This window comes from Diceros bicornis, chromosome 29 (assembly GCF_020826845.1).
Source record: "Diceros bicornis minor isolate mBicDic1 chromosome 29, mDicBic1.mat.cur, whole genome shotgun sequence".
NCBI classification, from domain to species: Eukaryota; Metazoa; Chordata; class Mammalia; order Perissodactyla; family Rhinocerotidae; genus Diceros; species Diceros bicornis.
The window spans coordinates 15,582,925-15,871,282 of record NC_080768.1 but is presented as its reverse complement, the minus strand read 5'-3'; the positions used below and the strand labels follow the sequence as shown (position 1 = coordinate 15,871,282).

At 40.8% G+C, this 288,358-nt stretch overlaps 1 protein-coding gene and 1 long non-coding RNA gene across 6 annotated transcripts; both read right to left on the bottom strand.

Annotated features, from left to right (window-relative positions):
• Nucleotides 1-57,346: 57,346 nt before the first annotated feature.
• Nucleotides 57,347-281,224, bottom strand: STOX2 (storkhead box 2). 5 transcript variants are annotated; one of them, XM_058524958.1, is made up of 6 exons: nucleotides 281,040-281,224; nucleotides 280,409-280,849; nucleotides 85,180-85,332; nucleotides 68,422-70,687; nucleotides 68,210-68,258; nucleotides 63,736-63,799 (listed from the first exon to the last, which is right to left on the bottom strand). In XM_058524958.1, exons 2-5 carry the CDS (start codon nucleotides 280,770-280,772, stop codon nucleotides 68,252-68,254), a joined length of 2,790 nt encoding a protein of 929 aa, XP_058380941.1. In that variant the 5' UTR covers nucleotides 280,773-280,849; nucleotides 281,040-281,224; the 3' UTR covers nucleotides 63,736-63,799; nucleotides 68,210-68,251. The 5 variants fall into 5 exon arrangements, with proteins under 5 accessions (XP_058380940.1, XP_058380943.1, XP_058380944.1 ...); XM_058524957.1 differs by lacking the exon at nucleotides 68,210-68,258 and having other exon boundaries at nucleotides 57,347-63,799; XM_058524960.1 differs by lacking the exons at nucleotides 68,210-68,258; nucleotides 280,409-280,849; nucleotides 281,040-281,224 and adding an exon at nucleotides 172,350-172,614 and having other exon boundaries at nucleotides 57,347-63,799.
• LOC131393931 (uncharacterized) lies at nucleotides 203,909-209,579 on the bottom strand. The gene is made up of 3 exons (XR_009216017.1): nucleotides 209,112-209,579; nucleotides 204,679-204,838; nucleotides 203,909-204,461 (listed from the first exon to the last, which is right to left on the bottom strand). It is a non-coding gene; the product is annotated as an uncharacterized LOC131393931 (long non-coding RNA).
• Nucleotides 281,225-288,358: the final 7,134 nt, after the last annotated feature.

The window sequence follows — 288,358 nt, the reverse complement described above, 5'->3', positions numbered from 1 at the left end:
GCATATGAGTTAATATGGGATAATCTAATCACATCAGTCCCGTGTCACTCAGAACCAGGGTTCTCAGTGTGGAAGAAAATAGATGCATATGTGAACTAGAAGAGGTTAAATAAAACTTCTATGTCCTGAATTTGAATTAGAATTATCGGTAAAAAACTCTTAGAGAATTTATCTTTAAATATATCTTTTCTAGCTCTGCCCACTAAAAAGACTTAGAAATAACTACATATCCAGTAGCATTCCTGGTGTCTAGGTTGTGGTTTTTTAAATACCACTTCCCATTAAATGAAACCAGGGCTTCTTGAAGAAAAAGTTGATTTCATGTCATCTCAAATATGTACCAGAAAAAAAGGAAAAACCTATAGAAAATACACAAAAATATTAGTGGTTGTTTCTGGAGATTGTAGGTGACTTTAATTTTCTTCTTTATGCTTTCTGTATTTTATACATTTTCTATAATGAACCTATCAGTGAAAAAAAATTGACCTTTAAAATAAAAAGTAAGCAAAATTATGTTATGAAAACACACATAAATTAAAAATACAGTCATGCGCTGCATAATGACTTTTCAGTCAACTATAGACCGCACACACGACGGTAGTCCCATAAGATTAGTACTATAGAGCCTAGGTGTGCAGTAGGCTATACCATCTAGGTTTGTGTAAGTGTCTAAACGAATTTGTCTCTCTTGGCAGAAAGATTCTTCAAATCTATAGGCAGAAATGTCCTTGGGACACGTTAAGAAAAGTGCAGCCCAGAGATGCCTGTGTGAGACTTGGAGCTCTCCCGGAGCCTGCTACAGCCCTGAATTAATAATGTTCTGTCAGCTCTGCTGGGGAGCAAGACAGTGTAGAAGGCACAGGACACCAGCTTTCATTTCAAATGTTTATCACTTGGTCCCTGGGAATTGGAATCGATAGATAATTTCTTTCCAGAAGACACAGTATTCCAAATAAATATGAAATGGAAGAACATACCTCCCACCTGAAGTCTCCCAACACAGACATAAAATAACCCTGTCTCTTCAACTGAGGCAGGAAGTTGGCACACACAGCATCTCCAGTGAAATGTTTTTATCAGAAGTATTTCCAAGTGGGTTTCAATGATCACAGCAGATTTCAGTGGTCAGGGAGGTGAAGGCACCAGGATGGCTGCCAAACAGTGAAGTGATTTAACTTTAGACCCAAATCTTCTTCACAAATCAACTACCAGAGGCCTCGATTTCCCTCCTGCAAAATGAAGGCAATCTCACTTGTTATTTATTTTACAGGGGTGCAGTGAAGGTTAATGCGAATAGGGTTTATAAATACCCTAAAAGCCCCTGGGGAAGGTGGTTGCATAAGTGTAAGGTGTTGCACATGGAGAGCTATCTTGACATACACAAAAATAGAGGGAAGGAGTCCAAAAGGAGAGTTCAAGTCTTAAAAACACACCCAAGAGCAGTTCCTCAGCTGTTGCGGGTGTTATGTAGGTCTCTAAATGCAACTCGCTGAGAGCAAGGCGATCCTAAAATATAGGACAGAGACTGACCTGCAGCCTCTGAGAAGGCTCCATACGCCTTGGACGTCTGTGAACTTGAGTTGTCACGTGAAGTTGGACAAAGGCCTGAGTGAGTAAAAACCAGAAGTTCCTAGAGAAACCATCATAAGTAGTTTGAGGGTCTGTGGTCGTGTTCTATATCTGTGTCTATGGTCTATGGTCACACTTCAGGGTATATTAGAATCACGTGGTGATTTTGATAAAAGGCAGATTTCCAGGCCCTACCTCCAGAGATTATCATCACTTGATCTGGAGATCTGCCCAGGAATCTGCCTTTTAATAAGCTGATTCTTCTGCATCCCAAACTTTGAGAACCAGTGGTCTAAATGTTATGGTCTGAAGGTCTGTAGTGAACTGTAAATCATTCTGTGAAGGCAGAGATGTGCCGGAGTGGTCCAAATTCTAACCCTGCTTCTAAATTTGGGTCCAGAACAGAGAGTGGAGAGGACAGGAAAGGCAGAATTTTCTGGGGCAGACTCCACATCATTACTAAATATAGTCACTCACATACCCAGAGCAGCCAATGGTACCTAAGGTTATGTACTTAGTTGGAGTAGTTAAATATTATAGATTCATGCCAATACAGTCTCCACTATCCATATGTGGCTACTGAGCACTTAAAATGTGGCTGGTTGAAATTAAGATTTAATGTAAGTGTAAATTACACATCAGATTTCAAAGATTTAGTGCAAAAAAATATAAAATTTTTCATTAACACTTTTATATTGATTACATGTTGAAAAGATAATGTTTTAGACATATTGTGTTAAAATATATTATTAAAATTAATCTCAGTTGCTGCTTTTTCATTTTCTAAATGAGGTTACTAGAAAATTTTGAATCACTTATGTGACTCACATTATACTTCTGTTGGACAGTCTTGTTCTAGATGAATATACTGGCTGGGTGTTAATTTATAGAATCCTTGATCTTGGAGGGTGCTCCTTTTGGATAATACTGGTATGCCCAAAGCCCCGTCTTCGTTGCTATTTTAGCAGGGTGACTAAATTGTTATGGTCCCTCAAGAGAGAAAAGAGGAGACAGGCCAGACCCAGCTCATTCAGTCATCCAAAAAGCCCGCCAGACATAAATACTCCCACAATATAGAGAAAGAATCAAAGGGTATAAATTAACTAATAACTGAAAAGGTAATAAAAACCCCAACAGTGTCCAAAGCTTGTGACCCCTTGTGTATTATAGAGTAGCTCTGTCTCCTGGTGACATGTTCCAGCCTATTCCCACCCAGGTAAAGGGAGGGAAGAATGAGAGGGATGTAGAGATGGAGTGAGGGAACTCGTACTCAGCTCTGAAAAAGGCAAGAGCGAATGTGGGCGTCTCACTTTCTCCTGGAGTAGACCTTGTACATGATACAAGCCCATCCAATCCTATTTGCAGTGACTCAAAAATAGATTTTTGAAGAGTATTTCTTTAATTGAAAGTAAGTCATTACATTACTGTTCAGGTTCTTTTATTGCTGGCCCAGATGCCGATAAATATACGATTAAAACACGGGCAAAACTCTTGTCAAATGACAGAACGAGCAGAGATAAATTGGTAGGTTATTTGGGAGCATGACAAATTTTACACCTAGAGAAAAGTGTAAGAAAAAGAGATTCTCACTTTGTTAACTAAACTAGAACTGAAAATAAAGATTCAGAGGTGTTCTGACTTCCAGGCTGCTTTGGGTGCTATGGCACCCTAAAATTCTGAAAAGATGCTCCCATTCTCACCAGCCTCCATCTTTCTGGCGGGCCCATTTGAGCTCCTCTTACTTGTAACTTCCCTCCTAGAGGTTTGGGAGATACTCGCCATGGCCCTGACAAGCCCTCTGCTTGAATCCCAAGATGCTGGGAGGCCTCCATCCTCAAGTCTTGAGTCAGTGGCCATGGCGACTTTGCCGAGTGACCCAAATTGTAGTTTCTTATTTATAGGCAAGAGCTGAGATTCATGGGGAAAAAAATAATCTTTTCAAAATGCAAAGTTCATAGCATCTTGTCAGTCCTTTGTTTCAGGAGTGACCTCATTCACCCAGCAGAGGGATCTGGAGCAGACCAGAAATCATATTAAGTCATAGAGAAGGAAAATGTCCCTTCCCTTGCTCAAATCAGCTACCTCACGGGGTAGCATTCGGAAGGAGCCACGGCATCTTAGTCTACTGGCACTGACTTATACTAAATTGAAGGTGGCAATCTAGTTTAAGTAGCAGGGTACAAGAGAAGTCACAGATATGCTTATAGTCACATCCTCCTTGTGGCAATGAGTTGTTCCTCAGCCGTACCGGTCAGAGGCCAAAGAGTCTCCTAATTCCGCCATTTTTGTTTTACTTATTGTGGATTTTCTGACAGGAAATGGGAATTTGGTTGATAATTACCAGGCGTACAGATAAGGTTTCCTCATTAAAGTCTCATAAAACCACGAAAATAAATCATTGCAAGTGGAAAGAGAAGGAAAATCTTCTGTTTAGACTTTTCCACGACCATTTAGGCCAATTATTTTTCCTCTTCCAGCCTGGTGACTTTATTTTCAGCTAGCATAGGACCTGATAATCAGAGGAAAGAATGTAGAGACCTCACAGAACTTTTCTGATTTCAAGTTAATGGCTTAGTATGTCAAGGGCAGGCCGAGCCTGGCAGAATAAATTATGAAAGTGCAGCTGACGAAACACAGGAGAAGAAACCCACATAATACATGTCTGCAGATATGACAGAAACACAAATAAACACCACAATTTCAAGAAAATTGACGGGGTCCATTTGGCCTGTCTCAGAGATCAAAGCTGTTAGGAGTCACAAGAGCAGTGACAGTCCCAAAGGAGACACCACTAGAAATGGGATCAGAACACCCTTCCCCACTCTCCCTCCAAGGGTGTTCCTCCTTCTCTGAGCTTCAACGTCAGGGGTTAGGGACCCTTATGCAGTTTCTCCCAGGAACTGCTCTTCAGGAATTCCCAACTCAGTCACAAGCTCAGGACCTTTCCAATTTTTCTACTGTCACTTCTCTGGTCCCAAGTCCCAGCTTTTCCAACATTTTGCTTTCTTCAGAGTTAGTCTGACCAACCAATCAGAACAATGGTGTTACTGGATCCATATATGTTAGCAATGACCTTCAAGGTTTCTCCCAGGGTTCCTGAAAAACATCTGACCCTTGAATGTTAAGATCTTTCCCAGGGCCGGCCCGTGGCTTAGCAGTTAGGTGCGTGTGCTCCGCTACTGGCAGCCTGGGTTCGGATCCTGGGCGCACACCGACGCACCGCTTCTCCAGCCATGCTGAGGCCGCGTCCCACATACAGCAACTAGAAGGATGTGCAACTATGACGTACGACTATCTACTGGGGCTTTGGGGAAAAAGAAAAGGAGGAGGATTGGCACTAGATGTTAGCTCAGAGCCGGTCTTCCTCAGCAAAAAGAGGAGGATTAGCATGGATGTTAGCTCAGGGCTGATCTTCCTCACACACAAACAAAAAAAGATCTTTCCCAGTGGAGCTGTTGCCTGCAGCCCACTTCCTCATCAGAATGCCCTATGACAGCAGAGAAAGAAATGCGCTCTAAAGTCAGTTAATGATTTCAGAGTAAAATTAATCCAGATTATTCATGAACCAAGCTATTAAAATGAAGACATCCAGGGCAGAGTGCTAGGTGGCAGGGTGACCAACCATCCAGGTTTGCCAGGGACTGAGGTGGACTTTCAGTGCTAAACTCAGACAAACCTGGACAAGTTGGTCACCCTACTGGCTGGACCAGAGACATTAACTGAAACCCCACACAGTGCTCATTTCACCCTCTCCTAAGAGACTGAAATGTTTCTTAGGAGTGACTGCAAAGGACCCAAAGATGAGAAGGTTTGATTTAAGTCTGTGAGCGTATCCCCTCACCTTCAGTGACAAGTACAACAGAGGCACGGAGCTCCAGCTGAAAGGCTCTGTCTGCCTCCAAATGTCTCTGTGAGTAAAGGTTATTGTCTCAGTCAGCTTGGGCCGCCATAACAAAACACCAGGCTGGGCGCTTAGACCACAGACATTTATTTTCTCACAGTTCTGGAGGTTAGAAGTCCAAGACTAAAGTGCCAGCTGATTTGGTTTCTGGTGAGATCTCCCCTCCTGGCTTGCAGACAGCCACTTTCTCACCGTGTCCTCACATGGCCTTTCCTCGGTGTGTGTGCACCAGGAGAGAGAGAGAAAGCAAGCTCTCTGCTGTCTCTTCTTATAAGGACACTAATCATATGGGGTCAGGGCCCCACCCTTATGATCTCATTTGACCTTAGTTACTTCCTTAGAGATTACATCTCCAAATACAGCCACACTGGGGGTTAGGGCTTCAACATATGAATTTGGGGGAGACACAAACATTCAGTCCATAACAGTCATGTCACTCAGTCAAAAGAAATGGCCAATTTTAAGTCCCCATTCTTTTTTTTTTTTTGAGGAAGATCAGCCCTGAGCTAATATCCATGCTAATCCTCCTCTTTTTGCTGAGGAAGACTGGCTCTGAGCTAACATCTATTGCCAATCCTCCTCCTTTTTTTTCCCCCAAAGCCCCAGTAGATAGTTGTATGTCATAGTTGCACATCCTTCTAGTTGCTGTATGTGGGACACGGCTTCAGCATGGCGGGAGAAGCGGTGCTCAGTGCGTGCGGAGATCCGAACCGGGCCTCCAGTAGCAGAGCCTGCGCACTTAACTGCTAAGCCACTGGCCAGCCCTTACGTCCCCATTCTTAAAGATCCATTGAGAAAACAGATATGACAGTCTTTGGTAGACCAGAAGGCCCTGTACAAGTCACTCATACTGTGATGATCACAGTGATGATGATGGGACATCGAGATGGTGTTTTCCACGTCCTACTGAAAACACCCATTTCCTCTTATCTACTTTTCTAAGTATGTTTACTATTCGATGGTTTTTGTCTACTGCTTGTCACCTGTCGCCTGTGCCCTCAAATGAGCCCTGAGACAGCCTCCCCTAGACCCAAACTACAGACATCTGCCCAGCTCCAGACATCTTCCTCTGCAGGCTCTGCCCTCCCTTCCCTCTCCGCCTTCATGCTCTGGGGCTACAGCCGGAAGCGTGGGCTGACGGAGAGAGACAAGGCAGCACTGTGGAGTCCAAAGTCATGACCCTGCTTCCGTTTTGCTACCTGGCAATGCTTCCAGAGGCTCTGTCCTGTGCCTTCCAATCTCCCAGCCCAGAAAGTTATTTTCCATATAGTTGCGTACAATCTCCAATTACCCAGCTAACTTCATTCATTTCCCACTCAGTCTTATTTGTGCCTATTTTCCTCTCTTTTCAGAAGTTTTTATTAGTGATAGGCAGTATGTTCAAGGAGTTTTTCACTGAAGAACTCTGAAAATATAAGAAAGTAGAGTGAAGGCCTTGGGCATCATCTCCCCATCACTGGAGTCTATCTTGTTACCCTCTATCTCTAATTGAAAACACCCGGGCAAAAATTTATTCCTAAATCTAGGTGTCAAGAGCCCGGAGTTAGTCCCTCATTTACCTGAATTTTCATGGAAGCAACAGAGAGACTGTTTTCACAGGTTTGACAGCCATTCCTTCGGGGCTTCCATTATCTGCCATGTATTAAATAGATCCCCTCCCTTTGTAAGGGTTGTGAGCAACACTGCAGAGGAACAATCCCCGTTTGTCACAGGGAGTTTAATTATCCAGATGAAGTGCCCTTGCAGAATATTGGGCCCGCTGTAGGTAATGTTTGTTGACTGACTACATGAAGATTTGATTCTGCTTTCTAGCCCTGCCTTCATGCTCTTCTTCATACTGGCTGTGATTTCGTGACTGATAAAACTGGGAAGAGTTTTAAATAAGAATTCAAGCAGAGAAAAACTGTTGGCTGCTCGTGGGAAAGCGTCCGGCATTCCAGCTGAAACTTCGGTTCTCCTGTCTGTGTGGGAAACACCCTGTGTACATCACCACAGCTGTGGCAGTGTTGGAGGACACACAGTTCTGAATATGTTGCCTGTGTTTGGACCGCTGCACTACTGAGCAGACAGCAAGTCCATTCAAACCTTCAAGGCTGGCTGTGTCCACACAAAGCATCCACCTGATTACATAAGCAGTGCAATTTAGTCATGGACCAAGACTTTTTGAAATTCAAAAAAGTCAGGAGGGAGGACAAAAAGAGTAGCTTCTCAGTGGAGAAACCTGAAAACACTGCATCAGCCCCGTGACCAAGGTCAAGATCAACGTTCATAAATTATGTTGAAATATACCCTTAATAGGATGTGATGAGAATGGTACTTTACATCTGTGATCTTCCTTTCAAAAGCCCATAACCCCAGTCTAACCTTGAGAAAAACACCAGACAAATTCCAATAACAGGGCATCCTACAATAAACCCGACCAGTACTCCTCAATACTGTGAAGGTCATAAAAAACAAAGATAGTCTGAGAAACTGTCACAGCCAAGGGAAGCCTAGGAGACAAGACTTCTCAATGTAATGTGGGATCTTGGATGGGATCCTAGAACAGAAAAGGACAACAGGAAAAAATGAAGGAAATTTAAATAAACTATGGACTTTAGTTAATAATAATGTATCAATATTGGTTCCTTAATTGTGACAAAGGTACCATACTTACGTAAGATAATAATAAGGGGAAATGTGTAAAGGGCATGGGGGGAGTATAGTCCTATATACTCTCTGTACTATCTGCTTAATTTCCTGTGAATCTAAAACTGCTCTAAAAATAAAGTCTATTCATAATGATAAAATAATAAAGGACATGCAAGGCAGTGGTACTAGTATGCCAAAGTGGAGGGATGCATCAAGAATAAGTACAATGTTTTTTTATTTATTGGACTTCAATGGACCTTGAGTGACGTTAAGCTAAGAGAAATAATTCAGACAGAGAAAGACAAATACCATGTGATCTCACTTATATGTGGAATCTAAAGAAAAAATCCAAACTCATAAATACAGAGAACAGATTAGTGGTTGCCAGAGGTGAGGGGTGAGGAGCTGAGGGTGGGCAAAATGGGTGAAAGGGATCAAAAAGTACAAATTTCCAGTTATAAGATAAGTCAGTCCTAGGGATGTAATGTAAAGTATAGTTAAAAAAAAAAGGAATAAATAAAATACCACCAGACCCTTGAACATGGAAGTCAAGTAAGGAGTGAGCACCATAATCTTAGTAAGTTTAATGTTTGTCACTTTATCTACTTCTTGATGTGTAAAACAGTGCTTTAAGATAATTAGTGAAGAAGTCAGACACAAAGATCACAGATTGTATGATTCCATTCTTATGAAATATCCAAAATAGGTAAATCCATGGAGACAGAAAGCAGATTAGAGGTTGCCGGGGGCCAAGGGAAGGAAGGAATGGCGAGTGGCTGGTACTGGGTATGGGGTTTCCTTTTGGGATGATGAAAATGTTTTGGGACTAGACAGAGGTGATAGGTGCACAACATTATGAATGTACTAAACACCACTGAATCGTTCATTTAAAAATGGTTAATTTTACGTTAAGCAAACTTTACCTTGATAAAAAATAATCAACGATAATAAAGTAATCTGATAATTTAAAAATAAATCATATAAAAATAAAATAACTTAATATGATAGTAACATAATTAGTGGTGATAAAAATAATTAATAATATAAATGTGATGCTTTTTGTTTGTTTGCTATTTTTTTTTTTTTTTTTTGTGAGGGAGATCAGCCCTGAGCTAACATCCGTGCTAATCCGCCTCTTTTTGCTGAGGAAGACCGGCTCTGAGCTAACATCTATTGCCCATCCTCCTCTTTTTTTTTCCCCCCCAAAGCCCCAGTAGATAGTTGTATGTCATAGCTGCACATCCTTCTAGTTGCTGTATGTGGGACGCGGCCTCAGCATGGCCGGAGAAGCGGTGCGTCAGTGCACGCCCGGGATCCGAACCCGGGCCGCCAGTAGCAGAGTGCGCACACTCAACCGCCAAGCCACGGGGCCGGCCCTGTTTGTTATTTTTTGTCAGAATTCCGAATGTTAATTTAGCATTAATGTAAAACTGTAAATTTGTCAATGACCAAATAAAATACAAGTCATTTTCACTTGGAAAAAAAAAGTCAGGAAGCAGTTATAAGTCAAAAAAGAGGTCTGACCACGGGACAACATATTGTTGGTGGACACCTGTCAGCGTGGTGGGGAGAGGATTGGGCCAGAATTCCCAGACCCGGCTCTGACATTCAGCAATGTGGGGCCTTCAGCAATAACTTGAATTTTGAGGTTCTCACTGTCTTTGTGAATTGAGAGGAGAGGGCCAGAATGAACATCAAAAACCCTGCCAAGGAGAAAAACCCAAGGGTTTTCACGTAAAATTTTAGACCATTGGAGTGTGAGTGTTAGCAGGGGTGAGAGAGAGGGGAGAACGGGCCTTGCGCCAGCAGCCGGAAAATTGATGGCAATGTTGATTGCCTTGACTAACCTGACCAGTTGTTTCGATCTCACGTAAACCCAGCAGGGGAGCAGTGCAATGCAACGTGTGAGGTTTTACGTGCGACACGGCCCTGTCTCATCAGTTTCTTGAGGCACTGAGGCCATGACAACAGGGCCTGGGATGTGGCAGTTTTCAAAATGACAAGCTGGGAGTCAATTTAATCTTGTGCCTCGTTTCCGGGGCTCTCCTTCCCTTTCCAGCAGCCTCTCCAGACTGTGGGCAGACGATGAAGGGGTGTGTTCTGCTGCTGGGGCCCAGCTCTGGCCTGGACCACTCTGCCCTGCCTCTTGGCACAATTAAAGACCTACAGTGAATAAAAGACGTGGGGTGGAGGTGGTGGGTGCTCAAGAGATTGCTTGTTCACCTCTCTCTGCTCCTCAGTGCTCTTTTCTGGATAGGGGATGCTGAATGACGATGGATCATCCACCACTGGGAAGGTAACTTAACTCCTGAGCAGGCTGGTGAGGTCTTTTTTACCACACAGGTAGTCGCCTCCTCCCCGCACAGGACGGTTCCAGGTCGCGGTGCTAAATACTGATACTTGCTCCCTCCCAGATTCTTTTCCATTCTGAAGAGTTACTAAACCATCTGTCGTTAGGGTTTAAAGCAAGGCAAAGCTTCCCCACTAACGGCCCCCTATTACCTAACTCAGAGCTCCCTCTTCTGTTATTCCGTCTAAGTACCAGAATTGGAATTGGGAAGAGAAAACCGTCATTTTCAGTTTCAGGTCAAGAAGTTGAAATTTAAAATCTCTAGTGCCTTCAACAACAATGAAAGATAACAGGAAGTGGGGCAGAAGCTGGGTCTGGCGCCTGTTTGTGAAAACGAGCAAGAGCTATTTACACATCACCTTCGGAAATGTGCCATCAGGAGGCTCCGAAAACAGGCACAAAGGAAAAGCTGCTAGATACTATTTTAGACTTAAGATGGAAATAAGTTATAGTCAGAGATAATGGAAATTAGAAAATTTCAACCCTTTAAAGTAACCATAGTGAAAAAAATCTCAAACACTTAGCATATATTCCTTCTAATACAAGACAGCAAAATAAAAGGGTGGCGTCTTTTAGATGTGGCTGTTCAGACACTTGTTCATGCATTTATTCAACAAACATGTCAAAGGTTTAGGATGTGCAGATTAAGGAGGTGGTGGGAACACAGAGATAAGGGTCTCCCCTTGTCTGCCCTGGAGCGACTCACTCAGGGAACACAGGAAGTAGATAATTACAGCAGACTGGGAGGTACCCTACTATGACATAGATTCAGGATGCCATGAGAGCACAAGGGAGAGGCTCAGGTCCTCACTTGGAGGTTAGGGAATGTTCCCAGGAGAAGAGACCCATAGCTGAGCCTGGAAGGACCTAACTAGGCACAAGGGGGTAGGTTGAGGCAGCATCCAGGATCTCAGAATAGGCAACACAGGCTCCAAATGAGGACCCCAGCAGAGCCAGTTCCAGACCCTCGGGCAACCTGTGTGGTTGCCCTGCAGATCTGAGTCTTCGGTGTCTCGAGAGTAGTGTGGCACTCAGATGGTGGAGTTGGACCTAGGTTCAAGTCCCACCTCTGCCACTTATTAGCTATGTGAGAGGCCTTGCCCCACCCCCATACACCCTCAGCCTCTATGTGCCCACACATTTTGGTGTAACTGCTGGAGAGTTTGCCTACCTCTTAACTTAGAATCAAGGAGTCTCAATAGCATTCAAAGTTCCCCCAAAGTCCAGCACTCAGCCAACAGGGGCTTCCCAGGGGCTGGTCAACATCAGAGGAAAACTTGACCCACCTCCTCCCAGGTCTTCAGCTTTTATTTAGGGAACTGAGTCTTCAGCACTTTTCAAACTCTGGTCCTTGGGTCAGTACCCTTCCATGACAGTGTGCTTACTGGGAAATAAGGAAATAGGAAAAATAAGCACAAGGTAGGGAGTTCCATTTTTTATGAAGCAAATATATTCAATTTAAAAATTTGCCCTTAATTTTGACAGTATACGTTCCCCCTTCTGGGAGGGATATGCGGTGTTGCGTGTCCTTTATTTCACGAACCGATGGTAGGAATAGATGACAGGATTTTTTAAAATGCCTTTTCTTGGCTAAATTATAATTTGGTAACTTCTGGCAAGATTTCAGTTTTTATTTTGAACTGTTATTAGTTGGTGAAATCTCAAAGTCTGGGGATCATTGCAGTGGTCATCTGGAATGAGAGCTGTGGACGATTTCTCCATTTTCTCTCTCTCCTTGGTCAGAGGTAAATTAGGCCTCTGACGAAATCCTAAGGTACTTGAGGTGCGTTCACATGGGTGTTTGCCAGGATAGCATAGGCTATGCTGCGGTGATAAACTAAGCCCAAAATCTCAAAGGGTTAATACAAAAAAACCTCTTCCTTACTCATATTGCACATCCAACATGGGTCAACAGGGGGCTCTACTCCACATGGTCACTCAGAGACCAGGCTGATGGAGGCTCCACCATTCTGTAGCTGCACCTTCTGAAACATGTGGCCTCAGACGATACTGTGAAACATGAAGGGAAGACTGGAGAGCCACACAGGGGCTATTATGGCCAGCCCTGGAAGTGACAAGCCTTGTTTCTACCCATGTCTCTTTAGTCAGAACTCAGACACTTAGGCCCAGTCTAATGGTAAGAGAGGCCGGGAAATGCAGGGGAGCACGTGGATTTTCAGTAAACACTACAGTGTTTCTGCCATACCTGGACTGTGACGGAAAGATAAGTTGATCAGGTAAATAAGGGCAAGATTGCAAAGAATTTTGATTTCCAGTTTAAAGTGTTAGTACACTACCCTAGAGGCATCAGAGAGGCATGAGGGGAAGGCCAACGTTAAAAATGTTGCTTTAAAAAATGTAAATTAATCCCAGTATGAAGGGTGGATTAGAGGGGGAAGGCACCAGAGTCAGGGAGACCAGTTAAGAGGATGTTGTAACAGTCTTGGCATTTGGTAATAAGAGCTGTATTAATGTGACAGAAGGAGAGTGAAAAGTAGAGATGAACACTAAATTTTCTGTAGACGATTAATTGCATGGAATGTCAGGATTGGAAATCCAGATTTTGGAGTCAAGAGGTGGTATTTGAAACCATGAGAGCCTGCCAAGGGAGAAAGGAGTGAGGTCCACGCACAGCTTTGCTGCCCTTTGGCAAGTGGGGGCTGATGGAGAGCGAGAAGTCAGCTCCCTCAAGGGAGGCGAGTGTTGAGAAGGCAAGATTTAGATTTGGGCATTCTATCTTTCTGGAAATTTCTTAAGCACTCTTAGGAGGAAATGTAAAGGGACTGAGAATGAAAGTCAAGATATTTATTTCCTGTAAGTTTGGGGCTTTCTGTATTTTCCAATTTCTCCAGGATGAAGACATGTTACCTTTGTAATAAGATTATAAAGTAATGTTTTTAGTTAAAAAAAGAAGAAAAGAAAAATGCTAAATTAAAAGCAAGTTTCCATCTCCATCAAATGTAAAACTGATAATTCTTCTCTGAAAATCACACGCATTTTAGTCCTGTATCTCCCATCTTGACACACATTTCCCGGGAACCTGACACCCATGGGAACTGGACATGATGGTTTTCTGTGGGTAACACACACACACACACACACACACACACACACACACACAGACATAAACACACAGCATTGTAATGGGCAAATCAGTGATTCTCTCTGTCGGTCTTTATCAAATCATTCTCTGAGCCATAAATTGATGAATTAGACTTTGCTATTTGGAATAGAAAATATCACATTCACTGACGGTATGAGAAATTTTCCTTTTCTAGTCTTTCCAAACTCCTCCCTTAGGCCACTCACCTCCGATCTTTATTTCATGAAACTACTTTTTAAATGCCAAATATTGCAAAAATGTGAGCTGGTGGGCACAAGACAAGTGTAACCCATTTAGAATATAGGTGAATACACAGAATTCTCCTACTGCTCTTAAAAAAAAAAAAAAAAGCTCAATGTGTGTGCTGTACTGGCAGAGTTAAGAGCCTTGTCTGCATACACCCTATTAAAAACATGAAGTGTTTTGCCATAATGTTTCACATTCTCAATCCACGGATGACATTGGTTGTAGTAGCCTATATCAACACCCGTGATAAACATAAATGATAAAAAAGACCACAGAGTAGCCCAGCATAGTGATTAGAAACACTGGCTTTGGATTTCATCAGATTAGGATGCAGAACTTGGCTCTGTCACTCACTCATGAGTGACGTTAGGCAAGTCACTGAGCTCTCTGTCCTGTTTCCATGCCTGTGAAATGCTCACAGCAACCCCTACTGCACAGGGCTGCTGTAATTATTGAAAGAGGTAAGCACGTAAAGGTCTCAGCTCTGTGCCTCACACACAGTGACCCCTGTACAGATGAGGAGCCCTCCTCAAAAAACTACCTTATGATGAGGAAGTGAAGCCCAGAAGTTTCAGTGACAGGACAGGGCTCAGCACAGGCAAAGCCACACTCACATGGCCCTGCTCCCCCAAAGCTCCTGATGCTTGCTGGTAAATACGTTCTTTCATGCCACGAGGAGCAGAGCACACTCACGCTCCCTTAGTCTCAGACATTTGGGGTGGGGATGCGCAGGGAGTCCAGAGAGACCAGGGCACCATCAGTAGCAGTACAGCCAGACTTCACCCAGCCCTGGCAGAGAAGCCAAAGAGCAACACAGTTCTAGAGATGCCGGCATCAGTCCCCTTGGTGGGATTTGCCCACTGTTCCTTACACTAGGGCTCTGTCATTCTGGGGATCCAGCCATTCCAAGGCCACTGCTGAATACCAACTCTTCTTCCTGCCTCACTTATGCAAGGCTTACACTGCTTAGAGGCTCTGCTCACTGCCTTTGCTCTGCAACCGTGAACTCCCCAGAAGGAGCTACAGACATGGAAGGCACCAAAGGCATCTTACATGCATCTAAAGCACACTCATTATCTGAAAATTACAATAATATGTCTCTTTTTTTGGTGGTGGTGCTAGTGGTACAGGGGCATGACTAAAATGTTTCTGATGCTATTGACCTTCAATATAGTCTGAAATATTCAGATTCATACTACAGAAATACAAAGAATTGTAAGAGACTACTATGAACACTTACTTATATGCCAACAAATTAGACAACCTAGAAAAAAAATAGATAAATTCCTAGAAACATACAACCTACCAAGACTGAATCATGAAGAAATAGAAAATCTGAATAGACCAATTAGTAGCAAGGTAATTGAATGAGTAATCAAAAACCTCCCAACAAACAAAAGTCCAGGCCCAGACGGCTTCACTGGTCAATTCTACCAAACATTTAAAGAAGAGTTAATACCAATCTTTCTCAAAATCTTCCAAAATATAGAAGAGGAGGGAACACTTCCAAACTCATTTTATGAGTCATTACCCTGATACAAAAACAAGACAAGGACACTACAAAAAAAGAATATTACAGGCTAATATCCCTGATGAACATAGAGGCAAAAATCCTCAACAAAATATTTGCAAACTGAATTTGACAATACATTAAAAGGATCATATACTATGATCAAGTGAGATTTATTTCAGGGATGCCAGGATGTTTCAACATCCACAAATCAATTAATGTGATACATCCCATTAACAAAATAAAGGATAAAAATCATATGATCATTTCAGTAGACAAAGAAAAAGCATTTGACAAAATTCAACATACTTTCATGATTAAAAACTCTCAACAAAGTGGGTACAGAGGGAATGTACCTCAATGTAATAAAGGCCATATATGACACGCCCACAGCTAACATCATACTCAATGGTGAAGACCGAAAGCTTTTCCTATAAGATCAGGAACAAGACAAGGATGCCCACTCTCACCACTCCTATTCAGCCTAGTACGGGAAGTCCTGTCCCAGCCAGAGCAATTAGGCAAGAAAAAGAAAAAAAAGGTTATCAAAATCAGAAAGGAAAAAGTAAAATTGTCTCTATTTGCAGATGACATGATATTATATACAGAAAAACCTGAAGACTCCACCAAAAAACTGTTAGAACTAGTAAATGATTTCAGTAAAGTTGCAGGATACAAAATCAATATACAAAACATTTCTATACACCAACAATGAACTATCAGAAAGAGAAATTAAGAAAACAGTTGCATTTACAATTGCATCAAAAAGAATAAAAACACTTGGAAATAAATTTAACCAAGGAGGTGAAAACTATAAGACATTGATGAAAGAAACTAAAGGAGGCACAAATAGATGGAAAGATATTCTGTGTTCGTGGATTGGAAGAATTAGTATTGTTAAAATGTCCATACTACCCAAAGCAATCTACAGATCCAATGAACTCCCTATGAAAATTCTAATGGCATTTTTCACAGAAATAGAAAAAGCAATCCTAAAATTTGTATAGAACCACAAAAAGACCCCAAATAGCCAAAGCAATCTTGAGAAAAAAGAACAAATCTGGAGGCATCACACTCCCTGATTTTAAACTATATTACAAAGTCATAGGAATCAGAACAGTATGATATTGACATAAAAGCAGACACATAGATCAGTGGAGCAGTATAGAGAACCCAGAAATAAATCCACCCATAGATGGTCAATTAATTTTTGACAAAGGAGCCAAGAATATACAATGAGAAAAGGATAGTCTCTTCAATAAATGGTGTTGGGAACACTAGATAGCCACATGCAAAAGAATGAAACTGGACTACTATTCCACACCGTACACAAAAATTAACTCAAAATGGATTAAAGACTTGAATGTAAGACCTAAAACTGTAAAATTCCTAGAAGAAAACAAGGAGTAAGCTCCTTGACATTGGTCTTGGCAATGATTTTTTGGATTTGACACCAAAAGCAAAGGCAACAAAAGCAAAAATAAACAAATGGGACTACATCAAACTAAAACCTTCTGCACAACATAGGAAACCATCAATAAAATGAAAATGCATCCTACTGAATGGGAGAAAATATTTGCAAACCACATATCTGATAAGGGTTAATATCTAAAATATACAAGAAACTCATACAACTCAATACCCGAAAACAAACAACCCAATTAAAAAAATGGCAAAGGGGGGCTGGCCCAGTGGTGCAGCGGTTAAGTGAGCATGCTCTGCTTTGGCTGCCCGGGGTTTGCAGGTTCGGATCCTGGGCACACACTGATGCACCACTGGTCAAGCCATGCTGTGGCGGTGTCCCATATAAAGTAGAGGAAGATGGGCACAGATGTTATCCCAGGGCCAGTCTTCCTCAGCAAAAAAAAAGAGGAGGATTGGCATCAGATGTTAGCTCAGGGCTGATCTTCCTCACCAGAAAAAAAAGGAGGGGGGGGCAAAGCACCTAAATAGACATTTTTTCCCAAAGAAGATATACAAATGGCCAACAGGTACAGGAAAAGGTCCTCAACATCACCAAATCAGGGAAACGCAAATCAAAATCATGACGAGATATCACCTCACACCTGTTAGGATACCTATTATCAAAAAGACAAGAGAAAATAAGTGCCGGCAAGGATGTGGAGAAAAGGAAACCCGTGTACACTGTTGGTGAGAATGTAAATGGGTGCAGCCACTATGGAAAACAGTATGGAGTTTCCTCAAGAAATTAAAAATAGAACTACCATATCATCCAGGAATCTCACTTCTGGGTATTTATCCAAAGGAAAGGAAATCATTATCTCGAAGACACATCTGCACTCCCATATTCATTGCAGCATTATTCACAATAGCAAAGACATGGAAACAACCTAAGTGTCCACCAACAGGTAAATAGATAAAGAAAATGTGGTATGGTATATGTACATTGGAATATTATTCAGCCTTAAAAAAAGAAAGAAATCCTGCCATTTGCAACAACATGGATGAACCTGGAGGAAATTATGCTAAGTGAAATAAGCCAGACAGAGAAAGACAAATACCACATGGTATCACTTATACGTGGAAACTTCAAAAAAAAAAGTTGAACTCAGAAACAGTAAAGTCGTTGTCAGGTGCTGGGTGTGGGGGAAATAGGGAAAGATTCTAAAAAGGATACAAACTTTCAGTTATTACATGAATAAGGTCTGTGGTATATAAGGTATAATATGGTGACCATAACTGATAACACTGTATTGTATAACTCAAATTTGCTAAGAGAGTAGAACTTAAATGTTCTCATCAAAAAAAAGGCAAATATGTGAGGTGATGGATGTGTTAATTAACTCAATGGAGGGAATCCTTTCACAATGTATATGTATATCAGATCATCACATTGTACACTTCATCTTACAATTTTATTTGTCAATTATACCTCAATAAAGCTGGAAAAAATTCAGATCTATATGTATTCCTCTATTGAAAAACATTAATTTGGGATATTCTGAAGTTGGCCAGTGATTTCTCTTATCTCATAATAAACAACTCTGCATGCAGGTGATCAGAAAAGGAACAACTAGTCTATTTCAAATTCTGTCCAAAATGCACCATTCACTGATTTTTCTTTACAGTAGGAAATGTGATGGACTGGAAATTTTTCCATATTATAAAATAATAGTAATTATATGACTCCATGAAGTGAGGAATACCACTTAGGAATTTTAAAACAGTTTTCCATTCTACCCATTTTCACTGGGCTCTGATTTCCTTTGAATGTCTCCCAAAATGACATTTGATTTTTTTCCATTTCAAGGGTGTGTATATGCCATGTAAATTTTCATTCAATAAACTAAAATGTGTTTGAGAATATATCTAATCCAATTAAAATCAATATGGGGCAATCTCAGAAGGCAAGGCCTAGGATGTGATTTAATAAGGAAACATGTAATCAAGAGTGTGGGGTCTTGAGTGGAGAAAGACCGTAAACGAAAGCGGGCAGGCAGGCACACAATAAATATTTTCATGGGCCAGCTTGGGCAGTAGGTGAACACACAGTCCAGAACTTGGAAAAAGAGGTGCCAAATACCAGGGATTGACAAGATTGATGGGGCACAACCTGTGCAGAGAGACAGGAACGTAATGGACACAAGCTCTGTCTGCAGGCAGGAGTGACAGGTGTCACTTTCTCACCTGCATGCAACCTCTCCTAAAACAATTCTCTTCCCTTGGCTCTGAATTCTTTGCTCACCAAGCAATCTAGTGATTGCTTATTTAAATCCTCCAGTGAAATTCCAACAGGAAAGGGATAGGGGCACGAGCATTCTGATCCCTGGAAAAGGATACATATTGGGAAGCACTGAAAAATGCTAACTGTACAACAGCTTGAGAATCAGTACCCAGAAACCTCTAGTTCCCCATTGCTGTTTCTATCCATACTCCATCCAGCACTCCTATTGATTGCAAAACCAGCTATGAGCTTTGGAAAGCAATGTGTAGGAAGATGAACCCTCACAAAAAATCTGACTCGAAGCTCCAACCTGTTCTCCTTTAAACACTTTGCACATCTGATTTCCCCTATAACGTAATCTCTCTTAATCCAATTTAAAAGCCTGGTTTCTGTTCATGTTTCAAGGACTGTGTAAAATAAACATTTCAGCAGACATGACTGTATATTAGCTTTGGCTACCCTGCGTCTTGATAGAATTGCCTCAATCCTTCCAAGGTACAGCTTTCTAACCACAGTATCCTTTGTGGTACCACGTTAGACAAACAGCGAGTAGGATGCACATCCCAGTCCATAGACGTGAAGTGTGACATTTAGAAAGTCACAGCTCTAGCTGTGCAATGAGAGAGCAATATTAATTACCTTGCTCCTGGCGTGGAAAATGACTAAAATGACCTGCACAATGAGGATGTCAAACTCTCTTTTTTAATTTGACACCTGCACTGGAAATGCCAGGAATCTATGACACTTACAATTAAATACCTAACATTACCAAGCACAAGTTCAGACAGGGCTAATTCAGAAATTATTGTCAAGACTCACTGAGGAACAGTCATAATTTGGGAGGAAAAAAAGTTTAAAATAACAAAAAGCCCCACAGAGGACCTCTGTACATGTTTTCCCCATTTAGAAACTGAACTGAAAGTCAAAGACGTTTGCTTTATTTAGACTAAAAGTCACAAAGATAAAAAGACACATGTGATTAAGAAGAATCTGTGGTATTGAGCTGTTTCCAGAGAAGAGCTGCTATTTCTATGAAGGAAAAGGGGGAAAATCTAAATACTGAATCTCCCTTGTCTCCTACGTTTTGGTAAAGAACAAAGGGTTCACCTCAGACTAACTTTTTGTATCAACGTCCACTTTTTGCTTGACGCTCATTTTTCCCACACAGAATAAAATGGAGACAGGAGGTAGTACAAGATGGAATGCCAGACTGTGAGGAAGCCACAGTCTATCCTAAGACATACTCAGACTCGCAGGAAGCCTCAAGCCCAAGTCATCCTTTAAAAACTTACTTAAAAAAAAGAAAGAAAGAAAAACTCAGAAAAGCACTTTTTATATCTTACAAGTTATAGGAAGATAGTTTCTCCTCCAGTACCTTACCTGGCCAAGTGAAAATTCTGTGACCCATTTCAAAGAGACTATGTCTATTTGAAATATTGGTATATTCAGAATGTGAATAAAGTATTTTTAAACAAGATCTGACGGATGTAAACCAAAGCTAAGGGAGTGAAAAGGAAGATTAATATGAGAACATTACATGCAGCATAATGACAAACTATAAACCTGGCAAAGATCCGATAAATTTTCTTAGGAGGAAAAAAACCAACAAAGTGTGCATTAAATCATAAAGCTGAGTTTTCAGTTCGGTAGCTCATGTTTGGACAATGGCAAGTTCAGGCCTATTAGGAAGGCGGGTGCGACGCTGACGGAGAAGCTGGTGGAGGGAGGATTAGAACGCGCAGCCACTGGCATCCCTTATCCAGTGACAACTCCATACAGGCCTCGAAGACAAACAAACAGGCTGAGGGAGGGAGGATGACAGGTGTGAGAGGCCAGCCTTGTTTTCCAGCATTTTACACACCAAATCCCCACAAGGAAAGAAAACCGGACCCACTTGTTTCTCTGCAGAGAGGGCTCTGCCTTCGCAGGAGGGGAGCCCTGACTTGGGATCCAGAGTTTGGGGGCCTGGCAGGCAGACTGCCTAGCTTCCCTACGAAGAGCCATTAAAACAGAGCTGCTACTTGTTTCTGACATTCCTGTGACCACTTTAAAGACACAATCTCTCAGTTTCAATCCTCAGATTACCAGCAAATATCATACACGCAGAGGGGGCCTGGGGCGGAATTGTAAAGCAGGCAAAGTTGGCTTCTTGGGTGGCCCCGGCTCGAGTCCGGTATTTTCACTGTAAGCGTCTTCGCAAAGACATCTACACTGCGAGCATTTTTGTAACATAACAAGTTGGCCGTAAGGCAATTTTCCCGTAAAAGATAAAATAACAAAACATAAGAGGGACATTAAAAAGGACATGATGAAACACGAAAAATGAGTAACAAAATTAAAAAGACTTTATTGTGAAATAAATATAAAATATTTGAATACATTTACAATGTGTGCAGATTCATGGCAATACTGTGCAAATAACGGATTTAATTTTGTGGGTTGGTTGTATCTAAGCACTTGTCTTCAAAGACTTTCGTTCAGAGTCTTATACATTTTTTTTTTCGCTGGTTGACTCATCTCCTTGGTTGTCATCCATCACATTTTTCTTTTTCTCTAAATTTTCTTCCTTCATTACGAGAAATATTAGTTTCCAAATACTAGCATGCGTATTCGTTACCGAGCTTTGTACTGCACTGTGAAAGCCTTCTGCGTTGTTTGTTCTTGGCATCTTGTCACATGTCCGTTGACAGACATTCCACAGGTCTATGGGAAATGTGGAGCTAAGATTTATATAATATAAAAATGGGAGTAAACTGTCAACCAGTTCTTTTATGTTTTTTGGCACAATTGTCTTATGGTCAATTAGTTACGGAGTGAAAATGCTTGTGGTAAAGATGTCTACACGAAGATGCTTCCAGTCAAAGTACCTAGAACTGGCCAGCTGACGCCACCTGAGCTGTTTTTGTGTTTCTTTCCTCCAAATATGTCGGGGTCTGCATGTGACACCCAGAATGGTGCTGGACAGTCTGCCTGTGCTGTGTGTGATATGCACCTCTGTGCTGCTGCTCTGGTCATGGGCTGTAGATGTTTACACCCTGTGCTGTCACAGGGCCCCTCTCTGCATGTAAGGGTGGGGGGCCCATCTGGAGAAAGAGTCATTTTGGGGGGCCAGTCATCAGGGGAGGGAGCCCATATCTCAAATTTGAACCTGGAATTTGGAGAGAGAGCCTTCGAGAGGACAGAGAGAGGGACTCTGGTTGTGAGGGCCATAATCTTGACGGATGAGTATGCTCTCGGAGACAGGCCAAGAGATGGGACTCGAGAACCCAGACAGGGTGACCCAGTTTGTGCCAGGTCTTTGGAGCTGGAAGGCAATTAGCTCAGCCTTTGAAAGTAGGGATGTTTCAATGCTCATGCGTAACTGTGCTTTATTTTTCATCTGCTTCACCTCTTGGAACAGTGATTGAAGGGCCCCACCTACTGTAGCTGTATTAAAGGGAACACAGAGAAGGCAATGGTGTCCAGGCTTGGGCAAGAACTTGCAAGTATGGATGGACCACATGCTTCTGGGGCCAGGGACAGCACCGAGTTCAGTGAGATAAGAGAACCCCAGCAGAAGTTGACACCTTTTTGAAAGGAGTCCAGCTGTCCCTCTCTGCATAGATAGTCTCCTTCTGGATTTAAGGCTTGATTCAAGGATTTTTGGATTCTGACTCTTGGTTCTGATTTTTGTTTTATCCAGATCTTATATTCCAGGCTCTTTCCCCTTACCTCCTAACAAAACTTGCTCCTAAGACAAAAAATCAGATCTTTTTATTCAGCCAACATATTCAAGGGTTACTGTGTACCAGCTCCAGGAAATGTTCTGGAGGCTACCACATGATTCACTCCTGCCTACTTCCTGCCAAGACTCTCACTGGCGAGTGCCACCTCCCCAGGTAGTTCCATTCTAAGCCTTATCTCTGATTGTGAATGAAAATGTTTTATCCTCTGTTAAAGGAATATCTGATGTCACCAGCAGTTCAGGGACGTTTTCTGGACCCTTAGATCTTGGCAAGGCCAGTCTGGGGCACGGATCCCAGCTGCCCTCATTCTCTTTCATTGCTCTACAACACCGATCAAATGTTGGTATTTAGCACATTACCAAGCAACTGGATCTGTTTACCTGTGAGTAATTAACAGGCAGAAACTTGCTGCACCCCAGCTGCCAGACTCTTAACTGCGCTAAGTTAAATCTCCTAACAACTCTTTTAACAATATCTTGCCCACTAATAAATAAATTGACACAGATTTGGGGTAATAAACTCTATTAAGTTACAATGACTTTCCTGGCCCTTGGTAAGATAAATATGCTAATAAAGCCTTATTCTCAAGAGAGTGGAGTGAAAAAGTCATTGTTCCCCAGCGCTCCCTCTGAAAGGCAACAGCCAGACAGGAAGAAAGCGGAAAGGCAGATCTGGAAAATAAAGAAAACACAAATGTGTCGTCACTATAGATACACACTGAAAACCAGGATATTCCATCCTGGCATGAGGAAAGTCGAAACTTCCGAACATTCTATTAAAGGCTTCTCTGTCTTCTCTGACACCACCAGTGCCATTTCAGCCTTGGGCTCCACGCCCGGGCTATGTATATTTCAGTGCTTACAAAACACTGAGAAATTAAAAGAAAAGGTAACTGCCTCAAAAATAAAATTACATAATTGAAATTAATTAAGGTTCAATTCTATATCTATTGTTTTAGTTGCTAATACATTACAAAGAACCACAGACTGGGTGGCTTAAACAACAGAAACGTATTTTCTCAGGGTTCTGGAGGCTCGAAGTCTGAGATCAAGGTGTCAGCAGGGTTGGTTTCTTCTGAGACCTCTCTCCTTGGCTTGTAGATGGCCATCTTCTCCCTGTGTCTTCATATATTCTTCCCAGCATGTGTGTCTGAGTCCTAATCTCTTCTTAGAAGGACACCAGTCATATTGGATTAAGACCCACACATATAGCCATCATTTTACCTTAATCTCTTCTTTAAAGGCCTTGTCTCCAAATAGCCACATTCTGAGGTACTGGGAGTTAGAACTTCAACATATGAATTTTGGGGAGACAATTCAGTTCATAATATTTATAAAGTATATTATGTGCATATGATTATTAAATTTAGAATTCACAAATATTTTATTTACTTGAAACAGTTTGTAGGTTAAAGTTTCTCACTTTATAAGAATTCCTGGGTGTTCCCAATGATTATTTAAAAAATTATACCCAATTGTAAATTAGATAAATTATCTGTAGCCAGGTATTCACAGAAGCGATTTGTATTTCTAGCCCACACTTCTCTTCCACACTCTAGCCTTGTATAACCAAACTGCGTGTTCGACACTTGGCTCAGTGACATCTCAACCTCAGCAGCTGCAAACCTCTCAGACCTGCTCCACCTGCAACTTCCCACATCATGCTGATGGCAGCACCATCGTTGCTCAGGTCAAAACCATGGAGTCCAATTCTGGATCCTGAGTTTTCTCTCAGCCCAAATCCAGCATATAAGGAAATCCTCTGGCTCCAACTTCGAAATACATTCCTGTCTGAACACTTCTCCCCACCTCCCCTGAACAATTCTCCCCATCATTATCTCTTGCCTGGTTACTGCTTTGGTGTCCTAACAGTCACTCCGCTGCCACACTTCTCCCTCTATAGTCTATTCTCAACACGGCAGCCAGAGCGGCCCTTGTATATGTAAGTCAGACCATGTCAAACCCTGTTTGCTTTTCTGCTTCATTCAGAGTAAAAGCCAAGGCCCCCAAACGACCTACAAAGCCCATAATGTTCTGGCTCCCTGCTCCCTCTTGGAGCTCATCTCTGCCCACTCTCCCCCTTGCCCAGTCATGTGGGCCTCCAACATGTCGGGGTGCTCCTCCCTTAGCAATTTCCCCTGCTGGGAACAGTCTTCCTCTAGACAGAGCAAGGCTAACTCCCTGACCTCCTTCAAGTCTTAGCTCAGACCTAACCTTCTCTAAAAGGCCTATCCTGGCCACCATATTGGAAACTGTAACCTGTCCCCATCCCCACTCCGGGCGTTAACAAATCTCCCTTACCCTGGTCTGCTCTCCCTTCCTTCCATAGCACTTACCACCTTCTAAAATGCCATCCATTTATTACGTTTATTGCTAGTGCTGCCCCCACCCGCCCACCCCCTGCTGCAGGTAAGCTCCGTGTTTTGTTCACGAGTGTGTCCTCTTCACTTGGACTGAAGCCTGCCACACAGGTGGCACTCAGTGAATAGTTGTTGAATGAATGAGTGGATGAGTGAACAAAAGTATCAAATTCTTTTCAACACTTTTCAACAGTACCTCAAAAAGTGGTATTTAATGTAGGAATTTAATTTAATGAAGGAATTGTAAAACATTTGTGTGGGGGTGTTGCTTCTAAAGGAAGATGGTCTAGTCTCTGCATATTCTGCTCTGGTGGCTTCCTCCATCTGGTTCTTTCTGGAAAACTTTCACAAATCCTAACAAACTAGTGTTTCATCTTCTGATTTCTAAGATAACTGTTCACCTTCTTCCTAATTCTCCACCTGAAGAACTCCAGGGTTCATCTCTCTTACTTAGGACCAGGAATTTTCTGGACAATTTCTAAAAGAAAATTTTCCACAAAAACGTCCTTCTGGAGCCAGACAGTCTGAATTTGTACTCTGGCTTCACCGTCTCATCTGTACAATGTAATAGTAGCTATCCCATGTGGTCCTGAGAGGATTAAGGCAATTAATTAATGCAAATTCCCTGAAACAGTGCCTGGTGTATAATAAGAATGATCTAAGTGTTAGCTATTTTTCTTCTCAATATTATCATATTATAAAGAAATTTAAGTTCGATATATACTGTATTACTTTTACTTGGTTTTAAATTGTATTGATCAACATAATCCAAAATGAAGAAAGACAAAAATAAAAATTCTGTCTATCTGCCTTACACAAAATCTCTGGACAGATTTTCACCAAATTTGGAATGATCTGATTTAAATATAGAATCAGTGGCATGGTCAAAATTCACTTTGGGAAAATGCCAAAGGAAACTGCAAAATGAGGCTGTCTTTGTCCGAAACAGCAGAAAATATAACAAAAGACTCATAGGACTGAAAATTGAGTGAGACAAGCTACTAATATGAAGATGCTCTGGACAGAGAACATCAGAGGTATTTTGAACATAAACCCTAAACTGCAAGTTACCAGAGCCAACACTCTCAACAGCAGACACTGAGTTGCTTTCAAGCTGCTTTTCACATGAGTAACTCTATGCAGGCTGACCCAGGTGAGACAGAAGGAGTTGTTTAATAATGGTTAATCCTTCTCCAAAGCAACTCTAGGGAGATCATGTAGCAGGTAAAAATAAATCCGTCCTTCTAGGAAAAAAAAGTTAAATTATTCATTCAACATCAAGTCTGAGGAGACTTGCTGAAAACTGGAGAAGCACAGGCTTTTGAGATATAAGGTCAGCTCACAAGTAGGGGACAGATTTATAACAGATTTTTAAAATTATAAATGACTTTAGAAATGATCACTTTGCAGTTGAGAAAAATTAATAAATTGAGAGGTTAAGTCCACAGCAAAAAGGAAAAAAAAAAAAGATCTTCTGTCTTGAGACACCGTATAATGTAAGGATAATAAAAGATTAAAAAATATATTAACCTACAATGTCAAAGAGACTAGAGAGAGGCTATCTGCAGATGAGTGATCTCAACAAAATTGGCAAGGCAGAAAGGCAGTGGAGAAGTGATGAATGAACTATGCCAGGTGGAGGAAGGGGGGCACAGTGCTCATCAAGGGGAAGTTGGATCAAAAGGAGGGAGAGGTGGCTTGCTCTGCAGGACTTCTCAGAGGCTTAGGATTTGGAGACTTCAGTATGACAAAAGTGGGAGTTAAAATTGAGGCTGAAAACAAATGGAATCTTTAAAGATAAGTAAATTAAGCAGTCAATGTTCCTAACCTATTACACAGAATGCTATTACCCAAGCATCCCAAAGCTGATGAATCAAAGGTTTCTTTTTTGGAAAATTAAATAGGCACCCTTCCCCCAGAAGACCTCCACATTCTGGCTTTTGGTGGAATCCCATCCTAACAGCTGCCACCATGCCTGATGGTCCGAAAGCAAAACCTTACCCACATATATGAACTCCCAGTCCACTGTTAGAATCCTACTGTTAAACATGAATGGACAACCTGGCATCAATAAAAAATATAAGGAACAGAGCTCATGATAAACAGATAGAAAAGATGATCCCAGAAGGAAGAGATAATGTAGAAAATAGGAAAGAACTAAATAAACCAAAACTCTGGCATTCTCAAAGAAATAGCAGAATTACATTGTATCTATAAAATGAAAGCAGGATGTTTTAATAAAGAATGGGTATGAGACAAGATAAAAATTCTTAACAAATTAAAAACATGAGAGCCAAAATGAAATAAATCAATAGGGTAATTGAAAGATGGAGTCAAGGAAATCTCCTAAAAAATAAAACTGATTGACAGAGAGATGGTATGAGAGAAATAATAAGAAATGAAGAGAAATAATACATGAGGTCTTCCATCCAATAAATAGGGGTTTGGGGAGGAAAGTTATAGAGAAAACGGAGGAGTGAAAATTGGCAAAGACATGATGAGGGAAATTTCTGAATTGAAAATGTGTCCACATTTAAAGAGCCCATTTAATAAATGAACAAATGAATGAATGAAAAAAGACTTGCATCAAGCCCATCATAAGGAAATTTCAGAATACTATGGATAATAAGAAGAATATAATAACTTCTCGAGAGAAAAAACAAGTAACATACAAAATATCAGAAATCAGAAACAACACTACCACCTAGGAAAAAGTAGAGGGAACAGTGTATCTAACCTGGAATTAGGCAAATAATTAATCAGTTCTCAGGTTGGATTATATACATTTTCAGATACAACAATCTGCAATTACTTGAAGATATGCTGAAGTTAAAGAACAGAAAAATAGAAGGTGAGGGGAAATGTAGGCTCAGTCAAGGTGCAGATAGAGGTAGGTGAAGGGAATTTCATGGGGCATCAGGGCTGTGAATGAGGGGTTTCCTGGAAAACACTGGGCACACGAGAGTGCCTCATGTTATAGAACATTTGACAAGCTTGAGGACATCATAAAGGAAAGCAATGTAAAAAGATAATAATAATTAGAAACTCCAAGATAAACAAAAGGCCGTAGACAAAAAGAAATCTCAGATATGATTTTGTGACTTTTTAAAAATTGTGGTAAAATGCACATAACATAAAATTCACCATTTTAACCATAGTGCATTGGCATTTGGTATATTCACGACGTTGTACAACCATCACTTCTATCTAGTTCTGGAACTTTCTCATCACCCCCAAGGGAAACCCCATGCCCATTAAGCAGTCGCACATCCCCCCATTCTCCCCTTCTCCTAGCCCCTGGCAACCGCTTTTCTGCTGTCTGTTTCTATGGATTTGCCTATTCTGGATATCTCATATAAATGGAATAATAAAATATTTGATCTTTTGTGTCTCACTTCTTTCAATTTGCATAATGCTTTCAAGGTTCATCTATTTTGTAGCATATATTGGTACTTCATTCCTTTTTATGGCTGAATAATATTCCATTGCATGGATACACCATATCTGTTCACCAGTTGATGGACATTTGGGTTGTTTCTACTTTGGGGCTGTTGTGAAGAGGGCCACTATGAACATTCATGTACAAGTATCCGTTTGAGTCCCTGCTTTCAATTCTTTTGGCTATATACTTAGAAATGGAATTGCTAGATCATATGGTAATTCTGTTTAAATTTTTAAGGATCTGCCATACCATTTTCCACAGTGGCTGCACCATTTTACATTCCCACCTGTAATGCACAAGGGTTCCAATTTCTCCACATCCTTGCCAACACTTGTTATTTTCCACTTTTAAAATAATAATCATCCTAATAGATGTGAAGTAATATCTCATGGTAGTTTTGATTCACATTTCCCTAATGACAAGTGATGTTGAGTGACTTTTCATGTGCTTATTGGCCATTTGTATATCTTCTTTGAAAAAATGTTTCTTCCAGTTGTCTGCCCATCTTTGAATCGGGTTGCTTGGATTTTTTTGTTGTTGTTGAATTATAGGAGTTCTTTATATATTCTGCATATTAATCTTTTATCAGATAACATGATTTGCAAATATTTTCTCCAACTCTGTAGGTTGTCTTTTCACTCTCTTGATAGTGTTCTTTGGTGCACAAACGTTTTTAAAGTTGATGATGTGCAATTTACTGATCTTTTCTTTTGTGGCTTGTTCTTTTGCTGTCATAGCAAAGAAATCACTGCCAAATCCACTGTCATGAAGAGTTTCTCCTATGTTTTCTTCTAAGAATTTTATAGTTTTAGCTCTTAAGAGTAGGTCTTTGATCCATTTTGAGTTAATTTTTGTATACGGTGTTAGGTAAGGGTCCAATTTCGTTCTCTTACATTTGGATATACGGTTGTTTCAGCAGCACTTGTTGAAGAAACTATTCTTTCCCCCATTAAATTGTCATGGTACTCTTATCAAAAATCAATTGACCATAGATGTATGGATTTATTTCTGGAATCTCAGTTCTGTTTCTTTGATCTATATGTCTATTCTTATGCCAACATCACACTGTTCTGTTTACTGTAGCTTTGCAGTAAGTTTTGAAATCAGGTTGTGTGAGTCCTCTAATTTTGTTCTTTTTCAATATTGTTTTTTATATTTAGGATCCCTTGCCATTTTATATGAATTTTAGGATCAGCTTTTTGAAAAAAAAAAAAAAGGCCATTGGGATTTCAATAGAGATTGCATTGAATCTTTAGCTCACTTTGACTAAAATTGCATCTTAGCAATATTATCTTACAGTCCATGAACACAGGACATCTTTCCATTTATTTAGATCTTCACTGATTTATTTCAACAATGTTTAGTAGTTTTCAGTGTATAAGTCATGTACTTCCCCAGTTAAATTTGTTCCTAAGTATTTTGTTGTTGTTGTTGCCATCACAAATGGAATTGTTTCTTAATTTCCTTTCTGGATTGTTTTTTACTAGTATATAGAAATACAACAGATTTTTATATGTTGATCTTGTATCCTGTTTGTTACCTTTAATAAACATTTAATCCCATTTATTAGCTTTAATAGTGTGTGTGTGTGTATGTGTGTCTGCGTGTAATTCTCTAGTATTATCTGTATATAAGATCATGTCATCTGCAAATAGAAATAGTTTTACTTCTCCTTTTCAATGTGGATGCCTTTTATTTCTTTTTCTTGTCTAATTGCTCTGGCTAGTACTTCCAGTACAACGTTGAATAGAAGTGGTGAAAGTGGGCATTCTTGCTTTGTTCCTGACCTTAGGAGAAAAGTTTTCAATATCTTTTATCATTAAGTATGATATTAGCTGTGAGTTTTCATAAATGCCTTTTATTATGTTGAGTAAGTGCCTCTCCATTCTATTTTTTGTGTGTTTTTATCATGTAAGGGTGTTGGATGTTGTCAAATGTTCTTTCTGCATCAACTGAGATGACCATGTGGATTTTTTTCTTCATTCTTTTAAAATGGTGTATTACAGTGATTGAGTTTTGTATGTTGAGCCACCCTTGCATTTTGGGATAAATCCCACTTGGTCATGGTGTATAATTTTTTTAATATGCTGCTGAATTTAGCTTGCTGGTATTTTGATGAGGATTTTTACACCTATATTGATAAAAAATATTGGTCTGTAGTTTTCTTTTTTTGTGATGTCTGTCTGGATTTGGTGTCAAGGGTAATGCTAGCCTCCTAGAATGAGTTAGAAAATGTTTCCTCTTCTTTAATTTTTTGGAAGATTTTCAGAAGGATTGGTGTCTATATTCTATCATATCTTCTATAAATGTTTGAAAAAATTCACCAGTGAAGCCATCTGGGCTTTTCTTGGGGGAGGTTTTTGATTACTGATTAAATCTCTTTACTTGTTATAGGTCTGTTTAGATTTTCTATTTCTTCTTGAGTCCATTTTGGTAGTTTGTGTGTTTCTAGGAATTTGTCTGTTTCATCTAGGTTATCTAATCTGTTGGCATGCAATTGTTCACAATATTTTCTTATAGTTATTTTTATTTATGTAAGGCCAGTAGTAATTTTCCCACCTTCATTTCTGAATTTACTAATTTGAGTCTTCTTTCTTTTTTCATTATTCCAGTAAAAGCTTGTCAATTTTATTTATCTTTTTTTTTTAATAGTCATTCTGACAAGAATGAGGTGATATCTCATTGTGGGTTTTTTTTCCTTTAATTTTATTTATTTATTTATTTTTCCCCCAAAGCCCCAGTAGATAGTAGTTGTCATAGCTGCACATCCTTCTAGTTGCTGTATGTGGGACGCAGCCTCAGCACGGCCAGAGAAGTGGCACGTCGGTGCGCACCCGGGATCTGAACCCGGGCAGCCAGCAGCGGAGCATGAGCACTTAACTGCTAAGCCATGGGGCCGGCCCTATTTATCTTTTTAAAGAACTAACTTTTGGTTTCATTGATTCTCTCTATTGTTTTTCTAGTGCTATTTCATATATCTCCACTCTAATCTTTATTATTTCCTTCCTTCTGCTAGTTTTGGGTTTAGGTGCTCTTCTTTTTGCAATTCTTCAAGGTGTAAAGGTAGGTTATTGATTTGAGATCTTTATTCTTTTTTAATGTAGGTGTTTACAGCCATAAATTTCCCTCTGAGCACTGCTTTCACTGCATCCCATAAGTTTGAGTATGTTGTGTCTCTCAAAGTATTTTCTAATTTCCCTTGTGATTTTGTCTTTGATTCATTGGTTGTTTAAAAGTGTTTTATTTAATTTCAACATATTTGTGAATTTTTCATTTTTTCCTGTGTTATTGATTTCTAGTTTTATTCCATTGTGGTCAGAGAAGATACATTGTATGATTTCAATCATAAAACCAAAAAAATTTTTTTAATTAAATTTTTTATTTAAATAAAAAACTATTGAGACTTGTTTTGTGGCTAACCTGTGGTCTATCCTGGAGAATTTTCCATGTCACTTGAGAAGAACGTATATTCTACTATTGTTGGGTGGAGTGTTCTGTATATGTCTGGTAGGTTAGTTTGTTCATAGGGTCGTTCAAGTGACTCTGTTACTTTGTAGTGAACAATAATTACATATTAATAACCATAAAAACACTTGCACAGGTGAACTCCAGACAGGCCTGAAGCCTGAACCTGCTGATCAATCCTCCTGGGAAATTCTATAAGAGCCAGGCAGCAAGGGTAGGAAAATGACTGACTGGTGCAAAGTTACACCAGAGGTTTAAATAACAGACAACAGAAATTGAACTGGGAATTGTACATATCAAAATGCCCTCCAGCAGTAGTTATTGAAAGCACATTAAGTAGAGTTGAGAGAAACTCACTCATCCAAGACTAAACATTACATAGCTCACTCTCTATTTGAGGATGAATAAACAGAAAATAACCAACATAGTTCCTATGGAAGAAACTGTAGAACACAAGAAATGGAATGCAATTTTAATGACATAGGAGAAAGAATTTATTACAGGAACCAGAAATATAATTGGCATTCACAATAGAATTAGAAGAGATAACAGGATGAATTGGAAAGACAAAGAAAGAGTTGACAAAACAACACAATAAATTACAAGAGCAACAAGCTAAAAATAAAGTGGAAATGAATAAGATACAAAGCCATAATTTCAAAATTATAACTACAATTGTAGAATTAAAATCCAAATTGGAGTTAGTAAAGAGAGATGTTTTGCTAACACCACTATGTGTTTACCTAATCTCTTTCCATTTCCTCCTGTGCACATGGTTACATTTCCTGGTATCCTTTGCAGTTAGGCATGGTCACATGACTGAGTTCTGGTCAATAAAACATGGATTGAAGACATATATGCTACTTCCAGGCCAGGTCCATAAAACTTCTTCCATTTTCTCTCTTTTTTCTTAGCCAATCAGATGCTGAGGATCTAGCAGAGAACTCTGAGATCCTATCAATAGTGTAGCTATAAGATGGAAGGAGGCCTAAATCACTGCTTGTGAAAAACATTCCCCCCATTGAGGAACACTTGTTTTTGACTTTAATTGAGAAAGTGAGAAATAAACAACTATTATGCTAAACTACTAAGATTTTGGTATCATTATGCTAATTAATACAAACTGATGTGGAAAACCAAAGCCGTGATATGGAGGACAAATATAAGACATTCTCTCATGCTGCAGAGAAAAAGAACAGAGAGAGAATCTATATAAAAGAAGATGATGGACATGAAGGACAAAGAACAAAGATCCCAGTTCTTTGTATGTTAGAAAGAAAAATTTGTAAAAACTGAACCAGAATCAATATCAAAGACATAATTAAATAAAAATTTCTGGAGTAAAAAATAATCTGGGCATAAAGACAGAAAAAGTTCACTATGTTTCAGGCATAATTAATAAAAAGACACTCACACCCATTGAGAGATCTAGGTTTTGAGAAAAACGGCAGTCAATTGGTTCCGCGTCTCCTCCTACACCTTTCGGGAAAAAAATAAAATCAACAAAGGAAGCAAATAAGACAACACAGGACGTCTCCTTTCAGCATTATAAAGAGGCAGAGAGTCATACAACCTTCAAATTATCTGTAAGTAGGTAAAAAAAAAAATGTCAACAGACCGCCCACTTCCTGCCTGCCACTGCAAGCCTTGGGGGTGTGGAGAACAGGAGAAGGGAGATGTAAGAGTCTGTGAAAAACAATAGATAGTAATGAAGGATTTAGATCAAGTGCAGACCAAATTACTCCCAGAAAGAAAAAGTGAAACAAATGTCAAAGTACTAAACACAAATCATCACAACTTGGTAGTCCACAGTTCTAGCTACAGAGAATGGGCCTGAAAAAGGCAGAATTAGAAGTGGCAACTTCAGAGAAGGATTGCTTCTGGGGTAGAATTAGATAGATGAGGAAGGGAAGAGAAAGAAATAATAAGGTATCCTGCAGTAATAAAAGAGAAATAAGACACACCAACACTTTTCTCTCTTCTGATTCACCACTAACAACCTCATCCATAAAAGAAATTGCACAGCAAGACCAGAACTGATCAAAGAGTGTGATGGTGAACTAGGGGCTCTGCCCATAAAATCAACAGGAATCGGAAAAAAAAGCAGGCTCCATTCATATAAAACCACTGTAAAAAAAACAGAACAAGTTAATAAAAGCTCTCTGCCTATGAAAAATACTCTCCCAAATTCCAAATATGCAGCTGAAGAAAATTATAACATAATGCTCCAACTGAACTAAATATCCTCAAACAAGCATTTGGGATATTAAAATCAACTTGGTTAAGAAATATAAAAACTAAGAAGAGAAATAACAGCAACAACAACAAACGCCTAGGAGAAATAAAATGAGAGTTGATTGAACTCAGGAAAAAAAAAAGTAAAAGACAACATTATATCAGAAATGAAAACTAAATTTTATGATATGCAGGTAAGAATAGATTCAAATGAAAGTCTAATAGAGGACATTGAAGAAGAGCAATTAAAAAAAAACAAAAGAATGAAAGTGGGATAAAGTAAAAAGCAAAAAGAGTCTGAGAAAAAATGATTGAAATGGAAGACTAGCAAAGCAGGGACAACATAGGTATAATTGGTATCCCTGAGAAAGAAAATAACAACAATGAAATGGAACTAATGTTTAAAATGATAATCGAAAAAAACCGTCCAGAAATAGAAGAACTGAATCTACACATCAAAGAAATCCAGTGGGTACTAGGGAAAATTGACCCAGAATGATCAACTCCAAAATACATCCTGGGCCGGTCCGGTGGCTTAGCAGTTAAGTGCGCATGCTCCGCTACTGGCGGCCCGGGTTTGGGTCCCAGGCGTGCACCAACACACTGCTTCTCCAGCCATGCTGAGGCCGTGTCCCACATACAGCAACTAGCAGGATGTGCAACTATGACATACAACTATCTGCTGGGGCTTTGGGGAAGAAAAAAAGGAGGAGGATTGGCAATAGATGTTAGCTCAGAGCCAGTCTTCCTCAGCAAAAAGAGGAGGATTAGCACGGATGTTAGCTCGGGGCTGATCTCCCTCACAAAACAAAACAAAACAAAACAAAACAAAATCCTAGTAAAATTATAAGATTTTAAAAATAAGGAACAAGTCTTCAGGGCCTCCAAGCAAAAAGGTTAAAGAAATTAAAATGAAGAGAATTAGATTGATATCAGAATTCCAAAATGCAACACATGGCAACAGTAGAGCAAGATTTTCAAGAAATTGAAGGAAATAAGGTTGAACCAAGGATGTGATATCTAGACAGCTGTCTTTCAAGTAAAGGTAAAGAAAACTAGTTTTGAATGCGCCAGAGCTTAGGGAATGCTATACACATGTACGTTTTCTGATGAATCTACCAGAAGATGAGCTTCCTCCAATCAAAAATCAGGGAAAGTTTGATAAAAGGACTGATGTGAACATTTCATAATTAATTATAGAGCTAAGGCTAAAACAAGCTAGGGTCATGAGTAAAAGAATAACATATAAATGTTACATGTTATGACAAAGTGAAAAAGAATTCAACTAAGAGAATGTGAGGAAATGGGAGAAATAAAAAATGGGAAAATAGAATAAGGCTGTTGTATAGGTAATAGCTGAGATTCTAAAGATACCGTTTAAAACTGTGTCAGATAGTAAGACAAAAACAGATGATTAAAGGCCCTATGAATAGTATCAGTATAAAGTAATCACTTGAATAGAAGTACAAACCTTCCTAAAAATCCCCCAAATGAATAAAAAACAAATACAGTAATTACAATACAAAAAGTAATTACAACATAAGATAATGTGCTAGCATTGAGACCAAGCATCGCAGGCATATCAGTAAATGTGAATTGGCTTAGACTGCCTTTTAAAGAAAAATATTTTCAAACTGGTTTGTGAACAAAACTCAATTCTTTGATATATAAAAGAGTTAACCTAAACACAGTTATTCAAACAGGCCAAAAGTAAAGCGATCCATTCTTCACATCATATATCAGAATAAAATTCAAATGGATCAGAGAACTAAAGGTAAAAAAATATGAAACTTTACAAGTGCTTTAGGAAAATATCATGAATTCTCCTATAATCTGATTATAGAGAAAAACTCTATGACTAAACATCCATATGCAATAAAAGCAAAGATTGCTAAATTTGACTACGTAAAAATGAAATACCACAATTGAACAGGAAAAAAAAAAAACCATAAATAAAGACAAAAGACATGCGACAAACTGGGAGAAAATATTTATCACAGTTAAGGAGCTAATATTACTAAAATACAAAGAAATTTTTTAAACTGAGGGAAAAAGACCAAAATTGTATAGAAAAATGGGCAAAAGACATGAACAGGCAATTCATAAAAAGAGATTAAAAATGGCTCTGACACACATGAAAAGGTGTACTCTGTCAGCAGCAACCTGAGGAAACAGGCACCCTCATATGTTGCTGGTAGGAGTGCATAATAGTACAACTCCTATGATGGCAATTGGGAAGGTTGGAAATATATAACTAAACTACATATTCATTTACCCTTTGACCCAGTAATCCCATTTATAGGAATTTATTCTGAAGATATACCTCCAACAACATGAAAATACATATGCACAAGGTTACTCATTGTAATTGAAAACCACTGGAAACTACCCAAATGTCCAAATACAGGAGACAAGTTGAAGAAACTACGGTACCTATCCATGATGGAGTAATACACAGTTTTGGAAAAAGAATAAGGACCATCTCTATGAACTGATATGGACTTCCAGGAGATATTAAGTGAAAAAAGGAAAGTGCAAAAGAACACATATAGTATTGTGTGAGAAAGAAGGGAAAATAAGAATACATACATATATTTGCTTACCTTTAAAAAAAGAAGAGGAAGATGGGCACAGATGTTAGCCCAGGGCCAATCTTCCTCAGAAAAAAAAACAAGAAAGAAAGAAACACAGAAAGGATAAACCAAATTAAGTTTGGAGAAATCAAATAAAGTTGCTCATCTACAAGAAGTGGAAGATGGGAAGCAGGACAGAGAGCACATGGAAGGGAATGACACTCTGTATACTTTTTTGTGTAATTTTGACTTTTGGAATCATGAATGTTGTACATATTCACAAAATAAATTTAAATCAGTTATGACGGGGAGAAAGGGAAACTAAAACTAGAAGCAAACTGAAACAAACCCAATTTTATTGCAAATGGATACCATAACCATACACATATTTCAAATGAAAAAAAGAGAATGAACTAATCCAGGTTATAGACCAACGCAACTTATGAGCATAGCATTTGACTATAAACTGCTCAGGCTTCAGTAAGGTGGGCGGTAGGGAAGAATTGCAAAGAAATTCTAAACTCTTTTAAGTAGGTTTGTTTTCTGTGGTGGTAAGAGTGGAACAATTCTGAAATAATTTTAGGTGGCTTATCAAATTGAGCCAATGAATAAATATGTTAATGTTGCTAGGAGCCAGGGTTGTCGCTGAGAAAAAAATGATATATAAATATGGAATGGGAGAAGGAAAGAAAGAGCCCCGTGGAGAGAGATTGTAACTGGAGTTATAAATGTGCACTCATGATTTCTAAAATGTGTATATGTTTGAGTATATGCATGTATACATGCACACATACATGTATATATAAGCATGTGTATGTACAAGGTTGTATTTCTTAGCTCTGTTCACTGAAAGCACTCAGAACCAAAGATAATCCAGTAGTAATGAGCATACCTAGCACCCAGATCTTGGTCTCTACTACAATTTCCCACTAAAAGGAACTAGGGCTCCTTGGAGAAATGACTGATTCCAGGTCTGGAACGCGGTAGGTACAAAATGATCCTGGAACATCTTGTGAAGCCAGAAAGTAGGAACGTGCTAAAAAAAAAAAATTATGAGAGCATGGCAGAAGGACACAAAAGTCAACTTGAAGAGATTCCCACTGGCCAAGTCTAGGACGATTTGAGCAACAAAATAATTAAGTAGAGTAATACATTGTAAATATTTTTGAAAGTAAGAAAACACCAGTACTTACCAATGAGACAGATGATAGGTAGATAGCTAGATGATAGATAGATAGATAGATAGATAGATAGGTGGCAAGAGGGACTTTTACTTACAGTAGAATGTCAAGTGCTAACTGGTAAATATGGAGGGAGTGCTGGAGATATAAAATCAGCATTTTACAACCATCTAGTAAAGACTGGTTCATGCAGGAATCAACTATGAGTGCTAAAGATAGGGGGAAATTTTTTTGTGAGGAGTAAGATATCTGCATGGCTTTAAGTTGTCTCTGCATAGGCTGTTAATTAGTGGCAAGGGAAAAAATTGCAATTAAACATTGGAAAATTAGAAAATATCTTGACCAGGTGATCAAAACTAATATCACCAGTGCGGGGCAGATGGACTTCCTATGCCTCTAAATGAGATACCCTAAGAAAGGCGCAGCGTCACCTGTGTAGTATTCCAGCCAAGACTGCCTAACTTGAATCTCATCTTGAGGAAATGTCAGACAAATCCAAAATGAGGAATATTCCATTAAAAAGGAGGAGGGAGTGTATTCTTCAAAATATGTCAATGTTATAAGAGACAACAAAAGGCAATAAAATATTCTAGATCAAAGGAAGCTAAAGAGAGACAGCAATGAAGCACAACATTTGACCCTAGACTGGATCCCATGCTGGAGGGAAACACACACTATAACATGTGGATTAATTGACAAAAGTGGAATATGGATGGTTAGCTTAGATAAAAAATATTTTTCAGTGTTAAATTTACTGAAGTTGAAAATAAACTCTCCCAAGTCTTAGGAAATTCACTGAAGTATTTAGGGGTAAAAGGTGCATAACTAACCCTCAAATGGTTCAGAAAAAAGTAGTGTGTGTGTGTGTGTGTGTGTGTTTGTGCATGTTTATGTCGAGAGAGAGAACAAAGATAAATGGGGTCAAATTTCATGATAGGTGAATTTGGGTAAAATGTGTGTGGGTGATCTTTGTACTAATCTTATTCTTGCAACTTTTTTGTAAGTTGGAAATATGTTTAAAAAGATAAAAAATATTTGTAAAAGTTGTTCCACAAATGACAAAACAATTCCAAGCATATTTAGTTATAACAGAGAGTTTCCTTCAAAAGAACAAATATCAAACCGGACTTAGATTTCTTTTTGTTACATTATGTGCCAGAAAAAATGAAATCATATTATAGAAGTTTGAAGTAATATACTTTTATCCTCAGTCAAGAAGTTATTTTTCTTTTGTGAAGACATCAGAAAAACTATCTCGTACATTTGAGGACTCAGAAAATATATCAGCTATGTGCTTCTTAAAAAATGATCCGAAGATGCGTTGCAATAGATTGAGAGAGAATTATAACTCCAGTTCCACCGTGAGAGAGTTGTTGAATAAAAGAATTGTCCACTTGTCGTTAAAGCCAATTAATAGCGTTAAATCTCAAAAAATCATTGTAAGTAAATGCAAATGAAATTTAGATTTCTCATAGCTAGAGAAGATATGTAATGTAAAACAATGTAAGAAATCACAAGCTGGATGTTTATTAACAAAATCTGGAAAATGGGTGAAATATGAGCTAAATTCCTCATTTTATACTGGGGAAATCAGAGGATAATGCATAATCTCAACTTTGATAGTTTGTGAAGAGTGAGTTGAAAAATTTGAAGGTAAGTGTAATGAAAAGGAAACATATCTGGTGATACAAACAGTTGCTGGCCTTGAGTGAGACTTGGAGCCTGGAGAAGCTCTTATGCTGATCAGGGTGCAGAGCAATAGGTGTTGTTGCTAGAACCTCATGACTCCAGAAACACAATGGAGCCTGAGGACCTGGACACATCAAGAGGCTGTGTGGAGCCTATCGCAAGCTTCATTGGAGCATCAAAAGTGAAGGGACCTTAAGATTTATGAATAAAGCTAGGCCTCCGACAAATAACCCTTCTCCTTTTGAGAGTAACAGCTCCTGGCTTGCCACTGGACCCTGGGGGAGACAACTGACCATGGGACTCTAGGTGACCGGACACTGGATATTTGCCATTCACGACCTGAGTGTTATCTGATCAACTTGGCCATAAAGTTGGAAATTCCAAGAAGTGCCCAACCATTACCGAAAGATGATATATACAAGTCTATAACTCACAGCTCCCGAAGGCATAAATAAGGCACAGTGGCAAGTTGCTCACAGGCTCAACATGCTTACCATGGCCACACTGGCAATCTGGCCTGTACCCATGACCTCATGGCAAATTCCCAATGACCAACTGACTAACGAGCAAAACAATTCAAGCCAGATGTAGATGGCTCTGTACCATATGCCAGCACCAGCCCAACATGGACTGTTGCAGGCATTATAGCCCCACTTAGGGGTAGCCCTGAACATCAAGGAAAGAAAATCCTCCCAGTGGGCAGCACTTCGCCTGTAAGAGGAGATGGCCTGGAGTAAGGCCCTGCATTGATCCATGGAGGGGTAACAGTTGGCCATATGTTCAGAGACAATGTTATGGTTAAAAAACTCCACATGTTTATATAATATTAGTCTGATTTTATTAAAAGATATATATACAATCATAAAATTAAAACTATGTATGTCATAATGTTAACATTATTGTTGGTTTTTATTTTCTTCCTTATATATTCCTAGATTTTGTTCAATGATTGTGTGTTATTGTTATAAACAGGAAAAAAAGTTAAGTATTATTTTAAAAAGAAACTTCCTTATGGCTTGGCATCATAGAAACATGTTCAGCATGCTTTGTGGAGTTTATTTTGCCTGAAGTCTGTCTTCTGTAAGCAACATTGCGGTTAGTCCATGGACACGTTCCATTATGACCCTTTGTGAGCGTGGTTTGGCAGGCTGTGTACCAAAGACAGTGGAGTCATGCTCTTTATAACTGATTCAGTTATATAAATAGAACGCAGAATGAGAGGCTTTCTGTTGATCTAAAAGTACACAAGACAGCGTGGGGTCACTGAAAGATATAGGCTTTGGGGTGAGTCTGGCTGGTGTTGGACTCGGCTGTTTACTAGCCGTATGACTTTGGATAACACAACTGACTTCCGTGTCCAAATTTCCTCTTTTTGAAAAGGAGATGATGGCAACCACCTAATGCTATCCCTATAATATGATCAAAATAATTAAAAGTGGTAAGTTATGTAAGGTATCTATCTACCAGTCCTGAGCTCACAGCAGGAGCTCTATTTGATACTCGCATGCACGGTAAGGGAGGGTGGATGATGGGGATGGAACGAGGAGCTGGCTCAACCTTTCCAAGCTCTGAAATGCTGCTTACTTTCATCAGCAAGAAAGGGATTCAAAAGTCTCCATTTATCTTCTGCCCAACAGACTGTGATTGACTGAGTCATGAGCATAGGTTGGCTACCTGAAACAGGGGGGTAAGGGGAATCCTGGTAAGCGCCTCCCCTCTCCCTTGGAGCCCCGATTCCTCAGGAGGTTACACTCAAATCTGGGTGCAAATGAATCTCCAGTCACCGTCAATGCTCATACAGTGAGATGCGAAACCACAGAATAAGAAAGTGGTGTTTACAGATTTTTAAGATTATGGAGCAAGTCTACTCTAGTGAAAGCAACACAGGAAGTGCTCTAGCCTCGCACATACTTTCCTCTCTGTTCTCTACTTTTATTTGGGAAATGCCTTAATCTAAGAAAGATAAACCCCAGCATGTCCCAGGTAAATGAGGCTTCAGAGCTATAAAAGAGACAGCCTTGCAGTTAGGAAAGCATTTTCTAATCTCTGTAGCCACGAGAAAGCCCTACAGCTCATCTCTGTGCCCGTCCCTGTTCTTCCCCCTCACTAGAAGGAGGCTTGTGGAATCCATGCTACAGGGGCACAGGCAGCATGCACTGTAGCCCACAACTACAGCCCCCAAGGGTGGATTGTACACATCTCTTCCTGGGTCTGTGGGGTTCGGTGATGTCATGCTGATAGCTTGAAATCAGCCATGCTGGGAGTCCTCATGACGAACAGGCCACTGCACACATGCTTTGCAGTTAGACAGGTTTGGGTTTGCATCCTGGGTTCACAATCTTATTAGCTTTGTACCATGAGTAAGTTCCCTGTGTTCTCATGAATCTTAGGCCCCTCCCTCATCTATGAAATCAGGGTGATGAATTCATCTTGAAGGTCATCATCTCTACTCTATGAAAAGTGCCTAGCATAGTAATGGAGAAATAAGAGAGGTTCAATTATTAAGCTCACTTTCCCTAAGGCAGTTGAAGAGTTTCTGGAATTTTCCAGGGAGCTCTGAGAGCTTTCCCTATGATTTTAAGGCAACAAGGGATAAAGCAAGTAGGAAGGAATCAACCAGAGCTCTCTTCTCCAAATTAGAATTGCGGGAGGCTCAGCCATGAGGAAGGCTAGAAGTGGCCAGTGGGTCACTGCCCTCAGGTGCTGTCATCCCACAATCTAGCCCCCCACCACCACCGGACTCCTATGTGATGTGCAAGTTTGCCACATCTGAAACATCTCCCACCAACCCAAAGTCCTTTGTCAGTGCAGTTGTAGTTACTGAAATGTGGGGCATGTTATTCCATAAAGTGAGGTTACTAGTCAACAGTCAAACCCTCTGAATCCTTTAGAAAAGACGTGTGTGTGTGTGTGTGTGTGTGTGTGTGTCTGTGAGAGAGAGAGAGAGAAGAAGAAGGAGAAGGAGAAGGAGAAAAAGAAGAAGAGGCGCAGGGGGAAAGGAGAAGGGGGAGGAGGAGGGGGAAGAGGAGGAGGGGGAGGGGAAGGAGGAGGATGAAGGAGAGGAGAAAGAGGGAAGGAAGGGAAGGGAGGGAGGGAGGGAGAGAGAAAAAGCCGGAGGGAAGGAAGGAAGGAAGAAAAAAGAGAGAGAAAAAGAAAGTGCACAACTCTTCATTGTTGGTCTCCCTGATGTCATCTCTTATGTCTGGGAATGACAGTCTTGCAGAAACGTCTGGGACTCATCATCTGCTTTCTGCTACACGAGAGAAGAGATGATTTTTGGATATTAATCTAACATGGGGGCAGTCTAGAAGCCTACCACAGCAGGCTTTTCTAACTTACCGTGCCAGATGAGAGAATTTAGAGATTTGAGGGAAAGTTTTCCTTGCAGTGTCAAGGTGGGAGTCTCCAGGACTCTCCCGTCCAGATAAGCACAAGTCCCATCTCTTCTAGGGAGGGAAACTCTGACTGCAGAAAACAAGCTCATATTCTTTGTTTTGTGCATACACTCGAAAGAGTAGGTAAGAGATCAAGGACTTTTGAGACTTTAGTCTGCTAGGCAAGAACAAAGTCGCATTTTCTAGACTCAGTCAAGTCTTTTCCAACTGAGATTCTCTTCTGTAGATATCGATGATTGTTAATAGTCAGAAGAGTCACTCACAGGAAAGACCGATATTCAATTAACCTCTAGCGGAAACAAGTTGGTCCAAGTAGAAAAGCACAATCTAGAACTGACAGTGAATTTACTATCATGGATGATCATTCGGAGGTCACCTCAGTCTCAAGAGGTCTCAGGAAAATTCTGAAATTATTTCCGTGATGTCTTGATTTCCTTTTAAAAGGAAGGCAGTGGCCAGTTCAGAGTGCCTCTGGAGTGTGGTCAATACGATGTATAAACAGATGATTAATAACCAGAAAAGACATCAGCATAATTACCAGGAACAATAATATTTGTTCCCTGTGTATATAGAAAAGATGGTTTTAAGTCAAAAGGCAGCCGAAAGAAGTGGTCTTTTCTTTTTGATGACTTGATAAAATTGAAATATTTATAGGATTCTTAAAAAGCAATCACTTACTTATTGCCAAGAAATTCATTTGACTGTTGCTTTAAACTAGCAAAAGAGGTCTCCAGCTTTTATGTGTTCAAAATTGTAACTGGGGCACGAGACCCAAAACTCTCATTTTATTGAAGCTTATGACATATACTCAGCTATTAACCTTTAACAGTGAAACCAGAACATTCCTTCTAAGTTCTAGAATTCAATGAGAATCTAAACATTTTTCCCCAATATTCTTTTATTACAGACAATTTCTGGTTCAGTGAAAGTGCACTGCATTACAAGGCAACATTCAAAACACGAGGGAGAAATATTTTTTAAACTATTTATCATCCTACAGGGTTTTAATTTTCTGCTGACTGTTATAACTTGAGAATAGAGGGCCTCATTCTAGGGGAGAGAAAAAGCTATTTATGAATCATTTGTGATTTGGAGCAGCTGTTCTTCACTGTATATCATCCTTTTTTTGATAACCGCGTTTTCACAAAAAGCTACCACTAATAAGCGGGTGTATGCTAAACAACACAGCAGAGCTGTTACCTTGAAAGAAAAATGTCAAATGAAAACCTCCTCCAGGTTTAAGTATCCTTGAGTTTCTTCATTATAGGAGAATAATAGATCTGAAAACCTGTTGCATCTTGGGAATCTAATGTTACAAACAGAGAAGATTGTCAAGTCGTTTCTATGCAGCTTTCACTCTGGGCTAAAATGAAAAACATCTTATACTAGAGGGTGCAACCTCATGGGAATTAGAAATGCTTTCATTCAACCCATCTAGACAGGATGAAAATATCTGGGTTGTAATGTAAATTTTGCCCTACCAAACTGGAGACCAAATCTTACTTGCATTGTGCTTGGGTACCTAATAAAGTAGAAACAATTTTGAATTTGAAGATACTGTTTCTGGCCATCCAGATGAAAAAGATACATAAGCAAAATAGTTACTATCTCTCAAAATATTTATGATTAGAAATGACTAATTCAGTTTGCTGTGGTATACTTCTAGAGGTGAAAAAGTCAAGAAATCATTTATCATAATACTGTTTTATTAAAACTTAATTAGGAGATGTGTGATATCTTACCTGCTAAAGACTCAATCAATAGGCAGATTAATTTCACAGATTATACACCAGAACCCAACCCTTGGAGGCAGATAGTAGAGAATGGATACAGTTGCAAAAGTACTTTTATGTGTGACCTTCAAATGTGTTAGAAAATAAATTTTATGATAATTGCTGGTGGGAGTGTAACTGGATACAACAAATTGTGAAGGGTAATTTGACAAAATATTTTAAAAGCCTTAAACCTGCATATAGCTTTTGACCTAGGAATTCTAATTCCAGGAAACATTCAGATTTCTTCAAGGATGTTCGTTGCAGCCTAAAAATTTGACATCAGGCTAATGTTTAAAGAAATGTCTGACAAAGAGGAACAGAAGGAACAACAATTCAAGGAAAGAACCACTATGCAGCCATTTAGAGTAACGTGGCAGAAGAATGTTTCAAGTCTTGAGAAACGTTCACGATAACTATGGGAAACGGGCAGGTTACAAAATAGTTTGGACTGTATGGTCCCAATTTTTGTTCAAAAACACATAAAAATGTTAAAAGGAAATACAGTATATCAAAGTAATACTTATGATCATCTTTGGTGATATGATGATGGTTAATTCTTGTTTGCTTTCCTGTAATTTTCAGATTTTCTATAATAAACGTGTAGTGGTCTTTAATCAAAAAATAATAATAAACATTAATATCAGTGAGGCATAACATACAGATCAGGCATTCCAAATGTTTTACCTGTTCCCCACCTATGAACAGCACCCCAATTCTTCATGCTATTTTCCTAATACTGCACCTGCATTGTTTGTATGTGTGAATACACACGTGTGTTGGAATCTCTCAGGCCATGCACAGTGGGGTAGTCCACGGGGTCAGTAATTCAGAGACAAAGCTAAAGTTGGTTCAAGATAGATTCATATTATTAGCTTATTCTAACTTTACTCAAGTTATTTTTCAAATATACAAATATGTTCTATTTCAAATACTTTTCAAATACCATTGTTTTGTTTAAAAAATACTGAAAATAAGGCCTCCCTAGGAATATATCAGTACCACAGCCATAAGATTTTGCTTAGAAGCTTCTTGAAAAAATGGACCTCTATTTCTTAGGCTCTTCATTAAGCTGTTCAAACTTTAAAATAAATTAGAATAAAATGAGTTCCAGGTAACTATTATGGATCTGAGACTTCACCAAAGATACCCCAAATGCCTACATTACCTCCAACAGTCTCATGCATGCAATTATTCATTCATTCATAAACATCTACGTCTGGGTCAGCACATATATACAAAGATGACTAAGGCACAGCCCCTCTCCTCAAGAAGCTCCTTACAGACTAATGGGGCAGACAGACACATAACAGATTATTATGAAATTATGTAGACAGTCATGTTCACTGGCATCCTCCTATTATAGGTTCCTTTATAATATGAATACCTTTGGAAAAGAGAACTTTTCTAGATAGTTACTGGCTTTCCTCCTGTATACGAGAGACAGGGCTGTAGGAAAGGACTGATGGATGGAGGAAAGTGGTCAAGACAAATTCACTGCTTCTCATGTTGCCCAAGGGGAAGGCTCGGGTATGGCTTTCTCTTCTACAGAAACATATTTAAAAGGGTGACTGTGACATCGAATCCAGAAGCAATGGTTCCAGGGATCTGTGTTAGTGGAGAGGATGTGCCAGCGTGTTATTCATCTGTGGTAGAAACCTTAACATCTCCAGATAGTCATTAGAATACCTAAGGATGACGTCTTCATTTTAAATAGAGTTCTTGTAATTGTAGGAAAGAATTTGTAAATTTAATTTAATTTCTTGTCCTTGGAAAATGTTAGTGGTTGTACAGAATGTCTCAGTAGAACAATGTTCAGCCGAAGACCTCGCAGCTTGGCAGTGACACAACTTCATGTTGGCTTTCTAGAACCATGTCTGAGGAGGCACAAAAAGGGGGGGAAATGTTCCCTGATTCCTAAAGGCCATTTTAAGAAACCACCACCAAACTTCAAGCTACTTCTTTTTTGGCTGGAGGGGGAGGGTGGTGAAGGAAACACAGACTTCATCTTAGGGAGTTTTTTCAAAATCCCCATGCCTGGGCACCACTCTAACATAATGAGTCAGAATCCTGAGTGAATAGGGTCTCCTTGGGGGCCAAGCAAGTATACATTGAAAAAGTATCTCCAGTAACTAATTCACGCCATCCTCTGCTCCCTGATGAGAACTATTGCTCTAGACATTCTAGATGGTGCACTAAGAGTCCACAGGAAATAAGTTGTCAACTGGAAAGAAAGGTGTCAAAGACCAGGAGTAAAGCATTTAGTCCAGAGCAAAATCAAGATCTCATGACGTACAGCTCTTTAATTTATTTAGCAAATATTTATGGAGGACCTCGTATGGGCCAGACACAGTGTTAGGGTTTGCAGGTACAATGAAGATCAAGGGAGTGTCAGTCCTGGTCGTCACAGAGCTTATTGTCAAATAGAGAAGAGAGTGAAGTCAAGAGGTGAAGTGGCTGCTCTGATGCGCCACACCATCCACCTCTGGAACACAGAACACAAAGGACTTAGCTGTTGGGAGTGCTGCTGTCAGTCAGGCCTCAGCTGGAGTCCTCTTCAGGAATTGTCAGAGCTGAAGAGAAGCACCTTGCCCAGGATGCCCTTCCCTCTCAGGGTCAGCCTGCATCCAACGACTGATAGACGTGGGAGCAGAAAGGCCTGACTCCCTTGCCCCATTGGGAGACCACTCCGCAGGGTCAGCCCAGGTTTGGAGCTTCTTTTGGGGGTCAGTGGGAGGGCTTTGATGAGCCTGCATCACAACCGTGACAGAAGAAGAGATCAGCCCCTGACCATCAGGAGCTGGCCTGGCTCTCACAGCTAGGCCATGTCATTCTCCTATTGACTGTAAACAATTTCACAGAATACCTCCTCAAAGGAGGCTACTCTGAGACCATGACACAATGGGAAAAAGCAAGGCCTTTTCATAATTTCATTTAAGCACAAAGAGAAGGTCGCTGTGCCACTTAAAAAAAACACCAAATTCTCCCCTCTCCCCTTCTTGGCTAGAATGAGCGACTGCCACTTCTATACCAATTACAGCTTTCTCCTCATTCTATTCTGCCCTCCCTAGTGATAGGACTAACTGAGACACCCCATCATAGAAGGGCTGCCACTTTTTTTTTCTAGATTGGATTGGCAGCATCCAGTCTGCTGTGAACCTTAGATCGCCTTCCAAACCACCCCTCCGAAGCCAAAATTTTTTACCAGGTTATTTTTAACACTCTTTTACTGAGAGGCCCATGGTTCTTCATGGAGTGTGCCCTCCCTCTGCAAAGATTCAATGTGTGTAACTCCAGGTGTGTTCCTGGTGGTCTTTAGGTGAAGAGTATTGATAAGGCCCAACCTCTCCTTGGCCAGGCCTGTTTCTTTCCCCATGGGGACCTATCCCAGGAGCATTCCCTCCTGTACAAATCTTCATCTCAGTCTGCATCCCGGGGAACCTAGACTGTGACAAGAAATAGTCCCCAACTCTAAGCAGTAATCTTCTCCAGGTTCTGCAAGCCGGGCAAACTTCTTGCAATCCAGGTCAGTGAAACCTAAAGATTAAATAGTGAGTGAGTGCTCTGATGGGCAACGAGAGCAAAAGACTGTTCTAGTTCTAGAGACTAGGATTTGAAGTGATCTGGAGGCCGCGGGGAGCCTGAGGAAAGGCTCTGGCTGGAACACTCCCAGGAATGGGATATAAGGGTAGAGAGACAAAGGTACGGGCCAGGGCAGGAGGGACCTTACAAGCTGTAGTAGAGTTGGATCTGATTGACCTAATTTTGACCATTGAAAGGATTTAAAGAAGGGAGCAACAGACTTAGACCTGTATTTTGGGTTCAGAATCGAATATGGTATTTAACCATTTCAAATCAAACATAAAATATAGTAACATCAGGGGCCGGCCCGGTGGCACAGCGATTAAGTTTATGTGCTCTGCTTCGGCAGCCCAGCATTTGCTGGTTCGGATCCTGGGCACGGACCGACTCACTGCTCATCAAGCCATGCTGTGGCGGCATCGCATATAAAGTAGAGGAAGATGGGCACAGATGTTAGCCCAGGGCCAATCTTCCTCAGCAAAAAGAGGAGGATTGGCAACGGATGTTAGCTCAGGGCTAATCTTCCTCACATACACACACACAAAATATAGTAAGATCATGCCATCTTTACATTAATAACTATGGTATGGTAACTTAGCACAAAATTATAGGTATTCCAGAAGTCTTAAAAATACATTTGGCTTTTTCTCTACCCAAGTGCAAGTGTATTACTTTGTGAACGATACTTTGAAACCTACCAATAGAACTGTAGGTGGATACGACTGTCAGAATTAGTGACCATGTTGACACGAAGCAGGAAGAACGGTTTGTCAGCATGACATTATAGCACCAACCCACCACTCTGCCAGGCTCTGTGAGGTGACATGATTGGAAACCCTTCCCAACTTCCAGGGCTGTATAATCCAACTGGGGGCACACAATATGTACACAGGAAAAGTAAGAAAAGCAAAGAATACAAGAGAGTTAAAATGACCGGAGGGGGGATGGGCTAAGACAGACGGTTTCCTGTTGGAAGTTAGACTTAAGACAATAAAGTCATGAGTCGCTTAACGACGGGGATACATTCTGAGAAATGTGTCGTTAGGCGATTTCGTCATTGTGTGAACATCACAGAGTGTGCTTACACAAACCTAGATGGTACAGCCTACTACACAGCTAGGCTCTATGGTACCAACCTTTTCCATTGTTGACCAAAACGTCGTTATGCGGTGCACGACTGTAATGGAAAGCGAGGGTGTGGGTGGTGGCTCCATCTGCAGATATAAAGCAATAACACGTGACAGACTTCCAGTGTGTCACTTTCCAATGATCATTTTTAATGCTCTGTAGCAAAATTGTGTTAGAAACTTTACATGTAATGTTAGCTCTCCTTTCCCCCCAAATACACTCACAACATTTATGATAAACATTAAGTCTAAAGGAAGATTAATTATATATACTCTCTGTCTTGCAAATGTAAGACATTTTCTGTGCCCCTCCTGCTTTTAAGCCTTTGTTTTCCATGCCTGGAAAACTCTTCAGACCCCTCCGTTCCTACCTCCTTTAAGGATCCACCTTAAATCCCAATTGTCCATAAGAATACCTCAGCCACAATAGCACCACAATAGTACACTGTCTCCCCTGAACCCCACAATAGCACAATACTGGTTTTGTACCTTACCCAATGTGCGCAGTTTTCATGGGTCTCTGGTCATCCTCATAGACGTCACTGTCAGAGAGGGAAGGCAGAATCCGTCCCCATTTTTCTAACAGACCATAATGCTGAGCCTCAGAGGTCAGAAGAGTGAGGCTGACTGCCAAATCCCACAGTCGGTGAGCAGGTGGGATAGTTCGGGAACCTGGAGCTGCTCCAGGCACGTGCCCTTTCCCATGCTATCCTGAGCATTTTGAACCCTGGTTGCATTGCTACTTTTCCAAGTGTAGGGCTGACCTTCCCTTCTGAATCTTCCAGAAGACAGTGATCATGTCATTTACTTGGTGTCCCTAGAACTTACCAGGGTGCCTAGCCGCCAGGAGGAAAGCACTGAACATTTGCTGCTTGAAATATCTGCTGTATCAAAATTAATATTCAAATGATATTACAATACACACAGGTATATTTGTGTATAATTTTTCTATTGACTTAGGTTCCTTCCTTAGATGGTATATTATTAATTTCTGAATTTAGAAAAGCAGTACTCAGGGTACCATCAAAATTAAACCTCATTTACTTATCTAGCTTTGCAAAAACCTAGTCTACAACAACAGAGACCTAAATTTTAAAAATGCATCCCCTTTAAGGGACTACCTTTTTGGGGTGATATTTTTTAAAGTTTATGACTTAGATATATTTATGACAAATGATAAGAATTGATTAAGCACAACATGAATCGACAAGCACTAGATTTTGGGGGCACAGTAGGTTCCCACTTAGATTCTGAGGGGAAATAGTTTTGACAAATCATTTGGGAAGAATGTTTAAGTACTAAAGGATGAGGAGAATGAATCAAACATCAACTTATAGTGGCTATGAACGATTCATTTGTCTCCCGTACGTGATGGTTTTTACTCTGAGCTTAAAGGAAGAGACTACCCTTCCCTTGAATGGTGGTTTTTGCCTTCTTTCTTTCTTTTTTTTTTTTGAGGAAAATTGGCCCTGAGCCAACATCTGTTGCCAACCTTCCTCCTTTTTTCCTTTTTTCTCCCCAAAGCCCCAGTAGATAGTTGTATGTCGTAGTTGTACATCCTTCTAGTTACTCTATGTGTGACACTGCCTCAGCACGGCTTGATGAGCGATGTGTAGGTCCACGCCCAGGATCCAAACCGGTGAACCCGGGGCCGCTGAAGCGGGGTGCGTGAACTTAATCACTACGCCACCGGGCTGGCCTCGGTTTTTTCCCTCTTACTGCTACTTCATATGAAAAAATTCTGGATTGTGTTTTACTGAGACCAGGAGAATGATTTTTGCTCTGGAAAGTGGGAATCACACCGATCTACAACTTGAAAAATTAGTAAAGCTCTTTATACTCAAGAGAAATCTGCAAACTTCAGAGTTTACCCCCATCAGAGATGAAGTGGCCAGAAAGTGCTGTGAAGGGAAGGACTTAGCTAACCAGAGAGGATTAAAACACAGGATGCACCCAAATCACAATTTATTAACTTTCTTCAGTTTATTGTATTCGTAAACAGTTTAGTTTTTCATAAGCAGCGTTCTGACTTTAAAATCATATATGCTTATTGTAGAAAAATTGGCACATATGGAAAACTAAAATTAAGATGTGTATGTTCATAGAGGCAAGACTTTCAGGAAGTGTGGATTTGGAAGACTATTCAATTTACCTGCAACACCACATCTCCCAGTAGGAACTTGACTTTGTGGTCCTTCAGTTCACCGTGACCCACAACCACACCCCAGGGCAGGACCCTAGTGCCACAGAAAATAACATCATTCTAGTACTCCTGCTGAGTACACCGATTCCCCACACCACAGGTAAACTTGAGCTCGGGAGATTTTTGTATTATGTCAACCCAGAGCAAGGCTTTTAAGCTTTTTTTTTTTTAGAGTCAGCCCTGATGGCCTACTGGTTCAAGTTCGGTGCACTCCACTTTGGTGACCCGGGTTTGGTTCCCAGTCACGGAACTGCACCCCCCCCCATCTGTCAGTAGCCATGCTGTGGTGGCAGCTCACATAGAAGAACTAGAAGGACCTACAATTAGAATATCTAACTATGTACTGGGGCTTTGGGGAGGAAAAAAATTTTCTTTTTTAGTTAACCTGAGTATTTGGGAGTAATAGAAAGTAGTTTGTCAGTAGAACTCCCTGGTTAAGTTGTTTAAATAGCCATATTACAGCTACAAAATGAGTTACTCATAGCTGGGGACATCATGGCAGGAAGATATAAAAAAGATGATCAAGAAATCAAAATGAAAGACTGGTTTTAAGAGTGGGTGATGGGGTTGGGGGAGAGAAATGAGAACATGAAAATGAAAAATTAGCTGGAGTCAAAATCTCCCAGATGCAAAACGAGAAGGGGCAGGAGGTGGGGGAAGAAATGACAAGAAGCAGAAAGAAAAACATATGGCTGAGATAAAGGGGAAAAAATGAAATCGAGAGAGAGAGTCTATTTTTGGTTATACTTCCATGGAAAGTTTGCATAAACAATAGTCAGCTGTCATTAGATTTAAGATATGGTTAAAAAGAAACACATTGTGGCTGTGGTCATAAATAGTCCCACCACTTTGAGGAAGACCCCACCCCCGGCCCCCCAGCCCTGCAAAGCACACAGCGTCATCCCCCAAGAATGGACTCCACACATTCACTGAGCGAGGCTGCCCCTTTCAGACGTAGGCAGCTTCCCCTACCTGCCCATTCAATGGCTTTTTACCACCTCTTTTAACTTTTCTCCCACCTTTTGTTGCACAGACACAGTGAGGAGTGTTGAGTAGAAACACAATTCCTCCAGAGTCACAGCCCAAGAGCAAAGGAATGAGGATTCTGCAGCCCGTGCACTCGCAGGAGGGACTAACGCGTCCCATTCAGCTTTCAACAACTTTTTGACATTTCAAAAGCCATACCCTAGTTACTGGTTTTCTGTTGTAATAGGGAAGACACACTGAGGCAGAGCAGCAGCAGCTAGTAAGCACATTTCTAGAAGGCTACTTAGGTTAGAAGCAGGCGTGAGCAATGTATGCAACACTTGAAATCCTGCTGGAAGCCTTCACACCAAGCCCGTTTCTCGCGCAGCTGAGCCTACTGAAGATTTCAAAGCTCATAAGGGCCACCAAGAAACAGTGACAAGAGGAGGTGCCCCCTGGGAAATCCAGTAAGAATATAAAAGTAGCATCAGTTGTTTACTTTGAGGTCATGGTCTTGGGCAGGGTTCTGAAGTCCTGACTTTAAGACAAAAAATGAGATCATAGGGTTGGAAATGATAAATGTTGTACTGTAAGAGAGGGAGAGAGGCCATACTCGTGTCAGGGCACGGAAGTGGAAAGGGTGTTCAGAGAAGCCCTTGTGAAAGGGAAGGCATTTGATCTGGACCTTGAAATATGGTTAAAATTTAGATATGCAGAGATTGGAAGTGGGGAGAAGAAAGTAGGGGCTTACCAAACATATGGTATGTTACTATTAAGTTAACATATCACTTTCTTCCCAAGTACTGACAGTGTGACATAAGGAAAGATACCCATTAAATAATATTAATAGTGCCCCTTTTCCTCTGAACCTTAAAATTCTTTAGAACAATCCCTTGAGGACCAAATAAGTCCATTAATAAGTTTATGATCTTCACTGTACTGTCACATTCAGTAAGCCACCTACTTAGAATAAGTTGAGAAACCTTTTCATTTTTTCCACTTCCATGTTTATCCATATTTATCTAATCAGTTTTATAAAATGCAATGAATGAACGACTATACATGTATACTACAACTGAACAATTAAGAAAATGGATGGCAGGTGGTGGGAGCAAGGTTCCTCACTGCTGGAGTGGAGTGTTACAGATAAGCAAGGGGAGGAGGCTAGAATGATCCATGTAGTAATGGATTAGAGTTGGATCCATCAATATGAACTCACATTTAGCTTACTAGAGATGTTACATATGGAAATATTTATAAACATGTGTCTATACACAGGTTAGTATACACACATAAACCTCCCTGCTCTGTCAGCTGAGAAGGCCTAGAAATAATGACTCCCCAGTTGTAGTGGGCATACCTAGCTCCTAGACCTTGGTTTCTAATACCATCCTCCAATAAAAGAAACCAGGCTCCTTGGAGAAGTGACTGATTCTAAGACTGGGGCAGGATATACAAAATGAGCCTAGAGCATCCTATAGTGCCAGAAAGTTAGGAAGTGCTCAAAAACAAATGAACAAACAAACACAATGATGGAAGCGTGTCAAAGGGCTACAGGAGCCAACTGAAGGAGCAAGCAACAGCAAAAGCTGGAAAAGTGTGAGGAATAACATAAAGCAGTCATGGACTATAACCTAAGGTATAAAATAAATAGCCATGCGTCTATACTGATATGAATAAATGATTGAATAAATACATGGGGAAGAAGAGACAAAACTGTACAGAAAAATTCCAAATAATCTATTTAGATACTCCACCCTCAAAGAGATGAATAACTCCTCACTCAAGCGTTAGCTGTGCCTGGTGGCTTTCTTCCAAAGAGTACAGCACAGAAATGGAGAAAAAGAGTAACTGTATAGTGAAGAAACCTGACAAACATTACCTCAAACCAGGCACTCAAGGTCAACATCAACAGTGGTCAGTCATATTGAAAGTAGATACTCTTGATATATGATGAGAATGGCACTTTATCCCTGTGATCTTCCCCCCCGTAACACATAATCATGAGAAAAGCATAAGACATACCCACATTGAGGGACATAGTACGAAATTCCTGACCAGTACCCCTCAAAACTGCAGGGTCATCAAAAACAAAGGAAGCCTACAAAACTGTCTCAGACCAGAGAAGACTAAGGAGACATAAGGACTAAATGTAATGTGGTATCCTGGATGGGCTCCTGGAACAGAAAAACAACAGTAGGGACAAACTAAGGAAATCTGAATAAAGTATTGCTTTAGTTAATAATAATGTATCAGTATCGGCTCATTAACTGTGACCGATGTACCACACAATAGGGAAAGCTGGGTATGGGGTATACAGGAACTTTCCATCCTATCATCACAATAATTCTATAATTCTAAAACTGTTATGTTTGCTTTAAAAATGCAATGGAAGTGCTTTACTCTCAATAGTTCTCTATAAAGTATGCTGACCGCTGAAATCTTTAGGGAAATCAATTATAAAAGATAACTTCTATCGTGTCCATTTGCCTGACTTCTCATGGGGCCAGCTAGAGCCCCCTAATCTACCTAAGTAGGTCCCTTTTAAATGCAGGAGATATGGAAGGGAAATAACTGTGGAAATGGTATCTTCTGTTTCCAAGGTCATCACTCTGTCCCTGAGAATCTTGAAACCTTCCCAGTCTGGATATCGATCATTTCCATTCAATACAGATGTCTTATGAACCATCAAATAACATATGAAGGGAAAAAGAGAAAAAAACTATACATTATACTATACTATATTATATATTACAGTATATATTTTATTATATATATAATTGAGAGCAGGAACAAGTCCAAACATTAATAGACAAGCATAACAACAAACAAAAATTCATGCTTTTACGATGAGAAAAGAGTAATAAAGTAAAATAAACCCAAGGTAATAGAAAAGAAAAATAATTCTTGGAACTTGACAACAAAGGAAGAGAAACAGGGTGATGTGAAGGAAGGTGACCTGGGAGGAATGTGTTTGATGGAATTTGGGGGCTGCTTGAGTAACCCATCTAAATGGTCACCCAGACAAACCCCTGCTGGCTCGAGGTATAGGACATTCACTCCATTTGAGCCACAGACACGAGCCTCTAAGTCCTAGATCTGACTGAGCAGGCAAGAATTTCCTCTTCATTGTTCATCAGTAGTTCAGTTTTGCCTTCTGAATTCCAAACATCTCTGGCCTTACTTCTCTTACCTAACATATTGTATCTTCCTCTCACGCTTAACATCATACTTCTAATGCAATTCTTTTAAGAAGATTCACCAAAAACCCTCCCCAGCCTATCTTGAGTGCAGGTTCCCTGATTTCTCTTGAAATTCCTGCATGGTACCATGTGCTCGGTAAATACTCATCGCACAAACTTATTCCATGTGTTACATGATTAACTATTTGCTTTACAGGAAAAGGCTGGAGCCACTGGGCCCAAAGAGGGGGAATACCACTAACTCCAAGTATTCCCATAGTAGGGATAAGATTTCACAGTTAAACAAATTATTCAAGTCAGGTGAATAACTTCTTTTTATTCTTCAGTGGCTTTTGATTTCACAGCTGTAACAGGGTAGGGGGCAAATATTGAGTACTCTGCTTGGATTTTCTTTATGGAGGAAAAAAAAAAATCCCACCACTCTCAACACTTAAAAATAAGTTAAAACCATACCATTTCCTTTGGAAAGAAAAGATTTTTATGAACTGTGACCATTCTCTCAAAGGAGTCAGAATCCTGCCTTCCATCTTCTTCTTAAGTCACCACATTTCCTCCGTGTGTCTAGTTCCTTGGATCGTTCTGAAAGGAACATACAATTACCTTTCCTTCAGCACAGCAACTTTTGGTCCTAGCTTGAAACTCACAATATACTTCCAGGATTCTTGTTCTTTTTAACTTCACGCATGAAAAATGAAGTGTCTATATTGAGACCGTTTAAAATACATGGACAAATTTACACAACTAAAATAAGACTTGTCCTTCAAAGTAGTCACCTTGGGTTCTCCACCCTTATCCAAATGACACTGTCATTGTTCAGAACAGTTTCTGGAAGTCTGCTTTGGGTATTGCCTTTACAAGAAATCAGGCTCAACTTTATAGCTCCATATTGTTTTTTACTAATAATGCTGTTTCCTAGCTTAATTATTTGCTTGACAGCAGATCACTTTTGGTTTGAAAAAAATAGAGTCCACTCTTCCCAGGACAAAGAGTCAAAAGAACGTATAATAGATTCCAAAGGCAATTAAACATGGAGGCCTCCAAACTTGCAAGTGCCTCACTGGAATATGTTAATAGCCTCCGAGCGTTTACTGGGGAGGGGATCACGTTTATTTAGGAACAGAAGTTATGATGAGTGCTAACAAAACAAAAAACCAACCTCATTACTTTATAATTTCATACAGAAGACTTAATTATATGCATCTCTAAGCCTCACCCTGTTTTAAATTTGAATAGCTAGCTAAAAATATGATTTTTTTCCCAACATTCCTGGAAAAAGATTTTGATCGGAAATTTCTATTTTTTGTTATTTTAATTCAAAAGCTCTAATAACGAAGATTGTGCAATAAAAATTTGTTATGAAATCATATTGAGGAAATAAATTGATCTCACCTCAAGTATTTTCTCTCAAGTACCAAAAAAAAATCCACTTAGACGTATAACCAAATGTTATTTAATATCTTAAAAAGTAACACAATCCAAAATGGATATTTCACACAACACTACATAAACAACATGAACACAATATTACCATATGGAGGGACTTTCAAATATAGACTTACAAAAATCCCTGTGCTTTTTTTTCTTTTAAGTTATTATACTAAGCATGACAAGTCATCATCATTTACAATATGGTACACTGACACGTTAAAAACCATGTTACAAATGTGCTGTTATAAATCAGTAACATTAGGGAAGACATTTCATGAACTGTAATTATTTCATATGAAATACTATACAATATAAACAGAACATCCATCTTGGATGACCTTTACAGCAACCAGAGACCAAGTAATTTAAAATTTTTTTTTTCAGTGCAAACACATTTTATTCAAGGCAGTCTTGGCTGCAAAACTCCTTTCTAACATACAGTAAATCCCACTTGCACTTCTTAATTCATTTACCCTAATGCAATAGTCACATTCAGTCACTCAGAGAAAGATACCTGCAGAATTATGATCCCTTTAAACTTAACGTTGAAATTGAATTCTCTTCCAGGAAGTAGTATCTATGTCAACTACTCTAAGGACCTTAATTTGTAGCTGTCAATACTTACATGAAGGTGACCCTGGGCCAGCTCTAGTCCTAACCCATCATGTGTGCACAAGACCACACACTGTTTTGCCCTTCCAATGTGGACACCGTGGTGGTGTAGTGGTGTCTAGGCGGGGGGATGGGAAGGAGACAGGGAGGGAGGACCTCGGAGGAAAGGAAGGCGAGGAGCTGCTGTGTACTTCATGATGAATTTCCTGTAACTGCGGAGGATCGGTATTGGAGGAGATCCTAGATGTCAGATTTGGTACCTCTTTTTGGTGGGAGTAAGGGAACGGGGTGCCAAGGCCAGCCTTTGGTCAAGGACATAGGCAGCTGTATGTGGACCAGCCCAGCTTCTAGCCTTACAGTTGCTTCCAGAGTCATCGCTGCCTCACTTGGGAAACACCCCCTTCCCTCCTTGGCAGGGTGTGTGTGTGTTCACATTTGCAGCCAACAATGAGCGATTCAAGCCCTATAACTGATAATATACAATCATAAGGAGAAGGTTTAGTCCCCCTTGAGCCTTGTAGAATTCTGAACCTTGCAAATCAGCAACTGCAAGTCACAGAACAACTATAAAAACACAGAATTATGTAAAAACACTGGGGACTCTCTCCGAGATGCTGCTGCAAAAGACGCAGAGATAAACTCAGGGTGATGCCAAGGTCTGTTTCAAATGCACCAGGAAATTTAATAATGAATTTTTTCATATATATAAGTTATGAAATGTCTCCTAAATAAAAATCTGTGGGAAAATATTGGATGTATTGTTAATACTGTAAAACCTTCTGGGAGAGTGGAGTGACAGCTGATTCTTTTACTAGGCAAAGATCAGACCGATAGTAATCTCTTTCCTGCCTATATTTTACTAACCCAAAGCAAAACAATGATTTCCATGGCTTTTACATTCACTTTTCCTGTGTCCTAGCTTCCCCGAGCCCTAAATGTGTGCAGAAGAGATGCTCGAGAATAGGAGTACTGGATGTCTTGACAACGGGCAGGATGGTCCTGGGGGGCTAGAAGGGGAAGGTAGGGATCACTTCTGCTGGGGTCCACTGTCTCCCGACAGCATGCTGCTAGCTGGTTCTGTGACTGGCCTGTGGTAACGGAGAAGGTCCCTGTCAAGGATTTTATATTTCCTAATTTGAGAAAACACTGAGAACTAGATCAGCTCCCTGGGAAATCCCGATTCTTCAGAGGGCTGAATGTACTGTACTGAATTTCTATTGTGCTAAGGAGCACTGTGAGGAGTACTTGATAAAGTTTTTAATTAAAATTTCTGTTTCAGCACCTTCCACTGCAGGAGCAGACATGTTCCTGAAAGATGGTATTCTAGCACAGGAAATAGAGAAGCCCAATAGGAAACTGTAAACAAGGCTGTAGGCCGAATCTACCTCTGACCACAATGGCATTTGGGTGGATTGTCCATCTCCCAGATGGTAAGTCAATACTGGTAAGGTGTGCCGAGGTGTAAAATTTCAAACACCCTGAACTTTTTGAATGAAAATGGACAAAAGTGTAAAATTGTATTTGTTTCGTTGACTTTATTAGCACATATCAGAAAAATAGCATTGTATTTAGTGATTTCTCATGATGGTCTATCAGACAGATAGAAAATAGGTCATTGATAGCTGCCACTGTGTTTCTGGGTAATCTGAAGCCACTCCTTCTGTTTATTCATTTCAAGTATGGGTATTACAAATATGACCTGCTTTGTTAATTGTCTGTGAATCTGAATGCTTTGGAAGCACTTTGAGATCCCCAAATGGACTTGCAAAGTCCTTATAGGTTGTTGGCTTTTAGTCAAGCTCCAAATATTGCCCATGTTATAAATGGTAAGACTTTTCAAAATACGATCACTATTGTATTGGGAGCCACATGCCTATAATTTAAGTTAAAAACTTTACTTTCAAGTACACTTGGTGGTGATAAGTGGTTTATCCTGGGTAGAATTGTACAAAGCTGTGCCGACCTAAAAAAAAGGAACAATGCTTCCGTTTTCATGGAACAGGTTTCTTCTCCCCACGGTGACTGCAATATAATTTAAATTTACATTTTAGAAATGCTGGTTGGGTTATGAAAAAGGGAGATGTGGGAACAGCTGGTGTTCAGATCATTGTTATTCCAGATTAACTTTCAATTTATGCTTCCTGAACTTGAGCTTCACAACATCAGAGAAGCAGTAATTTCTAATTTTGATCCAGCTAGTCCCCTTTTGGCTCTTCTATTTGTTTTCTCTATTTGATGGTAGCCCCCTTTCATACACTCATTAAGGTCCCCTGAGGTGTGCAAAATATATAAAATGGAATACAAATTATTGAACAGAAGTTATGAATGAACCGCACAGCTCCTTTGATTAAAATGAAGTTTGGGCTCAATATGGTAGCAGGTGAGTGAAGGCGGAGAGGCCCAAAGTGCTCCAAAGTTGGCAGTCCAAATTTCTCGTGTGTATTCTGTGACTGAAAACCTAGAATTCAAATCTGATTTCTATAGGAGTAAACAGCTTGCTAAATTCTGTTTACCAACTGGCTCTTCACCAGAAAGAGCTTTTAGCAGGAATTAGGGGGTAGGGGAGAAGACAAGAAATTTCGACTTCCTTTCATTTGTAACAAGCTCAAGTGCACATTTGTGGGGACGAGAGGAGAGACAGGTTTACATCGGAAAGTGAAATAATGCCGTAAAAGAAAATCATGGCAATGAAAACTCATGACTCCACATAGGCAATCACCGACACACACAGAACGCCATGGCCGAATGCTTCCGCAAGTTTTAAACTCTGCTTTTCTGAACAATACACTTCAACGCACTGCTGCCGTTTCATCAAATTTATGGAGGTAGTTATATGTAAAAATAAAAATTACCATAAAGTAATATGCTGTATCAGAATAATACATAAGTGTGCAAAATGCCGACAGATGGGTTGACCCTTTAAAGTTGAACGCTACACAGAGATTCAACCAGATTCAGTTTTGTAAACCTTTCCGTTGATAAACTCTAAGTGAAGACTAGAGAGAGAAGCAGCCGTGGAACACAAAGCTCTCATCCCACTGGAGGAAAAGGATGCTGGCGAAGCCTGGAGCGGGCCGGAGGGTTTGGTCACCGAGAACTTCACCATAGACCATCTTGGGTCACATCTCTAACATGCTTCCTGCCACCACCCCTCCCCCATTCGAGAACCCCGATTAGATTCAGACGGGGAAATTTCTACATGGAACGTTTGCTTACATCTTATCATCTTTAAAGTCCATCATTTCTACACTCATGGCTGCTGGTCTAAGGGAGTTTTTTTTTTTTTTTTTTTTTAATCATGTACCCCATAGCATCAGGCAAAGAGTGTACACATTTTATTTGAATGATGTCTTCTGTAAACCTATTTCTTGTGAATTATTGATAAATTCATATTTTAAAGCTTCTCTTCAAGGTAATGCTTTTCTTTCTTGTTCACATAGCATTTGATTATTAGAATGGCTACTTTCAGAGGATCAACTAGAGGCTGATGTATTGTTTCAATGGTCGTATTATTTATGAACTGACAGTATGATAAACACTTGAGAGCAGGCTTTCGGAAAAAACAAATTTAGACAGAAGAATTTAGTAACCGTCTGGTATACAACTCCCCAAGGAAACAGACTATGAATATAGTCTATTAGACACATTATCATTCCTTCTGGACATATTTAAGCAATGAGACAAATAGTGCATTTCTGAGCAATCAAGGCATGCCTTGGAGGAAATAAGGCATGAAGTTGAAAGCCAACTGACTTAAGCATTTACTGGTGTGGGAGTTTACCAAGAAATGTGCTTATGTTTCACTCTAAGTACAAAAAAGGAATCTATGCGAAACTTGACGAGTCCAGTTTGACCCAGTGCAACTTCCAAAGATCTGAAAAAGCATGAGGGAGTATCTGAATGTTTCAAGAATCAGTCCAACTCTGTATATGACTGCATTCTTTAAACAGATTGCCAGTGATTAAACCTAATACTGAAGCAGAAGTGGTTCACAAATTTTATGCCAATTACTGAAGTCTGAGGTGGAAATATTTTAGATTTATTTTCGGATATATATTTTACGGTCTATGGCTCCAAATAGCACATGCCACTAAACTAAATAAAACTCTCTGTTAGACCGTTTACTTGTGTCGTATGGAACCCTTTTGCAAATAATTTTCCAGTATCTACAGACTTATTCCATTGTTCTCATAATATAAAACACAGGAACTTTGACATGTCTCTTTCTTATAAGGTTGAAGCTTGATTATCTTTAATTGTTTTGTTGCTGAGAGACTTCTTTGTATTCAACTTGAATTGTAAACCAAAGCAAAATGTTAAACCATTTTGAAATAAGTTGGGCTAATAACTATACAGCCACTTAAAAATGCCTCCTGAAATTGGTTACAAAGTATCTGTAAACATTACTCTGGCATAGTTCATGTATGCATAATTGTTATTCTGATAAATTTTAGGGGAATACAAGTTAGGATTATACCACATTTGCAGAATGAGCACATTCTGTTGTTAATTACATGGGCACATGTATATTTCTAATCAAAAATTATTTTAAAGTTTTCTCTATAGATATCTTCCCAGGAATAAAAGGCCTTAAGTTCAACTCTCCCTAAATTTGCTCTTTCCTATAACCACTAAAAATTATCTCCCACAGCCTAATTTAGGCATTCTATTTAAAACTACATAAAATAGATTTATGTCCTTCCATTAGAAAGAATAACATCCCCAGGCCATACTCTTCATTTGTATCACAAAGAACATTTTGCTTTTAAACAAACTAATTATCGTATCTATTATAACAAGATAGGATCATTCTACGCATCACAAGGAGGAAATTATCTTCCTTAAATATTTGATTAACACCTTTTAAAAGTCCACATTACCTCTTCCATCACTGAGTGCTGTGCCCCAGCCAGGCTGGGGATGCCCTTCCTTCGTCCACTTCAGATTCAAAGGCCTATATTCCTGTTTGTGATTATGGAAGGTTAAAAATCAGACAAGCATCTGTTACACTTAAAAACAAAATCCTGAAAACAAACACTCCCAGAATTTTGATCACGACCCCTCTGACACACTTCCATGGGCTCCTGCAAAATCATGTCACGAAAACTCACAGTGAAAAATGATTGGTGCATAAACAATTCACATACACAAAGGGCTGGGGTCCGTTCTAACCAGTTTGGCATTGATTTCCCCTCAAGGTGGACCCTGGCATTCGACATTTTGTGGTGGCTTAGTTTTTTTTTTTTGGAAGTGTCAAGGATCAGTTCTGTGGGACCATTTGACCACAGACTGGGAGCAACACACATCTGTGGCATTTAAAAATGAAATTGGCAACTGCATGACATTGAGAATGCATATTACACTTACAGTGTCTAGACTTTCCTATGTGTGCTCAGTTACAATTAGTGAAGCAAAGGTACACATATCACCCCTACTGCTATTCTGTTGCTACAGAGCCATAAATGTGAAAAGCAATACTCGGAAATAAAGATTTTTTTTTGTTTTTTGCCCTAGCCTACTTAGCAGCACAGTTTAAGTACACACAAAAACTGTGGTTGAGATGCTTGTCTTTCCAAAGATGTAAACATCAGTCCCAGTGTCGTAAACTTGGCTGGATCGAATGAGACAGGAGATCTGAGGCAGAATGACTATCACACACTAGTAACAGAAGCTTGCAAGCAGTTGGAAGGTTTCTGTAATTTCTCAGCTTCATTGGTTGGGGGGTCCGTACTCGCTCGGAAGTTGAAGGCCGGGCCAGCTCCGCCATGGGCCGGGCTCAAGGTAGCGTTCTGACGACGGTTACTTTCAACAATGCTTGACGTGTTGGAAGCCAGGCTCTCTCGAGTGCTAAAAGAGTAAAAAGGTTTTGTTTTGTTTTGTTTTTAACATAAATTATGTACTTAGCCCCAGAGGAAGAGCTAATGATGTAAGTTAATGCATTTCCTCTGTCGGTTCCCAATGTCATATACATACTATCTCATCCTGATTATTCACACATGCTCCTCCGACATGGGCTCCAAAAGTTTTCACAAGACATGTTATAATCAGCAGCGCACTGAATAAAGGGTTTTTATACAGCTAAATGCTCTTTAAATGTCTTTACATTAAATGTCTTTACCTTCCTTTCATATTCAAGGAAATTACTTCAAACTTTGATGGGATCGCTAGCTATCCTATTAGTTTTAAAAAAGAATACGTGTGGACGGCCCCGTGGCTTAGCGGTTAAGTGCGCGCGCTCCGCTGCTGGCGGCCCGGGTTCGGATCCCGGGCGCGCACCGACGCACCACTTCTCCGGCCATGCTGAGGCTGCGTCCCACATACAGCAACTAGAAGGATGTGCAACTATGACATACAACTATCTACTGGGGCTTTGGGGGAAAAATAAATAAATAAAATTATTAAAAAAGAATACGTGTAAATATACATATGTAATGATTTCATTTCAGGCTGGAAATTCACTGATATACATCAAACTGGTCCTGAGTAAATGCAATAATTTTACCCTAATGATTCTGTTCTTCATTCTTGACTAGCAGATTTTGACTTTGGACTTCAAGCAACGCACCAGCTAATTTGCTACTCTGATGGGAATAAAATTCTTTTTAAACACTTCATACCTCTGTTTCAAATTTTAACACTTTAAAGTACATTATATTTTCAGATAAGGAATCTTAAATTTTCCCCATTCATTTGTAATGTTTACATTTATCCACCCCAACCCCGTCCCCCTGCCCCCATTGCTGCTTTGGTAGAAATATTTTATTTTTAAAGGATTCTAATAGAACAGAGGTGATTTAATGGCTTTAGTATCTTGATTTCTCTTTTAATTTTTCTGCATCAGAAATACTTGAATCTATTTTATTGCTCCAAGAGATTTAGAACATTTAACATTTCAAATGTGTAGGGTAAGAGCAGAAATAAGATTACTTGGCCTGACTGATGGGACCTACATGGGTTTCATGTTCAAGGTCCTCGAAATGGTAATAAGAAACTTATCAGCTTACAAAGAGATTGAAGAAACCATAATGATGCTCAAAACATCCACCCTACTGGATAGACTCATGCCATTCACCTACTCATGGAGTGACCGTGAAGAAGAAATATGCATCGATAAAGAATTTGTATACTAAAAAGCTAGACAAATGTAAATTATTTCCATTGTACATCTGGCATCTAAGGAATTAAGGAGCTACTGTGAGTTGACTTGGGAATCTATACATTACTAATGATATCTTTTCTATGGGAAAATGGATTTTAAGGCCCAAAGAACCCACTTTTAAACCAGCACTGTGGCAGGCGCTGTAAATGCACGAGTGTAACAGATCATCTAAGTTGGGAGCTGTCTGTGCTCTAAGATGCCTCTGACCACCTTTGAGCATAGCCAACATATTAATAGTGATAAATACGTACAGCACTCCCGTTTCTCCAAAGGATGTATTTCACTATTGCTGTAATAAGTACAGTGTGTGACATTCATATTGAGGGCTTTGGCTATGATGACAAACAAGTTAATGGAGATGGAGTGTTTGCAGTAAAAATTAGTCATCAAATTTAAAAGTTCTTACTTTTTTTAAAGAGAGCTAATGGAGTGCAACCTTAAAAATAAGATTTCAAGATTTTATGGGCAGAAGAACTGAACCAAGCCGCTCTGTTGTTCACCCTCCCGCGGCACGTCTCCCTTGGCCCCATGCTTCGGCAGCACATGCTCGTGCAGCACATTAAGCAGACACATCCTTGGCAGACTTTGGTCCCTCTGATTTTCATATTATGTTTATCAACCAGTTTTTGGCCTCAGATTTGGAAGAGTAGGCTTTTCATGTCAAGATTTTTCATTTCCAGTATTAGATCTCATAGCATAGTCTAAGTTTCTACCTTTTTTCCTTCTCAATACCGTCTAGTTCCCAAGAAAAGGGAGTGAAGAATTTTGGAAATGTGGCTAAACATGACTTCTGCGCCAGCACTGAAAGCTGGGAGTGTGGAGATCATCCTTTTTGGTCTTTTTTTTTTGGCTGGATCTTAGTTGCTCAGTGAATTATTTACTGAAAGATCTGAATAAATGGCCCACTTAAGATTCCTGTATCTCACAGCAGTGAAGAGGTGTCAGCATGATAATGCTATTTAGCTAAAATACTCCTCATGCTGGAGAGCAAAACTCCCTATAACTCAAATATTCTCCTTCGTAGACCATCCTCATGCATTAGAAAGGCAATGTAGTGAATTTATTGAGGTGTACAGAAAATACACTTTAAAAATAGGTATAGAAAATAAGTTTGTCACCTAGCTTCTAACCAAAGGATATTAAATACGAAAGGGGGAAAATTAGGACTTGTTATGTAGATTCTCTAACTGCATGAAATTTATGGGTGATCTACGTAGTAGTCCTATAGACAAAGTTCTACCTAATAATAGTGGACAGACATGCAGCTAATTATGAAGACTGTATCCTCAGAATGACCTTTACCTTCTACCAGGACAAAGCGTTTAACCTCATGTACATTATTAAAGAAATGCACACAAACTTATTTCAAGAAATAATCCCATTCATAAATTTTATATTCTGCACCCCCAAATTTAGAGATAAAATATATTCTGTGGAGAGACTGGTTCAGCTATTTCATGAATATTTCTGCTTCTTTGCCCCTAAACAAACAAAAAACTTTCAATATTACACGGTGGTAGGTTTTTGAATTAGAACCCATTAAATGACTCTTCAACATCTCCTTAGCAACCATCTGTGGAGTATTGTAGCTTTCCTTCTGTGGAGGGCAAGAGGCCAGAGGGTAGCGTGAGGGTTGGAAACTGCTGTGTGAAAAGCATTAGGCAGGTAGAGCCTATATAATAAGAAACAGTAGAATATTAGGTACAGGCAAATAAACCAAACCTTCCATAAGTGATGGTTCTGAACTTCTACCATCGATTATAGACCTTCAATTATGCTTATGTGGCATCCACTACTAGGAATTCAAGAGGACAGAAAAAGAGTAGAAGAGAGAGATAGAAAAAGACTAGAAAATAACTGGTAAATAAATTAAGATTTGATTTGGGATAGAAAAACATTTAGCAAAATTACTTCCTAGAAAAGTCACTTAATAGGCCAGTAGTTTTCAGACTGAGTGCCACAGCTCCCTAAGGTCACTTAGGGCTCCTCATGGGATGGCCAAGGAGATCTGGGGCTCTTGATCTCCCACCCACTTTAACCAGAGTGCTATCTCTGTGGTCTGTTTAGACACTGGACTTCCACACCATGTGTTAACTTGTCAAAAAGGTTACATGACAAAAAGAAAAAAATAATAATCGAGAACTTGCCCTTTAAGAAATAACAAAGGCCTAATACGGGATAAACAGATTAATAATTCCCAGTTCTGATTTTGGGATGCTCTGTCTCCAAATTATCCAGAGATACAGTGAAATGATCATAACAGAATTTCAATTCTTAATAACTAAAATAAATGTATGAAATACATAATCATATCTGGGTACTTGTTAAAATTATAAATATTATAAAATCTTGGGGATCACAGCTAATGAGAAATGTTAATCTCTCAATAGTATTTCTGCACCTCAGAGTCACCAATCTGGAGTAGAACTTAGAGGGAGAATTAGGTCCCGAGTTGTTCTTTGACGAGAAGGAAGAGTGAAGGAGGAAAAAAGGAAGTTGCATAGACTCTCTTTTGCTTTCTTAATTCCTGAACCACTTCCATGCATGACCAACGGGCATTACATACTCTCAACTGTCAACCCTTCGCTGAGTTACCAGCACCTACTAAAAAGAAGGGAATATGATAAGAGTGCCTAAATGGGTTGTATCAATTCTGCAGGAGGAGAAAGAAAGGTGCTGGCACATGCTTGGATCTAACAGAGCACAGGCCCCTATCTTTCTGTGAGAGGAACAGGGTTCCATTTCTAGACATGCGAGCGGTGAGAGGAAGGTATATGAGCGGGGGTGGGGGGCGGGCTGCATAGAAAGTCAGGATTAAAATGAGAATGAGCTTCTAGATCCACTGGAAAGGTTTTGAGATCTGCTGTTATATTTTCACTAGAGGGACCTCCATCCTTAAATCAATCAATTTATTCCCAGCTCCTATCCCCCCACACTGACTACTCATTGTACTCAAAAAGTTCTTGTTTTTGGAGGACTTAAAAAACCCTTTCCTTTATCAGCACAGTGGCAATATAAACGAAGAAGAAAAAATACTGGGAAACGTTGGTCTTAGTTAGATTGGACTGATGCAAGTTTGAGGGAAGGAGCCAACCCACCAGTCCAGATTGGTGATCTCTACAGCTGCAGAAACATTTGTTTCAATTCCTGAAAAAGAAGCCAGAAACAGGTTGTTAACAATACAACTCGCACAACCCTTAACCCTCATTCACAGAATTGAGACTGTGAAATCAGAAAATTTCCGAGTTATCTGCAAAAAGCCCCAGGCCCTGACAGGTGTATGTGTGTGCTGAGAGACGCCTCTCCCTACCGTGGGGAGTTGAATCCACTGTCCACAGTGATGCTGCTGCTGTCCATGCTGTCGAGGCGTGCTGAATGGGTGGCTCTCTGGTTGCTGCTGCTGTCCATTTCTTTTGGGGCGAGGAGGGTGAGGTTCTTCTCAAATTTCCTCTGCAAGTCTCTTTCCTTCTCTCTCTCGAGGAGCCACTGCATAGTGCCTACATCATCTCTGTTCTTCTCTTCCTCTGTGTTTTTGTTTGCCCCTTCCTCAGAGTCATCATCATCAGAGACGTTGTAATAGTCAAAAGAGGCCTCCTGGTTCCCCCCTGACTCCTGCTGACGCTGGGACACAGGCATGGCTTGTGCTGCTGAGGTCCCCAGGGTCGGCTCCAGTTTCTCGCATCGGCCTGGCAGCGTGTCGGCAGGTGTCTTCGCGTGAGATTTGAGGAGGGACAGGCTCGATTTGTGATAGCTGTTTACAGACAAGGTGCTGTGAAGAGGTTTGAACAGTGTGTCTTTGCTGAATATCTCTTTCCTCTTGTCCAGGCTGCTGGGCTCAGCGTTGTGATGCTGGATGAGTCGTCCATTGGCAATCCCTTCAGCCACTGCCCCCGAAGGGGCTGGGCCCCCACCTGGCCCTTGTGGTGACTCCTCCTTGTGCCCTACAGGCTCCCTGGAGGAATGTGGGCCCTGTCTATCAGACAGAGGCAGCTTCTTTACTCCTTCTGCCAGGGCCAGAGTGTCATGGTCCTCTTTATTCTTTCCCAGAGGGGACGGCGCTGTGAGCACTGTCTCACTGGAGGTGTTGCACTGGAAATAGTCATCTGCAGCTGTTTTTGTTGGACAAGAGTTGAGTTCACCATAGGATGGCAAACTCTCGGGCGGTTTGCCTGGATCCAAAAGACTACAAGCACTGGAAGGTTCCTTGCTGCCACTGACTATTTCTGGAATACACACTTCTTTATAGCTTGTGGATGAAATGTGAGCCCTTTGATGACCGACAGCCTGGGCTGGCCTTAAAGTACTGTCGTCAATGTAGGATTGGCTAGGGGTTTGGTCGTCTTGGCTACAGCCTTCAGCCAGGTCTTCAGGCGTCCCCAAGGAAGAAGCACCCAGAGGGCCTTTGGAGTTATCCATGGATCTGGATCTCTCCTTGGCTTTGTTGGATCTTTCATTCCTGGACCTTCGGTCCTGGGTATGGCTGTGGCTTCGGTGCACTTTTGAGTGGGAGCTGCCCCTGGAAGGTTCAGGAAAAGGCATCTCAGTTCTCCTTTTGGCCAATTCCCCAGACACATCCCATTCTGGCGTCATGGGGAAATGAGACTCGATCACGTTCGTGTTGCTGTGCATGATGAAGTTATCTCCTTTGTGTTCAATGATGAAGCAGCCCTCCCTGGGGGCCCTGGTAAGAGGATCACAAAAGTCATACTCTCTCTCACCTGGGATATCCAGGTGAGAGCCATCTGATGGGTCTCCTTTAGACACACGCGTCTTGCTGTGTGACCGAGACTTCCCATGGGGCTTTCGATGAGTCCTACTCTTTTTACTTCTTCCGCTGTGATGGGCAGAGGACCCTGCTTTACTCCTATGCGCTTTCTCTTCTTCAAGTTTCTTCATCAGTGCAGTGTGCCTCATGACATTTTCCACGGTCAAGTCTGGGTTAATCCGCCGAATGATTTCCATTTCCACTTCCCTAGGGATAGTCGTTGGTGTGTCCTCATCTCGCAGGGGCCACTCCTCAGGAGGAAACTGGGCGGAAAAATTGGCTAGCTGTTTGGTCTTGTCTTTTTTAAAACTTAGCCGGAATAACTTGAGCCCGAATTTTTTGGACTGCTTTTCACTATCTTTAGGTTTTGAGAGAGTTTCTGTCTTATAAGAAAAATTTATAGTACTTTTGCTTTTTTCAGTGGGTGGCACCTGGCAGAGAGAAGGAGGGCAATAAGGGTCTTTGCAGTCCTTGGCAGGTTTCCTCTGCAGAGTTGACGCATGCATGCTGTGCATGTCTTCTCTGCAGCAGTGGCAAGAGTCGCAGTGGTTTCTGGGTAATGTTCTTTCCCTGACGCAGCCTGAGGCAGAGGGCGTTATGGTTCCAGGTTGTGGAGAGGTACACTGAGACCTGTCAGGTATCCTCTCGTCCAAATGGTACCATTTACTGTTAGTTCTTATGAGGGAAGGAGTTATGAAATAAGTCTGTGGGGTCACGATGAAATAGCCGTCTGGTGTCGGGTAGATTTTCCTCTCCCGAACCAGCGTGTTCAGTGTGTGCCGTAGAATTTCCTGGCTTGGGGTGGGAACACCTAAAACCAAAAGAACACATTTGTGAGAATGAAGAGGGAACATGTTATTGATCTTGATTTTTCGGAATCTGCTATGGACCTAATGTTTGCGTCCGCACCAAGATTCATATGTTCAAGCCCTAATACCCAATGTGATTGTAGTCAGAGGTGGGGTCTTTGGGAGGTGATTAGATTTAGATGAAGTCATGAGGGTAGAGCCCCCATGCTGTGCCCTTATAAAGAAGCGGAAGAGACCAGAGCCCTCTATCTCTGTGACGTGAGGGTACGGCTGTCTGCAAACCAGGAAGAGGGCTCTCTCCAGACACCAAATCTGTGGGTGCCTTGATCTTGAACTTCCCAGCTTCCAGAATTGTGAGAAATAAATGTCTTGTCAAACTACCCAGTCTATGGTATTTTGTTACAGCAGCCCAGACTGACTAAGACAGAATCCTATTAACTTTGCCAAGCTTCAAAGTATTATCATAAAGCAAGTAAGCTGGATTCAAAGGCATTCATTAAGTTTAGTGTGAATCCTAGTTTTCGCTGATAACTCTTATGACTATTACTACCAATAGAGTGGGGAAAATATAAAAGCTGGGAAGAGACGGAAGTTAGATGGAGGTAGACTGCTAATGTTGTTACAAATCTTTACTGAACTGAATCATTAAAGACAGAATATTTTTAAATGAAGGAAAAACAAAAAAAATTTTACATGATATGATATAAATTTACAAAAAAGGGCTGAAATAGCCATCTTGGTATTGAAAAACTAACCTAAAATATAGAGGCTACCATATATACTTAGAGCTACTCTATACATTCATTTTTTAAGATTAAGTTTACCTAATCAACTTAACTTTATACATTATATAAAAGGGCAGCGAGAATTGACCCTTGTTTATGATGTACCTTCCAATTTTGAAATCATTACCTTCAATTTTGAAAGTGATTACAGCACTGGTGAAATTCAGGTGAGAACTTTCTCCTTCTTGGCATGTCAGCAAGATGGAGGTGGTTTTTCTAATTGGAAACCAGCGAGCCCTAATAAATACACTAGTGAAAGCTTAGATGCTCTACATCTGTCTGGTCCCTGAGCCCAAAACTGCAATGAATAGAAATTCCAGAAGAAAATCATAGATACTCCTTTGTACAGGGACTGATATTGTTTCCAAAGGGCATTGTGTGCATCTTTAGGCATCTTTAGGCCTTGTCTACCTTAAGAGAGAGAATTAAGAATATACATTCTTAAGAGAGTATCAGTTCTCCAGGCTGTAGTGCATTTGCTGTATTTCTTCGGTATTCTCCATCCCTCAATTCCAAGCACATTGATGATGATAATATTTATAAGATTGGCCTGAATGACATAATTCGTAAATAGGTCAGGATGAATCATAGCGCCAATATTCAACCATATCTGACCCACAAAAATGGTAATTTCAGTGGAGACTGAAAGCTTGGGCTCCAGGGCCAGACTGCTGGATTCAATCCCAGCTCCATCGCTGTTAGCTGATATTATGGGTTGAATTATGCCACCCCCCCCTTTCATATGTCCAAGTCCTAAACCCCAGTACCTCAAAATGTGACCTTATTTGGAGACAGGGTCTTCATAGAGATAATCAAGTTAAAATGAGGTCATTAGGGTAGGCCCTAATCCAATACGACTGGTGCCCTTCTAAAAAGGGGAAATTTGGAAATAGAGACACGTATAGAGAGAAGACAATCTGAGGGGATGTGGGCAGAAGACAGCTATCTACTAGCCAAGGACAGAGGCCTGGAACAGATTCTCCCCTCACAGCCCTCAGAGGGAACCAATCAACTCTGCTGATACCTTGGTTTTGGACTTCTAGTCTCCAGAACTGTAAGAAAATAAATTTCTGTTGTTTAAGCCACCTGTACTTTGTTATGGCTGCTCTAGAAAACTAGTACAGCTGGTATCACCTTAGGCAACTTACTTAACCTCTCTGAGCCTCTACTTACTGTCATCAAAATGTAGATAATAGAGCCAGCCCTGATGGCCTAGGGGTTAAAGTTCGGCACTCTTACTGCTTCGATGGCCTGGGGTTCGTTTCCCAGTTGCAGAACCATACCACCTGTCTGTCAGTTGCCATGCTGTGGCGGCGGCTCACATAGAAGAACTAGAAGGACTTACAACTAGGATATACAACCATGTACTGGGGCTTTGGGAGGGGGGAAAAAAAACAGAGGAAGATTGGCAACAAATGTTAGCTCAGGGTGAATCTTTCCCTGCAAAAAAAAAATGTGGATAATAATCGTACCTACCCTCATAGGGTTGCTGTGAGTTTCAATGAATTTAATGTATGTAGAACAGTGCCTGACACTCAATGAATGCTCAATAAATATTAGCTATTAGTCTCAACTTTGGGTCAGGACCCATGGAAACCCAGATTACCTTCCAAGAACGCTGTGTAGCAACCTAGAACAGCCGGGTAAGCTGAGAAATTTAGGCTCCCCCAATCTTTCCAAAACTACAAAAGTCGGATATGAAAGCATTAGAAATGGCCTGGAGTTCTCAGGGTAGAGAGTCCACGATATGATGTAACATACACCCCCACTGGTGTTACCATCTTCAGAAGGCATCCTTAGTGATCAAGGCAGAAAAGGTAACATTGCTTGTAAATAATGTATTGTTTAATATAATTATTTAATTTTTGAGCTGCATGGTTTCCTTTTAGTCTAAGGCTCTACTCTTGAGAAATGAACATTAGTTTTTATGCAAATGATTTCAAGGCTGGTATAATAACAAACTTTTAGAAAATTTCATTATAGTTTCTGCACAAAATAAAAATGAATTCCAATTGAATTAATGATATAACCCAAACCATATATATACAATTCTTGAGAGCCATCATAAAACAGAAAATGCTTGCACATAAGAGAAGCAACTTAAAAGAGCTTCTACGCCCTAACAACCACGGGCTTCTGCTAAACAACTTCGGGGGCGCCATTCACACAGACTACAATTCCTAACACAAGACACTATTTACACTGCAGTCCCACAAATGACACCCCCTGGAGTTTTGTGGCACAGCAATCCAGATAAACTCATATTTAAAACTGACTATATCTTACATGGTAGCATACTGTCTATCAATATTGTAACAGAAAGAAGTTTTTCAAAAAATGGTAAGGCTCATTTATAACAATTCATGATGGACCAGTTTACTCTGCTGTTCTAATAAAGAAAAGCTGAGGTGTAATTCATAAAAATAGCTATTACTATAAAACAAAAATTTAACTGTATTATGGAATTTGCTGATTGTAGGCCTTGATGATCTTAGAAAACTTATAAAACTACACAGAATCATGACTACAATGTAATCATGTTTACTTACCATTAAGAATAAGCTCTCTGACTGTTCCTAAATGAAGGAATAAGAAAGAGTTTCCATAAAGAATTTACATCTAAAATTTTTATGTCTTGGATTTCTAAGTATATCAATCAAATAATGTTTAATTAAAAAAAAAAACACTAGAAACATTCCCTGTCCAATCCATTTTCCATACTTCTACCTGTGAGTTTTCAGTTTTTAACTGAAAGTCACTGATATTTATGATTATTATTTTATGATTAAGCCCTAGTATTATGACTGATATTTTCAATTTTCTATGAAATCCAGGGTTCCACTAGAAATCTGTAGGGCTCACCCGAAAAAGAGATGGCTGTGATGGATATTTTCAATGTCTGCATATTCCATCACTTCCAGATTCTATTCCCAAAGTTCATCATGAATTTGGATTTTGAGGGCTTAAAGATCAAAGATAAGCTTTATATCCAAATAGGGCTGAAACCTGACCTCTCTTCTTTTCCCCACCTTTACATCTTCCAAAGCAAAAATAGATATTTAAAAATACTACATGAGAGGAGGCGGAGTCAAGATGGCGGCATAGGCAGACTCTGAACTCACCTCCTCCCGTGGACACAGCCAATTTACAACTACTCGTGGAAAAATTACCCCTGAGACAGAACTGAAAACTGGATGAGAGGAACTCCTGCAACAACGGACAATCCTAGCTGGGGTGGAAGAGGCAGAGACTCCCTTCTGGAGAGGAAAAACGCCGCCTTCACAAGCCGCCAGCTTCACGGCCGCTGGGAGCAGCTCACAGGTCCGCAGCCTCCCTGGAGGCGCGGGGTCCTGAGCCGGGGAGCGCCCCCGCTGTGGGCATTTTGTGGACCCAGCACAATCGAGACCAGCGGCATAATATCTGACTGTGCCTGCTACTAAAACATTGGGGAGTATCCCCAGAAAAGCTGGGTCACATAGAAATTAAAACCATCTCTTAAAGGGCTCACGCGCAAACTCACCCATTTCAGAAAGCAACCTAAAATCACCAGAAAGAAAGGTGCAGAGTGCTGGGTGAAAAGAGACTCACCTGATAGGCTCTGAGTGCATTGCAGTGAGAGGTGAGACCTCTCCAGGGACTGGGACATTGGCAGTGGCCATTGTTGTGGCCTGGTGGGGGTGTGCTGACACAGACGCCATTGGAGTTCTCCCTGGGGCCTGCTAGCCCAGGTCTACCCCACACACTAGAGCACCGATTTAATCCAGCTCAGCCAGGGCAGGCAGCCCACCCTAGAGACTGGCCCCACCCAACAACAAGCCCTCAGGCAACGTGTGGGCCTGCATAGATTGGTGACTGGATTCTCTGCAGCCTGGCAACTGAGCCGACTTGAGCGGGGCAGGGTGTGCACAAGGAGCGGGTGGAGAGTGTGGGGTGGTGGCGGAGTGTGTGGGGCTCCCGCTGTGGAGAGACTGGGTCCGCTTGGGGCCGGGGCGCTCACACGGGGCAGGACTGTGTTGACTGTGTGTGGACCTGTGGGCAACAGGGCTTGTCAGCTGCAGAAGACTTGTGCTTCTCAAAGACCCACATAGGAGGTTTGCCCCACCTTCCAAAGCCTGAAACAATTGGGTGCTCCTGTGCCTGAGGCCAGCCCCACCCAGCTGCAATCCTCAGAGAGCTGACAAGAGACCTAATAGGCTAGAGGCTTACAGCAATTGTAAGGCCCTGAGCCTAACAACCTGCCACGCTGGGGGCCTACTCAGTTAAAAGAAATACTGCAACACAAATGTGGTATTAGAACTTACAGCCAACTGTGCTGGGACTCCCCACACCTGATAAAGAGACTGAAGGGCCCACAACAACTACAAACAGCTGAGCATTACAACAGCTGGCCAGGAGCATAACTCAGCCTCCCTGGGCGCCTATAGGGAGAGCTAACAGGCCACAATAGAAGGACACACGTAGCCCACATAGGGGTCACCCCTGGAACAATGAGAACTGAGGGAAGCACACTGGAAACCTCCTAAGGCATCACTTACATAAGGTCACCTATCCAAGAGCAGGAGACGTAGCTGACCTACCTAATACGTAGACACAAGCACAGGGAAAGAGGCAAAATGAGGAGGCAAAAGAATACATTCCAAGTAAGGGAACAGGACAAAACCCCAGAAAAGGAACTAAGTGAAACAGAAATGAGCAACCTACCTGACAGAGAGTTCAAACTAAGAGTGTTAAGGATGCTCACTGATCTGGGGAGAAGAATAGATGAACTCAGTGAGAATGTCAACAAAGAAATGGAAGATATAAAAAAGAACCAATCAGAAATGAAGAATACAATACTGGAAATGAAAAATTCACTAGAGGGACTCAAAAGCAGAGTAGAGGATACAGAAGAACGGATCTGTGAGCTGGATGAAAGACTAGAAGAAATTAGCCAAGGTGAACAGGTAAAAGAGAAAAGAATTAAAAAGAGTGAGGGCAGTCTAAGGGACCTCTGGGACAACATCAAGCGCACTAACATCCATGTTATAGGTGTCCCAGAAGGAGAAGAGCGAGACAAGGGGGCAGAGAATCTATTTCAAGAAATAATAGATGAAAACTTCCCTAACCTAAGGAAGGAAACAGACATCCAGGTACAGGAAGCACAGAGAGCCCCAAACAAGATAAACCCAAAGAGGCCCACAGCAAGACACATCATAATCAAAATGTCCAGAAGTAAAGATAACGAGAGAATCCTAAAAGCTGCAAGAGAATGTCAAGTTACATACAAAGGAAACCCCATAAGGATATCAGCTGACTTCTCAGCAGAAACCTTACAGGCTAGAAGAGAATGGCACGATATATTTAAAGTGCTGAAAGGAAAAAACTTACAGCCAAGAATACTCTACCTAGCAAGGTTATCATTCAAAATGGAAGGAGAGATCAAAATTTTCCCAGATAAGCAAAAATTAAAGGAGTTTGTCACCAAGAAACCAGTGCTACAAGAAATGTTAAAGGGACTGATTTAAGGGGAAAAGAGAAGACCACAAATAGGAAAAATTATCTATTTCCATGATTAGAATGTAATGGATACAAATGCACAAAAAAGAGGTTAGATATGATATCAAAAACAGAAAAGGAGGGAGGAGGGGAATTAAAGAGTACAGCTTTCAGACAGAGGTCAAACTAAAGTGACCATCAATTCTGTATAGAAGAAGTAAGGAACAGAGAAGGACTACTACAACACTGAGGGAAAAAAAAAAAATTTAAAAAATGGCAGTAAGTACATACTTATCAATAGCTACTTTAAATGTCAATGGACTAAATGCTCCAATTAAAAGGCACAGGGTGGCTGACTGGATAAAAAAACAAGACCCATATATATGCTGCATACAAGAGACACACTTCAGACCTAAAGACACTCACAAACTGAAAGTGAAGGGATGGAAAAAGATACTCCATGCAAATGTCAATGAAAAGAAAGCTGGGGTAGCAGTACTCATATCAGACAAAATAGACTTTAAAACAAAAACTGTAAAAAGAGACAAAGAAGGGCATTACATAATGATCAAGGGAACAATCCAACAAGAGGATATAACACTTGTAAATATCTACGCACCCAATGTAGGTGCACCTAAATATATAAAGCAATTATTAACAGACATAAAAACAGAAATAGGCAGTAACACAATAATAGTAGGGGACTTTAACACTCCACTTACACCAACGGATAGATCATCCAAACAGAAGATCAATAAGGAAACATTGGCCTTAAACGACACACTAGAACAGATGGACCTAGTAGATATATACAGAGCATTCCACCCAAAAACCGAAGAATACACGTTCTTTTCAAATGCACATGGAACATTCTCCAGGATTGATCACATATTAGGCCACAAAACAAGTCTCCATAAATTTAAGAAGATTGAAATAATACCAAGCATCTTTTCTGACCACAACGGTATGAAACTAGAAATCAACTACAGGAAGAAAATCAGAAAAGCCACAAATACGTGGAGATTAAACAAAATGCTACTGAACAACGACTGAGTTAACGAAGAAATCAAAGAAGAAATCAAAAAATACCTGGAGACAAATGAAAATGAAAATACGACATGCCAGAATTTATGGGATACAGCAAAAGCGGTTCTAAGAGGGAAGTTTATAGCGATACAGGCCTATCTCAACAAACAAGAAAAATCTCAAATAAACAATCTAACAATGCACCTAAAGGAACTGGAAAAAGAAGAACAAACAAAGCCCAAAATCAGTAGAAGAAGGGAAATAATAAAAATCAGAGCAGAAATTAATGAAATAGAGACCAAAAAAACAATAGAAAAAATTAATAAAACCAAGAGCTGGTTCTTTGAAAAGATCAACAAAATTGACAAACCTTTAGCTAGACTCACCAAGAAAAAAAGAGAGAAGGCACAAATAAGTAAAATCAGAAATGAAAGAGGAGAGGTTACAATAGACACCTCAGAAATACAAAAGACTATAAGAGAATACTATGAAAGGCTATATGCCAACCAATTCGACAATCTGGAAGAAATGGATAAATTCTTAGAATCATACAACCTTCCAAAACTGGATCAAGAAGAAGTAGAGAATTTGAATAGACCAATCACCAGTAAGGAGATCGAAACAGTAATCAAAAACCTCCCCAAAAATAAAAGTCCAGGACCAGACTGCTTCCCTGGTGAATTCTACCAAACATTCAAAGAAGACTTAATACCTATCCTTCTCAAACTCTTCCAAAAAATTGAGGAGGAGGGGAAGCTCCCTAACTCATTCTACGAAGCTGACATTACCCTGATACCAAAACCAGACAAGGACAACACAAAAAAAGAAAATTACAGGCCAATATCACTGATGAACATCGATGCAAAAATCCTCAACAAAATACTAGCAAATCGCATACAACAATACGTTAAAAAGATTATACACCATGATCAAGTGGGATTTATTCCAGGTATGCAGGGATGGTTTAACATTCGCAAATCAATCAACGTAATACACCACATTAATAAAATGAAGAACAAAAATCACATGATCATCTCAATAGATGCAGAGAAAGCATTTGACAAGATACAGCATCCATTTATGATAAAAACTCTGAATAAAATGGGGATAAAAGGAAAGTACCTCAACATAATAAAGACCATATATGAGAAACCCACAGCTAATATCATCCTCAATGGTGAAAAACTGAAAGCTATCCCTCTAAGAACAGGAACCAGACAAGGATGCCCACTGTCACCACTCCTATTTAACATAGTATTGGAAGTCCTAGCCAGAGCAATCAGGCAAGAGAAAGAAATAAAAGGGATCCAAATTGGAAAGGAAGAAGTGAAACTGTCACTATTTGCAGATGACATGATTTTATATATAGAAAACCCTAAAGAATCCACCAGAAAACTTTTAGAAGTAATAAACGAATATGGTAAAGTTGCAGGATACAAAATCAACATACAAAAATCAGTTGCATTTCTGTACACTAACAACGAAGTAGCAGAAAGAGAAGTTAAGAATACCATCCCATTTACAATTGCAACAAAAATAATAAAATACCTAGGAATAAACTTAACCAAATAGGTGAAAGATCTGTACACCGAAAACTATAAAACATTTCTGAAAGAAATTGAAGAAGACGCAAAGAAATGGAAAGATATTCCGTGCTCTTGGATTGGAAGAATTAACATAGTTAAGATGTCCATACTTCCTAAAGCCATCTATAGATTCAATGCAATCCCTATCAAAGTTCCAACAACATTTTTCACAGAAATAGAACAAAGAATCCTAAAATTTATATGGCACAACAAAAGACCCCAAATAGCTAAAGGAATCCTGAGAAAAAAGAACAAAGCTGGAGGTATCACACTTCCTGATTTCAAAATATACTACAAAGCTATAGTAACCAAAACAGCATGGTACTGGCACAAAAACAGACACACAGATCAATGGAATAGAATCGAAAGCCCAGAAATAAACCCACACATCTATGGACAGCTAATCTTTGACAAAAGAGCCAAGAACATACAATGGGGAAAAGAAAGTCTCTTCAACAAATGGTGTTGGGAAAACTGGATAGCCATATGCAAAAAAATGAAAGTAGACCCGTGCCTTACACCATGCACAAAAATTAACTCCAAATGGATTAAAGACTTGAATGTAAGACCTGCAACTATGAAACTTCTAGAAGAAAACATAGGCAGTACGCTCTTCGACATCGGTCTTAGCAACATCTTTTCAAACACCACATCTGACCGGGCAAGAGAAACAATAGAAAAAATAAACAAATGGGACTACATCAAACTAAAAAGCTTCTGCACAGCAAAGGAAACCATCAACAAAACGAAAAGACAACCTAACAATTGGGAGAAGATATTTGCAAACCATACTTCTGATAAGGGCTTAATCTCCAAAATATATAAAGAACTCATGCATCTCAACAACAAAAAAACTAACAACCCAATTAAAAAATGGGCAAAAGACCTGAACAGACATTTCTCCAAAGAAGATATACAGATGGCCAACAGACACATGAAAAGATGTTCAAAATCACTAACTATCAGGGAAATGCAAATCAAAACTACAATGAGATATCACCTCACGCCCGTCAGAATGGCTATAATTAACAAGACAGGAAACAACATGTGTTGGAGAGGATGTGGAGAGAAGGGAACTCTCATACACTGCTGGTGGGAGTGCAAACTGGTGCAGCCACTATGGAAAACAGTATGGAGATTCCTCAAAAAAGCAAGGATAGAACTACCATATGATCCAGCTATTCCACTCTTGGGTATTTATCCAAAGAACTTGAAAACACCAATTTGCAAAGGTACATGCACCCCTGTGTTCATTGCAGCGTTATTCACAATAGCTAAGACTTGGAAGCAACCTAAGTGCCCATCAAGGGACGAATGGATAAAGAAGCTGTAGTATACATACACAATGGAATACTACTCAGCCATAAGAAACGATGAAATCCAGCCATTTGTGACAACATGGATGGACATTGAGGGTATAATGCAAAGTGAAATAAGTCAGAGGGAGAAGGTCAAATACCATATGATTTCCTTCATTAAGTAGTAGATAATAACAACAATAAACAAACACATAGGGACAGAGATTGGATTGGTGGTTACCAGAGGGGAAGGGGGGAGGGAGGAGTGTGAAAGGGATAATTCGGTACATGTGTGTGGTGATGGGTTGTAATTAGTATTTTGGTGGTGAACATGATGTAATCTATGCAGAAATAGAAGTACAATGATGTACACCTGAAATTTTTACAATGTTATAAACCAATAAAAAAAAAAATACTACCTGACAATGGGATGTTACTTAGACTTATATATTGCTTTAATCCTGCAAATCTGCCAAGTCTTGGAACAGAGAGCACATGTATATGTTCTATATGTTAAGCATATTAGATTGAAAACTTTCAATGGACTTCTTTGGATTATTTCTTCTTGGTTGTGAAGAATATTGACTGAGAGAGAATTCAGTAAGAACTGATGTGAGGGGTTGAATTGGAGACAGAACACGGTGCATATAATGTTAACAGTCTCCAGAAAACTCGAAAGTCAACTTCAACCCCATAAGCAGGGCTTATAGGTCTAACTCTATGTCCCTGAGGGTCAGCTCTCTCCTACGAAGATCCAACTGTAACAACTTAACAAGTACTAGTTCAATCTATATGATCATTCTGGATGGATGGATGAGTACCTACTTAGAAGGCTGAGAAGCAAGTATTTATTCTTTTTAAACCTTTAAAAAAATTCTTGTTTCTTCAATGAAAACTAGTATATAGAAGCTGTTTTCAAAAATTCTACCAATATAGAAAGGTTATAAAAGGGTTTAAGTTTTGGTACATCAGACATTTTTACTAGAAGACTTTTCAGGAAAAACTTTCTTTAGAATATAGATGTCCAAAACAGGAATAGAGGCTAAAATCTAGACTATTCTTTTTATTTAAAACATATGCAACTAAATATGAGTTCAAATATTTTAATATTTAATTAATATTTAATAATATTCAGTTAGACTTCAAAACTTTATTTTCAAATATTTCCTTTAAAGAACAAAAAATATAAATATATTTAAATCCCTCCAGAGTTTTAGCATTGTCATTGAAAATATATTTTTCAAGCAGAATTTGAACAGTATTAAGTTTTCTAAATTGTTTTGTCTGAAGTAGCTCAGATGACAGCAAAAGAAATAGAAAATCAAAGGAAGAGAGGAGGAAGGGAGGTAAGGAAGGAAGAAAGAAGAAAGGCAGGCAGGAAACAAAATTTCATATTTTATGAAATCCTGTTTAAAATATGGAGCTATTGCTGAAAAAAGTTTTAAATAATTACCACCATGCACTAAACCAGTGGTTGGCAAACTTTTTCTATAAAGAGCCAGACAGTAACTAACTTAGGCTTTGTGAGTCCTATGATCTCCGAGTTGCAACTATGCAACTCTGTTAACTATAGCATAAGGAGCCAAAGATAATACCTAAGCAAATAGGCATGGCTGTGTTCCAATAAAACTTTATTTACAAAAACAAATAGTGGGCCACACTCAGTCTGCAGGCCACAGTTTGCCAACTCTTGCCCTAGACTCAGGTTTGTACAGTGTCCTTGCAATCCTTTGGGGCTGGCCAATAAGTCCACAGTGTCACACAGATGACAAAAGCTAAGTGAGCTCCTCTCAGTCCATCTGAAAGCAGGGCCTTGGGATTTACGTTCACTTACTCTAAAACCTAGTAAAGCAGTTGTTCTTTTAAATACAAGTGACCTATGAATTTCTCTACAAAGTATTCCAACTTTGTGATAACGTGATCAGCTGCTGGGCAGTGACCCACAATTTACTATTACATACTGGCTCTGTGTCCTTTCCCTTCTCTATTTTATAGCCCAGTAATGGGAGATATGTAACCAATTTTGGAAAAAGCTATGTGATCTCTCATGAAGCTACATAAAAATAGAGGGATTTTAAAAGCTGCTGGGGTGTTTGATGTCAGAAGTGGCTACCCAGGTATAAGGCCACAAGAAGGGCAGTTCTTCACAGGAGCATCAGGTCTGTGAACAGCATCTGTCCCCTTTGCTAGCTCTCACCTGGGATTCTGCTTATTTTAATACCGAAAGGAAAAGGGCTTGCCTGGAAGTTAACAAAGAAAGACAAACAATCAGACAGTGAAGAATATTCAGAGATAATAAAATGTTAGAAAATTTAAGATAATTTATAGGTTGCAAGGGTGGGTTCACATTAGGGTTTTTAAACAGCACACGTAATTTCAAAGCATTAATTAGAAAATTGAAAAAAGAGGAAAAATCACTGGGAGAGAAATATAAAGTTCCTTTGGGAACAAAGGAAAAGTGGGGAGACTCAATATGGCAGATTACTAATTTAGAAGTAGTCCCTCTGGGGGCCAGCCCAGTGGTGTAGTGGTTAAGTTCGTGCACTCCGCTTCAGCAGCCCGGGGTTTGTGGGTTCGGATCCTGCGTGAACCTACGCACCACTCATCAAGCCAGGCTGTGGCAGCATCCCATATACAAAAAAGTGGAGGAAGACTGGCACAGATGTTAGTTCAGGGACCATCTTCCTCACCAAAAAAATAAATAAATAAAAAAGAAGTAGTCCTTCTGCCCTCTCTGCATGGGTGGGGTGCATTTCCCCACACCTCGGCGTTGAGTTTGGCCAAGTTTACTTTGGCCAATGAAATGTTAGCGGGCATGGCATGACCAAAGGGCTGAAGAGCTCTCGTGCACCTGGGCTTGCTCTCTTGGCCCTCTACCATCCTAAAGAGCAGCATAGGCCTCTGCTTATCCCTTTTTCCAAAAAGGATGGGGTACAGGTGGAGCAGAGCCACCTGGCTAGTTCCAGTCTGGATCAGCTGACTCCTGGAGAACCCACAGACACATGAGCTAAATAAATGTTTATTGTTGTATGCCATTGATGTTCTGCAATTGTTGCCCAGCATTTCTGTAGCAAAAGCTAACTGATACACCCAACAGCTTATATTTTCTGAGGTCTCTTCTAGGGTGAATGAAAAATATGTCAAGCGTTCGTTTTTAATGTAAGCTCTAGTTCATTCTAGGTATAGGTTGACTCCAAACCAAGTTGGCAAACTGGTGGCCCAATAATGTGTTTTATTTGACTTGTGTGTCATTGGCATACACACGTTAAAATGTACATACCCACAAACACGAACACACACAACTGCCAGTATTTAAGGAAATTTAGAGATTTCACATAAAACTGAATTTCTAGATTCTCTTGAAAAATTAGAAGATTTGGCAGCTCTGGCAGAGTTCTATATTTTTGGGGGGAGGAGGGAGAAAAAACCAGACCTGAGTAGTGGGCTGCCTCTCTTGAGATGGGGCATGCATTCTTTAGCTTATCACCATTCCTAACACCTTCTAGCACTGGAGGCATCAAATGCCATTCATAGAGCATCTGGGCTATTGTCTTCTTTTCATTATATTTAAGAGAAAAGGAAACATTTTATATTTTTTTCCTTTAAAATGAGATCTTAACTAATTTATCAAATATCATATTCTTAAAACTCATCAGGCTATGACATAAGCACGCAAGACTTGTTTGTTATTTTTTAATTATTATTATTATTTTTATTTATTTATTCTTTTTGAAGAAGATTGTCCCTAAGCTAACATCTGTGCCCATCTTCCTCTATTTTGTATGTGGGACGCCACCACAGCATGGCTTGATGCGCGGTGCATAGGTCAGCGCCCGGGATGCGAACCTGCAAACTCCAGGCTGCCGAAGTGGAGTGTGCGAACTTAACCACTACACCCCCAGGCCAGCCCCAAGACCTGTTTATTTTTGACATTATCCTGTCTGTAGTTTAATCCCTCAGGACTAAAATTTTCAGTTCTTTCTGACTTGCATCCGTGAATCATGATGTTCATGTATTTACAGAAGGTTGTGTGGCAAAGATTGAATGGAATCCTGGTAGTTTTTGCCAGAATTCTTCCTGGATTCTGATTTAATTTCTTTTTCTCAGTACCAATTAAAGAAGTATTAGAGCCGAAGAAGGCAAATGTTTTGGAAGTAACACAGATGCCTTGACTTTTCCTTACAGAACTAAGAAAAGTTTCTGGTCAGTTTTGGCAAAGAATTTTTTCCTATGATATTTAAACATGGGAGGAACCGCCCATTTGAAGTCCAGCACAGCCAGAGCACGCACCCATTTGGAAAGTGCTACATTCTTTTCCCGTTACCTGGGAAACACGTAGTCAGGTGCTCCATCAGTGCTTCCTGGGTGACAGGCTTTCTTGCCGAGTTCATTGCTGAGATGGCCAAGCAAAGGATTTCCCCGAGTGGAATAAACTGAGATTGACTGATGGGAGACATACTGATTGGTGATACATCACCTGTGGAAAGACAATTTTCAAGTAAGTGGTTCATTAAAAGACCCAGCCATTTGTCACACACACACCTTCACACATACACCCCTCCCATGACTCTCATCTATTCCCCATGTTATGAATACAATCCACTCTGAACACTCACATTTGTTATAGCCAGAGGCAATTCCACTCAGACGGAAAGAGTTCCACAGAACAGTGGAAGCTCCAACTGCCTTGACAAACAAAACTTGCCTTTAAAACCTGAGATCTCATTTAAATGGACTTAACTACTGAAAGCCTTGCAAGAACAAGGCTTTTAAAAATGATCTCTGTTTTTATTAACTTGGAGCTGACTTATTTCATAACTGCCATTCACATCTAGACAAATGCATTTGTGGTAACTTGAGGATTCATTCATTCAAATGTTGAGTGCCTTTTCCGTGTCAGGCATCTGCTGGGGGCTTGGGATCTGGAGAAAGGAAGTGAATAAGCCCCCCTCGCCAAAACACCTCTGCCCTCAAGGAGTTTCTATTTAAGTGGAGGAGACAGACAAGTAGACCAAAGTTCACAGTGGACCAGAGAAGGCTGAACACCAACTCCGGAGCAGAGAGGAGAGGGCGGTGGACACCTCCCGGGGTTGAGGGTGGGGCTTAGAAGCAGCAAGTGAGCCAAGGTTTTGCTGGGGATGCGCAGCCCGAATCCAGCGCCGAAGTAGGCATGTGCCTGGTGGCTGGGAGGCGTTATGGGGTGGTAGGACCTACAAGGAGGTGTTTTCTGGGAAGTAGTAAAGAAGGGGTAGGTGTGTAGGCACAGCCATGAGGAAAGAGCTGAGCGCCCAATGCCTTCATCCTGTGAGGGACGGTGAGCCACAGAAGGAATTTAAGGAATGACAAAGTCAGATGTGAATCTCAGAGTGATGACTCTGGTGGCCGCGGATGGACCGGAGGGAGCAGAAGAGGGTAGACTACCATCCACAGGGGCTGTGGCCTCCTGCACACATTTGCATCTAAAAGAGCCAGTGGAGGCAGGAGAGGCTGCAGACAGACAGTAGCTCTTGAGGTGTCAATATACAATACAAATATTTGTCTTCATTTCTGCAATCTTTACGTCACAGTGCGCCAAGTTCTGTCCAAGGATTCCTGGAATTCCCTGGACAGATTTCTGGGGCAAGGGTGCCCTGCAGAGGGAGAGGCTGGGAGAGCAGGAAAGCCCGCTCCTGACACCTGAGTGCCACCTGTGTCATACTTTGGGGTTCTGTAATATTTCACTTGAAGAAAGGCCCTACAGAAAAAGAGTGAAAATTATCAGCAGAGTAGAAGATCTGTGAGCTTCTAAGCTTATTTCCCACATGTACTTATATAATCTCTCCTTTCTTGTTTTCTAAACATGATTTCTTTCCTGTAATAAGCTCTGTGGTTGGCCAGAACCGAGACTGGGCCAGCCTGTGGCATTAAGCAGCACCCTCCCTGGAAGGTGTCTGGGTGCTCTGGGGTGGACCAGCCTCCTCCCTGTCAGGGCACTTAGATCTGTGCCCAACCACAACGCCTGGTTTGATGGGAGTCCAGAGGCCCTATGGGAAAGAACTTGAACCCTGCTTTGATGGACTGGATGGAAATGGTTTGATGGATGAAACCAGGCAATGGGGTCCTGGGAATGAAAACCACCAGATGAGGGGGTAAGTCTAACAGGTGCACCAGACAAAGCAGCCAGACCCCAATGCCAAAGGTTGAAGCCTGGCCGCCCCCTCCCCAAGCCTAGCTCAGTTCAATGTTCCCTCTCTCCTGCATCACTCAGGGCTCCAATCACCTCTGCTGTGACTCTATTCTCTGCAAGATGGGTATAAGAAGAATAAGACATTTACCCAATGGCCAGGCCGACAGAGATAAAAATCAGCAGAAACCAGGAACTGACCTAATTGAGAACCCACAAACTTCTGGTGCCTGTGAGATATAAGTATCATAAAGAGAAGCCCTCAGAGATTCTTGCAAATATTTGGTGGTGTAGAAGTGGATGGAAGCTAGAACATGGAATTTCAGGTTGTTATTGGGGACGAGTTTCACTCACTGGCTGGTGAAGCTCAATTCATACTGGTGACCCAAAAATGACAGAATTTTGTGGGCTGGGACCATCTCAGTGGGCAAGTTTGCTACTGCCTAGAACAGTGTATTTAAGTCTTTAAAACACTGTTGTACCCTTAATTCAAATAGAATCTTATTCTAAAGACTAACGTGTAAAAGATGAACTGGGTGATGGTGGCGAGATGCAGTAGAGGTGGGACTTTGCAGCTATACCTGTTCAACTCTCCCCTCCCCACAGTGGGCCCTGTAGCTCAGCAACAGCCACTCTAAGGCTTCTTCTGTGACTCCTTTTCTCTCCCTCTACCTTCTACAGAAGACGATGAGGGGCACTGAGGCCGGGTTTCTGGATGGGCTGCTAGGTTAGCCATGTGGACCTCAAAGTCACCTGGAATGATTTCATAAGTAGGATGACAAGGAAGATGAGATCAGCTGGCAAAGGGGGAGATCAAAGCATGTTCTGGTACCTTTGGACTTGTGTACCATTTGGGAGGTACACCCAAAACTTGCCTATCATAATTTAACACCTGAAATTTACCTATCATAATTAAGGACTTCTCAGAAGACTAAAGATACAAAAATACTAAATGCGATTTTTAAAAAAATGCAGGTCTATTTTCCGATTTTGTACAGGTTACAAGAGGAAACCTGAGCTCTCTGTAAAAAAGAAACGACTATTTGCAAAATTAACGACTTAGGTCATGCTTGTCCTTATGCTTTTAGCTGCTGCCATCTTCTAAGTTAATTTCTTTTCATTTATTGCAGCCAACTTGAACAGGCAGCATGCTTTAAGCGTGTCTGAATTGCATTTGCTTTGAAAAAACTCCATTTCACTATAATAATGAATATGTGCAATAACTTTTAACTCAGGATATAGAAAGAAATGGAATTTGGATGCTTTAAGTGACTATCTCCACGTCATCTCGTTTTTAGATGGCGCTAAGATAAATTATTTTTCACTCTCTTCCCGTCCCCAGCCCCATCAGCAATTTTGGCTACTCTAGGCCCAAATGCTTCCTGGATCTCTTACCCCCACTCCATCTCTAGTGCTACCCCTACTCCAAACCACCATCACCTCTCACCTGGCCCATTACAACAGCTTGATGACTCTCAGGTTTCCCTCCTGCCTGATACTCTCTTCCCCACAGAGCAGCCAGGTCTTCTTACAAAAACATAAAACATGCCACTTCCCTGCATAAAATCCTACAGTGACTGCCTACTGCCCCTAGAAGGACATGGGAACTCCTCACCAGTCTGAGCCTGTCCACCCGCCTCCAGGACCATCTCCTACCACTCCCACCTCCTCCCTACTCCACGCTCACAACCACTTCTTTGGACACACCAAGCTTTGAACACACCAAGCTTTTTTTCAACTCAGGGCTTTTGCATTTGTTGAGCCCCTGTCTGGGGTGCTCCTTATGTAGACATTAGCTGGACTGGCTTTTTCTCCTCCTTTGGGTCTCAATTTAAATGGAGGCTCCTCAGGAAGCCCTACCCTGACCACCAGAACTAATGCTGTTCCAATGCCACAGGGCCCTCTCTTTCATGTTACCCAAGTGGGATATTGTGATTTATAATAAGAAATATATATTTGGTCTTCATCCTCATTTCTGGCTCAGAGGTCCTAAAACCCTTGGAATTTCCTAAGTGATGAGAGTGACAAAGGTGTTTTCCATTATGTTAATGAGGTGACCTTTGGACTGCATCTAAGGATGGGTCTGGTTGCCAATAGCCAATGGCCAATGACTTAATCACTCATGCCTATGTAATGAAGTCTCCATAAAAACCCAAAGGACTGGGTTCAGAGAGCTTCTGAGTTGGTGAACACATGGAGATTTGGGGGAGAGTGGTGCGCATGGAGAGGGCATGGAAGCGCTGCACATTTTCTCCATACTTTGCCCTATACATCTCTCTTCTATCTGGCTCTTCCTGAGTTGTATCCTTTTATAATATACCTGCACTCTAGTACGTAAAATGTTTCTCTGAGCTCTGTGAGCCACTCTAGCAAACTGAACTCAAGGAGTGGGTCATAGGAACCTCCGATCTATAGCCAGTTGGTTACAATCTGGGCTTGCGATCGTCATCTGAAGATGGGGGGTGGGCAGGACTGAGCCCTTAATCTGTGGGATATGATACTGTCTCCAGATAAATAGTGTCCGAATTGAGGTAAAATGTAGGACACCCAGCTGATGTTGAAGAATTTCTTGGTAGTATGGAAAACCCCATACACATTGGAATTGGTACTAGATTCTTACCAAGTTACTGTCTTCACTCTATGAAAGTGCATGTATATTTGTGTGTACTGGTTTATTGTCTGTCTCACCCACTATAACATAAGCTCCATGACAGAAGGAAACATGAACGCCACGTTCCACTACATTCCCAGTGCCTAGAATAAAGCAGAGCTCACAACAGACACCCAATAAATGTTTGTTGAACGAATGAATATCCATTTATAACATTATAATCCAGGATATTTAAAGGATTGTGATTTTATTCATAAATTTTGCTAAATAATTACAAAACAAAAAATTTAATAAGATCAAATATACTTAACCATACAATTTCTAAGACTCTCCCTTATTAATTTCATGAACAACAGTCCCCCAAAATACAGCAGTTACCATAGAAAAATAATTATATATTAAGTGGGGTTCAGGACATGCATTTAAGATCTATATTAAAGGAATCATAGGGATCACTCAAAACCACACAACACACTATTCAAGTTTACCATGATTTTCTGTGGATCTCATATCAGACTTGTTTAACGAGACAGCTAGTCATTCTTAAAATATGCTTCTAGAAAATTCTTCCAAGTGGACCACATTTATGGTCAAAGAAGAAAACAAGGGAATACAAATACTGTTAAAGTATTGTTGGTCACCATAATCTACAGAAACTATCACATTTTGCATAAACTATGAATTGTAACTTTTCTATAATTTATAGGATGGAGTTCTCTATTGTCAAAATTAGGTCTGAACACATTCATAAAAACAATTCATCTAAAAGCTCATAGCTACTTTGTGGGCTAACAAATTCTTTCTAAACCACTATAATTCTGTGTCCTATTGTTCTACAAAAAGGGGTAAATAGGTTTTATTTCAGCTTTATTTTCTTACAAACATCCATATAAGTACACTCCTCAGGGAAAACTTGTCAAATCTAGGATAATTCAGCTAAAACCAAGCACAGGGCCTTGGAAAGAGTAAGCGTTCAATAAATTTCTAAGTGAATGTAAAATGTGAGAAGACATGAAAATATTACAATTGTAAGTAAACTTTGATTTTTTTTGTGTGTGTGAGAGGAAGATCAGCCCTGAGCTAAAATCTGCCAATCCTCCTCTTTTTTTGCTGAGGAAGACTGGCCCTGGGCTAACATCCGTGCCCATCTTCCTCCACTTTATATGGGACGCCCCCACAGCATGGTTTGCCAAGCGGTGCCACGGTGCGCGCCCGGGATCCGAACCCCCAGGATCCGGACTGGGGAACCCCCGGCCTCCCAGCGGAGCGCGCGCACTTAACCACTTGCGCCCCAGGGCTGGCCCCTACACTTTGATTTTAAGAGCATTCAACATTAGATTTAAAACAGCTCCGTGAACATTGGGACATTGCTTTCATTTAAGTACACTCGTCAACTGAGAAGCATGAGAACAAAGACAAATTGGCCTGGCGGTGATGAGGGGAGTGGAGGATGGAGACTCGGCACCAGAGGCGGGAGAGAGCATGCGCGGAGCATGGAGCAGCATGCCGAGCCTGGGAGCTGGGCGTCTTTTGGCACAGCTTGAGCAGGCTGGTCGCGAGATAGGGAGAGAAGAGCCAGGTCTTGGTTGACCAGAAGGCTTAGACCTCATTCTTGATGCTGATGGAGAACCACTACACGTGTTTAACAAAGTAATTATATGACATATTTATGGTAGAAAATCACTCTTGTGAACTATGGAGAACAAACTGGTGACTATGACAATCGCCCAGGCAATTGACGGGGAGGGTCTGTGACAACTGGCAGAAATCACGCATATGGCGACTGTCTCTATCTTTTATTGCCTATAGCTAGTGACTTCCACCTCAGAAATATCTTTATCGTGAACATACATTTTTACTCTTTAAACACCTCTATTTTCCCTTCCAACTTTTGGCCAGTTACTTTAGTTGGAATTATTTCAAAAACCTCTCTCTCACATAATTCATCCTTTCAAGAAATATCATTGAGCGCCTATTATATATCCAATACCTTTAGGCACTCGAGTTCCAAAATTGTTCCTATCTTGGTTCTATTTGCGGACCAAAAAAAAACGTACTGTCATAAAGCTCTGTCCTTTATGAACACCATTTTCTTTTGTTTTTTCCAGTCATTAATTTCAGTTCTCTGTACTCCCCAACCTTGCTTGGCACATGAGGGAAGACAACATACCTCCTGAGAAGACGTGACTTTCCCGACAACTTACATTCATCCCTTCCCAGATGATATCCATAGCTTTCCAAAAGATACCTACTAGAAAAGCAAACATAAATCTATTTCCTTTCATCTTAAAGTATTCATCTTCATACAACCGTATAAGAAAAGGAAAGCTGTAATTTTTCCAGATGAACCACATCATAATAAACAACCATCCTGAAAGTACCCCAAAGTCTATCTTCTATTTTAGTCTTCTTTAAGTAATCCATATTTTTTTCAAGCACCAGCAACCCATTTCAATTATCCTGTTTTCCTCTTTATTTTTAACTACTACTTTTCATTGTAAATGTCAATTTAATCCATACTCTGGATTGAAGAGTTACCTTTGACCCTAAATTTCATGAACCAAGCACTCTGCTTACAAATGCAGTTCTGAAACTGTACTAATTTATAGTTAGGAAATTCCCAATACAAAAAGGCATTCATGAGATATTTTGATAACTGCCCAGTCTCTTATAACAAAATACAATTACCACTCTGCATATGTTTCCTCATCTGTAAAATGAGAGTTTGGATGAAATGATTTCAGAGATTCCTTCAGGCTCTAAAATTCTATGATTCCATATTAATGCAGCAGAACTTCTGGCATAAAAGCATAATATAGCACTTGTGTCTGGCTCTATTTCCATCTTGCTGGAGACACTATTTCAATGCTCATCCAATCTGAAAAGTAGGCTTTAATTTTAAAAAGAAGAGCGAAATATCTTGGCTGTTAATTTTTTTCCTTTGTAATAAAGGCTTCATAATTTACCCTTTCCAATTCCAAGTCTTGCTCAGCTTTGCTCCTCAGGACTCAAGTGTGTCTGTTTTTGTTCTCTGTCCTGCCAAAATTAACACTAAAGTTAAAATTATAGATGCCAATAAAATTACCACATGCAGGAGATACTGTGACTCATAAAAATGGTCAAATGTGCCTGTAAAATGTACAGTGGGCACAGCGACAACACAACTCTATTCCTTTCAACAAACTATTCATAAAAGTACTAAATGTGCCAAGTTTTATCTTAAATACCCTTGGGTCTGCGGAAATCTAAGCTCTCTGGGGTGAAGAGAACAACTTCTCTGATGCAGAGTATCAGACAAATCTTGTGTTTCACAATTTAGTTCAATTTATTAACCCCAATTTTATGTATAAATGTTTTAGGTATAAATGTTGTTTGGTTTTTTTACAGATGGTCTACTACAATATTCTTTGAAAAGCTGTTCTAGAAAAACACATATTCACTGCTTACACACTCTCTTGCAGACCACAACACCCTTACAAGGGGGCACAGCATACAGCTCCCATGAACCCATATGCCACTACATTCTAAGCAGCTTTCCTTTGAAACCAAATTATTATACTTGACTTTCAAATGTTTCTATTTGAAATTTAAAACAAAACTGGCATTGAAAAAGGCACTTTACCAGTTTACTGTATATTTGGTTTAAATGCCATGATTTCAGAAATTTCAGGCTGAGTCCTCATTGCAACAGTTGATGGAAGGAAAGTTGACATAAAAAAAAGAAATTTTAGGGGACGGCCCAGTGGCGCAGCGGGTAAGTGCACGCGCTCTGCTTTGGCGGCCCGGGGTTTGCAGGTTCGGATCCCGGGCGCGCACTGACGCACCGCTTGTCAAGCCATGCTGTGGTGGTGTCCTATATAAAGTAGAGGAAGATGGGCACGGATGTTAGCCCAGGGCCAATCTTCCTCAGCAAAAAGAGGAGGATTGGCATTGGATGTTAGCTCAGGGCTAATCTTCCTCACAAAAAAAAAAAAAAGAAAGAAATTTTAGAACATTTAGAAATTCTACAACAGCTTTTCTAAGTTTTCCTAGTGCTTTATTTCAACACTTGAAGGATCTCTTAAAGAAAGTCCAATTCCTCTTCCAGAAGAAAACATAGGCAGTACGCTCTTCGACATCGGTCTTAGCAACATCTTTTCAAACACCACATCTGACCGGGCAAGAGAAACAATAGAAAAAATAAACAAATGGGACTACATCAAACTAAAAAGCTTCTGCACAGCAAAGGAAACCATCAACAAAACGAAAAGACAACCTAACAATTGGGAGAAGATATTTGCAAACCATACTTCTGATAAGGGCTTAATCTCCAAAATATATAAAGAACTCATGCATCTCAACAACAAAAAAACTAACAACCCAATTAAAAAATGGGCAAAAGACCTGAACAGACATTTCTCCAAAGAAGATATACAGATGGCCAACAGACACATGAAAAAATGTTCAAAATCACTAACTATCAGGGAAATGCAAATCAAAACTACAATGAGATATCACCTCACGCCCGTCAGAATGGCTATAATTAACAAGACAGGAAACAACATGTGTTGGAGAGGATGTGGAGAGAAGGGAACTCTCATACACTGCTGGTGGGAGTGCAAACTGGTGCAGCCACTATGGAAAACAGTATGGAGATTCCTCAAAAAAGCAAGGATAGAACTACCATATGATCCAGCTATTCCACTCTTGGGTATTTATCCAAAGAACTTGAAAACACCAATTTGCAAAGGTACATGCACCCCTGTGTTCATTGCAGCGTTATTCACAATAGCCAAGACTTGGAAGCAACCTAAGTGCCCATCAAGGGACGAATGGATAAAGAAGCTGTGGTATATATACACAATGGAATACTACTCAGCCATAAGAAATGATGAAATCCAGCCATTTGTGACAACATGGATGGACATTGAGGGTATAATGCAAAGTGAAATAAGTCAGAGGGAGAAGGTCAAATACTGTATGATTTCCTTCATTAAGTAGTAGATAATAACAACAATAAACAAACACATAGGGACAGAGATTGGATTTGTGGTTACCAGAGGGGAAGGGGGGAGGGAGGAGGGTGAAAGGGATAATTCGGTACATGGGTGTGGTGATGGGTTGTAATTAGTATTTTGGTGGTGAACATGATGTAATCTATGCAGAAATAGAAGTACAATGATGTAAAAAAAAAAAAAAAAAGTCCAATTCCTAAGCTATGATATGAATAAACTGTTTTAATTCAAAAGAGAATGTAAACAGAAGCTCCCATTAATAATACTCAAGTTAACGGTGTCCATTAGCTGTGAGTTACTGAGAAACTTCTAACAAGAGTCGAGTTAAGAGCAGTCATGGTGGCATAAGGCACAAAAAAGAGAAATGGGTCAATGTCCACCACATCACCTGAATCTTTCTGCTTCTCAGTCTATCTAACATAGAGAGATGTGGCTAACGACATGACGAATCAATCGGCTCATTGCTTTACAGAAGTAATCCATCATCTTCCCCAGCCTACAAGCTTTCATTAGTCCTATTAGCCACTGCTCCTGTTACCGAGATTTGACGACTGATTTAAATTGTCATAGGATAAGCAGAGCTAGACAAGCCAGGGAGGGGGAGAAGCAGGTAGAGAAGCACAATCAACGGCCAGCGATGGCTGAGGGCTCCTTAGCTGGGGAGCCCTCTTCACCACCACCACGGATAAATACATCTTTTCTAATCATAAACATCAGACACTTTTGGACCATTCTGCTATTACGATGAATTTGTAGCTGAAAAATTAAGATGGAAATATGAGCCATCAGGCCAATTATATGTTTCAGTAATTCAAACCTTTGCTAAGCCTCCACACTATAACCCAAGTATGGTGTGTTTTAGGCACTATGGAATAAAACCTAACAGAGTGCTAGTCACACAGTAGGCACTCAAATGTTTGTTGAATAAATAGGTACTACACATATAGACAAGGCAAGGCAAGACGCTGCTAACTGCCAAGATGTTTTCCATCACCAGCTGCCGCTTTGCTCCCCAGTCCCTCATCCAGGGTTAAGTTAAAGCTATTTACCACCAGAGATAAAATCACGATGAAATACCAGTTCTAGTTGACAGCAATTAATAAGATCTCTCAGATGTCATGCAATTCTGTAAGGCACCTGGCTAACAAGAGTTCCTATGTAATATAGTGTTTTCCTGTTCTTTATTAAACGTGTATCATGGGGCCAGCCCATGGTGTAGGGGTTCAAGTTCAGCACACTCCGCTTTGGCGGCCCTGGTTTGCAGGTTCGGATCTCGGGTGCGGACCTACAGCACTCGTCAGCCATGCTGTGGCAGCAACACACATATAAAATAGAGGAAGATTGGCATGGATGTTAGCTCAGGGCTAATCTTCCTCATGCAAAAAAAGAGGAAGATTGGCAACAGATGTTAGCTCAGGGCCAGTCTTCCTCAGCAAAAAAAAAAAAGTGCATCATGTAGAATAGATTCTAAATTCCCGTTTTAAGCCATCACATACTTCTCTTTCATCTCTATTCTATATCAGAACCTAGACTAAGACCAGAGATATATTAGATGCTCCAATTTCCATTGATGATATTTCTCAACCATAGTTTAATAAACAGTTTAAAATCTCCTGGGTCATTCTCTTCCACTCTTTATAAGTGAGAATCACCATAACTGTTTTTAAACCTTTGTATTCTTTTTTTTTTTTTTTTTTGCTGAGGAAGATTTGCCCTGAGCTAATATCTGCTGCCAATCTTCCTCTTTTTGTATGTGAGCCACCACCACAGCATAGCCACTGACAGGCGAGTGTTGTAGGTCCACACCTGGGAACTGAACCCAGGCTACTGAAGTGGAGCACGCCAAACTTCACTACTAGGCCACCAGGGCTGACCCAACCTTTGTCTTCTTTGCTTCATTAATGTAGTATCATAACTACACTGTAACTGACTACTGCAGAATACAATTGTAATAGAACAAGAAGGCCTCATTAAATACAGTCCAAATGTGTATAAGCTGACAGTTCCCAAATTACAATAAAATTATACTGAACAACTGCTATGACTCCCCAACAACTGAACACCCTATCAACCCCCTTCCAACTGCCATGGAGGCTGTTACAAAAGAACTATGTAAGAATTTAGAGGGATGAAAGAGTACAGAGGACCAAAACAGACACACAGAGAAAACTCCCAACTCAATGGATCAAGAAGTAACCTTCTCTCCAAACTTGGGCATTACAAGACAGCAGGAGAGACCATGGGCTTCGTAGTCAAAACTTCAGGTTCACAGCCCAGTTCTGCTGCTCATTGGTTGTGTGAACTGTGGCAAATTATTTAATTTTTTGAGTCTCATTTTTTCCCTTTGTAAAGTGTGCACAGTGATGTTGAGTTACCAAGGGGATGAAATGTGATAATGGACGTCGGGTGCTTACACTGTCCCTGAGACCTAATAAATATTTAATAAATAGTAGTTAGTATTAAAATTATCTTCCCCAAGCCTATCTAAATTTATTCAATTTAGGGCCGGCCCCGTGGCTTAGCAGTTAAGTGCGCGCGCTCCGTTGCTGGCGGCCCGGGTTCGGATCCTGGGCGCGCACCGATGCACCGCTTCTCCGGCCATGCTGAGGCCGAGTCCCACATACAGCAACTAGAAGGATGTGCAGCTATGACATACAACTATCTACTGGGGCTTTGGGGGAAAAAATAAATAAATAAAATTATTAAATTTATTCAATTTACTCTTTTATGGTGTTTGAATCCTACCAACAGGAAAATCATTTGGTCCTAAAAAGAAGCTTTTTTTTTAAAAAAACTGAGACATCTGTGAGAACGCTACGAGGGCAATGGTCTTTCTTATACTAGTATGAATTAGTTTAATCGGATTGCTCACCTCTTGACTCTTACCTGTGAGCACGTGCACTGAGGGAATGGACTATGTTGACTGGGAGGCAGAAAAGTTAAGATAGATAGAACATATAGCATTTGGGATGTATTACTAGGCTAGGAGGGAATGGTCTGAAGGCAAACGGGAAACATACATTACCATAGGGATTTTGGAGAAAGAAGGGCACCAGAAGATGGGAAATAGTAGGGACAGAGAATTACAAGGTTGTCAAGGAAAGGTGGCCTATTTCAAAATTTGGGCTGGGCCAATCTTTTATCTAAGAAAGGGAAAGGAAACTCAGCACTTAAGTGAGTACTCTTAGTACTAAAGATCAGGGACAACAGGAGATAAGTAATTTCTGATGGAACCTGGGATGCTAATAGCCATTGTGGTTATCTCCTCTAGGGAAAACATCCTGTAGGATTCAAAAAAGTGACTTTCACACAAACTTTCCAAATTTAGCATAATCCTTACTTAAGGATAGCTTGTCCAATAATATTATTCTTCCTAGTCAAGTAAACTACAATAAATGTCCATACTTAAGGGCCTCACCTTCACATTCGTTCTGAATAACAACAATCCTTTACAAGCAGTGTAAGGCACTGACTGTAACCAGATCTCAAGGTAAGAACAACCATCATTTCTAGAGTTACATGCATAACTCCTGAGGTCTACCCTAGCATGAATCTACCGCAGGAAGATTCTTAAAATGAACAAAACATTCTCACCCTCTCTGACAAATCAACACTTTTTTTAACTGCCTCTCTTCTTAATCAACTATTAAGTTGATTATGGAACTTAATTAAGGATTAAGGAACTGCTAGGAGATGTGAATGGTAGAAAAAGGCATAAATCTTGATCTCTGCCTTCAGTGAGTTTACAATTTAGGTGGGGAAACATGATATAAATGTTCGAAAATATAAGCAATGATAACATATTCAAATTACTGTTTAAAACACCCTTAGAAGAGATACAACAAGAAAAATACATAAATGACTAGCAAATTAATTCTATATTAGGAATTTATTAATATATAATTATATCTATCTGTTATCTCTCTATCTTTCTATCTATCTATCTACCTATCTATCGAGACAGAGAGAGAGAAATTGATTCTATAATAGGACTAAGAAACAACCTCCTGTTGGGAGCAATCAGCGAAAGCTTTATGTGGGAGGGAGACTTTGAATAGGGTCTTTATGCATGAGTAGAACTGATGAGTATGGGGACGTTATATAATTATATTCTCAACATACTATGCTTGTGTTTTTCCTGACCAAACATCCTTTAACATCCTCAACTCTGCTTTGAAGATGCAAAGTGCTGTGCACGGAGAAGAGACATCTTTGACCATGAAGGCAGGCAACATGCTCTTTCCTTCCATGAAAGGGTGAGCTATGGGATGGATATGAGAGCAAAGAGAGAAGAGATGTTCAAGGCGCCTATCCAATATATAGTCTTGCATGATTTTAAAATGTTCTAATTATTATTACAAATTACATAAGGGATTTAACACTCTCAGAAATATCTTCATAAAAAAGTGCTAAAACTATGAACTTGATGAGGCGGTAAAACCATGCTTTCAAATTTGCCAAGTTTCACTTTGGAAATGTAACATGTCACATGCTTTTGAGGACCACATTTTACCTTCTCACTATTTAAAAAAAAAAAAAAAAAAAAGCTTTTGTGTGAAAAGCCCATGGATGTTGTAAGAAAACAGCTCTGTAATAGCCTGAATCCTAAAGCAGACTGTGATGAAATCTGCTTACTTCCTTAGTAGTTAATAGCAACCTCACTATGGTGTTAGTGTTGGAAACAGTCCCTGAGCACATAAATCAGGCTTTCTTGGATCTTAGTGTATGGCGTGTAGGTTAACAGGCCAAATAACACACCAAATTTCAGGGACTATCTTAATCGAGGAGAAAAAACCTCAAGTAATATTTACTAAATGCCTCCATCAGAGGAGTGAAAGAGATATTACAGCTGACGGAAATCTGAAGCAGTTTAATTATTTCCTATGCTCAAATCCTACAGCTGTCTGACTTTTCAGTTCTGATGTGACACTGGGATGAATCCTACTGGCGAGGTCACATCTGGTGGGCAGCCCACATGGGGCCCTTCGACTGCCTAAGATTGAGGCTGCGGGGGCTTATAATAGCAAGACCACTTTTCAGAGGACAGTGCACCCTTATGGAAGGGGTGGTAGACATTTACCATATTTCTTTGCACACAACAACTCTTGTAAGAAAAGCAGGGGAGACCTACCTGACCCTTTCTGGACTGGCTCCATCCCCCGGGTAGCTTTGACACTAAAGCCTGGCGCATGCTAGGGGGTTGCCTCCAGGCACAAGAAGGAGCCAGTAACAGAAACGGACGTCCTAGAATCTGGAATAAGAAGAAAGAGTGAACTTCTGAGTAATAATATCCTAAATGAGCATTTCAGACTGGCTCCTGAGGGCACGTGGAACACAACAGGAATCTGGTACGTTACCTTTGTAGATCTACTTTAAAAAAATGAGTTCCAGAACTCTCAACTCTTCTTACAATTCAGGGCTTGAGATACTGGTACAAGTTCAGTTCAAAAGCTGGCAAAAAGCACCTTAAAAAGGCTTTGTGAATGTACTTGGCTGGTAACGATTTTAGGAAAAAGAATCCTCTTTACCATTCTTTTATCCTATGTGCACGGAACAGCTGGCGTCCTGTCCCATGCCTATCCCATATATCACAGCCACTTGCACGGAGCCCACACCCCACTGCAGTGCCTCGGGAATCTGCAGTGTCCCTCCTCTTCTCCCTGGTTCTCCGCAAAGTGAAGTCATAGGGACGGATCAGCCAACCTGACTTCTCACTACCCTGCCCAGAATCCTTTGTGAACCGAAATGAGTCATCGCTCCAAGAAAAGCTACAGCCTCTGGTTGTCTGTGCAGGCTCCTTTGTCTGTGTAGTGCGGAGATTCCAGGCTGGGGATGTATCCCAGGCCCAGGGCTGCAAGGGGCACGCCCTCCTCTCCAAGGGGCCCAGGTACCCTCACATGCATTAGCTCCGACTCATCTTTTTTAATCATTAAAACAGGAAAAAGGGCACCTACCTCCGGATGCTTGAAGAACAAAACCCACACACACATTAAAATGGATCTAGCGTCATATACTCACCAGTCTGTAATTATAAACCTGACACATTCTCTCTGTCTCTCTTATTTTTTTTTTTTTTTTTAAGGCTGGCTTTTCATTGTGATGAAGGTCGAATATGCCTTGTGTGTGTAACAGGCGGTTCTACTGTACACTGGATCAAAGTTTAACTGCAGTGAGCTATTTGTCATAAATTCCAGTTGCCTTGCAAGTCCTTGCAAGCCTGGGTCTCATCAGCCCCGACACACAGGCGTCAGCCTTGCAGCAAAGGCAGTCCACGCAGCCCGCCGCCCGCGAGCCAGCGCAGCGTCTGCTGCCGAGCGAGGAGCGTTGGGAATGAGGTCACTATGTCAGGAACCAGTTCTCTGCGTGAGCTTCTCCTGAGCTCACGACACGACTGAAATCGCACAGGGTGGTATGATTCATAGGATTTTCTCTATCACGGCTTCATCTGCCCCCTTTTTTAAAAAAAATTCTGTACCTAAGATCAGTGAGGCAAAAGAATCAATTACATGTCTGTAAAAACGTCCTGTTCACTGCACTGTTTGTACCACCTCACACTCACGATTAGCCCCGTGCTGAATAACTCATGTACATATTGTATTTACGCACACACACAGACACACAGATGATGCACAGAGGAACTGATTTCAGCAGAACCATAGAGAAAACGCTTCGTCTCTATTGAGAGAAATAACATAGGCATGTCGAGAGGAAGACGGTGGGAGTTGGGAGAGAGGAAAGAAGGTAGGACTGTCAGCAATCACGTTAAAACCAGAGAAAAACGGAGTCAGAGAGGAAACGAATAATTAAGAAAGAAATGAATTCTGTTGTATTAGTGATAATATTGCCCAAACTCCCCCAAACAAACTAATACCAAAGCAGACACCTCTCCCCATCTCCCCTCAGGAACCAAATAGATACAGATAAATTATCCCATGCTCAGAAACTAAATAGATTTGAGCAGCAGAGGATGTTTGTACAGCAAATTCTCCCACGTTCTCCTGAATACAGTACCTAATCTATGATGAATACAAAGTGTGGGGCGCAACCAGAGCTGAGAGGTACAAAAATGGAATGAATCTCAGTGAGACGATTCCAAATCTCAGAGTTAGAAGGGTCCCCAGGCTACAACCCCACCAGAATCATATCCTCTCATAACTCCTGTGATGTAATGTAGCCTGTCTTTAGGCAGCTCCTCCCCCAGAGCTCGGCCTCATCCAGGCCAGGGCACACCCTCTGCTGAAGGCCCTCCCTCTTTGGGTTGAGTCCCGTAACCCCAAACAGCAATGCCCATTCTGCCCTCAGAAAGCTGAACAAATTTATCACCCTCTTCTGCCTGATAACTCATCCAATATCTACAAACAGTAATCCAGGCCCTGCGTTCCACACCATCTCTTCTCCAGCTGCCCACAGTTTGCGACACTTAGTAAGCATGCACACTCTGTATTCATTTATTGATTGACAGATACATTTGATTTGAACATTCATAAATAAAACCTCGTGAGCTCCTTCAACCACCTGACACTTATCAAATGCTCTGCCCCCATGGTTTCCTTCCTTTGTTCCTGCTCTGACATCTCAATTTCTCTCTTAAAATGTATGAAGAACTGAACACATTCACTCTAGCTGTGTTCTCCCCATGGCCCAATCACCTCCCTTGTTCTGGATTCTATATTCACGTGGTCTAAGACTGCGGTAGGTTTTTGGCTACTGTCACACTGACAACTCCCAAAGAACTTTTTCACATTAACTGTTATTAAATTGGCTCTCAATTATGCACTTAAAAATAACCTTGTCAAATATGCCTTATATTTTCCTTTCCAGTGTATTATTTCCTGTTTCATTCGATACTCCACCTAGGTTCCCATCCATGCCATAGACTGAGCCTGTGGTCCAGCACCAGGGCCTCCCACCAAGACAGCTCACCTTTACTCAGCTCTCTTTGAGTTTGGTTGTGTTTTTAGTTATAAAGCCACCCAAATCCACCTAACTTAGCCCGTTCCTGTCAGGCAGAGTCTGATTGCTGTAAGGGCGGAAAGCATGCCTAATGAACACCTGCACCTTAATGCAATGATATGACTATATAACAAATGTATTAAAAATTAAGATCGAAATAGAGATATCTTTAGCCCCGGCAATTCAGGAGCCTTTGGGGAAGTTCCAGGTCATTGGACCACCTCTCGATACCTAAAAACTCAAGTTTCCTCTATGATATAGAAAAGGTTAAATAAGTGGATAAAGAAAAAGAAACACTCAAAGAAAAGGGACGGAAAACTACAACTAAAAATATATTCCAATTTTCTAATATCCAAACATGTATGTTTCTGTCTATATACGGGCCTACTATGCCCATCTATAGAAACTCATCTAAACTTTCCAAAGACCCAATAAGGTAAGCAGCGTTATTTAAAAAAAAAAGAGATTAACTGTCTTCCTCAAGCTCCCACAGCTGGTAAGTGGCACAGGCAGGATTTGAACCTGGGGCAGGAAGCCCCAGAGTCTGTACTTTTAACCACCACACATACTGCCTCTCAACTATTATAATAAAATAACCACTGGAAACAAAATTAAAAAAAAAAATCTATACCTCAATGTTTATTTTTATTTATTTATTTATTTTCTTGTTGTTGTTGAGGAAGATTGTCCCTGAGCTAACGTCTGTGCCAATCTTCCTCTATTTTGTATGTGGGTCGCCGCCACAGCATGGCTGATGAGTGGTGTAGGTCCGCCCCTGGGATCTGAACCCGTGAACCCAGGCCATGAAGCAGAGCACGCCGAATTTAACCACTATGCCACAGGGCCAGCAGCTATACCTCAATTTTTAAATTTAAATTGAAGCCAATTCATTTCGTCAGCACATGAGGCCAGAGAGGTTAGCGTCACAAGCTGGGTCCCTTAGGTAGCAGTTTTCGCCCAGTTCTACCACCCCTGATAGAGCCCTCCAGCCTCAGCCACAGGCTACTCTTGTATGTGAGCCACCGCCACAGCATGGCCACTGACAGATGAGTAGTGTAGGTCCACGCCTGGGAACCAAACCCAGGCTGCCAAAGCAGAGCATGCCAAACTTAACCACTAGGCCACTGGGGCTGGCCCCAGCCACAGACTATTATTGAATGACCATGCAAAGGAGTGTAATTGACTAGTCAAACTCATAACCATAAGCGCATTTGCGGTCCTATTAATAATAAGATGAGTTTTATGATGGACACCCATCAGCCTCAACTCAGAAGGCTGAGAAAAGAGAAGAGAAGCCCAAGAATCAACTACAGACCTAATTAGCAGTCCTCTTCCTCCTGCTGGTGTCTCCTGCTCCTTTTAATAACAGTTTTGGTGTGACAGTAAAGATTTACAAACATGATATAGAACATTGCAGAGGTGACTGGCTCAGTTGATAAGGTGTGGGTAGAGGCTGTGCTTGGCACCTGACTGGTTCCTTGGCAAAATATTAAATAGTAGCACCACATCGTGACAGTCATGCAAGATCTTAAAAAACATTTTGATGACTAATGATGTAGCACCATGTTAGAGCTACTGTACCCGATAAAGCAGAGAGCAATAAATACCCTTACATCAATTAAAAACATCTATTGGGTGCCTAATTGCAAATGTTTAAGATATTGCACAAAATGCAGGGTCTGTACATTGGTACACGAACTTTTTCATGAGCAAATGACATGGTCTCAACTCCCAAAAAGCTAATAATGCACTTGAGGAGATAAGATATTCACACATACAAAGCACAGAGAATACAAGACAGTATCTATCAAAACAGAGGAACAGGTAACAGGCGCCCCTAAGAATTCAGGAGAAAGAACGCAGGCTGAAGCAGTCTGGGACGGCTTCGAGAAAAAGGCAAACTTGTCCTAGAATATGGAAGGGCATACCATCAGTTAGAACGTGAACTCCACAAGGAGAGGGATTTTTGCATGCTTTGCGTATACAGATGTACTCCTGCAAAGAGCCTAGCCAATGGTAGGCACTAAACAAATATGTGCTGAATAAATGAATGAATGAATGCCCTGGAGACAGGAAGAATGAACCAAGGTATGGGGGTACTGATGGGAGGGAGGTGGGGAAACATCAGGCGGGCCTGCCTGGGGCTGAGAGTTCATACTGGAGGTGTAAGAGTGCCCCAAGATCAAATTAAGAACAGTCTTTAACGGATAAGAAAATGACCCACCTTATATACACAATGAATTTCACTTGGCATTTGTTATAGTTATCAGTAAGTCTCCTCCCTAAGAAGCATTATCCCGACATGAACCCTGCATTCTCCAAAAACAAGTATTTGGAAGCTTCTGGCAGCTCATCAGAGGAAAGGTATGCTGACAGAATGGTCAGATGTTGCTTCACCCGGGGACTTCTCTGTCTCCCATCACCACGCAGAAGTCTGTGATGCCAAAACTCTCTCCCCTGTGCAAGAATGTACCAACAGGAGAGAAAAAAATCCTAGTCTGCAGCAATATTATAGTAAATCTGCCCTAATTCAATGTAATTCAAGTCAATAAACATTTATGCAATACAATGTGTAGGACACTGCTTGTTGCTGAAGTCAGAATAAAGATGAAGAAGTTACAGCATCCATTCTCACAGTTTTGCATCAACTTCTGAGTCATTCAAGGCAAAGAGGGAAAGAGGACCGTGAGAGCAAAGAAAGATGGTTATTTCTGATACGAGAGAGATGGCAGGGAAGCATGGCGGGAAGGGGGCAGTGCTTCGGGAAGAAAGCGGCTGTTGAGGTGGGCTCCAAAGATGCGTAAGTAAAGGGGGAGGAAGAGAAAAGTTGGGGATGTCTTTCCAGGCAGCGAAGCAGTGTGCACAGAGATGATGTGCATCAGAGTACAAGATGTTTTGGAGAATGGCTGGTGGTCTGTCTAGCTTGGTGAGCATGGTAGGATAGATGAAGGGGACTGGTAAAGATAAAACCAAAGAGTCAGCCAGGCTGAGATAAGATTTTGAAGAACACGAAATTGTAGGAGAAAGGCATTAAAGGTTTTTACAGGAGAGTGATGTTACTGATGCTGAAAGTTTAGGTTACTCTGGTACCAGGGTACAGGACGCATCCAAAGAGAGAAGATACATAATTATTGAGACAAGGGAAGAGCCTACTGTGAGAGACTGAACAAGACGCAAAGAATGCTTAAACAGGGGACAGAGAGAGGCGCAGGGATATGAGATGCTTTTCTGTTTCAAAAAGAGACTGTCCAAAATTTCCAGCATGAAATATTAGGATACTATCAGAAATGCATTTCTAGGAGTGTTATGTACACCTAACACTACTTGCCCAGAATCCATCCAAAAGACTGTCTGTGCTATGGTGATAGTCTGACATTTGGAGCAGTTCCCAGGGTAGAATATTAGTTCAAATTGAGAAATAAAGGGAAGAGGAGAAATCCTCTAAAGAGAATCCCCGGGCACCAATAAGAGATCAGACTTTCCCTGTCGCACAAAAGCTGATAAAAAGGCACACATTAAAAATTCAATGAAAGTGAAAACAGAAGTTTCCCAAGTTTTCAAGGACTTCAGAGCCCAGGGTTTACTGAGTTAAGTGCATTTTTGTTACGGTGGAAGAAAAAATTTCAATTAAAGTTGGATTAGATGCAACACAGTATAGGCTAAGAAACTAAATATTTAAAGAACAAATACACTTGGTATCCCTACAAGTATGAGAGAGCATCAATACGAACACGAAGTGAAGAACATGGCTCTTCTATGTTACTTACTAGAATTCTCAGAAGTCTTTAGATCAGATCAATTCTCACAGGATTAGGAACACAGAGCAATGGCATTTTAGAGTTGGAGGAGACACTGAAAGAAATCTGGTACATTATCATTTGACTGAAGATAATCCTAGGGTCCAAATGGGGGAGATGACTTGCCTAAGGTTACAAAGAGTAGCAAAGCTAGACCTAGCATCCAGATCTGCTTCTCAGTGCAGACACCTCTCCAGTGCTCTGCAATGCCTTGTAAAACATATTAAAAGAAAATTAAACTGTAAGACTTCTCCAGATGCACTTTGGATAAGATATTATGAATTAAGTAGGCAGATATCCAATTTTCCATACTACACTATGACACAGATTCTTTGTCAGCCCTCGGTTCTTCTAATCAATGTCCAAAGAAGACTAAGAGAGGAAAAGATGAAAGTCAAGTGAGAAAAACTGAGAGCCTGTGAGTTTTCAGTTAAAAAGACAGATTCTAAATTTGATATTTTAATATTAAATGGTAAGAAAACTACAGAAAAGCATGGAAAAATGAGATGTTACCCTTCCCCATTATAATCTTATTACAATAGCATTTGGATTTGTGAACTATTCATGTTTAACCTTCTGGGTTAAAACACACCTGGGTGTATCTCAGACATTTCTACTTAGTGTTTTCCATCGCAAAGGATGGTGATGGTATACCCAAAGAGGCCCTCGATATGCAGGAAAAAAAAAAAGATTCTGTTTTGAAGTCTCCCTGAAATTCATGCAAGCTATGTATTATACTCTGTAATACATAGTTTTTTGTCTTAATAGAAAATTTTTAAAAAACTGTTTACATTAAACACTATTCAACAGTACTTTCCAAAATTTACAAGTGAACTGACCTCTGGGAAGACCGTCCACGTTTATCTTGAGGTTGTATAAAACTGCGGGGTAAGACCCCAGTTCCTGGAGGCAAATATGCCCCCAATTTGAGAAGCAACGACTACATCTAAAAATACACCTGCAAGTAGTATTTCTCAATTAGTTATCATCAGTATTTCTGTAGCTTTAAAGATATACCATTATTGAGTCCTGGAGCTCTTTCAGCTGGAATTAGTTAGAAGGCCAAAGAGCTGAGAAACTGAATTACTCCATCATTGGCTGATTTAACTATGGCCAAGTTATCCTCTCTGTGGGTTGCATTTCTCCTCTGTAAGATGGAATCAGGAAAAAAAAAAAAAATATGAATGTTGCAAAGGCTGCCATATTTTTAAAAGGAGACATATCTATAAAACTAACCTCTGACCTCAAGGTGCTTCCAATTAACTAAGCAATGAAAAGTAAACAAACATGAAAAGAAGGTATCGCAATACTTCCCCAAAAAACTATGAATAAGAGGGGAAAAATTACTGCAGACGAAGTCCAGATGGAGTATAAAGTAAAGAAATATTGGCCAAACATGTCCATCACAAAGCTGACCTCAGCATGCCTGGGTTGCATTCGTATTTCTTACAGGCCCCATTAGACACCCTGTTAGAAGAAGTAAGCCATTCATCCAACACACACTTCAGGGAAGTTGAGATAACTTCAATGTGCTGTTTTCCAGACATTTTAATATACCCTGGACTGACTCCTAATGTCTACTCTGTCTCTACGCCTACTGACGAGGATGAGAACAGGATTCAGACTGTATTTTCAGGACCCAAAACAATGGTTGAAAACAGTGGTTTCAACACCTAAAGCGGTCAAATATTTGTTCACTAAAAAAACCCCACAACGGAGGCCAGCGCCGTGGCGTAGTGGTTAAGTTCGCGCGCTCCACTTCTGGCAGCCTGGGGTTCACCAGTTCGGATCCTGGGCACAGACCCGTGCACCACTCATCGAGCCATGCTGTGGCAGGCATCCCACGTAAAGTAGAGGAAGATAGGCACGGATGTTAGCCCAGGGCCAATCTTCCTCAGCAAAAGAGAGGATTGGTGATGGGTGTTAGCTCAGAGCTAATCTTCCTCACAAAAAACCCCACAAAAACCCACAACATTATTACAGCTTTGGTTTCCTCTACACATTCATAACCACAAACTTCTACTCATCCATTAACTTCTTTAGCTGACGTTAGGTCAATCCTCAGTGCCATCTCCACACATCATCTCATGGAAGCGAGACCACACATCTTTATTAATAAAACATTTATAAAACTGGAAAAAAATCATAAAATCCTGATGTCAAAAAATACAAATAGTCATACTCTCTTTTATCTCTACATACGAATGGATAAAAAATATAATTTCTTTGCTGTCTGGGATCATGGTGATTTATACAATCATCTGTATTTGCTCTGTCCAATAAAGTAGCAACTAGCCACATGTAGCTATTTAACTTCAATTTAAATTCAATCAAATTAAAATTTTAGTTCCTCTATTTCAAGTGCTCAATAGCTCCATGAGGCTAGTATTCACCATATTGGATGCAGCATATATAGAACATTTCCATCATCTCAGAAAGTTCTTTTGGATAGCACTCATCTAATCAATAAGCAATCACAAGAATATCAGGTACCATTCCCTTTTACCATGAAAACCTATAATTTTTTAAACATAATTTTTAAAAGTAACATATACAAAAGCAAGGACATTCTTGATGTACAAGTTCTATGAGTTTTAATACATATGTAGATTTGCGTGACCACCATCACAATCAGGATAGGATCAGATATAGAATAGTTCCATCACCCCAAAAAACTCCTTCATGCTGCTCCTTACACACTCCTAATCCCTGGAACTATCTGGACCTGGAATTTTTGGTTTGGGGTAAAATTTTAACTATAAATTAAATGTATTTAATGGATATAGGACTATTCAGGGAACCTATTTCCTCTTGAGTGAGTTTTGGTAAAACATTATTTCTAGGATTTGGTCCATTTCAGCTAAATTGTTGAATTTATGTGCATAGAGCTGTTTGTGGTATTCGCTTATTCTACTTTTAATGTCTGCGGGGTCTGCAGTCATATATCCTCTTTTACTCTTAATATTGTTAATTTGTGTCTTCTTATTTCCTTATCAATCTGGCTACAGGTGTATCAATTTTATTGCTATTTTTAAAGAACCAGCTTCTGACCTCATTGGTTTTCTCCATTAATTTTGTTTTCAAATTCACTGACATCTACTCTTTTTTTATTCCATTCCTTCTGCTTGCTTTGGGTTTATTTCACTCTTCTTTTTCTAGTTCCTTTAGGTGAAAGCTTAGACTATTCATTGCAGATCTTTTTTTTCTTTTCTAAGATGAGCATTTAATCTATATATTTCCCCCTAAGCCCTGCTTCCTCTGCTTCACAGGAATTGTGATATGTTGCATTTTCATTTTTGTTCACCTCAAAACACTTTCTATTTTCCTTAAGACTTCCTCTTTGATCCATGGATTACTTGGAAGCACACTGTTTAATTTCCTAGTATTCGGAGATTTATCAGTTATCTTTCTGTTGTTGATTTCTAGTTACATTCCATTATGATAAAATAATATACTTTGGATTACTTCAGTTCTTTCAACTGCTCTTAGTTTGTTTTACATCTCAGGATATCATCTATCTTTGTGAATGTTCTCTGAGGATTTGAAAGGAATGTATATTCTGCTATTTTGAGGAGGAATGTTTTATAAATGTCAGTTAGATCTAGTTGGTTGACGGTATTGTTAAGTTTTTCTACATCCTTACTGGTTTTCTATCTACTTGTTCTATTAATTACTGAGAAAGCCACGTTGAAGTCCCCAACTATAATTATCCATTTCTCCTTTCAGTTCTATTTTGTCTCATGTACTTTGACACTCTGTTGTTAGGTACATACACTCTTAGTATACTCTTTAAAAAAAATTATTTTGGCAAGAACACTTAACATGAGATCTACCCTCTTGACAGATTTTTAAGCATACAATGGAGTATGGTTATCTATAGGCACAATGTTGTACATCAGATCTCTAGAACTTACTCATCTTGCATAACCGAAATTTCATACACATTGATTAGCAACTCCCCATTTCCCCCTCCCCCAGCCCCTGGCAACTACCATTCTATTCTTTGCCTCTATGTGTTTGACTATTTTAGATATCTCATATAAGTGGAATCCTGCAGTGTTTGTCCTTCTGTGATGGGCTTAATTCACTTAGCATAATATCCTCAAGGTTCATCCATGTTGTTGCATAATGTAGGATTTCTTACTTTTTTAAGGATGAATAATATTCCATTGTATGTACATTCATGCACTGTATAATGACGTTTCAGTCAACAACTGACTGCATATACAACAGTGGTCCCATAGGATTAGTACCATATACCCTAGATGTGTAGTAGGCTATACCACCTAGGTTTATGTAAGTACACTCTATGATGTTCACATGACGAAATCACCTAGCAATGTGTTTCTCAGAATGTGTTCCCGTCATTAAGCAATGCATATACCACATTTTCTTCATCCATTCATCTGTTGACGGACACTTAGGTTGTTTCCACATCTTGCCTATTGTGAACAGCGCTGCAAGAAACGTGGGGGTGAGACTATCTCTTCCAGATCCCACTTTCAATTCTTTTGGATAAATACTTTCAACTGCTCTTAGTTTGTTTTACATCTCAGGATATCATCTATCTTTGTGAATGTTCTCTGAGGATTTGAAAGGAAGGTATATTCTGCTATTTTGAGGAGGAATGTTTTATAAATGTCAGTTAGATCTAGTTGGTTGACGGTATTGTTAAGTTTTTCTACATCCTTACTGGTTTTCTATCTACTTGTTCTATTAATTACTGAAGTGAGATTTCTGGATTCTATAGTAGTTCTATTTTTAACGTTTCGAGGAACCTTCATAGTGTTTTCCATAGGAACTGCACCACTTTGCATTCCCATCAACAGTGTACAAAAGTTCCTATTTCATCACATCCTCACCAGCATTTATCTTCTATTTTTTTGATAATGGCTATCCTAATAGGTATGAGGTGATATTTCATTGTGGTTTTGATTTGCATTTCACTGATCATTAGTGATGTTGAACATCTTTTCATATACCTGTTGGCTATTTGTATATCTTCGTTGGAGAAATGTCTGTTCAAGCCTTTAGCCCATTTTTAATCAGGTTATTTATTTATTTATTTTCTGCTATTGAGTTATAGGAGTTTCTTATATATTTGGAAATTAACCCCTTTTCAGATACATCATTTACAGATATTTTCTCCCATTCTGTAGCTTGCCTTTTTACTCTGTTGATTGTTTCCTTTGCTGTGCAGAAGCTTTTTAGTTTGATGTAGTCCAACTTGTCTAATTTTGCTTTTGTTGCTTGTGCTTTTGGTGTCATATCCAATGGCAATCACTGAAATCATTCAATGACAATCACTGAAATCATTGCCAAGACCAATGTCATGAAGCTTTTCCCTTATGTTTTCTTCTAAGAGTTTTATAGTTTTGGGTCTTATGTCAAGTACTTATTCCATCTTGAGGTGATTTTTGTGTATGGTATAAGAGGTACATACACTTTTTTTATGTCATCTTGATGAACTTATCCATTTATTTTTATGTAATGTTCCTCTTTATTCGTGGTAATTTTCCTTGCTATCAAGTCTACTTTTTTTTAACCTTGATATGGCCACTCCAGCTTTCTTTTGATTAGTGTTCGCATGGTATATCTTTTTACTTTTCCTATTAACTTGCTCATATCATTATATTTAAAATGTATTACTTGTAGGCAACATGTCCTTTGGTCATTTTTTAAAAACCCATTCTGACAATCTCTGTTATTTATTTGGTATGTTTAGATCATCTGTACTTAATGTAGTTATTTATATGTTGGGATTTAGAGCTACTATTTTATTATTTGTTTTATGTTTCTACTCTCATTTTGTTCCTCTTTTTTCCTGTCCTACCTTCATTTGGATTATTTAAATATTTTTTAGTATTCTATTTTAAGTTTATTGAGTTTTTACTATATTTCTTAGTATAGTGTTTTTAGTTGTTGCTCTAGGCATTTCAGTATACATTCAGTCTACTTAGAATTAATATTTTACCACTTCAAGTGATAAACCTTACAGCATATTGATGTCTTTACCCTCTTTATGTTATATTTGTCATATGTATTACATCTATATACACTGAAAACTCCATCAATGTTACATTTGTTTTCCATCATTATATACATTTTAAACAACTTAAGAGAAGAATGGTTAATTATATTTACCCAGATATTTACCATTGTTGCTTTTCCTTCATTTCTGATGTTTCAAGTTTTCCTCTGGTACCATTTTCTGTCCATCAGCATTTCTTTTAGAACAGGTTTTCTGGCAGTAAAATATTTTTGTTTTCTTTTATCTGAAAATGTCATTATTTTACCATCATATCTGAAGGATATGTTCACCGGATACTTTAAAAATATTGTTCCACTTCATTCTGGTCTTCTTGGTTTCTAATAAAAATCTGCAGTCATTTAACTTGCTGTTCTATTGTGTGTCATATATTGCTTTTCTTCAGCTGCTTTCAAGATTTTTCTCTCTTTAGTTTTCAGCAGTTTATGATGTGTCTGGGCATAGATTTCCTTAAGTTTATCCTGTTTAGGATTCGTTGGGCTTCTTGAATCTGAAAGTTTATGTCTTTTACCAAATTCAGGAAATTTTTGGCTATTACTTATTCAAATCACACCAGAACTTTGACGACACAAATGTTAGACATTTTTGATATTGTCTCACACACCCTGAGCACCCTGAGGCTCTGTTCATTATTTTTTTTCAATCTTTGATTCCATGTTGTTGAGATTGGATAATTTCTATTAATCTATCCTCAAGTCCACTGACTCTTCTATTATCTCCATTCTGTTATTGAGCCCATCCATAAATTTTTAATTTTGATTATATATTTCAGTTCTAAAAGCCCCACTTGGTTCTACATTATATCCTCTATTCCCTTCTACTCTACCTTTCCATTCTTTTCAAGAGTGTTTATTCACATTTCTTGGACCATAATTATAATAGCTGATTTAAACTCTGTCTAATAATTCCAATATGTGGCACCTCAGAATTGGCAACTGTTGATTGTTCTTTCCCATACAAATTGAGATTATCATGGTTCTACATATGCTGAGTAATTTTGAGTAATGTTGATTATTATGTTGTGAGACTCTATCTTTAAATCCTAAGGAAAATGTTGATTTATTTTTTCTTTTAACAGGGATGATCAACTTGGTTAAGTTTAGCCTGCAATTTCAAACCACCTTCTGTCAGGTGTGACTTGAATATCAGAATACTCAAAGCCTTTGCCATGCTATTAGGATCTGTCCCATGTGTGTACCATTTAGTGGTCAATCTGAGACCTTTGTGGTGGTCTAGTTCATATTTCAAGTCTCAAAGTGTTTGGAAAGCTGCTTAGAGTCACATCCACTCAGAAGTGAGCCCAGGAGTTCATACAATCTTATATGTGACAGCTCTCTAGAGCTCCTCTCCGTGATCTCCTCAACACTTTCCAGGTTCCCTGGGGCCCCCTTTCATGGTCCTTCTGCCAGAAGGCTGGGGCTTTAGTTTTCTTGCTCAGCTGCATACTTCCAGCAACTGTGTCTCAGTCTGGTGCCAAGTAGTGGGAGGACAGAGAGAGAAAAACAGCAATGGGGATTCACCCCATACTCTTGAGACTACAGTTCCTCTGATCAAAGAGAAGGATTCTCCTACTTTCACGGTTTTAGATGACTGCCAAGCTCCTCCTGCTCTATGCCTCTGCAGGACTGACTACAGGTTGGATGGGAGAGAACAAAAAAAGAAGAAACAAAACAGTGACTTCCCCCACTCACTCTGAACCTAGGAGTCCCCCTTCTTGCTCCTCAGGCCACAAAGTGAGGACTTAGATGCTGAAGATCTTTCTCTCCACATCAGTGTGGGTTTTGGGCTACCTTCGAGTCTGTACCAGGTGATACCAGAGGGTGGAAATACACAAAACTCACAACCACTCTGGTGGTACTTTGAATTCGTGTCTCCTTCTTCAGTCTGCCTCCTACCATTTACTCTTCAGTGTCCAGACAGCTGCTCCATGTCTTCCGTCCAGGGTTCACAGCTACATTCAGTGCGAAAGACCAGGGAGAGTGCACTTATTCCATCTTGCTCAGAAGTGGAATCTTATTATTATTTAAATAATCATCATAGGGCCGGCCCCGTGGCTTAGCGGTTAAGTGCGCGAGCTCCACTACTGGTGGCCCGGGTTCGGATCCCGGGGCACCGACGCACCGCTTCTCCGGCCATGCTGAGGCCGCATCCCACATACAGCAACTAGCAGGATGTGCAACTATGACATACAACTATCTACTGGGGCTCTGGGGGAAAAAAAAGGGAGGAGGATTGGCAATAGATGTTAGCTCAGAGCCGGTCTCCCTCAGCAAAAAGAGGAGGATTAGCAGGGATGTTAGCTCAGGGCTGATCTTCCTCACAAAAAAAAAATAAATTAAAAAAAAAAAAAAGAGCTCACTTCTGAAGTGGGTTGATAATAATCATCATAATAAATAATAATAAATAAATAATAAATAAGCACTGTTAACAGTAGAAGCAAATATGTCAACTTTCATCTTTGTTTTCCTTTTATAAAGACTTACTCTTATGTTGCATTTAATTGAGTTTTTTTTAGGGCTTTATTTTAGCCTCAAAAAATACCATTTCAATTCATTCATTTCCCACATACCAAACACCTCCCCCTTTCCCACCTCTGTGATAATGGTGGATAGACATGGTTAACTAGAATTTACTTCCTTTTTTGTGGTCCTGGCTTCTTTGTCACAATATTTTCTTTAGAGTTACTAATGAGAAGCTAAAGTGATTGACATGAGTGCCGTTCTCTCATTCCTCAAGTCCACCCTCTGGCACGAGGACTAATGGCCTTTGTCATCGGTGTTAGATGGACCGGGAGAAATGAGGAACGCACACTACCCACAAACCAGATCATTAGCATCGAATGTAATTATTGTGTTCATTGCTTCCCTTTTTGACCCTCTCTCTTTTATCTACACTACACATAGAGTAACAGGTGCTTCAAAGAGCCCCTTCTTAGCCTTGGCTGAGGCCATTACAACTGATAGGAGAAACAAGTGTGACCTGAGACTTTCACTCAAGTATGTTCAGTGCTCCTACTTTTACTTCAAACTGGTGGCATTTATGGTTCCCAGAGGAGTGTCACTCAACTTTGTTCAGTTTACATGCACGACTAGCTTCTGTACTCTGTCAATTCAAAAAATTCCACCAGAAGCAAAACTCTCAAACATTACATCCCAACAATTATACTCCCATCCATAAATAACTTGACGAAAAATTTTGAATGGCCTTCTCACTGGGGGCTATTATCCAATGATGACATTAAAAAGAGCTCACATATATCACTTAGGATGTAGTAGCTAGGGCAGTTTAGTCACAGGAGGACAGCAAAATGCCCATTGAACAGAAATCTTTAGTGGATAGCATGATGAGTGGGCAAGGTATATTTATAATTCTACTCTATTACAGAGTGAAATCTGAAAGTCATAGCTGCAGCATGAGCAGATTTGCTAGAAAAGGTTTATGTATAATGGATAAACTTTCCTACTCGGCCCAAATGAGGAGTTTAATTCTGGCTACTGGCAGCAGCACTTCAGTGGGAGAGAGAGTGGAGGTAGAGAAGAAAGCCACTCAGCTCAAACTGCTTCACGTGGGTGCCCCCCTGCTGTTAGTGAGGAGTCACCCAGACATTCCCTTTGAGCATATGTGGTGACTGCCCTTTCTTCTGCATGACTGCCCCACGACACTTGAAGGGTACACTTAGGCAAGGGTCTGGCGGGGGACAGTGATGTGACCTGGGTCAGGGAATGGGGCCTCAGGGACTTCCCTCAGTGAGCGACAAGCTGTGCTCGGTCTGCTCTGCACAGTGGTGCGCCCTGAGGAGCTCCCCCACCCAAGTGAGAAAGCATGGCTTTCACTGTCCACCTGTGGCTGGGGAATCATTTAGAATGAATTACCAGCGGGGACATCTCTCATAGGTATTCAGAGGGCAAAGGCCACAGGAGATGTCTGAAATACAACACTCAACACCATTATCTACTGAAACAACAAGAAATTATAAAGTGAGTAACATCTGATTTCTAACTTAAACTCAAGCCAGAAAATTCAGGTGAAACTACACACACACACACACACACACACACACACACACACACACACACACACACACACACACACACACACAGTTATAGAGGGGGAACAGAGAGCTGACCAGGTGGTATAAAGTATTTTCTCATGTCTGAGCAAAGAGCAGTGTGGCACAGTCTATATTAAGATGGGAATGGATGATTGATCAGCTCCTTTGTACTTTGGTTTGTTTAGACCTGTGGTCCTAGATCAATAGTTTCCATAACACCAGAATTTGTGAATTTAACATCTAAAAACTGCAAACCCTGCAAGTTATAAAACTAGAGTTAATATAAGTACAAATCAAACTAATTTTAAAAAGTAAATGTTTCTGAATATTAGGCTGTTAATATAAAAAATTCTAAATTTATGAAATTTTTCAACAAAAGTTATCGGTAAGCTCCTTTATAATAAAAGAATCATGATGCCTTTTCCTTCCACATTTTAACTTTTATCCTTTTCTTTGCTGATAAATCGCTGCGAAATCAAGTTTTTAAATTTTATTGTCTTTTTTGTTTTTTTGCTAATGTCTTTTTCAAGTAACACGTACATTGATGAAGGAGACTGTACTCTTGATCTATTCAGATTAGTAAATTTTTCTGTGAACTTAAAAATATCAGCATGTCTACTAAGTTCATATTTTGAAATAATGGAGTTGATTCTCACAGGATAGCAAAACTGTCCTCTTTAAAGCCCCACACCTCACAAAATGCTTGGTTTAAGACCAAACAACTGATGAAGAAAGACATTATTCCCATTGTGATATTATATTCTATTACTATTACTTATGCTAGAATCTAACATATTCTTGCCTGTATAGCTTAAAGTCACAGGGACTTAATTGCTATAAGTATTTAAAATTTCACCTTCTTAGACTATTCACCTTTTATCCCTTCTACCCTCACCACCTCCCCAACCCAACCTAGTCTCAAGAAAGAAAATAAAAAAAATTCCCTGGCAATTAAAAGATCCTTTTGATAAATCGGCTTTGGGGCACAAAGTGGGCTGGAAAAAGCGTTAGTCTTTTCAGCCCTGGGTGTGTAGGAGCAGAAGTGGCAGGATTTCTGCCTTCTGAGCTGTCCTGGGCTGGTCACCTGGGAGCCAGGAAGATGAAATCTGGACCAGTACTTTCCAAATCCTGGTCTGTAGATCTGTGCCTGTGTGGACAGTAATTTCACCAGTCCACGATGAAAAGAAGGAAAAATTAGGGCAACGTAGAAAATTTTCCATAAAGATAATTTCCCTTGTTTAAAAAATTGTCTTTTACTATGCTCTTTCCTTTTGTTTGTGTGTATTCGTGTGTGTGTGTGTGTGTAAGAGAGAGAGAAATGTCCTCTTTTTTATGGTGATAATAGATGATTTTTTTTTTTTTTTTGGTGAGGTAGATTGGCCCTGAGCTAACATCTGTTGCCAATCTTCCTCTTTTTGCTTGAGGAAGATTGTTGCTGAGCTAACATCTGTGCCCAGCTTTCTCTATTTTTTGTATGTGGGATGCCGCCACAGCATGGCTTGATGAGCCGTGTGTGGGTCCACACCCGAGATCCGAACCCGAAAACCCTGGGCTGCCAAGGCAGAGCATGCAAATTTAACCGCTATGCCACCAGGCTGGCCCCTAGATGATATTTTTTTTTAAATACTTACTGGCCAGAACGAAAAGCTGGTGATCTTATGTTGGTCCACACAAATTGTAGTGAAATGCTTTTGGTCTATGAAGTCCAAGTGTTTGAGAATCCCTGGATTAGATGTCAGATTTCAGACGGGCAGGACGGAGAAGGGCACAGGTACCGACAGTCCTAACACACATCCTGAAATCGCCCCCACCCCATTTGTGGTGTCCAGGGTTTTGAAAGCAAAGTGTTACTGACCCTGATGTCTTCTTGATGAATGAAAGGCATTGTTTTCAGCTATTTAATCAGTGTATACCAATCAATTTATTCTTTAACTGGATGACCTCATTGTTTTTCCTTAAGCTTTGTCTTCATTTTGTCTTCTCCTGCTTTAAAAAAATGGACTTGCATATTTCAATTTCCAAGTCTAACCTTCCTAAGTCACCGCTTTATAAGTTCTAATGTTCTGTACTTCTTTAGCACTATTTCATAATCCAAAGTTGATGATCTTTTTAATCCAATACAGCATTCTAACTTCTTTCCTTCTTACTATCATCATATCCTACAACCAACTGTGTCTGATTTCAGAAAATTAAAACAAAACAATTAGAGCGGGCCGGCTCCGTGGCTTAGCGGTTAAGTGCGCGCGCTCCGCTACTGGCAGCTCGGGTTCGGATCCCGGGTGTGCACCGACGCACCACTTCTCCGGCCATGCTGAGGCCGCGTCCCACACACAGCAACTAGAAGGATGTGCAGTTATGACATACAACTATCTACTGGGGCTTTGGGGAAAAAAAAAAAGGAGGAGGATTGGCAATAGATGTTAACTCAGAGCTGGTCTTCCTCAGCAAAAAGAGGAGGATTAGCATGGATGTTAGCTCAGGGCTGATCTTCCTCACCAAAAAAAAAAAACAAAAAAACAATTAGAGCATAGGGCAATCAACAAATTATCTAAGTTAGGTATACCTTAGGTCTCAAACATCCAACTGTCAGGTATGCACAACCCACTTGGGCGGCCAGTGTATCTTCCAGGGTCTTTCCCATCTGTCCTCCATTCACCTTGAAGGACACAAATACCATCACATTCTCCTTTCTTCCTCTTGCATCATTTACTTTTCTGATAATGCCTCCCACCATAAGCGTGGTCACTTGTGTGCACACCCCCCCATCATCTTTAACCACTTTTCTTTCATTCTATTGCCTACACACTATCTCTGAATATTTCTTCCTTCCTTCTATTAATAACAATATCTATGCTTTACTGAGTGTCTACAGGTACCAAGCATTATCAAGGGGGTTTACATATGCCATTTCACTTATTTGTCACAAGAATTTTTTGAAGTAGATACTATTATCATCATTTGATGGGTGAAATCCAGGAATTAGGCAATTTGCCTAGGGTCACAGTCAATAAACAGCTTTAATGATAGATAATCATAATAACTATGATATTGATATAGTTATATGGAGGAAAAGAAAAAAGTTTGAAGCAAAATTTGACAAAGTAAAGACCAATTTGCTAGTTTTAACAGCTCTCAAAAGTACATAGAAGATTAAGTCATAATTTCCACAAGAGTCCTAGATCATTCCCTCTAATTATAAACTTATTTGTGCACTCACATTGAAGATGGATAAAAACTACTTTTAATGCTATGTTTCTGTTTTAGTGTTTAGTATCCTCCTCTACTTTCCTCAGCCATCTGTAGTGCTTTTATTTCATGAATGTTTAGAGTGGATTGTGTGGTTTGGCCCGAGAGCATAACCACCCCTGAGCACAGCTTCTGGAGAAAGTGTGGTCCTGGAAGGGTGCAGTGTGATGAAACGGCAAGGTCTCTGGCTTACTCGAGAGACCCACGCCTCTGTCCATCAAACGCAGAAGAGCTGAATTCGATGACCGTGGTTCTTTCCAGCTTTGGCTTTTCAGTTCCAAACAGTTGACTTATCAATTTCTTTGGGGGAACCAGTCATGTGTAAATCATTAAAAAAAACATGGATTCTAAAATCACATCTAAGGTCTGAGTTTCCTCTGGTTACTTCTAGAAAGCAGTGCTCGCAAGGGCTCCAACCTTCACGCTCCTCTCTTCCCCAGCTACATCCCCAAGAGAGGCACTCCCACCCACTATTCTGGTTGTAACCCTCAGTTATATATAGCTGACAGGGGCCAAACCTCCTTCTCTGGTCCTACAACTCTCCTCTGACTTCCAGACCCACCTCCCTCTCCTCTCTCCTTGCCAGACAACTCCATCTAGATGCCCCCAGTGCCTCAAATTCAACATGTCCAAAACTGAATTTATCTTTCCCATCAATCCTGCAATCTCTTGTATCTTCGAGTTTGGATACAGCACCAACCACTGATGTAAACACGTGATCCATGAATTGAATGTCAGATTCCTGTGTTTCCTTCACTGACCATCCCCCTTTCCTATAATCTAAAGAGTCAATAAAGCCAGCCTATTCACTGTCTGGATGTCTCGAAATCTGTTCCCTTTCTTCTGCTTTGCTGTTGGCTAGATCTCTGCCTCTTCGGACCCCTAGAAAAGCCTCCTGCTCGTTTTTCCCACCCAGCCTAAGTATGACTGCTAGAATATGATTCCTGTCTGGTGCTCCTGTATTTATGTAATATCCTTGGTTTCATCTGCTTGAAAATGAAAATAGGGATGTAATCAATATCAAATGCTCTAAATATGTTTATATCAATTGCATCCCTATTTTCAAGCTGACAAAACCAAGGATATTAGATAAATACAAGTGATAAACTTTTCTTATCATATCAGAAAGAAATTCCTCTAGAATAACTTTGATCAGAGTTGAAAAACAAATCATTGTCCTCCTATCCCAGAAACACCACTGAGGCTAAAAGAATTTGGTCATTGTAGCAATTAAATGCAAATAGGAGACAGAGTACCAACATTCATTGACCCTCTACTACATGGCAGGGACTATATGACAGGCACCTCATGTAGGTTACCTAAATCAATACAACCTTGTGATGCAGGGAAAATTATCATTTCAAGAGCTAAGACTAAGTAACCTGTTCTATGTCTCCCAGCAAGGAAGTGGTACATCTAGGATTCAAATGTGATTCTGTCCAGTATCCCAAGCCTATACACACACTCGTCACCATCCCACATCCCCTCTCACCAAGAAACTGCTGAAGGTTACAGGAGCAATGAGTGGCTAAAAGATTCAAATACATGGTATAACTGCTCTGATTTAAATTCAACCACAATATTTCCTTTTTTTGTTGAAATTTCAAATTTCAAGAACATAAGACTTTTTATGTTGATTGCAAAAGGAGCTGGGTAAAAATGAGATTATCAAATTATCTATTTGATGATAAGAAAATTCACCTGGCAACATATCTAAGATTTCATAGAACTCTTCTATTTCCTGGATCTGAGGTCAGGAGTAACTTTACCACATAAAAACCCATCATTATTTTAAACAACTAGATAAGATATATGTATCAGTGCTTATTTTATACTTAGCACTGGGCTAGGAACGATGGGGACAACAGGAAAACAAAGACATGATTCCATCCTACAAGTAAACCATCAACTCAGGGGTGCCACAATAAACATGTAATAACTGATAAAGGCAGCATTTACTATTCCAGCATCATGGCCTCATATATTACATACAACCTCACCACATATATTCAACCTAAACAATAATGGCTCCAAATACAAAAGGATTTGACATATTAAAGCACAGAAATGTGTAAATTACACCATAATAAGAGATTCTACATCATAAAGATCTGAAAAGTAGTCCTTTCTAAACATAACATTTGAATATTAATTATTAGTAACCCATTTGAAGAACAGAAAAGACTTGCAAAGTTTATTCTCTAAAGCAGAGACTCTCCCTTGTGTATTTTCCAGTGCTGTTAACTCAACTAGAAAACCTTTTTTTCATGAATGGAAGAGAAGGACATTTCATAGTTCCTATTGCAATAATTAAATTCTGAATGAGTATACTGTGAATTTGTAAGGTTTTATTTTTATCATATTAGAAATAATTAACATTTTAAAATGGATGAAATCAACATGGAATACTGAGTTCCCTATTACAAAAAGCTGTGCCACTTACAAAAATTATTATTTTTTTTTTTGAGGGAGATCAGCCCTGAGCTAACATCCGTGCTAATCCTCCTCTTTTTGCTGAGGAAGACCGGCTCTGAGCTAACATCTATTGCCAATCCTCCTCCTTCTTTTTCTTCCCCAAAGCCCCAGTAGATAATAGCTGTATGTCATAGTTGCACATCATTCTAGTTGCTGTATGTGGGACGTGGCCTCAGCATGGCTGGAGAAGCGGTGCGTGGGTGTGCACCGGGATCCGAACCTGGGCCGCCAGTAGCGGAGCACGCACTTAACTGCTAAGCCACCCGGCCCCTACAAAAATTACTTTAATGGCACTTTATTAACGAAGTTAAGTGTTATCCAAATGCAACTTTTTGATGTCATAATAAAGTCCATGAGAACAGAGACCACATTTTTCTCAATTGGGGGTAACAGTTACTCCCTGTTCCTCATGTTTCCACGTGAAGGGACTTCCCTTAGAATAAAGCTGCAGGCACGAACAGCGGCCCCCTCACCCCCACTCCGGGAGGCACTAACTTTTGTGACTGGTGAACATGGGAGATGGATCAACTTAGGGCACGTGACCACAAGATACACCTAAGGAATGTACAACAATTAGGATTTTGTCTAATTCCAAAGTCTTAATCCTTCTGATATCCTATCTTCCAAAATCTCTTTTTATTCTCCTTCTTTTAAGGTTTTGCTTTTCCCACAAAAACTTTTGCTTCTACTGCGCAATAAACCCTATTTTATGAATGTGATGGGCTTGTGATTTGTTTGTAAAGGGTGAATTTTTAAAGGAAAGTATTTTTTTTTTTTTTGTGAGGAATATCGGCCCTGAACTAACATCCATGCCAATCCTCCTCTTTTTGCTGAGGAAGACTGGCCCTGGGCTAACATTCGTGCCCATCTTCCTCCACTTTATATGGGACGCCGCCACAGCATAGCTCGACAAGTGGTGGGTCGGTGCGTGCCTGGGATCCGAACCAGCAAACCCCGGGGCCGCCGCAGAGGAGCGCTCGCACTTAACCGCTATGCCACCGGGCTGGCCCGGAAAGTATTTTTTAATCTCTTGAATCTCTCAAACTATCTAAAAGCGTATTTTTTTCTTCTAGACTTCCCCAAAGGGTCATATTTTTGAAAACTTCACAAACCATCATTATTATCAATCGCAGGTTATTTTTGAGCAAAGCCCTTTGCAAAGCTACTCACTTCATTTGATAATATTAGTGATGAAAGCGAAGCACTGCAATACTGTATCTGTCATTAATTTCTGAGCATCAGGCTTCGCATCCATCAGAAGTCATTTATCATGGAACCTGTCACAGGATATAAGAAATCACGCTAGTTGGAACTTGCAATTTCTCCTCTGCAAGATGGCTTTCAAACTAGTAAAAAGCTTGAGAAACAGCAGATTAAACAGAAAGTTTCTTTACTTTTCATTTTACTTAATCTCTAACATGTTAATTTTGCATGTGTTAAATGCTCTGAAATGACTTAACAATGAAGATTTTGCAATATCATAATCTGATCCACGGAGACATACTAAATCACCTAAATAAAACAGCTTAGAATTTTACTACTTAATTAAAGGAAACAAGTTAGCATATAGTTACACGAAATAAAGATGCCTTCCTACAAGGAGTAATAAATATGATTTCTAAATTTTCAAGTCAGGATCTTGTATAGCCTGCAAGATAACAAAGGTAACAAATCCTGCCATCACAATTGGACTGTATTACAGAGTATCCAATCTTAGGAAAACTGAATCCTTAATGAACCTGAAAACTGTTTAAATTAGCAAGGCATGCCTGAGATTTGAAACTACACAATTAATTTATCCCCAGAGAAATGAAGGTAACAGAACATCAAACTTTTCTCAGAGAAAAAGTGCCTATTTTATCAACAGGTGGATTTTTCTTGCATTCTTCATGGGGTCACCGCATCCTGCTTTGTTTTAGACAAAGGACTCCAGCCTACTTCCAGGGCCTCCCCATTCGTGGAGTAAGTGCAGGCTATTTGGCTCCGGCATTTCTGCCACGAGACAGAATCAACACGTTGGTGAAAAGTCACAACCCGAGATCCTATTCGCGCCACAAGCATTTTGAACCAATTACTTAAGACCTAGACACACTATGACGTTAATCTATTCTTTGTTCTTTGTAAACAAAAGACTTATAAACAGAAACCATATAGATGCGTAAAATTAAAGCAAGCTTTAAATTCTTTAAAAGAATGACAAAAACTATGGTTTGCAGCAAGAGCAGATAGGTACTGACTCCTTCGTGAACTGTGATGGTCGGGCTGAATAATCATCCTGTTTCAACCACACGCCCGTGGCCTGGCCTCAAATACAGCAAGGTAGCTGGAGAGTTCACTGTACTATGCAGCAGCAGCAGCAGAAACCATTTGTTATCGATAGAGGTGTTTTTATTCTTTGTTTATCCATTTTAAAGGCTTATAAATTTTTATGAACTCTTTGCGCGGTAAATACAACAGAGTGGCAATACGACAGCTCGACCAGCTCTGTCCAAAAGCTACTCACACGGTTTCCATCTGTGACACAATGAACCAGGTCACTCACTCAGCATCCTCCCTGGTTATACACACAGCATTTGGAGATGCTGCCTAACCTTCCCAGGGCCCTACATTACTGTTTATGACTGTGATAAAACATGCTCTCACCACCCAAAAAAACCCTAGAGAGAATCCAAGTCACTGTATCATAGAGGACCAGAGTTAGGGCTGAGGGTGTAGTTCATGTGTCTGTCACATCAGCACCTTGATATATCTGTTTCACAAACACTCATAAACATTTCTAGATCTTTGCATCTGTAAATATAGCTTTCCTTTAGAGCTTAAAGTTTAAACTGTCAAACCATTATTCAGCACATAATTTTGGAACAGTCAGATATTATGTTCAATTAACGAAAAACTACATATAAGATCAATATTAGGATATAAACCGGCCAATTTCAAGGAATTTAAAATGAACTAAACCTCCTCAACAAGCAAATCCGATACTCTTTACAGCCCCCTTTATATCTATTAAAAGACTTATCATAAATAAAAGACTTTAAAAAGTAATCAATGCCAAAATATTCTCTAGAAATGAACAAGTTTGCTTACCCAACACAAATGCACTTTAATACATCATTTATCCATCAGTAGATACTGTCACTGATGCCAGCAATCAAAAGAAATGTTGACTCTAAGCAGAATGACTAATATGGAGGGTTATCTCTTTTTTTTTTAGAATACGCTTGAGATTCTATAGGCAACATACACACGTGTTAAGTTATCTATACTATACACATGCACGTATAAAAGAATGAATAAAAGGCGATGTAAAACTTCTTAACACGGTACAGTCGGTAATTAACGCAAACAGCAATGAAAACACTCTAGACTGCAGTCTTTTGGAGGCAGGAGCTCATAATCCCCAAAGATTCAGAAGCATTACCTCATTGCAGCCTTGAGACAAGCTGAGCATTCACTCTAGGTCTTACCCAGCATCCACCGGTTCACACAAAGGCAACAGAGGCGTGGCCAATCACACTGTGGCTAGCAGGCACTGTGTCAAAGCCCTCTCCCAGTGTTACCCATTGACATGCTCGCTGGCAGCCTGCTGAACCTGTCGTCATGGCAACACATCCCAGCTGCTCACCGAGCCTTGTTATATGACTTTTCCTTTTCACCACTCACTTAGCTAATTAAAAATTTAGGACTATGTTTTGCATGTTGGATGCAAATTGAAACAATGCAGGGTCCTTTTTCTCTTTTCTTGTCTTTTTTTTTTTCCAATGGAGCTTTAAAAAATGCTGGGAAAAGCGATTTGAAGGACACTCCCATGAAGACCCAATATAACCAATCAATAGAGAGACTGCATGTAGCTCCAGCCAGATGGAATTTGTCGCTACACCGAATCTTCAGCAAAGCAAAACCAAACCGTGAACGTCGCTAGAGATGTTCTTCCTGTTTTGAAATATATAAGCCAATCAGCATAGATGATGTATGTTGAAAGATTCGCATTATTCTTGGTCAAAAGGCTCTTTAAATATTTTTCTTTAGCAGGATTCTGATTTAAAGCAGCCTTACCCATAATTCCACTATGCAAGCAGAGTAAATAAATAAATAAAGCACAGAGAAAAAGATCCTGTAAAAACTGACAACATGGCATGGGCTAAAAGAGGTTCCAGCAAAAGGCAGGTCTGTGAACCTGCCACATGTTTTAGGTTTGACCACCAAAATGTACCACTGCCGGGACAGGAGGGAAACAGCAGCTCTGCGGCTGAGAACTCATGGAAAGAAAATGCCAGCCTTTGTTTACCAAAGCACAGAGAAATAAATTAAACCTCCCAAACTGTCTCCGAGATGATGGCTGCCTCACATATACCGCCTTTTTGAAAACTCCCCTTACACTCCTGTTATATCTTATCATTGGCATTGATACCAAGGGCATGCTTAGAATGGTAAGGTAAAAATTTCTGGTTTTATCCAGCTTTCCACTTAACATATTTAATAGGGTAGAAAGAAAATTAAAATTTGAAACGATGTTCATTGTGTATAAGCAGAGATAACAGACTTCAAAGTGGTTTTGAAAATCCAAGTGTTACAGTTTATGGAAAAAGTCTGTACTAATTTCAATTAAATGAAAAAACCAAGATATCAAAAACAGGCTTGGCGAGGCGGCTTGGCTTCTGCTACCTCCCAGTGGGTCCACTAATTTTTCTGTCTGAAGTCATCCAGTGCTGCCTGACTTGTAGCTTTCAGTCCTCTAGCACAGTGCAAATATATAATCAGACAGGCAGGCCACATTGTCCCCAGTATTGCGCACATCTCTGAATTTTCAGGGCTGCCACCAGAGACCACCGAAAAGTCCCACCCACTGAGATAGAAATGTCAAAGAAGCCGTATAGAATTCTAATTTGTCTGTGAGTGAGACAGGAGGAATGCCAGCTTGCAAAAGTGAAGGAGAGATAATTGGCAGAGCTATTTTGGGTATTAAAGGTAAATATTGTTTACTCTCTCACTTCAAGTAACCAACAGATGGAACATCTATGATGAGGCTCTCAGTTAAACATGGTAGACTGTAAACAGTTCCTCACAACTCCCACTAAAATGACAGTAAAAAAGGAGAGAATGAGAGAGAAGACGAAAGCAGAGGAAACCATCAAATAATTCTGGAAGCTGGACAAGCAGATGGATGAGAGGCAGCTGAATTAAGAGTGAAGAAAGTTTAAATATACATACAAGAGGAAAAGTGAACCACGGATGATGGTGTGGGTGTAGGAATTCTGAAACAATTCCATGTGCATGGTGAGATTGAGAAAATTAGTAAATACACTGTGGGAGAAGCAATATACTGATACACATTAGGGAAAGGAGAGGAAGAGTGGTGGCATATCAGTATGAACTCCTGATTTAAATTATATATACACATATTTTTCCCCTAGCTCTATCCACTGAAATCTCTAGAAGCAATGCTACCCCAATAGCAATGAACCCACACAGCATTCATGACCTTGGGTTCTAAATACTATTCCCCATTAAAAGTAAAAAGGATTCCTTAGAGAAATGATTGATTCCAGCTCTGAGGCAGGAAAAGCATAACAGAACCAGGAACATCTTTTTGTGCCACAAAGCAAGAAAAGGCTCAAAAACTGATGGGGACACCCCAAAAGACACAGGGACCAGATCGAAGGGGTTTCTGTGGCCAAATCAGGAACAAGTTGAGCATCAAATAGCATGTATGCAGAATACCATAACACATTGATTAAAAAAGAATCCATGAGTACATTGTGATACTAAAACAAACAAAAAATTACAAAGTGTGCAGAAAAGGATAGTGTTTTTCCCCCCACAAATGAATGCCGATTCATAACTTCCGAAGAAATTACAGAATGAGATTCGCATTTGTAACCACCATTATAATAAAAGTGATTTAAGCAAGAATTATTGATGCATGATAAAACCACAGAGTAAAAGATTGTCGAGAACAAGCTATTCATACAGTCTCAAATGTCAACAAATAGATTACTTTTAACTATAAACGGAAAAAGGCAATGAAGAAACCAGGCTGACATCATAACCAAATGATCAAACTTAGCATCACCAATGAGACAGAGATAGCTCGTGCCTCCTAATGTTATGCATCGAAAAGAACACAAGACAATCTATGGAGTATTCTTGCCCACCCCCTGCAACAAAATTAATCTAAATCTAATCATGAAGAAATAATCAGACAGATTTCTAATTGAGGTATTTCTGCAAAACAACCAGCCTGTAATATTCAAGGTTAACATCATAAAAGACAAAATGGAGCTGGAAAATTGTTCTAGCTTAAAGGACACTGAAGACATGCAACATGTGATGCTTGATTAGAGCTTCGAATTAAGAAAATAAGAATTAAAAAAAAAAACAGCTATAGAGGGCATTATTGGGATAATAGGAAAAATTTAAATATGAACCGTACACTAGATAATAGCATTATATCAATGTTCAGCTTTCTGAATTTGGTAATTCTAGTTTTATTATGTAAAAAAACATCCTTGTCCTTGGGAAATGTACCCCTAAAGGTTAAGTGTCATGATGTTTGCACCTACTCTCAAATAGTACAGAAGACAGATACATGATAGATAGAGAGATATATGTGGATGGATAGATGGCTGGATGGATGGATGAATGGAGAGAGAGAAAGAGAGAGAACAAATGTGGCAAAATGTTAACAATTAATAAATCTAGGTGAAGAGTATACTACTGTTCATGTCATTTATTTTGTAACTTTTATGTTAGAAGAAAATAAATTAAAAGCTGGAGAGAGGAAAGAAATCTGGAAAGTCTCTAGAATGTGGGTATCATTAAAGGTGAGGTAGGGAACAGACTGAAACAGGACTATTGTTTGAAAAACTTTATAAGGAGAATTTAGGCACTCAGTCTCACTCCTCCATCTAATATAGCTACCTCTCACCCTAGGCAGACAATAGAAATTTTGCATTCTGGAGAAGTTAAACCCGACAGCTTTTTAACTAAGAGACCTCAAGCATAGCTGAGGTGGGTAATCAAATACTGAATAAAATGGGATTATGTGAAAAGTGACATAACTCACTTAGCTTCTAGAATGCTAGCAGCCAGTGTGGAGACTAGCCGACTCTTTTGGGGAAACTGACTGCTGCCAGAGAAAAGCCCCATGGTAGCCCCTCCAGACGTCAATGCAGGAAGGCCCAACAGAGGACAAGCTCTATTTCCCATAGAACTTCCAAACAGCATTTTAGTGCCTCTAGAGATCAAAACAAAACAAAAACTAGAAAAGGAACTTTAAAGAAACAGTTACAAGGCACAGAGCAGAAGAACCCTTTCCCAAGTCCCTAAAATTAATATTCCCAAGAAGCTACTGGAGATGTGGTCTAGAAAAAAGGAAGTAAACCAAGGAATATGAAGACATGGGGACTAGAAAACAGTGGAGCCAACACAGGAGTGATGAGAAGAAAACTCCCAGATAACAGCTGTTAGCCAGCCTAGAAAGCGATTAGTCCAGATGGGAGGAAGAAGACAGGGTGCTCCCAAAGGAAATTCTCCAAGAATATAGGGGAAAGGACTGATTATTTGAAATATTGGAGCACTTTGGAAAAAAAAAATATTCGGGGGTGTATGGCACATCTGATGGAGTATTTGGGGAAAAAATTAAAGACAAATATATAAAAATCTACACAATTAAAAAAAAAAAAAAGACAATCATTAACTCCAGGCAAAACAAATGGTTGTATAAGAAAGTAAATGTACTCATAGTACAATACTTGGTCCTTCAAAAAACAAAAGTTACATAGTCATCATAACTTGAACACTGATTACTGATTTACTTTTAAATTCGTATATAACAGCATTAGGAGGATAAGAGGAGGGGAAGTGAGTAAGTATATAAGGAAAGGTAAATTTTCATTTACCCTACCAGGAAGCGAAAAAATAAAACCTAAAATTAATAAATCAAATTACAGCATTATAAGCACATTATTTAGAAACTGAATAAATACCAAAGAAACAACTAAAAGAGTCTAAAGGGATTGCCCCTGGGAAGTGGGAATCAGAAATGGTGGGGGATGGAGGGTGACAGGTGATTGGTATTTTTTATTATGTTAGATAGGAGAAAGAGAGAGAGTGTGTATGTGCATACTTACTATAGTAGTTGTATTATTTGACCTTTAAACTATATACATAATTACCTTTTTAAAAGTAAAAATTAAATTATAAAAACAAAACTGTGATGAATAGCATAGGCTTGGGTAGGGCAGAAATCAATCCATTAGTCATACCTTTATTGAGAACCTCCTATGAGATCAGCACTTACTAGCTGTGTGACTTTGTGCAAGTTTTTAACCTCCTAGTGTCTTAGTTTTCTCATCTATAAAATGGGTATAATAATAATATATAACTCATTGATAGCATGTGGCACAGAATAAATGCTCAATCAAGTAAACCATTATTCATACTATCATGAGCGGGGCCCTGGGCTTGCCACTGGGGAGCAACATGAACAAGAGACAGCCCCCACCCTCCAGGACCTCCAGGGGAAGGTGGTAATAAAAAGGCAATTACAACGAAAGACCATAATGGGGTAAAGGAGGATGGCGCTAGGAGATATGTTCCTGTACCCCACTTCCCCTGAGCACCTCTGCATGAAAGATCAGCATTTCCAAAGTAAATTCCAGAAAACACTAGTCCCAGAAATACTTCTTTAAAAAAAGTTTTGTGGTTACTATAGTCTGGGAAACTCTACACACTACATCCCTTTGGGAGGTCCCCACTCATATTAGCTTTTTTTGTGTGTGTGAGGAAGATCAGCCCTGAGTAAACATCCATGCCAATCCTTCTCTTTTTGCTGAGGAAGACCGGCCCTGAGCTAACATCCGTGCCTTTCCTCCACTTTATGTGGGATGCCGCCTCAGCATGGGCTGACAAGTGGTGTGTCGGGATGCCGCCTCAGCATGGCCTGACAAGTGGTATGTTGGTGCACGCCTGGGATCCGAACCCAGGCTGCCAGCAGCAAGCACGCTCACTTAACAGCTACGGCACAGGGCGGCCCCTCATATTAGCATATTTATGGCTCTAAGCAGCCCTACCTAAAGAAAATGGTTTACCTTTGTTTAATCCAGTATCTCTCAAGCTAGTGTGACCATGGAACTTTTTTTTCTCTTTTTTTGGTGAAGAAAATTAGCCCTGAGCGAACATCTGTTGCCAACCCTCCTCTTTTTTGCTGAAGGAGACTGGCCCTGGGCTAACATCCGTGCCCATCTTCCTCTATTTTATATGTGGGACGCCACCACAGCATGGCTTGATAAGTGGTGCATAGGTCCGCACCAGGGATCCAAACCCAAGAATCCCAGGCCGCTGAAGCGGAGCGTGCAAACTTAACCACTACACCACTAGGCTGGCCCCTACTGTATTTTTAATGATACTGTAGGGGAGGAAGAACTCTTTTCCTCTACCCTCCTACATTCAGTAGCTGGAGGCCCTGCCAATTCAAATGACAAAAGACAGATTATCAAGAGAAAAAAACAGATTTAATTATGTACACATGCATGGGAGTTCACAAAGAAATGTGACTCAAGGAGGTACTTAGGATTTGAGGGCTTATATACCATCTTAGGCTAGACAAAGGAAAAGAGGTTTGGGGCTTCTGGTGGTAACCACTATACCACCCAGCCAGCCCCCTTGGAATTTTTTTTATTCAAGTGATCTAAATATTACAAAATTGGTCCTCCATTGACATGAGCCATTGTCATAGATTTTAAGACTATCAGACAGAGAAACTTTTGCTCTGCTCCTCCTCTTTCATAACCTTTTAAATTCCCTTTTGGTTTACCCCAATTATTTCGACAATTTTCAAAGTCTCCAAATTTTTAAAGTGGTGAAAACATTATTTACTAAGAACTCCCCTAACTAAATTACTTTTGTGAAAAGGAATCTATGTTGATGAGATCTGTATGTACTTTTGAAAATGATCATATAGTTGATTTCAAATAATTCAGAACCAAGAAAAAACTCCAATAACTTTTTTAGAACAAAGGTAAAATCAGTAATTGATTCTTTACTCTTAAGTTTAGAAGAAGAACACTATGAATCGTGGGCAATTTGTGAAATGGGATGTGTTATGGTTTTTAAAGGATACATAGTGAATCTACATCATAAGACCTCCGCTAACATCTTTTTAAAAAACAGCAGCACGGGGCTGGCCCGGTGGTGTAGTGGTTAATTGCACGCGCTCCACTGCTGGCGGCCCGGGTTCGGATCCCGGGCGCGCACCGACGCACTGCTTCTCAAGCCATGCTGTGGCGGCATCCCACATAAAGTGGAGGAAGATGGGCACGGATGTTAGCCCAGCGCCAGTATTCCTCAGCAAAAAGAGGAGGATTGGCAGATGTTAGCTCAGGGCTGATCTTCCTCACAAAAAATAAACATACAAATAAAAAACAGCAGCACGCAGGTTCTGCAGCAGTTTTCCTGTTTTGAAGTATGCACGACTTGGATGATTTCACATTCACTTAGTTCTCTTGCCTTTTGAGAAAACTCATAAATACGATGTTTCAGTACTGAAGTTTTCTAAGAGAGGCCAGACATCCAGCATTGTTCATCTCAGAAAACAAAACTGCTTTAATGTGTAAAAGCTAGAAAGGGGGGCTGGCCTGGTGGTGTAGTGGTTAAGTTTGGTGCACTCCACTTCAGTGGCCTGGGTTCGCGGGTTCGGATCCTGGGTGCAGACCTACACCACTCCTCTAGCCATGCTGTGGCGGTGTCCCACATACAAGACGGAGGAAGATGGGCACAGATGTTAGCTCAGGGACAATCTTCCTCAAGAAAAAAAAAAAAAAGCTAAAAAGGGTTATAGGATAAGCATTGGACAGCAAAAACAGTCAATCATCTACTTTTTAAAAATTTGGGGGCCGGCCCCGTGGCTTAGCGGTTAAGTGCACGCGCTCCACTGCTGGTGGCCCAGGTTCGGATCCCGGGTGCGCACCGACACACCGCTTCTCCAGCCATGCTGAGGCCGCGTCCCACATACAGCAACTAGAAGGATGTGCAGCTATGACATACAACTATCTACTCGGGCTTTGGGGGAAAAAAAGAGGAGGATTGGCAATAGATGTTAGCTCAGAGCCGGTCTTCCTCAGCAAAAAGAGGAGGATTAGCACGGATGTTAGCTCAGGGCTGATCTTCCTCACAAAAAAATAAATAAATAAATAAAAATTTGGACAAGAGACTCTCTCCTTATAAATCACTGATGAGAATACCTGTAAAGACGCGGCCATGGTGAGTCTCTTTCTCCAGTCTTGCTCCTCTTCCCTCACCCATCACCTCAGGGCCTTTGTCCACACTGAAGGAAAAGTGACTTTCTAAAGTGTCTCAACGTGGTCAGGGCACCCCCCTTTCAACTCCCCCCCTTCCCTCTTCTTCACCAAAACTAAAACCTCTTTCACGTGGGTTGTAGGGCACTCAAGCTATGACACCAGCTAACATCTGTCGCAGCCATTCTCTCCTCCCATCCTGTGCTCCCTCCCGCAGGACTCTGAGCTCTTGCCACCGGTGCCCGGTTACTTGTCAGGAGTCCCCAGCACCCTGGAAGCTCCTGGGAGTACCCGGTCTTATTCACTGTCCCATCCCCAACCACCTGGCCGCCCGTCATTCCATCTACTCAGTACATAGTGATGTTGCACAAACTCGGCCTCAGCAGGCCACTTGCCCGATGGAGGACAGCCAGTGATTTCCTGTGGCCCTCAGGGTGTTCTCTCCATTCCGCCTCCCACCATTTCCTCGGGAGCTCCTGCCACATGGGCTTCCCCACTGCCTTCTGCAGCCCCACACTCCCTTCTTCTAAACTTTGTCAGCTTCCCTTCTTCCAAACTTCATAATAGCCTGCTTAATTTCCTGCATGTTTGATTCTTTTTCTCTCTCCCACTAAACTGTAGGTCCATGAAGGACCTCTGCTCACCAGCAGACACCCTCAAATAAGGTCTCTTTCCGTCCCTTATTGAGCAGGCCCTCAATGAGTCTCCATAAACGTGTCCCGAGTATGTGAATGAATGAAGTGTCTTAATCCACCCGGAGAAATAAAAACTAAAAGAATTTCAGCTTTAGCTATCCTTTCTATGCAATGGCAGTGTAATTTAATAAGTGTAATGCAGTTAGCACATTAATCAAAATAATAAAAAGGCTGTACAATGGTGAGAAGAGCATGCCAAAAATGAAAATTTTATGATTTTTAATTCAAGTTATTAACCACCACTGGGAGACCTTAAACCCCTCCGAGTGTACATACATCACGTGAGAAAACTGGGGAGAGGAGACGTGGCCAGAGGTGGAGCATGAATGCTGGATAAAATGAGGCTCCCACATGTAAAGCATAAAGTATAAAATATAATTTGGCTAAATTTCTAAATTTATAAGACCTTCAGCCTGAAACAACACAAGAACTCAATAAAGAAATATGATTAGGGGGCCAGCCCAGTGGCATAGTGGTTAAGTTCTCACGCTCGGCTTCAGCAGCCCGGGGTTCATGGGTTCGGATCCCCGGCGCGGACCTACACACTGCTCATCAAGCCATGCTGGCGTGGTGTCCCATGTACAAAGTAGAGGAAGATTGGCACAGATGTTGGCTCAGGGATCATCTTCCTCACCAAAAAAAAGAAATATGATTAAAAAATATTTGGTGAAAATCTGAAATGAATTGCTACTAAAATTAAGAAAGTACAGCAAATCACAAATCCAAAATATTAGGGCTATAAGGGCAGTTTCTTGAAATGAAAGATAAAGGAGAACAGAAGGAAAATGATACCTTTGAATTTCCACGTTTAAAGAATTAATATTGCGATTCTTTTAAAACTTGCCTATTTGAGTATTTGTGTGGCAATTTGGTTCCTGAGTTTTTACGACTTGAGATCATGTCTGATGTCTCTTTCTCTCCTTGTGCATTACATACTCCTTCTTCTTCCTTTGGTGCCTGATCTTTAGGTCTGGCTGGTGGCTGTGAACACTGCTTCACTCCAACTACGACACCAATCACTTCAATTTCCCCATTGGGACATTCAAAAAATTATCAGAACTATAACACCACTACTGCATGGAACTTAGCAGATATCACTTATATTATTTTTCTCATGCTCTCTATACTTATTTCAGCAATAAATAAAGCGAGATAAAGTAAGATAAAGCGGGAGTGAGGAGAAGAAAAGATCTAAGATTTTCTGAGCACCACCTACCCACAAGGGACAGGACTTTACATATTCTCTCATTTAATCATAATGGCAACCCAGTAAGTTAGGTCTCATTATCCCAATTTTAAGAATAAAGCATTAATAAGTTCTTGTTCAGAGGCTCCACAGTCCCTAAAGAGACAGCCCTGAGAGCATCCAGGTTCCTGCCTAGTGATTACTCCTCGAACTTTGTGTTGAATTGACCAACAGTCACGTGGCGCTAACGTGGAAAACACTCCACCTGCCAATTTTGAAATGCTACATATCAGTTTAAGGACAAGTAATAATTGTACAACCTAAAAATAGTCTCTATTGGCTTCCACCTTTTGAAAGGAAATAAGGCTCCATGTACTAGTTGAGCATCACTCTGTCCTTAGCCTTAACTGGAAGCTTGTTACAACGGAGCCTTGTTATAACAACTTAGGATAGCACAGAATCAAGTAAAAAGCCAACTAATTATAATACAGTATGTCAAGTGCTATAACATTAGTATGTACAAAATGGTACTGGGAACAAGAGGGAACATTAAACTCTGCTTGGGAGAACCCTAAAAAATGCAACAGACAAAGTGACAACCAAGGAGTCTTCAGGAAGGAGTAAGGGGGGAAGGCATTTCAAGCAAAGAGTGTGTCGAACACAAAAACAGGGCGAACATTCATTGGGTACTGGAAAGTAATGCAACTCTTTATTTCATCCTCACAACAACCCAATGAGGTGGTATTATTACTAATCGCTTTTTACAGATAGGGAAACAGAAGAAAATAAATAATGTATCCGGCTAGTGGAAGAGTGGAGTTCTGTGTCTAACCAAAGAGCTGAGACAACAGGGCATATTTTGGAATGTGTACTGTATGAGAGGCAAAAGACAGGCCCGCCCCACAGACTATACAATTAACACACCAGTAAACGCTGACACCAACAGTTAGGTATTACTTATTATTACATTCTCGCTAGGTGCTTGGAACTTTTTACATACATAATCTCAGTTAATCCTCCCAACAACAATAATCTATTAAGTAGTTATTCTTACAATAGCCATTTTACAAATGAAGAAACTAAGGCTAAGAAAAGGTATGGAATTTGCCTGAGGTCACAACAGCAAATAAATGCTGGATTTGGGACTTGAAATCCAGTCAGTCTGACTAACCACGATGCTATCTTGCTATTTTATTAAACACTGAGAGGTCATTTGAAACAATTAAAAAGCATTTGATCAAATTCAGCCAATACCTTGCATTTGTTTGTTTCAGAACAAGACCAGTTACACCTAGGAAACATTACTGCATTCTTACCAAATTCATTTACCCTGGGTGCCCATTTACAGGGAAAATATTTTAAATTGTTCCATTTAAAAACCTGTAGTCCTAAGGGAGCTAAGCAGCTACATTCAAAATGTATTATTCAGATTCAGAACATTAAGCATTTCATGACTGAAGTTTTTAAAGAGCTTAAAGAAATACATTCTAAAAGAAGGATATGATGACTACAGTTCTTAGCAAGGCGAGAGGAAATGATGTGTCCCAGCAAAACAAACCAAAGATAAAAGAATACACTGGAGGAGGACAAGAGATTATTTCCAAAAGTCTTGGTCAGAAGCTAGATTACAATGTCCTTTAGTCGCCACTAAAATGGTGCATTTTGACTTCAGGGATGTAAAACAATTTAGCTGTACCATGTTACAGAGTTTCCTCAACCCTTTGCAACATTCATAATCCCCTAAGAAAATCGACACTTCTTTTGTTTTCACCAAACTTTTTCTCCCAAGAAAGGCCACGGGTCTCATTTTTAAAAGCAGGCCTACAGGAATTCACGGCATCTTGCACCCATCAGACTGGACTTGAGCACAACGAACTTGTGCTCAAAATACAGATGCAACCTAGAAATGACCTATAAAATCCAAAGGGCAAAATTATTTACCGTTCTAAATAAATAAATAAACCATTCTAATCAATGTCACTTTGCTTTTGCTTTCCCACCAACGAACGCCACCACCCCAAATTGACAATTGTTGAAATTTTGTCATAATTATTTCTACAGAAGAAATGCCATCTTTCAGTAAAGGTGATGCATTCATTGTCTCCATATCCAGAGGAAATCACTCTGGTGAACTTGAAGTCAATCCTTCCAGTACACTTAAAACATTTTCACATATGTACACATATGCACAAAGGATATTTGGTATTTTTAGGTGCATAATAAAAGACAACTAAATTGTATCATATTGTGTATTCTGTAACTGTGTCTATCTTCTCTGCTGACGTACCCAGTATCCAGCACAAGGTCTGGACACGGTACATATTAGATGAATATTTGTTGAACGAACAAAAGACAGGTTTATAATAGGGCAGTTCCATAATTTGCTGAATAAATTCTTCCAAACATTCTTTACTAGCAGACATCTTGGTGCACAAATGCAAATAGAGAATTTATACTTCAATGACTTTTTCACCCATGCATTTTAAATGCATGCTCAAATTGCTCAACATCACTAATTATCAGGGAAATGCAAATCAAAACCACAATGAGATGTCACCTCACACCTGTCAGACTGTAAAGACAAGAAATAACAAATGTTGGTGAGGATGTAGAGAAACTGGAACCCTTATGCACTGTGGGTGGGAATGCAAATTGATACAACCACTATGGAAAACAGTATGGAGGCTCCTCAAAAAATTAAAACTAGAAGTACCATATGATCCAGCAATTCCACCTCTGGGTATTTATCCAAAGAAAATGAAAGCACTAATTCTAAAAGATATATGCACCCCCATGTTCCTTGCAGCATTATTTACAATAGCCAAGATATGGAAACAACCTAAGTGTCCATCAATGGATAAATAGATAAAGAAAATGTGATATATGTATATAACGGAATATTATTCAGCCACACAAAAGAAAGAAATCTTGCTATTTGTGACAACATGGATAGAACTCGAGGACATTATGCTAAGTGAAATAAGTCAGACAGAGAAAGACAAATACCATATGATCTCACTTATACGTGGAATCTTAAAAAAAAACAAACAACAACTGAGCTCATAGATACAGAGAACAAATTGGTGGTTGCCAGAGGCGGGGTGTAGGGGGTGGACAAAACGGATGAAGGGAGTCAAAAGGTACAAACTTCCAATTATAAAATACATAAGTCATGGGGATGTAATGTACAGCATGGTGACTATAGTTAAAAACACTGTACTGTATATTTGAAAGTTTCTAAGAGAGTAAATCTTAAAAGTTCCCATCACAAGAGAAAAAAATTTCATAGCTATGTATGGTGGTAAATGTTAACTAGACTTATTGTGGTGATCTTTTTGCAATATATACACATCGAATCATTATACTGTACACCTGAAACTAATATAATGTTAATTATACCTCAATAAAAATTAATTTAAAAAATTTAAAAAAATAAATGCATGCTCAATAAACACCTGATGAGTAATGAGATAATCTTGATGTTGTATTTGAGTATTCACCAGAGTTTGGAGGACTCACATATCAGTACCACGTGAACTATTCCAGTTAAGCACTGGTGCTCAAAGAAAGACCTATTTTTCAGGATGTGGAGGGATAGGGCAGATCCCATCTTTGTTATGCACAATCTGACCAAGACACTCACTTTGCAATAGGAATGAACTAATAAATTACTATTTTTTCCAGTTTAGTATTGTCAACAATTCTGTGATGTATTCCCCAAGTTCCCAGAAAGATTTAGTTCTCTCCTCTCCCTATATATATACTGTTAGAGCATTGATGATGCCATAATGTAATTTTTGGGTTTACATGTCTGTCTTCTGTATACCAAACCATGGGTTTCTCAAGGGTAGCATTGATTTTAAAACATCTTTGAATCCACAGCATTTAGCTCAATGCTCAGTAGTGGCTACAGTGGAGTGGATCTCCTGGGTAGATTTTTAAAATATCATAAAACTCAAGAATGATTCTGCGCTTCCATTTCTCCTCATATGTTTTAAATTCTTGATCACTTTATTTCTTTTGATTTTTATTTTAAGAACATTTTTAACATGGAAAATTCCAAATATTCAAAAGTTCACAGAATAGTATACTGAACACCCATGTACCTATGGCCCAGCTTTGATAATTAACTCATTTTCATCCCTCTTTAAAGAAACTGAAATTGGAAATCATAGATGATATATTACAGGTATGATTTTTTTCAAGAAAAACTATGCATACTCATATGCAAAGCAGAGTCCTTGGCCCTACATCAAAAAGGTGTTTTCAGTTAAAATATTTTAGATTTTTAAAAAATGACTCCTTGCTTTAGCTAAATTTATAAATTGAACAACTAGATACTAGTCCTGTTCATGAAGAGAGTGTTCCTAGACTGTCAACTTTGCCAACCCAGGGTCCTTATCCCATAATATCCTATACCAACAATTAATGCTAGTTAAATGATTAAATGTATTTAATAATGAAGGATGACTGTTCTCTTCCAGCCTAAACTTTCATCTGCAATAATGAATTTTATTAAATTTGGAATCTCACAGTTTCTTGTGTATGCCATTCTGAAAGCTGACTGCATCCCAGATTTTTTTGAAGAAGTTTCAACTCACTACTGCCAGAATTGGAATTCAAAGCCCCAGCAATTAGATGTACTGATAAGTAATGCTTATCAAAATACAAAGAGGCCTATTTCTCTACGAAATGAAAATATTTGACTAGGATAATAATAACAACTAATTTCAGGTCCATAAGAATTGCTTTCAAAAGGAAACTATTAAAAAAGGGATTTTTAAAAAAAACTACATGATAGAGAAAATCTGTATAAATGTCACCTGTCCCCCCTTTGAGCCTGTATTAGTCTTGCATTTTTGCAAAGGTCCTGACTGCCATTTGTTTTCTCAAAATGAAACAGTATTGGCCCATATTTTACAAATAAGAGCTTTTTTCCTCTTTTGGGAGTGCCTAAAAAGTCAATTTACAAATGTAAATTATGCAAACTGGAATTAGATTTTTTTTTTTAAGGAAAGGAAGAGTATAATTGAAGGGGAGCTGGAGGTTTTTGTGTATAGATTATAAAAATGGAAGAGGGAAGTGTTAAGTATCTCATAGACGTGAGCTCAGAAGAATCAGAAGCTTCCTAGTCATCCTTCAGCAAACGCATGTGACCCAGATCTAACTCCCTGAAGTCTGGTTCAACGCAGTGAGTCATGAATGTTCTACATTACCTAAGTTGTATTTGTTTCGTGTTTTATTTTGTTGTTTTTTTAAGCAAGAAGGTTTGCACATATGTCTATCACAAATGTGTAAGAAAAGTGCTTTACAAATGTCTAAGTTAAAAGGAAATTAGCTGGTTGATCAATCAATAGTAAATTAGTTTGTGCCCTTGATGACATGTCTACTCTCAGTGTCAGAGTTTATTTAACTGCTGGCTGCTGATCCGTTAACATCAAAATTACATTGATTGAGCCAAAATCAAAGATTCCTCTGCTGTTTACACATTAGGCATGAAGGCTAATTACTTACTAATCCTTGAGGGTTTTAAACACTTTTGATGTACTAAATACCCCTGAGGACCATACGTATTTTTTAATGGGTTGAGGACAGATCCTTCAACACATGTGCAATCTAATAACTGAACAGCAATAGTAGGTTGCCAGGCATGACGATGTGACAGATGTCAACAAGGGAACCATTATTATGCCTCTTGTCACAGAGAAGTCTCGCATTCCCTCTGTAGCCAAAGTTTACAGTAAAATATTCAGGATCTATTGATTTATATTTTATCTCTGTGTTCCTTCTGGTGGAGTTTTTTTAATGCATACTACATAAACTTAATAATATTAATATTAATTCCATCTACCATTTGCTGATGGCTTAACTATGTGCCAGCACTGTGCTAAATACTTGAAGCACATCACATGATGTGCCCCTTGCTTATCACTGGATGCTCAGTGCATTTAGTAGGCATAGATCCCAGTACACAAATCCTGAGAGCCTCAAGAAATAGTTTTTAAATGAATGAAATAATGAAGAGTAACAGGAGAACCAGAAGAATGGGTGAGAATGAACATTATGAAAAAATGCATACTACGCAAAGACTATCAGTACATTGAATCTATAGTTCAGGACAGTCATCTCATAGAGTACTTAATATGGTTCATGAAAAGATAAACTCAAGATGACTTCATGCTTTTTTCCTAACTCATCACCCTTATCTCTGGCCTATGTAAAAGAAGCCATATCAGAGCTTGTTTCATAAAAAGTGGCTGGTTAGCCAAACCAGACCAAAAAAGACACAGCAAGCTTTGTATCTCCTGAATGTTTCATCTCTGTGTTAGTCTGACTGAAAAGGGGTTTCTTTGACATGGTATTCATCCACAAGCATTTATAAAACAATTATTTTATGCAGGAATTACAAAACAAAATTTTAAAACATTAAAATAAGTGGGGTTGGAAATTTAGAAAAAGCAATGAGTTTAGAATAAAATATAATACATAAATTATTTAGGATAATGAAGACCAGGAAAGGCTTAAAGAAAAAGAAAGTCAGGCTTTTACATTGCTGACAAGGGAGTAAATTTAGTATAATAAAATTAGAAAACAATACTTGACCTCAGTTGGACATCATGCCAACAACCAGCTTGGGTTATCTTAAAGTTTCAAATTAGATTGTGCTACATTCCTGTTGATGACAACACCTTTACAAAGCTGGCTTTTTGGTGGTTGCTGTGATAAAAGGCAGTACATATTGTGCAAAAATCAGTGTGAAGCATGAATCAGGGTGGCAGTGCCCAGTCTAATTCCCAGGTTTGAGAAGTTGTGCAGTGCACAGAATGCGCACACATCTCCTTAGTAAGTAACCGGGGTTAAGAATAAAATGAAATATTTTTCAAATTGCTACTAAGTTGTTAGGACATCACTGAACTATTTAGTCATTTGGACATAACTAAGTAAACAGAACAGTGAGGGATTTCTTTCACCTTAGGGCCGCCATGAATACATTACTGAGGAGCCATGGAAGGCACCAGGAATCCACAGTCAGGGAACTGGTGGTTGATTTCAAGGGGCACCTTGATTTCAGAAATGGTAAAAATGTGCACCTTCAAATAAGAGAACACTGTAATTGTGATCACCCCTGACGTGTCTATCACACTGTTCAGAATTTTCAGGAATATTACATCTCCTCCTCCTGTCATTTTGCAGATGAGACCACTGAGGTGCAGAGAAGTTAAGGAACATCTCCCAGATCACAGAGGTGCAACACTCGAACCTGAACTCAAAGGCAGGGCTGTCTACCTCAAAGTCGGCACTCTTCACTCTACCACAGCTCACGTTCCCCCAGTTAACTACTGTAGCTCATTACATGTAACACTCAAGAGATGCTCAGTAATTATAAAAATCGGTTACCATCTGCAGCGGATTGAGTGGGGGCCCCCAAAAGGATATGTCTAAGTCCTAACCCCCAGAACCTGTGAATGTGACCTTATTTAGAAAAAGGGTCTTGGTAGATGTGATTAAGTTAAGGATCTCCAGATGAGAAGATCCTCCTGGATTAGCTGAGTGGGCCCTAAATCCAATGACAAGTGTCCTTATAAGAGATAGAAGAGGAGAAGACACAGAGAAGAGGAGAGGCTATGTGAAGACAGGCAGAGACTGGAGTGATGCAGCCATAAGGCAAGGAAGGCCTGGAGCCACCAGAAGCTGGAATCCCTGAGTGCCTTTGGAGAGAACGAGGCCCTCCCCACACCTTGATTTTGGCCTTCTGGCCTCCAGAACTGTAAGAGAATAAATTACTGTGGTTGTAAGTCCCATATGGTACTTTGTTATAACAGCCCTAGGAAACAGCCCTTGGACCATTCTTAGGTCCAAGTCACCAAATGATTTTGTTATAAATCACTTAAAAATCCAAATTACCTAGTTAACTACTGATAGCCTTTACAAGTCCAAAATCTGAAAATGGTCTTCTACCCAGTATATACCAAGCAGCTGACTTTTTGTTTTTTTTTTTTTTGTGAGGAAGATTGTCACTGAGCTAACATCTGTGCCCATCTTCGTCTGTTTTGTATGTGGGACGCCACCACAGCATCGCTTAATGAACGGGGTGTAGGTCTGCGCCTGGGATCTGAACCCATGAACCCCAGGCACCAAAGCGGAGCATGGGAACTTAACTACTACACCACTGGGCCGGCCCCTGGAGCTGACTCTTTTGACCAATTTTATCACACGGCTCTCATTTATAATATAATTCATTTAAAAAATATTTATAATTAGTAGCCTATTAAAAGACCAGCATTTTTCATCACAGCTGATATAAATATAACAACTGATGTTACAAGTTTAAGGCTAGAAAAAAATCTAAAATGCATTTCAAAACAAACATCCTAAAATTAGGCAGAATGTTGTCTCCAAAGTAATGTCGAGTTACGGAAACCAAAGTTATCAAGCAGAAGCCATGGCATTTGAAAGAACAAACTTTGGTAATAAAATAGATGCTGACCGTAAAAAAATGGTGGAAAAATAACTTGAAAGAAGACAATCTACCTTTACTTAAATAGACCACAAAAAATGGTGGGGACCCCACATGTCACAGGAAAATCCCAAGGTGCATGCATTCACTAAAAGCTTCTAGAAAAAGGAATGTTTGTAAGATGCGCTTATAAACCAATTGGCTGCTTGTCATCTCCACTGCAGATGGATTCACTATATTAGCGATTCTCAAACTACCTGTAGCAAAAGACACTTTTGTAAAATATAATAAAAATGAATTAGTGGGGAAAAATGAAATGAAAGACAAAAAGCAAGCCTAAATTTTTTCACCTTTTAATTTCTCCCAAATTGTTATTATTATATAAAAATATATATATTATTACATAAAATCACATTTCAATAAATATAATCAGAACAAACAAAACGTAGGAAAAAAGAAGACGACTTACAAATATTGCACATTATTCAAGTGTGTTCATAGACAATTAATTTAGAGAAATGCTATTATACTTATAATCCTTTGTCTTTTTGTAAATTGTGAGAGAAATAGTATTCCCCATATGAAATGTCTACACGCACACCCTGAACAAACTAAGCATACCAATAAAGTTTTTAATGCAACAAATGAGTTGCTTCTTGCTTGTTAATTTACTAATCTAAACTCCATGGATGGTAATGCTATTTGCAGGGGATAATGCATATCTAAAATGCTTCTGTGATTTGTTTTAATAAAGTCATAGTAGAGAAATCAGTCTCACAAAAGGTATGTTAATGGGAATGGAGAAGATTTTAAAGCAATTCAGCAAGCTTGGGATTTTTTTTTAACTTTTACTCACAATACAGCCAGAGATGCTGTATTTTCAAAATTCATCTTTAATCCTTTATTAGCAGTCAATGCCAACAATTTATCCAGTAAAGTTAGAGCTAAGTTTAAATCATCTATCAATGAAATAAATGGTTTCCAGATTTTGTAGCTTTTTGGGTTACAGAAACTGATCTTAAAATGGGGCATGTTGTAATGATGTCCTATTTTCTACAGCTCACACCACATCTGAACTCAATGAGACAGTCCACTAATAATGCGCTCAGATGTTGTTGAAATGTCAAATTGCCATCAGCTTTTAGATGCCTACTCTCAAATTTTAAAAATATTTTAAACCACTTTATCATGGTAGGATTGACATAAAAAAGGATGTACATATTTAATGTATACAACTTGATGACTTTAGAGACAAGTATATACCCGTGTAACAGCATACTGCCTATAGTTAACAACACCCTACTGTATACTTAAAAATCTGCCAAAAGAGTATATCTTATATTAAGTGTTCTTATCACACACAAAAAAAATAATAATAAATAAAGAGAGCAAGAGGAAACTTTTGGAAGTGATGAATATTTTTATACCTAGATCTCATAGGCTATATGCATGTAACTCACCAAACAAGTAAAAACTTATATATATGGCAAGAGACAAGAATATGTTTCAGATGGCCTTGAGTAACACAATTTCCAGTTCTGCCTTCAAAAGAAGACTATTTTTTTTTAAATTTCAGCTCTATGGAGGTATAAATGGCATGCCTACTCTCAGTTTCTGAATGTATGTCCTTGTAGACTTGTCCACTCTGCGTAGAGCCACTCTGCGTAGCTCTCAAACCAATGCTCACAACCCTAAGCAAGAACCATGGGCTCATCTAATAAAGGAGTGGACTTATGGCTTCCTGTGTGCTGGAACTAAGGCAAGAAGACACTTTCTTCTCTCCATTGGAAACTCTCTCCTTCAAGTGAGGTGAAGAATTTATTACATCCATTCAAGAAAGCTATGTCTACATGGGGCACTGAAATTAACGAGGAGTATTCTGGATTAATAATTTCTTAAAAACTGACAGGTTCTGGGGGCCAGCCCAGAGGTGTAGTGGTTGAGTTCACGCGCTCTGCATTGGTGGCCTGGGGTTCGTGGGTTTAGATCCCGGTTGCAGACCTACACACTGCTCATCAAGCCATGCTGTGGTGGCGTCCCACATACAAAACAAGGGAAGATTGACACAGATGGTAGCTGCAGGACAATCTTCCTCAAGCAAAAAGAGGAAGATTGGCAACAGATGTCAGCTCAGGGCCAATCTTCCTCACCAAAAAAAATTGAAAAAAAAAAAGACAGGATTTTATCTCAGGTGAAGCATTACACATGTTAAATAGTTGCAAGGGGTTTGGCATTTTCCTTGCATGTTACTAAGCTTTCTCTTAGGCAGAGCCTGACTCAGGGAAGGAAAAGCCCAGTGAAAGTCCATCAAATGCTATGGAGATCACCACAGTCCCCACCAAGGATACCTGAACTGTGCATCAAAGATATCCATGCACGTGTAAATTCAAGATAGTGTCATGATTATTTCCCTCCTTACTTATGATGTCTATTTCAAAGTTTGTTAATAAGATAATGCCTTGTAAAGAAAACTCATAATACTCAAAAGCATCAATTGTCTGGCCACAAAATTACATCTCCAAATGTTTTAAGAATTGTTCATTCTTAACAGACCTCTTTTCAATCATTAGTTATAATGGAAATAAGGTGACATAGCATTTACAAGACATATAAGTGGCTACAATAGATAATACTACATGAAGTTATGAAATACGACAAACCCACGTAGCACACAATTGTTCATACCCTCTAGGAATACAAGCAGGTTGGTAATTCTAAATATTGAATAATTCCATGCACCTACATTTCTTCTTTAAATAAACTTCGGTCGGATGCAATGTACTCAAAAAAGTTCTTAGTTTCTCATAATCTACTTTTTTTTCCATTTATGGCCTTCAGACACAGTTCTGCCTACAGAATGTTTGTGTGTAATCACAATTTCAATGCTTTGGTCCATATTTTCCCTTTAAAAAAAAAAACATCAGAAGGCCTTACAATAAAGTAAAATAATTTATTACTATAAAATCATTTATTCAATAAACTCATGATCCACCATAAAGGAAGAAAATACGCAAAACCCTTACGGGGAAATATAAGGTGATATACGTCAATCATAGTCCTACAGACAAACAAAAGCACGGCTGAAGCAATTAGAATGAGTAGAATCAGGTGTGCATTCTATACCAGGATGGATTCAGCAAGAAGATGAGAAACTTTCACATACACAATGCAGAGGGGCTCCAGACGGAAGAGAAGCCTTTGCCAAGGCCGGGAAGAAGAACACAGGAGGACTCAATTTTAAATTCTATTAGCAGTTGGTTACCCTTAGGAAGCTGGACTGAGGTAGTGAGGATTTCAGGTTTAAGTTTATTTACAAGTGTATTTTTTTTTTAATAATTTTATTTATTTATTTTTCCCCCAAAGCCCCAGTAGATAGTTGTATGTCATAGTTGCACATCCTTCTAGTATGTGGGACGCGGCCTCAGCACGGCCGGAGAAGTGGTGCGTCGGTGCGCGCCTGGGATCCGAACCCGGGCCGCCAGCAGCGGAGCGCGCGCATTTAACCACTAAGCCACGGCGCCAGCCCTACAAGTGTATTGTTTAAAGTTCCCACACCAAAGTATTTCTTTCGTCATTTAAAAAAAATAACCTTTTTTCTCAAGGAATGTTTTGAAGAGTAAAATCCAAATCTGAAATGCAGAGGGTTCATTTCAGCAAAAATTCATGATGCTTCAGGATATATAATGTACCCTATATCAGGTTTTCTACCTTAAAAATTAAGAACCTAGAAGGGGCCGGCCCCGTGGCCGAGTAGTTACAGTTCTACACGCTCTACTTTGGTGGCCTGGGTTCACGGGTTCAGTTCCCAGGCACGGACATACATCACTCACCAGCCATGCTGTGGCAGCGTCCCACGTACAAAGTAGAGAAAGACTGGCACAGATGTTAGTTCAGGGTGAATCTTCCTCAGAAAAAAAAAAAAAAATTAAGAACCTAGAAAAAATTTCACCTAATTATTCCTCTTACATTCCCCTCCTGGAAATGCAAACACTAATAGTATAAATCTCTAAAGCAGAAGAGGGAACAAAGGAAACCAGCCGTTCTTAAGTACATCCTGGGTCCCCAACATAATGTTAGTTACTTTATTATATTATCATTCCATCAATTCCCATAACAACCTTATAAATGAGGCATAAGTAGTTGTGTTACAGGTGAAGAAAGAGGCTCAGAGAGTTTAAAAGGATTTTTCCAGATCATACAGCTACCAAGTGCCAGGGCTAGGATTCAGTTTGGTTTGACTTCTCTGAGCTACCAAACTGCTCTGCCCTTCCTGTGCCCCGCCTCTGACTGTTCACTGCCCTGTTCTGTCCCTCTCACCTTCAGTTTCCCTTCAATTTTTTTCTGAAACAAGGAGATAGACTTATTGACACCTATAATTCTCAACGGAGTTGATCCACAAATGCTCCATTCCAGGCCTAGCAGAAAGATAACACTAAATAAGAACTTGCAATTGCTTTTTTCACCTTCCTCCTCTTTTCTTTCAGCAGGGTGATACCCATTAGAGAAGTTTTGGACACTTGTGAGGCAATTTTGTTTGCCACAATGCTTGAGGGGGCGCCACTGTGTTCAGTGGTTAAGGCAACATGGATGCTGGAGGTTCTGCAATGCACGGGCAGACCCCCAGAATGCATGTCCTGCTGGACATCCATTTTGTGAAATATTTATTTGTAATTATTTGCACTCAGAACAGAACTCCACTTCACATATAAACACAAAACTGTTCTGCCCAGCTTTAACAAATGTTGAATTTTCCAGGATTACAACTGGACACGGAACAAATTTAGCTTTGTTTGAAATGTTGCCTTGCGTTATTCCTCGTTGCAAAAAATGGTGTCAACAATGGCGATGGCGATTATCGTGTGAGCCACCCATGCAACACAGCTGGACCAGGCTGCGTTTGCACTCGTGGGGACTCCCCTGATGGGTGCAGGCATCTGATAACTCCACCATATCTTCTAGAAAAGCCCCAGCCAAGCATTTACACATTAAAATACACGTTATTTTATTATAAATTATATTCTTCTTATTTCCCATTTATTTTACAATTAGGTAACATATTGATTTTTGAAAATTAAGTGTGTAGGTAAGATTATATTTGCGGGTAGGTAAGAAAGCATTACCAAACTATTTGTTGTAAAAAAGGTCTGTTGAGGCTAAGAGGATTGAAAACTGCTGCTCTAAATCAAGGAACTATTGAATAAAAGAATTTGGATATTTGTTTTCATTAACTCTGTCACAAATTGCTGTATAACTAGATACGTCAGTAAAGGAAACAGAAATAAAAGGTAGGCTACATAAAAATAAAAGATGACCATAAACTTAAATTAAGGTACTTGAATAAATCTTTTCCTGATGTAAGAGAATGGGGATGGGGCAGGGCATTCAGGAGAAAGCAGCAGAGGTGGTTCACTTAAATATCATATTTATATTTTAATCTTTAAATAGGCTGGGTTCAAGTTTGAATTTCTTGTCTCTTCCAGCACTGTATCCTTTTTTTGTGAATTTTTAAACACCCTACCTTCACCTTACTTTCCTTCCTTTATTCTCCCTTTGTCCACTTTTCCATTTATTGAATTCTTAAAATCATACTATATTTAATTATCTCCCTAAGACATCTCAAATCTTCAAATCTCAAATCCACCTAGCATGGATGAGGTGGAGTATAAATAAATCATAAATGCTTTTCCAAACATAAGATACCACAGTTTTAACGACTGCATTTGAAACTGAAATCGTGAGTAATACCCAAGTTGGGCACAATATATTACAACATAAAACTCCCCTGTTTTTTGTATAGATTTTCATGTAATCACTTTAATTTCAGTAAGATTAAACATGCTTAAGAAAAGCCATTCCCAATTATGTCTTTTGCTAAATCTACAGTATCAAATTTAAAATTAGTCATTATCATTTAAAGTCCATTGGGGAAAGGTACGATATTTGTCCACAAATTCAAATAACTGTTGGATGTGAACCAGAGAATCTGCTTCTGAAATTATCCAGGAACTTAAGGAGAAACTTTTACATTGATGTACATGAAAAATGTAAATATTAGGATAATATAAACATTAACCAATAAAGCATTAAGAATGCACTGTCATACTTCTTTTTTTCATTGTCATTTAGAACACGAATCTGCCTCTTCTCAACTTTATATGTATGTTCTAAGGATATATGGAAAAATACAGGCAAGATCTTTAGAATAAGTGCTTTATAAATACTAGGTATTTTTGAAGTAGTATTCTGCAAGAGGCTATAAATACTGTTCAAATGAGGAGCTCTTATGTGGGACATGTCTTTAGTCCTAAAGCTGCAGAAACACCCACATCTTCTAATTCTGACAGGCAGTTGGGAAACACTGTTGCTGTAGGAAGCTGGATTCCCCATTTCATAGCCTAATTTAAGTTGCTTCAAGAGGAGCAGCCACACTACTTTTTGCAAGGCTCAAAACAGTAACTAGATTATTCGAGACTGACATGATCCCTTGAGTGAAACAAGGCAAATCTATGCACTCAAGATCTTTTTGGGGGATTAAAGCCATACATAACAATATGAGCATATTATGCAGGCTGATTTTCAGATTAACACACAAGGGAAAAAACGTCTATAGAACATCTCTACTTGTATATCTGCATAAGTACCTCAAATGCAACACATCCAAAATGGAACTCACTAATGTCCCCTGCCCCAAATCTGCTGCCCCTCATGCATTTCCATCTCAGTAGATGACACCACTCTCTTAGGCAGAAACCTGGGTACCATCCTCGACTCCTCCTTCCTGCTCGTCTGCCATATCCGATCAATCACCAAGACCTGTCAGTTGTGTCTCTAAAGTGCAGCCCAGGTCTGTCCACTACTCTGCCTCTCCACTGTCACCATAGGCTCCCAGTCATCACATTCCCAGGCCTCGGTCCTAGAACAGCCCTTACTCGGTCCCCAAGCCTCCCCTTTTGCCTTCCACAATGCAGAGTTTTATTATGTCACTCTCTAGATTAAAAACCTTTCATGGCTCCTTGCTTACTGCTTCTTGATTAACATGCAAATTCCTTGCCCCTGTAAGTAGAGTACCCTCAGTTTATCTGGATAAGTGCAACTTAGGCCTGCTCTTCCGGTGTATTTATTAGTACTGCGCCCTCTCACCGGCCCAGGTGTGCCAGCTTGAATGACAAATTGTATGGTCACCCTACCTGCGCAGCTCCTCCCGATTCGCCTTCCTCTCCAGACGCAGCTCTGGCTCCTGCTCACCTTGCTCACCACCTCCCGGGCCTCGTGAATCTCTTTCAGTTCCTTTCTTTCCCAATAGACTGTAGACTCTACGAGAATAGGAGCCTGCGTCTTTTACTATCCCTAGACACCTGGCACCTAATATACTGCCTGCATACAGACACTAGATACCATTGAATAAACCAACAGAAGAGAGTGCCAGGAATACAGCAGCTCCACAACAAACACATTGTAGTAGATGATAAATGAAGGCCTTTTGAGAAACTAAAAGGAAAAGGTACTCAGCAAGCTAGAGTTTGGGTTTAATGAAACCATTTCAACAACAAACTCTAGTTTCTAGATGAATATTTTCAAGGGCTATTTTGATACTAATACAGACATTTTCATTAATCCCCAACAGAACTTTCTGTTATGGCTTATGCTCATTTTCTTTGATCTGAAGACATCTATAGAAACAACATGTTTCTTGGGATATCATGCAAAGAAAAAGGTGAACATTGTAGACATGGATCAGTATTTGAACCAGGTTTTCAGAAATACTGACTGATGGCATAAAAAATATGGCTTCTTCCTCCAAAAAAGAAAGAAATACAGTTTATATTATTCTATTAAGCTTTAAAAATTAATATTGAAAACCAATGTCTTTCTTAAAAACGAAAGTTATGTAGCTAGGATCATTAGCTGCAACAGATGTACAAAAATAATGTACATCTATTGTACAAAAATGTACAATGTAAAAAATAATCAGGGAGCTGTGAACATAATGCCAATAAGATAGCTGTTGTATCTCAGAAATACATTTAACTGCCAGCTCACCAATGCTGTGGCCCTCCACCACACAGCGCTGCCAAATCGTTTTCTTTTTGGGTACATGTGGGGGTGGAGTGAGAAATGAGTTATGAATCCTTAGCAAGAGTCTCTTTGTTTGTTTGGTTTTAACGTTTACAGAAGGCTCAGAAGAACCTGGTGTGATCTACGGCCAGAGATTCCATCACTTGCTCGGTCTCACACAGTATACTTGAAATACGTCAATCAATTGGTTATTGATATAAATTATATCTCAAAATTACACTCAGGTAGGCAACGACCCAACATACTTACACTTAATGTAGCATAAGGAGAGAAGATATATTTCTTCTAAATCTTCCAGACAAAGACCATTCTTTTCCTTGAATTCCTACAGCATTTGTATCTACACGTACTAAATTATTGGAGGGAAGGCAAATGTCACCACAGAATCAAAAAAATAGCATAAAGTATTTGACTTCATTATAGCTAGTTACTTGATACACAGGGTACAGCTCTATATTCTTCTGGTCTCACCACACATGCTGTACAAAAGAAACTAATCATTAGTAATGGATAGGTCCAAAGACTTCAGCAAGTCTCTACCTTTTCAAAAAGACTATATTCCACGTAATTTTCCCAATAACTAAAAATTTTGTTACCTCTTCATATCATTAAAAATTATGTATTTGAAACTTAAGACAGCAATTAATATATATTCATCTGAGTACATTCTCGAGACGGTTACAGCAGTTACTTTTTCTGGACTTGAGTTACATCATCACAGATCCAAATCATCACCAGATTCTGTATTTCACACTTTATCCAAAGCTTCTTTTTCTCTGCATAAGAACTCTGGCTTTCTCAAATATCTTCATTTCCTTTTAAGTCCTTTCACTAAAAGTAGTGGTTGGTGTTGTTTTCAGGACCATTTCCAAATAGAAAACACATCAAGTTTTTAATTCCCTCCTGTCTCAGAAACTTGGAGAATAGACCCAGAGAGCCACACTGGATTGGATACTGGCTGAGGCTCAGCCCACTCACTGGGTTAGTGGCCCACATCCACGCTGACAGGGTACATGATTAAAATCTGTGCCTCAGCAAAATTACAAGTTTCTTCTAGACCTCCTTCTTGAGCACACATTAATAATAATAAACCTCTCTAATAAACCTCTAGACACCAAGGCTCTCCTCTATTATTCTCTCCACAGTATTTTCCACCTGAAATATAAATTTCTCAAGAATCTTGAGAGGGCAAAATCCAAACTCCTTCAGGCACTGGAGTAGTCTTATGTTGTATGTGTTTTGTTACCATGGTTGTTTTTAATCCCAAGAACTTATCTTCTGCAAATAAAGGCAGCCACTGGGATTCTCAGCATGGAGCGGACTACTCTGGGAAGATGCAGCGAGGAACAGGAGGGAAGCATCATGTACAAAAATGCCCCATCCTTAGAGCTGTTCCCCTTCTTAACCAAGGAAAAAGAAACGAATGCGCTTAAGACAGATGGCCTGAACTGCAAACGAATCTGTTAGAAAGAAGCTGCCACAAAGCTGGTAAGCAAACCACTGCAATAATACACTGTAGATCCTTAGGGCCTCTATTCCACTGGGGACAAATGTGCAATTCTGTCCTCTCTGTAGAGCACCACGGCCACCATGCTGGTCCTATCACAGCCTCCACAAGACAATCCGTCAACAGCAAGGAGATGCACCGAGCCAAGTTCATTTCTGGGCAACTTGGTGGGAAGCCTGTGCCCTGCTGAGGGGTCTGCTCACTCACCTGCAGATAGAAAGTAGAGCTTCTCCTAAGGGAGAAGAGAGAGCAGACAGAAGGTAGCTCCTCACAGATGTAGAGCTCTGGGTAAGTCCCAGAAAGTGTAAAACAAGGTAATAATTAGGATGTCACACCAGCACACATGCATACCCCTACCTCCAAGATCTCTTTAAGGATGCAGAATTACCTCGTCCTCCCATATAATAAAATTTCACATGAATCTGAAATCTACCAATTTGGAGTTTGGGGATTAGGGGATAGGGATAGGCTCAAGGTCATCTTTACTTTAGTTAGTAAGAGTAAGTGGCTAAGTAAGGTTTCAAGGAACCATACCAATTACTGAAGAAGGAAAAAATAACCTGTTTTCAAATACTAAAGGAGCAGTCTCTTATATGGCAACAACTGATATGCTAATTATAAATAATTTATCCATTCGTTAGATAGCCTAAGGACATGCAAGTAATGACTCCATTTCATTAAACATTCTGTAAAATTTAAATCTTTCACTTATTTAGACAAGTCTTCCTCCTAATTATCCCAAATTAGTGCAATTCTAGCCCTAGTTATATTTATTACATTGTCTGGTGGAACATTATATACATAGCAAGTCCCATCTGACAAAGGCCTAATTAGATGATCGCTTTTTCTTGACTGGAGCTAGAGAAGAACACCGATGGTCCTTAAGAAAAAATTCTTAATGATACTACACTCAGGTTTGAACGATTCCTGAAATGACTTTACAAGTGAGTTTTAGATGACTTAGTTCGACAAGATTCAAAATTTTGCCTATCGTATTTCTTTCTAATTTAGATCCACCTTTTGAGCATTGAGAATACCATCCTCAGAGACCTATGCAGAGGCTAAGCAGAATCCATGGATCACCTTCTCACACCGCACCTGTACTTCCGTCAAGACCGCATTCCCAAATGAGCTGTCCAGCTCTGGCTTCAACCCAAACTTACAGCACAGGGAGAAAAGGAACCTCAACTTCCTTATTACTCTTGATTCTTCTGTCTGGCCAAGTGCCAATCCTACAAAAATCCGAATGTCTGGCTTTTCCACTTCTGTATTCAGATTAAAGAGCACCAATTATGAAAATCACTCAATCACATTAAATTAAATTTAAAATTAAATGTCAGCACAAATTCATGGTATCTGTCCTCAGCTGGGCTCTTCAAGTTGCTCACTAACTGGTCTACATATCCTTCTTCTGGTACCAACACAGCTATTCTGACGCATCACCATCTGGCCCATCACCTCTCATAGCGGATGGCTGACTTCCTGCTTCAAGGAGGAGACAGACACCATCGGCGTCAAATTCCTCAACATTCTGGCCCTGGTTATCCTTAGAGGCATATCTATATCCACTCTCTTGCTACGAATTTCTTCCTCTAGGCCCCTCAATCCATTTTCCCCCCTGAGCCAGGATGATCTCTCTCTAATGCAAATCCCAGCATGTCACACTCCTGCTTAAAATTCTTCTGTGACTCATTATCTTCAGAATAAAATTACAGCTCCTCAGTGTCAAATTTCAGATCTTTCTAGATCTTCGCCTCTACTCTCTTATGCCTTCATCTCCCACCACTTCCAACCAGCCGGCTGTCCCTCCCTGCTCGGCTGACTCCCGGCTTTAAGGGCTGACTCAGGGCTCACAGCACCTCTTCTGAAGTCCTTCCTGCCTCCTAGGTTTCTGTTAGGTGCACCTGCTATGTGATGCTCCAGCACCCTTTACTCAGTTCCATCATAACCTGCATTACACTGTCCTGCAACTGTTTCCTATATGTCTCCACGGAATTGTGGGATTCTTGAAGGCAAGAACTCATCTTAATTCTCTAAAACAAGGACACAAGTTGAGGCCCTCACACAAGCAATCGATACTGGTTTGCTGAATGTGAGAGGAAGGGAGTGAATAAATGAATGAATGAACTGAGAGGCTCATGGTCCTGGGCAAGTAATGGAAAATCAGTGGCTACCAAACCTAATGGTACATCAGCATCACTTAGGGAGTTCTTAAAAACACAAAATTCTGAGCCTCATCCCAAACCTACAAATCTGAATACTTGAGGAATGGGGCCAAGACGTGTATTTGCTTGACAAGCTCCCTGGATGACTCTGCAGAAGGAACCAACTCAACACTGGTCCACAGACAGTGTCTGGAAACTACAGTCTACACAGAATGTTCCTGTCCTGGCTGCCTCCGGGTGGATAAATCCAGAATGCAAGGACAGTAACAACTCAATGCCCATACTGCCAAATGTACCAAGACGACTTCAAGCCACACCTCTCATCACCCCTTGGTTAGAACGTGTGACTTTTCACAAGTCCAACGTTTTGTTTTCTGCAGTTCACCTCCAAGTACATTCCAGGCTCTCAACTGTGTTGCAAGCAACCTGAGGGTAAGGGCTCCTATCTGTGCATCCCACAGCATGGCCTCACAGCATACACAGCAAACAGAAAGAGCATTGGAATAATTACAAGTCGACTTTATCCACATTTAAGTATGTCTCCCATTTGGGGGGAAAAGAAAATAATATTCAAATAAAAGCACAAGAAACTAGAAACGCTTTTGTTGCACAGTAGTCCACCCTTATCCCCGATTTTACTTTCTGCAGTTTCAGTTACCCCCTGGCCAACTGCAGCCTGAAAATATTAAATGGAAAATTCCAGAAATAAACAATTCATAAGTTTTAAATTGCTCACCGTTCTGAGTAGCATAAAGAAATCTTGTGCCGTCTCACTCTGTTTCCCCTGGGATGTGAATCATCCCTTTTTCCAGCGGATTCATGCTGTACACAAGACCCACCCATTAGTCACTTAGTAGCCATCTGGGTTATCAGACCGACTGTCACAGGGTCACAGTGCTTGTGGTTCAATTAACTCTTATTTTCCTTAATAATGGCCCCAAGCACAAGAGTAGTGATGCTGGCAATTCAGATATGCCAAAGAGAAGCCGTATAGTGCTTCCTTTAAGTGAAAAGTAAAAGTTCTTGATTTAATAAGGAAAGAAAAAAAACTGTACACTGAAGTTGCTAAGATCTACACAAGAACCAATTTTCTATCCATGAAATTGTGAAGAAGGAAAAAGAAATACGTGCTAGTTTTGCTGCTGCACCTCAGATATGCATGTATAGGAAAAAACATAGCATATATAGGGTTCGGTACTATCCGCGGTTTCAAGGCATCCACTGGGGTCCTGGAACATATTCCCCGTGGATAAGCGGGGGTATTAGCTCACCTTTACCTTCCACTGTGCTCATTAACCAGGGAACTGTGACCTTTTTATAAAGAAAGCCTCCAACACTCATCAAGCTTCTCTCTGCTTCTCTCTGCTTTCTCTCTCATCATCAGGAGATGACCACATAGACGTTATTCCACCTTCCTTCCAACTTCCCAGAGAAGACAGATCATTCGAACATGGTGAAGCTATGAATATCCACACTTCTTAAAATACACGACTAAGACCACCTCTCATCCATTAGGATGGCTAGGAAGGAAGGAAGAAAAGAAGAAAGGAAGAAAGGAAGGAAGAAAGAAAGAAACAGCATAGTGGTTCCTCAAAACATCAAAAATAGAACTACCATATGGGGCCGGCCCGGTGGCGCAAGCGGTTAAGTGCGCGCGCTCCGCTGCGGCGGCCCGGGGTTCGCTGGTTCGGATCCCGGGCGCGCACCGACGCACTGCTTGGTAAGCCATGCTGTGGCGGCGTCCCATATAAAGTGGAGGAGGATAGGCACCGATGTTAGCCCAGGGCCGTCTTCCTCAGCAAAAAAAAAAAGAGGAGGATTGGCGGATGTTAGCCCAGGGCCGTCTTCCTCAGCAAAAAAAAAAAGAGGAGGATTGGCGGATGTTAGCTCAGGGCTGATCTCCTCACAAAAAAAAAATAGAACTACCATATGATCCAGCAATTCCACTTTTGGGTATTTATCCAAAAGAATTGACAGCAGGGACTCAGAAATTGGTACACACCCATATTCATAGCAGCATTATTCACTAGAGGCAAAAGGTGGAAACAACCCAAGTGTCCATCAACAGATGGATGGATAAACAAAATATGGTATATACATACAATGGAATATTATTCAGCCTTAAAAAGTAAGGAAATTCTGACATATGCTACAACATGCATGAACCATGAGGGTATTATGCTAAGTGAAATAATCCAGTCACTAAAGGACAAATTCTGTATGATCCACTGATCTGAGGTCCCTAGCAAAGTCAAATTCACAGAGACAGAAAGTAGAACGGTGGCTGCCAGTGGCCAAGGGGAGGAGAGAATGGGAGTTAGTGTTCAATGGGTAGAGTTTCAGTTTCGGAAGATGAAAAGAGTTCTGTGGACGGGTGGTGGTGTTGGTTGCACAACAATGTGAACATACTTAATGCCACTGAACTATTCACTTAAAAATGATTAAGATGGTAAATTTAATGTTGGTATCTTACCACAATGAAAAAAAAAGGTAAAAAAAATACGTAACTAAGAATGAATCTATAGAGTTAAATATACTGGTACCTCAGGGACAAATTATTCATCTTCTCAAAGCAGCAGGGCACAGTGAATTTGCGAAAAGTCTTCCAGCTCAGATGAATGCAATTTCCATATGTTTAATTTACTGCATATTGTTAAAGTCTTTTCTTTAAAGAAGTACTTTACTAATCACATCTCTCCCGGATTGCCTTCCTGGCAATAAGAAGTTAAAACAACAGATATGCACACATTAAGAAATTCTAATTTTAGGAAATTGAATACAAGTGAATTTGACCTTTTGCCTTCTCTGAGTTTATCTATTTTGGTGCCTTGATTCTAAAGTTAAAAATACAGAGAAACTATAAATCACATTTTTCTATTTAAGAGCTCACAACTTTGTGTTATATTTATTTAGTATTTTTAAGTCTAGTATATAGAGAATTTAAGTGTTTGCTGGTTAACTAGCCATAAAATGGGGGAAGAGTTAATAAGAGATATAATTTTTAACTATTGCATAGTATCTAAAAGCATATTTTGTTTTTCTGAAAATACACTGTGTATTACATAAAGCTTTGCGACTGGTCTTAGATGTTCTAAAGAACAGGAGTTTGCTTTATTTGTATTACTAAATGTTATACACTCTAAGGATTATGGTGCTAGATTTTGCAAGTCCTCCTACCAGCAGAAATACTAAATGAAGATTATGCTTTCATATTATTCACATTCACTACATTGCTATGGGTTACAACTCATCCTCCTTGACCACTGAAAAACTGGGAGAAATTGTAAAGGATTTTCTCTAATAGTGATGCTCCTATGGGGAATCACAAGGACAGTCTTTTCTTTTTCCCCCAAATTGAAGATTTTATAATACACATCTGATGTACCCTAAACCAGTCAACTGATTCTTATCAAAGATATAGTCCATTTACCCGATGTTAATCATCTATACTTCTTTTTTATAATATTCACCAAAATTCCTAGTTTATTAATTTCTTGATTACCTTGGACTTAATCCCATCTTACACCCTTCAGACCCACATAACCCCCTCTTCTCTGCCCCCAATACTGTCATTGTAAATTACTGTGCCGGGTACTGTCAAATTATTCAATTATTTGGATCCTGGCCTACTGTTATGCTCTAAATAAAGTTCAGTCTAAACTCTTACAACAACAGATGGCAAAAGTTAAACTGCATTAAATCTAATGTTTCTTCAGCAATTTTTCATAACTAAAAACGTAAAGAAAAGTACAAGAGAAAATGAGTCAGCAGAAGACAATGGTTTACAAACCAATGAAATTATGTTCATATGGGGGACTTCTTTCCATTTGAGGTTTCAATTTTTGTTGTCAGGTACCTTTGTGCCAAACAAGGCAAAACCCAGGAACTGTGCAATCCCAACTGTTTCATCTCCTCCGAGAATCAGGGATGTTCACCGCATGACTGACAGCTCCTGATAACACGAGCCAATTAAGGCAACTGAGGCCTCGTGATGGAGGGATCTCCAAGGTGATAAGAAGAGGAAGGCTAAGAAACAGCAGCAGGGAAATAGCCCCCAACCCCAGCCCCTGCCCAATTTTAGGAGGCTCTACTATTTGGGCAAGGGAAGGTAATTCTTAGAAGAACTTCAGCTGGCAGAGTAAAGATTATTTTCAAATAACATACACAAATATTTGAGGTTAGACTTATTAGAATATGCAGGGAGCTCTAAAATCCGCCCTCTCAGTACAACGTAGGCCTCTCAAATGGGGTCCCCAGAGTGAGTGCAAGACGAACCACTGGGGTAAATAAGAGAAAATATTAAATATTTACTTAAAAATAAGAAGTTAATTTTACTAACATTTAACATATAGACTTACAGTCAAATACAAACATGACAAAGTACGTGTGCATGTACATAAAATCTCAGTTTTATCATCTCTACTGCTTAAAATATTAATTAGTGGCTGTCTCCTAGGACTGTTCTAAAGACTAAGTGAAGTCATTCTTACGCATTGGCTGGTACCAAGCACATGCTCAATTAACAATGGTTCCCTTCCTTGGGGGAAAAGGGATTGAGGGTAAAAAGGCTCCCTCTGAAATCTACAATTCAGGAGCACACAGGAACTCTGCTATCTTGTTAGGAAGCACGTTCTCAGCCTGAGAAAGGAAGCCTGTGCTTATGTCTCAGGCCCTTCGACCCCTGGCTTCCCACTGGCAAGCTGAACAGAAGCCTCCCAGGGCCTGACCTCACAACACTTCGTAAGCTTGAACCACACCTGTCATAAGCCCACAGCATCCATCCCACAAGCTACAGGGCTTCACCGGAGAGAACGCACCGGCACCCCTCCTGCTGTATTTGACGCCAGAGACCTCTGTTTACGGCCCTTAAGGTTGGGGTGGTATACCACTACTTATTACGCCTTTGGCATTCCAAACAAATGTTCTTTGAAATTCTGCACATATTTAAATCACCCACATCAAGCAGGCTACAACATATGGGAAAAGAAGATCTGCAGTCTCCAAAAACTATGCTTTCACCAACAAAAGCCAATGCTTTTGTCATATTTTGGAGTTATAATTAGCGGAGGCTTTTGAAGCTCAATTCGTTGGCCATGACCTTTATATAAAGCAAGCTACTTAACACCCTTGAGGTTCTTCTGTAGGTATTTTCTGTTGACCTTAAGGAAGGGAGACCTGGGGAGGGGGCAACGTGTTGAAAATGAATAAGCACAAGTGGGAAGCTTTAAGTTCTCAAATCCTGGCTGGCCATGGTTGGCAGGTCCGCCTGGAAAGTGAGGTGAGGCGGAGGTGGTGGCAGCTTTGAGAGCTGCAGAGGAGGGGAAACCCTTTCTCCTCCCCGGGCTCAGGCTGTCATCCCAGAGCCGCAAGCCCGGCTGCCAAACCATCTGCTCTCAGGAAAGCTGCTGAAATATTACCACGTGTGAAAAGCAGATCCCAAACTGTAGCATCCCCTTTACACAACCCAGGGGGACATTCTGACCTGAGAGTTCACGGGACCATCACTACTGTTTTAAATTCATGAAAGGAAGAAAGTGCACTTGGTTTGGAGAAGAGAAGCCACTGGGCTTCACTTTCAAAACTGGCCTTGAAGGACGGACCTCAGTCATGGCTTTCCCTTCTCGTGTTGTGTGTCTGTGACACTCGTTTTTATTTTTTTTGTGAGGAGATCAGCCCTGTGCTAACATCTGCCAATCCTCCTCTTTTTTTGCTGAGGAAGACTGGCCCTGGGCTAACATCCATGCCCATCTTCCTCCACTCTATATGGGACGCCGCCACAGCATGGCTTACCAAGCAGCGCGGCGGTGCGCGCCCGGGATCCAAACGGGCGAATCCTGGGCCCTGCAGCGGAGCACGTGCACTCAACCGCTTGCGCCACCGGGCCGGCTCCGACACTCGTTTTTATTGCATATGCAAACACACACAAACACACAGCTCATCCCTCAGCTAGAAAGAGGCTTTTTTTCTTTATCTTCAACTGAAAAGTCAATATAAGCATCTCTGATTACACAGGGCACCATTTCCCTGATTTTAGGTGAAGCCAAGTTCTCTTAGATTTATATCTCACAGGAATATTGAATACACAACGACTCTCTACCGTTTTTGCTAAGATGGAAATTCAAGGACAAGCAAGTCCACTTAGATAAATGAATAATTCTGTAGATTTCTTAGAAGATCAAATTCCAAAATCAATAAGGAAGGGAATATTTGATTTCTGATGAAATGAATACCAAGCGTAAGAATCAGATTTAAAGCTGTTTTTAACTGTACCTGACCTTGGCCAAGCTGCCCGTTGTCTCCCTTCGTCTGTAGCCTCGGGGGTAAAATATTTAGGAATGAGTCCATCCTGCAGAGTTATGTCCCAAAAGAAATAATAACACAGCAGCAAAAATGTATTAAGTTCTCACTGTGTGTCAGGCACTATGCTAATTATTTTGCATGCATTTGCTCATTTAATCCACATAATAATTATAAGTTAGATACTATTTTATCCTCATTTTACATGAGAAACAGAGGATTGATTGATTATATAAATTGTCAAGATTATGTGGCCAGCAAGGGGGTGCCAGGACACCAATGTATAACCGTCTGACTTCAAAGCCCTAAATCACAATGCCCCATCGCTGTATAAAGGCACAGGATGAACCTAAGACTGAAGCCACAATTACAATGTGGAAAAACCCATGTGTCACTATGACCATCCTCACGATTCTGCTCTTCTGCACATGTTTACTCCCTGGCTAAACAGACTTTTTATTTTTACTTTTTTTTTTTTTTTTTGGTGAGGAAGATTGACCCTAAGCTAACATCTGTGCCAAACTTCCTCCATTTTGTATGTGGGACACCGCCAGAGCATGGCTTTATGAACAGTTTATAGGTCCGCACCAGGGATCCAAACCCATGAACCCTGGGCCACTGAAGCAGAGCGCACAAACTTAACCACTATGCCACTGGGCTGGCCCCTAAACAGACTTTTTAAAAGTTTTTTTTTTTTTTAAGTTCATCAACAGTTCTCCATTGCCTTCGCTATAAATAACCAGTTAGCAAGTTTAGGGGAAAAAATGTCCAAATACTCTTTTCAATTATTTTAAAGCCAAACAAAATGAAAATTCAAATGAGTTCATTAGGTTAACAGGAACCCCCACTATAATTATAAACGTAATCTAAAGTGATGTTTTATCTTTGAAGATCGATGGATTCAAAAAAGCTATACTGTTTTATAATTTCACCAAAGATCCATGCTGGAATTTTTAAAATCTCAAGATGGAAGCCTATATATGTACAACATGGTGGATATCTAAGCTGCCCCAGTTTATTGCTTTGGCCCAATGGGAATGGTCCAAGACTACTGATACCCCTGGAGGCCTCTTATCATCCACCCCCAGGGCACCAACTGCGAATATAGTTAAGGAGAGAAGTGAAAAACAGAGGTCAGAGATTTCACTGACACTACCAGGAACATTAGCAAGACAATGGTTCCCCAGAGCTATACATTTAACCTCCTACCGCACACCTACTACACCCCTGGCACTTGCAAGAACAAATTGAAGTAAGGCAGGAGCCATGCTCTCAAAGAGCTTCCAGTCTAGAGGGAGGATCAGACAAGCAAATGACGACAGATGTGTAAATTATTTCAGAGGCGTACAAAGGGTGCGATGTGAGCACAGAGACGGCGCAGCTCAGCCATTCCATCAGGATTTGCAAAGAGGCTTCCTGAAGGAGCTAACACTTGAGCTGAGTTTTAAACACTAGGAGGTAGCTGGACGAAAGGCAGATGGAAACTAAGTATAACTGAAGAGGGAAAACCAAAGGGTTTTAGAAGCTTGTTACAAAATGAAGGCAACATGGTTGCAAAGTAAAACTCAACTGTACTTCTTTGTGTAGCTTATATGCAGTTTACTCTTTCTATCACACTTTGAAGTGACAACTATTGAGATCCTGTTGACATTCTATTTGTGCCCGTTGGGATTGTTAGTTACATGCCATAGAAACCATGCTGGCTCTTTTTAATAATACCGATAACAAGTAATACTGATATGATGCTTCCTGTGTGCCAAGCTTGGTTCTAAGTGCTTTATGTATATTATTAATTCATATAATTCACCAAAACCAAATGAGTAGCTACTATTATTATTCTCAATTTGCAGGTAAGGAAACTGAGGCCCTGGGAAACCGTTAATTTATCCAAGTTGACCCAGCCAGTAATGGAAAGGCTGGATTACGGATCACCTGGCCTGTGTCTCTGTTCTAAACGGCTGTGCTTCACAGCCTCTCAGAAAATACATTTACTGAAATAGACTGAATAACTCGGAGGACTACAGGGAGACCTGGAGATCCAGGCTGGGAATGCCACAGCCAGAGCTGCTTCAGTGAGGACTCCTCGGCAGCCACTGCCAAGCACCGACAGTACAGCTCACCGCCAACACTGCCAGGCGGTGGACACTACCTGCCTGCTGTCCCACTGCCTCCAGAATGCCATCTTTCTGCAACACCACCACACTCCGGATAATATGCCGCATAGCCCCCACCACCTTGCCCTACAAGCGCCTGATTCGAAGCCTGGAAGGGAGTGTGTAATTGGTGAAACCTAGGTCACGCACCCATGTCCTCGATGCCAGGAAGGCAGTTCCATGGCACGTGCAGCGTCTACATAGAGAAATGAGGGTTCCGTCTCCCACCAAGTTTCCTAAGGTGGGTGTATTGTTTCCTTGGGGCTGCGGAAACAATGTACCACAACCTGGGTGGTTTAACACAACAGAAATTTATTCCCTCACAGTTCTGGAGGCTGGAAGTCAGAAACTCAGGTGTTAGCAGGATTGTTTCCCTCTGGAGGTTCTGAGGGACAGTCCGTTCCATGCCTCCCTCCTGGCTTCTGGTGGCTGCCAGCAACCCCCTTGGCGTCCCTTGGCTTGTAGACACGTCACTAAATCTCTGCCTCCATCTTCGCGTGGGCTTCTCCCTGTGTCTGTGTCTCTTTCCTTCTTCTTATAAGGACACCAGTAATATTGGATTTAGGGCCCACCCTTCTCCAGTATGACTACATCTTTTAATTACATCGACAAAGACCCTATTTCCAAATGAGGTCACATTCACAGGTACCAGGGGTTAGGACTTCAACAGGTATCTTTTGGGAGGACGCATTCAACCCATAACAATGGGGACTTACATAGACATAGAGGGGGGTTCAGATGCCGGGCAGCCAAAAAAATGACAACTACTCAATGTACCTCAATCGCTACGGGGGCCTTCATTTCATCTAATAATGAAATGGTTTCAAAGCAAAAGCTGACTATGCCGAAAGCTATAAATGGTCTATTAGCTCTCTTAGGGAAATCAACTAGACAGGAATTTGCAGCAGGGGTGAAGTGGGGGTGTTAATTACAAAACTAGCTGGTCCTGCCCTCTAAAACTACAGCCATCAGAATGATAGGGCCGGGCATAAGCCCTGCTACCCTAATACCCACAGGCGTCTGCCAAATATCTCTCTTTTATCTTCAAAAAGAGAAAACTTGGCCTGGAGGGGCCATCACGGATTTAAGTAGAAAGATAAATGGAGATTTTAACTGTGTGTATGAATTACCTAAGCCATAATTTTTCAACTGAATAGGTATATGACAGATGTTTGAAATATACATTATTTACATAGCTGGTCTGGTCTTTGTGTTGCGACTTCCATAGTTCTCTTTTCAAACCTGACTCCAGATATCAGAAGCATATCCCTTTTATCAACAATACAACAGCTTCTGAATAAATGCAAACACTAATAAAACAAAGCCAAGAATTAAAAAGCACTTTACCTGTAGGAACAGGAGAGTAGACAATTTCTAAGCAATCCCAACCTTGATTCCCCAGATTTTCAAAAACCCAAGTAGGACTCAAGTTAATGGAATCCAACTAACCCTCCATCTAATGGAAATAGAAATAAGTCATCAACTCCCCTCTAAAAAGAGGAACATAAAGTGCAAAAAGCTAAGCTAGTCTCGAATTCTCAACGAACAGTGTCAAGTGGATGACCTCCAAATTATACCGCTAACCTTTGACACTTGTGACTAAAGGACTTCTCTGCTTGGACAACCAACCTGTTATGTCTAAAATGAAACCCATCATCTGCTCCATGTCCCTCAGCCTCCAGGTCATTTATTGCATTCTTCCAACAAAAATCTTTGATTCACCTTTTCTTTTTTTGCCCCTCTTAAACCCAATCACAAAGAACAGCCAGTTTCTTTGCTTTCTTGAATTCTCTCTTTCCTCCACACTCCCATACCTCCTTCCTTGGCCAATACAGGTTTTCCACATTGTGGCATGAGTACCACTCAGGTATGTGAGGTCATTTTAGATGGTCCCCAGTTATTTTTCAGTGAAATAGCTACAGATTAATTTTAACGGGGATTAGAAAAATATACTTATCAAATGAGACCCATTATTTCACATAAAATACAAAATGTTCTTTTTAATTCATTTAAATAAAAAAAGTGGGTCAAGTTAAATAAAAAGATTAAGTAAATAACAATACAGGTGGTATATGGACATGGTTAAAAACAATCTTGAGAGTGATGTGCTAATATCTAGCAGTGTTGGGAAACACTGTCGTGTGGTGGTCCCTCATCACACTACTGCTTGATCACACCAGCCCCCTCAACCCTTCCCAGGGGGTCTCTGACCTCGAGGCTCTCATCTCTTCCATCTAGCCTGCAAACCACTGCCAGACACCCCTTCCTAAAATGCTCCTTTCGTCGTTTCTCTCCCAAATTCACAAATTTATTACCTACCCCATAAACTCTGAATTCTGCCTACATTTCAAGATCCCACCTGGCCTAGCTACACATTATTTCTAGTTACACCCCATAGTTACAGTAGGACCAATTTCACACAGACACTTTCATTTCCAGCTTCACATCTTGGTTCGTACTGCTTTCACAACCTTCCCCAATCCTTCTCCTCTGTCCTTCAAATCCTACCCAGTCCTTCAAGACCCAAGCAAGTCCTCCCTCCAGGCAGCCTTTTCTAATTGACATCCTTCTCTTCTCTGAACCCCTATTCCACTGTACCAACCATATCAACTATATGACTCTTGATCGTATGTATTACTTACTGCTTTCTAACGGTCAACTCATTGAGAGCTGGTCCTGTCTCCCAACAACAACAGGAGGTCCTAGAAGACTAGAACCTTGTATACATAGAACTTCCATAGTTATGAAAGGATGACTAACATTAGGAGTTCAAGACATTTCTTCATCCAACTGTTTAAGAGTGCCATGTTTTATTTATTCATCCAGTAAACATTTACTGACTGCTTGATATGTGCCAAGCTCTGTGGCTGCTGGCAAAACAGAGCTGTGAATAAAACATGTACTGCCATGGAGGAACTCGCCGGCTAGTACAGGAGATGCATACATAAACCCGTGGTACAACATAATGTGACCCTGTTGCTGTAACACAAGCAGAAAACAAATGCCATGCAAGTGGTTCACTCTAGAAGGGAGGAGTGAAGACTGAAAGAGAAGCATGTAGGAGCTGGTTCTGGAAGGTTAAATAGGATTCTATCAGACCTGTAAAGATGGGGAGCACACTCTAAGCAGTGTGACATAAATTACAAAAGGCACAAAATGGCAACAAGGTATATTGCTGAAGGTAAAGAGTTTCCAGAGCCTGGAGCACAGGGTGGTGGGGGAAGAAACAGAAGATGAGGTGGAAAAAGCGAGGGAAGTCAGGCCATGAAGAGCCTTGGTCCAGGACTTCATCCACAGGCATGAGAAACATTGAAAAGAGACATAACATGGCCAGTTTTGCTTTAGGAGAGATTATAAAACAAAAAAACAAAACAAAAACACAAAAACCCTCCAGGGACAGGCGGAGGATGAATTACACTGGAAGAGAGGTTAGTTTGGAAGATACTATAATAGAACAAAAGATGATTTAAACGACAGAGATCAAGAGGGATGGGCAGATTTTAGAAATATTTAGGGAGTAGAAATCAATAGGATTTTCTGACCAACTGGTTGCACATTCCAATGTCAATAAAAATAGTCTAGGGATTAACTACTCAAAGAAAAGTTTATTATCTACTTAAAAAATTATCCATGTCATTTCTTTCTTGTGGCTAAGATTAATTTACAGTTCACTATAGTCTATATTCTCATAAACTACAAGACCCTCTACTTTCTACCTTATGGATTAGGCGTCACACAGTTTCTAGGACTGATTTACAAAAGCACGTCCCTAATTCAAAAGTCAGCCTATTATCCCACCAGCAAGGATCTAACTAGATTTTGCTCCTTGGTTATATCTGCACCCAGCATAAGCAATCTTGTATCAAAGAACATACCATTGTCTGAACTGTCCTAACTCTCTAGGCTATAGAGAATTTAAGCCAGAATTGCTCTGGAGGTATAAAAATGCTAAGGTTTTTATACAATATACTCATATTCCTTTTTTCAAATAAAAACGTTCACAAGAGTGTAAAAGATATTGAAATACCAAGAGGGGTGACCTTTTGTAAGCACATTCATGTTCTCCTGGGAAATAAAGAATAAAGTTATTCACCACCGAGTGTAATATGCCTCACTTCCACCTTCCTGATGAAAGGAGCCAACACAGGTAGTTTCAAATTAAGACACAGTTGGAGCAGCTAGGCTGAAAATGGGTCTCTGCAAAGAGGGGAAGGAGGCGACAGGATGCTGTTGACTAAAACTCGCATATGAGTATAATTTGCCAGGTCTTCATCCATCATCTCCCCACCCCCTTACTCTGGTCAACAGGACAAGCCCTAATACAGACATTTCATGTAACATTTGGGGACGACAGGAAATAGGATTCCACTGCGAAATGAGCACTATTCCCACGGACCCCACATACGGAAGCACATGACTCCAATAAGTAGGAAGGGCAAAGGTTATTTCTAACGATTTCTGTGTAAGTGCTCAGAAATCCTGCGCTCGCTCATTACAGAGCCACCGAGGAGCCCCATTCTGTAACGGAAGCGTGGACCAGGAGGACCCATCACAGACGGAGGGAGGTCAGGTTACTCGCCAGGGACACAGCTGGTTTGTGGCAGGCCCAGATTAGAACCTCGAGTGTCCACCCTCCACTCCTAGAAAACTCTCATGTCTCTTAAAATAACAGAACATAAGGAACTGGGACACACAATCAACTGTGCCCCAGAATTAGTCTCAAAACGCGAAAACTAATGAACTCATCAAGGTGTCGTGCAGCCCATTCTTCCCCACTGATTACATCAGTTGCATGGGCAGACAAAACTGATTTAAATGCTCTTAGGATGTCAGTTTGGGGCTTTTGTTTTATCTTTCTTTTCGAATCCTTTAAAGCCATAGTATTAAAATTGTCTGCTTTACCGTTCTTTAAAATGACAAGTACCAATCTAAAAGTATCACGACTTTGGGGGTATCTCATTCATAAGCAACACCTTTTATGAACACGCTCTGTAGAACCTTCCTAGTGGAAAAATTACATTAAATTCTTGATTAACAGAATGCGCCCAAACTCAGTGGCATTACCTGGGGAATATAAAGCAGAACCCATCCTCAGAGCTGAGGGAGAGGAGAGGGAAGAAAATGAAAAGTTAGTAGCATCATTTGTATAAAGAGGTCACTGTTCACATGGTTCTAACAGAGAAGGCTCTTAATAGCTTCATCAACAAAAGGTATGGGGCCTTGAAAATCATTTCATGGAGGTATGTGAGCAGTTTTCATATATAAAGCACTAAGAATTACACAGATATTTCCCTCTTTGGGGGGAGTTTTACTTTTATCTCTAGTTCATTCATATCATATTTTCTAGTTTTAGAAAATGCAGAAGGATCCCACATCCAATGGGTCTAACTTCTTTCATTCTTTAGATAATCGATGCACATTTTGTTATTCATCTTGATTTGAACCAAAGGCAAGATGTTCCCCCTTCTGCCCAGAAACTACCACTGGGAAATTAATATTCAAGATGAACAATGAACTCATCTCATGGCCTGTGAACTTGCCTGTTGCCAGGAGGCATGTGAATTCTTAGGATTATTTTAGATGTGGTAGCATGAATCAGAGGCTTCAACAGTCATATAAGGCAAGGTCTTCACGATTTCAAGTTTCAGAATTCTCTAACTGTCCTTCTGTAAGTTTTGTATGTGCCTATTCTAATCTCAGCCTAAGTGTAGTTTATCCTGAGGGCATATGAAAAAAGCAAGGCTAAATGTCAAGTCTATTGCTATACATCACATTTCGAACTGGTAATTACTTATCAGTGGAGAAAAGTCTGAAATGGTGCTGTCTCATTAGAAACCTATTATGGAATGCCTGCGCTTTTGCCTTAATAAACAGAGTTAAACTTGATGTACCTCCTGTGTAATAAGTATGCTAGATCAAAAGGACAGCTATTAAAATTTCCAAGGATCTCTCCTTTCCTAAAGTTAAAAAAAAAAGTTTTCCCCATATTTTTTAGGAATATTTGTTGGTGGTGATTTCTAAAGACAGTTTCGACTGAAGTTATTTTATTTAGCACATCTTTGAAGAGGCTTATCACGTCCTTTGAACCCAACAACAGAGAACTCTTTTTATGGAAAATGAAGTAGGATCGTACCAGCAGTTATTACACCAAATGACTGGAAAAACAGAAAGAAGAAATATGAAAAGCCTCCTATGTTTCTAGCTGCTTCATTTTCCATTTCACTTTATGTGACCAAGGCTCTGTTTGTACCCAGAGTCACTAACTTGATACAAGTGGATTTCCTTTACACTTCTTAAGAGGAAGAGAACTTCTTGAAAAAGATCTCAAAGTGTTTCAATATACCATCTATTCCTATCAACACTCATATTTGGAAAGGAGCCATATCTGAAAAGGAAATTGATTAGATACCCCCACCCCTAACTCCCCAAAAAGATACATATGAGAAAGGTTCCACCTACTCTCCTAGTGTTCATTGTGTTTGTCTTAATATTTACTATACCCTTCCATTAGCACCAACACCTTTTATTACATGTATTAGCTAACATTTAAAATGATGAATAAATAATAGTCCTCCCCCCCTGGACAAAACCCTATTATATCCAAACCTATAGCCCCATGAGAATCCAGTAAGACACTCCGCTCTTACGGCGCACTCCGTAAAATGCTGAATGAATGACACAGCTCTTCTCCCCTCACCTTTTGGTCTTCTTGTCTCAGTAGTAACCTAACACGAAATCTGCAAAGAAAACCACCAACCTGAAACAGCTGACCCTTCACTTCTAGCTTCACACTTGGTATCAGCACTGGTTCCCAAAGAGGGGCAAAAAAGAGGGGAACTATTCACTGTGGAATGAAGACATTCAAACCCTAAGTACATGAAACCTGGGATTATCCGAACACTCAGTGGATACATGCATTTATGTACCTATATGTCTTGAGGTTAGATGTGGATTTAGGTGTGTTTCAAAATTTGCTGTCCCAAGTCTGAAGAATATAGCAACCGCAGCAGTGATTGACTTAAATGACTCAAGTATAAACTGTAGTTGTCACTTCCTTTACAAATCTGGCTTTTCATGAAAGAGAAAATCAAGAGAGCCTTTCTGCCAAAATAGTACAACATCCTTATGCTGCCAGATCTTGCAATAAAAAAGTTGGTTATTTTATTTAGGTTTTACATTCATGGAAATGTGGTCATGAGACATTTTTGAAGCATGAGATACTGGCCCCAGTTTTAAGAAACTTGCTGTTTTGGGGCAAAGACAGTAGAGCTAGGCTATAAGTACCAACCATAGGCTTAAAGCAATCTTCCCAGTTAAGACAGGGCTTAGAACGATTTGGTTGAGTTTGTGGTTTCAAATACAACCTCGGTTCTTCCATGACATTGTGTTTAGAAGAAAATTAATTCTTTCAGAATGAAAAACAAACAAAAACTGATGTCTTACACATCATTACATACAAGTGGTCAAAAATAAGGAAGGAGAAAACAACGAAAGAGTTCCAGGATTTTCCTCCTCAGCATCTCCTCCAGTATTTCATCCCTGGGTCCCCAAGTCACACACCAAAGCCATTCGGTTGTATTTCCAAAGCTCCTTCGGAAATGCTTTGAACAGCACTGCATTTTAAGATGAACCCTTTTTCAAAGCCTTCGTTTCCATTTCTCGGTTTGCTAGTCCTTACTGTCTGATGTGCAAACACACGATACAGCCTCCATGCTTTCCATACACCCTGATTCAAAGCAACATATGCTAAATCCACGCAGAATCATGTGAGCATCCAGTCCGCATACACACCATTACCCCACTGAATGCATTCAATGAGCTCCAACAGAGTTCTCTGCGTGCAAACCAGACGAGCCTGAGATGGATGCAGAGCTCGTCCCCGACTCAAACCATCCAGCGCCTTGCATGGAACCTGTTCCCTTTTAAGAAAATAGGGTTGTTTAAATACCCACTAGGATAACTGGCCACAATGCAGGAGCAAGCCAGCCGGGTACCGCAGGCAACACTGGACGCAGGCTCTGCCACAAAGCTCAAGGAGGCTGCTGCAACGGAGGTTGCAGGCATTTATCTGCTTGCAGCCCAAACGCCTGGCACGTCCCCCTCCCTTATTTTACCTAACTAATAGCTCTCAAACCCCATATTGAGAGGGCCTGCTGTGGATCTTGCGGAGGTACAAAATGGTGGATGGGAGCTAATTTTTTCGTGCTTTGCCCATAACTTATCGAATCCATCACCGCCGGTCCTCCCACGCCAGCACCCCGGCAGCGGCGCACCGAGCACGCCCCGCGGCCCCGGCCCGGGGCAGGAACGCGGGTACCCACCTGATGTCATGTAGCCCCGCGCAGCCTGGGGCGCGAAGGCCGCGGGGAAGCGCTTGTGCAGGCGGTAGTCTTTCTCGCTGCGGGACCTCATGCGGTCCGAGGCCCGGTCCGAGAAATCCGAGCTAGGCCAGGCTCGCCGCAAGGTTGTGCTCCGGGTCTTCTTCATGGTGGGGAGGGCGACCTGCTGCCCGGATCCTCCGGGCCTCAGCGCCGGGGCGCAGCGCGCGGCTTCATCCGTCTACGGCGGGCACGACCCAGGCGGACTCTGCGCACATTTTCCCAGCCCCTCCTCGTCGGCGTCTACACCGCCAGCGGCGGGTCCGGCCCTCCCCACGCCCCCACACCCCCCCACGGCGAAGGCTCCGATTTTACACACGTCCCACAATGCATTACACTTCATTTGCAATCCGCCCGGCTTATAGCTTCCAGATTCCTGGGGGGAAAGGCGCGTTAGGAGGCTCCCCGGCCAGGAGGAGGCGGAGAGGGGGCGGGCGGGGTGGGGGCGCCGAGACTTGCAGCGTGAAAGCAATGGGAGCGCAGACAATGGCCCGATTCAGCGCCGGAGTGCTTAGCCAACTGTGCGCCACGGCACAAAAGACCCAAACAAACGAGGAAGCCGAGGCCTCCGGGGCTGACCCGGGATCGGGCGCCCGGGGAGCCCGAGGGGTGGCGGCAGACCCTCCGAACCCAGCGGCTCAGAGCGAGGCGTGGGGATGACAGTGTCCAAGTCGTGTCCCCCTGGGCCTACCGGCCGCGCGGCCCGCAGTCCCGGGCGCAGGCTGGCTCTGCCTCCCCTGCAGTCCTCGGGAGGCAGCCTTCATTACAGAGGCTCGAAGCGGGGGCGCGTGTGCACGGGGATCCGAGCAGGCTCTGCAGACAGCAGCTGCGGCGGGCGGGCTCCTGCCGAATCCAGGAAGAGCCCGAGTCGTCCTCGCGACCGCAGCGCCTCGTCAATCTTCCTCCTTCCGAGGCTCAGGGCGGTGTGAGTGCGCGCGCGTGTGTGTGCCCCGACACGCATGTGCCCCCTGCACATGCATGCTCCTACTTACTGGCCGAGGCGGCGACGGGAGGCATGGCTGCCAAGGATGCCGAGCCTGCCGATCGAACCCCGCACCGTGGCACCGCCGCTCAGGCGCGAGAGCGCAGAATGGCTCCTGAAGGGCAGGAAGCACGGCGGCCGCCCAGTCTCATGCCAATCACCAAGCTGCCTTAAGTTAGAGCACGGATCCTGTCGGGCTTCTCAGTTTCATGTAAAACACCCTGCGGCGGCGCTGGGACCTGGGCGAGTGCCCAGCGCTTGGATATTTACATACTTTTAGGATGGTTCCTCCCCCTGGCAGAAAGGGAGAGAAACCCCAGGTGGGAACAGGGAGATCTGCGACGCCCTCCTTTGCCCACCTGCGCCAACCTCGAAGTCTGCTAGAGCCGGGGGAGGTCCTCCGACAGCCGCAAGCGCTCGGGCACCTGGTCCACGCCGCCTGGAAACGCAGTGGAGCTGGCCTCCGGCTCTTCCTCTCTCTCCCTCCAGCCCCCGGTGTGAGTCACGACCAGCCGGCTACCCTGCATTCGGCTCCACGGCCCCTTTACACAGCACGGCTCTGCACAGCTGTTTCTGGTCCAACAACCAATCGCCACACGACAACAACGCGCGCGGCGCGCAGGGGAGGCGGGGGCGATGCGCCGCCCCGGCCGCGGCGCGGGGCTCGGGACGCCGGCCCGGGACGCGGAGGTCACGCCGAGTTAAAGGCGCGCGGCCACATTGCCGCGAACCCACACCACGCGACGGTGCTGCTACCGATTTTTCAAAAACGCCTATCTCCCCATTTGGGTTTCCAAAAATGCTTTGGTGTTATAAACAACAAAAATGAACCTGATTTTTCTTTTTCAACATTGTGTTTTAGTCTACATTTTTGCGCTGTTTTCATTTGTGACGATGCAACGTTCAAAATCATTGTTTATGCTGTTGTTTCATATTCACAGGTGCCAAGGTGCAGAGACAGGGATGTGAGATCTTTATGGGTCTATGACCTTATCAGGCTGATACTGCAAAAAACAAAAACCAAAAAACAGCAGGTTCTAAATGGTTAAGATTCAGGAGTTCTAGCCCAATTTGATGCTATTCCAAAGCTTGAATTCTGTGGCGGGCAGCAAGTTTCTTGGAGAACCATGCGGGGAGGGGGGGCGGGGTTTAAGCCACAGCATTATAGAATCTCCAACTAGAGCTTCTATTCAACATCTCACTGCTGCGCTCTAACCTGGGGCCAGTGTAACTCATCCATCTCTTGGGATACTGGGGGAAATAAACAAACTGAAAAATACAAATCGCTAGGTATCATATGGAACCCATATTTACACTAATCAAAATTTATTACTAGCTGTAAATCAATTAGCTAATGTACAGTGATTTTTTTTTAAGTTAGGAAAGGATAGTCCCCCCAAAGGTACATTTTGCTAAAATGTCTTCTTTCCTGTAAGAGGACTGCTAAGAAGAGAAAGACCTCAGCTTTAGAAGCTATAGAAGACTAAGTGTGTAAAGAACGGTAAAGGTAATAAAAAACAATTGTATTAATGAATGCATGAGATATTGGCATTTAGATATCTCAATTCAACAATTACTCAGTACTTCCCATGAGCCAAAAGTGGTTATATGAAGGATTATAATAGTTATGACTGAAGGCTAATGGTGATTGCTGTGGCAACTGTGATATTTATTCATTCAGCAAATAATTATTGACTGTCTAGTATATACCAGCACTGCCATGGGTGCCAGGCAAACACATGGCCCCATGAAGCTTATGGTCTAGCTAGTAAGCAAATAAATGCACAAATTTGCTAAGTTCTACAAAGAAGAATAACTTCTATGAAAAAATGACAGTTAATTTGAGACCTACAGGATGAAGAGTCATCCAAGCAAAGAGTGAGGAAAATGGTGTTTCAGAAAGTGGGAACGGTGCCTGCAAAGGCCCTGAGGTAGAAAGAATCTTGGCTTCTGTTGGAAGAAGTGAAAGAAGGCCAGCGTGGCTGGAATTGGAGCATCAGACAAAGGCGTGTGATGAGGTCATGGAAGAAGGCAAGAGCCAGATCATGCAAGGACTTGCAGGTCACATTAAGGGTTTTGTATTCTATTCCCAGTGCAGCGTGAACCACTGAAGGGTTTTAAGCAAAGAAGCAATGATAGTTTTAGAATTTCTATAGAGAAGGGGATTAGAGGAGAGAATCTGTTTAAAGGGAGGGGTCAGCCAGGAATTTTCTGGAGGGTAAATTTGAATGAACTTGACTTAAAACTGAGAAAACAGGGGCCGGCCCGGTGGGGCAAGCAGTTAAGTGCGCCCGCTCCGCTGCGGCAGCCTGGGACTCGCTGGTTCGGATCCCGGGCGGGCACACACGCACCGCTTGGCAAGCCATGCTGTGGCGGCATCCCATATAAAGTGGAGGAAGATGGGCACGGATGTTAGCCCAGGGCCAGTCTTCCTCAGCAAAAAGAGGAGGATTGGCAGATGTGAGCTCAGGGCCGATCTTCCTCACACACACACACACACAAAAAACTGAGAAAACAGTCATTGTTCATATGAAAGAATGGGAGTAGGCTGATGGATATTTGGGGAGGAGAACTACAGCCCCACTCAGCCACCTCTGAATGCAGGCCTTGAAGGGGAGTGAGTCATCTAGTGTCCATACTCAACAGAATGCCCTTGGAGCCAATGCCAAACAGCCAGATACAGAAGAATCAGGCAGTAAACGGACTGGGTTAGCTGACTGGAATCAGATAAAGTAAAGTAGGAGAGGCAGGGGCACTTAAGTAATTTGTCCATCTAAATCAGGTGACAACATCTAAAGAGGCTCTGAAGGTAAGGTTTGAATCTAGCAAACAGCATATTGTGAAGCCAATGCTTTCCGAAGAAAGTGGATGTGGAATCACCTGTTATTAGCCACTGTTAAAATCAGACTCAGTGTCTCCATCTGTCCTGTGGAAAGATCTACTCTGGTCATATGCAAGTCCTAGATCCCTAGTCCTAGTTTCAAGTCTCTCAAACTACTTGAGACAATCACGTATCTGGGTAGTGAACGGTCCGTCACTGGGTAGTGAACTGTCCACCAGGGAAACTCAGTTGCATAATCCCACTCTTCACCATGAGGAAAGTTTAGAATTAAATAGAGAAATGATAAAGCAAATCAATTTGATAGTATAGTATTTTTTAAACAGGCTTAAGAATACTTTGTACATCTGGTATTTACATATCAGATGATTAGAGACACTAATGAGACACACATTTGCTTTGTGATTCTAATTCAAACATATAATTTGATTTTAGACTTGCAATTTTAAGTTGAAAGATATACGAATTTTGACTTTGAAATGCTCCTCATTTAAAACTTTGGTTTATTAGGTTTACAAGAGTTGGATGAATTTAAGAGTTATAAGAATGTAAACTCCATGAAGGCAAGGGATATTTTCTGTTTTATTCATTGCTGTTCATTGTTCTGTTTTGTTCATAGTCATATCTCCAGTGGCTGGCGTATCTGATGACAAAGCCTGATTAAGTACTCTGGAAGATTTGTTTTGAAGCCTTCCCAGTCTGACATACTAAGAGCTTTTTAAAAATTAAATATACCCAATTTATAAATACAACTTAAGTTTTTAAGGGAATGTTCTTAACTGTATTTCTAAAGGGGGCTAATTATTAAGGAAAGGGATTTTAGTCCTCAATTTGAGTTGATCAAATGTTTTTCAAAGGTCCCTGAGAGTTACAGTTTTTATTTTATTATTTAAAAAATACCAAATTTACAAATAGAATAAATGGAAGCTAAAAACTTAAGGAAATTTTGATTTTTCAATTTGTATCACTAGTAAAGGAAAATTTGATTTTTTGAATTTGCATCTCTAGTATACTGAACATTAATTGAAGACCTAAATATCTGTACACGGTCTCTGCTGTGAAGAGAAGCCCCCCTCAGACATTAAAAAACCCACACTAACTACAGACTGAAGGATGTACTAGATTAGAGGGAAACCGACCTACTGAAGTGAGTAAAGAGAAGGTTGATATGAGTGAAAAATAAACATAAACATATCAATGTAAGAGGTAACAGGTCTGAGCCTTGACCTTGTAGCCTAGAGAAGATGAATTTCAACCCAGGACCTCTAAGCACACATACCCTGGGATACAGGGATGCCCACTGATATGATACTGGGAACTTCCATTAGTATACCAGATTCATCAAACTGAAATAGTCAGTGGCATGGGCATGCCACTTTAACTGCAGCCAAAGTGGCCCATGGCCTCATTTTTCTGCCAAAGTTTGACTTTGGTCTGGTCAGAGACCTCAAGACGCAGAAAGGAAATGGGTGTTTGTATATTTATGTATGTATGTGATATTTGCACCAAACTTTGTGATTCAAGTGTTTGTTAAATAAAAATCAGAATTCTGAGTCTGAGAGTAATTTATCTTTCTGCTTCCTCTTGAAACATGATTTGCAAAAGATATTAATAGTTAAATTTGACAAATGTGCTGATTAGTCAAAAAAAAAATACACATATACACAGCATGAAGTTGGGCAGTTGTGTGGCCCAGGTTATGAAGCTAGATGCAATCTGGAGAAAAGCATATCCCTGGAGGACTAGGGCTTTTTCAGAGGCTTGTGAGGTGGAAAATCGAGGGAATTTCTTATGTGACGCATATCTTACAGATTCATGTGTATACACTTATGCACATCCAAATGGCCTGGGGTATTTTGGCCTCCATACGCAGCTAAGGTAGCTGACCAAGGCTTTGTCCCCAGAGCACTTTTGGAAGATATATTTTGTCTTGCTTAACCCAGGCTCCAAACTGCTAGTTACAATTTTATCAGAATGCTCCAGCACTTATGGTCTTAGAAGATGCTCTCTCCTAGTGTGGACCACCAATATGTTTGCCTCCACGGTGGCTATGCTGCAGGCATTTAGATCTGCAGCTCTCAATAACGTGCTCTGGGGAAACATTTGTTCCGAGATATGGTAACCAATGTAACTTGAAAAGAGGGTTCCATTATGAAGTAAGTTTGGAAAACGTGTTAAAATTAAAATAGGCCTGCTGGACCTCTCAGAGCCTTTAATGTGTTAATGCACCCGTAAATCTACCCAAAATGCACCCGTAAATCTACCCAAAAAAATGCTAATCAAGCTGTAATCATATGATCACTTGTTGTTAGAGCACTTTTTGGGAAATAGATCTAGACAAGTGGCAGATGAAACACCCTGGGAAGTGATAAATCCATAGGGTAAAGCATGTTTAAGAGAACTCCTAAGAATGATGAGAATGCACACACATTGTTCTTTCCATCCATATCAAAATCTAAGCTGAATTTCTCTTAGTCTTTCCACTTAGGTACATTGCCACCTATAATCCACTCCTGACAGGGCTATAATGAGTAATGGTCGTCAATGAATTCTACTCCCAGAGAAAGGAATGTCTGGGGATGGATGGGCTCACCAAGGAGAAGTAACTCAAGAGGACCCTGAGTCCTTTGGAGGACTATTGATGGAGAGTAGGTTGGCACCTTTGTGAGAATCCCATCTCCAGGCCAGACTAATCGCAGTCAGAGTAATAGACGGCAGTGAGGTGTGGCGATGCCAAGGAGACCGCATCCATAACTTTGTTGGAGGCCTGGGAAAAGTTAGTTGTTGAGTTCCATGTTTTTCAATTGTGATGGTAACAATACTGCTCTTAAAGGGTTGTAGTGAGGATTTGTGGTAAATAAATAAATGTCCCAGTTCAGTGCTGGCAAGTAGAAGGTATCCATAAAAAATAGCCAATTTTGGGGCCCGGCCCAGTGGTGTCGCCATTAGGTTCACATGCTCCACTTTAGTGGCCCAGGGTTTGCATGTTCAGATCCCAGGCATAGACCTACACACCACTTATCAAGCCATGCTGTGGCAGCATCCCACATACAAAATAGAGGAAGATGGGCACAGATGTTAGCTCAGGGCCAATCTTCCTCACTACAAAAAAAAAAAAAGCCAATTTTATTACTACTATTGATTGCTAAAAGCAGGAAAATATTTTAAAAGCCTGAACCCTTTCTAGATCCTACTGGTCACATATGAACCCTGCTTTATATCAAATAACAAAACAAGCTGAATTCCAGGGGGTCCAGGGATGCTACCACCTAGTAACACTGACACTGTGGGTGCTGTTGGGTTGGAAAGCTGAAATACACACCATCCACAAACTGGGTTTAGAAAAAGAAAAAAGAAAACAACTCCCAGCACAGCCAGAGTGTACTCAGGAGGTATGGCATTCACTCAGTGATGCTCAGCACACCTTGATCAAAGCAGAGAAGTTACTGGGATTAAGAAGAGAGTCTAGTGAAGGTGGAAACAACCCAAGTGTCCATCGCAAATTAATAATAAACAAAATGTGGTATATACACACAATGGAATATTATTCAGACTTAAAAAGGAAGGAAATTCTGATACATGCTATAACATGGATGAACCTTGAAGACATTAAGGTAAGTGAAATAAGCCAGATACACAAGGACAAAGACTGTATGATTCCACTTAGGTGATGTCCCTAGACTAGTCAAATTCATAGAGAAAGAAAGTAGAATGATGGTTTCCAGGGCCTGGAGAAAGGGGGAAGGGGGACTTAGTGCTTAACGGGTACGGAGTTTCAGTCTGGGAAGATGAAAAGTTTCTGGCAATGGATGGCGGTGATGGTTGCACAACAACGGGAATGTACTTAATGCCCATGAAATGCCACCCAAAAATAATTAGAGTGGTAAGTGTTATGTATATTTTATCAAAATTTTAAAAAATAAGAATAATAAAGTGCGAGGAACACAGCCACAGTCAAGAAGTGGCTTTGTGTGTGCCCCACATGGAGGACAGGCTGTTGTGAACTGTTTTTTTTATCTACACACATTGGACGCACACATGCTCTCCTTTATTATCTTTGAAAACAAAGGCTAACATCAGGTAGACCGTGAGCATAAAACAAGCTCAAAAGTAAACTGGCAGGGTCAGGTTCCACCCAGTTATTACAGGCAAATGGGTCCTTCAAGGATGCGCTTAAATTTTAAAGATTTTTTTTTAAGTTTACACACACTAAAGTTTTCGCTCTTTAAAATTTGTATTAACAAAAATACTCCATTTTAACACTCCATTTCTACAGCTGGAGAAAGTAGCCTGAGCGAGCACAGAGTGGTCAGAAGGCAATAGAGGAAGCCGTAAAGAGTCGTTTGGCTGAAGGGGAGGGAAATATAGAGGAATCGTGAGCGACTAGGCTGCAAAAGGTATATCGGGGCAGCTGGTGGAGTGGTTGGGATTTGAGACCACTTTGTGGATAATTCAAATGGAAAAGGGGCACACTGAATACTGAGCAAAGGAGGACATGACTGGGTATGTACTTAAAAACTAAATCCAATGGGAATTGGCTGCAGACAGACATGAGGAAGCTTTTTGGGGTGATGAAAATGTTGTTAAAATTGAATTGTGGCAATGCTTGCACAATTACATAAATTTATTAAAACACATCACACACTTAAAAATGGATGAATTTTAGGGTATACAAATTATACATCAATAATGCTTTAAAAAAAAATCTTAACCCAGTCACAGAGTGGAGGATAACCTGGAAAACAGAGACCTAAGCTAGAAGACCAGTTAGGAGGCTATTGCAATAGTGAACTGAGATGAGGAAAGCCGAATCTGAATTCTAGCAGAAGAAATGGAGAAGAGTGGACAGGAAACATTGCCAAGTTAGAACCTGCAGACCTACACAGGTGTTCTTATTAGAGGATGGGGTGAGGAGGGTAGACAAAGGAGAGACGGTGGTAGATAGCTCCAGTGTTTACAGACTGGGGATGCCACACATAGAAACTGGGAAGCCATTTTAATTCTGAATCCTCCGCTTTCCTGAACTTTGTGATACCTATTATTTATGCTACTTATTTTGGCCCTCATTCTCATACCTTTCAATATTAAATAACTCCTAAATATTATACACACACACATTTTTCTTCTTTTTAATATAACTGACAATCTTCCCGTTGCCAAATCCATTGACGACTTTAGTCCTTACCTGGTTTCTTGCTTGGCACTGTTGTCTACTCTCTCCTCTGAAAACATTTCCCTCCTTTGTCTTTTTTATTGTCCCTCTCCACTGGCTCTCCTCCTACCTCTCGATTCTACCTCTGCCCATTAAATACTGCGTGTTCTCTGGATTCCACTCCTAATCACCCTTCTTCACATTCACACTCTCACTAGCTGAGCTTAACAACATCCACTGCTTTGTTTTAACCCTATAAGTGAATGATTTCCAAAAAATGGTCCAAAACCATCAGACCTCTCTCCTAATCTCCAAATCCTTACTTCCCACTGCTAACTGAATATCTTTCCCAGATACTCCTTGGACAATCAAAGTCAAGCTGCTCCTTACACAAAATTAATCATCTTTCTCCCCACTCTCCCAACCTCTGGCTTCTTGGCTCGCATTTCCAGGTATGGTGAACGGCACAGCGAGCCATCCAGTCTCCCAAAGCAAGAACCTGGGAATCATCCTCAACTGCTTCCTCTCTCTTCCTGCTCTCCCCTCAACCATCCCATGCCCATCACTACACTCAACCCATCAGCATATTCTTGTGTTGCCACTGCCTTCCTATAACTGGAAGACCTAAGTCAAGGCACTGGGAAAGGAGAGGGAGGCCAGAAACAGCAAATCAGTGTCACTTGCCGAAAGTACATAAAAATTCAATGAAATAAGACTATGTTACAAATTTAAATATTAAATATTAAAATAAAATATAGTATATAATCATATGTCAAATTTATTTGTTTAAATACATACTTCGAAATAAATTCTTCAATTAAAAATGGAAATTGATAATCAGTATTTTGGTTCAATATTAAATAGTTTAAGGCAAAAAGCATAAGAAGAAGATGATTATATGTTTCAGTCTTTATATTAACTAGCATGGAGAAGCCCCAATTCACATATGAATGCAGTTGGAAATCATGAAAAATATTTAACCATCTTCTCTAAGATGTTGACACTGACAATGAAGCAGCTGACTTCTGTTCAACCAACTTTGTTGCCTAAGGTAAACCTCACAATCTGTTTTATCCTGAATATGTCACATATTTAGTAATATCTCCTGCCTTCTTCTTTGGGAAAATTGCCATGAGGCTCTTTTATCAAGCTTTCAAGTCTCTCTTCAAAATGGTTAAAATATTTTCAGTAAAATCAGAGGAGTTTTAATCAGGCTATTCAGCCAACTAAAAGAATCCAGTTCATCATGATCTCAGTGTGCAGCCCCTAAGTCCAGCTTCGAAATCACCCTTTTAATCTTGCCTCGTACTGAAAAACTGTCTGCAAATTAGCATGTGTGGCCGCCATATTTGTTCATTTGAAGAACCTAAAGTTATACTCACAAGGCTTCAAGTAATTAAAGATAGCAGCAAAATATGGCCATTTACAAAGCCAGGAGCAACCAGGCACACTCTCACAGAGAACAGGCTTCCTCTAGAAAGACCTAATGTTTTTCTGAAACCCAAAGAGATGAATAATGGGCTTTCTCACAGGAAATCCAACAAGCTCCAGAATGAAACAATAGTTGATTTAAATCACCGCACCTCTTCACAAGTTGGGGGGAAAAGAGTAGAAATTTAGTTGCCTGATTTATATGATTGACAGCTTTAACAATTCATTAAGTATTTCAATTTTCCGCATACATCTCAGGCTTATCCTGTGTACACAAGAGTGAGTAACTTTTGCTTCTGCTGCCAAGCTTCAAGAGGTAGGAGTTCTCTCCTGGACCACCCAAGACTTCAGCCACAACAGAACACAACGTCTCCGTGAACTTTGTTCAGCTCATATTTGACTAACCACAAAAGACTAGCTAAGATCACAACACTGGTGGGTTCCTCAGATTGTAGTGACCAGTATCAACCTTGTTGTATTCAGAAAAGGTCAGCAAAATTGTAATTCTCATCATTTTATAAAGAAAAATGCATACCTCATCTTTATGCTGAACAACTCCTTTGAAGTATTTTGCTACACGATAACCAGTGGACTCTTGTGTCGTAGAAAATATTTTCGTGGTTATTCCTTATCTCATGACAAAATTGTGAAGATCACGTGAGCTGCAAATCCACTTAGTGAACACAGATAAACTGCAACAGGGAGTAAGATCCTAAAAGGAAGACAGAGCACAGGGCCACACAGAAATGGCCTCTACCTGGTGTGCTCTCGCACATCCCCAAGTGACACACAGCTACCTGACACACTCACCCAGGGCAGGTCCTGGCATCAATCTGTCGATCTTAATTGCTTTTGTACGTTTTACTTAAAAGATCAATATGAATACAGGCTCTCACAGTTTCTCCTGATGGCCCAAGAAATCACCTTGGGTGCTCATTGCCATGTACGCAACATACTCAACTCAAATATGCCCATTCCTCAACAGTGTCGTTTCCAGTCTCCAGGCTTTCTTGAAAGCTGTCCTGTTTGCCTAAGATGCCTATCATCTCCTTGTCCTTCGGGAAAACTCTCTTTCATCCTTCAAGATTCAAATTACAATCACTGCTCTGAAAAACTTTCCATCTTCTCCCTCTCTTTGCCCTCCCATTCTCCTGCAGAGTTAGAAGCTCTTGTCCTGTTTCTGTAACAACAGGTGTGCTTGGGTTACAGTGCTCACCACACTGTAATACAATGTGATACCACACGGAGATGTCTGAGGTTGTGTGCTCCTTGAGACCAATGACTGTTCGCTGAACAAATACTCAGTGAACATTTGCTATGTGCTGATAATGGCTTTAAGTTCTGGGATACAAAAGTTTAAAAACAAAACAAAATAACAGCAATGAGAACAAAACCTTCTTTCATTAAGGAGTGTGGATCCTAATGGGAGGAGATAACAATAAACAACTAGATTAGTAACTTATAGAGAATATGAAATAGTGATAAGTGTAATGGAAAAAAATAACACAGGGGAGGAAGACTGAGACTGAGGTTTGCAAGTTAAAATGAGGTGGCCAGGGAAGACTTCACTCTATTAATCATTTGATGCTTCATGCCTTTCAAAAAACAGGCTCTCAATAATGTGGGCCATGATGTGCTAATTTTACACCTTCTTCAGCGCTGTGTTCCTAGCAGAAGTGCAGCAAAAGCCCACGGATTTACAAAGTGGGTACAGGATCATAAATGAACTAATATTATATTGACTTCATTTTCCCTCAGATCCACTTGTAGGCAAGGAATAATAAATAATGCCTTATGTTTGCATAGGACTTGACAGTTTATTGAGTCTCATAAGGTCTAAGACAAGCAAGGCAGGAGTTATCATAATTAAAGATGAAAAAACGAAGGCTCAAAGGCAGTAAGTGATTTGCCCAAAGTCATACAGAGGTTGAAGAACCAGAATTCCACCCTTGAGATTCCTGGTCCAGGATTTTTTTCTGCCCCACTCCACTGCCTCTGTAATGACTGATGTGAGCAGTTACTAGATTTAGGGTTATTTGTTAATTGCTTTTGGGTAGTATGAATGAAGTTCATAAAAATCTTTATATTGCTAGAATAGCCACCAAATTTCTTAATAAGTTTTTATGAATATATGTGCATTTAAAATAGAAGACAAATTTCTTTGGATGACTCAAATGACTCTCTTGCCTGGCTTCTATAGACGGTTCATGAGATTTAGAGCTAAACCCACATGCCTCCTCCAGACTAATCAATCTTGAAAGTTTTCTTTTCTCAATTCTGTTTGCAGGTCACTACAGACCCACTTCCCAAGCCAGTGAAAACGCACACAATAACACAGATGGATTTTAAAGGATGGATCTTTTTTCCAACATGTGGCTTCCTGTAATTTAAGGAAATGTTATATATGAACTATTAAAATCATATATCAAAAAAGAAGCAAACCTCCAATAGTTTTCTGTTCTATCAAATTACAATAATTGTAAAAAAAAAAAAAAAAAAAGGCCCCAGATATTTAAATTCCAGATTCCATTTAAGAATAACTACTTTAACTCCCAGCAAATTATTGGACTTTTATGTGATATCATTTAATAATTACTAACATTTTTAATTTTCACATAGAATGAAAAATACACAAATGCAATTATTTAATAATAATAATAAGTAAAAAGGATGTTATTAATTACACTAGGACAAAACACTTAAAACAGTACCCTCCTGGGCAAACAGGGACACATGGTCGCCTACCTTACTTTTAGTGAAAGGAGGCTAGTCAAAAAAATATAAGTTTTGCTTTATAAGAGGAACAAATAAATCTAAGTGAGGAGACAAGAAAAAGTACCGGCAAGATCAGATATTTTGAAACGTAAAATAGCAGTATGTCAGGGTGTCTCTGTCTGCTCTTCTGTCTCCCCTGACTACAGGAGTGAAGATTCAAAGACCTGTGGCAAAAGTTTAATTTGGGGTAAGACATATACTGAATTGGTTCTGCCATGACCCCATTTGCCAAAAAAAAAAAAAAAAATTGGCTCAGGTAATTGCATATGATGGCAAATGCTTCTCGTAACAAGAATATGAAATTCAGCATAGCTTGCATTATCCAGACTTTTCTTCCTTCTCACTTTCCCAGTTCCCACAGGGAATAAGAGACTATGTTCTTAAGAGGCCAGTGGTGGCTCCCTCCAGTGCACCCAGCTGAGGACACTGGTAGCAAAGGAAAGGGACAGGTGCCAAGTTCTAACATTACACGTGTGGAAGGCGCTGCAGAACACAAACGAGACTAGATCAAACCGTCCACCCCCAGTGTCAGCCTACAATTGGGTCTTGTGTGAACACATCTCTGTGCCAATCAGGAAAGTGCTACCTATCCATCTCTGTGGCTTCTCAGAAGAAAGGAAGGAAAACATCCTAGAAATGGGAAGAGGCTGAACCCAAATAAGAAGCTACGAGAACGAGACAGAAGGCAATAAAGGAAAGAGAAAGTTGAACCCAGACATAAGGTAGGGACACCGTTTCGCAACACAGTTTTCTTCCAAAATCTCAGAGACTGATTTCCAGAGGATCTCTGACTTGGTTTCTTGGCTCCGATACTATGTGTTTAAACACCTCGGATAGAGGCAAGCCTTCTACAGACTTTTCCAGAATCGTTACACATTTTTAAACCTAAATTATTTAAGTTTTAGGCATAAGGAAATCCATCCATGTTTGGTATTGACAATGTATTCATGGAGTCATCACCAATATGCTAACGAATAGGTAGCATTGCAAGTGTGGTGTTTTAAATTTAGATCCTATAACAAAAGAAAAATAACTGGCTTGGATGAGAGGCTAAATATGTCCTAAGTATGCATCAATTCTGAGAACATCCAATTTGCATCCATGTCGTTACAGACTATTATAATCACCACCACAACCTCAGCAACTAAAATAGAAAAGTTTACGGGAACGTGATTTTATGAACTTGTCAGAGTTTACAAATGATCAGAGTTCAAGAACTGCAGTGTTGGACTGTACCCATGATATCAGGGCAAAGGGTTCCAGCTGTGTGCAGCTGCAGGTTTCTGGGAGGTGGCTCATGGGGGCGTAGGATAGGGGAACGGAGAGGGGAGGCCTTGAGCCATCTCGGAGGGAACACAGTTCTCTCGACTCCCCCTCCAGAATTTTGCTAAGGCAAGGACTTCTCTTCAATGATTTTGCTAAGGCAGTATGCTTTAGGAGTTAAAAGTGAACATTCTGGAATAAGTCCTTCAGTATCTGAATCCCAGCATCCCCACCTCCCAGCTGGACAACCTCGGACATGTCTTATACACGCTCTTTTCCTCAGTTCTTCCTCTGCAACATAGGGAAATCGAAAGTGCCAATCCAATGGGGTTGTTCTGAGGATTAAATGAAATATGTGACTGGCAATTAGTTAGTGCTCGATAAACGTTAATTTAATTATTTTTAATTAACACCCTATACCTGGTCCAGGGCTGAACACCCAGCCGACTTCTTTTAGATGCCAAAGCAGGTGGCTATCCCCTGGAAAGCTCAAAAAGTTCTTTGTGATGCCACATTAAACAATTTAATTTATGTAATATATATTATATAATAATATATATTATAATTATATAATAATAATCTTAATTTCAGCTCTTCCTCTCTTTCTATTCTTTCAGTGATTACCCTGATATTTTAACATTCTTAAAATTTTTTTTAAGTCTAAAATTAACTACTATCTCCATATTCTCCCAAACACACAACAACTTGCAAATGATTTAACTCTCAATATATATACAAACATAGATTGGCTCCCAAGTTATTTTTGTCCAGTGTTTTGTTTCCTTTCCTTCCTTCCTCCCTTCCTTCTCTCTTCCTCCTCCTGTTTTTTTCCCCTCCCCCTCTCTCTCTTTCTCTCTTTCTTGTACTGTTTTAAATGGTCAAACTTTGTTGCAATTTACCTTGTTTATCAGTTTCCTTGCTCAGCCTCAGCGGGCCAGTTCCCTTGGGTCTGAGTTACTAGCTTAATGGTCCTGAAAGGTGGTCGGAGCTGGATTTGTGTTTTATGAGATCGAAGAGCCAAGAAATACTATGAAATATTTCACGTGGAAATGTAGAGATTTTTTTTCCCTAATCTGCAGACTTTTCAGGATATATAGCCTACTACATTGCTTGAAACGGAAACAAGCAGCTCACTTTTTTTTTTTTTTGGTCTCTAAACAGGAAGAATCCCTTAATAATGTAAAATCTGACTTTTTTCATCAAAAAAAAAGAAAGAAAAATAGAGAACATTAAAAGAAACACACATACACTCATGGAACAAAAGTTCCCAGCCATCCTTCAATATTTTCGCAATCAGTCATATATGATACAGTTATGGTTCTTTCTAACTGTCTTTCTTCCTCCCTCCTTCCATCCCTCCCTCCCTCCCTCATCAGTGGGCTTAAGGTAACATGCCCACTCTGAGACCCACAGACAGGGCAAGCCCCAATCAGCACAGAAGGGCAAGGCTTGGGGAGATGGGGCGGGGTGACGGAAGGCGCGCCATGCCAGTAACGCCACGCCAGTAATCAGGATTCTTAAGCTCCTGTCTTGCTGCTGCTACTAACTTCCTTTGGCATCTTGAGCAAGTGTCACTTAACTTCTCTGAGCCTGTGTTTTTTTACCCACCAACGTCAATGAGGTTCTCGGGAAGACTGGGGGTCTGGTGCGGAACAATAAGTGTGGAGAAAGTACACAAGAACGAAAGTGTGGAAGCTTGAGTTCTACGCCAGGCTTTAATGATTCTTCATAGTCAAATCACATAACCTCGATGAGTCTCAGTATCTTCCTTTAGAAAAGCTGGGGACTGCATTACACAGGTTCTAGGTCCCTCCCCTAGCTCAAATTCGATGACATGTTATTATAATGAGATAATAAATATGAACACACTTGAAGTCTATATAAAGCACGATATCTCACTTTTATAGAGAAGAGTTGATTAGGCTGGAATAACCATAAATAAATGGTAAGTCTTTTTCCTATTTCTTTGTGATTTTGAGATAATAATACAGCAAGTCATGGCAAAATTTTACTTTAGAACAACAGGAATAGTAAAAAGAAATTCTCAGGGACTCAGAATTGCTAAGTTGGACGCTCTTAGTTATGCTGGTTCAATGCTAAACACATAATTTGAAGCCAGATCTCGGTTTGAGTCCTGGCTCTGCCTCTGACCACCTCTGTGTCCCCGGACAAATTATTTAACCTCTATAAGCCTCAGTCTTCTCATCTTTAAAATGAGAACAATAATAATACATTAGTGGCAAGTTTCACTAAGATGATATATGCAAAGCTCTTGGCTTGGTCTTACACCCAGGAAGTCCCTGCCACAGAAGATGAGCAGATGGGGTAAAACTTAGAAAAGCCCAGGATTTTCATTAAATATTCATTTGATTAATACTTAAAGTCTTATTTGCTTGTTTTACTTCCCAAAAAGAAAAGAAAAACAGAAGTAGCAACCTGGCTCTACTTTGGTGTCTGCTGGGGAAAATAGGATTGCAGTCTGGGTAGAACACACCCCTCAAACGAGATGCCCAGGGATTCCCGCATCTTCCCCACTGATCCCGGCACCCTCCACACAGGCACAACAACTAGGAGCTGCAGCCACTCAGCAGTACTGCCTAAGCCAGCAACTCCAGCCCTCTGGGGGCCAGCCCTCGGCGCCATGCACCTTCCTCCATCCCTGTGGCACAGCTCTGGGCCACCCTCCAATACAGAGCAGCTTCAGAAACCATTAGAGTTCCAGAGAGAAAATGAGTAAAATTTTAGAAAGAATTGTTACCATCAAAAAGCATTACATTGTAGAAAGCACAATCTCAAAGCCCTCCATAGACAGGGTCCTTAAATTCCAAGGATTCTAACCTAAGACGACACAATGGCATGGTCTCATCAGTCTCTGCACCTCCTGACAGATAGGGCCTCCAACCTTTCTGGGTCCTACTCAGTTCCCCAATGGTATGCACAGCACACAACAGCCCACTGCCAGAGACCATCTACACTGCTGTGCATTTACCCTGGATCCTAGGCCCATATTGTCAGGCTGCCTGGTTTTCTCTCTTCTCCTTGGTCTCTGATTCTTGGCCTGATCTCTCAGTTTTGAAATCTTCTTTGAGTTGGCTTGTATTTCTAACGGTGGTCTGTCTCACCTTCACGGTTGGGAAGCCCTACCCATGCTCTCTTTCACCTTCAATTTCAGCCTACACCAGTTGTCAGCTTCCCTACAATGCTGGTCCTACCTCAGCTCCATCTTTACCGAACGCATGGCAGAAGCTGGGCAGGCACAAGACGGTGAGGCATAAATTAATAGCGTCCAAATGTACAGCCAAAGGGAAAGGCCCTGGAGGGGTTAAGGGTGGGGATAAATCTAAAATTAGGGTGGCGTTTCTTCTGCAAAAGAGGCGGTGGTGATTTCACTTCCAGATTGGGAAAGCTGAAAGAAAGCAGTCAGCATATTTTATCAAACTAGGAAGATTTAAAGGAAGAGGTAAGAAAAAAGAGCAAAACTAGCAGGCTGAGAGCAGAAGACTGTCCTCGGGACAGGGAGCTTATGAAAAGGACCTGAAGTCAGGAATGAATGGAAAGGAGGTGGGGGAGAAGAGCAGAGGGCCCTCAGACAGAGCCCGGCAGGTGCCCCTGCAGACCTCATGGAAGTCCCTGCCAGGACCCTTCGGTGCCAAGGTCCTCTGATTCTAAGTTGTAATGCTGGAAAAAGGAAAGTCCATCTTCACAAAGGATTCAGGTCCAACAAACTTTGCTAACAATGCTTTCTTTTGTTTATCTGTTTGTTTAAGGTAAGAATATGTATTAGTTTGCTAGGGCTGCCATAACAAAATACCACAAGTTGAGTAGCTTAAACAACAGAAATTGTCTCACAGTTCCGGAAGCTAGAAGTCCAGGATCAAGGTGTCAGCAGGGTTGGTTCCTTCTGAGGGCTGTGGGGAAGAATCTGTTCCAGGCCTCTCTCCTAGCTTCTGGTGGCTTACTGGCAATCTTTGGCATCCCTTGGCTTCTGCTGCATCGCCCCTATCTCCACATGGCATTCTCCCTGTGTGCATGTCTGTGTCTAAATTTCCTCTTTTGATAAGGACATCAGTCATTTTGGATTAGGGGGCCACCCCACCTACGACCTCATCTTAACTAACTGCATCTAGAACAACCCTATTTCCGAATAGGTGATATTATGAGGTCTTAGGGGTTAGGACTTCAACATATGGATTTGGGGGGGACACAACTCAACCCATCACAGTGTTGTTGATGACAATCCTTTGACTCCTTCAGACTTCTAAACCAAAGCTGGACTCATTAAGAAAAAAAATACACCAAGTTAGATGGCCCAATAATGCTTCAAGAACTTCCTTGGCAGCTCATAAAAGCAAAACTTCCCCTCTAGGAAAACCTGTGCACGTCACTCACACGGGGAAGAAGCCAACTAGTTTTCTGTGCTCTAGAGAAAAGGAGCATTTGCCTCTTCCCCTTACACAAGAAAGCCCAAGAAACAAGTGGTGCATCAGCCCTGCCCTATGGCCATTGGCATGATTGTGGGTTTGAGCACTTGCCAAAAGAATGAAGTGGGGGAAAGCAACGGGAAAAAAGTAGCACTCGAGATGTTTACCTCTCGTTAACAGGAGCAAGAATCTGGCTCGTTCCTGTGCAGACTGTGTGAACCTCTAGCTCCCTGCGTGCCAAGCCCCAGGGCCCATAAATAAGCAAGTCAGAATAAGAAGTAACCACAGGATTGGCAAAGAGCAGACACAACAACACATCCAGATCCCAATTAGGCTGTGCTGTCTCAGTCAGACCTCTGTCTCAGCCCTCAGACCTCACAAAGGCCTCCTCCTCCAGGCTCCTTCGAGGCCAGGAGAAAACAAACAGGACGGGGCCTCAAAATGACCTGGGATCCAGGTGGCACGTGAGAGAGGCAGTGGGTGTAGAATCTGAGCCAGCCTGCCCAGGTAAAGTGCACAGGGCCACTGACCATCCCTCTCTGATCATCCCTGTGCCTCAATTTCCTCAACTGTAAAATGGGAATAATAATAGAACTCTTAGGACTGCTGTACAGCTCAAATAAATTAATACACATGAACTGCTTAGAACAATGCCCGGTAGAGAGCAAGCACTGTGAATGTTAGCTACGATTATTACTGTTTGGGGGACATGGTTTAAGGGGAGTTCTTATTTGGAGCCTTGAATCCCCATCCTTTGAAAAACGAAGTTGTCTCAGAATAATAAAGAAAAATGGAGGTCCCCAACACCATATATTTCTCCCATGGGGTAAGAGGATACAGGTGGGTCTAAGATATTTGCCTCCATTCTAAGGTATTAAAAAGAGCCTGGGCTTGGAGCCTGGAGCTAACATTTATTAGAAGCATAACCTTCAGCAAAGTCCAAAATCTCTGTGAAGCCATCATTTCCTCCAAGGTAAAATGAGAAAATAGCTCTCTCCTAATGCTCTGTGAAGAATAAATATGAAGATGTATGTAAAGTGCTCAGCAGGGTGCCTGCTAACAACTATTTAGGTGTTCAATCATGGTAGCAATGGGTCTGATTATAAAGGGGGAAAGGCAGGTAGATTCAGGGCCTCAGCTAGCTTATTCAGTGTCTTTGTGACAACGAGGGGGCAAAACCAGTTTGCTTTCTAAGGACACGTGACTTCATCTCGCCAAACACTGTTGTAACAGCTGGATAAACCCCTGATGTGAATGGTGTGTGTCCTCTTCGCTGGGACATCCTTGTGCAGGGCAGCACTGCGTACTGTATGCGATGGTCCTGAATGGACGTGCCACAGGAAACGACCTCAGCATGGACAGGATTGTGTCCTGCAAGCGCCTAGCATCATTCTTTGCTCATAGAAGGTATGTAACGAATATTTATAAGAGGAAGGGAGGGAGGAAGAAAGGAGGTGGCAGGGGGTTGTCATTAAGGATTGTTTGTTCCATGTTCCACTGATGAGATGTCATGCTTTCCAGAGGGTAAAAGGGTATTTGAGAGAAAGATGGTTAGAAGAAAAAGACTTAATAGATGCCTCTCCTTTTCTGTGCATCTTGTCCTATAATATCTGCCTAATTCCGGTCGGCCTCTCTCTTCCTTCTACACCTGGGAAGTGCTGTGACAGAGTGCCAAGAGCTGCAGACACATAAGTGCCCAAGCGTTTGCTCTTTCCCCACTTCTCTTGTGTCCCCAAGTATCGTCAACGGACTCACAGACATGCAGGCAGGATTTACTCTCAATGTTTGTGTTAGTGAAAAATCCAGGTAGTCCCTCAGTTAGAACCATTCCATTTACAAAGCATCCCTTAGGTACAAGACCCAGATCCAAGGATGCCTTCCCTCATTCCCATCCATTCTTCTTTGCAACAATCAATCCTAATGACCCTTATCTTGCATCTGTCTACACCACTCAGCAACCATTTGAAACTCCATATGGCCCTCTAGTCTTCAAATCCTGTGGGACCCCCTGCTTCTGCCCCCTGCTCCTTATTCTCTTCCAGAATCTTCAGTGTCCACCCTGTCACTTGGGCCCCAGTCTCTGGGGCCGGGGAATTCACTCTTGCTGGCCAGCAGTCTCAGAGGACAGGGGCTGAGGAGAGGCGTGTTGATGCTGAAACTCTTAAAGTACTTTTCCATGCAAACCCTGTTATAGAGGGGAGGGGGCTAAGGTTCCCCTTTGTAGGACTCTCTACTGATTTGGGCCTTTGCCTAATAGCCAATGGTAATAAATGAACTTTAAAGAAATACGCAATTTTAAAGGAGGGCTCCCTACAAATGCCATAGTCAGAGAGTTACACACCAACAGGTTTAAAGAGCAGGATTTTGGGGCCAGCCCCATGGCTTAGCGGTTAAGTGCGTGCGCTCGGCTACTGGCAGCCCAGGTTCGGATCCCAGGCGCGCCCTGACGCACCGCTTCTCCGGCCATGCTGAAGCCGCGTCCCACATACAGCAACTAGAAGGATGTGGAACTATGACATACAACTATCTACTGGGGCTTTGGGGGGGGGGGGGGAGGAGGAGGATTGGCAATAGATGTAAGCTCAGAGCCAGCCTTCCTCAGCAAAAAAGAGGAGGATTCAGCAGGATGTTAGCTCAGGGCTGATCTTCCTCACAAAAAAAAAAAAAAAAAAAGAGCAGGATTTTGGATAAATGGACTTTCAGGGAAGGAGATACAAAAATTCTACTCATTCATCAGGCTGGACGTCCACATTGTTTAGCTTCCAGAAGCTGAGGCGTTTCCTCTTCCTTCCTCGGCACCACGCACAAAGCAAATGTGAGCAGCCGGCCCCCATGCGGCCCCCGCAGATGGAGGAGCCTCACTTGTCTCTTCGCACAAGGACTAGAATCACCATAACCGACACATGGCCAGGAGGCGATGATCCCAGCATGCAGCCCTTTGGGGATCCAAGTGTCAACCTCAGTGACAAAACAGCTGTTCCGACTCTAGGATTTACCAGCTATGGAATTCCTCCCTTTTTTTCCCCCTGAAACACTTGTGCTTCTTAGACTGGCCAAAACCCAGGCAGAGAGAAAGGTGAAACAAACAAATACACAACAACAACAGACACTATGAAAGGTGCGGAAGGAGGACTTTTTCCAAACTCAGAAAGATGGTGGGGAGACAACTAACGACTGTGATGGGAGAGTGGGAGAAAAAATGTTAAGCAAAGCACACGGTGTGCCTGTGGCCCCGACTGCCACCCGACACTGGTTTTTATTATGTCCTGGAAGTTGGTCTGACCTAGATACAGCAAGTCTTAAACTAGTTTCAGGTCACACTTCTCTCCACTGTTAGGTCTCGGATGTGTGGTGACAGGAATCAAGCACGAAGCATGTGGTTGCTCCTTGGCGGCTAGTTTTTCTCCTTCCCACCAGCTGGCATAGGCGCTGGGGTGTTAACTTTAATGGCTGCTGCTTGCTGGAAAATCCTGCTTCCTGCTTCTCACTCCCAGGACCCAGCTCTCCCTGGAAGGGAGAAAACGTCTCCTGTGAACATTTCTGGTTTAAGCCAGCTTGGCAAAATTCGTCACTTTCTCACGACAACAGACAAGCAAGGAGGAGATTTTTGTTTTGTGATATCCATTCAAAATCTATCCTTGGCTTCGATGAGGAAAGAAATTTAAAAGAAGTTGAAGAAATGAGAAATGCATTAGAAACCATGTCCCCCCAAAAGATCAATCAGTCTCCCCTCCCCTAAAAATGCTTCCCTGGAATATAAAGTGTAGTGAACAGAACGTGTCTCTCACCATAAAATATTTTGTATCCCATGCTGGTAAACTAACCTCTAGAAGCTCAGGGTGTTCACATCTGTTGACATGAAGGAAAAATGAGTTACGGACCTGCCACCACAAATAACCATGACTTGCTCCTTTTCTGTGGTGACAAGTTTCTTTAATATACTGATACTTAAAGGAGACAAAAAGAACAGCTGCTACGTCTTTAGAAAACATCAGGTTAAAATTTACCAGTTTAGGTAGAAAGGAGAATTAAAACACTCCAAAATCCAGTGAGTATCTAGAAAATTCCTCAGGGATTGTAAAGTCATGGCAGTTTTATCAGTGATACTCAGAGTCTTCTACAGCTCCTCTCTCTGTTCATGGACCTAAAACATCTGCCATTCTTAAAAGAGTTTGTTTCTACTTTGAAAGGAAAAACATATTTGAAAATAAAATGGTCATATAATATGGATAATCGATTTTTGTGTGTGTGTGTGAGGAAGATTAGCCCTGAGCTAACATCTGATGCCAATCCTCCTCTTTCTGCTGAGGAAGACTGGCCCTGGGCTAACATCCGTGCCCATCTTCCTCTATTTTATATGGGACGCCTCCACAGCATGGCTTGACAAGCAGTGCATCAGTGCGCACCCAGGATCCGAAGCCGTGAACCCTGGGCCACCGAAGCGGAGTGCGTGCACCTAACCGCTATGCCACTGGGCCAGCCCCGATAATCGACTTTTTAAAAGACTACAATATATTGGATAACATTATGGAATTACTGCTAATTTATTTAGGTTAATAATAATATTGTGATTATATTTTTTAAAAGTGTCACTTTTGGACACTCATTACATGTAATTAATTCAGTTCTAGGTCAGTTCAAGTTCAAACCAGTCGAAATAAGTTATTTTAAAGTTGTTGGTTCAAATTAAGTTCCACCTCTAGCATGCAGAATGCCTAAAGATGTCTCAATCTACAATAATTCTAGTCATTATTTGTCAGTGTTACAAAGCTACATATTTGGACACATACTGAAATATTTATGGGTGAAATAACATGAAGTCTGCGTTTGCTTCAAAATAATCTGGGGGTGGGGGAGTAGGTGGAGATACAGACGAAACAAGATGAACCGTAAGTGGAAAATTGTTGAAGCTGGCTATTGGGTTTGTTTCTATTCTCTCTACTTCTGTGTACGTTAGAAATTGTGCATAATAAAAAGGAAAAAAAGTAACCGCTATATAAACTAGTCTACGTTTTTTAAATCTCCAACAATAACATGCATTCCTTGGAAAATTTTCCTCCTGACTCCGAACAGAGGTGAAAAATGTCACTAGGCCCTATTCAGAGATGAGTAACCAAAAACACTGGAGCAGAGGTTAGGAAAGGGAGTGCTAGCCTTGGCTTTGTCACTTTCTGGCTTTGTGACCTTAAGCAAGTCTCTTGACTTCTGTGGGCTTCGTTGCATTTCTAAAACAAATGGGTCAGACCAGAAGTTTTCCAAGGTCTCTTCCAGCTATAAGGTTCTATGAAATATGAAGCTCACTTAAAAATAAGCAGCAAAATATGTCAGACAAGCAGTTTAAAGTGCTACCCAGGCAGAGTAAATCCTAACAGCTGCTAAAACTCTACAGTCCATTTGTTCAACTACAAAAAACTAAGCGCTGGACATAAATGTCGAAGGAAAGATATTTTTCTGACATGGACCAAAGTCTTGGCTTTGTTCCTCTTTATGCAGCCAGAGGTATACTCCAGAATTGGGATAGAATGAAGTGATAGAATTTAATTGAATTAGGTTTCGCTGAACTCTTGCAATATCTCAGGATTAACTGACCCACTGGGAAATGAGAAAAGAGTTTTATGTCTGGGAAATGCCCTGTTTTCTCTTTTATAATTGCTTTAAGAAGTGGGAACCCAGCACTCAGGAACCCATAAAGATCAATGTGTTTGCACAGTAAAGGGTCAATGAACAGAAACTCCATATACAGAAAAACAAAGAAGGGTCTAACTCGGATCAAGGGAATGTCATATCAACCCAGGGATTCAGTTTCCCAAATTCCATTTTGGGGAGTCCTCGTAAAGAGAGAACAGGCTGGAATCTGTTTTAGAACAAACATTTTCACTGTAATTTTCCAGAACAGTGAGTTGGGTCTTTATGTACACTACACTTGAAGTCCTAATGTCTGTTACTTACCTACACTTCTCACATAGCACTGTTGGTCATAAAGCATATTACAGAATGGTACTTTCGCTGGGGCCCTCGTTACATGTAATTAATTCAGTTCTAGGTCAGTTTAAATTCAAACCAGTCAAAATAAGTTATTTTAAAGTCATTGGTTCAAATTAAGTTCCACCTCTAGCATGGAGAACACCTAAAGATGCCTCAATCTACAATAATTCTGGTCATTATTTGTCAGTGTTACAAAGCTACACAGATGATGGCTCCCATGCTACACAGAGAATAAAATCAGATGAAAAATTTAAATTGTGATATGAAATAGGCTTGCACTGGGATGAGAGTAACATAATTAAACATAGAAAAATTACTTTTTTTGTGTATTTCTGCCTAAATACCATCTTCAACAGACATTTCAATATTTTTATCAGGTTTTTCTATGCACCCTGGGTAATAATTCACACTGAATTCTAGTTTTCAAAAAACAACAATTTCATTTAGTTACTTAACAAACACTTAAGTGCCTAAAATGTGCCACAGTGATGTCCTTTCAATTCATTGACCAAGTCTTTTCTTGTTCTCCATGATTGGACCTAAGATTTCCTCTCTCTTGGTGCCTGAGGTTGTACTTCTTTCCTGGAGAATCTCTGAGCTTATAGGTAACTTAAGCAACCCTTGGAGCTCAGATAAGACAATTTACTTTAGTCTCATTGAGGCAGAGAGGATCTTGAAGGGCCCTGCACCAACCTACAGTATCGTTTGTTATCTTTAAAGAATGTTTTCACTCTCATTCTTCCACTTGGTATCTGAAGCATGAATAATCCAACCAATGAGACAAAGCTAACTACCATATACAGTGGTCTAAATTTTAAATATCCAACAATAATATGTACTCCTTGGAAAAATTTCCTCCTGAGAGTCTATACACAGATGAAAACAAAACAAAACAAAATCACTACATCCTATTCAGAAATAAGTTATCAGTCAAAATTATTACCCTACAATGTTCTTTATCTGTCAGAGGTAAGATGCTAAAATTTCAAATTTTGGTTGTTCAGATTTTAAAATGAGAGGAAAATAATGAACAGAGATATTGTCCAATCTTTCTGCAATCTCTTTCACAATCTTTTCTGGATCTATTGTTTTCTTTCCATCTTTCATCTTTAGCAGCATAGGCCCCAAGTTAATTCTAACCTAAACATTTCGTCTTTTCCATATCCCTGGCCTCCAAACACACTTTTCCTAGTCATAGTTAATGCAGATGACAAAATTATCTTTGTCTCTAATCTGACCATGATATTCTCTTTTCAAAATTCTAACAGTATCTTTCAATTCCTCTGCAAAATTAGCACAACATTTTATCCTCCACATCAAGACTTTTGGCTTGGTTGACTGGTTGGTTGGTTGGTTGGTTGACTGGTTTATGCCTGGATACATTAGATTAAATAGTCTGATAGCTGGAAAAGAAGATTTTTAAAGCTATCTGTTCCTACACCTCTACTGTGTGGAAGAAGAAACTGAGGCACAGAATGAGTTTTCCAAGGCCATGCATGCAGCTAGTTGGCAGAACAAAGTGGATTAGGCCCCAGGTCTCTGACTTCCGAATCAGTGCTGTTTGTACCACATCATGCTATCACTTTGCCATAGGCCTTATTTCCATTCTTCTCAAGTATAACTGACCCCGGTTCTCTCTATTTATCATCCTGCTCCCGTCCCCTAAGCCTCCTGTGAAGCCAGCCATACACCTAAAACGTTTCCCACTGACCTCCCCCTGGACTCAGCAGCGGCAAACCAACTATGCCACTTGTCACTCCTAAGACTGCCCCAGATTTCTCCAAGAAGATAAGATATGCAGCTGTCCACTGAAAAATTGTGAAACTTGCCATACACATGCAAGGGATCCAGCGTTGCCAATGACGAATGATGTAGTCGAGATGTATCTCACTTAACTCATGGCTGCACAGCCTTACTGACATAGCTGCCATTAGAAGAGAAACTACTAACTGTATCCCACTGTCTGGCCACAGAACTCATGCAAGATGTACAAGTGTTTGTGAAACCACCCACTGAGGGAGTTCTGTGGCTTTCTCCATAGTGTATTTCTGGGGAGTTTTTATTCTGTGGGGACACTATAGGATACAGCCATGTTTGATGTATTGGCTGAGAGGCAGATTGTGTGAGTGGTGTGTGCAGGGTCCATGGAGGTGGGGAAGGATGAGATGGCAAGAGGGAGTGGGGGCACCAGCTATCCTAGGGGGGGTCCCTTGGGCAAATGGCCAATGGAGGCTGGGCTGAGGTCACTGCAGCTCATTTACACCAATCCCTCCCCCATACACACATATACCCTTCCAACAGTGAAATAATGCCACATATAAGATCCTTTGAGAGAGATTTATGGCTCTTTATCTTTTAAGGAAACAGGCCGGTGAGCACCCGAAGTTGATCTCTAAGTGCTAAGTCCTTTCATGACTCTAGCTATCTTTTTCACGACGGACACCATTGTGCAAGTTTCATCATAGTTGAGAGCTCCAAAAAGGAATCTGTCAATGAGTAAAGAACAATTTCGGAGAGTGAAGCTTTCATTGTATTTCTTTGGGGAAAAGAAAAACAAAGCAAAACAAAAAAAAATTCGGCTTACCCCTTAGGGGCTCTCCTTTGTGTTCCTAATCTCAATACAAAGGTTAGGATTAAAAGCATTGGCATTAAAATAGCCCGTGGTTTCTGCTTTGAAGTCTAATGATGACAATAGCTAAAATCTTCGGCAACTTTTGAGAAGGCAGAGGCCTTCAAAATCCTTTGAAATGTTAAATACTAAATTGAAGGGGTCGTTACAGAAGAAAATTTTTCATAAAAGGTGCACAATGATGCTTTTTAAATTCACACTCATTCAGTTTTCCTTCAACACCAAGACTGCATGTATGTTCTTAATTTGCTATTGTCTGCAATTCTAATTCAAAATCCAAATCAGGAACCAACTTCCTGGATTAAGCGAAGGAAACAATGGTTAAAACAGACTAATTGGACCTTAGGAAGTGACAAATTATTTCTTATTTTGGAGCTGCTCTCACTTTTTATTGGGCAAACACACCTCTGAAGATCTAAGAAATAGGCTTTCCCAAAAAATAAAACAAAATGAATCAATTTGAAGCAGCATCATAAGGCCTGCACTTTAGTCTTTCTCATTCCTGGAAATTCTACAAGTGGAACCTTTAGCAGGCAGGATCATTGAATCTGAAAATGTGTCCAGCAAGGCCAGGCTGTGGCAAAGTTGTATAAATGAAACTTGAACTGGACAGCCCTTCAGGGATCCAGCTCTCCTGGGTGCAAATCACAGCTCTTCTCCTGCTGGCAAGTGGCCTTGGATGGTTTCTTAAGCTTTCTGCAAGTCATTTTCCCCATCTAAAACACTCAACTAATAATTCTTACCTCAAAATACTGTTGTCAGTCATATGTGGAAGAAAAACAAACAAACACGGATAAAGAGAACAGATTGGTGATTACCAGAGGGGAAAGGGGTAGGCGGATGGTGAAAGGGGTAAAGGGGCACATATGTATGGTGACGGATAAAAACTAGACTATTGGGGGGCTGGCCTGGTGGCGTAGTGGTTAAGTTCGAGTGTTCCAGTTCGGCAGCCCGGGTTCCTGGGTCCAGATCCCAGGCACAGACCTACACACTGCTCATCAAGCCATGCTGTGACTGTGACCCACATACAAAATAGAGGAAGACTGCCACAGATGTTAGCTCAGTGACAATCTTCCTCAAACAAAAAGAGGAAGATTAGCAACAGGTGTTAGCTCAGGGCCAATCTACCATGCCACAAGAAAAACACAGAAAAAAAAACCTAGACTATTGGTGGTGAACACAATGCAGTCTATACGGAAACTGAAATATAATAATGTACACCTGAAATTTACACATTGTTATAAGCCAATATGACTGCAATTAAAAAAAATACTGTTGTCAGGACTTCATAAGATAAATTATGTGAAAGTGCTAAGCGTAGTGTGGCATCAGGCAGGTGCTTAGAATTCTTAATAAATTAAAAAAAAAAAAAAAACCTTTATCCTCAATCAGAATTTCACAGCTTCCATGTTTCCCACCCCATTGTCCACAACAATGCAAAACAATGTCGCAACCAAAGTCATAGGCCTTATTTTCTCCTTTCATCAAAACTAATCTTCATAATTTTCACCCACTCATCCTTTCGGTCAGTGAATTAATCTAAAGATTGGATTCATGTTAATACACTGGTGAGTGCTCACGTTTTCCCTTCTGCAAAACATTTTAGCAGGACCTGTCCTGAAATGATGTTCTAGTCGAGTGCTTCTCAACTGTAATGTTTGGGATCTTGCTAAAATGCAGATCCTGTAGGTCTGGGGTGGGGTCACTTCTCTTGAGCTCCCAGGAAAGTCTGATGTGCTGGTCCACAGACCAGACTTTGAGTAGCAGGGTTCTAATTCAGGGGTAACAAGAATCAAAGACCTATAGAATTTGGAGCTAAAAGAGAACTTAGAGATTTTTATCCCAAAGGTGGAAAACTGGTCAAACTAAGCTAACATATAAGCTTTTTTTTTTTGGTCCTCATAGTCTTTTTAGAAATTGGGAAATTTTTACAGATTTATAGCATCAAAAAAAATATCCTAAGATATCATAGCAGAGGGCTTTTATTCCCGAATGGCATCGAATGGTGGAACTGAGTAGTGGTCCTATGGATGGACCACACGCTCTCCAGGACCCCACAGCTCCATGGTCTTCCCAACACAGAGGCCAAATGTCAGTGGCTGTGTATCATGATGCATGCACTCTTGTAAACTTTTCTCACACTCGAGATATACTTCTCAATCCCCAAGTCACAGTGGTACTCAGAGGCCACGTGTTTTAAGAAACGATAGACAAGAACGTCCACTTGGCCCACTTAAGTCGTTTACATTGCCTACCTGGTAACCCCTGATCCGCCTCACTCACTCTGTAGACAAGAAAGAGGGGGGCACAGCTGTTAAGCCACTTGGCTCAGGCCACAGCTGGTCAGCAGAGAGAAGAGGGGAACCCAGGTCCCCTACTGGAGGCTGAGAATTACTAACAGCTGGGTAGGCGGCCTGAGGGGGTAGCCTCTGTGCAGGTAGGGCCTTGTGGCACCTCTCAAATCACTTCGAGTTGGCAGTCTCTCCTCCTCATCCCATCTTAACATGACTAACTACTTTCATTTTTAAAAATCTCCTCTCTGGTGGAGCTCCATCTCTGGTTATTAATACTGTAAACAAGGAACACCAAGAAGCCTATTCGTCACCCACTTACAGGTCAGCGTCAACCAGGTAGGTTGCTGAGCCAAAGCTGGCATCTCCCCTAAAGGAAACGAAACTCAGACTCCCCAGACCTGCCGCACACTCGCTGGAAAGCCAACACCCACAGCCTTTGCGGACACGTTTGGGAGGCTGCCAAGAGCTTGGGGCCTGGCCAAGTTGGGGGTAATGACTCGGACTGCTTGGAGTCTCCCCTTAATGTTCAAATTATAGACACAGTCTCTGTCAAAGAAGTGTGTGTGTGTGTGTGTGTCAGGGACAAGGTTCAGGTGTCCCCAAGAAACAGAACTCAGGTCAACAGGAGAGTTGTACCTCTTGGGGAGTGCTTGGGGTTCGAGGTGAGCATCGGCAAAATGTTCCTGTAGAAATTCTAGCTGACTTGCGGTGTCTGGGTCAACACTATCTAAAGTATTGATGTAAAACTCAACTAAGCAAGACCCCATCCCTCTCAAGAGCCAAGTTTGAAGTCAACCCTCCTCTTCATCCCTCTTTTGACAAAACACATCTTGTCACTAAAGTTCCTCAGAGGGCTTTGTAAATGAGGCACCAATCACTGCTGCGTGAAATGCAAGAGAACAGCCAACAGATGTGGAGGCTGGAAGCCCTGCTTCCCAGAGCCGCAGGCTCCCAGGGATATGAGGGATAACTCTCCAGAAGCACAGCCCCCGTGGTATGCAATCCTCCTCAGCTCTTCTCTCCAAAAGGAGACCTGGCCTGAGGCAAATGCAGAGACTCCCTAGAAAAGCAATTCAGCCTCAGGGAATGCTAGCGATGAGGAGGAGACAACAGAACCACAATGCCTCTTCCTTTTGCCCCATCTTCCTAAACCCTGGCCGTGCTACTCACCACTACCTATCCAAAATTAAAGCCTGCGGGAAGTGGAGAAAAGAAAGAGAAAGAAGGGAGGAACCTCAGTGTTTTTAACAGAGTAAGAACTAAAAGAATAGCAAACCAGTTGCTCCACAATGAACATCGCCTCAAGCCCCTAATGATGAGGCTTTCTGCTTGGGACAGAATATTGGCCAGTGAAAGAGGCAGCAGAGAGCCGCTCAAGGTCTGAGGAATGGGAGCTCTGGAAATGTCTGTGACTCTCTTCTTGAGTGTACACAGAAATCAAAGATATCAAACAACATGCAAATTTAATTATACCGTAGAACCAGAAGATACATGTATCATCTCTGCATATACATGTGCACAGTTTTACAAATCAAGAAAAAATGCTATTAGAAAGAGTTCTGTACAATTGCTTAAAAGAATAAGTACATGTTAAAACACTCAAAAAATGTGATAAAAGCTCATTAATAATCTTCAGTCCTCTAGAGACTCTCTGAGCTTTCCAGGAGTCAACCTGAGATTGCAGCTGCCTAAAGAGAATTCTGTAAATCGAAGCTCTGGCCACATGGCTCTCCTCTTCTCTAAGAGACAGAAAATACAAAAAGACTTTTTTATTCAGTTATGACTACAGGGAGGGCTGGGGTTGAAGAGAATAGTAGGACATTCAGGAACACCTAAAGAAAAATGACTTACGAAAGGGTCACTTTTACCAGGGGATGAAGACTTCCCCACAATGTCACTGATAAGAAAATATCCCAACTGGAGTGGTTGCTCCAGTTCAATGTGGGTGGAATGCACCCATGCCATGTTTTTTCCCCCAAATCTCTGCAATCTGTTTATTGCCATCTGTTAGGATATTGGTACAACCACTGGGCATACCAGTGTACCAGTGTCTAAGTCAGAACACCCCTTCTCTAAGAAAGATGGAATGATTGTCCACTCACCATTGACTGAATAGGAGCCACAAGCGAAACCGTCTCAGATATCCAGCCCATGTGGGAGGATGGGCAGGCTCCTGTGCAACAATACACATGCGCCTGGACTTTGGGTGGAGGGGACAGCAAGTCTGGAGAACCGAGTTTATCCACACGGTCCAATTTGAACTGCAGAGCACTGGAGTTCAATCCTGGGAAAATGAAGGCATTTACCTGTAGGGCAGCCCTGGCAGTTTCATGCTTATAAGACTACAGCGCTGCATTACTAAGGAGCTTCCCTGGGCAATTTTTAGGAGAAGCACAAATAATAATGGTGATGAAACTAATTTATGCCTGATTTAAATAGCTCTCTTCCAAAGGACTCAAAGCTTGTTCACATACATTGTCTCACTTACCCTTTCAACATACCTGCGAGACAGTAAAGGATGGCAGTATTATGCCCACAGTATCTATGAAAACAATCCCCAAGTCACAGCGTTTCAGAAGAAAGGTTGCATGTCATGCACCTTATTAAGCACTAGTCATCCTTAATAGTTGTCAAGGCAGTCTTCAACACCCTCCTAGAAATCTAGAATAGAACATGCAAAGAAATAAACGGATTCTGCAAATTTTTATATATGCACATACAAAAATGCTTATAGACCAATTTAAACGTGCCAACAGGTTATATAACACGTAGAGAAAAGGCTTAAGACTCCCTTTATATTAAAAATAAAGAGACAGCTTCTGAAAAATAAGTAACACTTTACCAATCTGAGGAGTAACATTCGCAGCTTATACGCAAGTCTCAGAACGTGACTTTCTGAAATTTTTATGTCTTGTGGTTGATTCTAGGGTTTTCATGGTTCTTCAAACTTTCACTGAAAAGCAAACAGCAGAACCACAAAGATGACTGACTAATCTCATTATGGCAGATCTTAATTCCAAAGTGTCAGATACATAGACATTGTAGGGCAAGAACACAGAGGATTAAAAAAAAAAAATGAGCAGATGGTCAATGAGTTATGAAGACCAGAGACATCAATTTATGTGGGTTTGTTTACTCAGCTTTTGGCAATAGCAGAACCCTTAGCCTAGCAACAGCTCTATCATATGCTTCTCAGGTTACAACATACCCAGCTTCTAATTTTAAAAACCACCACTTCACAATCTGCAAGAAGCCCCTTTAGTTATCAATGTTCAATATGCTATTTCAAATCTCTGGCACATAGCCTTTGTATTTCTCCCTTATATTTAAATGTTTTAAATGCACTTGTGTTTTTTTAAAGTACATACAATATTTATACATATTCTGGAATCTGACCATAACTCTTCCTTTAGAGCGTATGCTTCAGTATAACCCTGAACTGAAGATATTTTTAATAAATAAGTCATCTTGAACAAAGTCCAAATGCCTCCCCTTCATACAAGATATAGTTTATCCGTATACTAGGTTTTTTTTTTAAACCCTGCGACACTTCATATTACATTATTATATTAATATATGAAGTACAAATTTTTATCCTTACAAAAGTAACTAACTTGGATATATAAGATCCACTATCTTTCTATTACAAACCCATATTTCTGTAGTGAATTATAGCTGCACATTTTTTTTTTGTATTGAATGTTTCATAAGAAGAGCTCACAGTCTGTCAGAGAAATTTTCCAAACGATAACTTATTACATAAGGAATTCATTTTTTTCCCGTAAAAAGAACTGGGCCTGAGGTGGTAGTTACAAGGCAGAATAATCACAAGCAGATGTAAAAATACTTGCACAAAGTAAAAAAAGTAATAATAATAAAATAAACTTCATATGTTTTGCTCCTTTAAAAAAAATGTCAGATATGGCAGGCAGTAAGTTGGCCCCTGATTGTCATTAATTGCCATTATTATGTGCTGCTGATGGCTCCTAATGGCACTATTTTTCTGAGCAATGGTTTTATATTATTTTTCTGGCACAAAGCCTGTTCAAGAATACCACAGTGTTCTCATACCAAAACTAAAGTGACTGGGAGATTAAAAGCAATTAGTGTAATTTTACTCACTGCCATGAATGCTGAAAGTAGATCAGGATACACATTTTTGAAGGTTCAAAAACTTTTTCAAGTTTAGCAAGATTTGAAAACAGAATAGGAAACGCCTATCAGAGGCACTAAAAAAAGACATGCCCTCTGAAGGGTGGCCAACAAGAGGGCAAAGGATTCTTATACCCTGAAAAGATTTCACAGTCGTTAAAGGGAGAAAGACACTTGAGGAAGAAAATAAAAACTAAACCCAAAACACCGTGGGCATGCCTGGAGCAGCAGATCTAACTCGAGGTATAAAGACCGTGGTTCCCATGTAAAGATGACATCTTCTCTTAAACCCAGCAAAGAATGGTGCGCACCCGCTAGAATAACAGTCACTGTGGTCCCATATTATTTAGAACAGATAAGGGAATCAAAGAAATAAAAAGCTCATAAATAATTCTAGGCAACCATTAGGTAAGCCATATATAACCAGTATCTGCATGATTTCGACATTTAAGTTTAACTTTCAGGATGGAATCCAAAGATTTCAAGCAAGAATATTTTGACATTCAGTAAACTCCATGAATATGAGCTTGCTAGGGGAAGTATAGCTGGAATTAATAAAAACTGTGAAATGAAGAATCCTCTTAGAAAGACCACTTTTATATTTTTAAGAATGAAGTGCTACCTGGGCCGGCCCCATGGCGTAGCGGTTAAGTGCGCGTGCTCCGCTGCTGGTGGCCCGGGTTCAGATCCCAGGAGCGCACCAGCACACCACTTGTCAGGCCATGCTGTGGCGGCGTCCCACATAAAGTGGAGGAAGATCCGCACGGATGTTAGCTCAGGACCAGTCTTCCTCAGCAAAAAAAGAGGAGGATTGGCATGGATGTTAGCTCAGGGCTGATCTTCCTCAAAAAAAAAAAAAGAATAAAGTGCTATCTACAAACCAGGTTCTATTAACCAGCACTTCCCCCTTCAATATAATAATAACTGAAACTCTTACTACCCTGCTCAGGGAAATAAATGAAATTCATAATTATGATGTTGAAAGACCTTGTAATGATGGAAATGCTGTGTGAACCATCCAAAGAAAGAGTTTTAAATCTAAAGATTGCTATTATTGAACAGAGTGTACTCTCATACTCATAATTCAAATATGTACACAGGTGTTCTGTGACTTAAAAAATTTATAAACCACAATCCATTGTAGAATGCATTGTCCCAAGAATCAATATTATAGATGGTAATTCACATCTCAGTTCTGAATACAAAAAGCCAGTATAATCCCTAACGCAGGTGAAATAACTACTAATAGTGTAAGAGTATTAATACACTACCTTGGTGAGCTAGCCCACCAAAGCCTTCTAATCACACTATGGCCCCAGTACTCTGTCTAGTTCTAGTAGACTATATCACAGCATTATAGTTCAGAGAAATTAGTACTATAATGTCACAGCTGCATGAGGAATGAAATAGGCATTGGTAGGTTAGTCTAAAAACTTATTCACTATTTTAAATAATTATTTTCTTTGGAAATATGGGTTCTGAGCTGCTCCAAATCAACTCATAAGCAAATTTTGGGAAAGATCCACGTGTCACATCATGGACTGCCTATTTAAAGGAGTCCTCTGTTAACCAGAAGCTCAGTCATTGGTCCTGCCACAATAAAGCCAGGAATTAATACATCACGAAAAAGAAGCAAGGAAAAGCCAACCATCTCCTGGATTCCTTTAGACTGAGGGGAATGATTCTTAAATAGCTTATCAATGTTTTCAAGTATAGGGGAACTTCCAAGGCATGGTCTCAAGCAGCTGTCTTAAGTCACTGATTGTTTCTATTTATACAATTATATCATCTAATAAGGCTTTTCACAAATCCTGCAAAAGTAACCCTAGTCTAACTTTTATCCAGATCATCAGAAAATTTAAAATTAGTGAAGCCAAAATTAATAAAGGTAAATACTGAGTTAACAAATGAATCGTGTGATAGATGACTATTCTAAGTATGCTGACAGTTGCGCCAAATTTTGCCCTTATTGACTTCATCTAAGGAATGAAAACATGTTCTATTTTCAAATTGTGGAATCATGTGGTATATAGATACAGTAATACAAATTACCTCCAATGATGAAAATATAACTTAGCAAGTTGAAAAGGTGATACATGATCATTTTTAACCTTTCATGGGATTCCTATGGCTGCAGTAAAAAAAGAACTTGGAAATCCCTTAAGAACATCTGTTTCTACCCATCGATCTATCTGCACCACTGATAACAGACGTGAACTCTGAAGAGCTTTCAATGGTAGTTTCCAGCCCCATTTAATGACTCTGACAGTATTAAGTGGTGGTTTCTATTTTCTTTATTGTCTATTTTCTTTCCTTTTTGGTGGCAAAACTGTGTTGTAACATAGCAGAGTGTGTTTTCTTGTGTTTGACATGTATGCTAAAAACAGCCTACATCATACTGTACTGGTAAACTTTAATTTCACTAACCAGAACTTTCACATAGCAAATAAATACATAATCGGTGTATGTTTAGTTGTTTCGAGTTATAGAAAATAATCTAAATTTCCAAGAGCTACATTCTCATGTCTTACCAGGAGAATCGATACCAAAGTCAAATGAACCTGGGCAAATCCTCCAAACACCAAATAAACCAAAAAAGATTCAAGGGTATTCACTGTATTGTATTAAAGACATACTTTCATGAACAATAGCAGCAAATTTAAAAAAAAAAAAATAGGTTTACTTTTAATAAAAAGGTTTACTCTTTTTCTAAATTCAAGGGTTTAGTTTCAACAACAGGGTTTACTCTTAATAAACCAGAAAATTCAGTTAAGTCAGCCACCTTATTTCCACTCATTTGAGGGTTTGCTACATTCCATAAGGTTCTGAATTGGAGTAAAAGACTAGTATTGTTGCACTCGAGAGAAAAATCGAGCATCTGAATCCTTCTCAGCAATCGGGATCACAGTGCTGCTGTAATATGCCGTCCTCTCGGTTAATCATCAGTTCCTTATTTTCCTAGGTTTTTCACATGCACCTGAACAACCTTCCAAAGCATGGTCTCAGTGCCGACATTTCTGATGTCATTCATCCATGATGACATTTGTCTTTGGAGTAGCTTCTGTTGCCTCATCAGCATACCCAGACAACCTACGAAGATACAGATAGGTCCTCTGGTATCCAACCCCTAGGTACGAGAAGGACTTGAAGAAATGATTGTCCACAGCTATCTGGGATTTTAGTGTCTACTCTAAAAACGTCACTACACTTCATTAGCAAAATTGTTTCAGTGATTTATTGGCCTGATGTCCAAATGTTTTCCTAACGTTTCACCTCAGAGGCCACTGAGAGGCTGCAGTCAGGGTGATAACGCTGAAGAGAGGCATTTAGGGTAAACACAGACTTGCTGAGCAGGTGCCCAAATCCCAAACCTCAGATACATGCCGATGTCTGAAAGGCATCAGCTGACACAGCATATTAATTTGATTCCCTATCATACAAACTTCAAACTGCATGAGTAGCAAGCTGAAGGAGTTCTGACTCTCTCAAGCAATCTGTTTCTCCTTCTTCTGCACCCCTTCTGATAGCATTCTGGGGGTGCTCTAGTCTGACACGGGGCACTTTATGATAAATTGCTTCTGTCTGTTTCCTTCCACGGGACAGTGAGATATCCTTGAGGAGAAGCTATTCACTCTGTATCTCCTGAGGTCAGCACAGAACCAGACACAGCAAAGGGGCTCAGTGAATATCAACAGACTAAGAGTAATCACACAAGCCAAGAATTAACCATACGGGAAAAGAGCCCGGATGGGGAACGTACTTGGAGGTATTAAAGGAAAACTTTTCTCCGGATGACAAAGAACAGATAACAGCCAGTCGCAGCGTAAGGCAGGATCATGGTTGATGGGTCACTGCTCTGAGAGACTGTGACATTTTTATATAATTTTAATGATGATCTGACCAAGAAAAAATGAGACTTAAATTCAAAGGAGCTTTGGTGAATCTTTTTCTTTCTATCCCTTAAATTCCTTGTGTCTGCCTTCCTGTGGCCCTCCTCATGCTACATTAACTATCCTCCATTCTGTATTCCTATAATGGTTTTGGTACCACGAGCATGGCCTTTTACTAAATTGTATATATCTCTTCCAACAGACTGCAAGCTCATTTAGGGAAAACAACAGTGCTTTTTATTCACAGAGCCTGGCACCCTCGAGGTGCTTAATATGTTTGTTGCAATTGCTACTGCAAGTGTTCATTCCTTTTCTATAGCCTCTGTCCACCTCATGGACCAAGAGATAGGTAAACCCACGATCCTACCTCACCCCATCCTAGTATCCGGGAAGAGACAGAATGAATACTCAGGCTTCAAAACAAACTATGAACTGTCCTTTTCATTCAGTGGAGTTTCCACTGCATGCAAAGCTCAACTAGAGATTAAAGACACACACACACACACACACAAACACACACACATACACAGTGAGGTTTTAGCCTCCAGAAGCAGAGAGAGGGTATATGGGATAAACCACAAGGCAGTAAACATTCATAATACTGGCTAAAGGTGTGGTATAGACGATAACAGCTCTAAGAGAGATTCTTTGTGGATTGTGGTGGTCAAGAAAGTCTTCCCAGAGGAGCTGGGATTTGAAGAACTGTGACCTCTCATATAGGTGCAGAAGAAAAGAAAATAAAGTATTCCAGACTCACAAAGAGAGATCAGTAGATCCATGGAGAAGAGACCATGGATTATCATGAGAAGAGACTAAAAGTGGGGAAATGCAAAGTTTTTCAGGAGGATTATAAAACAATTAGTTTTGCTGAGACAGATCATCAAAGGGGTAACACTGGAGGAGTGGTTAAGGAAAATACAGGTTGAGAGGTTTGGGTTTGATTCTACAATAGCATGTTCCAAAGTGGGATTTGCAGAATAAAATTCCTACAAGTTGCTATTAAAGGGGTTGAAGCAGAGGTTCAGGAGTTAAATAAGTTCGGAAAATATTATTCTCTCTCTTCTGGAGATTAACAATGCGTTTCAGAATATTAAAGTCACTGAGAAGTCCTGCAGGGAAGAGCCCCATTTACCTCTGTTTCCTCCTATTTCAAAAATTTTGTTTTGAGAACCTAATTTAAGAGATGCTGAACTCCAGGCAATGCAGAGTACTAAAATAAAGTAACATTCACATTTTCACAAAGTGTAGACCACAGAGTTAACAGAATGAAGACAACACAGATGGAGCTGGAGCTGGGACACGGAGAGAATCAAAGGTGTGAAGAGATGTGAAAATCTGTGAGGAATTATAAAAGTTGAAGTTAGAACTGAATCAGGCACTTTTCCACAAACTTTGCCAGAGTTCAGTGGGGTTTCTGTGAACATCTCTCAAAAACATTTCCTGCAAGTTCAGAGAGGGTTGTGTAAATCCCTAGATAAGAGCAGAAAAAAATTAAAGAAGAGGAGTCCGCATGGAAACAGGTAGAGAAGGTTGCAAATGATCTATAAATGGACTCTTTTCTATGTAAATATGTATCCTTGTAGATAATAATCCAAAATCAAAGCCATGCATGGTTTAGAACATTTATTTTTTAAACGCGATAAGACTGGTTCCTGCTTCGACATCGTAGAATCCGGAAGTATAAGCACAAGACTAACGGAAATGCTGTGAGTTCAAAGGGCAAAGTAATTAACATTAGTGTTCAAAACAGGAGTGGACTTATGATTTTCAACACTTTGAATCTCCACTGATCTGCGTTCTTCATGCTAAGCATATGGAAGTGCTTTACAAATGTGGTTTCTAATCCTTTCACAGAGAGAGGAGTTTCAGGCTCAGAAAATAATTGAACCCTTTCAAGACACCATTTCGTAAACACTAAATAGCAATTCTCTGGGCTGGTATTTTCCAAATGGCATTTCCAGAACTTGCATTCCTTGAGATGTCAATGGACGCTGTTCTACGGCCAGGTGTGGGAAATGGCAAGGTTAATATACTTCTTTACTGCAGAACTTCTCAGAGCCTTTACAACATTCTACACTGGGACTCTCTAGAGGGAGGTGGCACCATGCACCACGTCCACTTTCACTCAACCCGGGACCCCTTCTTTCATGAGTACTGTATGTGACTGATGTTCCACAAATAACCTTCTGGAAGACACAAGACTACCTGTTCCCTGTAGGAGTTAATTTGTTTCTTAGGAAGATTCTGAGGCATTATGACATTAATAATCCAAATGGGAGGATCAGTGGGCTCTTTGGTGTGATAAAAAGAGTTCTGCAACAAGCCTTAAGCCCTCACAAATTCAATCACCTCACCTCTAACAGGAAATAACCATACTCTCCTGTGGATTCACAGGGTGGTCGTGAGGATCAATGGAGATCACACGGGAGTGCGCGTTATAAAAGGAAAATGCATTATCCAGTGCTCAGCAAGACACTCTTAGGAGGAAGAGGAGTGGACGCAACCTCTGCCTCTTCTGAATTTCCTCAGTACACTGTGCCTCTCATGGCACTGATTACAGCTGATAATAAAACCCACTTCAATGAGAACAAAACCCAATTTTCTCCCATAGTCTATCAGGCACTAACGATGTGGATCCTGCCTACTCAAGGACCACTTTCTCATGCATCCGGCCTTTTCCCTGTTCTTCAAACACGTCCTCAAGACCTCACGCCTCTCCCTCTGCAAAGGCTGCCTCTCCCCAGGTCTTCCCAAAGGTCACTTCTGCAGAAGCGCCTTCCCTGGGGCCGGCCCTGTGGCGTAGCGGTTAAGTTCCCGCGCTCCGCTGCAGCAGCCCGGGGTTCACAGGTTTGGATCCCAGGCACGGACCCACACGCCGCTTATCAAGCCATGCTGTGGCGGTGTCCCACATACAAAATGGAGGAAGATTGGCACAGATGTTAGCGCAGGGCCAATCTTCCTCACCCCAAAAAAAAAAAAGGGCCTTCCCTGACCATCCTTTCAGAAGGACCCTCTGATGGCCATTCTCCAGCCCATCAATCTATCTTATTTTCTTCATAACACTTAGCACTATCTGAAATCATCTTATGGATTTATTCACGTACATTTTTGTTGTCTGGCTCCTCCCTCTGGAATGTAAGCTCCATGAGGAAAAGAACCCTGGCTACCTGTCCACAGTGTTCTAGTGCCTGGAATCTAGGGGACTCTCACTGCATATCTGCTGAGTAATAGAAGTTTAGGCAAATGGATACTTGGCAGGAAGGGAGGGGGGTCATGCAGAAGGGGAGGGATGAGGAGGTTTCTGTGATTCCCCTAATGTTCTCGTTTTTACTGGATGGTGCTTTCCTGGGTGGGTTCACTTTGTGATAACTCATCGAGCTGTAAATTTATATTTCACCCTCTTTGGGGTCTTGATTTAAACTAAAATGGCTTTTGTTGTATTGGGATTTATATAATTATGAATACAGGAATAATGATAATTGTTCCTATTTTTGAGGACACGCAAGGAGCCCTACACTCTGCTAGCCACTTCATTTCTGTCATTGCATCGAGTCCTCAGAAAAACCCTGTAAGTAAACACTACAACCCACTTTACAGATGAAGAAACCAAGGCGTCCAGAGAACAAGTAACTTGTTCATGGTCATAGAGCTAGTAAGCAAAACCAGGATCCCAGACGAGTTTGTTCCAATTCTAAAATTCACATATGTTGTACTAAACCCTGCTTGAAAGTCACTTCTAAAGTCAGGATAGGGGGTCAGCCCAGTGACGTAGTGGTTAAGTTCACATGCTCTGCTTCAGCAGCCCAGGGTTCGCAGGTTCGGATCCCAGGCGTGGACCTACACACTGCTTATCAAGCCATGCTGTGGCAGGTGTCCCACATATAAAGCAGAGGAAGATGGGCATGGATGTTAGCCCAGGGCCAATCTTCCTCAGCAAAAAGAGGACTGGCAACAGGTGTTAGCTCAGGGTTAATCCTACTTACCAAAAAATAAATAAATCAATAAAGTCAGGATGGGTATTTCAGGGTGTCCTTATCTTCCCCCATGATCTTTTCTATCTAGAGGCTGTCACAGGCTAAGAGTGGCTGAATGCTCCCTTACTCCACACCTTCTCAGGTACCTGTGAATGCCACAGCCCGACGAACTTGATCTGTGCATCAAACACACCAGAAGTGGTCTAGTCTGGTCCAAACGCAGACAGTGGGCAGAAAGGGCACTGATTGCCCCAGAGCAGCAGGGGAGAGGACCTGCCGAGGTGATAGGTCCACTCTCACTTGGGGGTTCTTTGGGCTCCCCAGGGGTGGGGGCAGCTTCTTCTCTGATCTGGGGGCTCATGTCTGCTCCTGAATTTGAAATCTGACCAAGTTCTGGTGTTTCTCCCCAGGCCACTTAGAACTTCTTTGGAAGAAACAGCACTTCTAGTTACGAGAGATCTGGAGAAATAAGCAATTATGGGGAGAAAATACACTTTGATTTTTTTTTCCCAAATAACTACTTGAATCGCTGGATTAGTGTACCATAACATTAACTAAAAAGGATTTGTTTCTCCAAATAGAGGGTCACCTTGGAGTGATTAGCATGGCTGCCAAAATATAATCCCTTTGTGAACGACTAAAGGTGGCACTGACAAGTTTCTACAGGAAGAAGTCTGGCAGGCCAGTACTGCAAGAAAGGCCTCGACTTACACCCGAGGAAACTCAGATGGAAATGAAATTGTTTGCTTTTCCTTCCATGTGTCTGACAGATTCCCCCAGTTTCTATGGGGTTTATTATAAAGGTGTCAGACCCTATCAGAAATTTGATGGGAGCCACACATTATCAAATAAATAAAAAGAGCACTCTTTTGTCCTACCTTTGAAGTCTTTCTTAAGTTACTCTGAATAGCATCTCCCTCTGCCAAGTTCCCCGATTCTTGCATAATGAGATGCTTTCTAATTAGCATATCACAAATATTCCTGATCTTCTTCACAAGTCCAGATACATTTTTAAATGTTTCTTTTAAAGTACATCAGGATTTTTCACGCTCTATAAAGAGGGAGGAGAATTAAAGCAATGTGTCAGCTCGATTCTCCAACTTTTTTTTTCCTTTTTCTTTTCTTTGTTTTTTAACGAGGACGGCGGCAGCATAAAGTGGTGGAAAGGTCACAAGACAGGAAGCCAGAAGTCCTGGATTCGGATTTTGGCTGAGCTGCTAATTAGCTGCAACACTTTCTGCAAATTGCTGCACCTTCGAGGGCTTCGGTTTCCTTTTCAGCAAAATGAGGAGGATGGACCAAGCAGAATGTCCTCACAGTTTAAAACACTGTCTGGGCCGGCCCGGTGACATAGCGGTTAAGTGTGCATGCTCCGCTGCAGGTGCAGTGGCCCGGGGTTCACAGGTTCGGATCCCGGGCGCGCACCGACCCACGCGTCGCTTGTCAAGCCGTGCTGTGGCGGCGTCCCACACAAAGTAGAGGAAGATGGGCACGGATGTTAGCTCAGGGCTGATCTTCCTCAGCAAATAGAGGAGGATTGGCATCGGATGTTAGCTCAGAGCTGGTCTTCCTCACAAAAAAAATAAATAAAAATAAAACACGGTGATTCTATTTGTGAAGCTTGAATTAATTCCTTGTCTCCTCATTCAAAAACTGGAGCAAGTTATTTTCTTTGACTTAATGCACAGCGAACTAAATACAAAACAGGTATAAACATCAGCAAAAAGGGATGTGATTTTAAAGGGACGTAGATATTTACTTGCAGAATTTTGTATTACCTTTGAACAGCAAAAAGGTTTTTTGCCTCTTCCCTAGAGAAGTATAGTTAGATTTTTGCCTAGCTTTAATATGTTGACAAATATGTAAACACACAAATATTATAATCTGCCTTTATATCAGTGAACACAACTGACATGAACTAATCCTAATAGAAGGAATATTGTGACAATAAAAATAAAGTCCTAGATATCAGGAAAGCTTTCTAATCTTCCTGTATACTAGGAACAAAACAATCCAGTCAGTTCAATAAAACAATTTGGAATGCACAGTAACATCTGGACTTCAGGATCTGACTTGTAATATCAAAATCATAAAAACGTAGAAATTTATCCTGGTTTCCATGATGAGTTCCCGGGGAGCAAGGACCATGCTGGCTTTCCGGGCTTCACTATTTACTTTGCCTAATCAAAACTGTCTGCTGGGGGACTGAGAATTCCCTGGACAGGGCTTCATCCCTGGACCTGCCATCTTTTTCTCGCCACAGCCACACCAACACCCACAATCTGGCCCCCCGCCTTCCTTCCAAGGGCTGCCCACGGCGCCCCACTTTGTGGACTCCTGGGCCTGGCTTCACCCAGCGCCTCCACCTCCCACACCCTGCGCGTCCTGGCCACCTCTGTCCTCCTTGATCACCACCAACTTAACTCTGTAAGTGCCTGTCACACTTCAAGACTAGCTCTGATGTCACCCCATCAGAGCCCTTTGCTCTCACAGCACTGTAGTCCTGCCATATTGTATCTGTCTACACAGGTGTCTCCCGCCCTCACTGCGGCAGGAGCCAGAGCCCAGAGGTGCCTTGGTCACATGTGCAGCCTCAGGACACCCAGAGGACAATGGAGAGAAAGAGAGAATGGCCAGAGAGAGAGCAAGACGCTGAGCGCAGCACTGTGGACATGCCAAGAACTGGCCCTCCATCATCCCCAGAGCCCCGCCTTCCTGAAAGATGTACAAAATAAGGCTCTCATGTATGATAAGCACCAAATTGTGGTCTAAATATCTTATTCCTGATGAGAGAAGGAATAATAAAGACTAAGAAAGTCAGAAAAACCTTCCTATATGAAGAGGAGAGTGTGTATGTGTATGTGTGTATGTGTGTGTGTGTGTGTGTAGGCAATAGGAAGCCTCTGATGTTTTTCCCACAGAAAAACAACAAGAATGAAAAAAGTTTTAAGATTACCTAGCAGTGGTGTATCCATACACTGAAATGACACAGAGATTAAAGTACAAATTATTTCAAATTACTGTGCAGCCATGAAAAATTATTACAAATAATTATATTTATAGATGTGGAAAAGGAATCATACAGGTTAAGTACAAAAAAGTAGGCTACAAAACATTATAGGTAACAGAATCACAATCTGTAAGATATTTTTCACATTTTTGTATAAGAGAATATTTAGACATGTAGATACCATAGAGAAAAGTTTAGAAGGACAAGTATCAGAGCATTAATAGGGATGCTATCTGAGTGGTGCAATATGTGATTTTTCCCTTCTTTCTTACTTTCTCTTTGTTTATCTGTATTTTCTAATTTTTCCTGCCATGAATATGAACCACTTGGGTAATGTTTTTAAATCTCCTCTGAATAAGTCAATAGCTGATTTATATCAAATAGCATGGGAAGGAGGTGGTGAGGACTTGGCCACGGGCAGGGGCAATGAGAATAGAAAGTAGGAAATAGAGTTAAGAGCAATTACAGGGGAAGAGCTGACAGAAGCCGGTGGCTGACTGGGTGGGGAATTTAAGGGAAATCAGAAATCTAGTGTGACTCCCAGATTTCAGCCTAAGTAAGTGGGGGAAAGGCTGGTTACACTGCCAGAAATGGGGCAGGATGGAGGGCAGTTAGCTTGAGGAAAAGATAATTTCCTCTTAGACATGGTCTGTTTGAAGTGGTGACAGGTCATCCAAGAGAGACTGAAGTTCAAGAGAGAGGGCTCCAGGTGGCTGTAGATTTGAGTCACTCCCACACCCCAGGTCAGAATAGGTGCCCCTCCATGGGTTTCCACAGGAGTCATATTCCTCCCAGTGGGGCGACTTCCAGGCTGTGCTGAGGTGACCTTTCTCCTTGTCTCTCTTCCTCACTAGACCAAAGACTCAAGGAGGCAGGGACCCATCTGTCCTGTCATTCCACCCTCAACGCCTAGATTGATCTCTGGTGCATAGTAGGTACTCAATAAATGTGTGACAAGTGGATTACTGAATCCTCTAATGTGACAGCTGAAGTAGGTAGAGTGGATGAAACATCTGAGAGCAAGATAAAGGAACTAGGCAGGACTGAAACTTGGGAAATACTCACAGGAGCGTGGGAGGGAGCAGTGCTGCCAAGAAAACAGAAGCAAGATAGATGCAAAACAAGGACAACGCAGCTTTCCAGAAAGCAAGGCGGGGAGGGTTGCAAAATAGAAAAGGAAGCCAACAATGAGCACTGTGGCCGAGACCGTGGAGGAGACCGGACTGGGAACACGTCCATCAATTACAAGGAGACTGATGCTTCGGGGCAGAATAATTTCAGGAAGAAAGTAAAATGAATGAAAGCAGAAGAGTCTTCTAAGTTGTAGGGTGAAGAGGTAAAATAACACGGTCGAGGAAAAGCTGAGTCTGGGCAGGACTTCTTCAAAATCAGAGAGGGAGACGGCACAGGGTAGCACGCAGGAGGCAGAGTCGAGGATGCGGCGGAAGGAGTTGGCTTGGATGGGATAACCTTGTGGGAGGCAAGATTACCCTTGAGAAGGAAGAGGAAGGCTCGTTTGATCTCCTTGTCCTCTAAACCCTGCAGCCCTCGCAGCCTACACCACACCATTTAGCTCTAACTACACACTCCTATCATCCACGGCTGCTTGCCATGCCCTCTCTCCTCCTTTAGATGGCATACACCAAAACTCCGGGACTTTCCACAGTAAATTCTCCAGGAGACTTGGTCATTGACTGTTTAAATCCCATAGGATAAGTGCCAAAGAGAATACAACTACAGACATGAATATATAGGCAATACCTTTTAAACAGACACTACTGCAAAAAAGACTATTTTTAAAGTAACACCTTGACATCTGTCTTCCTTTCTTCTCTAACCGCGAAATATCCCTTTATACTTGGGCAAGGGAGTTATCATCCCCAAGAATCCATGCCAGCTAATTGCAAGGCGACGTTCATGTGCACCAACCTACCATTAGCTGCGAGTCCGCTGGGGCCGGGTGGCGAGAGCAGTGGCTGCTTTAGTGAAGGCACCTGCAGACAGATCCCTGGGCTGTCCTTCAGTCGAATGGAGACTGTCTCCAGATCCCAGGGTGCACACTTAAGGCGTTTCTGTGAGAGGCACACGCCTGCAGCAAGACTCCAGAGAAACCTCTCAGGGAGCCCCCAGCCAGGCCAGAATGAACCTCTAGACCGGAAGCTGACTCAGGACAGACCTGCCAAGGCAGCTGCTGGCTTCAGCGGAGCTTGCCCTGCTCCTAACCCACACCGGAGCAGCTGGGACCAGAGCATTCCTAGGATCTGTGCAATGAACTCAAGATTCCTACCAAGCTGGCACCACTAGGCAGCTAAAATGCCACGTGTCACTTCGAAAACGGAGGTGAGGGGCCCGCATGTGCCCTCCATTCGCACACTTCCAGACAAATCATTAACATTCCTCAACACATAATTCCAACCACACATTCTGCTGAAGAAAACCTTGTTGCTGGCTGGTTCACATGTATTTTGCAATAGGAAAAATCAACTATGCCTATTTGGCACTTTTCTTCTTAAGCTTTAAGATGCTTACATACCCATAAAAAAGTATATTACAAACATATTCATAATAAACTTTACCAACGATTTTCCCACACTGAGATATTTTTAAAGTGTACGCTAAACATACAGCCATTAGCTTTTCTTCAATAATGAGCTTGGGTTTCCAAGCTACTCTGGCCAAACATTACACTTTCCAGCAAGGAAAACTGAACATGTGGAAATTACACAAACTTTTTTAGGACACTGGGGTCCATTTAATATACTGAAGCAATAATTTATCAAATAGGGCCCAAGAGTCCAGAAAGTCTCATGGCCCCTTTCACACATGCTAAATTACTCCCCCAAGACTGGTCCATGAACTAAGAATATGCCTCATTAAGTGAAGAAATGGAATGGGCTGTACTAACACGACAGAGCAACCTGCAGGAGGAGAGACTCGAATATACGCTTCAGTTGCAAAGAGAACAGTTGGGATGAGTAGTTTTCCGAATTAAACACAAACTCAAGTGTGTGATTCAACTCACTTGCTAACCTAGTGTTCAACAGGTGTGGACATTAACTCTGTTATTTTCACCCTCCCTCATTTTAATTTGGCCAAGTGCTTGCTCCGTGTTTGATTGTTCTGCCAATTTTAGGTTACCAAAGAAAAAACTGGGGTGAAGAGTTTCTTGCTAAACATTAAGATTTCAGGGCTTGCAAGGAAAGAACAACTCTATCCATGGAACATTTCATATGCAGCAGACCAGTCTAAGTATCAAAGATCTAAGATTTTAACATTGCCAAACTAGCCAAGAATTGCCAAGTATTATACTAAATTCATATGCACATTAAAAAAAATACTCCCTGTTGATAAACAATCTTCCATATGCGTTGGACAGAAAAAGCACTAAGTGACAATTAATTGGCTGACTTCTGCAATCTGTCATTAATTGCTATTTTCAAGTTAAAATGATCCCAATAAATTTTATTTTCAGCACTCTATATCAAACCTGTTTATAAGAAAGTTTCTATTTCTCAACAAGATGTCAAATAATTTACCTAATGGTCCCATTTATATAGGATTTAACTCTTTTTATGTAAACATTTTCAGATAAATGGGCCTCTCTTATTCACTGCTTATTATTTTAAAATATACATTCACTTTCTATAAAAAAGAATAAGTTCATCTCCCTGCTTCCCACCCCACCCCCAGTCCCCCCGTGAACCCAGTTTTTCAAGGGCTACAGTTTATAAGTTTAGATCTAAGATGTCTGAACAAATAAAGGCCTGATCGAAGCACATGCGTGCACCCACACACGACCTAAAACTTTTGTGTTTTATGTTTAGCCTCTAAATAGATCTCAACTGTAGGGAATCTAGCTATTGGCTCAAATTATAATGTCAGTCAAACACAGGGCAAAAAAATTAATCTAAAGATATTTAATACTGGCTCATCCTAAAGTACCTTCTTTTGCATAATTAATAGAAAAGTCCAAGTTAAGTGGTCTACAACAGTGATGAACCAATTCATTATTCCAAACACTTAAATGTGTTTCATGATGACCTTTCCATAAGTTTCTGGGAAGAACACAAAAACACACTGTATAAGAACAATCTGAAATTGGAGAGCAATTTACAAATAATTCTACATTTACAGAGACATCAGGAAAGTATGAAGGCCTGGTATAGTAAAAGTTTACAGCAATGGTATCTCCCACGTGAGACATACCAATAACTCCTCCTGATGTTCCAGATTTTAGATAAATGAACTATGAGCGCCACTGTCGCCAGAAAAAAAAAAACTGTCCAGTTTTATGAAGTATTGTATTTAAACATTCAGACCAATTTCTGAGTTTCTTCCATCTAGCAACGTATCTCAGAGTTCAATATACTTACTCTCCAGTGTGGGTCCTGGCTTTCTGGTTTTGCAAGGGGTCTGTACAACACACAGATGGTAATAATCTGTGGCTTACTTCAAATCCTGACGACTGCTGTTTTTATTCTCTCGATTTCCTTTGGTGCCAAAGATGTCGTTCTAGTCCAGAGTTACCGCATGTTAAGTGAAACTGCTGTCAACATTTTATAATATTCAGCATTTCAGGTTTCCTGATAGCTAACACCAACATTCAAGATAGCCATGCTCTGTATATTTTTCAATCCTCTTTTTCCTTTTTCCCTCCATGGAAGGGCGCCGGGCTCTCCTTAAGCAGTACAGAGATTTAAAGTTGTATGTTTCCAGACGGCATTAAAATAAATACTAATGCAATTCATTTCCACCTTCAGACTTTTCTTCCCTTCCCTGGTTTCTCCGGCGGTGGTGGTAATTTTCCCACACTCGCCTGTAATGGTGAAGGGCTTGTCTGGGCAGGTAAGATAACACTTGGGCAGGAGATTAAAAGCCCATAGTGAAGTCATTAAGCACCTACAGGGCTGGCCCTGAATCCACTCAGAACCCTCTCCAAACACTGTCACCTTGACTGGAAAAGCCTCACAACTAAGACCAACTCATTCTGGCATTCCCAGGCCCTTGACAACCCGTATTTTATATAAAAAAACAATACTTCTACTTAGAAGCCAGGACAAGGAGAAAATGCCTTACTTTCACGTCATTTCACCTTGAATTATGTGGGCTGTGAACCACTATTGAAGTCTAGAACTAGGGTCACCATAAGTCCTATTTTGCCCAGAACAGTTCTAACACTGCCTTTCAGTTTCCAAAAGTGTCCTGGTTTCATCAATACTTGGTTACCTTATCTATAGCTTTGATCTCAGTTCTGGAAAGTTCTTTACATTTGCCATGTGTGTTTGAAAAACCTCTACTCCCCAAATCACAGGTTCAAATAACTATTTAGCCACTCTGACCGTTAAGAACAACACTTTTCTCCTATATATTACTTAACTTAGGCACTCTTACACCAACATATGAACCCATTAATTTGTGTGTGTGTGTGTGTGTGTGTGTGTGTGTGTGTGTGTGTGTGTGAGGAAGATTAGCCTTGAGCTAACATCTGCTGCCAATCCTCCTCTATTTGCTGAGGAAGACTGGCCCTGGACATCCGTGCCCATCTTCCTCTACTTTATATGGGATGCTGCCACAGCATGGCTTGACAAGCGGTGCGACGGTCTGCATCCGGGATCCGAACCCTCAATCTGAACCTGCAAACCCCCGGCCGCCGAAGCAGAGAGCACAAACTTAACTGCTACACCACCAGGCCAGCCCCCAAAACCATTAATTTTATTATATATGTTTTAATTATTTTTCTTTTACTTATTAATATAAATCTTTAAAATCCCACCTCTAACTTAATGCAGAAAAAAGAATCTTTCACGGCTTAAAGGAGTGCTCCTTCCAAGGTTCAGGGTGTGGTCGGAGTGTTCAACCTAGAATAACTTTGAAGTGGGTGTGATAAGACAGCATCTTCCTTTATCCCATTTGCTGCACAATTACAAAATGAAGGAGTAAGCAGCAATATATTCTTCTTTTGACATTTTTTAGAGAAATCTCACTAAAGGATATTGTGCATTATCCTTAAATAACAATTATTATAAATGGAAATCATAAAGAATAATAAACACAAACCTGTGTCTAGGGGATGGGGAAGATGGTAGTCTTCATTTTTTGGTTTTTTGTTTGTTGGTCTATCTAAATAAACATTTTAGACATAAGAAAATGCAGATATTTGGGGAACTGGGTAGAACTGAAAACATTAGGAAAGAAGAATCAGCTAGAAATATGAGGGATCAGGAAAAAGAATGCAAGGGGAAATAAATGAATAGGAAGCAAACACAAACATTTGAGGGCATGGCTTCTGCTTCGAGGCACGTAAACAGAAACAATGTGCTGAGCGCTCTCTCCACGCCCCCGCTATCCAATCGCATTCCATCAGTATCATGCTGTGATGACTCCAGCCTTTATTTCTAGTTGTACTCTCTCTCCCAGGCCCAGTCTCATATAACCAATTACTAACATGCCTACCTAGATGTCTTATGTATGGCTCAGACTCAAGGGGCTTTAGCTTCAAAACTTATTGCTGCTTCAACATTCCATATTTTTGATAAGGCCAGCCACCTAGGCTCAAATCCAACATTGCCTTCCTCTTGCCAAGTCCTGTAAATGCTATCTCCAAAATATTTCTTGTATCTAGTCCCTATGAAGCTACACCCTTTCTTCTCCTTCTCCAGCTGGGACCACCTGATGCCCATCTGTGGTAGGCTCGGCCTAATCTTCAATTCCCACCGCCAATCCCACCCTGAGGCGGGAGACATTTAGTTTAACCTGAGCCAGCTCCACACTGGGGTCTTACATCAGGTAGCACTGGCTGCTAGCTCCTCCTAAAGTCCTAATTTTAATCAAAGGGCTCCTGGTTCCTTAATCCCAGCCTACCTCCAACCCTCAAATAACAGGGCTTCACCTCTAAGCCTGGGTCCCAAGCTCCTGTTTCGCTAATTGTCCACTAAATCGGCTCCTCCTAGGTCCGGGACTCTTGCCAGTTTCCCAACTTGACCTAGAAAAACCTTCCCCCATCTCCAGTTCAATGCTTGGAATCTGCTGGCCCCTGCCACACTGTGTTCATACCCAGAGTTAACCAGTCGTCTGAGGGCCTGGAGATTGCCACACCTGTCAGAAACTGCTTGCCAGCCCTAAACATAATGTAAACTCCCACCAGGGAAAAACCAGAGCCAGAAACCAGGCATTCAGCAGAATTCCACTGGCTCCCTCTGGGCCCTGACATGGGCTCTGGCCTCCTGTTCCAGCTTCAGACATGCCATGGGCTTTGGCTTATTCTGCCTCTGAGCTGACACTTCTGGTTAACCCCTATTATATGATTGTTTGGACATTTTGTATTTCTGATCCTTATGTCTAACCCCCTACTGCCCCAATAATGATGACAGCTCACTCCAATTTGGGCAGGGTTTAGGACAAAGCAGCCAGCTGCCACCCTTCCAAGCAGCCACCTCCCACCCTTCTCGGCCACCTCTCCTAGTTTCTATGGCGGTCACTGTCCATTGCCTACCTAACAGCTATCCTCCTCCTTTCTTCCTGGCTTATAGAACCCTGATCCTTTGATCTCTTGAAGGATAGGCCCTTCCTCAGCCCTAAGGCAAGAATCACAACTTGTCATGGCAATCTCACTTCTTTTGGCCGGTGACTGAGATGAGTGGGCATGTGACATATTCATGGCTGATTAAATATAAGAAGTCCTCAGAGGAGGGTTTTCTGTCCCAACTTTTAAAACATCACCAGGAAAAGGCCTTGTGCCAATTCTCTGCCTTGAATGCACAGGAGACATTTGGAGCTGCAGCAGCCATCTTGAGATCAAAAGGCAACAAGAGAGACTGTAGGAACCACTATTCTAATGACAGTGAAAGAAAAAGACAGACAGGGCTTGAGTTCTTGACAGTATCATTGGGCTATTTCTATAGCCTTTGCCAGTCCATCCCAGGTTTTTCATTACGTAAGTCAAATAAATTCCTATCTATTCGAGTCAGTATTAGCCAAGTTTTATGTTATAGGCAACCAAACACTATTCCCCTAATAGAACAGACACATGAACCACAAAACTTTCTAGGAAGACCGTACTGTGTTTTGGTGCCTGAAGTTGGGTCGGTGAATATCCCCCCATTTCCTTCTCCCTTCTTCTCATTCAATCTCTCTCCTGTCCAATTCACTTAATAGCAAAGGCAGTAAGGTAGCATTTTTCACTTTAGCTCACACATATGTTTTCTTTTATATATATAATATTTTTAAAGCACATGTGCATAGAGTGACATCAGCAAAAATAGCAGAGGAGGGAATTCCATGGGCCAGTCTCTCCACAAAACAGCTAATAAACTAGCCAAAACTGTCAGAATCAACTTTATCTGAAATCTGGAAACTTGTTAAAGGTTTACAGCAACCAGGCAAACACATAATCAAGGAAAAGGTGGCTAAATATCAGTAGGAGAGATTTGTGGCATTATAATTTACCCTTGCCCCATGTCCCCTCTGCCCAGCTCAATAGTCGTCTTGAAGACGGCAACCCACTTCCCTGGTGTGGGTTCCTGGTGCTAGAAGAAGCAGAGCAGACCTTGTTTTCAAATAATTATGCTTATTTGTTTTGACACATCTGGTGGCTCCCTGAAGGACTGGTGCAAAGAGCTTGTCTTTATTTCACCTAATTCAGAACTCTCCCTGGGTGAATAGGTGAGTACCCAAGAGGCATTTGTAGAAATGTTTAAAGGCAAACGAATTATCTGCTGCCGCTTGGGGCAAGGGATACTGTTTGGTGCACACAACAGACATAGCAAAAAGCCTTGGAGGGAAGGCTGGCAATGAGATACTTTGGGAAATAAGAACTTTAAAAAGCCCTCACATATTCCTGGAAATCTAGAAGCTAATACACATGCCCAAGGTAGGGTATATGCTCAGAAAAGACCTGAGAAGACCCTAATCTCTCACTTCTAGCCGACTTTCAGCCTCTACACAAGTGGGAAGTGAAAGCTAAGGCAGAGTTGTAAACTGTATGGCTGAGTGTTGAAGGCATGCCCCAACACACACAGCCTACTGGCTCTCTGATTTTTTTCTGTTTACCTTCCTCTTCGTCCTCCTCCTTCCTGTTCCCTCCAACTCCCCCTCCTCCCCTTTCTTTTTCTTCTTCTTGTTCAGAATGTTTAAGGAAATACCTGTTAAATCACTAGCTGGTCACTAATCCAACCAAACAAAGACTTCAGTGACCATACATGACAAGGAATACAGACTTCACAAAAGCAGTTCATAAAACTCACTAAATAAACTAAAAAGAGCAACCACAAAAAGCAGGAACAACAAGCCTTGGGAAGGAGAGAGAATCTGGTTTCCAGAGTAGCCACATTAGAGTATTCAAAACATCCAGTTTTCAACAAAAAATTACAAGATATGCAAAGATACAAGGAAGTATGGCCCATACACAGGGAAAAAAGAAATTAATAGGAACTATCTCTGAGGAAGCACAGATATTGAACTTACTTGACAAAGACTTTAAATCAACTATTTAAAATATGCTCAAAAAACTAAAGGAAACCAAGCATAAAGAACTAAAGGAAACCATGAAAACAATGTCTCATCAAATAAAGAATATCAATAAACAAAATGGTAGAAAAAAACAAATAGAAATTCTGGAGTTGTGAAGTACAGTAACTGAACTGAGGGGTTCAAAAACAGATTTAAGCAGACAGAAGAAAGAATCAGTGAACGTGAAGATAGGTCAATTGGCATTATCCAATCTTAGAAGAAGAAAGAAAAAAGAATGCAGAAAAATGAATGAACCTCAGAGACCTATGGGACACCATCAAGCATACAACATATTCTTAACAAAAGTCCCAGAAAGAGAGGAGAGAAAGGAGCATAAAGAACATGTGAAGAAATAATGGCTGAAACATTAATCTACATATCCAAGAAGCTCAACAAACTCCAAGTATAATAAAACTCATTGAGACACACTGTAATCAAAGTACTGAAGAACAGAGAATCACAAAAGCAGAAAGAGAGAAGAGACTGGTCACATACAAGGCATCCACTATAAGATTAATAGCTGATTTCTCATCAGAAACCTGGACGCCAGAAGGCAGTGGCATTTCATTCTAAGTGCTAAAAGAAAAACAACTATCAAGAATTCTATATTCAGGGGGGCCGGCCTGGTGGCGCAAGCGGTTGGGTGCGCGCGCTCCACTGCGGTGGCCCGGGGTTTGCCAGTTCAGATCCCGGGCGCGTACCGACGCACTGCTTGGCAAGCCATGCTGTGGCGCCATCCCATATAAAGTGGAGGAAGATGGGCATGGATGTTAGCCCAGGGCCAGTCTTCCTCAGCAAAAAAAGAGGAGGATTGGCAGATGTTAGCACAGGGCTGATCTCCTCACAAAAAAAAAAAAAAAGAATTCTATGTTCAGCAAAACTATCCTTCAGAAATGACATTCCCACACAAACAAAAAACTAGGAGAGTCTGTCACTAGTCTGCCGTACAAGAAACGCTACAGGGAGTCTGTCACACTAAAATAAAGGACACTAGCAATAACTTGATCCACATGAGCAAATAAAAACACTGGCAGAGGTAACAACATAGGTAAATATAAAAGTCAGTATTCGTGTATATTTATTTACTTCCTTTTTTCTATATGATTTAAAAGACAACTACATAAAACAATAATTATAAATCTATGTTGATGGACACACAGGGTATAAAGACGTAATTTGTGACAATAAAGCACATGTGCACAAGAGAACAGTAAATCTGCAGTAGGGTGAGAGGTTGCATTTCCAAAGCACAGAATGGCAACAATCCCCTAGAGAAGAAATCCTCTCTTTTTACCACCTCCTCCCCGCTTTGCTTCTTACCTGCTTGGTCTTTACAGGCATTTGGGTTTGCAACTCCTGTGTTTAAAACTACTGCCAGATTAATCACACTTCTGCTTAGAAAACTCAAATGGTTCTCAATTTCCTAGCAAATAAAATTCAAACTTCTTGGTCTGGCATCAAAGACCTGGAATATGTGTCTCTTTTCCATCTTTTTGGCCTCATCTCTAATAATTCTGTGTGGCACATTCTACACTCAAGATAAACTGAACTATTGGCTTTTCCCATCCAATCTCCCCATGCCCATTCTCTACCTGGCTGAAGCATTACTGAAGCTTTTCCAGGTCTGGATGGAATGATCTTCCCGAGCTCTGTAAGTGTCAAGTCCATCCAGCCCATTTCCAGAGATATTCCTTTATCCATCCCCCTCCCATAAGCCATCTCTCCCTCCTCCAGACTCCTGTACCACTTGAGCTGTACTTCTCTGATTGTGTGTATCACTTTCTGTCTTGTATTTAGCTAAGGTGGACATTTCTTATTGTTGTTTTCAGATTGTCAAAGAGTCATCTCTATAGCTTGGAAAGATCACCTGATTGGGAATCTAAGGAACTGTGTTAGAGACAGCCTTGGGTAGATGATGATGTTTTCTACGTTTCAGTTTCATCTTTAAAAAAATGAACCAATATCTGCTTCATGAGATTCCTATGAGAACTTAATGATGTTATTTGCAATGTGTAAAGTTCTGTGCACCGTGAAGTAACATTTTAGCCCGGAGTTACAGTCCATATTTTAGTCACATTTATATGTATAACGCATAGTAGGTAAGAGGCTCAATAAGTTTTTGTAGAATGAATGAACATGCTAACTCTGTGGTGAGATGAAGCTGAATAATTTAAAACAATTTATAAGCATTTTTATTAATGATCTTAGCATCCTATCCACAATCGCTACCAGAGATAAACAATATAAAAAAATTTTTTTTTACTGGATGTAATTAAATGACTCACCTTGAGGGTTATTTCTTTTTTATTATTTTATTGAAGTCATATCGGTTTATAACATTGTGTAAATTTCAGGTGTACATTATTATATGTTAGCTTCTGTATAGACTGCATTATGTTCACCACCAATAGTCTGGTTTTCATCTGTCACCATACATATGTGCCCCTTTACCCTCTTCGTCCTCCCCCCTCACCTCGAGTTTTAACACAAGCAACGGCTTATTTTACTACTAACATTACTTTTTTCATACCCCTCCAGGTAAAAATTCTCTGAACTCAGGGCTATTTTTCACAGTTCAGTAATGAATTTCTTAAACAAAAGTGAGAGAAGGAAAACTGACTGCACAGGTATAGCAAAAGTATACCCAGTTTTTATTTTAAAAGAAAGAAGATTGTTAATACAAAAAGATTGTCTCAGTGAATAAAACAGCTGATTTTATAGTAAAATAAAGCAACTGCCCATGTGGGTTTCTCTCATCTACAAATGTCAGTCAACCTAAAGAGGGAAAAGAGTTCACAGGTTTGTTTTTCTGGGAAATCAATTGTTGCTTTCCTGAAGACATTTCTCAGTACGAAAACATTCATCTGGACCAAGGGAACTCCCTGAGAAAAAAAAAATGGCTGCCATCCTAATAACTGCTTGTGATGGTGTGTCTCTTTTTCAGAGACTTATATTCCAGAATACCAACAAATATAAACTCACTGGGGCCGGCCCAGTGGCGTAGCAGTGAAGTTCATGTGCTCTACTTCAGTGGCCTGGGGCTCACCGGTTCGGATCCTGGGTGCAGACCTACTCACCGCTCACCAAGCCATGCTGAGGTGGCATCCCATATAGAAGAGCTACAACTCTACAACTATGATACACAATTACGTACTGGGGCTTTGGGGAGAAAGAAAAAGAAAAAGAAAAAGAGGAAGATTGACAACAGATGTTAGCGCAGGGCCAATCTTCCTTAAAAAAAAAAAAGTGAGAAATCATTAAAAAAATAAAAATAAACTCATTGGGCCAGCCCTGTGGCTTAGTGGTTAAGTGCACACACTCCACTGCTGGCGGCCCGGGGTTCGGATCCTGGGCGCGCACCAACGCACCGCTTGTCCGGCCATGCTGAGGCCGCGTCCCACATACAGCAACTAGAAGGATGTGCAACTATGACATACAAGTATCTACTGGGGCTTTGGGGGAAAAAAGGAGGAGGATTGGCAGTGGATGTTAGCTCAGAGCTGGTCTTCCTCAGCAAAAAGAGGAGGATTAGCATGGATGTTAGCTCAGGGCTGAACTTCCTCACAAAAAAATAAATAAATAAAAAAATAAACTCACTAAGTGGAATAATGATTTCGTTTTTATTAAAAAAAACTATTAGACTTTTTACATTAGAAATTGGAACTGGATATAGATGAGATGAAAGAATTAAACAATTTCTTCTCAAAATTTTATACCTATGCTATGTAAAACTGATTATATATAAAGACATTAACTGAGTAAAAACCAAAGTACAGAACGATGAGTCAACTATAATTACAATTATTAGAAAATACAATGGCATATGAAGAAGAGAACGTGGAATAAACGGATTATGGAATAATGGATGGGTATTTTTCTTTTTGAAATTTTCTCTCATGTTATTACCTTTATAGTAACTACAACTCAAAGGACACAAGAAAATCCAGGGTTTTTTGTTTTGTTTGCTAAAACCAGAAAAAAACAGAAAACTTTGAAGCACTCAAGTTAGTGCATTCTGTCTCCAATTTTGAATACAAATAATATGAATGTATTTGTAGGGGACCTTTAGGAAAATTACTTTTCTTTTGCTAATGTTATAAATAGTTCTTACAGTTTATTTGCACTGTTATTCTCTAAATTGTCTCTAAAATTTAAATTTAAGAAGTGTGAAAATAACTGACAAATTATGTTCTGTATTTTTTAATTTGGAACAGAAAAATTCCTTAGTGCCAAGTTTGGAAACAACCAAGAATTCTTGGGTTTGAAATAAAACTCCAAATAAAATATTGAGTAATTAATCTTTTCTTTTTCTTTCTAAATTGGTGCTTTCTATTTAAGGAAAGGATTATAAGTTTGCTTGTTTTTTAAAAAATAACCCTTTCTAATCATCCCTTGCTTTTTACAAATAAAAGAAACATGCGTAGACTATTTTAACATGTTTCCTTTATTTAATTTTCACGTGGGCAATCCTGACAAGACACTCACTAAACATCTCTCCTCTCAGTTGCTTATGTGCTTCTGCTCCCTCATTATCCTCAAGAAATTAGAAAAGTAAGAATATTTTAGCCACCAGACCACAACATTAATGCCCTGCAATATTCTTATGTCACTTAATGTTTAGCAGTTTCAAATACATCTTTACTCTAATAGCTAAACATAGAACAAATGGCTAACATATTCACAGATACATTTTTTTAAATCTGAAAGCCATCCAAGACCTTCCTAGTTTACGGATTACACGCTTCTGTGACACTGATATTTATACACCTTGTCCATTTATACACTTGGCTTTGTCTGTCAGTTGTCAAATTCTATTTATTTTCCACATGAAAGGAGATATTTAAAAATATCTGATGATAATTCTGAAAAAATTCTCTTGGAACGTTAAGACAGAGAGAGAAAGTTCTATAACGCTACTAAATAGTGGACATCGATGGGTATTGATATGTTGAGTTGGAATTCACTTTTATACCTACTTTCTTCTTAAAATTTTTACATTCCACAAATTTTAGATATCCACCGAGACTTCAGCTAAATGAGTTGCTTATGCTTTCTTGAGCAGTTATCTCATCTTGTCAATGAAACTGTGGAAAAACTTTGGAATTATTACATGATAACAAAAGTTCCATGAGGGCAAGAACTTTTGCAATTCTATTCACTCCTATATCTCCACCTCACAGTACCTGGTATACAGTTGGCACTCAATAAATGTTTGTGACATATTTGTTGAATTTGTAGAACTGAATCACAGAAAGATTCAATTTAATAGCCAAAGAATTTCCAACAGAAATGTGATCAATTTTGCTGTCATAAACAAAAATATTATTTCTCATGATTATTTTCTCAAGTTGAATCTCTTAAACTCTAAGGCTCTTTTACAGAGCCAGACAGAGCATCATTTAATCAGTGTGAGATAGCCCACGTTACTGACATACAGGGGTCCTTGCAAAGCAGAACTCTTTTAGGTAGTAGGATTCACTTAGTAAATTGTCATTTGACTACACTTAATGATAACCTATGCACCTGCCGGAGAGGATGCCTCTCCAAAAGATGAATGATGGCTCCCTTGCCTCGGTAGAAACAGACTCAGCACATTTGAGCCTTTTAACAGCATTCCTACTTATAATTAGGAGGACTCTCAGGATGCTCACACCATCACTGGTGTCATTAGATTCTATAAATACAAACGCAGCTCCTCTGCCTTTCTTTTTAGTCTCTGTGCTCATTCTTTGCAACTCCCATTTTAAACAGTCCTAAGATATTTGCTCAGAGTCCTGAAGTCTTCAAATGGCTCAAGGAAATGGTATTACTATTACCATTACCATTACCAATTACAGATTCTCCGCCCCTGCCCCCAGTGGACCACAGATGGAACTCACCTTCCTTCCCCTAAGTTCTTTTCCAGGGTTGATCTGGCTGTCTAAAGAAAAAGAGCTGATGTCTCTTTGCAGTGAAACTGAAACAAAATGAGTGAGGAAATCTAATGTAATGTTGGGTGAGGAATAACTCTCTTCCTGGAGACCCTTCACCCTTTCGCACTGCCTATCCCAGGTGTGGCTCCTCAGTCCTCACTACACCCCCGCCCAGTGCCGACCTCGCATGTGCTCCCAAGAAGGACGCACACCTCAGCCCTGTCCCTGAAACAGACCTCTGGCTCCTTTTCCTCATGCTTCTCTCTCAGGCTGGAAGGCCACTTTCCTCCCCGCCACCTACCCTCACCTTCTCACCCCTGGGGTATATATACCATCCATCTCCAGTCTCGGGGTCTTCGCCGGCTGCTCCAGCCACAGTCATCTTTCCCTGCTCTGAACTCCCATAACACTCACTGGTAGGCTGCAAACCGCCCTTCCTGGGTGGGGAGAGGCTCCTTACTCCAGCTTCAACCAAAACATTCCCTTCTTTGTTTGTTTTTTACATTAGGCTCCCAGCAAGTTTTCATTTCAAGAAAGGATTCTGTCCTTAACAAAATAAAAATATAAAATCCAGAAACCATTGGTCTACAGTGCTAATTTTGGTAAACAATTGGTTACTAGATGATTTCCTGTTTAGTCTTGTCTTGCAAACCACATCAAGAGGCTCTTGGAGGGCAGAGTGTATCTTACTTCTTGTGCCCCCTTGGGATGCAGCATCATGCTACATACATGGTGCTCTAAACAACATAGCTGAGTAAATGAATTTTAATGTAAAAGTTAGAAGATATAATACAGACACTTCCTGTAAAAATGAACCTTATGAGATGCCAGGAATTTCTATATGTTGATTCGGTTGGTTGTTACATGGGTGTATATACATATAAATATATACATACACACACACATACATATATCTCAATCACTGAGCTGTATACTTAAGGTTAGTGCACTTTATGTGCTTCACGGTATTATGTTAGCCCTCAATTTATAAACAAATAAATACAACTAGAAAGTAAGAAAAAATGTATTTACTCAACAGGCATTAATTGAGTCCAGATTATATTCCCAGTTCTGGGCAAGGCACTGTCATTTTTTGTGACTACACACAGGGCACTGGGCATAATCTATGAGATTAACATGGTCCTTATCCTCAGAGGCCATAATCACGTCAGGAGGATAAACTATTAAATAAGCAATTGTAGCCAAGAATGATAAACATGTCCTGAACCTGTAAAGTGATACAAGCAACTAATTTTACAACTGGTAGATATTTAAATGCTGGTTTTCACAATGTAAATGGAGAAGCCCAGATCCCGATACGGGCAGTCACTTACTTCTGTGGCAGGTTTCCTGCTCATTTGGTGACTTCATCTGGTTCCGGCACCTCCTCAGAAGGCAGGAATGGACAGGCATGGACTCGGCTGCCCAGGGTCCCTTGGCCCCACACTCCCGGCTCACTGGCCAGTCCTGGGGCCTTTTGGCCTCTTTTGTCCCCAAGGGTCACTTTTCCTGGTACCAGATGGAAGGATGATGGGAAGAAAGGAGAAAGCGAACTGCTTTTTACTGAACCTACTCTGTGCCGGTTACTGCACTAAGAAATGTGTAAACTGCTCTCAATAATCCTCAAACTTTTGTCAGATTCTATCATCCTAGTTTCATGCATAAGGAAAATGAAGATTACAGAGGATAACTAGCACTGAGTGACAGGGCTGATATCAAAATCCAGGTCTGGGGACCAGGACTGGCGCTACCCCAAGGTTCCTCCTTCAGGAAGTTGAAGCAACTCCTAGGAACCCATGTCAACCCTTTTCATGGACCCAGAGCCTCTAGGAGAATGGGAAGGCTGCACACAGTCCAGCTTCCCAGCTCATGTAAGCCAAGGAGACCAGCATTTCGCTCTGTCTTTCCCCATAACAAACTGAGCTGTAGGGGCCAGCTGGCCATCCCAGGGTTCAGACACCTATATTCCATGCCTTGATGAGATAAACACACTCAACCTGAAGGAAGTCATTCTACAAATACAATTCCAAAATTCCAAACACTGTAAGAAGCTACATCCTAGTAAAATAATTTTATTTCATAAATGTGAATATATTCTTGAGATACAAGTCTTAAAAGAGAACTGAAACTTATCTTGAATATCTACTGTCATTAGAAAGTGACTTATTCATTTCTCGCTTTTTTAAAAATTGTTTTTCTCTCAGTCATTTTGCTTTTTTGCTCTCCTACACAAGTTTCTGTCTCAAGCAGAGCAAGAAAACAAAATTTAAATTTTAAAATGCTTTAGTTTAGACAAATCTGGCCAGTGCACTGAAGAATCAGTTTTAATGTCCTAACCAATATAAGCTTGTCCCTAACGTCCTAGAGAATTTAGCATTAAATGACTGCAACAGAATGGTGACACTTATCTAGAGGAAAGATAAAGGATTTACTCCCCCAAATTTCCCCAAGACTTAAATTGAGACACCAAATAGCAAGATCAAATATGACAGAGTTGGCAAGGACACAGGAAGCTGAAACAGGAAACTGTTATCCAGCCTCAAAGATAAGGTTTAGACAAGTGCTTTTCAACGACCCAGGAGGTTGTAGGAAGTAACATGATGTGACAATTACACAGGACTTGAGTTTCAAGTCTAGCTTCAATCTCAGCTCTGTCACTAACTTGTGATGTGATCTTGAGCAAGTCTGCCCAACTCCCCACGTTTCTGGTCTGGATCTCTACGGGGGGATCACACCATAACATCACTGGCCAACTGACTTGACAGGGTTGCTGTGAAGAGCAAATAATATAGTAATTATGAAACACACACACGCACACACACACGCTACACAACTGCCAACAGTCATTACCATTACGGGAATATAGCATTGACCTTGGGCTTGTTGGATAGGAGGAATATACGACAAGTCATAAGAAGCATAATTCTTACCAGGGGCAAGAGGGGTAGGGAGTGGGCACAAGGGGTGGAGGGATGCATTTATATGGTGACTGACAAACAATAATGTACAACAAAAATTTCACAATAAAAAAAAAAGATGCATAATTCTGCCTGGGTATTTACTGCATAAGAAGTAAATTTCAGCATATCAATCAGGTGAAATCCTTGCTTCTGTGCCTTCTTCTTTTCAACCCCCCTTCCAATCTTTAAAACCTGCTGCTTAGCTCAAAGAGAGACAAATTGGGATGTGACTTTCTGGTGACAGATGATGTGGAGTCTTGGCTAGAGCAAATACAGGAACTCACTAACCCTCTGAGAGTATTAATTTCAATTTTGCTCTTCTTATGAAAAAGGAAATTGGAGAGTGTTATGGACTGCCTGTTTGTGGGGGCCCCCAAATTCATATGTTGAAGTCCTAACCCCACAATGTGATGGTATTAGGAGATGGGAGTGATGGGAGGTAACTAGGTTTAGATGAGGTCATGACGGTGGGGGCACCAGGATGGGATTAGTGTCCTTATAAGAAGAAAAGAGACCAGAGCTCCCTCTCTCTTGCCATGTAAGGACACAGCAAGACGGTGGATGTCTGCAAGCCAGGAAGAGAGCTCTCACCAGGAAATGTATCTGCCGGCACTTTGATCTTGGACTTCCCAGCCTGCAGAAGTGTGAAAAATAAATTCCTGTTGTTTAAGCCACCCAATCTACAATATTTTGTTACGGCAGCTCGAGCAGACTAACACAAAGATGATGCAGAAGATAGTAATACAAATGATTTTTGTGTGTGTGTGAGGAAGATTAGCCCTGAGCTAACATCTGTCGCCAATCCTCCTCTTTTTGCTGAGGAAGATTAGCCCTGAGCTAATATCTGCACCCATCTTCCTCTACTTTATATGTGGGACGCCTGCCACAGCATGGCTTGATAAGCAGTGCACAGGTCCACGCCTGGGATCTGAACCTGCGAACCTCGGGCCACCAAAGCAGAGTGTGCAAACTTAACCACTACACCAGCAAGCTGGCTCCAATACAAATGATTTTTTTAAAACTTTAACATAGCCATTGTTAACAGAGAAAGTTCAAAGTGGGAGAGTCTGGCATTTATCAGTGGCCTACGACACGCCATGTGCTTTTCCTACTCTCTACCTGCCACTCAGTGAGCGCTTAGCAGGGGCATTGCAAACATCATCTCGTGTAACCCTCACAGCTATTCTATGAAGTAGCAGTGTTATCTTCCCCACTTGACAAGTGGAAAAACTGAGGAGGAGTGGGTTTGGTGGAGTCATCAGAGTCCTGCCAGTGTTAAGTTGCAGAGATCTGAGTCATCTCTGCCTGGGTGAGGAGAGGGTGAAATGTCTACCCTCTGCTGGCGTCTCTGAAAACCCTCGAAACTCAGGAGGCGGGTACCTGCGCTATTACCACTTGACAGATAAAGGCACTGGGACTCAAAAAGAGACTCCCATGGAAACTGAGCATGCATCCTGACGGCCTTCCTTTCCTCACCCTACACCCAGCCCTTCTGGCGCCTTCCTACCTCAGCCACACCCAACTCCTCTCCATCTCCCCAGCCACCACCTCACTTCAAACCGCCTCTTAGCTGCACATTACAACCGCTGTCTCGCTGGGCTCTCTTTCAATCTGCTCTCCATCCCATCTATTTCTCAAACTATAGAGCCAGAGCGATCTTTATAAAATGCACACAAATAGAGGTGTCAGCCCTGCCTTAGCAATCTTAATGGTTCCGCAAAGCCATCAGGAGAAGATTCAAATACTTTATAATGCAAGGCATAAGACAGTGTTTATCAAACTGAGTATCATGATCCATTATGAGTCATAAAATCAATTTTGTTGGTGGGCAATCAGCATTAATGAAAAAAAAAAAGAAAGAAGAGAATAGAATACAAAATGTCGGAATACACTGCATGTATTAAGAGCGTTATTTTTGTTTTCAGCTATATGTCCTAACGCATGTGTGCTCCAGGTCACGCATACTCATCCACAATGTACTGTGTTTTTCTTTCTGTGGACCATGATGGAAAGAGTTTGAACACTCCTGCCCAGCGGCCCTCACTGAGAGGCCCCTGCTCAGCTGCCAACCCTCATCTCGTCCCTCTCCTCCCTCCCTGGAAGCACCAGCTCTCACTGCACCAGCCCGGTGCCCCTGCCTCTGAATCTTCAATTTCACCACTTCCCAGACCTCCTAAACAAGTTCCTCTGCCCCTTCTTCCTTCCTGATGCAGGTCTAGGCCACAAGAACAGCCTCCTGACTTTCCTGCCTCCTGCTTCTGTAACCCATCTTCTTTTTTTTTTTGGTGAGGAAGATTTGCACTGAGCTAACATCTGTTGCCAATTTTCCTCTTTTTTTGGCTTGAGGAAGATTAGCCCTGAGCTAGCATCTGTGCCAATATTCCTCTATTTTGTATGTGAGTCGCCACTACGACATGGCTTGACGAGTGGTGTAGGTCCACGTCTGGGATCCGAACCCACAAACCCAGGCCACAGAAGCTGAATGCACAGGACTTATCACTACAACACGGGGCCGGCTCCCGCATCTTCTAAGAACAATAAGAATCCATTTTCTGAATGATCCACTTTCTCACATCACTCCCCTGCTTGAGAGCCCGCAGTGGCTTCCATCTGTCCATCACTTCCACTTCAAAAGCTAAGGCTGCTAACCACCATCCTCCTCCCCAACCTACCTCCTCAGCCCTACACAGTCTATTTGTCCAAGCTCTTGCTGGCAACTCCCTGTGACCCATCTAGGGGCTGCCCTGCCTCGGTGTCACTGAGAACTCTACGCTCTACACCTGGCATGCTCTGCAGACTGTTCTTCCCTAGAGAAAGCCCTTGAAAGGGAGGAAGGAGGGTGAGGAAAAGGAAGGAAGCTTGACAATCCACAGACCGTCTTCTCTAAGACTCTCACCTACTCCCTCAAACTCTAAAACAAGGACAAGGATTCCAGGACTGCAGAGAAGAGACAAAGAAGGAGAGACCTGACATAGCTCCTTCAGTGGACGTGACTGCATTATTTATTGTTGTGTTTACTTCTTACGCACTTTGCTGTTAATTATATCTCTTCTCTTCTTACACTTTTTCAACTCTTACACGCTCTGGTTGCAAGAGGAGTAGATGCGGCCAAGGAGAGAAACCTAGGAGACCAAGACCCACATCTCTCCAGTCTAGGTTTTGACATCTATTCCTGATGAAACGTCTATTAGGAAGGAAATATAAGATGCTGGGAAGAAATCAAATATTAAATTGAAAATAACAGCTTTTTAATTTTCCACACAGTGGCTTCCCCATATTGTAACCTAGGTCAGTGGCTATCATCCTAGTCTATATTTAGCTGCCTCTTAGCACAACGTACTCGAGAGAACATGGCACCAGGAGGTAGCAGCCTCTGAGACACAAAGCAGGCATGTATAGTCTCAGGAAAGGAGAAAGAGGTTGTCAGAGACGCTGAAATAAACTACAGAACTTCAGCTAAACACATACAATTTCCCTTTTTTTTTTTTTAAAGTAATCCCTATAGAATGCCTAAAGCAAGAATCAGCAAACTATGGCCCACGGATCAAATCCAACTCACAGCTCTATGGCCCATGAGCCAAGAATTCTTTGTCCATTTTTAAATGGTTGGGAAAAAAAAAATCAAAACAATACTCCATCACATGTGAAAATTATGTGAAATTCAAATTTTGGTGTCCATAAATAGAGTTCTATTGGAACCCAGCCATGCTCATTCATTTACATACGTCTATGGCTGCTTTTGCACTGTAACGGCAGAGCCAAGTAGTTGTGACAGAGAACATATGGCCCACAGAGCCGAAAATATTTACTATCTTCCCCTTTATAGAAAAAGTTTGCCAATCTGGGATCTAAAGTTCGGTTCCCATGAAAGTACACAAATGTTCCTGTACACATATATAACTGAACAGGTATAAAAAGTGAGTGTGAAATATATAGTACTTAAATACAAAAATAATTTAATTTTCTATGTCAGTGTTTTTCACACTGAGTTCTAAGCAGTCCTATAGGTCAGAGTGATGTCCCTTTGGGAGATACCTGGGCGAGGTTCTGAGATTCTTATCCCTCTTCCCACAAAGAGTAGTCCTGCTTTCATCCCTATATATTGGGACACCATGTGTAATTATATTTGAAAAAGAGTTTTCTTTCAAAATAAAAAAAAGAAGTTTGAAACTCACTGTGATCTATTTTATCTGTGAGAGATGGCTGCAAACTCAAGCAAGTTACAAAGGCCACAAATGAAAAAGAACCATTATGCATCTAAAACCTCACACACCAGGACTGAAAACCAATCCATCCTATTATTGAGAATACATGTTGTGCAAGAGAATGTCAGCAGCCAACATGATACGTTTTAAGAAGACATGATTTTTGTCATAAACCGCTTTTTTCCACCTCAGCTTAACCCCATTTGCACAGAGCCCTGTAGTACGCTTTATTAAATATATAAAATTACAAAGCAATTTGATATGCATGCCTTTATTCTTGCCACACACCCATTTTCCTAGTAGTAGCCAAATGAAAAACTTTAAAGAAACTACAGACGGGGTTGCAGAGTACCTATCATTTATTTTTATAAGTAATGAGTCATTAACAGGTACTTCAGGAGGTAATTAAAGGGAAATTGATAGGAGCTGACTGTAAGGCTTGGAGCTTTTGTGTTTGCTTTTTTAGTAAAGCAATAGTCTTCCATACTCCATTCAAAGCATCTGAAAAATTAGTTTAGTCGTGTAGCATGGAATGAGTAAGCTGATACAGGCTAGGTTCCATCTAAAAAAGCAGTTCTAATACATTCTTAGAAAGACCGAGTCTTGCAGAATGCCTGCAGCAGCCAACAGCAAGACTGGCTTCTTAAATACTCAAATCAATAAAGGCGTTAAGAACTACCAGGGAAATGGGGAATTACCTGTGTGTTACATTTTAACGAATATATGTTGTAATGAGCATGAAAAGATCAAGTGACTTCATTATCCATCTAATTTTTTTACAGGGATTATATGAGGAAGTTAATTGCATAAGCCACACACTGGCAAGAACAGCACTTGCTGAAAGCAATGCCAGTATTCATAATTCCACAGTCAGATTTTTTTTCCATATGAAACTCTCTGAAATTGTATGACTTCATGGGAAAATAAAATTCCCAACGTAAGTATTTATCGTACGCATTATTTTTCAATATCTTGATTAATGCAACGTCAACTCTGTATTTGTTTTCATTGTTCATCCAATGATAAATTCTTAAAGCAGAGTTGTTCTCTACCATCATCTGGTATATATTTTGGAACGCTTTAATGAGTTGTTTATCTTTCCTGCCCTTATTTTCTAAACTTCTAACCTGTTCTAAAACGTTGCTCTATAATTTGCACTATATGTATGTCAAGTCACTATGCTGCACACTTTAAACTTGTACAGTGCTGTTTGTCAATTATATCTCAATAAAACTGAAAATAAATAAATAAACAAAAAGTTGTTCTAAACGTTCTAAAATAGTGAGTGAGGCAACTTCCAAATGAACCTCAGTTTCAAACAAGCAGCAGGCTGGGCAGAGAGAGAGTTGTTGGCTATACAGAGTTCTGATTATTTAATAATATTACGTTAAAAACTCTCTCCCACACGGGGCCGGCCCGGTGGCGCAAGCGGTTAAGTGTGCGCGCTCTGCTGCGGCGGCCCGGGGTTCGCTGGTTCGGATCCCGGGCGCGCACCGACGCAGTGCTTGGTAAGCCATGCTGTGGCGGCGTCCCATATAAAGTGGAGGAAGATGGGCACCGATGTATAAAGTGGAGGAAGATGGGCACCGATGTTAGCCCAGGGCCGTCTTCCTCAGCAAAAAAAAAAAAAGAGGAGGATTGGCGGATGTTAGCTCAGGGCTGATCGCCTCACAAAAAAAAAAAAAAAAAACTCTCTCCCACAGATCTACTATATGCACTGTCTCTAAGAGTATCCTGTAATCACATTCTTAAGCATTTTTGTAGCCAGTAAATAGATTAAGACTAAATCTCAGGACATGGAAAAGGGCCTGTGGCAAGTTTGAAATATGCATATTAGGCAAGCCCCACAATATTAAACTTTCCACTGAAACTGCTATCTGTGTTATAATCATTTTTAAAGGATTTCTAAGAGGCTGAGTGGAAAAGGTGGCAATTTATACGATCAAATTACAGTAAATAATGCCTGCTTCCCCCGCCCCACCCCCATCCCCCCACACTCACACATAAAACCTCTCGTTGCTGTAAACGTGCTAGTAAAGCGTCATTACAGTGCATTTGCAGGGATCAAGTCGATGTCAGGCTGATTCTGCTTTTCTTCGCTTGCCCCCTGGTGGGGAGACTAAACCTGAGCCAACCAGCTACAGGGGAGATAGAAACAGCCACAAAACTTCATCTGTCAGATAACAAGAGTTGGCCATAAAAGTACAGGACAAAGAAAAGGTATTTGAAACAAACGCAACTTTCCCAAATAGACTAGGAATCATTATTTTAAATCACCCATCCATTCTCCAAAAATATAGCCTTTCATACACACTGCCCACTTCTAATGAGGCGGTATTAGAACATTCCAATCTAGGTACAAAAAACTTGATCCCAAAAATTAAATTATCTTTTGGCATCCCCCTTTCCCCTAACCCCTCACCACAACACATACACACACACACACACACACACACACACACACACACACACCAGGAAAAAGGAAGGAAGCTTTGTGTGCTGAGTCTTCATGTGCCACAAGCCTCTTCGAAGGCAATATTTTACAAAAAGAAAAACAAACAAAACCCTTAGAGTGTTCACCAAAATTAGCTATAGACCCAATACCAACACAATGTGGATATCCTGAAAGTTTATCATTTCAGAATTCATACTTACAAGCTATATGGATTCTTTACTCATGCAATCTGCATAATATATAGGTGCCACTCCATCATATGTAACTTATAAGAACCAAAATAACTCATATGTATTTCAAATTTTTCCATTAAATTATACATAGTCATTAATTTGTAATTTATGTTAATTATTATATAATTATTCTAAATTATTAGAATGCCCTAAAATGGAAAGAACGCAAAATGTAAAGTCAAAAGCCACAGTTCTATCTCTAGCCTCTATCAGTGATTTACTCCGCAACCTCGCAGTGTGAACTTTCCGGCAGTGAAGGTAACTTTCTGGACTGCAAAATTAAGAACTTGAATGGAGAAACCCCCTAGTGTTTCTAGCAATGCTGATGTTGGTTTTTCTAAAAGGAAACAGTGGATGAGCCCACCTTCCATTTCCCTTGTTCATAGTGCCCTCCAGTGGCTCCCAGGAAAACTCCAGTAATTTTTTAATTTTATTTTTGCATATATGTAGGAGAACGTTCAACTCAATGGCACCCAAACTTTGTAGATCTGTGTGATGGTTAATTTTACATGCCAACTTGGCTAGGCCATGGTACCCAGATATTTGGTCAAAACCAGTCTAGATGTCAGTGTGATGGTATTTTTTAGTTGAGATTAATGTTTAGTTGGTAGGCTTTGAGTAAAGCAGATTACTTTCCATAACGTGGGTGGGCCTCATCCAATCAGTAGAAGGTCTTAAGAGAAAAAGATTGAGCTGCCCCAAGGAAGAAGGAATTCTGCCTCCAGACTGCCTTTGGACTCAAGACTGTAATATCAACTCTTCCCTGTTGGCCTATCCTGCAAAATTCCAACTTGCCAGCCCCCACAATAGTGTGAGCCAATTTCTAAAATTAAATCTCTCTCTCTCTCTCTCTCTCCATACCCACACATCCTACGGGTTCTGATTCTCTGGAGAACCCTGACTAATACAAACAGTGACTCACAAGTGCTTCCCAGAAAATATTCATGTACCTCTCTCTCCAAAGTGAAGATTTCTGCACGTGATGAGACATGTTAATGATGAGAGCGTGTAACTCCTGTGAAGGGGGTGGAGGCAGAACAAAGGGTTGAGAGCCACTCCTGTATATAACTAAACGGGTCCCCATCCTCCCCATCCCCATTACCCATGATTATCAACAACAGGCTGTCCCAAATGGAGGCAGCAGATAGAGAGGCCAAAACCTCTGAAACTTGTAACACAACTTTGAGTAAGAGTATTACTGCACTGGCCTTGAAAAGACAGGGTTTCTCATACACTGCCACGGCTATAGAAAACTTCTGACAAGGCAGACTAGCCATTTATGATAAACTCCTTGAAATGTTCATATCTTTGATGCAGTAATTTCATTTCTAAGTAAATAATAGACTTATAAGCAAAGATTTATACAAATATGTTCATCTCAATGTAATTTATATTAAATCTCAAAATGATATAAGAGAATGAAATGACACACCCACAGAACTATCTTTTACAGTCATTACAAATGTTAAATAATTCTAATGATCACAAAATAATGTTCAGAGAAAAAAGCGGATACAAAATTTAATATACTGTTTTTTAAAGGTAAAAAATATCACCAAATGTATTTCTAAGTAGTGGCATTATCAATGATTTTAATTTAATTTCCTTTATTTTTTAAATGATCCACAGTGAATATGTGTTATCTCATAACTTAAAATGTTTTTAAAAAGTGAATGCCACTCAAACAGATATTTGTACATACACTCATGTTCACAGCAACATCATTCACAATAGCCAAAAAGTGGAAACAACCCAAGTGTTGTCCATCAGCAGATGAATGGGTAAACAAAATGTGGTGTACACATAAAATGGAATATTATTCAGCCACAAAAAAGGAATGAGATTCTAATACTTGCTACAACATGGCTGAACTTGAAAACATTATGCTAAGTGAAATAAGCCTGACACAGAAGGATAAATATTATATGATTCCACTTATGTGAGGTACCTAGAAGAGACAAATTTATAGGTAGAAAGTAGAACAGGAATTACCAGGGGGAAGGGGGAAGTGGGGGGTGGAGAGTTAGTGTTTAACAGGTACAGAGTTTTTGTTGGAGATGATGAACAGTTTTAGGTATACACAGTGGTGATGGTTATATGACATTGTGAATGTATTAAAATGATAAATATTATATTATGTTTATTTTATCACAATAAAAAAAAAGTGAACACTCTGGGATGCTGTTTCCTACTCCCTGAGGCAGCTCCAAGGATTTCTTCCTCTCTGGTCTCAGAGGCCTTTCCTCCTGCTACAAAGTTCATATTTCGTCACTCAACAGCATAATTATTTGTCTATATATTTGTCTCTACTTGTACACTATGAGTCCTAACAGACAGGGATGAGCTCTGATTAATCTCTGTATCTCCAGCACACAGAACAGCACCTGGCACATAGTGGGTGCTCAAAGAAATGTTTTCTAGAAATGATGCTATGAAAGGCAGAAAAGATAGCCCATTCAAAGATTTACTGAAACCTGCTCAATCAACTCAGAAGCAAACATTTCAGATCAATCGTAATGTTCCTAAGAGAAGTTTTGTAGTTTCACTGGGCCAACTAGGGTATTTTCAGAAAGCATTAGAATATAAAATCAGTCCCCCTTTTTCACCTTCATGAGGCTGTCACAAGAGGTCACAAGACTCCTGCATAGAATGACAGTGGTCATCACTAACATCAGTTCTCCCCTTCCTGGGACTCAGAAGACTACACTTCCTAGATCCATTGGATGGGGCCATGTGAAGGGGTCTCGGCAATGGCTTATGAACAGAGCAGATGTATATCACTTCTGGGCTGAGGCAATGAACAGTCTCTGAACAATCTTCTAGTCGTTCCCCTTCACGGAAAGCCATAAAATTGAAGCAGCCTGGGTCACAGACTTTGTATGAGGATGAAATAAAGCTTAAAGCGTTAAGCCACTGAGATGTTGAGATTGTTTGTTATTTCAGTACAAAAGAGCCTATTGACTGACACAGAGATTCTGCCTCTGCTCATTTCCCAGGGTCCCCAGGCACTGTCGCTGCTGGGAGCCCGTACGCGGCCACCATATCCACCAACTTGAAGAACAGGATCTGCCATGCAGCCTCAAAGGATAAAAGCCAATCCCAACAAGCTAGGAGGAGTCCAAACAACAAATATTAAAAGTCACCGATTCCCAAAATGGGCAAAGAATTTGAACAGATATTTCTCTAAAGATGATACACACATGTCCAACAAGCACATGAAAAGATGCTCGGCATCATTAGTTATTAAGGAAATGCAAATCAAAGCCACAATGAGACAGCACTTCACACCCACTAAGAGGGTTAAAACAAAACAATGGACAGTAACAAGTGTTGGGGAGGATGTGGAGAAATCAGAACCCTTACACACTGCTGGTGAGACTGCAAAATGGCACAGCCACTCTGGCAAACAGGCCAGCAGTTCCTCAAAATGTTAAACAGAGTTACCACACAACTCAGCACTTCCACTCCTAGGGATACACCCAACAGACATGAAAACACAAGTCCACACAACAACTAGTATGTAAATGCTCATAGCAGCATTACTCATTATAGCGAAAAAGTGGAAACAACACAGACCTTTCTCTCACAGATCCCATATAAGATGTGCAGAGGAGTGTGACTAGCTCTACACCCGTCTTGTCACACAGCAGGTCGGTGGCAGGGCCAGGACTTCCAATCTACCAATCTCAGTGTTCTTTCTACTACAACAATTTTCCTCCAGTAACGATGTGAAGGGCAGTAAGAGGAAGGGAGTGAGAACAGACAGACATGAATTAATTAATTAATTTTTAATTAATATATTAAAAGCCTCTTGAAGCCAGGCACCTGAGGATTACTGTAAATATTCAATAAGAACATGGTTACCCTTCAACCTTGTTCCCAACACAGCCACAGAAGAAAAGAAGTTAGTATCCAGGTAAATCGTAGATAAATAACCTTAGTCCCTGTTAGATCTATTTGTTGAGCCCAAACGCTTACTTCGCAGCCCACGCATCATTATAGCTTGTTAATTTGCTGTCTCTTGTTTAACTAGGGGCGTGACTCAAGGGTCACAAGGATTTATGAGCTTGTTTTCCAGAAGAAAAAGAATGCCTTTAAGGAAGTGATGACCACTAGATAACTAGGCCCCAGCTGCCACTGATGCCAACAAGTCTGGTTGCCCAAGGGCTTACTGGAGTGAAAGAAACATGGACTTCCCCTTTGTTTCTCTGAAACTCCTCCTCCCAAGCCCCTTATCTCTATGCTTTCTTCTTTTGTTAAGGTGGATTTGAGACACTCTATCCTCCTCCCTTCTCTTTTTGGCCAATTCAAATAAACCTCTCTCCATCTCCAAGCACCAGGGATGTCTCAGTGATTGGCTTACTGTGCATCGTGCACGTGAACTTGAGATTAAGAAGTTCGGTATCACTATTGGTTGGCAAACACTGTGCTAAGGTCTTTCGACACTATTACCTTCTTTGCCCATTTTCAGATGGAAAGGCTGAAGTTCCAAAAAAAAAAAAAAAAAAGTAACTTGCCTGAGGGTCACACAGTTGTTAAGAGGAAAGGAGCTGGAATTCAAACTCAGCCACGTTCTGCTTCAAGACACTTATGTTTTCTCTCCACGCCATTGTGTTTCATCAAACTCTAAAGATCATTTGCTCTGTGCATGCTTCCTATCCACCCCAGCCCTAACATCAGAAGATCCACGGTTCATCCAGGGCTCTCCACTGCCTCTGTCACCCTGGCTTGTAAAGATTACATGTCTCTTCCACCACAACCTCAAAGCTCCTGGAAGCAGGGCCCTCAGCCCCTAGCACAGTGCCTGACATAGAGTAACTGCTAAAAATGGTTTGTTGAATGAATAAATGAATGAATATCTCAAACTGAAATTCAAAGCAAGCAGTTAATGCCCAAGAGACTTTGTATTCTCCTTGCCTTATATTAATATTGTAAGATGAGAAGAACATGGGGTATAGGCAGGATCTTCATGATTATTTGAGAGACAATGGGGGAATGTAAGGAATTCTACAACCATTGGCTTCGTTCCCTGGTGTGAATGCCCAGGACCAGATGTTCCAGAACACAGGCTGAAACAGCAGCTCCACCACCCCTCCTGTCTCCACTTTGCCTCCCGCTCCTGCAGACTGTAGGAAGCTCATCAGTCTCTCACCCCAAAGATTACCTGCTGATCCCGGCCCAGAGGGAATAAACCACAAACAAGGTAGCCACAGGTTGACCAACTGCCCAACAGCTTTTACTGTCTACAACTCCAGAGATCCAAAACGGTTCATAGGAAACGTTTGAAGTATTCAGAAACTCACTCAATAAACATCGAGAACTACAATATTTTGGTACCACGCTAGGCTGTGACAGGGAGATAAATGGCTAGTGAATGCTTTACTGCTTAGGAAATGCCCCTTGCCCGTGAAGCAAATAACACTATTGCAGCCATTCTACAGATGGGAAAGCTGAGACATGTAGAGATCGAATGGTTTGCCCAAGGAGGCTCAGCTGCTCACAAGTGGAGGAAGGCGGGGCCAGCCCAGTGGCCTAGTGGTTAAGTTCATGTGCTCCGCTTCAGTCGCCTAGGAATCGCAGGTTCAGATTCCAGGCGTAGACCTATACATCGCTCATCAAGCCATGCTGGGGCAGCGTCCCACATATAAAATAGAGGAAGATGGGCATGGATGTTAGCTCAGGGACAATCTTCCTCAGCAAAAAAAATAAATATATAAATAAACAGAGGAAGGACATTCATGCCTAGATCTTGTGACAACACATTCTCATGTTCTTTCTACCTGCTTTGGTCAAACTGTTGTGTGCCTAAAATAAAAAAAAAAAACCCTGTAGAAATACAAAGGTTCTTGTCTGCCTCCAACACTTTCATTAGTTCTGTCTCCACTCCCTACTTGCTACTTCTCTGTTATGGCAACCTGGAACAATTTTTTCTGATGTACCATTGTCTGTGTTTGGATTTCTTCAGGATATTTCCTATATGACCTGAAGATTTGACCTGAAGGTTTTAAAGGGTAGGTTACAGAGAAGAGTTTAAGGAATATTTGACAAATGATCTTATTCTGTGGAAAAAGTACCCACGCTATGAACTTACCTGGGGAAACAACTTTTTAAGAGTAATTCAACAAACCCCATTGACCTCATCATCACCCAAATAGAGTTTGATATTGTTGATGATTCTGGACTTGAGTGCTCTGCTGAGCAACCATGAAGAGAGTTCTGATACGTCATATTATAAACACGGATCAGGTTGCAAAGCACAAAAGCGCCCACACAATCAGAAAGAGATTTTAGCCCTTTAGTCTGGACTTGACTTTTTCCAGCCAGTTATTAGATGCAGCGAAAAGAACTTTAGCTAAATTTAGAAAGGTTAACTAAACTCGTCAATGTTAAAACTTACTGAACCACATCCATCTCAGGGGAGAAATTTTAGATACACCATCACCCTGCATAATCTCAATTTGGTAACAAATTAGCAAAATAGTCTTAATAAAGGACTAATCTTCCAAACTCATTTTAGACTGAAAAAAGGCAGCATGGCATAGCAGAGCGTTTTAAAGTAAGTGAAACTGTAGTGTTTGGTCTGCAGAGGTGAAGTTAGGAGGAGACATTACTATCCCTTAAATACATGTAAGGGAATTATAGTATGAAGTTTACCACTTCTTCATTTTACCATTTCTTCATTTCATTTTTTTATTTATTTATTTTTTTTGTGAGGAAGATCAGCCCTGAGCTAACATCCATGCCAATCCTCCTCTTTTTCCTAAAGAAGACTGGCCCTGAGCTAACATCTGTGCACATCTTCCTCCACTTTATATGGGATGCTGCCACAGCATGGCCTGACAAGCGGTGCCTCGGTGCGTGGCCCGGATCCGAACCAGGGCTGCCAGCAGCGGAGCACACGCACTTAACCGCTACCCCAAGGGGCCAGCCCCTCTTCTTCATTTTAATTGAGGAAAGATTCAGAGAAAAAGTATAATGACAACAAGGATAAGGAACTAGTAATACTTAACTACTAAACTAGTAACAAGTGGTAATAATAAGTAGTAATAAAACAAGTCATAAATAACTACTAAAGAGCTGCAGAATCTACTTTTCTGGTTTTAAAAAATGGGATAAATTCTCATCGCCCTTAGATAATTTCAATAGGGTTTTATCTCAAAGGTGACATAAGTCAGAATGGGTGGTAGTGATCATTAGAGCTGTTGTTTTCAGAAACAAACAGAAACACAACAAGCTCCTGAATTGCTAGAGGTGGTTTCACAGAGCAGATGAGAGGAAGGCTAAAGCTTGGCAATTCGGAAGGACTGGGGCAGAGCAGTCAAGAAACAGGCAGAGCAAACACCCTGAAGTGCGGACAAGGTGTCTGGGGTCTTAGAAAGAGACGGTGACAAAGAACAGGGTTAACAACAATTATTAAACGTTTTGGTTTTTTACAACACAGTAGAGATTTTATGTGACAGCAGATTAATTCTTCACTGTGCCACAAAATTCCAACATCTAACAAAATATTTCTAGACTATCCTTTTCCCCATTATTTAAGTCTGATATTCACAAAACATTTACGTATTTCTAAAGTTTCCATCAGAGTCGCCAAAAACTAATTTTCACGATCCACACAACTAGTCGTGTTTTCAGGAACCGGCTAACCACCTGTTTCCTGATGGGAGTTGCAAGTTGGCAATGCCAGTAGAGAAAGATTCCAAGCTTAAGGCAGAACCAGCGGCAGAAATGAGCACAGGCAAAAGAGCCAAGCTTCTTTCCTGCCAAACTTCTCCTTACATCTGTACAATTTTCTGTGGGCGTGTTTTGCACAGGACAACCTTTTTAACCTTCTGTATCCTGCCTCTGGTATCCTCCTCTCCTGGAGACCTCTGGCAGCAACAACCCCCATTGAAATCCTCCATCCCTCCACTGCCCACCCCCACCAGAAAATGAAGCCAACGCCCTCAAACCCAGCTGCTCAGCCTAGTCCTCGGGCATCTCCACTAACGCGCCTGATCCAGAATCCCGTGACCCTCCTAAGGCTGGCCTAGGAATGAACAAAACCCAAGAGGGTACGATTTTTGAACTGAGAAAGATTTAATTACATGCAGCTAACAAAAAAATTAATTTCTAAAAATACAGACCTGCCTATTACGACGACCTTTTAAAACGTTTCACGTAGCATTCTTATTCAACAGTCCCTATCATTGAGACTTTCCCAAATGCGTTGATGGTGGATCAGGTGACACTGAAACCATAACAAATTTCCTCTTCTTGGAGGAGGACCCTTAATGATTGCTTTTCAGTTGTGACTGAAGCACACGACTAATTTCTTTTCAAAGAGCCATTGGCCTATGATGAAAGATATGTTTTCCACCTCAGCTAATTTCAACCAATAGACATGCCCTCTATCACCCTCAAATCCCCTCATCTAACCTCCACACGAGGACTGACAATGGCCAAGCCAGACCAGCCCTGCGCACACTGAGAGAGCAGAGTCAAAAGTGAAGCCAGTGCCAAGGTCAGGGGACAAGGACCAACATCTCCCAACCCTGGCGTTTAGACCTCCACTAGACATCTTTCTCCCAAAGGAAGAAGCACACAACTACAGCTACATGTCACTGCCCGGTGGGATTTAGAAAACAGTATCATCACCCGTAGAGGTAATCTCTCAGTGCATCTAGAATGTACTTCAGCCAACTGAGAATTTAATAAACCACATCTGCGTGCATTTGGCCGATGGGAGGGAAACCTTTTAATTATAGTCAGAATGTTAAGTTATCTTTGGCCCAATATTCTACCATATGCAAGGCAAACAAACTGGCATAAAAGCAAATAAGAAGGCACCAGGGGACCCTATATTCCTTATTAGGGGCGGAAGTGAGATTAGTTCTTCTCATGCAGACACTGGAAATAGCACTGGCCCCCTGAGGCACTGTGCCCAGAGCCGGGTAAAGGTCCATTGACAGCCAAGAAATAGTCAGAATCAGCTTAAAACTCCAGCAACAATGGGAAAAGTGGTATAAAGGACTAGGCAACCCCACTCACATCACTCACAACTGCATGAACAAGGGGACATTAACTGTGCAGGTCAACAGGCACGATAACGCCCATCTCCAGGATTAACTACCGAAATGTCTGTGAAAACACCTAGCGCTGGGCTGGATACACAGCCAGTGCTCAATAATCACTCACTTTTCTTCATGTCTCTTTGGGAGTATAAATTCCTTGGCCCAGAGAGAATTACTTCTCCTTTCCCACAGGAAACAGAAGAAGATCTATTTATAAAGTTCATCACAATTAGGATTGCTTAGGTGCTTTTGGTTGCAAGTAACAGAAACTCCCAATCAAGCTGCCTTAAAATCACAGGGAATTTATTGGCTCCTATTATGCGAACTCCAGAGGTAGGGCCGGAATCAGGAGGGGCGTGGTCCAGTGGCTCAGAGACCAATTTCCATATGAAATTTAAAACATGTACTGTTTCTTATCCTACTGACTTACAGTTTAATACAAAAACACAAGAGAATGAGGAACAATAAGCAATCTTCTTGTTTACAGAAAATTCCTAGTTATATATAATTTTTTAGTTATATATAGTACTGGTGAGTTCTCAAGGTCGGAAAGATTTGCAACAGTGAAAAAAGCCATAAAATGACAACAGACTAAAACTTTTAACAAAAAGGGAATGGAAACAGGTTTTTTCCATGTTTTCTCTTCTTTTCTCTCTGCTACTACTGCAACTCACAATCACATGGCAGTCTTAAAGCATATTGAATATAGAGATTAATATTCTAATATTTCAAAAATAAGAACCTGTATGCCTGAATTTAAGTTCAAAGCACAGCAGATTAACTAAGTGCCTCACAAAAAATCCAGTAGTTTCATGATTCTGTTTTGAAAATAACTTTTAATGAGTACGAAAAATGATTCAGACATAAATCAAATATAATTTCTCTCGCCAAAGGAAAAAATGATAGATAAAAAAAACTAAACACCACCTTCTGAGATAGGAAGAGAATAAAATTCTATTTTACTAGTTTAGTTTACTAGTAATTATTTCTAAAATCTCTTGTTTCTTAGTGCTCGTTGGCAAAATATCTGGGGAGGAAACCAGTCAACTTCACAAATGCTGTATAAAACAGCTGAAATAAGCAAATTGCTATTCTAATCTTCTGGCTGGCACAAAAGCCAAATTGCTTTCTTTCTTATGCCTGTTACAACTCACATCTACTTGATGAAACTCATACGTCTGCAGCAACAGGTTTCAGCAGCAGATTTTTACAGCTTGCACATGCTTCTCCAACTAGTTTTAAAGTGTGATCTTGGTTAAATACAGAAAAAATTCCATCAAACTCAAAGGTAAATCAGAACACTTTACTGGAAGTTAGCAAGGTCCCCAAAACAAAGGGATGAATAATTTCAAAGCAAACAGAAATAGTTCACAGAATTTCACTTTTCCAGTCCTCTGAATGCCTGTTCATTTGACAAGATATTTTCCAGTACATTAGAGCCGGACTAAACAATAAAAGCATATACCTAAAAACTTAAATCTGTCACCACTGGGATTATGCCACTGAAATGCGTGGACTTACCCCATCACATTTGGTTACTTTACTCAAAGATAGCGTCGTCATTAAATACATCCCCCAAATTTCTATCAAGTTTTTTTTTAAGGAAAAAAAAAAAGCCAATGTAATGACTTCCTAGTTGCCATTGAAAGAAGAAAGGTAGAGATGAAGAATGGAAGGCAGCAAATATACAAGAGGACAGAATTTGGTTTTAGATTCTAAATACAAACCACAAGCCATACCCATCATATCTTCCTGGGGCCGTTTCTCCTGCACCTTCCCTCTGTCTGTCAAGAGCTCTCCTCCTGCATCACTCACCCAAGCTTATAATCTTGGAGGCAGAATGAGGCAACACCCTCTGCCATTTTCCAAATCCAGTCAGTCACCATGGCCCGCTGACAGCTCCTTGGAAATGCCTTTCATCATCCTCAAACCGGGCCTTGCAAAATGCAGACACGCGATAAATATTTGCTGACTTAAGTTCAATAAGTACAGATTTTCAGGTACTCTGCTTTAAAAATCATTATTAAAAATAGGCTATCTTTTGTTCGGATCCTGATGTGAACAAATGAACTGTAAAAAATGTTAATACAACCATCAATGAAATTTAAACACAAACTGGACAGTTGATATTAAGGAGCAACTGATAATATTTTTAAGTGTGATAATGGCATTGTGATTATACTAAAAAAAAAAGCCATCGTTTAGAGATATATACATATGTATTTACAATGAAATTATACAATATCTGGGATTTGCTTCAAAATAATCCAAAGTGGAGATGGAGGAGTAGGTGGTGGTACAGATGAAACAAGACAGGCCATGTGTTGATTATCGTTGAAGCTGCATAAGTAGGAATTCATTATATCATTCCCTCTATTTCTGGACATGATCAACATTTTTCACAATCATAAATGGCATTTTTTCTTATTTAAGTGCTATAAGAGTATAGAGGTTGTGGCCAGACTTTCTGAGTTCAAATGTTGGCTCCACTACATAGCCGCTGGGTGACCTTGGGCAAGTTACTAAAGCACTCTGTGCCTCAGTTTCGTCCTCTTTTGTTAATAATAGCATAGCTTTGTTGAGGAGATTAAATGAGTAATGTTATATATAATGCCTGGCATCTCACAAACACTTTATAAATTTGCCATTTCTATGACTACCACTACCACTACCACAATTTCCCCTTTTTGCATTATTATTACCTATTAAGCAGTGAGCTCCATGCTGAGAACAGAGGGGAACATAAAGCACAGTCTTTCTCTTTTGAGAGTCTTTTGGTCCAGCTGGGGATTCAGGACACAGGAGGAAAAGGAGAAAGAACATTTACCTAAACACATTCTGGGTACCAGGCCCCGAGCTGGTCCCTTCCTGTGTATCATCTCCCTTACGCCTCAGCAGATCCCGTGGGATGGATTTTACAGCGGGGAAAGTAGAGTTAGAGGGATAAGGTCACAGGGCTGCCCGATTCAAAGCCCTTTCTCCTTCGACAAGCTGGCAGCTTATGCTTCATCATAACTAAGTAGCGTAGATAACAGAAGCTGCAGCAATGGAAAGGAGAGAGGTCGCCACTTAGCTGAGGAGGCCAGGGCAGAAGGTTTCTCTAGGAGAGGAACAGAGCTGTGCCTCCAAGGCCAGGGAGAGGACAGGGAGGCACGTGAGCCAGAGGAATGAGATGGACGGCCGAGGTATGCTCTGAGGTAAAGGAGCAAGCCATTCTGATGGGACCAGAACTGGCTGAAGAGGATAGAGAGGGGCAAGGCTAGAGGAAGCCCCCGAGGGTCTGGACTACTAACGGCAGTGAGAGCAGAAAGAAGAGCCCGATGGGAAAGGCAAAGAAAGAACAAAAACTGATAGAACCTGACAGCGAACTAACTGGGTCTGGTTTCTCAACGGTCGTCCTCATATCTACCCACTAGAATCGCCTGGGATGCAAAGTGAACAGGCAGAGCCCCGGCCTCGCCCCTGGCCTACTGAATTGGAGGCCCCAGGAGTGGGGCCCAGAAGTCCGCATTTTTAATATGCTCCCTGGGAGAGCCTCAAAATTGAGAACGTCTAGGTTAGACAAACAGGGACCAGCAGAGGAAGAAGTCAAAGATCACCCAAAGTGTTTGGTGACTGTAAAGGAGGTCAATTTTCAGCTCACACTCAAATGACCTATGGCATCTCCTGCCCCCTCCCCACCATTTGTCACCCTGTTGCCACACTGACCTTCCTCGAACACCACTTTCATCATATCCCGCCTCTGCTTAGGCACCCAGAGCAGCTTACCGCATCACATCTAAACTCTTCTGCCCACTTTCCTCCCCAAAAATGTCAGGCCCCAACGTACGTCCTAGGTTTAGGCCTCAAGCTCTTCACAGAGAACAGCAATGGAAGCAAGTGTTCAGGGCTTTACAGGGAGGCCTGGGGAGAAAGAGGGACAAGGACAAAGGAGATGGCATCCTCCAACCCATGCTAGTAGGGCAGAGGCATTCCAATACATACACTCGCAAATTGAAGGTAGCTGCCTGGCACCAACTCCCCTCAAAGGCTGCATACAGCCCTAGGGTGAAACCTTGTCTCCCTTCCCCTTCAGGCTGCCTTGATGCCCAGTGAAAGTACGTTCACTGATATAGGGATGCTAGGAGATGCTAGGAGCTGACAGCTGCCATCGCCAACACAAGCTTAACACAAACCAAGCGATGGACCAGCTCTGGACTGCTGCCTAGGCCCGCCTTGCTCCTTACTGCTTTGGAGGCCTTATTCAAGCTGCCTCTCCTGCCTTAGAATGCTCCCTTTCTTCCTCACCCATAGCCTCTCCACCTCCTCCATGAAGAATCAGCTCAAGATCTTCAAGGCATAATAAGGTGGCAAAGAAATGCCTCGCTACCTCGGACTACCCACCAGTGACCTCATGATACCATGGAGTGCTCCTGGACCCTTAGTTCAACCCCTGCCTCTCTTTAGCAAGTGTCTTTGATGCGCAGCCTCCTTGGTCTCTAAGAGCCAAGGATTATCCACCATGTTTCTCTCCCTGTCCCCAAGCCCAAGGCCATGTGAGGGAAGAGGGGACACGGAGGGCATTCTGGATGTGCAGGCCAGGAAGACAGCCAAGTTGAGATCCCACATTTAGTAGTCCAGGGTAAGTACCACAGTCTGGCTACACTGTCCTATCCCCTTCCATGAACCCATGGAGCTGGGCCAGCAACACAGGCTCGGGTTCTTCACCACCAGCCAGTCTACTGTTCCATGTGCTCCCAGTGGAGCCCAGAGCCCCTGAGGAGCTGGGACCAAACACATGACATCTTTGTTTCTCCTATGGTGCCTGGTCTCTGTGCACTGCATAATACGCATGAAATAAATGCTCAATTGGTTAAAATACTGTTCTTTTCATAAAATGTGCATTTTTCTCTCTTTGCTTCCCCCTGAAGTTTACCCTGTAAGCCAGATAAATAGCGTTTTTCTTAACCAGTTTTTCATGAAGATTTTTTTTTTGTAATTACACAATATTTCTGTGATTGTTTATTTAAGAGCTGTTGAAATTTATCAAAATGGCTGGCTGTTCCATTTCACTCTCTCTGGTATGCTTTTTCATATCAGATGTAACTGAAATTTATCTAAGAAAATTACCCAAGGCCCACAGCCCAGGAAAATAAAATAGGCTTGGATGAAAGTAAAATGTAGGTGAGAAATAATTTATATTAAAATATGGAGAACATTGGGAGGTGGTAAGAATATTTTTATTAGCTTTATGACTCAGAAAAAAAAATGTAAAGCTTAACATGGCAACGTCCCTGTTTAAATTCTCCTATTCTGGCCAGCCTGAATTTGTTTTAAGATTGTTTTAATCCCAAAATTATTTTCAAGTAGGTGACAGTTTATGGGCTGAAGCTCAACAAAATCGTTACATAAAACTGTCAAATCACTTTAACACTTGATGTTTTCTCAAGTTTGCAAGAACACAGCAAAATATATCTTGGTAAGAACCACTTTTAACGGAAAGTATGGTAGCCGATTTTACAAGATACATGGCTATACATGTCTGCATATCTGGGAAAAACATCAAAACCTGAGGCTGCATTTGACGTACTATTGTTATACCTTCTTTAATGTATGGTGTACTCCGTCCTTTACAATAGTTAAAATGTGCCAAAGAACAAAATCTGTGCCCTACAGCATTTACAGTCTAGAGGCACAGATGGAGAGCCAAGGAAAACCCCAGGAAAGTTGTAGAAGTCACTGGAATTGAAAGGCCTGCTCATCAGGCAAGGTTTCAAACCTGCTGAAGCTGTCCACCCAATGGCCTTGGGGAGCATTAAACACCTTTAGGCATTGCTGTCTCTTTGGTTTGAGAACTATGAACCCATGCTCTGCTGTAACCTCTTGTGGGCCAAATGTCTGGCGACTCACCAGAACCGCCATGATGAAGGATGAAAGACCAGAGCAGCATAATTCCACATTCGCTGGCTTTCCAGGTCTGTGAGACGAAGGAATATCATAGGTTGGTAGGAAAGAAAGCCTTTTATTGTACAATTTGCCTTTGACAATCTGCTTCTGGGAAGTCATGGCCTCCAGATAACAGAGTTTTAAAAAGAGAGAGGACCCTTATTAGATTACTGTAGTTAAATTTACATTGAAAGAAAAAATTGATCAAATAAGCTTTGAAGAGCACCTGAAGGTTCCAGGAGAACCACAGCGGACTGGTCAGAAGCAGGTAAGGGGGTGAGAAGAAGTGCACCTCGGGTTGGGGGGGCCCCGTGGGGAAGGCTCAGCCTTGGAATGTGGGGATCTGGGTTGAAGTCTCAGCACTGCCACTCTTTACGTCTCTGACATCGAAGTAGACAACCTCTCTGAATTTCAGCCTCTTGTAAAATGGCAATAGGAAGAAGAACCTCACTGAGTTCTGTGAAGATTCCATACAATAAGGTATATAAACGGGCTACTTCAGAATCTAACATATAGCTAGTGCGCAGTAAGTAATTGCTTTTCTCAAGCTCATTCTTAAGCAACAATGGGGCCTGCCATCTCTGGAAGGGCAGAGGAATCCCTTTCAGGCTCACAGTGTATGGGGTTGACCCTCCCGGGCCAGTGCAGGCAAAGCCATTTCACTTCCAAGTAGGTGGCAAAGACGCCTGAAAGGCTGACCGGGACAGGGAGGGAAGGGAGTCTGAGGAACATCCCACCCTGGGGGGCAAAGCCGAGAGTCCCGGGCTGCCCCTGGGCGCCAGCCTTGGTTCTGGGACATCCTGGCGGTGAGACCCTACGCAAAAAACATCACCTTCTACACTTCAGTTTCCTGTTGTGTGAAGGGTGGGGGTGGAGGGGGGAGTGAGACACTGAGTCCTCAGGTCCCTTCTGGATCCCATATCCGAGGCTCCAACTCTGTGACCTAAACCTCCCGCCTACTCACGAACAGACCCCTGAGACAAGAGTGGAGTCAAGCCTGACCGGGACAGGGATGGGGGTGCTTCGCCAGCTGTGAAGGCAGAGGCTGCTGAGAGGGCAGGGGCCCCTCCCTTCCCTCTGGTCAGGGCCTGGACGGGGCCCTCCCTCTAGTCGGGGCCTGGACCGGGCCTGAGAGAAGCGCCTGGGGGCTCAGGGACTGGTGCCTTGCAGCCGCAAGATGGAGACAGTGTCAAACCTCACCATCGTGACCCATCTGCCTACCAGCCTCCCTAAGAGGCCCCAGGCCCAACACCTGTGACATCAAAGCAAAGAACACAGAAATGCGTGAAGGTGTGACCCCTGACCTTGAAAGCCAGGGTCTGGCTCACCCTCAATTCTCCTCAGCGTCGTGGGTGAAAATATCCAGAAGGTGGTAAGAAGAGAATTACAATTTTCTAAACAGATTAACTGTGCTGTGCTCTGGCATGAATAATACCACTGTTAATGCTTCCATCTGAACTTTCTATAAAAGCCCTTCTACCTGCTCCCACAGGTTTCCACCTATTAAAACGGGGAGGAAAATGAAGCCATTATCTGCATTCCGTGAAGTACCATATGGTTAAACACCGGCCTCCAGCCAAGGGAGGGTTCTAACCAAGCCTCTGTGTACAATTCAAAAGCAAAATAACGTCGTTACACCATATTGCATTAGCATCAGGAAAGGAGAGCTGGGAAGTCAATAGAACCATGAGCAGAAACAAGTCTTGAGCTTAATTTTTTGATCTTCTAGTTTCAGGGTTACTTTGAGCATCTCAAAAACCACAATTAGAATTAGCCAAATTTTACTTTACTGACAGTTTATTTAACCAGCATACTTTGAAACCAAGCATGAAAAATTCAGTCTTTGGCAAGATACATAACCTAATAATAGACTTATGTATAAATAAGCAGACTAACCAAAAAAAACAAATAGACAAACAAAATAAGGATAAATGGCTATGTTTGTATTTTTTTACTTCATTTAATTCTCCAATAGAATAGCAACTTGTCTGAGACCCCATAGCTGGTAAATTCAGAGCAGGGATGAGAACCCAAACTCAGGTTTATTATCTGACAAAGGCTCATCTCCACCCAGCCCAGTGTGCCACACGGACTGCTCATGGTACCTGGAGCCACAGAGGGCAGGAAAGGATGCTAAGATAAGGGACCATGATCCCTCTCCTTACTAGATAAGATCCTAATATAGGGACAAGCAGCAGAAAACAGAAAGTGAGAGACATAAGCACAAAGCCTACTGGGCACAGAACATTATTTCCATAACAAAATAAAAACAACCTGGAGTTTCCAGATTTTATTCACTGTGGAACCAGAATATACCTCAAAAACAGAGTAATGAGAGAATTACACAAAATCATTTTTTAACTACTAATAGCAATTGGAGTTTTACTTTAATTCCGATACTTATCAGGCCATAATTCGCACTCTCTAAGCACTCCAAATCTCAACTATACGGTAACACTATTTTCTAGAACATTCGCTTACCCTATTAAGAGCGCAACCCTGCTGTCTTCTCTTCTAGGGTGGTTCACACGGAGAAAAAAACACAGCCCTAAAGCCAGCAAGTCAAATGGAGGAAGAACTTTATTTTCCTACTCGTGATTTACTATGGATGTATTTTTCAAGCTTTCTCAACCAGGCCTCCTTTTGATAAACATAAAAATCTCATGCCCCCCTTAATTTTACTTGAAGTTTCAAAATAAATATATCAAGGAGGATTATCAAAGCAATGATATTTTTAAAGAAAAACATTTATAGTTACCTTGAAATATACATATTTTTTCTTCATCACATAATATTTTTAAAGAAAGCTGAGGATGCTTGCTCACCAAAAGTACCGTGAGGGTCACTTCAAAATTAAATGTTCTGCTGCTTGTTTTCATAGTCCGAAGTGAAGGGAATAAACAGGCTAGCTAATGTACGTAAATGAAAGAAATAAGATAATACCTGGAAAAGCAAGTTTGCTTGTCATAATGCAAATAAGGAGATTACCACTTTTCAAGAACATCGGTGAGAAAAAGTCTCTATTCACAAGCTCACAAATGTGCCTTTCCTCCGGTGTCAGGAGTAGACTGCCTGAATTCACCCAGCAGGCAGACTGCACGTGATATGACTTCTTAAAAATCACTTACAGGAAGCCTTGAGACTGTCATCAAATTAAAAAAATCAAGAGTTGGCTTTAATTTTAAAAATTAGCTATAAATGTGTGAACTATAACGTTGATCTTTATCCGTTGAAGGATCAATTTCTGTGTATTTAGAGTTTCCAATTTTTTCTACCAAATATGCAATGCTCCAAAGGAAAACTGTTCCGAAGCGCAAAGAAGTTGGTCTTTTCCCTGGAGTTCCCAAAATAGGGCTATTATGTCTTTTGACTCACAAATCTGGCAAGTATATTTCTCTCTGATAACCCATCAAAGGATGGACCCTGTAATCGGCATTCAAAGGTTTACAAAGTCAAGCACATAACCTGGTGTTTAGCCCACTCTTTTGGACACAATTAACCACCTTGTTAGTAAAGATTGAGGTCTTCTCCTAGATTAACGAGCAGCTGTGGAAGCCACTGTTTTCTAATTCGGCACCCAAATAGTTGGAGGGTTTTTTTTTCCTTTGATTCAGTTCACTAGCTTCCAAGAATGTTGACACCAGTTCAGAGCCTTAATGGTGGCCTCCCACCTTGAGAAAACAGTACAGTCGTTTTTCCTTCTAGCATGGCTTCAGGTGTATACTGCATCCAGACCAGATGAACACAGTTTCAATTATCCCAGCAGACGGCAAAAGTGATGTCTGATCTATGGCTACCCTGGAAATTCAGTAGCTTCAACTGAGTCATCAATGCAGCCAATTCAGCACTTGCCTAAAATCAGACAAAGATATCACCTGGAATTTCTTCTCCACGTCCTCTCCAAAGACATTTTGACAGATGTAAAAATCCAGTTTTCATGAGAATATCTTTAATGAGGACTTTTGTTTCTTTTTAATTAAGGGATTATTTAAATTAGAACTTTCACAGCTTTTGTGGATTTCTGGTAATATGTTCCAGTTCCATCCGATCTCATGCGTAGAAGAGAAGTGAATTTTCCAGAGGAAAAAAAAATCTTTCAATATTTTGTAAATAAGGTTTTCATGACTAAGGCTAAATGACATCATTACTCAGCTTTTGAAAATATATACAATATGCATCTTATCTTTTACAACATACATTCATGAGTCCATACATGACATATGCCTCATGAAATTATTTATTATCTTCTGAATTCACCCAGGAATTCTAAAGATTGTTTGGAGAGGCCTGCAACGTGAAGAAGATGTTGAAGTTGGACATTGGAGGCTAAGGCTACTTCAGGTGTCCAATCATGTAAGCAAACTCTTTGATCATTTCATGTATCCTAATAAATACAAAAATATAACTTTTTTTTTTTTTGCTGAGGAAGATTAGCCCTGAGCTAACATCTGTTGCTAATGCTCCTTTTTTTTTTTCACTTGAGGAAGATTAGCCCTCAGCTAACATCTGTGCCAGTCTTCCCCTATTTTGTATGTGGGATGCCGCCCCAGCATGGCTAGTGAGTGGAGCAGGTCCCAGGATCCGAAACCGAGAACCCAGGCCACTGAAGTGGAGTGCACATAACTTGAACCATTCAGCCATGGGGCTGGGCCCAAAAATATAACTTTGTGAACATTTTCTTTTTAGGATATGCACACACAACTTGTCTAATTTTGACATCTTCCTCTGTCCTCCTAAAAAACAGAACTTTGCAGCATCGCTTTTATTTAAGGTTCCACACTGTTATTCCTGCCTCAGGGTGACCCAACTTGAAGTGATACAGAGACCTCATTAAAAAGGTCCTGTGTTTACCTCCCCACACTAATGTCATGTGGTTGGCCGTTAACAATAAAGTCCATTATTTCCTATAATTATGATCTCATTTGACACCCTTTCCTCTCAACTAAAGGGAAAAAAACTCTTTTCCCCTTCCTTGACAACGAAAATATTCTGTGATTGTAGTTTTCTCTCTTGCTCATCAAAGAGATAAACAGACCACTTTCTCTGTGGCTTTTCTCTGGTATCTAATTTATTTATTTTATTTTTAATTGAAATATAATTAACATACCTCTAACTTATTTTTTTAAATCTATAGTCTAAGTCTAAAGCAGTGTTGAAACTCAAGCTTAATATATGCTGTTAACTGTATCATCATTAGACTGATATATTTTGTAACATTTTGCTAAGATTATGCCTCTTTTGGACATAATTCCATTTTCCCCCACTTATGCACCCTCAGAACGGACTTTTTAAAAGAAGTAGCACATAATATGCCCCCTCAAAAAAGAGAGACTCTTTAAATAAAATATTTTATTCAATGTTTTCTTCATTAAATTTTTATACTCAAAGTAATATCATTTCTCACCAAAGAAAATCTGAAAAATGGAGGGAAAAAAATAAAATCACTTTTAGTCTTATTACTCAAGTTCAACCACTATTAATATTAATATTCAACATTAATATTTACTATATTTTTTATACAACAAATGGAATTTGCAGGGGCTCCTAAGTGCTGGTCACAGAGTGGCCACAGAACCCGTCTTATGTGTTAAAAATATAGGATCCTGGCTGTCCAGCTGGTGATTCTGATTCAGGGGATCTGGGGTAAGCCATACAGTATTTATTCATTTATTAATTCATTTATTTATTTAAAGTTCTGCAGATGATTCCAATGCATAGTCAATTTTGTGAATCACTAGTTTCAATTTTGGATTCCACAGACCTGACTCCAGACCTGGTCCCATCACTTAACATGGTTGAGCAAGCTTATCCAACCTTAGCTCAGTTTCCTCACCCACAAATGAGCGTACCAAGAGCCACTTACAAAAATTAAGTGAGAAAATGTAAAATTATTCCTAGTCTTTCCCATTTTTCCCTATGCATCTGGTTTGAGATGTTGCTCTGATTTGTACTGCTATGAAATATTATATACACTTTCAAGTAACATTATATATCATAAGCATTTTTCCACGTTGCTTCATAACCTTCATAGACATTTTAATGGCTGTATAGTATTTCATCCAGAATAGAGAACCATAATTTACCTAATTATTTTCTATTCAAGGCATTTAGGTTACTTGCAATCTTTCTTTCTTAAAAATTGTGTAATGAATAGCTTCTTAGGTATAGCTTTCTATAGTTTGGATTACTATCTTAGATATAGTCCTAAAGGTAGAATTACTCCATAAAATTATGTGAGTATTTAGATGGCTTTTTGATACACATTGCCAAGATGCTTTCCAAAACAATTTTTTTTCAATTTACAGTAGCACTGGCAAAGTATTAAGGTATCAGATTTATCTCATTTCTACCAGCACTGAGTAGTTTTTTTCCCCAAAGTTGAATGCATAAAAAGGTAACTGAGACATTAAATTTCTAAGTTTATTTGAGCAAACAATGATTCCAATCAGGCACTGCCAAAACCAAAAAGTGGTAGAGGGGCTTGCCAGCAGGGGGTTAGAGCAGAGGTATACACAGAGAAGACATGAAAGCAAAGCAAAGCGATTATTTAATTGGCTATAACTTAAATGTTTGTTTTACTTGGGAAAATTTATTCAGTTGTTACGATAATTGTTCTTGAGTTTCATTTTCTCAGATTCGAGAAAAATCTAGTAGACTCTAGATTCTATTTGTTTACGTAGGCTACCAAAGGCACAAGTGCTCCCCCAGTCTAATGGCCTCCTTGTTTAACTGTTTTAACAAATGATAGTTCAGAAATTACCACCAGCAGCCAGTTAGCAGTCACTATACTTGTATGTATACTTGTATGCTGTACTTTTAAATGCACATGACATAGAGATTTGGACTAGGAAATATAAACTGAAGTTTATAGTCTCCATCCGCAAAGAAATTACAATCTAATGAGCAAGATACATTCAAAGTCAACTGCTAATATAAGCAAGTAGACTATAAATGCCAATTATTTAAAATAAGTGATCATATAAATGGTAATCACTTTCAACTTCTGTGACTTGAGAAGGCAGTATCTTAATTGAAACGCCTGGACAATCTTTTCGGCATGAGGACAAGCTGGCACAATGACCTACCTACTTGGAAAATTAAATATGTTAGCAACATTACAAAGGGCTACATTCACGCATACACGTCCCGTGCTTAAGTCATCAGAACTTTTGAGTACACAAGGTCAGAGCTTAGGGAAAATTATTCACATTCTCTCTCTCTGCACAATTGCGCATACTCTAAATCCCTCTCCTTGAAAGTAAAAGCATTTTTTGAATAGGTCAGACTCTTAACCCTCAGATTGGCTCCTACAGACTTACATTCTAACAGAGGAGTCAATCTTACAAACAGTCATTGAAATTACGGGAACTCACCAGGTCACATTCAACTGCTCTTTAGAAATAACTTCAATTTACATTCTGTTAGCATGTAACCGATCCCTCCCTCTTCTAATAAATTTCTAGATTTTAATGGGAGAGGAGAGAAAAAAAATCATTTAAAAAAATGTAATACTTATTTCAGCACAGCACTTTTTTTTACAAATCTAAAGTCATTTAAATAGTTTAGGCACATTAAAAGGTATCATGCACGATGTAACTTTATCAACGAATTATCAGTTTGAGTATATATAAATTTAAAATATAGTTTATTCAAATTACATGTAAATTTGCTTTTACATTTTTCACTACAAATATAGTTACAGACTGTTGAACTTCAAGGAATCCAGGGATTCTTATTTTTGGCCAGTTTATAAGGAGTGGTCATCTACTTGAGAATAAAAGAAACCGATATTAAGAAAACAAAGAAATTTGAGGATTTTCTGAGCCTTATTTCTTCCATAGTGTCAAAGGGATATACAAAGGGTTCATTTTTAAAAGAAGAAAGAGGAGAACAAAATTTATCAAATTAAACTTTTCTCCCACAAGAAACCTTTGATAATTAGTCACATATCGCTGAGTTAACGCCATCAGCATTTCGTCTTCACGGACTTCTTCAAAGTGAAGATTTGCCTCTATGACGAGAAGCTTCTGTTCTCTTTCTTGTTTTTGTTTATTTCTTGATTTGGCTTCAGTAGCTTCAAACATTAATAAGTCTCTTCCACGTGAAGGAGATGGAAGGTTTAAAACTAGAGAGGAGAGTGACAGCAACCAAAACTGTCACCCAAAGGAACAGCTTCACACTCCATCCTTTGGGCCTGGATCAAAGACCTGGTGCTTGTCACATCTGAAAATCTCTTTCTGGAATGGCCTGAGAGTGCCGCTTGCTTTGTGAGCCAGTTTAACTCAGTAACAATACCAACATCCTTCATCTTTCTGCTTTTGGATTCTGGATCTAAGATACTCGCACAGCATAAACTGGCAAAAACAAAACAAAACATCCAATTTCCAAATGATGCTGATGTAGCCTCCTTAGAATAAATGGTGCCACTGCCTGCATGCCCTCCATCATCCTTCACTGTCCTTTGAGGCTTGGTCAAGCAGGAGCGTCCTCAACAGCCTCTAGTTCAAATCAACACAGTCCAAAGGCAGTTTGTAGGCCCAGAAGTAAACGTTTTACCAACGCACATCTACACTGGCTTCTTCTCAGCAACTGCAAGGTAGCAGCTGTGGTTCTCTCTCTCTCTGCTTCACTTCCTCAGGGTCGATAGTAGAGAATTCGGAGTTCACTTATCTATAGAATAATCAGGTTTCCAAACCATTGCTCTAGTTACAAGGTCAAAAGAAAGGCACCAAAGAAGGTACTTAATTCTTCATTTGTAAAAATGGCAGTGACCACTTGAGAGTTGTACTGCACTACATCAGTTCAATGTAAAAGATTTATAAAAAGTTGGTATTCAAAAAACTATTAGAAATAATCAACAACTACAGCAAAGTTGCAGGGTACAAAATCAACTTACAAAAATGAGTTGCATTTCTATACACTAATAATGAACCAACAGAAAGAGAAGTCAAGAATACAATCCCATTTACAACTGCAACAAAAAGAATAAAATACCTAAGAATAAATTTAACCAAGGAGGTGAAAGACTTACACAGAGAAAACTATAAGACATTATTGAAAGAAATGGAAGAAGACATAAAGAAATGGAAAGATATTCCATGCTCATGGATTAGAGGAATAAACATAGTTAAAATGTCTATATTATCTAAAGCAATCTACAGATTCAATGCAATCCCAATCAGAATCCCAATGACATTCTTCACAGGAATTGAATAAAGAATCCTAAAATTTACATGGAATAAAAAGGACCCCAAATAGTTAAAACAATCCTGAGAAAAAAGAACAAAGTTGGAGGTATCACAATCCCTGAATTCAAAACATACTACAAAGCTATAGTAATCGAAACAGCATGGTATTGGCACAAAAACAGACACACAGATCAATGGAAAAGAACTGAGAGCTCAGAAACAAACCCACACATCTATGGACAGCTAATCTTCAACAAAGGAGCCAAGAACATAGAATGGAGAAAGGAAAGCCTCTTCAATAAGTGATGTTGGGAAAACTGGACATAATTTGCAAAAGAATGCAAAAGATGCATTCATGCAAATGAATGCATGCAAAAGAATGAAAGTACACCATTATCTTACACCATACACAAAAATTAACTCAAAGTGGATTAAAGACTTGAATGTAAGACCTGAAATCATAAAACTCCTAGAAGAAAATATAGGCAGTACACTCTTTGACACCAGTCTTAGCAGTATCTTTTTGAATACCATGTCTACTCAGGAAAGGGAAACAAAAGAAAAAATAAACAAATGGGACTACATCAGACTAAAAAGCTTCTGCAAGGCAAAGGAAACCATCAACAAAACAAAAAGACAACCCACCAAGTGGGAAAAAATATTTGCAAATCATATATCCAACAAGGAGTTAATTTCCAAAATACATAAAGAACTCATACAACTCAACAACAAAAAAACAAACAACTCGATCAAAAAAGGGGCAGAGGATATGAACAGACATTTTTCCAAAGAAGATATACAAATGGCCAACAGGCACATGAAACGATGTTCAACATCACTATTAGGAAAATGCAAATGAAAACTACAATGAGATATGACCTCACACTCTTCAGAATGGCTATAATTAACAAGATGAGAAATAACAAATGTTGGAGAAGATGCAGAGAAAAGGGAACCCTCGTATACTGCTGGTGGGAGTGCAACCGGTGCAGCCACTATGGAAAACAGTATGGAGATTTCTCAAAAAATTAGAAATAGAAATACCATATGATCCAGGTATCCCACTGCTGGGTATTTATCCAACGAACATGAAATCAACAATTCAAAGAGATTTATGCATCCCTATGTTCGTCGCAGTATTATTCACAACAGCCAAGACGTGGAAGCAATACAAGTGCCCATCAATGGATGAATGGATAAAGAAGATGTGGTATATATATACAATGGAATACTACTCAGCCACAAAAAAAGACAAAATCATGCCATTTGTGACAACATGGATGGACTCTGAGGGTATTACATTAAGCAAAATAAGCCAGACAGAGAAAAACAAACACCATATGCTTTCACTCATATGTGGAAGATAAACAAACACATGGATAAGGAGAACAGATTAGTGGTTACCAGGGGTGAAAAGAGTGGGGGAAGGGCAAAAGGGGTAAAGGGGCATATATGTATGGTGACGGATAAAAACTAGACTATTGCTGGTGAACACGATGCAGTCTCTACAGAAACTGATATATAATAATGTACACCTGAAATTTACACAATGTTATAAGCCAATATGACCTTAATAAAATAATTAAATAAAAATAAAAAATAAAGCTGATATTGTGAGGCCTTCCATATCAAATAAAAAGTTTCAAAAAAGAGTAAACATATCAGTTATTACAATACATTTAATGGCTCAATATCCTAAAAAGACAAATCCTCTTCATATTGGGTTAAAATTCAGACTCTAACAATATCCTGCTATAAAACACACATTAAAGCAAAAGGATACTGGGGCCAGCCGGTGGCACAAGCAGTTAAGTGCATGCGCTCCACTGTGGCGGCCCAGGGTTCGCCGGTTCAGATCCCGGGCACGCGCTGACGCACTGCTTGTCAAGCCATGCTGTGGTGGCGTTCCATATAAAGTGGAGGAAGAAGGGCATGGATGTGAGCCCAGTGAAAAGAGGAGGATTGGCAGATGTTAGCTCAGGCACAATCTTCCTCACACACACACAAAAAAGAATACTAAAAATTAAAAAGAAAAAGGTGGCAGTGATACACCAAGCGAAAAGCAAAGGTGACAATATTAATTTTGGAAAAAGATTTCAAGGTAAAAAGGATGAGAGAGGTCTTTGTGTTAAATGTATATTTATATGTAATATAACTATGCATACACGTATATCTATATACAATATGTATAAATAAAATTATATGTATATTTATAAGTATATAAAAGGCAAAAATCAACAATAAAGATATGTGTTGGATATCAAAATATCAAAATACATAAAGTTAAAACTATTAGTAATACAATGAAAGAAATCATGTAATTTTGGGGAGATAAGCACACTTATCACAGTCTTTGACAAATAAAACATACAAAAAACTGAGAACACAGAAGAATTAAACAATATAATATAAATTTAATAACAAAATTTAACACGTCCTATAAAAAAATTCCTTGTTTCAAGTTTCTATGGAACGTATAATCTTGATCTGTATTAGGTAACAATAAAAATGGCAGAAAGTTTGCAAGAAAACATGTATTATAGAGCCGACACTCTGACAACTATAATATAATATGAGGAATCAATGACAACAATTTTTTTTAAACTCACAATTTATATGGAGGAAAGATCTCCAAGATAGTTACTGGGTCAAAGAGAAATCAAAATATTAATTATAGACTATTTAAATGATCACAACAATGAGAATACTATATATCAAAGCTTATGGGATGTAGCTAAAGCTGTACTCAAAAGTAATTTCATAGCCTTAAAGACTTTATATTTTAACAATCACCCATGTACTGTATAAATCATACTACTCAATATATTCATTCATGGAATCTCTATCTTATGTTGTTAATTCTTAAAAACAGAAAAAATTCTCTGGCACCATAACCAAAAGAAATTGAAATACATTTTATCACATCAAATTAATTTTTAAGTTAGGAAAATTCAACAGAAATAATTCTTTCAGACCTAAGACTCTTAGTGTAACTTTTTATGCAGAAAATAAAAATACCTGACTAGAAAAATAGAAATACCTGACTAGGAGAAACAATGTCTTTAAATTAGAGTAAGTAAAATAGAGTTGATAATTTGCTTTTTAATGCCATTTAAATCTGGAACCTCAAAAAAAAGAAAAAGAAAACAATGAAGAACAGTGTGATGAATTTGCCTTCTAGTACCATATCCCATTTCTCAACACCCTTTACACTGCCTTTCATTTTTCTAAAAAGGAATACTTCTCAGTTGATAGCAAAATTTTTATCATTAATTACTTTCTCAGGTTCCTGTTTAACAACCCTTTGAATATACATCTGGCACTGCCACCATCTTGCAATCATCTGCTGATCCTGCATTTTAAATATTAAGATCACAGTACTGTCTTTAGTGCTCTGATTCATTTATTTGGTGAGATATAGTTGTGTGTTTTAAGCAAGTTTCATAAATCACAATATGAAGGAGTATACTGTGTTTAACAATCAGAAGAAATTACAGTACAAGAGAAAAAAAATTATCACTGATAGTGAACAAAGCCAAAACCTTCGTCCAGCAGAAATGACAAGCAATTTTAAAAGCGTTAACAGCTGAGACTCGGCAGTCAGATTGCTCAGTCGAAACTTGAGATCTCTTGCTCATGCAAGGTTACTCTCTGAACCTCAGTTTCCTCTTCTATAAAATGGAAATAATGTTAACACTACCTCTATAAGGATTAAATAAGACAATGTACTAAAGTGCTTAGAACAATTCCTGAACCACAGTAAACATTAGTACACGTTCCTTCTTCTTCTTTTTCTTTTCCCTACTTCATTCATCCCCTCCCCCAACTCTGAAGTAGAGTCAGGAAACATTTAACAAAACGAAGGAGCATATGGTATAAAGTTTGCCTTCTAGAATGTTCCTTTACCAGCATAAGAGGAAATGTTAAAGATACAGGAAAGAGCAGAAGAAAGATGCTAGAGTAAACACCATTACCTGGGCGCATTCAGAGACATGGTTTCTGAAGTACTGCTTTCATTGTTCTACATTAGCGCTTCACAGTCTACTAACTGAAAGCCTCTTTTTTTTTTTTTTAAACAAATTAATAACCAGACTCTGATGAAAGGAAAGTGATCAACCTAGACAAATTGCACTGGTCACAAAGTCCCCCATAACGAAAAAAGAATCATTCATGTCTCTTGCGATTCTATATTAACTCCAAAGTCAGCGGGCCTTCCAAGTCTTCCCAAGCTTATCAAGACCAAAACAGAACGAACCAAGGGGGCAAGTCTCAGCCATCAGAGCCCCCAGGGCAAGAGGTGATCCTGGAGGAAGAAAGTTTGAGGATCTGGGTGAATATTGGAAATATAAGGAGATTATGGCATAAATGTGACTATCATCGAGGAGATAAAGAGTTGGAATTTCTTTCCAGAAGGATGGCAGTGTTCATTGAGCTGTATCATCCTTTCACTTCCTCCAGAGTGTCCAGAAGTGTCTGGTTTGTTGGCCAAAAGCAGAGGAAAAAAAAGCCAAGGTGAACTGTCCAGACTGGACAGTCTTCACACAGCAGGAGAAAACCCTGTACCGCAGGCACATATTAGAGCCCGTAATCCTCCTCGCCTTGACCAGACTGGCAGAGACAATGCAGAGCTCAGCCCTACGTTCTTCCAAACAACCTCCAAGAAGATCTGATTGACGGCAAGACTCCTTCCAATCTGAAATCGTCCTGCGCCTCACATGAACCAGACAGCTTCCACGGGTTCCCTGCCTCCCTTATTTCTCCTCTTCTTCTATCTTGTCCCTGGCCAAATGTCATGTCCCAGTCATGGACATGCATCCTCTCCCACACTCCCATCTTCTCCCCTCACACACCTTCTGTTTCACACATGGTCCCTCCCACCTTGCCCAGGTTCAGCCCCCCAGCTCAATCCTGCCACCACACAAGCAGGAAGTATTAAGAAACTGGGCTGGAAGGTTGGTGAGTCTGTGACTGTGTGGACAAAACACAGCTGCCACCTTGAGAAAGTGTCGACGTGGAATTGAGAGGGAAGGAAATCAGGATCGGTACAGGAGCGGCCGCAAACACTGACAGCTCTCGGGGGCAGCTATGGCCAACAGGTGGCTTGCAACTGCAGGACTGTCCCAAGAGTAGAAAGCAGCCTAAAGGGGCAATAGCCAAAAGTTTGGGGATATCTGTAAATAAATAAAATTCTGTTTTGAGAATCATATCAGGGGTGGTGTCCCCTCTAAGTGGTTAAATATGTAGAAGGTTCTCCCCTCTTTTCCAGCATGAAGGTGTCAGAAAACTATCTTGGACTTACGAAGGTCACTTCCAAGGGTGGCGGAGTGGTCACTGGGGGTGGGGCACAAGCCCGGAATCTCTGAAGGGAACTTTCCTTAGAAAAGTAGACAATCAGGCTCTATTGTCCTGGAAATGGACCTATAAGGAGACCTTCAGGTTCCAGAAAATTCAAGGGTGGGGGGGACTTTATGTAGAAGTAGAAAGGCAGAGATGTAATCATAAGTTTTTGTTGCACAGGTTTGAAAGGAAAAGTTGCCCAAACCCTGGAGAGACAGTGGTGGATGGGGTCGGGGAGGAAGGTGTCTGACACAGCATTGGAAGAAGGGTGGCAGTGACAGAAGGAAACGCTAAGAGGTGGCAAAGTTCCTGAGGCAGCAACAAAATAGGACTATTACATTCAGAGCCACCCTTTGAGCCAGCATCCTCTCAGCACACTCAAGTTCACTAAGAAGACAGAAGGCTGCAGCAATCTCAGGTGGTAAGAAGATAGAATCTCACCACACTGGATTCCATCCCTTAAAGACATTGGTAAGCCTTGGGGACCTCCAGGGACCCCAAGATTCATGAGAAAGAAGTTATTTCGGACTTGTTACGTGCCATCAAGTTGGCTCTGACTCCTGGTGACCCTATGAATGGCTGATGTCCACAATGTTCTGTGCTCAACAGCCCTACTCAGCTTTTGTAGACTCATGTCTATGGCTTCCTTTATGGAGTCAATCCATCTGCCTCTTTCCCTGCTGCCTTTTACTTTTGCCAGCCTTATCGTCTTTTCCAAGGAATCCTGCTTTCTCATGATGTGCCCAAAGTAGGACAGCCTCAGTATTATCATTTTTGCCTCCAGTGATAGTTCAGGCTTAATTTGCTCTAGGACTCACTTGTTCATCTTTCTGCCTGTCCAGGGTATCTCTTCCAATGCCATATTTCACATAAATCCACTTTTTTCCTGTCAGCCTGCTTCACTGGCCAGCTGTCTCACCCATACATAGCAGTTGGGAATCCATGGTGTAGATAATCTTGGCCTTGGACTCTGATGACACTTCCTCACACTTAATGATCTTTCCTAATTCTTTCATTGCTGACCTTCCAAGTCTCAGTCTTCTCTCGATGTCTCCATTTCAACTGATGACTGAACCAAGGTAAACCAAATCTTCAACAATTTCAACCACTTCATTGTCTACGTTCAAGTTGCGTAGTTCTTCTGTAGTCATGATTTTTGTCTTCTTGATGTTCGAATGCAGTCCTGCTTTGGCGTTCTCTTCTTTCACTTTCGTTGGAAGTCACTTCAAGTCATTGCTGCTTTGAACTAATCAACCTGCATCCATGCCCTGGAGACATTCTGAGGGACATCATCATACGTTCTCCACGTGTTTGTTATTGGGGCGGGGGAAGGTGGCATCCTGGTTACAGAGACAAACCATTTTATATTGACAGATGGGTCTTATTTTAGAAAATTATATTATAGGGGCTTTATAAGAAATTGAGAAAACGGACAGCACAGAGGTATGCTTTCATACTGTTACCATCACAGGAACATCTTAAGACCTGGGGTCTGCTCGTTGTGGTGTCCACCACCATCCTGTGGACTTTCTCTCTAGCCGGGTCTGCCCTCCTAGGAGGGGGTACCCTCATCTTCACCCCTAGAGACTCTGATGAATCCTCTTTACCTCTTTATCTAAGTCATTTATCAAATTCTTCAAAGAGATACCTCTATTTCTGGCCCTTGACAGTGTCCAAATTTACTGTTGTCTATCAAGAGAGATTGATTGATATCAAAATATGAAGAGCTGCTTTAAATGTCCTCTGATGCCAGTGTGATTTAAGTTTATTAAAAAGCTCTTGGGGGCTGGCCCCGTGGCCTAGTAGTTAAGTTTACCGCACTCCACTTCGGCGGCCCAGGTTCAGTTCCTGGGCGCAGGCCTACATCAGTCATGAGCGGCCGTGCTGTGGTGGCAACCCACATACAAAATAGACGAAGACTGGCACAGATGTTAGCTCAGGGCCAATCTTCCTCAGCCAAAAAAAAAAAGGTCTTGGCATAGGACCTTCTGAAAGATAAATTTTTATATTTATAATATACATATAATAGATTGTAAATTAATAGATTATATTCATAGCTTGTACCTTATCAACACATCTATTTAACCTCCCCATTGAGATAAACTATAAACCAGATAATTAGTTCCCCCAAATTAAGGAAAATATCTGCGATTATATTATATCTATATCTATAACACAGAATGGACGGGTTTCAAACTTGTCTTACAAATGTATAAACTGAGTAGAATGACACAAGCACAGTCTCCAAATTTTGACTATGTTAAAACCCACCCTCTACACTGAAAATTCTATTTTTAAGGTAATCACACATCACTGGGTGAGATATTTTAAGCAGAATGAATCATTTAAAATTATTTATAGCAAGTAGTTTGTATATAACAAACCCCTCTGGGTTTTTTAATCCAAAATATGTGATCGACCTCAGGAACTGAAAGCATCTGAGTGCTTCTACTCCAGCACAAGAGACACAGACAGACAGATACCCTTTCAATTTTATGTCCCTTTAAAAAGAATTTGATGATAAATGGCAAATTCACCTCTTAATGCGAGAGGGGAACGAACACGTGCTCAAGATCAGAACTAAGCCATAAGAGGTGAAATTTTTACAAAACCTCTCAGTTATCACAACAAGGCCTTGAGTCTCAGAAGTTCATTCTAAATGCTTTATTACAATGAAACTGACACACCTTTACTGAAAATATCTTTGAGCTAGAATGAGGTAATTCATAAAAATATTTTTATGACTAGCTAGAAATTAATAAAACTTGAAATGCACCATTGTTCACTGTTTAGACTTAATCCTGAGATTTTAATACGAGAGGTGAGCTTTTCTAAGAGTGAGGTCCACATCTTAAACCTTTCTGGATATTTTACAGACCCCAAACCAGTGCTCTATACTTATTGGATATACTCAAAGCCTTGTCACCACAGAATAAAATCCCACGAGGCCCCACATGACCTGGACCTGGCCAGCCCCTCTGACCTCATCTCCTGTCACACCTTCCATTCTTTTGTTGGCTCAACAAGCCTCAGCCACACTGGCTTTCTCTTCTGTTCCTCCAACACGTCAAGCTAATTTCCATCTGCTCCTCTTTCATTGTTGGCCAACTGCCTGTCAGTCAACTGCTTTGTCAAACAAGAGGTATTACAGAGCTGTCACTCAGAGCACTGGCTCTATCATCTCTCTGTCTGGGTCCAGATCCCAGCTCTATCACTTGCTAACTAGTTGTCCTTGGAGAAGTACTTGTCTTTTGGTTCCTCAATTTCCTCATTTGTAAAATGGGAAAAATACGATACTTAAATGGTATAAGTGTCTTAGAGATTAGTTAATAAAAAGAAAGCACTTAGAAAATAGTAAATGATCAATAAATGTTAGCTATTATCTCATTTCTCCCCATCACTCTCTATTCTGCTTAATTTTTATAGCACTTATAACTATCTGAAATTCTTATTTCTTTAATTTTTGAAATGTCTGTTGCCCCACCAGAATGGAACCTCCAAAAGTACAAGGACTGTGTCTGACTTGTTCTCCACTTCAGTTCCCAGAACAAATCCTGGAAAATGGTAGGTGCTCCCGTTGTTGAATGAATCAATATCTCTAATTCAAAAAGCTTTATAACAATCATCAAGCAATCCCAGCCATTAGTCTAGGAATATTATTCAATTTTAAGTTGACTTAAATAAATCAATTTTTGGGGGGGGATATATACAAATTGTTTTGCAGTATACATTTTTTAAAAATACAGTTCTGTCTTAAAATTTTACTATTTGGAGGGCCAAATAGTGGCCTAGTAGTTAAGTTCGGCACGCTCCACTTTGGCGGCCCGGGTTCGGATCCCGGCCGCGCGCCAACACACCGCTTCTCCAGCCATGCTGAGGCCGCGTCCCACATACAGCAACTAGAAGGATGTGCACCTATGACATACAACTACCTACTGGGGCTTTGGGGGAAAAAATAAATAAATAAAGTTATACAAAATAGAGGAAGACTGCCACAGATGTTAGCTCAGGGTGATGTTCCTCAAGCAAAAAAGAGGAAGATTGGCAACAGATGTTAGCTCAGACCCAATCTTCCTCAGTAAAAAAAGAAAAGAAAAAAATTTAGTCTTTGGAGAAACCACTTTAAGAGAGCACCTCTTTTTGAGAAAACCAATAAAGATTTTGGAATAGGAAAAAATCTTGATGCCTATATGTTCTAAACAATTTTATAATGTAAAATATAAGTTCTAATTTAAAGTCTAAAAAAAATATTTGGTCCTAACTATTTAAATATCGAAGGATAAACTGGGAAAGTATAAAGAGCCATTGGAGGGGACAGAGACACTAAACCCTGCTTCCTGAGATCTGAGGTTAGGGGTATCCAGGAGGATTGACCGCTGGATCTAAGGCTGATGGTGGGCTCCCCACAAAGGCCTATGGGTTTGTGACTGGGGCAGGAAGGCCCTCCAGACTCAACATGGCTAAAATGGTATCTTCCTTAGGATACCAACACTTGACCTTGGGAAAGTACCATAAAAGAGCAAATGCTCCCATACTCTCTCCACAACTCACCATCTCTCTCCACAACTGCTTCAACAGACTTGTAGCTGGTGTGCCTATGTCTCACCCCCTCCCAGTCCCATCAATCACCCTCACTGGGCCCAGAATGCTCATTATACTGAAGATCAAATCATCTCACCCCTCCCCTTGCTCAAAAGACACCAGCAGCTTCCAAATCATCACACCTGGCCCTAGCCTCCCTTTCCCTGGTCTTATCACACCACCCTCCACCCACACCCACACCAGCCAGTTACCAAACACCTCCTGAACTCCCCAGCCCTGTGACTCTGTTCATGCTCTTGCCGGGTGGGAAAGCCCTCCTGTTCTGCACGAACCCCCTGCACCCCACATCTGTACAAGGCCCAGCTCCAGCCTCAGCTCTGGGAAACCTCCCTACCAGCTCACAAGGCAGAAGTAATGCTCCTTGCTCACTGTCCTCGAAACACTTAGCACACTCTGAGTTTCCTGTCTCAGAGTCCCCAAAAAGACCATATGCCTCATCAGTCTTTATAACCTCACAAGTGACACAGAGACCGACATTAGTAGGTACTCAATAAACACGTATGGGATTTAACTTAATGTGATTTACAGCATACAGTACAATTTTAAAACCTTACTAGTTTCCTGCACACACATATCCCCTTTGAGGGTCCTGGAAATCAAAAGTCTGACCTTTTTCCTACATGCTCAGAGTAGGTTACTTCTAAGTAGTGGATCTGTGTATTCCAAATCAAAACTTCTTTTCCTCTGAGTTGCTTAATTTCCTGCCGCTTGTTGAATCCTGTAATCATCTCATTGTCCGACCCCACCTGAAATTTTAGGTTGGTTAGAACCACATACTTTTGGAATTACAGGCACCAAAATGCTTGCAACTTCAATACAAATCTTTCAAGTTACAAAACAAAACGCTAGCTTGTTATCAGTCCTGCTGCGAAGGCGATGGCTTGGCTCATCTGCAGGGCGGCATGGCCAGAACACGGCACATGCGCAGACCTCTTCTGCACTCCTGTCTCCACTCCGGGCTGTGTCAGCCCACACACCCAGGAGAACCAAACTCAAGAAAAGAGCAAAGTCATTCCTCTCTTTCTTCACTGGGAGGATCTAGCAGAACAATTTTATTACCACTCCCTAAGATGGGCTCTAAGAGACCACCTGGAAAACAATCAGATTTTGTGAATAATTATTTACCATAAGAATAATAAAATTTAAACTGGCATTTTCCTACCAGTTATTTAAGAGGACTACTGGTGGCTGATGAATTTATTCAGGTTCAACAAGTGGGAATAAAATGCCTTCTGTAATGCTCAGCTTTGGGTCTGGTTCTCTGGCTATTTCACACCCATGAAATAATTAGCAAAAATCACAACATAAAAGTAACTGACAACATAGGTAGTACAGTCTGAGGGATCAGTCGAAAGGTATGCTGCCAGAAATGTATTACTAATAATAAAGATCCAAGATAGTGATTGATTCCTGCTTTTGTACATAAATTAGACAGATTCAAGGGCATTCCTAGGATGATGTCACTCTTTTCAGAGTAGAGTGACAGCCAGGCTCCCTCTCAGTATACTCTTGTGTTTTGGGTTCTGTTTTTTGTTTTTTCGAGCATATGGACTTGTCCATACATCTCTCGTGGCTCAGAATAAAAGACTGTGAACCAGTCAGCAGTGGCTCCCAGACTTTGGAATTTCAAAGCTCAATAAAGATCTTGCAACAAAAAATTAGGAAGCCTGCAGCAGACACCGAGGCTCCCTTAGAGCATTCTTGCAGTAGATAAACTCTCTCAAACAATTCAGCATTTTACCATCATTACTGAAGCAAAAGTGGAATCCTAGTAGAGATTCTGAACCCCGCAGGCAGTTCAAAAGAAAGTTACCACTTGGATCGCAGCAGGCATCACCCCGCTCCTTTATCTGACGCCTCAGGAGGTAATCCCTTCGCTTCCCAGGATGGGACTGAGGTAGGGGCTGAGCTGAGCAATGCCACTGCCCCACCCACCAGCTGCCAGTCAGCTTGAGACCGCCCACGCTACCTAGCTAGATCAGGGCAACAGTCAATCAACTACAGCAATCTGCAACCTTTAAAACTGCCAAAATATTTCTCCTGGGTTACTATGACAGATCGCCAATTCCTATGAGATTATAAATTCTGCTGAAATGAAAAAAATATGAACAACCGAAATATTTACAAACCAAATGATATAATGTATGGGATTTCAAAATGGTGGAGGAGAAGAAGAGGGTATAAATGAAACAAGACTGTCCATGTACTGATAAATTTTGAAGTTGGATGATGGGTACACAGGGGTTGAATATAATATTTCTGTACTATACTACTTTTGTATATGTTTGAAATTTTCCAAAGTAAAAAATAAGGACGAAGTCAAATTTAAAAGAAAACTACTAAAATGCCATAGAGCAACCTATACAGTGCATAAAAGCGACTACATATATTCTTACTTCCTAATGAGTTGCAGTCCTACAGTACAAGACCGGATCAAGTCTCAGAGGCATTAATCTTGGCCCCTTTACTAAGGCAGCTTAATTACAGGGACTCCATTGAGGTTTTTGCTAAAGTCAAAAAAAAAAAAAAATCAGGCACCTTTTAAAATTCAGCACAGGTTACAAAACACACAAGTTGCAAGCTTTACTAGTTTTTTGTCTACTCAATTCAAGGGAAGCTTTGTAAAGACTTCTGCTATGCAAAAACAGACAAAACACTACAAAATTTAAAATGTCATAAATTTGCCAAACGCATAGAGGAAGACACATTAGCAGGTAAAGCTAATCCTTCAGAGGAAGGCAGCGTAGCAACAGCGGGTAACGAAAAAGGCGGCTTTAGTCTCCTAGCGTTTGAACTTTTGACCTCCTCCCAAAATGTCATGAAAGAATTTCTAAACCTTGGGACTAGAAAGAATGCTTTCTTTCTTGAAATCGTTTCATAAAACACTACTATTTCCTATATACGCTTCTAGCCACCGGGCCCGAGGTACAAACCTAGAAAAGAATATGCTAAAAGAGATGCAAACTGGATTAAGAAAAAAACGTATTAAAAAGTTCAAGAAAAAACAGCAAGTCAGGCAACATGGGAAGCGCGCAACGAATATCACCTATCGGGTCTCCTCCCCAAATACAAGTGTTTTCTCTTTTGGTGACGATCAGACTTTCCTCTGTCCTCCGCGTGCCTTTCCTTCCTCAAACACACAAAACGACTTGCAGAAAGATGTACTGGAGGCAAGACCTTGAAAACGAAATCTACAACTTTGTCTTGCACAGAAATGCCAACGCTTAAAACTCAGCCAGCACCAGAGCTGCGGGCCGCGACCCCCGCGGCAGAGCAGCCGGGACTGCGCGGAGGCGCAGGCAGGGTCGCCGCGCGCGGAAGGGACGTCCCGGGGGCCACCTCGCACCTGAACTGCCCGCCGCCGCCTCCCGCGTAGCGCGCGCTCTACCTGATGCTACCTGGATCCGCTCTCTCCACTTCTCTCCGGTTCGCACACTCGCCCCCGGCCCGAGCAGAGCAGAAAAGAGACTCGCAGACCCCGGAGCGGCCGCCGAGCCGCCGAGCCTCCCGCGCCGCCTACCTGGCCAGCCCCGGGCACCGCCCCACGGGGACGCGCCGCCCGCGCCGCCAGGGAGGCTCCGCCGGGGCGGCCGGGGAGGCGGGTGGGGAAAGGTACAAATGCCCGTTTCAGGTGCCAGGAAGTTCCCCAATCCCGCGCTCGCAGACGGCCGCCGGCCCCTCCCCCGGCGGGGCGCGGGGGTGGAGGGAGGCGCGGGGCGCCGGGGCAGCCGGGCCTGCGCGCCGTCCCCTTCCCGGTGCCCGAAGAGAGCTCAGGGCGGGGCGGGGGTCCCGGGCCGGGACGGGTGGGGAGGGGACGGCGGGACTCACCGAGGCAGCGGATGTGGAAGCCCGAGGGCGGCCGCAGCGCCCGGCGCGTCCAGCCCTCGCGCAGCGCCTCCAGATGCTCCTCCTTGCCCTGGATCAGCAGGACCTGCTCGTCGATCCAGCCCAGGAAGAAGGTCTCGGCCACCGCGGCCGTCACCTTCTTGTTCCAGAAGTGCTGCATGTTCTCAGCTTTGAAGTCGGCGAAGATTTCGTAGCCGATGTGGTGCCGGGCGAGCTGCCGGGGCTGGTTCGGGGGCGCGGGCTGGGCAGCCCGGGGCCTCTCCCCCGTCGGCCCCTCGGCCGGGCCCAGGATGATGGCCAGAGAGTGAGGCGCGATCTGCAGAAACTTCTCCATCTTCGGAGGCATCCGGCGCCCGCTGCGCGCACCCGGCTCACGGCAGCCGCCGCCTCCCGCCGCTCCTGGGAACAGCCGCCAGAACGTCGCTGCGCGACAAGCGGGGAGCGTTAGTGCCCCCCAAGGCCGGGGCTCACCGCGCGCCCCCACCCTGCGCCCCAGCGCCCGGGACGCCCCGCGCCGGCCCTGGGCACAGCCGCGGGCGGGCGCATCGGGGCGCCGCGCCGGGCAGGGGAGGGGGTGCGGAGCCCGCTCCGGCCGAGGTCCGGCGCGCGTTACCTGCAGCTCCGGGCCACCCTCCGGGCACCGCTCATTTTCCAGCGGCGGCACCCTCGCCTTCCTCGGCGCCCGGCGGCCCCGGCGGGGGCGGAGACGCGGGAGGAGGCGGGCTGTTCGCGCCGAGTCCAGGGAGCCCTCTTGGCTGGACTTCGCCAGAGGAACCCTCAGGAGTCCGATGTGGGAGGTGGTCGAGGTGGCGCCGATGTCCGGGGGGGGGGGTGCGTTTAGGTGGCGGGGCTCAGGGGAGACCTGGAGGCCGGGGGTGACGCACGGCGACACTTGGAAGGCACCAATTCCCAAGCTGAGTGGCGCTCCTCCCCATGCTCCACCCCCACCCCCACCCCCCACCTCCTGCTGGAACAAGTGGATTCGCTGACTGGTTGATGTGCCCTTGGAGGTGGCTTTTTAAAAAACTTAGTCAACCATGAAAAATTGTCATTAGTCCCTCCCCCCAAACTCTTGTGGAACTCTCGTCTCCTATCTCCTCATGTGCTGTGGGCCTACTATGGAAGAAACCCAATGCAAGCATACCTGGGAGATACTGCGGGTTTGGTTCCAGACCACCAATAAAGCGAGTCGCATGAATTTTTTTGGTTCCCTAGTGCATATAAAAGTTATATTTACACTGTGTTGTAGTCTACTAGGTGTACAATAGCATTGTGTCTAAAAAAACAACGTGTAAACCTTAATTTAAAAGTACGTCATATCTAAAGAATGTTAACCATCATCTGATCCTTCAGTGAGTCAAAATCTCTTTGCTGGTGGAGGGTCTTGTCTCAACGGCTGCTGACTGATCAGGGTGCTGGTTGCTGAAGGTTGAGATGGCTTTGACAGTTTTTTAAAATAAGATAATGGTGAAGTTTGTCACATCAATTGCCTCTTCCTTTCACTAAGGATTTCTCTGTAGTATGCCATGCTGTTTGACAGCATTTTTACCCACCGTAGAACTTCTTTCAAAATTGGAGTCAATCCTCTCAAACCCTGCTGTTGCCATTTTCAACTCCACAATAGAGAACTCCAAGTTTTATCGTGAGAAGGCAGCAATTCAGTCACATCTTCAGGCTCCACCTCTGATTCTAGTTCTCTTGCTATTTCCACCACATCTGCAGTTACTTCCTCTGCTGAAGTCTTGAACCCCTCCAAGTCATCATGAGGGCTGGAATGAACTTCTTCCAAACTCTTGCTGGTGTTGATATTTTGACCTCTTCCCGTGAATCATGAATGTTCTTAATGGCATCTAGAATGGTGAATCCTTTCCAGGTTTTCAACTTACTTTGCCCAGATCCATCAGAGGAGTCATCATCTATGGCAGCTAAAGCCTTACAAAATGTATTTCTTAAATAATAAGACTTGAAAGTTGAAATTACTCCTTGATGCATGGGCTGCAGAATGGATGCTGTGTTAGCAGGCATGAAAACAACATTAACCTTGCTATACATCTCCATCAGAGCTCTTGGATGGCCAGGTGTGTTGTCAATGAGCAACAATATTTCGAAAGGAATCTTTTTTTCTGAGCAGTAGGTCTCAACAGTGGGCCTGAAATATTCAGTAAACCATGTTGTAAACAGATATGCTGTCATCCAGGCTTTGTTGTTCCATTTATAGAGCACAGGCAGAATAGATTTAGCATAATTCTTAAGGGCCCTAGGATTTTTGGAATGGTAAAGGAGCATTGGCTTCAACTTAAAGTACCCAGCTGTGTCAGCCCCTAACAAGAGAGTCAGCCTGTCCCTTGAAGCTTTGAAGCCAGGCATTGACTTCTCCTCTCTAGCTATGGAAGTCCTAGATGGCATCTTATTCCAGTATAAGGCTGTTTGGTCTAAATTGAAAATCTGTTGTTTAGTGTGGCCACCTCCATTAATGATCTTAGCTGGATCTTCTGGAGAACTTGCTGCAGCTTCTACATCAGCACTTGCTGCTTCCCCTTGCACTTATATGTTATGGAGATGGCTTCCTTCCTTAAACCTCATGAACCAACCTCTGTGGGTTTAAACTTTTCTTCTGCAGCTTCCTCACCTCTCTCAGCCTTCAGGAAATTGAAGAGAGTTAGGGTCTTGCTCTGGATTAGGCTTTGGCTTAAGGGACTGTTGTGGCTGGTTTGATCTTCTATCCAGACCACTAAAACTTTGTCCATATCAGCAATAAGACTGTTTTGCTTTCTTATCATTCATATGTTCACTGGAGTAGCATTTTTAATTTCCTTCAAGAACCTTTCCTCTGCAGTCACAACTTGACTAAGTATTTGGCACAAGAGGCCTAGCTTTCGGTTTGTCTCGGCTTTCGACATGCCATCCTCACTAAGCTTAATCATTTCTAGCTTTTAATTTAAAGTGAGAGACATGCGACTCTTCCTTTCACTTGAACACTTAGAGGCCATTGTAGGGTTACTAATTGGTTTAATTTCAATATTGTTGTGTCTCAGGGAATAGGGAGGCCTAAGGAGAGGGAGAGAGAGTGGCAAAAGGCCAGCTGGTGGAGCAGTCACCACATAACATTTATCAATTAAGTTTGCCATGTTATGTGGGCGCGGTTCATGACAGCCCAAAACAGTGACAATAGTAACATCAAAGATCACTGATCGTAGATCACCATAACAAATATAATAATAATGAAAAAGTTTGAAATATTGCAAAAATTACCAAAGTGTGACACGAAGACGCAAAATGAGCAAATGGTGTTGGAAAAATGGCACCAATAGACTTGCTCAACCAAAGGTTGCCACAAACCTTCAATTTGTAAAAAAACTCAATATCTGTGGAGTGCAATAAAACGAGGTATGCTTGTAATTCCCAGTGTTATATACACAACACTCGGTTTATGAAGGGGATGCGGAAATTTACCAGGCAACATAATGATTATGCTTTAAAAAAAAATCTTTTGTTAAGCTTGTTTCTGTGCAAAAGTCTGTTTTGCTTATTTTTCATTGAGAAAGACTAGTTGTCATATATCTAGAGAGACAACAGTCAGAAGAAGCATTAGGGGTTAATGCTGCATTTGCCTGGAGCAGTATTTCTCAACACTAGTGTGCATAGAGTCACCTGGAACATTTGTCAAAACATAGGTATCTAGATCTGAGCCTCACTCCCTGAGTTTCTGATTCAGTAGGCCTGCTGTGGCTCCTAATATTTTTTATTTCCAGCAAATTCCCAGGTGGTGCTGTTGCTGCTGCTGGTCCTGGACCACACTTTGAAAAGCACTGAACTAGGAAAAATGGTGTACAGCCTGGGCTTATGAGGCGGGAGGAATGACAGAAGTGTTTCCCTCCACATCCTGCGATTTTATTATGAAGAAAAAGGCACTACACCCAAGTCTGAAGACTTGGGTTTTAATCTTAGTGAAAGGTGACCTTGAACAAGTCACAGAACCCCAGTTTTCCCCATCTGCACAATGGGAGTTATTAAGTCCCGCTCAGCCCATGTTACTGGACCGGTGAAAGAATCAAGCAAGAGAATGGATATGAAGTCACCTCGGATTATAAAATTTGCAGTCAGCATGAGAATGTGTGTCACCACTGGTCACAGACGCCAGGCGCTCATCAGGCCTCAGAAAGCCAAGGACTGGGTTTGGCACAGTGTGCGGAGACCCGGTATTCTCTTGCCTGGCTTTTAGTGCTTTAGCAGTAAGCCTCAATTTGGCACCACTGAAATGCTGCGTTCTTCACCCTCCCTTCTCAGGGCCTGGGCCTCAGAGAGGGAGTGGTGGTGGCTGGAAAAATGGAAGAATGAAAGATGGTACACTTGTGACTTTTTTAGTTTGCAATTTTTTAATTTTTTTATTTTAACATAATTTCAGACTTAGAGAAAAGTTGCAAGAATAGTATAAAGAATACCCACATATCTTCACCCAGATTCCCCAATCATTAGCATTTTATTACACTTGGTTTGTTCATTTCTCTCTGTCGACACACACACACGAACAAGGGTATATACAAGTATACATAATATACAGTAATTTCCTCTTATCCATGGGGGATATGTTCCAAGATCCCCATTGGATGCCTGAAACCACGCATAGTACCAAACTCTATACATACATTCCTATGATAAAGTTTAATTTATAAATTAGGCACAGTAAGAGATTAACAACAATTTCTAATAGTAATAGAACAATTATAACAATATGCTATAATAAAGATTACCGTAGGGCCAGACCGGTGGCTTAGCGGTTAAGTGCACGTGCTCCACCACTGGCGGCCCAGGTTTGGATCTGGGCGCGCACCAACGCACCGCTTCTCTGGCCACGCTGAGGCCACATCCCGCATACAGCAACTAGAAGGATGTGCAACTATGACATACAACTATCTACTGGGGCTTTGGGGAAACAAAAGGGGGAGGATTGGCAATAGATGTTAGCTCAGAGCCGGTCTTCCTCAGCAGAAAGAGGAGGATTAGCACGGATGTTAGCTCAGGGCTGATCTTCCTCACAAAAAAAAAAAAAAAAAAGATTACCATAGATCTTAGCAACCTCAGCATACAATCTTTTTTTCTTTCCTTATTAAGTCGAGAACTTTCACCTCTTCACTTACAGGAAGCACTTGTGAACAGACATTTTTCCAATGAAGATATACAAATGGCCAACAGGCACATGAAAAGATGTTCAACATCACTAATTATTAGGGAAATGCAAATCAAAACTACAATCAGATATCACCTTACACTGGTCAGAATGGCTTTAATTAACAAGACAAAAAACAAATGTTGGAGAGGATGTGGAGAAAAGGGAATCCTCATACACTGTTGGTGGGAGTGCAAACTGCTGCAGCCACTATGGAAAACAGTATGGAGATTTTTCAAAAAATTGAAAAGAGAAATACCATATGATCCAACTATCCCACTACTGCATATTTATCCAAGGAACATGAAATCAACAATACAAAGAGATTTATGCACCCCCATGTTCCTTGCAGCATTACTCACAACAGCCAAGATGTGAAAGCAACCCAAGTGCCCATCAACTGATGAATGGATAAAGAAGATGTGGTATATATTTACAGTGGAATACTACTCAGCCGTAAAAAAGACAAAATCATGCCATTTGCAACAAAGTGGATAGACCTTGAGGGTATTATGTTAGGTGAAGTAAGTCAGACAGAGAAAGACAAACACCACATGATTTCCACTCATATGTGGAGGATAAACAAACACTCTATGTAGAGGATAGACAAAGAGAACAGTGGTTACCAGAAGGGAAGGGGTGGGGGGAGGGCAAAAGGGGTAAAGGGGCACATAGGTATGGTGATGGATAAAAACTAAACTATTGGGGGCAAGCAGGATGCAGTCTCTACAGAAACTGATATACAGTAATGTACACTTGAAATTACACAGTGTTGTAAACCAGTATGACCTCAATAAAATAATTTTTTTTAAAAGTCTTTGCCTTTACAACCCACCATTACTAGTTAGTAAACTTAGTTAAATTCTATAGAAGTATGTCTAAATGTTACGCCTAGGGCATATTCTGCTTTTTCTGCTATAGTTTAGATGCCAGTGAGCAACTCTAAGAAATTTTCCTCTTAATCTGTTCTCAGTAGAAGCAGAGAGTAATGGGAGATATAGCTGTTTCCTGTTTAGTTGCTTTAATTTCTTCTTACAAAGTATTTTATCAAAAAACACCTCTATAGCCAAAAGATACATGAAAAGGTGCTCAACATCACTAATCATCAGGGAAAATGCAAATCAAAACCACAATGAGATATCACCTCACACCTGTTAAAATGGCTATTATTAAAAATAGAACAAATAACAAATGTTGGCAAGGATGTGGAGAAAAGGGAAGTCTTGTGCACTGTTGGTGGGAATGTAAATTGGTGTAGCCACTATGGAAAACAGTATGGAGGTTCTTCAAAAAATTAAAAATAGAACTACCACACAATCTAGCAATACCACTTCTGGGTATTTATCCAAAGAAAATGAAAACACTAATTTGAAAAGATATATGCACCCCTATGTTCATTGCAGCATTATTTATAATAGCTAAGATATGGAAGCAACCTAAGTGTCCATTGGTAGATGAATAGATGAATGGATAAAGATGTGGTACATATATACAATAGAATATTACTTGGCCATAAAAAAAATCTGCCATTTGCAACAACATGGATGAATCTAGAGGATGTTACACTAAGTGAAATAAGCCAGACAGAGAAAGAAGAATACCATATGATTTCACTTATATGTGGAATCTAAAGAAACAAAACAAATGAGCAAAACAAAACAGAAACAGACTCATAGATACAGAACAAATTGTTGGTTGCCAGAGGGGAAGGGTGAAGAAAATGAAGAGGATAAGAAGTACAAACTTCCAGTCATAAAATACATAAGTCATGGGGATGTAATGTATAGCATAGAGAATATTGTCAACATATTGTAATAGCTTTGTGTGATAACGGATGGTTACTAGTCTTATCAGGGTGATCATTTTGTAGTGTATATAAATGTCAAACCACTATGTTGTACACCTGAAACTATTACAATAGTGTGCGTCAACTAGAATTCAATAAAATTTGGGAAAGCACTTTGCGGCTTCCCTGTGGCATACCTGAATTGTCAGCATCAGTACTCTTGCACTTCGGGGCCGTTATTAAGTAAAATAAGTGGTACTTCAACACAAACACTGTGATACTGCAACTGTTAACCAAGGCAGCTACTAAGTGACTAACAGGTGGGTAGCGCATACAGCATGGATCAATGGATCCACATTGGACAAAAGGATGATTCACGTCCTGGGCGGGTCGGAACGGGATGGTGCGATATTTCATCGCACTTCTCAGAATGGCACGCAATTTAAAACCTATGAGTTGTTTATTCCTGGAATTTTCCATTTAACGTTTTCAGACCGCAGTTGACCACAGGTAACTGAAACTGTGGATGAGGGGAGACTACTGTGTACATATTTCTAAATCGCTTAAGTTTCTCCACTATAAAGTTACTATTTTACCTTTTGTGATAAATAAGCATCTTTTTGAGAGATACTTTGAGACTCTGAAATTATCCTGGTATTCCTCAAATTTTCACCCATTAGTTTGAGCAGTCATTGTTGATTCTTGCCTGACTCTATTTATAATGTTTGCCAAATAACAATTTTCTAATTCCATTATTCCTTCTTCATTTATGAGTTGGCATTCTACCATAAGGATGAGCTCCCCCTTCTTATCTACTTTTTATTTGTTTGTTTACATCACAATGGACTGATGGGTTCTTTCAGTAAGTTAAAATCCCTAACTATCATCATTTTGGTGTTCATATTATGCCACATTTGGCCAGTGGGAGCCTCTAAATGCTGGTTCTCCTGTCTTTTTGAACTGATCCCATCATTCTCTG

Coding starts and splice junctions, on each gene's coding strand:
- STOX2 (XM_058524957.1), bottom strand. CDS start 280,772: ATGCCTCCGAAGATGGAGAAGTTTCTGCAGATCGCGCCTCACTCTCTG. Junction 85,333..280,408: donor CTTCCACATCCGCTGCCTCG/GTGAGTCCCGCC, acceptor GTCTTTCCACAG/GTGATGTATCACCAATCAGT. Junction 70,688..85,179: donor CCTGACTACGTGTTTCCCAG/GTAACGGGAAAA, acceptor TTTTGGTTTTAG/GTGTTCCCACCCCAAGCCAG.